The sequence below is a fragment of the Pelodiscus sinensis genome, chromosome 7, assembly GCF_049634645.1.
Source record: "Pelodiscus sinensis isolate JC-2024 chromosome 7, ASM4963464v1, whole genome shotgun sequence".
NCBI lineage: Eukaryota > Metazoa > Chordata > Testudines > Trionychidae > Pelodiscus > Pelodiscus sinensis.
The window spans coordinates 68,138,107-68,426,464 of record NC_134717.1 but is presented as its reverse complement, the minus strand read 5'-3'; the positions used below and the strand labels follow the sequence as shown (position 1 = coordinate 68,426,464).

At 42.1% G+C, this 288,358-nt stretch overlaps 2 long non-coding RNA genes across 2 annotated transcripts; both read left to right on the top strand.

Moving 5' to 3' along the window:
• The first annotated feature begins 4,139 nt into the window (after window positions 1-4,139).
• Window positions 4,140-58,841, top strand: LOC142830318 (uncharacterized). Its single transcript, XR_012905486.1, has 3 exons — window positions 4,140-4,277; window positions 53,835-53,867; window positions 58,497-58,841. It is a non-coding gene; the product is annotated as an uncharacterized LOC142830318 (long non-coding RNA).
• Window positions 58,842-83,001: 24,160 nt separating this feature from the next.
• LOC142830317 (uncharacterized) lies at window positions 83,002-270,342 on the top strand. Its single transcript, XR_012905485.1, has 4 exons — window positions 83,002-83,085; window positions 264,954-265,137; window positions 267,385-267,477; window positions 268,841-270,342. It is a non-coding gene; the product is annotated as an uncharacterized LOC142830317 (long non-coding RNA).
• The last annotated feature ends 18,016 nt before the right edge of the window (window positions 270,343-288,358 follow it).

Genomic DNA, 288,358 nt, shown 5'->3' with positions numbered 1-288,358 from the left:
CTCCACAACCTAAGCTGAGAGCCAGTTGGCTTTATAGCACAGGCTGTAAAGGCTCCTATACTAAACTCCAGAGATCCATGTGCAAATCTACCAGGTGGTGGTTACAACTGCAGGAAGGACATCTGAGCAGTAGTGAGCTAATCCTCAAATTGACCACTAGGAGGCATTCCGGCAGTGAGCAGCAAACCCAGTTATACACACATGCAAAAGGCGATATGGAAGAAGACGTCAGCTTTAGTGGATTTTTTGTTTACTACCCTGGCTAAGAAGGAAAAGCAAAAATGCATCTGCTTTTCCATTAAGATATATAGGTGAAATGTAGCCCTGGTGAAATCACTGGAAAACCTCCCATTGACTTCTGTGGAGCCAGGATTTCATCCCTGGCTTATAACACGTCAGAAGGTATCTTCTTTGTATTATGAGGAAACTGCACCAGAGTTGAAACAGTGTAGTTAAGGAAAAGCCTCAATTGACTTATCCATCATAGCTGGCTACAATGGCTTGCTGAAATCTAGGGTTGATCAAAACCCCAATAATTCTTTTTTTTTTATGAAAAATTTCAAACTTTCTGTGTGAAATTAAAAAATATTCACAATGTTTCTGATTGCGTGTGTACGTGTGTAATAACTTGAAAAAAATCTGTCAGTGTGTCAGAGTCCACGTCAGCGGGAGGCAGCGCTGATTCCCTCTATTAAAGGGCAATTGCAATGTCACAGTCTATAAGCAGGCAGTTTATAAGGCCCAGCTCTGGGTCAGGGCGGGGCGAAAAAACAAAAGTTTACCAGGGGTGGTTTGATAACAGTTTAAGGCTCCAGCCGGGTATCCTTGCTGGAGGAGAGTCGACAAACACTGGGGTTTTGTCCCCAAAGGGGGAAGCCTGCCACCCAAGGGAAGAGGTGGCAGGGGGGACACAGACCCACCCACTCCACTGCATCCCAGCCCAGGGCCCTGATAGTGGCAGCGCAGCAGCCACTGGGTCGGCAGAGATCCAGACTGCAACACGCTGAGCCAGATCTATGGGTCAGTGAGGATCCCAGCAGCAATGTACTGCCCACCCGACCTCCATCTCCTCAGCTGCCCCTGGGTCGGCTGTCTCTGGGCTGCTTACCAGTTCCCCCGGGGGCCTACCTGCCTTGAGCACTACTCCTTGGGGTCAGCTGGGGATGGAGGCACTGGCAGTGTGTTCATCAGTTCTAATGCCAGCAGGAGTCTGGGGGGACCAGTCCAGTCATCGGGTCCTGGAGGCCGTGGCGGGTCTTCAGGCCATGGCAGTGGTCTTAGTGGTCCGGGCCAATTGGCAGGGGCTGGTAGGGGTCCTGGTGGCCCAACCCAGTCCTCCCTTCATGTGCAGCACGGCTAGGCCCTTCGCTGAGGGAACTAAGGCCGAGCATCTGGCCTGTTCAGCCACGGGGCTCCAATTGAGCGCTGAGCTCTTATATCTTGGGCCTCATCTCCCTGCTTCCTGTGGGCGGGGCTGGGTGAGGCTTGACCCACCCACCAAGAGGTCTTAGAGGGCCCTTCCTCAGGTCAGAAGGAGGCCATGTTGCTGGTCTAGACTCCTTACACAGTGCCATAGGACTCTGTGCTGTTTTTGCTAAAACAGACTAACATGGCTACCTCTCTGAAACTTAAAAGAATCTGTTTCAAAATCAATGGAAAGTGAAAAAATTCTTCTGCTTCAAATCAAATGTAATGGAAATTATTTTTCCCCTTTTAGTATTTTTTCCCTTTATTCCTCTTTTTGGTGGAAAAATTCCAGCTAGCCCTCCTAAAGCCTTCCTTTGGAGAGACACAGACAAATATATCCTCCCGACTCAAACTGCAACTGCAGTGATTGAGGGGAAGTAAGGTGGAGGGTGATAATTTTCACACTGCAGGTAGGCAGTAAAAGTGGATGAGATAAGGCATGTACTGTAATTTAATGGGAGGCTTTCCTAGAAACTATTGATCAAGCAATGGAGGGAAAATCACTCTGATAATGAAGAGGACAATTTGGAATTGCTAGATTATTGTTGATGAGTCACTTTTCTGAAATATTATGGTACACCTTACCCCGAGATCCTGTAGTGAGTCAAGAAAGAAAGTAATGAAAATTGTTTCCTAGAGTTCACTAAATGATAATTCTGAGGCTACTTTTTAATAACAATATGCACAAAAAAGATGAATCTAGACTGCAGACTCCTTAAGGTAGGGTTCATAACTCAACTAGACAGTACAGTATTATGAACACCAATGATGCTAGATTTTAGAGCTGGGTAAAAAGTTGTTTTTTGAAGATTTTGACATTTTTTGCCTTAAATTAGACTGGAAAATCAAACTTTCAAAAATGATTATGGACAAAGAGTTTGAAAAATATTTTTAGGTTAGATCAATAGAAAATTTTGTAACATTAATTTCAAAATGTTTTGTTTGTAATTCCAACCTCCCAGGAGAATTACCTCTTTTAGCATCAATGAACAAAAATTTTAAAAAGAGAAGTTGGATTGAATTGGGGGGGAGGAAGGAAGACTTTTTATGTTGACAGTTTTGAAACTTTTTTCTTCACAAAAAATCTGGAGATTCATATAATCATCCATTTCTTGTGAACTACTTCACTTGCAAAAAATTGACATTTGCTGATTAAAAAGTTGCATTGGAAAAATTCGTTGCCAGCTCTCCTATACATAAATAAATAGGAAATTTTCCTCTTCTGGAACTGGAATACATTTTCCCAGGTGTATTTATAGACCACAACCAGCTGTGGATATGAATAAAATAGAAGAATGATGAGGTGATGTGGATAATTCTGTTCGAAAAGCTCTAGAGATCTCCAAATCAGACTGGATATCTGAGACTCCTGCTATTCTTTCTCTTTACCCTTTGATTGATTTTCTCTATGTTTCTTCAGTGTGGAAATAAACATATCACAGTGCAAAAATACTCACATTTCCCCTCATCTTTCAACTGAAAGAAGCATTAATTTTTTGCTTTTTATATAAAAACTATTGGATCATAGAACTCAGTTTTTACTTTTGTCTCCCATCATACCAAATGAAATTCCAAATAAGTAATACTTACACCTTAGAAATGGATCAATTTACAGCATTTCTTAGAAAGGCTAAAGGTAGAAGCAATCTGCTTTGTAGTATTTCTCCCCTGAGGTTCATATAAAACTTTTTAGCCTAGCTTTGATGACAATGTAAAGAGATTGTTTCAGAGCTTTATAGACTGCAGCACAGATGCAGTCTTGAGCATCATAGCCTAGCCTTGTGAAGCTTCAAATGTTCTCTGCATGTGCCCTTTTAATTTAGAAAACTATGAGCTATTGAATATTTAAAGACGGGTGGCTGTTTCTTTTGAGTTATGATTAATAATCAACTAATTAGGACTGATCAAAAACATTTGCATACAACATTTGTTCTACTGGGAAATGGGCTGTGGTCAATCAAAATTTTCCTTGGGAAGAGATCAATTTCAGTGGAATTTTTGGTCAGGAAACTGAAACAAAATATTTAGTTTGACCTGAGTCGAAATGTTGTGTTTACTTGAAACATGTTGTGGGTTCTGGGGGCTTGTTTGTTTTTGTTCCTTTTTGAGCAAACACTAACCTTTGTTCTTCTGAGCTCCCCATAATGCCTCCTTAGAGTTGCCATTCTGTGTCTTTCACATCTGAATTACCTCCCGTGGGCTATGTCCTACTACAGCTAAAGTACATCTCCTGTATTGCTCTCCCCTTCTGGCTGAGTCATTGCAGTGTCTCATAGATTCCTATTCAACAAGGCCAATTTTATGCTATTCTCACAGCATAAAATGGCCTCAAAGGGGGTGGAAAACCTCGAGTGATGTGGGAAGGGTTAGGGTTAGGGTCTGCATCCTCAAAACTATAGAAAAAAGTGTGAAGCCAAAACACATTATACTTTAATTATTCTGTGTTGCCAGAACCCAGACAAGATCCAAGGAACCAAATTCTGACTGTGTTAGCTTATTATAGTATCCAGAAAATAGAACATTCAAAGGTGACTTAAACTACATGGGTAGCACCTGTCATGAATTGGCATAAGCATGGCCCAGACCCAGATAAGTGGGAGGAAAGTTATCCTTTTTTTTTCTCTATAAAAGGACTGACTATGTGCACCTGCCCTCACTGCAGGGACCTTTAAGGGAATGCCACAGAGTAATGTCTGTGATCACTGACTCTTTTGAGTTCTCTTAAAAATGGAGCAGAGAGACAGGCTCAGGAGAAATTTAGGGATACTCCTGGAGTTAGTACCCTGAGCTGGAGCAAGGCCTAAGCTGAGGTAAGTCTGGATTTCTTTCCCTTTGTATATGAAAACCTCACAGAGTCAGGCTTTATTTTGCTTTTGTTAGTTGCTTGAAATAAATAACCCCAGCCCAAAAGAATCCTAGTCAGTTTTAGGATTTGGTTCTAGAACTAGTATGTTCACATACCTTACCCATTACATCAAGGCGGGAAGGACAATGAAGACAGATTGAATAATAGAGTAAAAGCAGCAGCAGCACTGGTTCCAGCGGCAGCAGGGAGGCCAACAGAAACATATGGCCCTGAGCCAATATCACACACATTTGGGGCAACTTAAGGCTGCTGGGTGTTCTTGTGCATGGTCTGGCTGGGCCACAGCCCACTTTTCTCCCATTTCAGAATCAAGACCCTTGGTAAAGTTCATTTTTTAGTCACAATGGCCCTGGAGGATGAATAGGAGTTGACTTACCTAGCTATTAGACCCATTAATAGTCATTTAATGCACAGATGAGATGCCCCAATTCCAAGTTTCTCAGTTTATGTCTTCAGTTTTACATACATATAAATTCTTCATGAAGTTAGAACTGAACACAGTATTCCTGGCATGAGCATTCCATTGATTTGTGTAATGCTATCATATCTTCTTTCATCATGGATTGGTGCAGAAATTGTTCTTTGAACTCACTAGACGTTTGCTGTAAGGTATACAAAAATAGCTCTAGGTGGTTTTCCAATACAACAACAGAAATAAATCTTAAAGCCAGGAGAAAAAATACAGATTCATAGGGCTACATTTTCTAAAACATCTAGATCTTTTGTGCATTCATTGTAATCTTACGTGTCTTAAATCTATTAGGCCAAATCTCTAATGCCTTACTCACACAAATAACTCCACTGATATTAGTAAGGCAAGAGGCATTTGGTATATATTAGATAGCAGTGGTATATATGAAAAGACAAATAGACATAGCTTGACATTGTATCTGACTATCTGAAACTCCTGTGTGCGAGGAGGGAAAAGTTGCAGGTATTAGCTGGATGCATATTAGCTGCATCCAGCTTATGGGTCCTGGTTAAGTGTGCTTTCATGCTTGTGCATGAGGCGATATTTATTCTGGCTTCTTTGGGTCTATACTGTGTTTGCACTGCACCTGGTGCAATAGGGCCTCACTCTTAGCTAGCCCTTAGTCAGTCTGATAATTAACATGTTAGTCTTTAAAGTGCTACATTGTCCTGCATTTTGCTTCAACTACCCCAGACTAACACGGCTACATTTCTATCACTGATCATTAACATGTTATTAAGGGGTTACCTACACTACAGTGTAAACTCAAGGTTGATGCTCAAGTCTCCAATCTACATACAAATCACACCAAGTCAGGGTCCTGGAATCCCACAGGAGTAGAGGATGAAAGCCTGTGTTAGACTGAGACCCAGGGCTCAAGACCTACTGCTTTGTGACATAGATGCACCCCCACTGGATACATGCTCCAGGAATTTGCCGAATGTACCCCACAGTCCTATGTGCTGATTTTCTTTGACCTGTGGATACTTAAGTCTTTGCCACACTACAGCAGAAACAAAGGGTTAAAGCAGCCACATTTCAGAAGGGCGTTAAGAAATCTGGGAAATGGTTGGTTGGATTCAGGAGCCATGTGGGAACTAGAGGCCTGGGCTAACATCCAGGTTAAACAATTCTTAACCGAGGATTGACAATGTCATAGAATCCTAGGGCTGGAAGACACCTTGGGAGGTCATCAAGTCCAATCCCCTGCCCAAAGCAGGACCAATCCCAACTAACTCATCCCAGCCAGGACTTTGTCAAGTTAGGACTGAAAAACCTCTAGCAGTGGAGATTCCACCACCTCCATAGATAACCCGTTCCAGGGCTTCACCACCCTCCTAATGAAACAGTTTTTCCTAATATCCAACCTAGACCTCCCCCACTGTGTAAATGTTCAAGCCCTGGGTTCTCTACTCCAGGGTCTCTGACTTTGAGTTCTACTAACCCTAGGCTTACACCACAGTGTAGACCCAAGGCACCACCCATATGACTTCATACGCTAACCATACAGTAGGTAAGAGCACAAGGGAAGTATAGCCATCACAGAACTATTATGCATCTCCCCATCCCAAACACTATGCACAGAGGTGGGATTGGGCAGAACTTGGTCCCTCTTCCCCCTTATAATTGCCAGCACAACAGGGGACATATCCTTGCCTGCTACCACAGAATTCAATGGGAACCCAGAACTCAGGATTGGACAGTTACAATCTGCCTTCTGGTCAGCTTCAGGAGCAGCTCATGCACTATCCTTTCTTCAGGCTTCATGGCATAGCCACAATTTAGCCACATGTTCTTAAGACCCAACCGTCCTTCCATTATGTCTAATCTGGCTTGAAAAGCACCAAGTAGTGAACTGAAGATGTAAAATAAGATGGGGCCGAAAAGCAATGGGGGCACCTGACTCCTCGTTTCTGTATCTCTTTTCCAGCTCTGAAGCTAAGCTCTCTTGCAAACTCATGCAAGCATGATCTCACCTTTTGGCTTAAAAGTCATTCTAGCTTGCTAAAGAGTTGCTCTTTCTCACCTTCTAAAAGCAATTTGATCTTCTCCATGCAGCTCTAACTATAAGATTTTTCTGATGTTTGAAAGTAATTTGTAGAAAATAACAACTTGGCATAGGGGAATGTAGCATGACTGGTAATTTGACAGAAAAAAAATGTGAAGATTTGACTTGTGACACTGAAGGGCAAGCACCCTTGCCTAAATGTATAACCAAAAACTGAGAACTCTAAAAGATGTTGTTGGATTTAATTGTTTGGTCTCACATACAACTACTTGCATTCTGTTTAGCTCTTTATAATTGCATTCTCATGAGATTCAGCGTATTTCCTTCAAAACCTTGAATACTTTCAGGCCAGCTAAGCTTGTTTCCAAGTATTTGTTAAATTGGTAGCCAACGTCCTCTTCCAGATTCTCTGAAAAAGCAGTGGACAATCCTAAGTATAAATAGGCATACTATGCACAATGAGGATTCCATAAAGAACTAACGGCCAAGCTTGATTTCAGAAGAGATGAATGCCATAAATTAGTCCTTTCTGATTTTAGAATTCACAAGCTAATGTTTGTTAAGGTACAAGATTTGGCACAGACACATCTGGTATTACTTATAATAATGCCAATGATTTGTGTAGTTTACCAACTGCCACTGTTATCCTTTCCCATGACTATAATGGTTATTACTAGGGCTGAACACCAGAGGCATCAAGAACGGATCCCATTTATTTCAGATGGAGCTGTAGATGTTTCAGACTTCTGAATATCGGCCACTAGGGGTGTTTGCCCAGGCACACAGAAATGACATACCACATCAGAGTAGTAAGGGTGATGAAACAATACCAGTGCTTATGAAAGATCTGAAAGCTGGGGCATGTGGAGAGGTGTTTATAAGGGGTTTGATTAAAATAAGCACACAGGATCTTTTGAGGGGAATATGCTGTGTTTATTGAAAATACAAAGTAAAAGGCATGCGCGCGCGCGCACACACACAGACACACACACACACCGGCCTGTTGATATTATAGTCACCAGTCTGTTGTTTGCATCAGTCTAGTGGCCAATTAGGCTGAGTGTGAGAGGGAGCTGAGCTTCTGTCAATCTGGACTGATGCTCCAGGATAATGGCAGGACGGAACCTGGAGAACCATGCAAAATGCCCCATCTTTTACAGCAGGGGTGGGGGAACCTTTTTTGGGTTGGGTACCACTGGCCCACAGAAATAAACAGCCAGGGGACACTCAAAAGTGAGAAGCAACCCCCTCCCCCCAAAAACCCCCAAGCCCCCAAACCACCTCACTGACATGGCCCCAAATAAGAAGCAAAAACGACACTCCACACATTCCCTTTGCACACCAAAGGCTCGCAGATTTTGTCGGTTCCCCTAGGCTCTGGAGTGGGACCTAAAATGAGGGGTTTAGGGTGTGGGAGGGGGTTGCCAAAAAGCGGGTTTGAGGTGTGGGGTCTGGGCAGGAGGGTTGGGGATTGGTGGGTCTGGTAGGGTGCAGGGGCAAGTTGGATGAGAGGGAGGGTGTAGGAGCAGCATGGGGGTATATGGTTTGGATGGGAGGGGTGCTGGATCAGACTGACTCAACTCCTTGGGGATGCACATGTCCCCCACTGCTCCCAGGCACTGCACCCCGCTGCTCCTAAAGCCCATGATTACAATCAATCTAAGTTGCAGGGGGAAAGCACTTTGCTACACTGCCATTTCCCCAGCCAGAGGGGAAAGGAGAGGGGGAGTGAACAGATCCGCTTCCTCCCACTGCCAGGCTTCTCGATGCAGCCCCTGGACAGTAGGTTCCCTACCTCTGTTTTATCGCAGTCCATTATCATGCAAATTTCTGGATTTTGCAGCATCATATTGAAATATTTCTCTATTTGAAGGTTGTTTTTCTTGGTGTTTAATATCAGTCTGCTGATGACTTTTCTGGGTGTTTCCCCTCCCTGGATGGGATTTGTTATCTTCACACATTGGGAATGCTTGCTTCTAACTTCAGAGTTGCCAATCTGTCCCTCATTCATCATCAGACACTATGGCAGGACTACTCAACATGCAGCCCGCGGCCTCTTTGTTTGTGGCCCGCGGTGCAGGTTGGGTTCACGCGGGGCTCTGCACATGGCCCGCGGGTGGGAGCCAAAACAAAAACGTAGACAATATAATGGCCTTCTGTTGCTATGCGTTTTAGTAGTTAAATTCCTGGACTGCCATTGCTCATTGAAAGTGCTGTCATATGGGTGGAAATTGAGTAACTATTGTATTTTATTAATAGCATCAGAACTGACTTAAATGGGGCCTGTGTGTTGTGTAGTTTTGTCTCAATCTTTGTATTCATGCCCGTCAGTGTGAAAGTAGCTATTTGTTTAATTTGCGGCCCTCGGCATGTGCTGTGAGTTTCATTGTGGCACAAAGTAGAGTAGCCCTGCACTAAGAGCACATTCAGTAATTAATCTGTGTGTGTGTGTGTGTGTGTGTGTGTGTGTGTGTGTGTGTGTGTGTGTTTACCGATAGGTCCATTTACTTTTGAATGGCTTTCCTACACAGAAGCAAAGGTGGTTGGAGGGAAGATGATGGGGAGCAGTGACTAACTGGGACAGAGGCAGTTTTGAAAAATGGGTGCTTCTCTCAGGAAGGGGAATGACCACTGGCACATGCCAGAAGACGAGGCCAGAATGGCAAGAAAAGTCTGTATAGCCTAAGAGTACTTACTAAATCCAGGATGCACAGTAAGGTATGGAATGGACCAGGGCACTGCCTTCAGTTTTTTTTTATTTTGACAAGATTTATAACATTCTAATGTGCTTTGTTCAAAAGCAAAATGTCTGCAGTCAGTAGAGCTCATCCCATACGTCCAAAAATCATGAGTCAGGCTCACCAAAAATCATGACATTGACTTAAAAACAATGAAATTATGTCAAACGAGATGTTTATTTGCCTTGTGCTCTTTAAGCCTTTAAGGTATCTTGGGATCACATTTCTCCACAGGCTAGATACTTAAAATGCAACAAAAGTCTTGTCAGGAGTGCATAGAGAAGTGTTAGAAAGCCAAAAGCTTGGAGCTACACAAATCAACACATCCTCAAAAATTAAATTTCACATGCATGTTCCTTGAAATTGCTAATCCTTCCCTATAAAAATGTCACAACTATCCCAAATCCAAACCTCAGATATCCCCAAATAAATCTCAAACACTTGGGGATTGTGGTCTGACCCAAAGGTCAAAACACTCTGGATACTGTAGATGAAGAGATGGAGTACATTCCACCATTGGAAGTCATCTGAAGAAAGACTTTTCAACAGCTCACCCTCTCTCTCATACACATGTCTGGTTTGATCATCTCTGCTGATTGCATTTGTTGCATTAACACCCATGATAGAGGTGGTCTCTCAGACAGGCAGCTTCCAAACCATTTAGAATGTTATGAAGTTCAGAAGTATCATAGAACTCCATCTGGAATCGTAGTGGCAGTGTAGATTCCCGAGCACTAGCATTATATGCCTATGACAAGACATATCTCAACATGGGGATCACTGTGGTCTGTATCCACTTGTTTCCAGGCTGATTTAGGTGCAACACTCAGCATGGTGGTAGTAGTGACAAAGGCATAGACTATTGTAATAAAACTGATTATTAGAGAAAGAATCAGTATGACCACTACTGCCCTAGGATCATCTAGCAGCAGCCGAATTTTTACAAGGCACCTAAAATATAAACTCAGCTAACAAATGATGGACAAGTCAGAAGGTTGTTATCCTGATTGGAGGAAGCAGTATACCAACATACTGTCAATCTTCTTGGAATTTAGATACAATTTGCACTCTTCCATCAAGTCACTGCTCAACTCAGACTCTAAGTGGAGAATGCTGAGTGTTGTGAACACACTGGAAAGACTTCAGCCCATTCTGTTAACCTTTCCAAAATCCCCAGGTGGCATGTAATGTGGTATACATGAGAGTCCGAAAGTGGAAAAGAGAGACAGTTATCCTAGGGTTTCTCTCTAAGGGTATGTCTACACTAGCTCGTTAATTCACTCTAGGTAGGCAAATGAGGCGACTGGAGTTGTTAATGAAGCCCGGGATTTAAATAATTCTTAGTTCCAATTAACTTCCACAAGTTAAGGAGTAACAGTTAATTCGAACTAAGGACTTAGTTCAAATGAACGTTTCACTGCCGCGTGTAGCCACGCAGCACTGAGTTCGGGCTAGTGAAATTTCAAAATGGCGACCGGACGGGAACATGCAAATAAAGCCTGGGATATTTAAATTCCGGGCTTCATTTGCAACTCCGGTCGCCTCATTTGCCTACCTAGCTCGAATTAACAAGCTAGTGTAGACATACCCTAAGTGAGTGAGTATAGAGTCTATACTACAGTTTTTTCTGGGATACAGGAGGTATCCTGGAAAAACTCCACCACATTCAGGGAACTCATCTGCTCTTCTGAAATTTTTTTTGGAAGAGCAAACATGCTCTTTCAGGAGGCCTGTAAACCTTGTTTCATGAGAGAGAAAACCTCTTCTGAGAGTGTAGATGGGCCACATTTTGGAAAAGCCTCTTCCAAAAAAAGAATCAGAAAAATGTACACAAATTGCGAAATGCAATTTGTGTACTTTTTTCTGAAAAAGAAGTGTAGTGTAGACATAGCCTAAGAGAAAAGAATGACTACTTACTTTTAGGTTCACAGGCATCTGTACGTAAACTAATGACCATCTGATAGACCTATCAGCATAGACATGCAGGAAGAAATTGAAAATGATGTGAAAAGGCTTCATTTTTTGGCACTGGATAATCAGCCAACGCTATCATTGCCATGTCCAAGAACTAATTCAAAATTCTCACTCTCATTCCCTTTTATATTTTCAAGATTTAACTTTGCTTAAAATTGAGACTTGTTTGAAAACTCATTTTTTAAAATAGGCCTTTTATTTTAATTACATATTTAGTTCTTGGTTCTCTCAACATATTTAGTACTGTTACACCTACAACCCACTGTAAAATGCAAATCCTCTTGATTTATGTAGAGGCTCCATTTACATTGTTTTTTCTCTATATTTTAACCACAAATTTTCATGTACTTCTAATATCTCAATTTCATATATATGAATTGCCTTCTGGAAGGTACATGAATGGGTTGTTATAGCTCACTCTGTCAGATTTACTATTTAAAACTTCCCTTTGCTTTCAGAATGGTGATTTATAAGGCTGCCACAACCCCAAAGTCTGGATGCCTTTCTAATGATGGCACCAGCGATAATAGGAAACTCATATGGGAAGGATTTTCTGAGCTGTGGTAGGAGACCTAGATGTGAGGTGAGGTTCAGAATATTTTTCTTAAGTGAGAGGTTGGCTGTTTTAGAGGAGGCTTTTAGAAGAAGATGTGAGTCTGTAGGGGCATTTCAAAAACATTATTGCATTAACACATGGGGACTTGGGAGAACAGTTTTATGAGAAGATGTGTCAGTAGAGGCATTTTCTGATCACCTTCAACTCATCCTGCCTCCATTATGCTTTTCGTAGAAGTTTCCTGCATAGTGAGAAATCTGGATTGCAGCCTGAACTTCTCTGCTCTCCTACCAGGAAAGAGAACAGAAAGAAAAGTTTTGGTATGCCTGATGATAACTGACTCCGAGAGAGACACTGATTCATTGCCTTCCATCCTTCCAGTATGGATTGTTCCCAGGAAGCGTTTTTGAGGGAGACGGTAGTTTAGATTTGTGACAAATGGTATTTTTTAACCTGTTCTGTTAATTAAACTGGAAGATAAGTTCTTATTACAAAGGTTGTCATTAAGAATGCAACATCTGTCAACAGCTACCTCACAACGGTTTTCTGTTTCACCACAATTTTCCATAATTTGGAAAAGGAAACACTTGTGGTGTCTCATACTGTGATGTGTTAACTGTGGCCACCTTCTTTGCTGTTTCTCAAGTCCCACTTCAACGGGGATTTATTCCACTAACTTTTCATTGAAATCTAGGCATCACAACACTATTATGGACTTGGTTCTGGTACATTCAACCTCCCAAAGGCGCATTCCGCATACTGGCTGGACATACCAGATATAATATGTTTGGCAGCAGTCAAGCAATTTATTCATGAAGTCTTTGGAACTGGGAATTCTGACATAATTGCATTGTTGTAAATACTTAAAAATGTGTAAGCCTAAATGCAAAGGGAATTGCATACAGTACTTAGTGACAAATGTTCCATGCAATATACTGGATTTAGCTGCCCCACTTCCTCGATGCTCTGTGGAATTGAGTGGTTACATTTATGCGCATAGCAATGAAAATATTGCTTTTAGTGGCAAGCTAAGGATTAATATCCTCCAACTTTTAAAATTGACTCTATATTTTAGAAACTCTGTGTGTCCATCCATCTATCTGTTAGTCCGTTTGTTCAAGAATTCCTCCGAAATAGCAATAGCTAGGATCACCAAATTTGGTATGCAGCTTTCTCTCCTCGTATCTTAAAGTAAGGTCAGGGTTTGACTGTGCTAGGAAAATGGGATGTATGTGGAATGTGATTGTTTCACATCAAATGGAAAGGGAAGGGTGTGATAGCAGGGACAATTATACTGATGAATGACCACAGGGGGCAGCAAACACCCCAGCTCTGGGAAGCAGTTGCTGGCTAGCAGCATGGTCCCCACTGCCCCGAGCTGCCCCTGAGAAGCAGGCACTGACCAAGCCTGCACTCCACTCCCACCCCCAAGCTGATCCTGGGGAGAAGCTAGAGGGCAGCCTGCATAGCTCCCCACCCCAGGATGGCCCCAGGGAGAAACCCAGCAGGAGACCTGTGCTACCCCCACTGCCTTGGGCCAGCCTCACCCTCAGCAGTGCCAGGTAAATCCTCTAGTAAAAGACATTTAAGAGATAAAACTGCTGGAAAGGTATCCACAGCCCTCAGCATGGTGGGGCACTGTTTGGCACAGAGAGAGCAGAATAAGAGCTCATTGTGTCAGCCCGAGACATAGCCATCATGCTCTTTGGTAGCATGGGTCATCATTTGCCCAGTTCTTTTTTTGACAAAAGGCAAGGGCAGGTTGGAAACTGAAGTATGTTAGCTCTGGCTTTCCTGCATAATCTACTGAGGCTATGTCTAGACTGCAGGCTTCTTTCAGAAGAAGCTTTTTTCGGAAGAGATTCTTCTGAAAAAACTTCTTCCAAAAGAGAGTGTCCACACTGTAAAAGTGCATTGAAAAACCAAGCTGCTTTTTTGAAAGAGAGCGTCCAGACTGAATGGATGCTCTCTCGCATGTCAACTGATTGCTATGGACGGAATGACCACCAGGGCACCTGTGCTTTTTCCTTTTTCCCTCTTCTTCCCCCTCCAATCACATCTTTTTGCGAAAGAGCTCTGTCACCAAAAGGCTTCTTCCTCGTCGAATGAGGATTACCAATGCCAGGAAAAAAAACCTTTGTTTCAATTTTCTTTTGGAAGAATACAATTGCAGTGTGGACATTCCTCAAGTTTTGTCAGAAAAACGGCCTTTTTTCCAACAAAACTCTGTAGTGTAGACATACCTGAGAGTGCTTCTGGGAGCTACTGAAATTGTTTATGGGTAGGTAAAGTGATACTCATTGACTTATCACTTATGACATCTCACAGTAGCCACTTCACCTCTTTCTTCGCTTGACATTCTCTTCATAGCCCATGAATAGCTCCGTTTGCATTAGCTAGGAGAAGTATAACACTGTATTGTGAAATACAGATTTAGCCTACTCCACATTCTGTAGCTGGTGAAAGAGCCATTACTCAGGAGTGGCGAAAACACTAGGAAAAAAAGTCCATTTTTTTTTGTAGGACTGATCGTGTGTGTGTGTGTGTGTGTGTGTGTGTGTGTGTTGCCCAGCCAACTAGTCAAAGGTCCAGCACTGGCTGCTACCAAACCCCCCGAGACCTGAACCAGAGTGCTAAGTTACGCTAAGTTTCAAATCTTCAGTAAGATGCACACAAGCAAACTCTATACCTATGACTTCAACACTTCAAAGGACTGTGGTCTTAGAAAGCTAGCATAAGCCTAGGATTTAAACCTTATATATTCCTCTGTGGCATCCCAATATTGCAGTTCTAATGTAGTGCTCTCAGACTAATAATTTTCAATATTTTCACGTGTTACTAGATTGCTATGAGATGTATAAATTGACAATATTAAACATACAGTAATATCCAAAAAAATGGAGGATACAGTTCTGCAGCATTTAAAGTGAATTTAGAAGGTATATGCAAAGAGAAACTTACATCTTTAACATGTATATTTCACAAGAGATAATCAATTCTATCACAATCTAATATATTCAATAACATAAATATACTCTCCAATCTGTGTAATAAATAATACTACTTTGCTCTTGTGTAGCATTTTGTAATCTGAGACTCTCAAAGCACTTTACAAAGAGGTGATTTATTGTTGTTGTTGTTGTTGTTATCCCTAGTTTACAGATAAGGAAAATGAGGCTCAGATAGTTGAAGTGAGTTGTCCAACGGTGCCCAGGACTTTGTGTTTCTGACTCTGCCAACCCGCTGATATAATGTTGCAGATTTGCAGGGAGACGAAAGGGCTCTTTAAAATAGCAGAAAAAAAGTGTAACAAGAAGCCAATGGCTAGAACCTGAAGCCTCAAAAATATAAATTGGAAGCAAGCCACAAATTCTTAACAGTAAGGTGATTAACCAGTGGAACTATCTACCAGGGGAAGTGGTTGATTTTTCCATCTCTTCATGTCTTCAAATATGCTGCAAGATACAAGTTATGCTTTCATCAATCTGGGTGAAATTTAGCAGCCTGTGATATAGAGGAGGTCAGACTAGATGATTTAATAATCCCTTCTGACCATAAACTCCATGAATTTCCTATATAACCCCGAGCATTGTCATTTAGGAACAATGTCTGTTACATTTGCTCAAGCTTCTTAGTGCCTTAGTGCAGATACAGTCTCACTGAGGGCAATGGGCTAGTCAAGGAATCAAGTGCTTCTCACTGTGAATAGCTCTTTACTGCCCCATAACTCTGCATGCCTGTATAAAGTGACAATAATACTTTCCTGCTTCAAAGGGAGGTTGTGAGGATTCATTAATGCTTTTGAGGTACAGGCTGAGCCTCCTTGGTCCAGTAATCTTGAGACCAGACCAGTCCTGAACCAGTTAATTTGCTGGACCAGGGGAGAGCAACGCTGTGCCCTTTGCTCCTGGCTGATGGTGCTCTTCAGTCAGCCCCTGTCCCACTAGGTCTCCACTCCCTTGGCCCACCAGGGCTCTGCTGCTGGACCCCCAGCAGTTGGGGCTCTGTTCCCCTGGCACACTGCCTCTCCCCCACTGCAGGTCTACAGGATGCTATAGCTCTGCTCCTCTGGTCCACAGGGGCTCCACAGCTGGCTCCCGGCCCGTGGGGTTTCCGCTCTTTCCTGGTCCAGCAATGTTCCTAACCCCAGCCCACTGGGCAGAGACATAGGCAGAGATTAGGCTATGTGAAGATGAAGGATTAGACACGAGCTCTGAGGCAAGGCCAATCAGATCACCTGATTTGCCTACCTGTGCTTGTATTTATATACAAATATTCTAAACATACACAGGACTCCAGATCGCTTCCAGGGTAAAACACAGGTGCAGATGCACAATTGTCATGCATTACTTGCAGCACTTCCAATTATATTTCAGTGGGTAAGAGAGGATTTGCATGTCATGAATATATTATTTTCATGCATCTAGCACCAGGTTAATAATTTCTGTAAGGGTATGTCTACACTACAAAGTTAATTCGAACTAACAAGCGTTAGTTCGAATTAACTTTGATAGGCGCTACACAGGCAAACCGCTAGTTCGAACTTAATTCGAACTAGCGGAGCGCTTAATTCGAACTAGGTAAACCTCTTTCTACGAGGACTAACGCCTAGTTCGAATTAAGTAGTTCGAATTAAGGGCTGTGTAGCCACTTAATTCAAACTAGTGGGAGGCTAGCCCTCCCCAACTTTCCCTGGTGGCCACTCTGGGCACCGCCAGTGAAACTCTTCTGCCCCCCTCCCAGCCCCGGAGCCCTTAAAGGAGCATGGTCTGGCTATGGTGCCCGTGCCAGGTGCAAGCCTGCCAGCACCCAGCCAGCAGACCCTACACCTGGCACAGCACGAGCCAACAACCCGCTGCCACCCAGACCTCCGCCTCTTCCCGGGACCAGGCTGGTGGCTCCCAGGAGCCTGCCCGGGGCCACAAGAGGTGGGCGCCCGCCTGGTCTAGTGCGAACATCGTGGACCTCATCCACGACCTCCACACTAGGCACAGGAAAGTGGCCATCTAGGGCAGGATAGCTGCCAGCCTGGCCACCCAGGAGCAGGTGTGCATGAAAATCAAGGTGGTCCACTGAGACCTCTGACCCTGAGCTTAGAACGGCCGTACTGGGTCAGACCAAAGGTCCATCTAGCCCAGTAGCCTGTCTGCCGACAGCGGCCAACACCAGCTACCCCGGAGGGGATGGACCGAAGACAATGACCAAGCCATTTGTCTCATGCCATCCATCTCCAGCCTTCCAAAACAGAGGCCAGGGACACCATTTCTATCCCCTGGCTAATAGCACTCCATGGACCCAGCCTCCATGACTTGATCTCACTTCTCTTTAAACTCTGTTATAGTTCTAGCCTTCACAGCCTCCTGCAGCAAGGAGTTCCACAGGTTGATTATTTGCTTTGTGAAGAAGAACTTTCTGTTATTAGTTTGAAGCCTGCTACCCATTCATTTCATTTGGTGTCCTCTAGTCCTTCTATTATGGGAACTAATGAAGAACTTTTCTTTATGCACCCTCTCCACACCACTCATGCTTTTATAGACCTCTATCATCTCCCCCCTCAGTCTTCTCTTTTCTAAGCTGAGAAGTCCCAGTCTCTTTAGCCTCTCTTCATATGGGACCTGTTCCAAACCCCTGATCATTTTAGTTGCCCTCCCCTCTCCCACCTCCTTTTCCCAGTCTCCCCGAGTTTTGTTAAATAAAGAGAGTTTCTATTTTTGACCACGTGTCCTTTATTTTGTACATCAGGAAGGGGGGCTAGGGAGGGGTAAGTGGAAGGAGGTGAGGGAGGAATGGGGTACGAGTCCCCGATGAGGAGGACTGGAGTGGCTCTGCGGGCTCCTCTCCTGCAGCCCCCCAATTGACATCCTCCCCGGATGGCAGCCTGCGGCAAGTGGGCATTCAGGGCACTCCAAGACAGGACTGCTTTGCTGTCCCTCATCGAGTTAGACAAGCGAGCGGGGAACCCCTGAGAACTGTCTGTCCGGGGTGGAGGTCGGGACCCTTTAAGCACAGCCCTCGGCTAGCCTGAGACAGCAGCTCCACGCTCTAAGTCCTAATCTGATGCCCTGCCGGCACTACTTCCAGCCATCCTTAACCTTGGTTCAGGATCCACTCAATGTGGACATGCTAGTTCGAATTAGCAAAACGCTAATTCGAACTAGTTTTAGGTCTAGATGCACTAGTTTGAATTAGCTTAGTTCGAAATAACTAATTCGAATTAAGTTAGTTCGAATTAGTGCTGTAGTGTAGACATACCCTAAGAAAGTACAGCTCTCACTGACTACAGTGTGTAGTTTATCTGCCTATTGTGGGATTGAATTTGGGTCTCAAGTTCCAGAAACTCACTTTTACAATATTGCACTTTACTGGCTTCAGTGGAACTTGTGCACTAATTACTGTAAGATACAAAAACAGAGTTAGACTTGCATTATTTAAAATGCCAACTGTGATAGAGTTTCATGAGCGTTTTGTGTGGGTGGGGCCCTAGGGATCTTTCTAGCCTCCAGCTAGAAGCCGGAGAGACAACAAAACAGAATGAACAGTCCTCTCTCTTTCCAGCTTTCTCGGAAACAGTGACTTGTTCTTGGTGGCTATGTCCTGCTATGTCTATTTCTATCTCTTTCAATTGGATCATGTCATACACAGAAAAAAAAATTAGGTAGACATTTCTGGCTCTTTGGTTTATTAACATGCTTGCTGTAAAGAACCCGTTTCTCATTTGACCAGGGAAATCTCTTTATACATTGCAGAATCTAAACATGTGACATACAATCTAGTTCTTAATCTTTCCTACCCAAAACTGATACCAATTTTTCAAGAAAGGCTCACGAACAACCATTTCTTTCATTATATTCTATTTACTATGTACAGGGCGTCCCTGCTATAAGTTGCCCCAGTATACATCCATTCCTCACTAAAGTCATTGGCGCTTATAGGAACTGATGCGTTATAAGTCCTCCCATTCCCCGCTTTTAAGTCATGCACCAAAAACAACCCGATTTGCGCAAATGGAAATCAGCGACAGGAAAAAAATTCCCCACTTTATGTTGTTTCACTATAAGTCCACGTTTTTTGGAACGTATCTTGGATTTAGAGTATTGAGAAATGTCAAAATTTCTGTTCCATGGCAAATTCTCAATGCTGAACATTTCTTTTCAGCCCAATCAGAGATGAAACAGTGGAATATTTTAATTTTTCATAGAATGAACTTTTTGTACAATTCTGATTGAATGTGTCAAAACAAAAGGTTTTGACATTTTGGAATCAAAACAATGTATTTCAACATTGCAAATAGAAATTACTCCCTTCAGTTTGTTGAATTAACTTGAAATGCTTCATTTGAGACAGTTCAACTTTAATCTACATTTCCCCATGAGAGCTGTACTTCAAGTAATTAATTCTTAATTCTCCTCCCTACCATACCGTGTATGGACTGAGTCCTCGGAGGACTGTGTCTCCCATGATGCATCACCTAGCTTGCTCAGCGGGGAGTTGGCATTCAATTATGGGAGATCTAGTTGTCCAGAAAGCCAGCCTATAGAAGAGAAATGGGACCAGCAGGGCATAAGGGTGGAGAAAGGGTCAGCTATCTACTATATATTTCAGAGAGATTGTCTATATGTCTGTTAGTCCCCTAGCCAGAGCATATGCACCACTTCTCTGTATGCACCTGCTGCTGCAGTGAGGTGCTTCTCACCTGGTTCTAAGCTCTGGAGGTGAGGGAGGGCTGTGGTTGTCTTGGGGAAGCCTGCCCATTGAATCTTTTATCTCCTGCCCCACCCCAGAACAATGTTTTAAATGAAGAAAAATAAAACTTATATGAGTTAAGGATCTGAGCAATTCTGGGTAAACCTTCTGCTTTTTCTATAAGGCCGTGTTCAGACTCAGGGGTTTTTTCGGGAAAAGTAGCCTTTTCCCGAAAAAACTTCCCCTGCGTCCAGACTCAAGCCGCGTTCTTTCGAAATTATTTCGAAAGAACGCGGCTTTTCTTTCGATGGCAGTAAACCTCATTTCACGAGGAAGAACGCCTTCTTTCGAAAGTTCCTCTTTCGAAAGAAGGCGTTCTTCAATGTAAAGAGGCCGTCTTCGAAAGAGAGCATCCAGACTCGCTGGGTGCTCTCTTTCGAAAAAGCGGATTTCTCTTTCGAAAGATCCGCCTGCAGTCTAGACGCGATCTTTCGAAAGAGGCTCTTTCGAAAGATGCTTTCGAAAGAGCCTCTTTCGAAAGAAGCCTGCAGTCTAGACATAGCCTATGAAAGAAATGTTTACATGGTACGCCTGATTTTGGTGGCATTATACTAATATAGGGCCTTATTCCACAAGATGCTGAGATTCTACCACACTAATTCAAAAATTTGTTTAATAATTTTAATTAGAATAAAAACATGATCATTTAAAAATCCAACTTCAGGGATCTGATCCAAATCTCACTGAAATAGACATAACATCTCCAGATAATTTGAGCAGGTGTTGTATTAGGCACAATGTCAGCCGAAATGTCCAGCTACTAGTAAATGATTGTGGGGGTGGGGAGAGGAGGAAACTTCACCATATGAGGTAACATGAAGCTCTTTGAGTCGTGTTTCTTTTTGGTTGAGATTAGGGAAGAAGTTTGAGATTCATTCACTCTGTAAAACACATGACTTAATCCCATCCCGGTTCAGAAAAGCACTCAAGTACTCTTAGCACATGGAGTTCAGTGGCACTACTAATGTGCTTAAAGTTAGGCACATGTGTAATTGCTTTTGTGAACTGGAGCCTTACCAAGAATATAGGGCAGGAATTATGAACAAACTGTACACTTTTTCCTGCTGTCCAAATGTAAAAGACCTTAATTCTAGTCTAACTGCATCTCTTTTATTATTTTATTCATATTTGTACAAGGAACAGTGCATGCAATAGCTCCTCGTGTTGTATCATGTGCACAGAGGAAAATATAAAATAGATGCAAAGGAGAAATATGACTGCTAGAACAGTATCTGGCTATTTAGTCTAGTTTGTAAATAAAGGGCTAGATCCTGAGGTGCATTCTGAGTGCAGAACTCCCACTAAAATTCAGGTTTCTGTGTTTCATCCTCTTCTTAAAGTCTCTGTTCTTTTCTCTTGCACTGTTTCCTCAAGCATGTTTCAGAACAGTTTTGCGTACTTGAAGAGTATATGACAGAAAGTGAGAAACATTCTGCACCTACCCACACCTCCATTGTAGAAAAACTAGTCATCTCCTTTAAAGAAAAGTCAACACAGTATGCCAGAAGCATGGGAAAAGTCCCTACCCAACAGACGTGGTATTAAAGAGACAGTTCTTAATTTCTATGCTCAGTCACTGATGCATCAGCCCCTGTCTGTGATCCCACTACTTGCTAAGAATCCCTACCTTTCAGAGATTCCCCCCATCAATGGTAGAAGATCCAGCTGTGCTCCTTGATTACAGTCATACTTTTAGGGAGCCAGAAGGATAGCAAAGCAGTTTCACCCCTAGAATGGACATGAGTTCTGAACAGTTGGCCCAATGTCACCTGTGGATGTTAAGGATTTTGCAAGGTCTGAAACCCAAAGTGCCTCTTCCCTTAAAGGGTAAAAACCCTACTCTAAGTAGAAAATATGGAGGGAACTGTCTGGTTAACATGGGCCTTTCCTGAAGGAGGACGTGTTTTGCTGAATCAGATTATAGTTATTGTGAACTGGTTCACTCACACGAAGGGTGAAATCTTGGCTCTATTGAAGTGATTGAAGGGGATTGCCTTTGTCTTCAATAGAGCCAGGTTCTCGCCTGTTTTAAATATGCTTAATTAGCAAGTGTAGCCCATCATTGACCAGACAAAGCCATTTTGCATTGATTACACTTATAGAAAAGTTCAAGAAATTAAATACAGGCAGTCCCCGGGTTATGTACGAGATAGGGACGGTAGGTTTGTTCTTAAATTGAATCTGTATGTAAGGCGGAACTGGTGACCAGATTCAGCCACTGCTGAAACTGACCAGCGGCTGACTATAGGAAGCCCGAGGAAGATTTGCTCTGCCCCCGGCTTCCTGGAATCAGCCGCTGATCAGTTTCAACAGGCTGAATCTGGACGCCAGTTCCAACTTACATACAGATTCAACTTAAGAACCCCAGGCGTCCCCAAGTCAGCTGCTGCTGAAACTGATCAGCGGCTGATTCCAGGAAGCCCGGGGCAGAGCAACTCTGCCTGGGGCTTCCTGTAGTCAGTTGCTGGTCAGTTTCAGCAGCGGCTGACTTGGGGACGCCTGGGGCAGAGCAGCTGGGGTGCTGCCGGGTTGGTCCAGTAGCACCCAGAGCGGCGCTGCAGGACCAACCGGCAGCGCCCCAGCTGCTCTACCACAGGCGTCCGGAGAAAAGCCAGGTCTGCTGGGGGGTGTGTGTGCACTAGCTGCACTTCCCTCCCCCCCCCCAGCAGACCAGGGAGACGCGGGTGGTGGGACTGAGATGCGCCGCGGTCCCGCCGCCCGGGTCCTCCGCGGCTTTGCTCCCCATCTCTCTGGTCTGCTGGGGGGAGCCCCCCCCAGCAGACCAGTGAGACGGGGAGCAAAGCCTCGGGGGGCGCCGGCAGTGGGACAGCCGCGACGCGTCTGGGCTGTCCCGCTGCCCGCGTGCTCCACGGTTTTGCTCCGCGTCACGGCTACCCCCCCAGCAGACCAGGGAGATGCGGAGCAGCTTTTCTCGCCCCGGAGGACGTGGGCGGCGGGACCACGGCGCATCTGGGCGTCCTGCCGCTCCCGTCCTCCGGGGCGAGAAAAGCCCCGTTCGTAACTGCGGAACCGACATAAGTCGGATCCGCGTAACTCGGGGACTGCCTGTATACGTAATAGAATTTTTTTTATTAATGTGCTTGCAAAAGGGAAGAAAAAGAACAGTTTTAAATGTGTAGGATTTCAACTTCAAACATAATTCATTTTATTGACTAAATGCCATTCATTGTACATTGGAACCAGAAACTTGTAAAGCTTCCATTACTCTTTCTGTAACTGATTTGAATTATTTTGTGATTTGTAAAAGTAAAAAACTGACAGTTGAATAAGTGACTCAATTTTAATTTTGTGAGCAAATATTTTTATGAACTCTAATCAAAATAGTCGTGACTTTTTCCCAATGAAAGCCAAAAATAATTGTCAACCTTTCACCCAGCATATTCTGGTGTTAAAAGTAGTGCATTCAGCTAATTTATTGCAGGAGTGTTTATGCAAAATTTGGTATCTGTAGGTAAGCATGAAGTATGACTTTGTGATTTTGTGCAAAATATACTCTTCAAAATATATAATAGGTATTTCCAGTGAAATGTCATGTTATGCTAACAATCCCAAAATTAGCATAACTACACCTTCAGATATGGTATGTAAGCATGTTTTCCCTCGAACTTCCTTTCTTTGGTTGTGACCCATACATAATGTTTTTGTTCCTACAGCAGTTTACTCCTGAAAGAATTTTTCCAAAACGTATTTACATATTCTTTCGTGTTTTGAGTCACTGCTAACTTAATAGAAACTGTTAGTGACAAGTACACCTGTATACCATTTTAGGTAATGCCATTAGATGCAACAGTGACAACTTAGCAAGCATGTAATGTCCTAAGGCAAATAGATTTGTATGTTCTTTTTCAGACTGGATGATTATGTTGCACTCTGTAAAGACATTTTAGATCAGGAAGAATGTCTCCTCAGGGAATCACAGTGATAACTACTTTTGACAAGTAGTAATAACAGAAGTTTAGTCCAACCATGAAATGAGACTCATGCTGCAGCCAGGCTGACTGGCAGTGGACTGCAGGGGCACTAGCATTATACATCCTCTTAGTGATGGCACATCTGCTTTCACTCGGTGTGTATTTGTGAAATCAAAATCAGCTGTTGCAAAGTGTCATGCAAAAAGCAGAGTACTCATGTAAAAGGTTCAAGCAAGAGGAGTTTTTTAAAGTACTAATAGCTCAGATTAAAGTCACACCCCAAATTAATTATATTTACTATGCAGTCACTGTCCGAAATACAAGAAAGAGCTTCACAAATCCTGTGTATTTGACTTTACCGATATACATCACTGGTATCCATTTGCTGGAAGGTCAAGATCCACTTGGTCATTAAATGGAATGGGTACTGTTGCAAAAAAGCAAATATAATTCTGGAATATATTAACAAGCGTGTGGGAAGCAAGACATGAGAAGTATTTCTTCCCCTCTACTCTGCACTGATTAGGCCTCACTTGGGCTATGTCTAGACTGCAAGGCTCTTTCGAAAGAGAGCGTCTAGACTGCATGCGGAACTTTCGAAAGAGCAAGCCGCTTTTTCGAAAGAAAGCACCCAGTGAGTCTGGATGCTCTCTTTCGAAGAAGCCCTATTTACATTTAAGAACGCCTTCTTTTGAAAGAAGCACTTTCGAAAGAAGGCGTTCTTCCTCGTGTTACCGCCGTCGAAAGAAAAGCCGCGTTCTTTCGATTTAATTTCGAAAGAATGCGGCTGCAGTCTAGACGCAGGTGAAGTTTTTTCGGAAAAAGGCTACTTTTCCCGAAAAAAACCCTGAGTCTGGACACAGCCTTGGAGTATTTTGTCCAGTCCTGGGCACCCTACTTCAGGAAAGATGTGGAAAAATTGGAGAAGGTCCAGAGAAGAACAACAAAAATGATCAAAGGTCTTGAAAATATGACCTATGAGGGAAGATTGAAAGAATTAGGTTTCTTTCTTTAGTCTGGAAAAGAGAAGACTAAGAGGGGACATGATAACAGCTTTCAGGTAAATAAAAGGTTGGTACATGGAGGAGGGAGAAAAAATATATTCCTTAACCTCTGATGATAGGATAAGAAGCAATGGACTTAAATTTCAGGAAATGAGGTTTATATTGGACAAGAGGAAAAACTTTTCAGGGTGATTAAGCACAGGAATAAATTCCCTAAGGAGGTTATGAAATCTCCATCATTGAAGATTTTTAAGAGCAGTTTAGAGAAATTACTGTCAGCGATTGTCTAAGATGGTGCTTATTCCTGGTGAAACTTGTATATCTGGCTCATATCAGTTCAATTAGTCATTTGGTTTCAAGAACAGCCTCTAATTATTCTATGCATTTGCTTTAAAGGAATATTATATAATTCAATGAATACACCGTAGTATAAGGAATTAAACTGTTTTTGCTATGTAGCCTTACTTTTTCTAATGATTAAATATGATTTAACGGGGGAAAAGACAATTATTAATTATTTCTTTAAATTATGAGAATTGAAGAAAATGGTTTGAGGAGAGTCTGAAAAGGGAAAAATTGCAAAATGGAGTTTCCTGTAGTACTCACAAACAATGTTATGTCTTCCCACCAATATGTTCTTTTGCCAATACACTCCAGATATAAGATATATTCCAGATATGAGACAGAAACACTGATTATTAGAACATGCTTATGGGCCCAAATGCCATTAGGGCAGGACACTGTTACCTAGCAATTAGAAAGAGGTTAACACTCAGACCAGAGTATCTGCTAAATAGTTAAGTTAAACAATAATTCTAAATACTGTGTGTGTCTATTCAATGAAATAAAGTTTGATATTATTTTAGTGCCTAAACTTTACTTCTGTATTGACCCCAATAACTTGCATTTGACTAAATCATGATTTATTTTTGGTTTAAGTACAAACCTTTCTGTTCTAAATAGGCCTTGAGTCCAGATCTGAAGACATTAAGAAAGGCAATATCCAGTATTTCCCTTCATAGGTAGCTCCAACTCATTCACAGTCGAGAATGTTGTAACTAATGCCTAATTTAAATCAGTCTGGCTCCAGCTTTCAGGTCCTTCAGGTCCTGGTTATACTTTTCTCACTTTAAACTAAAGCACAGTTTCATATCTTTTATTTTCTCCTCACGAAGAATGTAATCAACTCACCTCTCAAGCTAAATAGAGTGACCTCTTTAAGTCTCAAACTGCCAGGCCTGTTTTCTTTTTTGCAGCCACCAAACCATTTTGCAGGTTGGCCCTCTCTAGTCCAGCATTCTTCAGTCCAGCAACATCTGTGGTCTGGCATGATTTTTGTTAGCTGGATGTCCACTTGTTATGGCTGTGACCAAGTTTCCTGTGGTCCCATAAGGTTTCTTTACAGCTACCGGTCCTGGCTCTTAGTGATCTGGGCTGTTATTTAGCTCTAATTTACCCCTAAACATCTAATAGGCCAATGAGCACTGGAAATGTTGGTAATGAAGCTAAACAATATTGACCTCCCATGGTCCGGTACATTCTCTGGTTTGTCACCAGTCAAGTCCCAAGGGTGTCAGACTAGAGAGATTCAGCCCTCTCCAAAATTTCAGTGTTCTTTACACTGTGAGTACTAAAACTGTACACCACATTCCAGTATCTACTCACCAGTGCTTCATCTTTGTTTCAGATCACTGTCAGTGGGGATTGCTCCAGTAAAGGGTAGGAAAAGCAAGGGTAATAGGTCCAAATTAAAATGTGACTTATTTCGAAATAGCACATCAGGGAAGTCTCAAAATTAGTCCAATGCAGGCTTCTCTAATGTAGACAAGCTATCTTGATTTAAAGCCCCAAGAAGAATAACTTAGAATGGTCCTAGTGAGGGGGTATTTCGAAATAGCAGAAGTGGAGCATCTACACATGCCTTATTTCAAAATAGCTATTTCAGAATAAGCATCATCTTTGTTTTAATGAGGTTTACAGAAGTCAGAATAAGCCATCTTTTATTTTTGCAATTATTTCAAAAAGATGTGTAGAGGCTCACAGAGCTATTTTGAAATAACAGCTGTTACTCCGAAATAACTTTGCTGTACAGACACATACTAAATGAATAACTATTTATAACAATCATTCAGTCTCAGTGTTTGTGGTTTGTTTGGGGTTTTGGTTTCATTTTGTTTTTAAAAAGATTATCCTAATGTAGTCATGAGCAGAACTAAAACTAAACATATTTATTTTGCCCTTATCCCCCCCCCCCAATTTATTACATAAGTAACTATAGAATAGCTTATATGCAAACTAGAAAAATGACTGAAAGCAAAAGAAACTTTTATTTTCATATATTTAAGCCAAATTATAATGTGATTATGATTTTTAATAGGTGTGAACAATGAAGGGGTGATTTTTTTTTCTATGCAAAGAAAAGCCCGTGTTACACGTGGCTATTGTTAAACAACATCTGAAAGGGAGTCCTACTTTAGAAGCATTCCTCTTGAGGTTTCTCCAGCTGCAGTATCATATAAGACCACTACAATTCTATGTACAAAGGGGTGTGACAAGTTTAGAACCACTTAAAGTACGATGTTCTGAAAAAGCTATAGACTCTTAGTGGTGCCTGTAAAAATCCATACAGCAAGCACAATCACTTTCATTTGAAAAGAAGTAAGAACTGAATAGCCTGCAGTGAACTTACATAAAGTCAATGGAGAAATAACAACATAAGAACAGTTATAGCTTCAAATGCTGAAATAGACAATGATATATACAGGACGAAGCATGAAATTGCTGAGAAACTATTCATTCACTGTATTACATGGTTCATGCTTTGGCTTCATGCATAGGCCGCAGGTTTGTTGTGAATATAAGCTGCATACATATGGTGGACAGATAAATTCAGGATTTCCTGAACTTGAAGCACATATTACATGAGCTAAATTATCTGTTAATTATTACTATTAGTAATATTTATATGACACCAAAAGTATGTTCAGTTCTTGGTGATACATAAGAATGTGGTTTCATCAAATGTGGTGCATCAAAAGCTTGTGTCCTGAGCATGAATCCTGCAACTACCCAAGTAGACTCCACCCAAGTAGACTTTTGCCCTCATGTAAATGCATAGAGACAAAATGAGTTTTAGCTAGGCCATAAATCAAGAGGTCATAGTCAGGAAAGCATTTAGGCACAAATCTAACTTTAGACACATTCTTCTAGGCTGCTCCATATAGAAATAGTTAATCATGTGCTTAGGTTCTTTTCCTGAATTAAGGCCTGACTAAGCAATGGAGCTTAGCATATAATTTTTGGTGATAAAATCATTAGCAGAATGGGTCTGAGCACAAAGAAGACGACGATGTGGTGATGAGACACAAAAATAAAAATAAACAGTTAGCCATGCTACATGAACAGAACAAAGAGACTCATTAAACTAGTCACTCTTCTAGTTTAAACAGCAAAGGAAATGTTATACACATGGGTAAGTCTAAAAACAATTGTAGAGAGGGAAGTAGCAATGACATATGGCGGTCAATACATCTGTCACCCATTGCAAAATGTTATGTGACATTGGGCTAGTCTTCTGGCAGCATTTTGCCAAGCAATATTCAACAAATTGAGATCATCCTGTAGTTCAAGAAAGGTCAAGGTACTTCCTCCTTGATTGTTGAGGAACATTTCTTTGGTTTTGCACATATTCATTATCTAAGAGATTTATTATTCAGCTGGAAAAATACAAACAACAAAAGCACCCCAAAGCCATGTTATATGTGAGAAAGAGTTTTCAGTACAGGTGATTGGAATGGGAGACTATAGTCAAAAACATTGTCACTGAAATTGTAATTTTGAAGGACTCACTAGCAAATGTCTGTTAGAGATCAATCCTCGATTCAAGGCAATAAATAGGAAAACTTACTAGATTTTTCCATCTTTAACACTGATGAGTCTATAAAATACTTTTATTCACAAAGAAGATAAATTAAGAGGTTAGCATCAAGAGTATTTTTGGGTGTGTCTAGACAGCACCCTTCTGTTGGAATAAGCTATGCAATTTGTGCTATGCAAATTGCGTAGCTTTTTCCGAGTCTAAATCAAAAGAGCTTATTTTGAAATTTGGTGCTGTTTATACAGCACCAAGTTTCAAAATAAGGCACTAATCTGAAAAATCCTTTAACCCTCGTGGAACAAGGGTTACAGGGATGTCAGAATATATGCCTGCTATTTCCGGAAATAGCGGGCGCTTTTAAAGACATGGCATTGCTATTTTGGAATACTTCTTGTATCCCGAAAGAACAAAGCAGTCTAGATGTACCCTTTGAGACATGATAAGAGAAAAGTAACTTTTGTCAATTTCAAGACAAAGGTGGGGATGGTTTGTGTTCCTTACTCAAGTAAATATTTTATTTTTAGAGCATCTTAAAGTTGATTGAATAATCTTTATTAAAAAAAGGTTATTTTCTCCTTCCTAGATTGTTTGAGTCTAATGAAGAAGTTCTACTTCACATAAAGTATCAGGCTTTCAACATTTTCTGTTGAGGTCAATGAACATGATCATATTTGTTTTGTTTATTACATATGTTGTAAAGTCTATTCCTATTTGAACAACTCACATAAAGGCCTACCTACTTGAAACCCAAGAGATTATTAAAAAAAAGTACATAAGAACATTTAATAATATTTCTGACACTAACAGCCAATGTTTAATTTCCTCCCTAATCTTAAAGTGCCTGGTGTGTAATGAACATAGGACCCAATACACAACCAGAAATATTGGAGCCAGGGCCTAAGAAGTCCCAGTTACCTTGTTCAGAAGTTATTATAATGTTTCCATATGTTTGTTTTTCAATTTAGCTATAGTTTCCCCTTGTGACACCAGCTTCGATCCACAAACCCATAATTGTGTATGAAATTTACCTGGGAGTTCAGAGTAATATTTTGTCCTAATAATATCAACAGCTGTCTTCTAAAATTTCACCATGTAATGATGAACCCTTTTGGAGAGAAAAAAAAAAGTTGCAAATACACAAATGACAAATTCAATGTGACCATCCGGCAATCCATTAGATAGCCATAATGCTCACAGCTGGAAATGTGTTGAGAGATAGCATTTGATATCATCATTGTTAGCTTTCATATAATGCAATATTTATTACAGTCAGAGAGGAGGGGGAGTATTTTTAGCTGCATCTTGAGTAACTTATCTCCATGGCAACCCCTTACTTGCCTGCACTGTTGCTGTTACATAGAATGTTGTCACATTAATAATAAATGGAAGACATCTAACACATTTGGCTGCTGATTGTCTTACAGTCATGGATTTTTCTTATTTTAGCTACAAGATTTGCAAAGCTTAGGGTTTAGAAAAATCAAAATGAATGAAATTTGCCTAAAACACATTATCATGGAATTATGTTTATTCACAAAGGTTTTGGGAATATTTGTCATGTCTTGTTTGTGGGTGGGTTTTAGCACTATGTTAAGATGCTCAAAGTTAATGATCAAATACAGTTAGGAAAGTTAGGAATCTGGTAGATGTGTAATACATTTATTTAATATATTTGTAAGGACAAGCAAATCGCATCACTCTATAATTGTTTGAGGGACCTCAGTAACGTATTTTTGAGAAATAGCACTTTCAGTAGCAGAACCTAGACATGAGCAGAACCTAGATTCCAAGTAAGGCCCTATGAAGCCCAGTCATTCACTGACCTATATTTAAAAAAAAAAAAAAAAAAAGCTGCCACTAGGCAGCACAAATGTTTGATTTTCATATTTGGAGATAAAATTTTGAAATGGTGACTTATGAAAATGGACTTCAAGTTAAAGTGGTTGTGACTTTTCCGCCAGAGTTTCAACTCTGGTGAGCAATTAAGACATGGATTTCATCCGCTTGACTTTCTGTAAAGAACATATCAGAGCTTCTTCTATTGATCTTACATCCCACTAAATATTTTAAATCGTGGTATGGTAACTATTTTTTCCTTACAAAAACATATTCTGTGATATTTCAGCCATGAAGACAGACAAATCAGGGTCAAACAAGGGCAATTCATTAAGAATCTAAACAAAAGTTTGCTTGTAATAGGTAAAAAGCCAAAGTCAAACCAGTAAAGAAGTTAATGGAACTTTCTATAAAGACCGTAATGTCAATTACAGCCAATATATATTAATAGATAATCATCCCAGAGTGACACAAGGGCTAAATCCTGCAAACATTGAATTCCATTTTTTTACTAGAATTAAGCATATGCAGGAGTAGACAGTCACACCTCACATTCACTTCCTCTGCTGCTGTATGTCTCTGGAGGAAATCTCAAAACACCATGGAAATTCAGCACTTTCACTGAGTCAGATTCCCAAAACTCCCTGTTGCCCGTTTAGTATTTTTGACTCTAGTCCTTCTCTTCTTTCCAGGCCTTTGCCAATCTCTCCATTCATCTCCTCAATTGTAATACTTGCTGTCCACCATACTAACGGACCTCGACCTCTCCTGCCTCCTCCCCTGCCCCCATTGCTCACCCTCACCAGGAACATTTCCTTTTTCCTCTGGTTCAATACCTACTGCATGCAAACTGCCTCTGAATCCCCCATCCTTAAAAAAAACCTTGCCCTTGAGTCTATCTAGCTCTCCCTCTCTCTGCCTCCACATTTAAAGTCTACAAATGGTTGCATTAGTTCTCTCCTATCCAGTCACCAGGTAGTCCTTCCTATCTGCATTTAACTGTCTCCATTCCATTGAAACCACTCTCACTGATGGCTTGAAGAATCAATTCCTGATTATATGTGATAGCCTAGTTTTGATCCTCCCTTATCTTCTTGCTACCTTTGATACAGTGGATCACTCTCCCTTTTCTTTGCTATCACCCATTGTCTGTTTGTATGTTTGTGTGTTGTCTAACATTTCTGACTGCTTTCTGCAATCATGTAGTTCGTCTGCATCTTTGACATCCTTTCCCGTGTCTTCTAAAAATCTGTGTTCTTCAGCAAAACAAAATAAGTGAATAAATAAATAAACACCAGTAAGTTTACAAAATCATTCAAGATTTAAAACAAATAATCAGCAATTAGTGAAATAACAGAAAAAATTAAATAACCTTCATGATGATTCATTAAGATTAAATCATTTAATATGTGTAGCAAGTTTTAATGTCAGAATTTCCAACCATTAACTGCAAGTTAATGCATTAAATGCATTGGTGTCCAGATGCTACAATTAAGGGTGTTAAATAATTCTAATGAACATTAAGTCCCATTTTCAAGAATCTATAACTTCTGAACACAGCAATGAATGGGAGACTTCGCTTTAACATTGAAAGCTTTGGATCAAGCCTATAATGATAAGGCTGGAAGCCAGCAAAAGTGCTCTTAACCCAGAAAGCAATTTTTCTTGTAAAATGGGGAGAACAACTTCTTAATTATTTTTATCTAAACATGAGCAAAAAACTTTCTTAAGGAAAATAAGCTGGTGACATTTGTAAAGGACACAAGACTGAAAGCCTAAGCTAGTGATGACTTGCCACACTAGCATTAGCGCAGTTCTTGAAAATTCCTGATTCCCAACCATAGACAATTAATTTAAGATCTTCTGTAATTTGGATTAGGGTTAACTGTCAAGACAGACTTCTTATTAGTCTTGTCTTTGGCAGAAACAAAGAGTGGATCCTTGACATCCAATGTTTCTTAAATCAATAACTGAATTCACAACCCAGATCACAGGTGGGTAATAGAACGGCAGTGGTTCACCAGGGTTAGCCCTTGATGGGTTGCTGCCAATATATTTATCTGTGCTTCCATGGGTACAGACCATCATAGCTCCCATTGACTGGAAATGGTGATCTGTGGCCAATGGGAGCTGTGATGCCTCGTACCCATGGAAGTACAGGTAATTACGACTGTCCGGAGGCCCGCCAGAAGCTAAACCTGGTGGACCAAATCCAGGAAGTATTTGCCCACTCCTGACTTAGATCCTGGTGCTTCAAGTTTCCATAGATAATTTGTCTTTGAATATTGGAATCCATTTGGAAGATTCTTCAGAGGCCAAGGAATGAAGCTCTCACACCGAGAGGTATCCCTTCACCTTTATCTGAACATATGATTGGCCCAGAAATGTGACCATTTTATACATATTTTGCACAGTTGCCATTAACTGCACAAGATTCAAGTCAGTGAAGACTCAGGGTATGCCTACACTACACACTTATTTCTAAATAAGATATTCCAGAATAGTTATTCCAAAATAGTTTATTTCAAAATAGCACATCTATACTGAAGGGAAACCTCAAAATTAGTCCAAGGAGGATTCCCTAATGTAGATGTGCTATCTTGATTTAGAACCCCAGGAGGCATTGGGGAGGAACATTAGAATTGTCCTAGGGAGGGGCTATTTTGAAATAGCAGTAGTGGAGCATCTACACACACCTTATTTCAAATAGATATTTTGGAATTGATGTTATTCCTCCTAGAATCAGGTTTACAGATTTCGGAATAAGCCTTCTGTCATTTTGAAATTATTTGAAAATAACAGAGTGGCTGTGTAGATGCTTACATTGTTCTTTTGGAATAACGCTAGTTACTTTGAAATAACAGTGCATTATAGATGCACCGTCAGAGAAAAAGTGCTAGGCTAAAAGTACAGGCAGTCCTCGGGTTACGTACAAGATAGGGACTATAGGTTTGTTCTTAAGTTGAATTTGTATGTAAGTCGGAACTGGCTCCAGATTCAGCTGCTGCCACTGAAACTGACCAGGGGCTGACTACAGGAAGCCGGAGGCAGAGTTGCTCTGCCCCCAGCTTCCTGGAATCAGCCTGATCAGTTTCAACAGCTGCTGAATCTGGAGCCTGGGACAGAACAGCTGGGGCGCTGCCCGGTAGGTTCCCACAGGACCAACCCGGCAGCACCCCAGCTGCTCTACCCGAGGCGTCCTGCAACAAAAGCCTGGTCTGCTGGGGGGGGGGGGACGCACTAGCTGTGCCCCCTCCCCCCTCAGCAGACCAGGGAGACCCGAGAAAAGCCGCCCAGGCGGTGGCTTTGCTCGGGTGTCCCTGGTCTGCTGGGGGGGGGGGGGGTGTGCAGTGGCTTTGCTGGACCATCCCCCCAGCAGACCAGGGAGACCGGGAGAAGCTTTTCTCACCCCAGAGGACACGGGTGGCGACCTGCCGCCCGTGAGCTCAGGGGCGAGAAAAGCCCAGTTCGTAAGTGCGGATCTGACATAAGTCGGATCCGTGTAAGTCAGGGACTGCCTGTACACAAAATGTGTAGGGAGCTTTTCCTCGCCCTTTTATTTCCCTGCTGTTAATCTGCTGTGGGGCAGCCATAATTTGTCATCTATGGGTGCAACATTTAGTAAAGCAGAGAGGTAAAGTTACTAATTAGGTAGCTAATGTTTCAAAAGTGCTATCAATATGAAAATTGCTTTATAACTCTTATTTTTAAGATGATTATAACCTTCCGATTCATGGCCAATCTCCACTGGATATAGCGCTATAGTCAGTAAATTAACTATTGTTTCTTTAATGAATCTTTCATGGATGGATTTATGGCACTACTGATGTAATCTGGAATGTCATGATGGGGGGAAGCTATATTACATTTAGGTCTTAGATGTTTGTGGAAAATTAACAGCTGTCTTACTTTTAGACACTTGGGATCACAGGAGTCTTAAGGGGCTAGACTTAAGGGAAACAACCTTTGTAATCAGAACCTGATCAAATAACCATTGACTTCACTGGAGGCAATATCTGGCTCTCAGAGAAACATTAAGTTTAGGCCATCGCTCTTGCTGAAAATAACAGATTGTTTCTCACTTAATAAAAGATTCTCCCGCCCATTATAAAGGGACTTATTGTCTGTAACAGTTTTTGTGACCATCTCATAGAATGTCTATCCTGAATCAGTACAAAAAAAAAAGACACATCACTATTTTTGACACCTTAGTAAATGTATTACATCAAAGTAATTTTAAAAATCCCCCTTTTGAGAATACTAAATATGTATGCCTTTGCCATCAGTGGAGTTTTGTTTTCCTGTTTTACACTTGGTTTTTCTTTTTGGCCTTTTAAGTTTCCTTTCTATAATGTTGTGTTTATGGATGTATCAGAGCTTTTCCCAGTGCTGTTAGGAATGTCAGATGCTACCCAAGGCAGCCATTGCAGCTGAGACCACATTTTGCTTTGCAGAGAGCTGATCTTTCATTACTGATATAAGGTTACATGTTTGGAGACACATTTAAGAAATGTGTCCACCCATTCTCTCTACGCAAAATGTTGTCTTCCTTATTCATCTTGGAAGTATTGCACTGTAAAACAAATTAAATCTGTAGCAAAACCCCAAGCCTTTCACGGGACTGTTTTGTGGCTTAAATTCTGTCACTCTGATCCTTCACCAGCTCAGATCATTTCTGAGAATGAAGTCTGGACAAGCAGCCTCTTTTCAGAATTACCTGACATTATTTCACTTGAAGAAGAGCTCTGTAGGTAAGCTCAAAAGCTTGTCTCTCTCACCAACAGAATTTAGTTCAATAAAATATATTACCTCACTCACCTTCTCTCTCCATTATTTCACTAACTTCATTTGTTCTCACCAGCTGGAGGGCACAATTTTTAAACTTTATTTTTAGACTCCCTTCTTGTCACTACCCTAATGAGCTACTTTAGATTCAGAAGGAAGAGACAGTCCTACTAGGTGACTGGCTGTTAATTTGTGAATTTCCAAGAACTCAGATCTTCCATGTGTCATCTCACATTCTCCTTGGGAGTTTTTTCCTTGCATATCTAATCCACATAAAAATGCTTGTAAAAACAAAACCAGTATGAGGCAGATGCTTGTATGCACATGCCTCGCAATGAGACAAACAACCTCCAGCTCTTCACCCTCATATTTATTTTTCACCTGCTCATTTAATGTACACCTGTCTTATGCTTGCACTGCTCTTGGCTGCAGTAGGGATGATTTTCAGATTAAAAACCAGATTTGTCTGCGTAATTATTTCACTGGCATGTAATAAAAACTGCTTTGTGTGCTCAGTGAAATGCTGCTAAATAAAGAATATAGGTGCAGAATGTCTATCATCCTTTGTACATGGTAATAGTTAATTTTTGGCCTTAAAACAGTATCTGGAACAGAGTTTCTGTCCCTTTGACGGTTCATCTTAGGTAATGAAGGGAGAATGTTGCAGACCGCTAAACATTATGAGTTTTCATAGTGGATCTGCACAAAGATTTTTAGCACAGGTGTTTCTGTAATTTAAATGATGATACATTAGAAGCCTACTCCATGTTCAGATGGCCTTACAACTAATGCTTAAGTTCCACCTGAATGGCAAAGTAGTTTACCATTAGTATGCTGGGTTCCAATACAAACCAAATGGCAGAGCCCATTCAAGTGTGTAAAAGACTTTTTTTTTTCGTGCTTCTTACAGGAAGGGATTTTTTTTTTTTTAAGAATCACCTTTGTGTTTTTATTTAGACAAGTCACTCAGGATAGGTCTAGACTACAGGCTTTTGTTGACAGAAGTTTTGTCGACTGATACTGTTGACAAAGCTTCTGTCGATAAAGAGCGTCTAGACTACATCCAGTTCTGTCGACAAAGCAAGCCGCTTTGTCGACATGACATTGTAGACGCAAAGGACAGCGTAGATGCAATAATGCCTTCTGTCGACAGAACTCTGTCGACAAAAGGCATTCTTCCTTGTAGAACGAGGTTTACCGCCGTCAACAAAACTGCTGAGTTCTGTTGATGTTATGTTGACAGAACTCAGTGGCAGTGTAGATGCAGGTATAGTTTTGTCAACAAAAGTCCACTTTTGTTGACAAACCCTGTAGTCTAGACACACCCTCAGATACTTTCTATAAAGAGTACATTTATAAATAGTTTGTAATAGGCAGGGATGAATTATGAAAAGAGCTTTAGGAGCTACAGCTCAAAGCCCAGGGATAAAAAGGACTCTCTTAAGGGGGTACCACCACTAAAGCCCCCCCCCCCCATCACGAGAAAATGATTGACCTGTCCTAAATTTTCCTGCCCCAGATTGGGAGAAAACATTGAAATCTTGAAAATGTGCGTTAAGCAATTTTAAAAAAACGGTTCTCATTGATCAAAATGTTTCATTTTGATCATTTGCGACTTTTTCATTTCATGTTGACCATGTTATTTTTATTCTATATTAAGTTTCAGAATGAAAATTTGCTTCAAACTAGACTAATCAGATTTTTCACTTAGAAAATCTTGAAATAGGGCATAAGAACATAAGGTAATCCTCACATAAGAATTGCCATATTGAGTCAGACCAACGGTCCACCTAGCCCAGTATCCTGTCTGCTGACAATGGCCAATACCAGATGCCCCAGAGGGAGGGAACACAACAGGACATTTTGATAAATTCACCCAATGGAATTTTCTTAAACAAAAAGTTTTTTGGGGGGGACGGGAGGAACACTTTATTCAAAATTTCCTAAGAGCCGTAGATTTGTATCTTAATTCATTAATCTGTTACTCCCTGAAATTATTCAGTGCCTTCCTGCCTTCCTTGTAATGATTTTGTTGACAAAAGGACCACGTACATTTAAATTCTTTTGTATTATTTTGCTATTGTAAGAGTTAAATAACTCTTGAGAAAGACACTGAAGAACTGAAAGAAATACAGGTATGTGTGTGTATACTAATTCATTGCAATAACAGTGCTAAAATAACTTATTTCTCCAATTTTAATTACACAATTAAGAGGAAGACAATATATTTACTCAAGGATTACTGTTTGCCTGACTTTCAAAAAGCTTAACTCATGTGACATTGTTTGTTTGTCTAATGAATCACACCATTTGAAAATCCAGGTAGGATGGATCCTTAGTTAATAAACTCTGATTGGTAGATTATGCAGCCTAATCCCCTCTCTCAGGTATTAACTAACTAAATTCTCCTTTCACATGTAACAGACTTCTCAAATTCTAATCTCCCTTATCAGAGTCCCATGTCAGTTGAAGGACATATCTGCACTAGAAAGTGAAGTTGACTTAATTTAAGTTGACAACTTGCCATCACAACAATTAAGTTGGTTGGACGTGTCCATACCATGCTCATTGTGTGGATGGAGTATGTTCTCATTAGCAGCATTTGCATTGATGCAGAGAGCAATGCACTTTGGGTAACTATCTCAGAGAGCAACTAGCTGCAGGAAGTTTTCAGGCGAGCTTGCAGTACCTTCTGGAACCAAAGCATTGTCACATGGGAGAATGGAAGAATGGCTTAAAAACACAAGTATTTCAGAAAACTTCAAGCAAGGGCTTTCTTTCCCAATCCCAGAATACCCATTGATGATGAAATGCTAATAGTGATCCTGGGACCCAGCCTACTCATTGGTCCCATGGATTCTGAAGGTAGACAGTAGGCAAGAGTAGTTCAACAATAGGCTAAGCAAGTACAGAATGGTGGTGAAATGTGCCTTTGGGCATTTGAAAGGTCACCGGCATAGGTTACTTATTAGGTTAGATCTCAGTGGAAACAATATCTCCATTGTTTTGGCTGCCTGCTCCATTTTATCTGTGAGGCAAAGGGAGAGAAGTTTCCAGGGGTGGGGATTGAAGTTAGATAAGCTTTCTGCTAATTTTGAGCAGCCAGATACCAGGGCAATAAGAAAAGACCAGCAAGGAGCACTGAGTAACCGGGAGGCTTTGAAAATCGATTTCAGTAATGGCAGGCAGCAATATGCAGGGCTTATCTGCATTGTGCCTTCCCATACCATCACATCAATTTCCTTATATCTCCTCTTGTCGCCAACTTCCATTTTGGAATATAGAGTATTTCCTTCTCAAAACACTGACTTTTATTCCACAAACACAAAGACACTGAAAGGCCAGGGAAAGACATATGGTGTGATAAAATTGGGAGGGGGAAAAGCAAGTCAGATTGTCTGTCTGTAAAAGCACGGTAGTTTTGCCCACTCAAGGTCTTTGAATGGCCATCTTTTGTTCTTAGCACCCTCCGCTGGTTTTGAGTACAAGGGATATTGTATCCACCCCCCCCCCCCCCCCACACACGTACACTGATATTGTATTCCCCCCATCTCCTGACTTTTGGGACTTTTTGGGGAAGGCCAAGGGAATATGATGATATTTGCAGGCCATTCTGCATGGGCTGTACAAGAAAGTGTATCCTAAAGCTGTTTCCCCTAAAGCTCAACCAGATATCTCACAGTATCTCATCCTCCTGAGCTGCTCTTCCACTGTCCATATGTTAAAGACACATGTCCACTCTCCCAGGGGCATTCATTTTCCCATTGAACATGTCATCGCTGTTCTTTTTTTCTGTGTTCTAATACAGGAATGCCTCTTCATCGATAGGGAGGATGAGCTGAAAGCCAAACTTCCCATTCTAAGACATGTAAAGCTCTTGTCAGTGTACACTCAAGGTCTAATACAAGTTGTAATTAAATATCACTCATAATCATAATCAGTATCTTTAGCTATTAAATGAACTAGTTTGCTGTTCTAGCTACAGTGAGTATAGCCTAGGACATGGGTGGGCAAGATCTGGCCAAATCCGTCATGTTAAGCTGTTTAATCTGGCCCAGGGCCACCCTGCCATGCTTTTGCCCTTAGTCAAGTAAGACCCAGGGTGGGGGAGTGTACAAAGTCAACTGCTGTTCAAAGTGGCCCTCCTCCTGACACCTAGAGGGAGCGGCCAGCTGTTTTGAACAGCAAATGGCTTTGCACACTTCCCTGTCCCTGGATCTTGATTGGCCTGGGGGTTGGGGAATGTGCAAAGCCTCCTTCTCTTACCCAGGGCATGTAGCGTCTAGAGGGAACCACTCCTTCTGACCAAAACCCTGCATCTTCTGCCTGATGTCCCGCCCCTTCTGTGGCAGAGTTGACCCGGGACCATTCCCCCCCAATTCGTGAAGTGGACCACTGCAAAAAATTTTGCCCACCCCTGGCATAAGAACATCAACAATGGACTTTATTCTACAATTTGTGGGCAAACCATATTGACAGCACAGGTGGGCAGGTGAGTAATGCCTCCTTCCCATAGCAATATGGGATGGTGCACAGAGACTGGGGACCAGCACTGAGCCTCCCAAAGTGCGGTCTTTGTCACAGGTGGCTCCAGGAGGGCTGTTGTTATGAGGCTGCAAGAGAACAGTAGAAACTCCCCAGTTTCCCTTAATGCTAATGGTACCTGTTGCTATGTGCTTGCAGATTCTTAGGTCAACAGCAATCCCTGCTACCCAATCCCTGCCACACAATCATGTGGGGGAAACTGAGTTTGAGGGACCATGAAGTCACCATGGGTAGAGGGGTCATCTGTTCAATTGTTTGCAGTATGAACACTTGTAATGAAAATTGCCACCTCTCCCCTAGGTGACCCTAAGTGGTAACAGTATCCAGTGGCATTAAGGGAGCAGATGCTGCAAGTACGTTGGTACAGATGTGGTCCTGATGCTGCTATGCTATTTACCACAACAATGCCAGTAGAATTAATGTTAGAATTGCATGGGAAAGTATCTGAGGGTACTTCTGCAAAGCACACTTATTTCAAAATAAGCTATGTCAGAATTTTTTTCTGAAATAGCTTATTTTGAAATAGCACGTCTACACTACAGAGAAGCCTCAAAATTAGTCAGAGGCAGGCTTCCCCTAATGTAGACACATTACCCCGATTTAGAGCCCCAGGAGGCACCGGGGAGTAATTATTCTGTATGGCCCAGGGGTGGAGATATTTCGAAATAGCTGCAGTGAAGCGTCCACACTGCTGCTATTCCGAAATAGCTATTTCAGAATAGGCGTTATTCCTCGTGGAATGAGGTTTACAGATTTCAATATAGGCTGTCCAGTTATTTTGAAATTATTTTGAAGTAACAGATTCCTGTGTAGATGCTCACATTGTTATTTCAAAATAACTGTGCTGTTTAGACGCACCCTTACTGTGGCAACCTGCCCCAGGAACCCTCTGCAAAGGATTGCACAATACCTCCATTAAAATTTCCTGGAGTTTTCCATGGTGATCTCTGAAGGTCATTCTTGTGCACATAAGATTTTTCTGGGGGGCATCCTTTGCATGGTTGGAGGGGCCACTGGGAATCAGAATTTCTTCCTAGTAAACAGAAAATAGAAGAGCATGTAACCTACAGTTTGATTGGCCTTTCATACTCATCAACGGTGCCTTCCTTGGCTTCCTGCTTGACCACAGTGCTATCCTGCTGCTGGCTGGACCGCTATGAGATTAAAAAAGCTCCTGGCTCACAAGGAGAAATGCATCCCCCACTTGCTTGTCTCCCATTCTCCTCCTCCTCTTCCTGGTTCAAAGCCTCCTCTTCATTGTTGCCTGAGGTGGCCCCTCAAGATGTCCATCCTGCTTGGGTCAGTGAGAATCACTTGCAGCTCATCATAGAATTGGCATGTCCATGGAGCAGGGCCACTGTTTGCTTCTCTTGCCTTATGGTACGCCTTCTGAAGTTCTTTGATTTTCACATAACACCGCAGTGTGTCCCTGGTGTAGCCCTTTTCCCCTATGCCCTGCATGATCATTTTGTGGGTGGCTAAGTTTTTCCCTGCTTGCTCAGAGCTGTGCTTGCCCAGACTCTTCTCTCCACCGGCCAACAAGATCCACCATCTCCTGTGTACTTCAAGCTAGAGCAAATTTGTGGCATAAAGTCACCATGATCAGCCAAGCTGGTGAGCTCTCTATGCTGATCAAACAGGAAATGGGAATTCAAAAGTTCCCATGGTTTTAACAGGGAAGGGGCTGTTTCTTGTGTACCTGGCTACTGTGCAGTGGAGTTGAAAATGATCCCCAGAGTGGTCACAGTACAGCATTGTGGGACATCTCCTGGAAGCCAATGCGGACAACTTAAATAATGCTGTATCTACACTGACTCTCTGACAACCTGTCAGCATCAAATTAATCCCTCCACCTCTCTTGGGGGTGAAGTAATTAAGCTCATATCAGAGGCTACTTACATCAGTGGAAGGGACCTGGTAGTATAGACGCATACACGATTAGGTTGATATAAGGTGGCATCCACTGACCAAAATTTGTAATGTTGTAGTAGGCTAGTACACCAGGCCTCAGTCCCTGAATTTAGGCTCTTCCTTGTTCCTTGAGGATTGCATTATTCATTCTAGTTTCTCTCTAACTGAAAAATTTGTTCCTCAGAGCTTGTCTGTGTGGGGACATCCAGGGAAATTAATCCAAATTAACAAAAGGTGTGACTATGAAATTACTTAATTAAACCACATTTATCCCCTATATGAAAACGCTCATTCAGAATTAGAAGCTTGTTGGGTTTAATTTAATTTACTTGCTTTAACTTTGAATAACATTGTCCATATAAAAATGTGGTTTAACTAATCCACTTAAAATTCACTCCTTTTGTTAATTTGGATTTATTTTTCTGGATATCCCTGTGTAGACAAACCCTAGTTCTCTTTCACCTCTATTTACATGAGAAGTATTAAATTGGTGCATTTATTATAATCAGAACCCTGTTCTGATTGTGATTATTATAACTCTTCAGTTTAGGAAAATATTTACCAAGTGAAATACTTTAGATCCAGCCAATCCTGTAACTTTTTTAACCTTGCTTTAATAGGAGCTTGTTGACAATCAGTCTGTTCTAGCTCTGCTCTTCAACCCTGAAGAACGATGCCGAATAATTTTTTCCATGATAGTCTTTATTGAACTTTCCAGTGTGAATGGTCTATATGGCATTACTCCCTTCAATATCAGAGTGTATTGAATTATGCAATCAAGGGCACAGCAGCACAGAACTAATTAAAAGAACAAACACAGAATAATTGGACAGTATAATTTATTGTACAGGCTAGAAATGAAGCAACTATGATGCATACCGAACGTCAGAGAGCCTTCAAGGATCAATCTTTTTAGGCCATGTCCATGGTTACAATATTATTGGATATGCTTGAAAAGTTAACTCCCCACCCTGCCTTCTTTTGGGTATCTACTAGTTAAAAGTGGAGGGGACCAGAACGTCTAATTACGCCTCTGGTGCGACTGCTCTTCAGTGATTCCTTTTTCATTTCTGCTTCTTACAAATTTTCATTCCTGACCTGAATCTGGTGGCATCTCCCAATGATAAAACCCTAACACACTCATGTCGATTGCATTTGATAGTGTGTATCTTCAGCAACGCTCCCAATTCTTGTGTCAGATTCCATGTCACATCTCAGACCTCAGGGTGCCTGCAAATCCCTCATTGGCACATTCAACTGCCTGTCAAATGGAAATACAGCTGTGCTCATTGGTTAAGTATTCCCAGTCAAACTTTTGCTGGCTGTATTTTAGATGACACTGTATAATCACAACCACATCAGTGAAAGGAGGCTAAATCTCTCATTCAGCCCTACCTTATTCTTGGAATATGAGTCACTTTGTCTCAACATCCAATCACTTGTTATTGATCGCCTGGTGCCAATCCATATAAAATTGAAAGTTGACTCTGTTACATCATGATTTCTAGTAGCACCAGCCTATATATGCTCGTGTTACCATTTCACTCACCCTTAGGAAATTGATAAGCAGAGAACATATTTTGTTCATACAATAGTGTTCAGCCACAAATGTACTATAAAGGAGGAAAAAGGATATTCTCTCAGTTCCAAACGTATCTGTCAGGTTCAATTTTCAAACAATCCCCGACAACTCCAGACACATGTTTTGCTCACTTACATTTTGTTTTTATGTGCATGTAGTATACTGTTGGGCAGAAAGGTTGAACTATTTCTAAGTGGTAAATTACACAGTAGTAATTCAGATGCTACCAAAAATAGGGTAAAATATTCTGCCTACCACATCTGAATTTTACTGCAGCTGGACTGGCTAATATTGTCAGAAAATGATTAGTGATTTGTAGTGCCTCAACTTTGGAGTGTGAGTTTTGAAACAGCTTTAAGGCATTTGCTTTTCATAAGGTGAATGCTCAGTACTTTATGAAAATTAAGGAATTTTTAAGATGTCTCGATTGTGATATTAAAAAAAACCCCATCAATAGTCACTTCTGAAAATGTTTGCTTTTTCTGTATTCTCAAAGTGATGTATTTTAGAGAAACTGTAGCAGTCCACATCTCTGGAAATATATGTTCACATTTTTTAAACGTAATTATTCTAGAATACAGCACCAGTATTGGACTGGTAATAGCTTTTTATGTTGTTATTACTGAAGTAGCTACCTGGTAAAGAGAAAGTTTGGGTAGTAAAATGGGGTAAAAGTTTTCATTAATGTACTTATAGCATTCATTGATTGTATTCTTGTGCTAACCACCCATGAAAAATAATTTCAAACAAGAGAGCGCTTGTCTAAATTAATGTATTATATTAAAATGTCATTCAGTGATTCTGCAAAGTCTTCATAAATATACACCTTCGTTGAACTGATTATTATCTATATAGCAGACAATGATATTGACTGAAATTTTCAAATCCGTCAATGACAGTTAGGCTCATATTACATAATTTCCTTCAAATTAATGGGATTTATATTACCTTAGATGGCACTAAAATCTCAACCACTGACTTTCTATTTTCTTCTCTCAGGCTATATCTACACTGTAGCCTTCTTCCGCAAAAGCTTATGCAAATGAAGGGCAAAGTGGAATATCACCACGCTTCATTTGCATAATTAATTAGCAGCCACTTTTGCGCAAGAGGCTTTTGCGCTAAAAGGAGCTATGTAGAACTGAAAAAAATGAGGAAAACCAGCTCTTGCACAAAAGAGGGGTTTTGCGCAAAAAGGAGCCATCTACACAATTTACTGAGGGTTGTGGTAGATTCTCCATCACTGACATGTTTTAAAATTAAGATAGGATGTTTTGGATAAGGGAAGTCCTAGGCATTTGCCTGGAAATAGTTAACAGGGCTGGGAGGGGTTCAGTAACCTGAGAGACCCTAGCTGAAGGAGAGTTAGTTTGATCAGCATGCACTGAGGAAGGACAGGACCCAGCTGAGTAGGAGGAGGTAGGGAACTTGTATAAAACCAGGAAGTGAGAGGCAAAGGGGCTGCTCAGTGAAATCCTGCTCTCATTCTTTGGGCTTTGAGAGGGAAAGGAGGCACAGGAGGAGAATAGAAGCCATGGGGTTCTGGCCCTGAAGAAAGGATACACCTAGATGAGTGATGGAGCAGAAACTTGATGGTGACAGGGTGGAAAGCAGACCATGGGTGGTTTGGGCTGGAACAGACTTTGACGGCTAGCTGTAGTGTTCTTGGGCTGGAGCTAGAGTTGTGGGTGGACATAGGTTCCCCTACCAGCCCCTAGGACTGGAGGACTGACCAAGACAAATTATGCAAGTGACACTTGATACTGCAGAAGGGGAAAATGATAGTGATCTGGTCAAAAGACTAAGCCACAAAGCTCTAGCTACTGTGTCATAAAGAGGAAACACTGTAACTTCTCACATATATCAAGGGCTGCAGAGCAATTGACAGAGAGGGGTGTCTGACCAAGTGGTGCTATTCCCCAAACTTCTGCACAAATAGGTGCCCAAGTGGCGAGTAAGAACTCCTTTACAGAAGTATTGGGGTATGTTTCATGGTCTGTCTTACACAGGTCAGACTAGATGACTACAATGGTCTCTTCTGGCCTTCGAATCCATGAATTGACAGTTATTTAGCACTGCTTTGTAGTGCAAGTTTCACGGGCATCAAAGCACTCTATAACCTTAGCCAAACTCACAAATTTGTCTCATTATTTCTTGTTAGTTCTATAGTTGTGTTTGTATACGTGTGTGTATGTACGTATGTGTGTGTGATCCTTCCTTCTTCAGAGGGGTTGTCATGTTTTTAACAGTATAACTCGCCATATCAAGTTAGCAGATGGTGGTTGCACTGTATCCAATGTTTGTCAGTTTAATGATCAGTACCCCCATGACACCGGCTGAAGGAGCATGGCAGCACTAGAGTGGTTCACGTACTTGTAGAGCCAATAAGTATTCCACCTATTGCACATGATGACAGTACGGATTAGTTACTTGGTGCAGGGTTCTGTGACTCTTACTTACAACGATTCAACAGGGAATCCCATGTAAGAGCTAGATCTTAATGTGACCTACGTCGACAGAAAAGCTCATAAAGGGATAATAAATCATCCTTGATGCCCATTCACAGACAGTCCCCACAACTCTGCTACAGAAGTGGGTGGGAGAAATTAGAGATAGATAGAGCACCTAGTACTTAGCTCTTGACATGTAAATTAGCAGAGATGCGAAGCAGGCACAGGCAGTTGTAAATCTGTTACTGGTATTAGCCAGTAGTACATACTTACCTTTCACACTATAAGACATGGTTCCTATACATTGCACTCCTGGAGTGGTGTACAGATGCACTGCGTTATGTTAATTTCCTATTACAGTATAGTGGGTTACATAGTATTGCTCTCTAATACCTGTTCCATGAGAGCATATACACAGTAGGGGGTGAATAGGTAACAAGTAAATGCACACCATGGTCCTGTATCATTATGGGGCAGGACAACTCATATTGTAAGTTAATGCTCAATACGAGGAAAAGTGACAATCTAACCCTACAAATAAATTTGTAAAGAACCAGAACGATTAAAAGAGATATATAGTTCTCACATTCATCCCTTTAACATCAGGTAAAATGTAACTAATTTTTCCTCCAATAAAATCTTATTTTTAAATCTTTTTATTATGAATCAATGAAATGTTCTATAAAATGTTGTGCCATCAGAAGTTTTTGTTACACTCTATAAGCAGGAAGCCAGCAATTATTTAGGAGTTTTAACATAGAGACTTAAATTAATGATGCTTCATAATATGAAATCCACATGATTTCTCTCACTACAAATTTAAAGTCAGAAGGGAAAAATACAACTTTTACATCATGACAAATGATTTACATCAGAGAATATAATATCCTGACAAAACCTAAATTTTACCCAGAAGAAAAGCTACGTCAAGCCAAAGTAATCCCTACCTTATTTGTCCTGACGTGATTCAGTAAAACTCACAAGCACTGTCACTTTGTGCATTTGATTAACCCAAACTGAGGCTGTGTTTTCATCCTCTCCAAAAGAATTATAAGCATGTCCATCATGGTGATGGATAGGGAATTTCTATACAGTTCCCAGGACAGGGGGTATAACAGCCTTAACTTGCTTCTCAACTTGAGTCAAAAACTGCATAACTTTGGAACAAAGAGAAGAATGTGCAAATGGGGGCTCTTTGTCCAAATCATCTCTGGCAATCCAACTGCAGGTTCTAGCATCTATGTCAAAATGCCCAGACACTTGTCACTCCAAGAATCTATGGATGTGGATACATTGGCTTTACACCATCTAAATTAACTGATGTCAATGCATAGAGATAGACTCAATAGACTGCATAGTTTAGCTGAAACCACATATTGGCCCTAAATGCATGAAAAACATTAGCTATTAGCTGTATTATTTGGTCAACGAAGATAGGGGTGAAATCTGATAAAGAAATGACATGTGAAAGCATCTTAGAACACTGGAACAGCTATAACCTAAGGCAAAGACTGTCTTTCATATTACATACCGTATTTTCCGGCGTATAGGGCGACTGGGTGTATAAGACGACCCCCTATCTTTTTAATTAAAAGATAGGGTTTCATCTTATACCCCAGCGCCCCCCGCCTCCTTTGCTCCCGGTGTCCCTGGTCTGCTGTAGATGGTCCCGAGCAGACCAGAGGCGCCGGGAGCAAAGCCGCCAGGAGCGCCTGGGCCCCCCCCCCCGCCGGAGCCCCTCCGCGGCTTTGAAAGCCTCGGGGGAAGCCGGCGGCGGGGCATCCCAGGCGCGCATGGGCTGCCCCCCCTCCGGAGCCCCTCCGCGGCTTTGAAAGCCTCGGGGGAAGCCGGCGGCGGGGCATCCCAGGCGCGCATGGGCTGCCCCCCCTCCGGAGCCCCTCCGCGGCTTTGAAAGCCTCGGGGGAAGCCGGCGGGGGGGCATCCCAGGCGCGCCTGGGCTGCTCCCCCGCCGGAGCCCCTCCGCGCCGCCGCGGAGGGGCTCCGGAGGGGGGGCAGCCCATGCGCGCCTGGGATGCCCCGCCGCCGGCTTCCCCCGAGGCTTTCAAAGCCACGGAGGGGCTCCGGCAGGGGGGCAGCCCATGCGCGCCTGGGATGCCCCCCCGCCGGCTTCCCCCGAGGCTTTGAAAGCCGCGGAGGGGCTCCGGCGGGGGAGCAGCCCAGGCGCGCCTGGGATGCCCCCTCGCCGGCTTCCCCGAGGCTTTCAAAGCCGCGGAGGGGCTCCGGCGGGGGGGCAGCCCATGCGCGCCTGGGATGCCCCCCCGCCGGCTTCCCCCGAGGCTTTGAAAGCCGCGGAGGGGCTCCGGCGGGGGAGCAGCCCAGGCGCGCCTGGGATGCCCCCTCGCCGGCTTCCCCGAGGCTTTCAAAGCCGCGGAGGGGCTCCGGCGGGGGGGCAGCCCATGCGCGCCTGGGATGCCCTGCCGCCGGCTTCCCCCGAGGCTTTCAAAGCCGCGGAGGGACTCCGGCGGCGGGGCATCCGGCGTACAAGACGACCCCCGATTTTTGGGGGATGTTTTTTAACTTCAGAGGTCGTCTTGTACGCCGGCATATACGGTATATAAAGTGACCCTCAAAATGAGTCCACAATCCTGTTAAGCCTATAAACATTACCATAATAAAAACAAGAGAGGGCTCTGTAACGTCTTCCTCTCCAAATCCCTTCAGAAACTGCAAAAACTTAGACCACGTCTCCACTTACCAGAGGATTAACAGTCTGGTGATCAATCTTCCAGGGTTTGATTTAGCAGGGCTAGTAAAGACCCTCTAAATCAAACACTGTGGGTGCCCCTGTCAGTGCTGTGAGGATTAAGGGAAGTTGATCGGAGTGTTTTTTCCATCAACCTCCCACTGTGGGGCCACCCCAGAAAATGGATGCAGAGTATGTCAACTCTAGCTACTCAATCTACATATCTGGAGTTGTGAATCTTGAATTGATTTTCTCTGCCCATGTAGACCTGGCTTAGAATCTCCATAGATTCTTCCCTTACTGTCCCTCCCCCCGCTCCTGCTACCCCATTTACACACTTCCTAATTAAATCCCGATTGCACATGTGCAGGTAATGTTATCCAAATTAAATGTTTTGGTCATTCTGTTTAATGTCTTTGATCGTAAGAACAGCTGTGCCAAGTCAGAACAAAGGTCAATCTAACCCAGTAGCCTTTCTTCTGACTATTGCCAGTGTTAATTGTTTCAGGGGGAATGAAGAGAATGATCAGTCATAGAATGATCCATCTCTTGTTCCATTGAATAATCCAGCTTCTGGCACTCAGAGGCTAAGGACACCCAAAATGAAGTTGCATCCCTGCCCATCTTCGCTAATAACCACAAATGGACGTGTCTTCGCTAATAACCAAAAATGGAAGGTTCTTTTTTTAAACCTTGTTAAAATTTTGACCTTCACAACATCCCCTATCAATGAGTTTCATAGTCTGATGATGCATTATGTGAAAAAATAGATCCACTTACTTATTTTAAACCTACTGCCTATTTATTTTATTGGTGACTCCTCCCACCCACATACAAACCAGTTTTTGTGTTATGTGCTGGAGTAAATAATGCTTCCGTATTCGGTTTCTCCTCCCGTTATGACTTTATAGACCTCTATCATATCCTCTCATTTTCAAGATGAAAAGTCCCAGCCTTTTAAATCTCTCTTCATATGAAACTTATTTCATATTCTTAATCATTTTTGCCTTTCTCTGTACGCTTTTCCAATACTGAAATATATTTTTGATGGAGTGACTAGAACAGCATGCACTATTCAAGATTTGGGTGTACCATGGATTTATATAGCAGTATTATAATATTTTCTGCCATCTTATCTCTCCCCTTCATAAAGATTCCTAACATTCTGTTCACTTTTTTGACTGCCACTGCACAATTGAGCAGATGCTTTCAGAACTCTCCACAGTGCCGCCAACATCTCTTTCTTAGGTGGTAACAGCTAACTTAAACCCCATCATTTTGTAAGTGTAGTTGGCATTATATTTTACAAGATACATTACTTTGCATTTTATCAAGAGTGAATGTCAACTACCAGTTTGTTACCCAGTCACCCAGTTTTTGTGAGCTATCTCTGCAAGATTTGTTCTAAGAGGAGAAGAACTCTGGGAATGTCAGGTTCTGGAGTTGGTCACAAAGAATGGTAAATCCTCTACTGATCTGTGGATCACAATCCCAGTGAGATGTGAACAATCCAATTTCACATTAGGTATATTTGTCAAAACATTCATCCAGCTCTAGCTTCTTTATATTGTAACAAATCTTGAGCCACCTGGAACCCCAAAGTAGTCTCTTAGATAATAGTAGTCCATCATGCTCTAATCAAGTAATTAAAAAAAACTGGTGTAACAAACAGCATCCCTTTTGAAAAATCTTGAAAGGGATCAACCTCTTAAGCCAGTAATTTTCTTTAATTGGGGAGAAAATGTGTGTGTCAGGGACTTTTTGAATATCAAATTGCACTCTTAGGAGGATGGTGTTAGATTTACTTGTTTGTTTTTAAATGTTACCTACTTACAAGTTTTGTACAGTTTTACATATGAAATTTAATAGCCCTCTAAGTACATTTGACTGCAGTCTTGAAACTCAATCCATGGTGCTCAAAACGTGACGAGATAGTAGGTGACATTTTGATGCTCAGTGTCACTTTTGATTTTGGGATTTGCTTGAACATGAAACTGAAGAGGTGCAAGCCCATTTTATGGAAACCTAAGAGGTTTCCCTAGTAGCTTGCAAATCTGAGCCTCAGTTGTACACAGTTCTAGTTATCAACTTACAAAAAAAAGTGATCTTAATAGAAATAATGTAAAACACTTGACCACAGTGTGGTAAACAGCAATGATATAATTCTTTCAAACTGATTTAGTGTAAGACTAATGAATGGCTGCAGCATTTCTGGCATTTGAGTTCAGAAGAGCTCACCAATTAATTAGTTTGTGATCTCATGCTCTCATTGAATCTTGAGTCCCTGCGTACAGTCCCATCTGAATTAGAATATTATCTGTGGTCAAAGACTGTAGGCTGCTCTTATGTGGCCCAGGATGAAAGCACAGCTGGCTTATCAGAACTTTTAAAAGCCTAGTGATTCATTTCTAGATCTTGAAGAAAATAAGTCTCAGCCTCCCTGATAAGAAAATCAATTAGGATGCATAAGGAAACAGATATGCACAGTCTATTGACTCGTTAGAGACTGAAATTGTCCTGTATGAAAATGAGCAGTGTGAGTGTGATCAGTTTCAGGTGACAAGCCAATAAAAACTTTTTTTCAGGACAGACAAAACAATCACTAATTTTAATTTACTACAGATAACTGAGGCACACAGTTTTCAGACCTATGTTTCTTCAGAATGACCCTCAGGTGCATCAGTCCTTGGGGTTTGCTGCAGGAAACATAAAGGAGAGCTTTAAACAACGGATTTGATTTCAGTATTATAAATTAGCTCCTCCATTTGCCACATGAAAAAGTTGAGTTATCAAAAGAGTATACACACACCATCTTTGTGCAAAACTGTCTAAGGTGCCCCTATTGATGGCCACAGTGCAGGCTGGTAGAAGCCTGCACTAGAATGCTACTTCCTCGCCAATGCGGGTGGATGGGATACCGGTAAAGTCAAGGTTCTATCCTCCTCAAGGTTGCTGACAAGAGCTGATAAGTCATTGCAGAGAATTAAACTGTTACAGTGACAATACCACCAAAGAATGCTTTTTCCCTTGGTACAGGAGGTTAATGCATTGAATAAAATTCTGGTGCTTGGTTTGTACTTGAGTAGCACAACTAGCTTCTGAGCCTTGCTCAGACCATCAGAGATAATTACGATCCAGAGAGACAGGACAAACAAAGGAGGCAGTGTTGTACTTGCTATACAACCAGAGGATTGAGCTACACAGGTTGACTCACTTGGCCAGATTCCTACAGGAAGTCTGTAACAAAGCTAGAAATTGAACCCAGATCTCCTAAGCCTTAACCATATAGCTATACTCGGTCACATTTCTAGCCCTGTGATTTATTGTTTATTTTGACAACAGACACATCTTCTTGAAATTCACCACCAATTCAGCATATAGAAAGAGTGTTGTAAACAGAGTTTTGCTGAGGGAGGTCAAGAGGAAAGTTTCACTGAAGCATATTGTTGTGGCTCACAATGATACCAGATACTGATTTACTTGAAGTGTCTCCGGTATACATTAGATATTGTGAAATCATATTATATCTCACCAAATGAAGAATAGATATCATTAACATCCAAGATGAGTAAATTTCTTCTGTGCTACAGAGAACAAAAATTGGTAATATTAAAAATAACAATTCTATCTCAAATTGTCTCATCACTACCACTCTTGAACACCTGACCTTCAGGAAACCTTCAGAAGAGAGAGTATTTTCATCTTTCCGTGCCTTTGCCAGCTAGTCAATGTAAAATTATAGTTATGTTTAGGGACCCATTTTAATTAACATATAGAACACAGATTAGTATGGATACAGCAAATCCATTATTAGTTACTAAAATTTTAGTTTCTATATTAAAAAGTGAAGTATGAAACACTCAATTAGAAATAAAGCTATGGTATCCTTCAAACTGAATGTGTGAATTAATCCAATACAAAAAAGAGAACTTGCAGATTGGCTGCCAGTCCTACTCTGGGAGTTGCCAATACTCTCTAAAATGGTTGCAAGATACAAAATGCCCCCCACCCTTGCTATACACGGAATGGCAATGGGAAGTATCTCTGCTTTTGCTGTTGATGGGCAGTTCCATTCTTATTTTGCTTAATCCTTTTTACTAAATTGTGTCTAGTATAAGGTCTGCTACCTACTCTACAGCCTGAGCCTGTACCCTCTATATTAATACCTAGTAAGAAGATCTTGAATGAGATTGTGACTCTCTGGTTTTCTACAGCCTTTATCTGGAACAGATTATTTCCTTCCCATGCATTGGCCACAGTCTTTTAGAAGCAGAGCACAAGTTCCACCCACTTAGTCTTATGTCATTTCCAGTTTTACTACTGCTTTCTGTGAAACAGAACTGCTATCATAGCACTACAAGTGTTGCTACTTAGATCCCACCAAAGGCATCTGGTACAGTCTCAGCAAAGCCTTTGGAAATACAAACACATTTAAGCTCTCGAAATCTTACAGACAGGCTAATATATATCCATATAAGGTAAGTCTACACTATAGAGTTTACAGAAAAAACACAGTTTTTCTGTAAATAATTCAATTACATTCACACTACAATCGTTTTCTTCCGAAAGAAAATCGAAAGAACAGAGGGGTGTTTCCAACATTGGTAATCCTCATTCTATGAGGAAGAAGCCTTTTTCCAAGGCTGTGTCTAGACTACACTGTATTTTCGAAAGAGGCTATGCAAATTCCTGTGTATCTCACTTTCGAAAACGGATCTTTTGAGCGTGAAAGTAGTCTGGACGCGGTTTTTTCCAGAAACCCCCGTTTTTTGAAAACTGCTCTTCCTTAAAAAATGAGGTTTACTTGGTTTTTCGAAAAAGAGAGGGGGTTCTGAAAAAAATGCAGCCAGACTACTTTCACTTTCAAAAGACCCACTTTCTAAAGTGAGATCGGACGAAAAATTTGCATAGCCTCTTTCGCAAATATAGCATAGTCTAGACGTACCCCAAAAGAGCTCTTTCAGAAAAAGGTATGCGTGGATGGGGAAGTGGGAATTCTTTCAAAAGAAGAGGAAAGAGGAAAAAGCACAGGTGCCCTGGTGGCCATTCCGTCCATACTAATCACAGCTGAAATGTGAGATAGCATCTATTCAGTGTGGACGCTATCTTTCAAAAAAGCAGATTGCTTTTTCGATGCACTTTTACAGTGTGGACTCTCTCTTTTGGAAGAAGTTTTTCTGGAAGATGTCTTCTAGAAAAGCTTCTTCCAAAAGAAGCCTGCAATCTAGACAAAGCCATGTAGTGTGTATGTCCCAATTCTAAGAACTGGAAATGCGGATCACTTATTCTCCATAAATTACCATTCAATTGGGCAATACTGTAATTAATCTGCTGCTTATAAATAACTGTTAATGTGGTGTCAAAATCTTGTTTTCTCCTTTTAGATGTCCAAGTGGATCATGAAACATTTTGAATCTGTAAGTAGCAGTGGGTGATTAATCGCTATTTTTGTACTACTGTAAACGCTACTTCTGTAATCGCTATTTTTTTGTCTGTGATAAATTAATTATTATAATCAACCATACCTTGAGTAGTAATATGAATCATATCGCAGCAAATCCATCTGTACCTAACATGGAAAAAGTATGTGCAAACAAAATAAGACCTGCCACAGAACAGACTACTTATTGCTCAGTGCAATGACCATAGAAAATAAATTTCAAGGTCATCTGCTAAATTAAGAGCCGGCAGTTATGTTTGGCACGTTTAACAGACAGCTTATTTCCCCAGCTTTTTTCTCCACCATTTTTGCTTTTTTGTTTTTCAAAACTTTCACAGCGGTGTGCTTCAATTTAATTATTAATTTCTGCAAACCAGACAGAAACCAGTGATCAAGAATCCAAGCAAAAATAATCTGCCACCATATGTAAACAATTGGCCCATGATAAAGAACTCTTTCTCTCATAGGACTGGTCAGATGAACTTCAGCAGAACCCAGTTTACAGATAACAATTCCCATCGCTCAGAAGAAAAGATTGCACACAAGGTTTCAAAGGAGGATGGGCTGAATGATTAGCAATTATCTTTGAGAATTTATGGAGGACAGGTGAAGATCCGGAGGAGTGAAAAAAGTTCCAGTACCTTGGGTTTAAAAAGGAGAACAAAGAGGACACAAGGCATTATAGGCAAGTCAGCCTAATTCTGACATCTGGAAAGATACTGGAACAAATAATGAAACAATTTGTAAGCATCAAGAAAATAATGTGATAAGGAACAGTCAGCATGGATGGTCAAGAACAAATCATGTTAAACCAAACTAATTTCCTTCTTAGACAGGGTACTGACCTGGAGGATAGCATGGAAGCAGTAAAAGGGATATATCTGCTTTTGACCCAGTCCTAAATGATGTTTTCATAAACAAACTAGTAAACACTCTGGATTATGCTTTCAAATGTGATTTGACCCTCTCTGGGATGTGTTACTCTGGACACCCCCCTCAAAGCCACAACATAGTCAACTAAGCCCTTGATTTTTCTCTCTCACACAAAAGTAAATTAAGAGCATCTCTGTTGAAGCGAATGGTCTTACACTGTGTAGAGTAGGTTCAGAATATGGCCACCGTAAAAGCTGTACTTGTTATCTGTAATATATACCGTGTTTTACTCCATGTCTTCTTTATCTGGCAGTTCACCAAATCAAGTGTGCAAGCTTGAGCTGCTAACAAATGGACCACAATTATTTCTAAACTTTCCTGAGGTGAAACCCCTCAGGGAAGATATGATGGCCTGTCCGTTCCATGGCTCTGCACCAGAGTGCATCCTAAAAAAATCTCTCCTCCGCTTCGTAACTGGTATGCCAATGACATACTCTCCTGAATTATTAACAGTCAATCTTAAACAATGAATCTGACAGACATTGCAAAGCTAAGTGGTAGATGACATACACATACTGTAAAACCAGAGATTATACTGCACCAGCTTATGTTCAATAGCACATAAGACACTGTTAAGACAAGTTATTATATTCAGGAATATATCACACAGTGCTTATAGAGTCAAATGTACCATTTTGAACACATTTTCATAAAAACATTTATCTGCTCTTCAAAAGAGCAGTCGTATCCTCCATCTGAACCTCATTATGCTTGCTGACTATATAACTTCAAGCTTCTCCTGGAGAAAAAAATGTACCGGATTTCAGATAACTTTGCTCTGCATCTAGTTTTTTGTTGCCATGTTTGGCCACTCTTGTTCACTATGCCCACGTCTACACGCGGCAGTAAAACGGGATTCCGAATTAAAGCCCTAAATCAAATTAGCTGTTATTCCTCCTGCAATGAGGTTTACCAGCTAATTCGATTTAGGGCTTTAATTCAGAATCCCGTTTCACTGCCACATGTAGACGTGGGCAGTTACTTCGGGCTAGTCAATTTCCAAAATGGCAACCGGCCGGGAACATGCTAATGAAGTGCGGGATATTTAAATCCCGCACTTCATTTGCAATTTCAGATGCCCTCATTAGCCTCCCTAGATCGAACTAGGGGGCTAGTGTAGACATACCCTACATTATAGAAGTTTCTTTAGGAGTTTCCTTGGTAACTATGGACCCGGTTCTGCCATCCCTAATCAGGTGGAATAGAACATGGCAGCATCTGTAGTTCCCCTGTTCATGGAGCAAGGAAGTGCTCAACAAATGGAGTGGTGGCAAATCAGAATATAAAAATCACTGTATTTTAAAATATACTCTGTTAATATGCATTGCTACATTACCTGGGTTGTAAACTTTCAGGGACAGAGACAATTTTTTGCCCTACATTTCTATAGTTTCGAACACAATGGGGCCCTCATCTGTTGTTGGCCTCTTTGGAGTACCATCACAATTCAAATAATAAAAAATAATAATTTCCAAGACTCTCAGGTTAACCCCAATGACCAATACATTTGCTCTTCTTCCTATGCTTAGGAGCCAACCATTATCTGTGAAAACATTTTGTGCTGTTGCTCAGATCACAGTTACCAAAATGCTAAAGGTCTTTACTTTCACAGTTCTGCAGCTAACTTTGATCTTCTTTACTTTGCCTCCTGGTGACACTAAATCTTCAGGAAAAAAATAACATTTTGCACTTTTGAATATTTCTCTGAACTTGAATTATTCTTCAGGCAATAAAGGAGCTAACAGTGAATGTCTTCCAGAAGTGCATGGAAACATTCTGTATATTGGTGAAGTTGAGGACTTCACACAGTCCTGGATTCCCTTAGGACCTACTGGGCGCATTACACGAGTTGCACTTTCCTTGGACAGCTGGGAAGGAAGGATTTTTTCCCTGTATTGCCACATTGTTCTAAGGTAGTGGTTTTGTGTTTGTTTGTTTTTTGGGGGGGTGGTGGTTTTGTTTTGGAGATTTTTTATTTTGTTTTTATTTGGCTTGGGTTGGTTATTTTTTGTTTTTGGGGGGTTTTTTTTGCCTTCCCCACAGTGGGTCTTGGACATGTGGGGGTAGCAGAAGAGGGTTATAATATTGCAGCATAGTAAGGCTATGTCTAGACTACATTCCTCTGTCGAAAGAGGAATGCAAATGAAGAAAATCGAAAGTGCAAATGAAGCAGAGATTTAAATATCCCACACTTCATTTGCATATTTGTGTCTGATTGGTGTTTCGAAAAAGGGTTTTTCGAAAGTGAAACTGCAGTCTAGATGGGGTTCTTTTGGGAAAAAAAAAAACTTTTGAAAGAACCCGTACTCATTTTTTTCAGGAGTACGGGTTCTTTTGAAATGGTTTTTTTTTTTCTAAAGAAGGGCTGAGATCAGATTAGGGATTATGTGGATTTTGTTAAGGAAATGATAACCTGTATTGTGTGACCTATTACTGGGTACTCCCAGATATGAATCTTCAAAACTTTGGTTCTAACCTTTAAATCTATATGTCTAGCACGTAACCTTGGAAAATTGTTCCAAGAACAACAATTGCAAAGATTCAAAAATGGAAAGGAATTTAATCATTTATTAAATAACAGGTCTAGGACTACTTTTTAGGCACAGGAATACTAGTATAATGTACTGGCCATGGCTCCTAGTGGCAACTCTTCACTTTCTACCATAGAGTAAAACAGCACCGAATGAATGAAACAAATAATACTGGTAAAATGGACAATTTTGCTAGGATAAATGTATACACACTAGAAGCTCTGCCACAACAGTTGGTCAGGAATCCTGCCTCTACACATCTGAGACCAACATAGCTGTGCTGGCAGAAATCTGTGTTGTGTAGATGAGGCCTCACTCAACGGATATTGCTATCAGGCATTCTTCCAAGGTGCAAGGATAAGAGAATGTAACTATACACCATGGCTATGTCTAGACTGGCATGATTTTCTGCAAATGCTTTTAATGGTCTAGATTGGCACGGACAGTTTTGGGCAAAAGCACTTTTTGCGGAAAAGCGTCCGTGCCAATCTAGACGTGGTTTTGCGCAAGAAAGCCCCAATCGCCATTTTCGCCATCGGGTGTTTTTTGCGCAAAACGGTTCTCAGTTGTCTACACTGGCCGTCTTGAGCAAAAGCATTTGCACAAGGGGGCTTTTTCCGAAATGGGAGCGTCATTGTATTTGCGGAAGAACACTGACAATCTTACATTAGATCATCAGTGTTCTTGCGCAAATTCAAATTGGCCAGTGTAGACAGCTGGCAAGTTTTTGCGCAAAAGCGGAAAAACTTGTCAATCTAGATGCAGCAAAAGCACTTTTTGCGGAAAAGCGTCCGTGCCAATCTAGACGCAGTTTTGCGCAAGAAAGCCCCAATCGCCATTTTCGCCATCGGGTGGTTTTTGCGCAAAACGGTTCTCAGTTGTCTACACTGGCCGTCTTGAGCAAAAGCATTTGCACAAGGGGGCTTTTTCCGAAATGGGAGCGTCATTGTATTTGCGGAAGAACACTGACAATCTTACATTAGATCATCAGTGTTCTTGCGCAAATTCAAATTGGCCAGTGTAGACAGCTGGCAAGTTTTTGCGCAAAAGCGGAAAAACTTGTCAATCTAGATGCAGCCCATCTGACAAAGGAAAAACAATTCTGGAGGCAAACCAAAGATTTTTTTTGTTCTCATATACAGACAAGAAGGTTCACCACTAGAAAGGGAAAAGTCCCTCAAGACTGCAGAGTAGCACCGTCCAGTCAGATGATGATTGTGTGTGCTTTAGAGAACAAGAATTCGCACCTCAAAGACTGAGAACTGAAGAAAAGGCTGGATCCTTCTCACCCATTGAAATGTAAAACTGAGAAAGTAACATGTTAGTTATTAAGAGAACAACATTATATTTTGTGTAATTACAATTTAATGTGCACCCTTAAGTTGGACCAGCTTGAACCTTGGTATTAGTTCTAATAAATTTCCCTGTTCCAATTCAACAACTAGTAGAATCCTTCATGCTGGTGTAACCTGTTGTAAAGTTGCCCACTGTCTTTTTAATAAGCTAGAATAATAAAAGTAAATTAAGTATGGTTTTTAAAATTTAATTAAACATTCTTCTCTCAATTCTGCTCAGTTACACTAGTTCCAAAGTGACACTCTGCTGCAGAAAGCCAATGTCTCTTCTTGTAATTTCTGAACATAATGTGGGGGGGTTGCAACTCTTCTGAGTCCTCACCAGATTCAATTTCAAGTTACTTATCAAGTCCTTCCCCTGGTTGTAGCACAAGTGGTGGCCTCTCGTTTGTTTTGTTTAAAGATTCTTTTCTCTCTCTCCCTGAAGAGAGAGTGCAAATCAAAACAACACAGGTTATCATGGGATAATAAAATAACAAAGTTTGTCTGTTTCTAGGCAGCCTTTTGGGGTCACCGCATTGGGGCTCGGCTTACTAGCTGTTGTCTCTAATTAAGACCTACTTCCATATTCTTGGAGCATCCTGCTTTATAACTAGTCTGTGCACTTATAGGGACAGAGAGGCCTGTGACTACCTCTTGGCTGATCTATCTCTGTGGTCAGCAGTCTCTGAAATACAGCTCCCTTCTTCCTTCTCACCATCCCTTCCTCTGGCAGATTTTTCTCTTCAAAGATTCCCCTCCTTTCATCAGGACAAATCTTACAAGTGCATCTGAAGAGCTTAGTAGTCTCCTCTCAGAGGCTGTGTTTAGACTACATGCCTCTGTCGGCAGAGGCATGTAGATTAGACACATAGGCAAAGGCAAATGAAGCCGCGATTTAAATGATCGCGGCTTCATTTACATTTACATGGCTGCCGCGCTGAGCCGACAAACTGCTGATCAGCTGTTTGTCAGCTCGCGCGCTAGTCTGGACGTTCCCCCTGTCTTCATCAAAGCCCTTTGTCGGCAGCCCCGTTATTCCTCATGGAATGAGGTTTACCGCGGCTGCCAACAAAGGGCTTTGATGTCGACAGGCTGGAATGTCCAGACTAGCGCGTGAGCTGACAAACAGCTGATCAGCTGTTTGTCGGCTCAGCGCGGCAGCCATGTAAATGTAAATGAAGCTGCGATCATTTAAATCGCGGCTTCATTTGCCTTTGCCAAAAAAAAAATCTACATGCTTCTGCCGACAGAGGCATGTAGTTTAGACGTACCCAGAGTGAATATTGGCTACGTCTACACTGGCAGCTTCTTGTGGAAGAACAGCCGTTCTTCCGCAAAATCTTGCCGGCTGTCTACACTGCACGAGCGTTCTTCCAGAAGTAAATTTACAGAAGAGCGTTGTAATACAGGGCTTCTTCCAGAAGAGTTATTCCTCTCCCCACAAGGAATAAGCCCTCTTGCACAAGAGCTCTTCCACAAGAGGGCAGTGTAGACAGGCAACACGTATTTCTTGCGCAAGAAGTCCCTCTGGTGAAAATGGCCATCAGAGATTTCTTGCAGAAGAGAGCGTCTACGCTGGCATGTATGGTCTTGCACAAAAGCACATACCAGTGTAGACGCTCTTTTGTGGAAGAGTTCTTGCACAAGAAGCTGCCAGTGTAGATTTAGCCAACGTGTCTCTTCAAATACTGTTCCCCTCAAATTGGAAAGTCAACCTTGAGGCAGGCTATTTCCACTGCCATCTTTTCCTCCTGGTGTCTTTCATTATTTGACTCCAGTATAGGAGGTATAATCTGTAATCAAGGAGAAGGGGCTATGAGGGAATCCATGGACACTTTGATTGCTAGTGGCTCCATTTCAGTCCTTGAGTAGGCCTCTTCTTTAGGGACTAGCATACTACTCAGATAAAGGATTGGATTTTTTTCGCCTCTGATGTCATGGGCACCCGGTGCTCAGTCAAACATCTGAGGTGTCTGTGAGCAGTATGAATTCATAGGAAAAATCTGGGCTGGCTCCTAGCATAGTCCTGCTTTTCAGTTCATGAAAAGCTTCCTTGCATTTCTCATTCCACTGAATATGCTTTTAGGGACTTGGCCTTCACAAGTCAGTATAATTTGTCCACAAGGGAAATGAAATTAGTCCCTTGGTCTGTAAGTTTTTTGTGTTTCCCTCCACATGTGAAGAGCTGCAAGAGCTCTGAGGGTGGTATTGGTGACGCTTTTGCAAAATAATGAGGAACAGTCTCCAAGTACCTGGTTGCATAGTCCATGATTAAGGCTGATTTAGTCATGGGTATTTTTAGTAAAAATCATGACCAGGTCATGGGCAGTAAACAAAAATTCATGGTATGTGACCTGTTCACAATCTTATCATGTCCCTGACTATAACTAGGGTAGGCAACTTGAGGGTAGTGCTGGGGGGGTGGGGGGTGTTGTTTGCCATGGGTGCTAAGTTAGACTTTGTACTTGGCTCTTGGGAAGTGGAAACTTCTAATTCCTAGCTCCACATGCTGCCTCTGCTCTACCCTAAGCCCCAGTTTTGTAGCTACCATTGGCTGGGAGCTATGGCCAATGGGAGCTATGGGAGCAGTGCTTGTGGACAGAGATAGTATTTGGAGCTATGAGCTAAGTCAGGGGTGTTTCTGTCATCCTTCCAGGGAACACCTCCATTCCTGAACCCCCTCAAAAAAACCCTGTTGCTGCTATATGGGGGGTAGAGGAGGATGAAACTGCCCCATCAGCAGTCTGCGCAATTAGTCCGGGGTGGCCGTAGCTGCTTTCTTGAAGGTATCTCAATCACAGGGGCTGCGTCTGGATTGGCATGATTTTCCGGAAATGCTTTTAACGGAAAAGTTTTTCTGTTAAAAGCATTTTCGGCAAAGAGCGTCTAGATTGGCACGGACGCTTTTCCGCAAAAAAGCCCCAATCGCCATTTTCACAAATGGGGCTTTTTTGCGGAAAACAAATCTGAGCTGTCGACACTGGCCCTTTTGCGCAAAAGCTTTGCGCAAAAGGGACTTTTGCCTGAACAGGAGCAGAATAGTATTTCTGCAAGAAGCACTGATTTCTTACAGTAGGAAGTCAGTGCTTTTGCAGAAATTCAAGCAGCCAGTGTAGACAGCTGGCAATTTTTTCCAGAAAAGTGACTGATTTTCCGGAAAAACTGGCCAGTCTAGACACAGCCAGGCAGAAAAACTTAAGGATGCTTTAGAAATCTCTTTGTTACCAGCTAGCTGGTACTCTGGGCAGTAAGAACAGTGTTCTCTCACATCTTGATGTACACCTGGCCTGTAGAATTAGCCTAGTACCCATGATGATGTCTTCTCTCTTCCCAAGTGTTCAGTGAATAGAATGTCATGTGAGAACTACAGCACTATCGGACCATACCTGTATGGCACCAGAAATTGGACCTTCACCACCCTGATTTATTGATCTCTTTTGATTTGATACAGATGTTATTTCTTGAGACCTAAGTAAATACAGATCATCCTGAGGAAGATGTTACCTCCCCATGTTCCTCTCCACAGGAAGATGTGGAGAAATTGAAGAGGGTCCAGAGAAGAGCAACAAGAATGATTAAAGGTTTAGAGAACATGACCTATGAAGGAATGCTGAAAGAATTGGGTTTGTTTAGTTTAGAAAAGAGAAGATTGAGGGGGAACATGATAGCAGTTTTCAGATATCTAAAAGGGTGTCATAAGGAGGAGGGAGAAAATTTGTTCATCTTGGCCTCTGAGGATAGAACAAGAAGCAATGGGCTTAAACTGCAGCAAGGGAGGTTTAGGTTGGACATTAGGAAAAAGTTCCTAACTGTCAGGGTAGTCAAACACTGGAATAAATTGCCCAGTAGGTTTGATAAATGTCTACCAGGGATGGTCTAGACAGTATTTGGTCCTGCCATGAGGGCAGAGGACTAGACTCGATGACCTCTTGAGGTCCCTTCCAGTCCTAGTAGTCTATGATTTTATGATTTATGGAGGTTCATTATCCATTTGCATGGATCAGCACAGCAACGCCTCCCCTCTCAACTGCATGGTTCTTGCACAAAATTCCCACCCTGTAGGAGAACTTCCAGTCTTGGCAGCTTACCTCTTCTTTCCCTGTGGAGGTTGGTGAGCAAGTTTCTTGCCCCTCCTCTCAGAGAAATTTCCTTCATAGATGGTCTATGCAGTTTTAGGGCAACAAGACCCAAGACTGTCTCTCTTCTTGGCCGATTTGTCTCTGTGATCAACGGTCTAAGGCTCACTACCTCTTCCTGTGCCAGCTTTTCCCCCTTTTTAACTTCCCCCTCCATGCAGAGCACCTGGTTAGCGCAGAAGGAGCCCAGAGGAGCTCATTAATCTCCTCTGCACTAGAGTGAGGATCCTTCCCCTCATTCATATCAACATATCCCATAGAAGTGTTTGAATTATCCTACATGTAGATGCACCATGTTAAAAAATAGGCTGCTATCTTTAAAGATTCATGCCTGATCTCCAAGTGTACATGTTGGATCTAAAGACAGTCTCATAAATCATTAAAGTAAATAGGTGCACCAAGCACTTTCTTCTAGGTACTACAGAAGATTATATCTCTCTGCTTTCTAAATGTAAATAGCTACAGACCATGGATTTGACCAAATCAGAGAATAATTGCATGATAAACCAAAGCTGAACCAGGTGCATTAACTGTGTCTTCCATGGTTGCAAATGCAGAGGCCTCGGATATTTATTCCACATGTTGTATGCTGGAGGGGCAAACCAGCAAAAGGAGTGGTGAGCATGCCCCAGGAAGGAAGCAGAGAGAACTCCTTGAGTACACAGTTGCTTACTTGAGGATGTCTAAGCAGCAAAAAGGCCTGCCGTGGTTTGTTTCTAACCTGTTCAAGGGAACAAGACTTTCTGTGCATTTTTAATGAAGGATGAATGAGATTACATCAGTAATATACCTATGTGATGCATCGTTTTTATGGGCTGTGTCTAGACTGGCATGATTTTCCGCAAATGCTTTTAACGCATTTGCGGAAAAGAGCGTCTAGATTGGCATGGACGCTTTTCCGCAAAAGCACTTTTTGCAGAAAAGCGTCCATGCCAATCTAGACACGGTTTTGTGCAAGAAAGCCCCAATCACCATTTTCGCCATCGGGGCTTTTTGCGCAAAACAGTTTTTAGCTGTCTACACTGGCCCTCTTGCGCAAAAACATTTCCAGAAAAGGGCTTTTGCCCAAAAGGGAACATCAAAGCATTTGCGCAAGAAGCACTGATTTTGGACAGGAGAACGTCAGTGCTTTTGTGCAAAATCAAGCGGCCAGTGTAAACAGCTGGCAAGTTTTTGCGCAAAAGCAGCTGCTTTTGTGGAAAAACTTGCCAGTCTAAACGCACCCATGGATTTCTCATTCCATTGAATGTCATGTCCCAGATTATGCCAAAGCACAAACCAAATGGGCAAAAATGTCATCCGTTCTCTTGTTACAATATTTGTGCTCATTTGTAAGCGTCTTTTCTTCTTCTCTTTGTCATTTATAGTCCCCAGAGTTAAAAGGGAAATTGGAAAGCATCTGGTTGCTGACTTTGAGTCATCCCTCCAACTATCTCAACAGGTCTCTACATGGGGTGGTGAGAATAGCCCTGAAAAACCTCCATGCCCCCTGTTCCAGTTCTCTGACTGCTAACAGATGTACTGACAAGGAGTGGGGTGTTCCTTATGTGATACTAATGGAAATGAGAGTGTAAACCACGCAGCTTCTGGGTGTGGTGTACTGTCCCATCTGAGACCACCTACAGAGAGAAAAATGAGTTTGATCTACAGCCTTACCTAATAGCCAGCTGACTTTTAGCTCATGCTGTAGAGCAGGGGTGGGAAACCTCAGGCTCGGGGGCCAGATTCAGCCCCCGACATGCCTGGATCTGGCCCCTGAGAGTCAGGGCTCCCCCCCAGCATTGGGGAGCCCACGCTAGCATTTCAGCCCCCTGCTACCCCATCATGGGGCTGAAGCACACAAAATCTACTAGCTGAGGCCCCACTGGACTCTAGTATGTGAGGGGAATGTGCAGAGTCTTTCTGCTTCTCATCAGGGGCCACGTCAGTGAATTGGGTTTTTTTGTTTGTTTGTTTTTTGCCTCTCACTTGCATGGAGCCCCCCAACTGATTTTTCTTTCGGTCAGTGGCACCCCACCCATAAAAGGATCTCCATTCTTGCTGTAGAAACTTATGCACTAAGTTCCGGAGTCTCAGGTTTGGTTCCCCCTATCCACACTACAAGAGCACTCAATTTACTTGAGATCTATGAAATGGCCATCTGACTAGATCAGCTTTCTGCCACCTAGCCATCTGACCTAGGTTTGAATTGCTTGAACAAGATATCAAAGGTTCTATTTGCCCTCATCTAGCCTCTGAGCCATCAGTACCTCCAGAGAAAATGTTTCTCTGGGGGGTGAAATCCTGCCCCCTTTGAAACCAAAGGCTATAAGGAGAACAAGAGTTCAAGCAAGCGTTTGCACAAATATACGAGTCTGATGCGGAACATGGTGGGAAGGATTTAGTGCATGAGGAAGTCACACCCTAGAATACTATATCTGGACAATATACTATATCTGGACAAACCTATTTGTTCTTTTTCACTTTAATAGTATTTAATAGCATTCAAGTGTCTTTTTATTTGTGTGTGGTTTGATGTTTATAGGCCTGCAAAAAGTCACTCATGAAAATAAAAAGTGATGATGCTTCTCATAAGGCTATTGTGCCAGATAAAAATATTATAATAAATACAGCATGATTTCAGACATGGGCTCCCATCATGGGCAGAGAAAATGATGAGAGAAGCCATGAGAACCACTTGAAAAGTAACTAACATAATTTTGTGTGTGTCTGTATGCAGTTTTCTCCTTTATCCTCCAAGTGTTGCAAAGGCAACCGGATATTGTGTACTTTCTCCTGTATTTGCTTTGCAGAATTGAAAGAGTGTACATGTTAAGTATTCACATAAGCAATTAACACCTGAAGTTTATCACTACCCAAATTATTGGCAGATGGATTAGCACCTCTTTAATTAAACCTCTAAACCAGAAGCATAAGCAATTAAAAAAAAACACAAACAACCCATTCTTGAAAAGTTTTTAAAATGTGGCTGCATTAACATGTTTACAGCAATTCCAGGGCCCAGCGCAGGAAAGTCAATGTGGCCTCCCCTTGCAGCACAAGCTGTGGATGCAACCTGCCTGACATTTGAGTGCTATCCCTGAGTTGGTTGACGCCAAGTGAGCTCGGAGTACAGTCAGACCCTGCACATGCCTACCTAATAGGGTTGCCACTTGGCTAATCATGCAAGCCCAAAAACTCTTTCCTGGACCCCCACCCTGCCCATTCCCTGAGACCATGCCCCATCCTACTTTTTCTGAGGACCCACCCCTGCTCACTCCATCCCCTCTCCGAGATGCAGCCAGAAAAATCAAGAGAGGGAAGTTTCATTGAAAAAAGTAGTGAAGCTTAAACTGGTTCTTATCCTTCCTCCTGAACAAGTTTACTGAGCTTCACTTAAATGCACCCAAGATAATGATATCCCCTCAGACCAGTTGTGTCCTACTGCCTCCAGCTTGCACCCTTATCCATTGGTCTGTATTCAGACAGCTGAGGTGCTCCAATCATGTGGAAAGTAATATCTAAAATAGCTCTCAGAACACTAGGGCTATCTTGGCTCACTAATGAATCATTTTTCCTCTTACCTGCAATATTCCTTTATTGCAGGAGTGTTGTCTGGTTTAAAGAAATAAGATATAAATAAAAGCAACACAGAACATCATAACGCCAGAACAACAGCAGCAAAATAAATGACATATAATTTTCACGGACTCATTTGTTGAGACATTATATTTGGGATGGTATGTCCCGTATAGTTTTTTCCATGCATTTCCCCCTCTTTGTTCTCTTTAAGCAAATGAGTCTGGCCCTGAAGATAAGGAACAGAGAGTGTCCTGACAAAACTTTCATGACATCTCTGTTCCACTCTTTTACCAGGGAGACTTCCAGATTCTGACTGTTCTCATTATCCACTATAAGACAACTGAGGGCCATCAACAGTGCTGGATGCAAACCTGAAATTTGTCATTTAAACAACACCAGGAGCTCATTTAACCTTTTCTAATGGTTCTTCTCTTGCCCAAGTGAACTCATGACTGAATTAGCAAAAGCTAATTAGGAGAATAAGAATTTAAGAATGTGTTGGAGACTGTGCTAAGCATGGAGGCACTGAGCCTCTTAGCTGATTCTTGCCTTTACCCATTTAGAATGATTTCCCACCCTTGCAAATGAAAAGGGTAGAGACTCAAGGAAAGGAAAGGGAGGAGGAAAATGAAAGTAGTAGCTCTGTGGGGTGATTTGAGCCTATACTGGAAGTTTCATATCAGACTTCTTTCTCTGCCAACAAAACCATTTAAACCTGTGATTAAAGAACCTTGAAGCTATGTCTACACTGCAGGCTTTTTGTGCGTGTTCTTACGCAAGTAAATTTACAGTAATGAGTGAGAAAACAGGGCTTCTTGTGCAAGAGTTATTCCTCTCCCCACGAGGAATAAGCCCTCTTGCGCAAGAGCTCTTCCACAAGAAGGCAATGTAGACAGGCAACAGGGGTTTCTTGCACAAGAAAGCCCCTATGGCTAAAATGGCTATCAAAGCTTTCTTGCACAAGAGAGCTTCCACGCTGCCATGGATGCTCTTGCACAAAAGCACATCTCTTCCACAAAAGCACATGGTAGTGTGGATTCACTCTTCTGGAAGACCTTTTGCACAAGAACTCAGTTCTTGCACAAGAAGCCTGCAGTGTAAACATAGCTACAGTGTATGCCTGTTGTAGTATGATTCAAATTCTTTTGCTATTAAATAACAAAGCAACAGAGATCCAATAAACCTTGTTAGATTAATTCCTTAAATGTTATTTTAAGGAGAGCTGTTCTACGAATACGCATCAGAACATAATTCTACTATTCTTGTTCTTGCTACACTGGGAGCTTGTATGCCATGCACCAAGATTCAAAGCTACCCACACAGTTCCATGCTTCCACACTCTATATATTCATAAATTCACGTTTCTCTTTTGATGTCTACATATTTTTATACACGAAGAGAAAAATAAAGATAACTATTTAGACACATTCAGAGAACTAGTTAGTCACCACATATTCCTCCAGGGCCTTACAGATAAGTAGACCGTATGAAGTGGCTGATAGCTGACCAAATCAGCACAAGGTGATAAAGATTTTTTTTCCAAGTGAATGAACAATGACAGTCGATTTTAAATTTGCTGGGATACTGCTAACATAGAATGAAGAATGAACATCCTTGATAAAAAGAAGTCAAAGTGAAAATGAAATCTAACAAGAGCATACTCAGATTAGGGTCACAGAAGGTAGTGCCTGTCTCCAAGTCAGAAATGTTCTACAAATCCTCATTTCCAGTATTGAGTCATATTCTGATCAACCGTTGATAGAAGAGTTGACAGGTTTGAGAAATGGTCTGGAAGGAAACACGGAGATCAGAAGAAATTATTTTAAAGCAGGGAAATCTTGAGCAAAATTCAGTGCTGTTAATATTAAAAAACCTGCACTACTTCGCAGATGGTTAATAGCAGAAAAAGGCAGGTCAGAACATCATAGTAATTACTCAAACTTAGAACACTATTTCCCACAGGAAAAACAACACAGGATTTAAATAAGTAACAAAGAAGGTCTAAATCTACTACCTTAAACTTTTCCAATTTTATTCAGGTTTCCAAGGGCTATAGACATGGGATATACACTATGCATAAAACCAACTCCTCAATTATACATCCACTTAAATTGATTCATTCAGATGACTAGCACTGTGAGCCAAATTGGTGTCTGCTATATATCTGGTTAAGTCAAATACACTCTTATACCAGTGTAAATCCAGAATACAGTTAGGCTACGTCTAGACTAGCATGATTTTCCGCAAATGCTTTTAACCGGAAACATTTTTCCGTTAAAAGTATTTGTGGAAAAGAGCGTCTAGATTGGCACGGACGCTTTTCTGCAAAAGCACTTTTTGTGGAAAAGCGTCAATGCCAATCTAGACGTGGTTTTGCACAAGAAAGCCCCAATCGCCATTTTCGCCACCAGGGCTTTTTTGCGCAAAACAGTTTTTAGCTGTCTACACTGGCCCTCTTGCGCAAAAACATTTCCGGAAAAGGGCTTTTGCCCGAACGGGAACGTCAAAGCATTTGCACAAGAAGCACTGATTTTGGACAGTAGAACATCAGTGCTTTTGCGCAAAATCAAGCAGCCAGTGTAGACAGCTGGCAAGTTTTTGCGCAAAAGCCTTACTGATTTTAGTGACTTACAAGGGATGACAGACCGGGCTCTCACACATTTTCCTGGTAGCATAATTCAATTAAAATGGGCTCTTCATATTTTCTTAATTATAACTGATGTGGAAGTTCAAATCAATAGAAAATTCCTGTTAGGCTAACACTAAACTGTTTGACTACTTGCCGTCCTCTGATGAACAGTTAGAAGGCAACGTTTCCAGGTGTGACTTTGCAGACTCCATTGGAGCTACACCTTCTCACATCAATCTAGGCAATAATCCTTTAATTAATAATATTACAATTTGTGTGGCTGAGGCTACTATGTATCTTCTGTTCTACCATTTTAGTAAGTTAACATACTCTAGTCCGAATACTTAATTCCTACTTTGGAATCTAAATTCTACCACTAAAATAAGATTTGTTCCTCTATAACCACCTATATCCAACATACATAAGGTGAAAAGTGCACTTAACTGAGTCAATATCAGCACTAGAACTCAAGATGATGAAGTGGTGCAATGCAGTGTTTGAATGACTGTGATCAATATGATCTTAAACCTCATCTAATAATACAACAAAGCAGGTTACAATGTTCTTCCATTTCCGTGATTCCATTATTTTTGCAGTATTAATGAATGGTTTCCTCTACATATCTCGTTGCAAATATATGACTCTTAAATACTTTGCTGGCAATTTATAAGACACTAAACTATTATTAGAGGTTCGCAAGCTTTTACAATGAATTTTATCCTCTCAGTTTGTCTCCATTTATTTCTCTTCCTTTAAAGACTCTTCCAAATGAAGGGAAAGGACGACCTTTGAAACTCCTTCATACTAGCCCTTGGACAGTAGAAATACAGTTCCAATGCAGTACCCTAATTAAAGATGCAAGACAAAGCCTCTAAAACGTTTTCATAGTTCCTGCTCCTCTCCACCGCACAATGCAATGTTGTGAATTCTAGAACATTGGTTCTCAAAGTGCGGTTTGCAGATCACTAGTGGTCTGCAGCTGCCTCCCAGGCGGCCCGAGCTCAGCCCCCCTCCCCCATCCCCACTACACAATGTGGGATGCGGTGGGCTCTCACGGGGACTTGGCTGCCCACCCCACCTTGTTCTTTGTGCTCAGAGTCTGCGAGTCACCATGTCGCTGGGAGTCGGCCCAGAGGTGGGGTTCTCGAGCAAGGAGCTGCTGATCCCATGATTCCCCCGGCACTGCACCTGCCGTGATGGGGAGCTGCCTGACCTGTGTGCACAGCTGCAGGGAGCTCCCTATTGTGATCTGGCCATCGGGGACTCCTATGGCTGGCTGCCCATTCATTGGGTAGTGTGCTTTGGCAAGGTGCAGCTGGGAAGGGGGCACTGCCCTGCAGGACCCTTGTACTTACATGGAACCACCTTGCTGTGCGTGAGGGTGAGGGGGAGAAGTGGGAACCACCACCCAGTTTGCTGGGGACTCTAGCTACCGTCCATAGAGCCTGGAGAAAGCCAGGACCCGAGCTGTGGGGGTGTGTACATGGAGGAACATGGGACATGGTTTGCTGTCATGGGGACTTGTCCACATCCCCCTGACAGAGCCAGCAGCTGCCTCAGCATCCCGCCATTGTCTTCTCCCCCATGCAGCAGGGAATCCGTACAGCCGTGAGACTGGAGCACCAGCTCCGACTTCCAGCTCAGAGGATGCGCAGGTGGGGAGGAGGTGAAGAAAGCCCCAACCTTCCCTGCCAGACCCAGCTCTCAGAGAGAGTCAGAGTGTTCTGGGAAGGTTGGGGATTTCTTCACCTCTCCCCCGCCCTCACTGGAGCTAATGTTCCAGCCTCATGGCTGTGTGGGCTCCCTGCTGCATGGGGGAGGAGGGGAACTGGGTTCTTTCCCCTGCCCCCGCTAGGGGAGTGGCAGCATAATAATGCACTGTCTGGAGGCTTTCCCCACTGCAGTGGTGTGCAAAGCCAGATAAGCATCCCCCCTCATGCCCAGTCCTCCACCCTCCAATCCCCCTCACTCATTCTCCTCCCCCCCATAAAGACACCACACCCCCAGTTTTTTCCTACATCCTCCCTTTCTCCTTCACCCTCCTTCCTTCACTCTCACACTCTTCACTCTCCCCCCTGGCCTAGACACCTACCCCTACCCTGCTCCTTCAACCTCCCTCCTGCACCCTCCCTTGCTCTTGCTCCCTCCCTCCAAGCCAGTCTATTCCCAGCCTCCATCTGCACCCTACCTCCCACCAGACCTCATACCCTCACCCCCTCTCGTACCCTACCTCCCATCCCTATCCAACTCACTGGCAACCCTTCCTTCTTGTTGCCACCCCAAATTCTAAGGGGGTCCACAAAATCCATTAACTCCAGAACCCTAGAAAAGTAAATCTGGCCTATGGGAAGCCACGACGTTCTCCCTGTCCCTTCCCCTTGTCTTTGGGGCTGGAGCACTAGAGGACTGAGGGGTCTCAGTTGGGAGTCACATCAGTGAGGGCTGGGGGGTTTTGATGTTTTTTTGCTTCTCACTTGTGTGGTCCCCAACTGATTTTTCTGTGGGACAGTGGCCCCAGACCAAAAAAAGTTCCCCACCCCTGCCATAAATACAGAAACCTAGCAACCTTTTGTGTTGGGCATAAATTAATATTTTATTATATTTTAAATGAAGTTCGATAAATGAACATGAGAAAGTTAAAAAGCTTAATCTGTTTCATAATTTAAATCAAACCGTTCTCCCCAGCTGCAGCACTACCAGAATGGCTCAGGCGTAATTATGTAATTAATGATGAGTTTCCTTTAGCAACTGGTGGTCCACAGAAAGCTTTGCATTGAGCCAGGTGGTCTATGGGCCAAAACATTTGAGAACCTTTGTTCTAGAACAATGTGCTGACTGGAATGATTTCATCCACCTCAGCAGTTATAGGAATTAAACTTGTATGCACTCAGTATTATCCATTAATTTGTTACTAGTTCATAACTTGCACATTTAAATTAATAATTTCTATTCATTATACTTCACTCTTGCTCATATTATGATAATTCATTAATAGACAGTTACAAATATACATTGTTCCGAAATTTGAGGAAAAGTGTTAATCTGGCCGGGATTAAGGACCAGTATTAAAATGAATGAAATAATGGCATCTCAATCTGCATATGCAAATGTGGATAAATTGTCTGCCTAACAATAGCATAAACAAAAGATTACTATAATAAATTGTGTTACCTGAATTAATGACTGGCTAACCCCACTTGATGACGTCACAGGAAATCCCAGTGCACTATTACTTAAATGCATCATTCAAACCCATGAACTCTTTTAATTATTACAGTCTATCTTAATGAGAACACAGAAGTGTGAAGTTTTCTGGGTCACAGTACAAGTCTTCAAAGGGAAAACTTCATTCTTTATTCAGAGTACTAGCACATTTACCTGGTGTTGCTCAGGTCCTTAAGGAGGGGCTCAGGGCAGGGGCCTGGGAGTGTGGGGGGTACAGGAATCAGGTTTGGGGATTGAGGGGGGCTCTGGACACAGGACTCTGTGTGTGTGTTTGTAGGAGTGGTGTGGCGAAGGTGGGGGAGCAAAGACACCACACCCCTCGACCCCAAGCTTCGGACCAGTCTGCTTGCTCTTCCCCTTCCTGTCAGGGAATGAGAGCATAGCGCACAGTTTGTCTGTCCTCTGTGCTCCCCAGCCAGAGGGAGGAATGCAGCAAACTGTGCACTTCCCCCTTGCTCCCTGATGAAGGGGAACAGGCAGCAATATTCCCGTATGAATCTGGGAGGGGGAGAAGCGTCAGTCCTCCCACCCCCTGCCTTCCCTAAATGTCACCTGAGGGGTGGGAGGCTCGGAGCTAGGGCAGTACCAGAGGACAGGCCTGCCCCCAACCCAGCCCTTTTCGCCTGCCTGGTGATTCTGTCTCTTTTTTGTAGGGTTTTCTGAGAAGCAATCCCATACTAGGCACATCCCATTTTTCTGCCACAACCAAACCCTGATCTTGCTTTAAGTAATGATAAGAGGAAGCCCTAGACCAAATTTGGTGGTCCTCATTCATACCATTTAAGAGGAGTTCTTGAACAAACAGACAAACCAAGAGACAAACTCTCTCAAACATATAATAGATTACCCTTAATATATTCTGTACTGTCTACAAATCCAAACAGGCTGCTGCAGTTAAAATCATACTGAAGGCTATTAATAGTTGTTCCCATTTCCCCACTCCATGGCTGTATCTATGCCACAAAGAAAAGTCAAGAAAAGATTTGAGTATCCTTTTCCGCTTTTCTTCCAAAAGAGGTTTTTCCAACATTTGGCCCATCTACATGGGGGCCAAATGTCAGGAAGAAAACCTCTTTTGGAACATCCCTTCTACCTCATAAAAAATGCGTCTGGTATCCTGGAAAAGCTCTGTCGTCTAGAAATACCCCATTATAGGGGTCAAGATTTATGTTTTTTATGATAACACATGAGAGAATCAGAACTGAAATAGGCACAGCAAAAAATTTCATAGAGTCTACTTTTACATTTTTTATTTAGAGGCATCTCTTTCTTTATGATGCAGTCGTGAAGACCATATTCTTAGGACAAGGGATATTTCTTCCAGCATTTTTATGCTATTCATTGGGAATCCTATCTCATCGAGATAATGCTGTGATAAAACTAACAATTATACTTAGTTGTTATAAGTCCTTTTCATTCCTAGATCTCAAAGCACAAAAGAAGGTATTATTATCACCAAAGTATTTTCTAAAAGAGGTATTATGATTCATGTTTTAAGAAGTCTATACATGTTCTTTTATTTCTATCCCTAAATCAGAATTAATTACATGCATACATTTGTGAGTGTGCTTAGCATGCCTCAGAAACCAACTGCATGCATTCAAGTCAGGTACCTGAGCATGGATTAAATCAGTTAAGTAGCTAACTGCTTGTATACATATACATATATCCGACCAGCATATAGACATCTTGTATTTGTGTCCCTAAATTAAACTGGTACAAATTTGCTCATTGTCCAGACTCTCCTCAGATTAGTTTATTTCAAATCCCATAAGGTAGACTGAGCCCACCACAACAAAAGGTCCATCCCTGAAATTGGGGGTAGGGAGCAGAGACAGGTATCAACTAAACACAGGGAATAACCAATGAGAAAACAGAAACAGGAGTGAGGTCACAGTCATAAAACAAGAAAAGTGGATGGGAATCGAGCAGAGAGTCGTGGGAGTCAGTGGACACTGCTGGGAGGAATTCTGCCCAAAGTTGTGAAATGACCACAACATGGAATTAGCCCTCCCTGTCACATAGGACCTGTCCATCAAGCCTCCTCTTCCTCCTGGACTGTTAGATGAACATTTTGGCCAGTGCTCGGGGGAGATTGAAGAGGCAGTCTCACAACTTCGTTCTGCCATGGACAGGGTGTATATATAGCTCTACAGCAAAATGTAGTCAAAACCTCAGCAGTAGGTTCTGAGGAACTGGAAAAGGGGCTTCAACCTGACATATCAGAGATATCCTAGTGTCACAGAACAGATAGTTGTCCAGGGATGACATGAACTTGACCAAGAACATCCCATGTTCACAGCTCCATGGAAAAGTCACTCTGGGTATGTCTACACTACCCCGCTAGTTCGAACTAGCGGGGTAATGTATGCATACCGCACTTGCTAATGAAGCCCGGGATTTGAATTTCCCGGGCTTCATTAGCATAAGCGGGGAGCCGCCATTTTTAAATCCCCGCTGCTTCGAACCCCGTGCAGCGCGGCTACATGGGGCTCGAACTAGGTAGTTTGGACTAGGTTCCTATTCCGAACTACCGTTACTCCTCATGAAACGTGGTGTACCGGTAGTTCGGAATATGCACCCTAGTCCGAACTACCTAGTTCGAGCCCCGTGTAGCCGCGCTGCACGGGGTTCGAAGCAGCGGGGATTTAAAAATGGCGGCTTCCCGCTTATGCTAATGAAGCCCGGGAAATTCAAATCCCGGGCTTCATTAGCAAGTGCGGTATGCATACATTACCCTCCTAGTTCGAACTAGGAGGGTAGTGTAGACATACCCTAACTGATGTCCCAAGGGCCACAGCTTGAATGAATAGGACCTTTGTCACATCCAAAGACAACCAAATTTTCATGGGATGTTTGCAAAATAGACCTAAAGCCTTGAGGGTTTTTTATATAACTGCTTTTAGAGAATGCAAAGTGGCCATCTAAATGTAGAAGTGCTTCAGTTCTAAATTATTTCACATTAACTGTAACAAAACAAATTCTATTGCATAAACAATGGGAATCCACATTTTATCCCTGAAGTAAAGTAGGTTTGAACCAATTAACTAATTTCTGCAAAGGCCTACCATTATTTTATTAGTGCTTTCCAAAACGGTTTCTGGAAAGCACTGCTTATTCTCTGTTTGCTATAGTTATCAGACTGTGCTGTCTGTACCTGCAGTTGAGGTCTCTGCTGTCCCTTATCACGGTAACGGTGACATAAATACCTTTGATGAAACGAAACGGTGAAGTGCTGCAAATGAGGTAAGCTCTTTTACCACACTGTAACACCCTGCTTCATACTGGAGATCGTATTTGCTGGCCTTCATTGACAGATGATAACACATTTTGTGTGTGTGGCAGCCAAAGATAGCCGCTTAGAGCTTCTAAATAATTAAGTATTGATTAATCATCCCAGAAATATATGGAGCATTTCTCAAGCTATTGCCCATTCTTAAAGGTCTTATTATTTCTGCCACAACAAGCAGGGAAAGTGCAGACCGTCTGTAACTTGTTGGAGTTTAAAAAATTACAGGCCTGCACTGCAATCTCCAGAGAGAACAGCACAGATGAGCGACTGCCATTGAAGAAACGTATGTGCCTTTTCGCCTTGCTGGGCTTGTTGTCCCCATTGTCAGCTGCCTGTCAGTACGAATGGGTTTCAACTGCCCATGTGTCATAAGTCACAAAGCAGTTAGTGATGGGTGAAACTCAAAATGTGGAGAGGGTTTGTTCGTTCCAAACTAATCTAATTATTGTAGCAAGGACTCACAGCAAACTCACAGTTTGTTCTCTTCAGGACATGAGGAATATAATCTGCCAGTGGTCTCAGCTGCTTTAAGTCCTTTTCTTTTCCTCCAGCTACCAGCCTTTGGCTTCTTTGTTCTCTCACTAGGAAATTATTCAGCAAATCTCCTTCTCTGATGAAGGAGATTTCTGTGAGCCTGGATGCAGCTCACCAATCTGTGTTGTTCCCACTTTTTTCAGCTCCGTAGCCTGACTGGCTGTTTTCTTCCTTCTGTTGTGATAAGCACTGGTCCATCTTCTCTCAGGCTATGTCTAGACTGCAGAGTTTTTCTGGGATACCAGAAAAGCTCTGCGTGTCCAGGGAGTGCATCTGCTTTTTCAGAAGTTTTCAAAAAAGCGGGCACGTTCTTTCGGCATTCCTGTATTCCTCTCGGTGAGCGAAATAAGGGATGTCCTGAAAGAGGAGGTTTTTCTGAAATTTGGAAAAGCCTCTTCCAAAAAAATAATGCAGAAAAAGATACACAAATTGCAGTTCGCAATTTGTGTATCTTTTTCAGATAAAACTCTGCAGTCTAGAAGTAGCCTCACTGTGTGCAAGAGAACTTCTGATTCCATATCTGCAGGGAGACCTGGGATGGACCTCATTATTATTTTGAAATACCCACTACCTCGACTTAGAGCCCCAAGAAGCACTGGGAAGTAATTACTTTGAATGACTCTGGGGAGTAGTTATTTCAAAATAGCAGCAGTGGAGCATCCACGCTACCGCTATTTCAAAATAACTATTACAAAATAAGTGTTATTCCTCATGGAAAGCTTGAGTTATTATTCCAAAATAACCAGACCCTTATTTTGAAATAACAGGCTTGGGAGTGTGGATGCTCTGCTTGTTATTTCAAAATAAGGGGTGTAGACCAGGGTCTAGAGTCTCCTAATGAACCTTTTTGTCCTCCTGCTGTCCAGCACCTGTGCAAGCTCCATGTGCTCTTTTCACAAAGAGACTGTCCAAGGCCAGATGTTATGAGCCCATCATTCTTTGGATATCCTTTTGCAGCCTCTGACTTTAGTTCCATCAGGGCTGGGATGGGGAGAGGAGCCAAAGGGCCTATAGCTGCCATATTAACGTTCTTTCCTTGTCAGACACTTGGGTGAGAATAATCCAAGGGATTACACAGGCAAAATATTAAAGCCAATATTTTCACATGTAATCAAAAGATCAGAGGTCAGTTGTCCTGTTCGTCATTCTGCCACATTCTAGATAGTTCTGTAAAAATCATAGTGACTCTATAAAAATCAAGTGAAAACAGTTAAAGGTTTCAATATTCCAGAGTGCTGTGCATTTTTAAAATGCTGCCACCCTGGGTCCTTCTCACTAGCGGGAGTAGTGACAGACTGAAGCGCAAAACCAAAGTGTATGTTTTCAAGGTGCTAAAATGAATTAACTTAAAACATGGCTAATTAAAAAGAGAACCCTAGACATCCAACAAGTGGAGCAACTTCTGCTAGTTGGAGTACTGGGTTGTTTCCTACATCACTTGCAACAGACACCAAATACCAGTTGTCTGATACTGTTAACATTTGTGAGACATCTTAGCAACCGTGATGGAAGTTTCTGTGTGTGTGCATAAGGCTATGTCTAGACTGCAGGCTTCTTTCGAAAGACGCTCTTTCGAAAGCATGTTTCGAAAGAGCCTCTTTCGAAAGATCGCGTCTAGACTGCAGGCGGATCTTTTGAAAGAGAAATCCGCTTTTTCGAAAGAGAGCACCCAGCGAGTCTGGATGCTCTCTTTCGAAGACGGCCTATTTACATTGAAGAATGCCTTCTTTCGAAAGAGGAACTTTCGAAAGAAGGCGTTCTTCCTCGTAAATTGAGGTTTACCGCCATCGAAAGAAAAGCCGCGTTCTTTCGAAATAATTTCGAAAGAACGCGGCTTGAGTCTGGACACAGGGGAATTTTTTCGGGAAAAGGCTACTTTTCCCGAAAAAACCCCTGAGTCTGGACACGGCCTACCTGTGGGGGGAAAGCCATTATTTCTGTTCATGTTAGTTTGATGATTTTTAAGAGCTCCGTCATTGTGAAGCTAGTTTGTTGTTGTGCAGCTTTGAAGCACAAACTACTTTGGACTAATTATGCAGATGAAGTCTGTTTTCTTTAACTGGAAAAAGGTTTGAGACAAATTCAAGAGGTGCCAACCTTCTTTGTGGCATCATAAACCACTTGATTGTCATCAAAAGACCACAGACATTATGACATGCTCCATATTCTTAGAAGAAAGAAGAAAGGAAAATTCTAATGCAAATGTTTAGGAATATGTTTTATCTTGTCAGACAAATACTTGCACTGAAGCATTGACTGACAGTGCTAGAATATGCCCTTAAGTTCAGAGTCTGACTGCAACTTTATTCAGTTCCTTTGTTTGCTGGTTGCATCTGATCCTTAGATTTCAAATTGTCTATAGGAAGAATTCCAATCTACAGATTCTCCTCAATTCTCAGACTCATTGCCATCGACATACTTTGTACTTGGAAACATTGCTTTCATTTTCCGAGACCTATTCACAATTTGTGCAACTTGGAGGATTTTGATGGATGCAACCAAGGATCCTCAAATAAGAACTCAAACTAGTGATATCACACCTCTTTTGATATTGGTATTGATAGATAGTCTTAAACATGGCAGATAATCTCTCCAGCACTCCACAAGCAAATGTTCCAGTATATGAAGGCCACTTTCTTATGAAAATGAAACAATTCAGTTCAGTCTATCTGATCAGATGACAACTACAGCCTATTCATGTACAGAGAATTTTAAAATCCATGAGCATCCAAGGAAGAAAAATGTTCCTAAGAAAATATGGAGGCCGGTGAACCCAGCTATCAAAATTTGGGAAAAGGAGTATCATCATAAGTAGATCTACTTCAAAGTAATTGATTTTGCAATCTCCAGTATTCAATCAAAAGTTCCCAGAACAGCTCCAAACATAAATGAAAGACAAGTTGAAATGTACTTCCAGCATATGGTTCCAAGTTTAACCACAGCTGACTGCTTTCTCAGATTTATCAGTTGCAAGCCAACTGTTAGCTTTACAGAAAGCTCATGGAAGACAGTTCAGAAATATCTCAATTCACTCAGCCAAACCAAATGTCATCTGTTTGATGAAGCTGATTAAAATTATTTTGGTGACACTGGCAAATGAGTATTGCATAGACTCAGCGCTCCACATCATATTAAAATATGGCATTTACCAACAATGTGGCTTTGAGCCACACTGATGTACCCAAGGACAAAACTGATGACTTAGTGCATGCAGATATAGAAGAATTAACTTCAAGAAAGATTCACAAAGGCTGAATTAGGCACTCACCTTCCAACACAATGAATGGGGAGATATAGGGAAGGTTCCTAAGAACTAGATTCAATCTGCACATTAGGCAGCTTCTTGCCTAAGCTAATTTAAGATAAGTGCCAAGGAAAGGAGGATGTCCTAATCCTGACCCCCTCTCAGGGAGCTGGACTGGAAGGAGGTCACTCTATGGCTATGTCTACACTGGTATGATCTTGCGCAAAAGCAGTTGCTCTTGCGCAAAAACTTGCTGCCTGTCTACACTGGCCGCGTGTTCTTCCACAAGTAAACTGATGTTCTAATGTATGAAATCAGGGCTTCTTGCACCAGAACTCTGATGCTCCCCACAGGAATAAGCCCTTTTGCGCAACTGTTCTTGTGCAAGAGGACAGTGTAGACAGGCAACATTAATTTCTTGCGCAAGAAGCCCCTATGGTTAAAATGGTCATCAGAGCTTTCTTGTGCAAGAAAGCATCTACACTGGCATGGAGGCTTTTGCACAAAAGCACATCTCTTGCGCAAAAGCACATGCCAGTGTAGATGCTCTCTTCTGGAAGAGTTTTTGCACAAGAACTCTTGTGCTAAAGAGTTTTTGTGCAAGATCACGCCAGTGTAGACGTAGCCTATCTGCTTTGGATTTTCAACTATAGACATTTAATAGAGCTGCAGCTTCAGCATGATGTTTAGTCCAGTAGTTAAGGTACACACGTTGGAGTTAAGAGACCTGTTGGAAGAGGGGGGAGAAGGAATTTGACTAGGCATCTACCAGTTTCAGGTGAGTACCTAGTGGGCAATGTCTACACTCGTGGCTTCTTGTGCGAGTAACATGCAAATGAGGCTAAGCATAGACTATCGCTGAGCCTCATTTGCATGCCTAATGAGCCACCATTTTTTTCAGAAGAGGCTCTTGCACAAGGAGTGTCTACACTGCCCCTTCTTGCACAAGAAAAACCCTCTTGCCCAATTCCGTTACACCTATTACTTGAGAGGAAGAACGGCATTGCGCAAGAGCGTTTTTCTTGCCAAGAAGGGGCAGTGTAGACGCTCCTTCTTGCGCAAGAGGCTCTTCTGAAAAAAATGGTGGCTCATTAGGCATGTAAATAAGGCTCAGCGATATTCCACGCTTAGCCTCATTTGCATATTACTCGCGCAAGAAGCCACGAGTGTAGACATAGCCTTAGTCTTTCCCCTTGAAACTGTTCTGTTCTGAATACTTACTTAAAAAATCATTGGGCCAGAAAGAGTGAAAGAATGACTCTCTAGCCGATGGCTAGCACCCTTGGGCTACGTCTACACTGGCATGATTTTCTGGAAATGCTTTTAACTGAAAAGTTTTCCATTAAAAGCATTTTCGGAAAAGAGCATCTAGATTGGCACGGACGCTTTTCCGCAAAAGTACTTTTTGCGGAAAAGCTTCCATGCCAATCTAGACACGGTTTTGCACAAAAAAGCTCCGATCGCCATTTTTGCCACCGGGGCTTTTTTGCACAAAACAGTACTGTGCTGTCTATACTGGCCCTCTTGCGCAAATGATTTGCGCAAGAGGGCTTTTGCCCGAACGGGAGCAGCACAGTATTTCCGCAAGAACACTGACGATCTTACATGAGATTGTCAGTGTTCTTGCGGAAATTCAAGCCGCCAGTGTAGACAGCTGGCAAGTTTTTCCACAAAAGCAGATGATTTTGCGGAAAAACTTGCCAGTCTAGATACAGCCTTGGGGTTAGTGACCTTGCTACAGTGTTTATTTAGTTAGATCAGGAGTGGGCAAAAGGGCTTCCGCAGGCTTGCCAAGCAGGTTGATCTAGTCCGTGGAGGCCTGGCTGCTCCCCTGCCTCCAAGCCAATTAGGGCCTTGGGGCGGAGAAGCACATGACGCTTCCTCCTGCCCTGCCAGGAGCAGGTGGCACTTTGAAGTGCCATGTGCTGCTCGCAAGGCGGGAGGAGATGCCATGGGCTCCCCTGCCCCCAAACCCTGATTGGCCTGGGAGTGGAGGAAGCGCTGAATCTTCCTCCCACCCTGCATTAGATTCTCGCCCACCCCTGAGTTAGAATCTCTGTTCAATCAGAAGAGTAATTACTTGCTGAAAAAAATAAAATTCTGGTCAACCCAAAACTATTGCTTAATTTGCCAGATAGTTTGGGGCTAGGTTTGCAGTGGCAGTGGGTGACATTAATTTGGAGTGATGATGAAGAAGGAGGAGCTATTCCTATAACATTTAGCCAATTATCCTAACATGGGATCGCAAAAACCCAACTTCATGTTTCACTGCTATGACAAAATCCTTTGAACTGGATTTTCCTACATTATAGGCCAAAGCTTCTGCTACAAGCTATAGCAAAGGCTGCTGCAGATTTTTCTAGTAGAAGCTGTTTTACTTTGCATAAATTAGTCATTGGGAAAGGAACATAAAACCTACATTTGATGTCTCCTAGAGGAGTATTCTAACCACCAAACTTCAGTGTCATTCACAGGCTCTCCTATCTGGCCCATGATTATATAATTATATATAGATGCATTGGAACAGCTTAACAAGGAAGATTGATAAATACCTTCCCCATGATAGCCAAGGCACTGCCCTGAAATATAGGAAGGCCAAGTTCAAAGCTTTGTTCTACATCAGATAAAGGGGAGAAGTGATTCCTGCTCTTCTCTATCCCAGTTGAATGCCCTAACCAATGAGTTAAAGTATAAAACTGCCAGGCTGTGTCTACACTGGGCCACTTATTCCGGAAAATCAGCCGCTTTTCCAGAATAAGCTGCGAGCTGTCTACACTGGCCCTTGAATTTCCGGAAAAGCAACGATGCTCTACTGTACAAAATCAGCCGCTATTCCGGAAAAACTATTCTGCTCCCGCTCGGGCATAAGTCCTTATTCCAGAACACTGTTCCGGAAAAGGGCCAGTGTAGACAGCCCAGTAGTCTTTTCTGGAAAAGCGCGTCTACATTGGCCACAGACGCTTTTCCGGGAAAAGGGCTTTTCCGGAAAAGCAGCCTGCCAATGTAGACACTCCTTTTCCGGAAAAACTGAAAACGGAATAGTATTCCATTTTAAGCAGTTCCGGAAATTCATGCCAGTGTAGACACAGCCCCAGTGAACAAAAAAAAAAAAAAAAAAAAAATCTGCCAGGCTCTCAATTCTATTCTCTACATCATGTGGCTATTGCGAGAGTCTATTTCTGTATGTAAGATGACTAGGAACTGCCATGATGAGTGCTATTGGAAAAGCTCATAAATAAACCAGCCAAACTGTTTTTGAAGATTTTAAAAGTTAGTTTGGAGATTTTTGAGAAGGGCCTCAGGAATATCAGAATGTATTCAGTCTGCCCCTCCTGAAAAAACATTGCCATATTGAAGTCACCTAGTTTCAGGGCACTGTCTGGTACAATTACTAGCTTATTACTGGTCACTTAAGCTGAATTCAAAGGGGTTGTCTGGATTCTGAGGTGGAGGGGTAAAGTATAAGTGGCAAGGGTTCATTTTGGGTGGAAGGGAGCATGTGTAAACTAAAAGGTGGAATTGTTTATGCATTTAAGAGTTATGTGCCAGTGCTATAGCACTATGAAGTTCCTGGGATGGAGTGCTAAAACTCTATGCAGCTGGAGGTTAGTAGGACTTCACTTCATCAGGAAGAGGACCAGCTGGGGGCAATTGTGAGCTATTATGAAGAAGCTGCTTTTGCCATTAGTACTGTTTGCTGGGAGAGAGAGAAAGCATTTCTGTTTCTGAAGGGGCTAGCAAAAGGGCTCAAGGCTGTCAAGATGCAGAATCTGGTGAGTAACTCATCTGGGTGCTTGGTGGGTTCGTCTGCTTTTACAGTAAATTGGTTTTGTTTATGTAGAGGGAGACTGAAAGAAAGTTACCTGCTTCTATTTCTTTCCTGCCCCCAACCCTTTATTTTTTGGACTGGGCTTTAGAAAGTCCCTAAGTGTTCCTATTTTTGTGAAACTTTGTAGTCTTCTGGGACTCTTTTTTTTCAGATTATGTATATGCTATAGGGAAACTGAGATATTGACCATGTTCAATCTGAGGAGGGAAGGTGCCTGTCCAAAGAGCTAATTTCTGAAAGACCTCACATGTGTGTCTAGTATGCTCAAAGGCAATGATTTCCCTGACCAACCTGATAACCATGCAGCAGTTTTTCACAAAGGGCTTGTTCCAAAGTCAGGGAAAAGGCACCTCTTATCTCCATCAAACTTTGCATCAGGCTCAGATTTCCCTTTGGAGCTAGGATATGGTCAAGAGCACATTTCATGATTGCAGAGTGTTCAATGACACTGCTGAAATAGATAGTCCCCCCCACAAGCATCCTCCTATTGTGTCAATAAGCAGATATGTTTTCCTCCTAATAAGCCAAAGGCTATCCCTAGAACTCAGGGACAACATATGCCATTGTGACCCATTCTAGGAAAGTCTGGGTCCGTAAATCAATGCCTAGCTTGTCAGAATTAGAATGATGTTTCCTAATTTGTGATGGATAAAAAGTATGGTCCGTATTCTTTGCAGAAAATAATCTAATGATAGATCATTTGCAGGCTATTAGTGTGATTTTGTATCATTCCCATTAACATTTTCAAAAGAACACATCACTACCTCATATGTGGCAATTCTCACAGTAGAATGGAGGGCCTGTGTGTCTGTGTTGCTAGCAGTAACCAGACTGTTGTTGACAAGGGTCTGAAGTTAATATTTCAGAAACTCGATGCGAACAAACCTTATGAGTGATACAGCATATCGAGAACTGCCTTCTTGTAGCCTTGCCTCCCATCAGTAGGTTTCTTGATTCTAAATCACAGGTTGTGTCTCTTAGTTTAACAAAGTGCTATAGAGCACACCAAGAAATAAAGCAGCTTTACCTGCAAAATAGTACAATGTGCATATTTACCCTCTGCTGTCAAAGAGCCAGAAACCTCTTCAGGACTGTCAGAATCTGAGTGGATCATGATTTTGAGTACACCTTAATGCCTTGCGGCATCCAAGGTAGAGAAAATGTCAGGTTGAGACAGTAAGTCAAAGGAGTCTTCTGTCAGACTAGCTGCAGTTCTAGATTTTTATGGCTGAGAGGGAAATGGGTTAAAAAAATAGTTGTGGACCAGATTGTCAGAATGAAGTTTGTGGCAGACGACAATTGAAGCTTGGCTATGCAACATTCTACAAACGCATTGTGGCTTGCTGTCTATGAAGTTACTGGTAAAATGACAATTAGTTTGAAGAGAAGATCCTAAAGCTATGATTGTTTGCACAATGCTTATAATGGTTGCACAGCCACACCCCAGAAAAGATTAAGTTTTTTTTTCTGGAGGAAAAAAATAGAAATGGTGAAATTGTTTATATATTTTCTGACAATCTACATTTTCTAAATTACTAGTCACATTTTCTAAAAAAATATATAGATCCAGACAGCATAAACACAAGATTGGCACTCAATGTTCTGTTTAGAAGGATCATTGCAATTTGTGCTCATCTTATATAAAGTACAGAGTACCACTGTTTACCTTTATTAATTGGGGCAGAAGAATTGAACTGTTAGAATTTTTTTGAGGAATGATCTTGTAATATTGTATAAATATTGTTGGGGGGGGGGGGGAAATCAGGGCAAAATCTTGACTCCACTGAAGTCAATAGGAGACTTAGTCACTGATTTCAATGCTTCAAGGATTTTACCCTAGGTTAGGTGTTGGATTTTTATCAGCGTGGCAGTGGGAGGAATTTTGAGCAAAACCTTGGATTTGAAACTTCTCATGAGACATTCTTGTGGCAAAAATTGTTTAAAAATTATTTTAAAAAATGAGTTTTTTGTTTCTCTCTCACACCTCACTAAAGACAACAGAATAGATGTCCTTTAGGCTACTCCCTACTTTTTCATTTTCATCTCTTTTTCAATTCAAGTGTTTCCCAGCTTGAGCATACTTGGAAAAGTTTACAGTTGCACAAGGTAGGAGAGAAAGGAAAGGGGAATGAAAAAGGAGAGGTCTGGGAGCTTAACACCAATCCTTGTGTTGCATTCCATGGCAAAATTAGAATAAAAGATGGAAATATATCTGAGATTCTGGAAATTTTGCCTTTTTTGAAAACCAAAACAAACTTCAATTCAGCACAGTATTTTTTTATTCTGAATTTTCTTACTGCAAAACTTCATCAATTCTCCTTGCCATACCTTTTTTTTATTAAATACCATTTTTATTGGGAAAATATTTCCAGGAGTTGACATGTTTATTGTAGGTAATATTACATGAGGAGATGTGGAACACGCTGGAGACATTAGGGTTTGTATCCTCAGTAAGTAGAGTGGTCAGGATACAAGAGTGTGTTGTAGAATTTATGAAAATCCATTTGCTCTTCTCTTCTTAGGGAGCCTTGTGTGGGACAGTTTGGGGAGGAAAAGTAGAACTTTCTCGCAATAATAAGGCAAAGAAATCCCACTCCATTCTGGTAGGCTAGATTGCCATGAGACCTAGAAGTTTTAACAACAAAAATTTGTTCTGTGTGTCCAGTCACATTGGTTATTTGTTTTTCATTTAAGTTGTGTAACAGTTCATTCTGATCTGAAAATAGTAAATTTCTCCATAGTACTAGGTCTCTTGGTTATTTTTGTACAGTGGCTTCCATTGATTACGAAACTAGTGCTTCTTTTGAATGAATGGATTTTCCTTGTGCCACTCACCTTTATTGGGCGCTGTTCTATTTCTCTACTGATTGGCCTCAACATTTTCAATAACTTATATTGATTCCATTCCCAATGTTTCTCGTAAGCTATATTGACCTGCAGTATGGACTATTGGGGGGAGAATAAAAGTGCACAACAAACTACTGCATTAAAAAAACCGACGTGGATGCTGTGGAAATAAAACAAGTTTCTATTTGCATTTAATGTTGTTGTGTTTGAAGAGGACTGTTATGGAGAATTAGTAACTTTTTGGTGTCAAGTATCAGAGGGGTAGCCGTGTTAGTCTGAATCTGAAAAAAGCGGCAAGGAGTCCTGTGGCACCTTATAGACTAACCGAAGTGTTGGAGCATAAGCTTTCGTGGGCAAAGACCCACTTCATCAGATGCATATAGTGGAAATTTCCAGAGGCGGGTATAAATATGCAGGCTAGAGATGACGAGGTGGATCCAATCAGGGAAGATGAGGCCCACTTCTAGTAGTTGATCTGGAGGTGTGACTACCAAGAGAGGAGAAGCTGCTTTTGTAGTTAGCGAGCCATTCACAGTCTTTGTTTAATCCTGAGTTGATTGTGTCAAACTTGAAGATGAACTGTAGCTCAGCAGTTCCTCTTTGAAGTCTGAAGGTTTTTTTTGCTGCAGGATGGCTACCTTTAGATCTGCAATTGTGTCCAGGGAGATGGAAGTGTTCCCCTACAGGTTTTTGTATGTTGCCATTTCTAATATCTGATTTCTAATATCTGATTTGTGTCCATTTATTCTTTTATGTAGGGACTGTCCAGTTTGGCCGATGTATATAGCAGAGGGGACTCGTTGCCGCTTTTTTTAGTAACTCTTTAGTTCACACCTGCTAAGCATGCACATGGCGAGTGAAAGTGTAGACCCACCTTTCATCTCCATTTAATTCTTTTCCAAAGTTTTTCATAGGTTCCCTACAAAATGGTTTTAGACCTTTAGTCCATTAGTTAGGGCTATCGCACTAAAACAATAGCTTAGTTGTTTAGTATTAAAAGTATATTTTACTTGTTGAATGAGTTTTAACTGGTGAAGACTGATGCTGCTACCCTTATAAAAACATAGATTGTTTCCCTTGAACTACTTGCAGTTCTCTTCTTCCCTTACAATAGCAGATTAATTGAAGTAGAATTTTCTTATTTCTGACTGAGGTTTACTACCACAGAAGGTGAAATTGTACCTTCACTTAAACACTCTATACTATTCCATCCAACCCAGTGAAGATAGGTGGGTACATGGGAGATGGGAGAAGAGAGAAAACACATCAGTGAAAGTTCTAGCTCATGATAGTTCTCGGGTCTCTGCTGTTATAAAAGGAATATCACAATTGATCCCTGGAATAAATTTCCTATGAAGTCTGTGGAATATCATTAGAGATTTTTAAGAGTTGGTTAGACAAACATCTGTCAGGAATGGTCTAGATAATATCTAGTCCTGCCATGAGTGCAATGGAATGGATAAGATGGCCTCTCAAGGTCTTTTCCAGCCCCATGACTTTATGATTCTAATGTGTCAGAGGATGGTAATCTGTAAGTACAGCATGAACAGGCAGAAATGGAAAAGTGTTTCAGATAGTGGAAAAATATAAGGCCAAATGCCTATTTTCTCTAAACAGTTTTCACCACGATAAAATTAGGGAAAGAGGAATTGCACTGAAATCATTAAAACTGTTTAAAATTTAGGCTGCTGCAAGTGAGAGCTGAATTAATCTCCTGAGATGTAATAACCAAAAATGTTGAGTCACAAAGGATTAATATTAGAGAGTAGGTGTTGGGGAACAAAGAATTAAGGAAGAGGGGGTTGTAATCTAGAGAATGGGTTTAGATATGCAGGGATGAGAGATGGAAGGAGCAGAAAGAACCAAAGATTTGGATAAGTATTAATGGTTGCAGGATCTGTTAGATAAATTACAAACCTCTTCATCGGCACAGTACCTTTTCTCACTCTTAAAATTAAATGTTCTTTCTGAAGGTTCTCCATTTCTCTCCCCCCCCCCCCAAAAAAAAACCTCTACTCTTGATTTCCAGCATTGACCGGATCCTGAAGTGTGAAAATATTGAGTATTGGGAAGGGCTATCCTATTGGTACTTCAAACTATCTCATGGCTAGATTGTAGCAGAGGTTGCACTAACTTTTCCCTGAGCAAGCTGAATCTGCAATAATTCTGAAGTCTGCAAGTCCTCAGCTAAAGAAATGTAGGCAGGGAGTGGTCTACTGGACTGAGAATGGATGGCGTAAAGACATAGTAGTGGTTGGCTAAGAAATTTCCCCTCTGCTCTTGAAGAAGGGTCAAGAATTTGTGGCAACTAGATGATTTATTAAATGAGGGATGGAGAATTACTAGGGTCTAAGTCCCACTGTTTGCCCTTGCTCCCAAATTTCCATGCATAACCGGGAGATGGGAGAGGGGAGAAGAGAGGGTAGAATGGGGAGGGGAAAACCTGGAAGGGGGAAGCAAGAGAAAGAAGGGGGGAGGAGAAGCTCAGGGTTGGGGGGTCTTGCCGAAGCAACTTGATTGTCATGCAGACCTGTTCCTGGGTTTGCACATGGCCTTTGGTGGCCAGGCTGGTAGCTATCCTGCCATAGACGGCCGCATTCCTCCATCTAGTGCAGAGATCATGGACATTGGGGGCATCCCCCCCAAACCTGAATAAGGTCCATGATCTCCACCTTGAACCAGGAAAGTGCCCACCTTCTCCGGGCCCTGGCAGGCTCCTGGGAGCTAGCAGACTGCTTCTGGAGAACGATGGAGGGCTAGCTGCCAGTGGCTTGCTGGCTCATGTTTTGGGGCCACTGGGTCAGGGGTAGTGACTGCTGGTTCTGGGCTGGCAGGATTGGAGCTGGCACAGGCACTGTGGCCAGAGTTTACCCCTTTAAGGGCTCTGGGGTGGAGGGAGCAGGAGAGAAGTGTTCTTGATTGAGGCTGGAGTGGCCACCAGGGCACCCTGGAAAGACTGGAGCGCCATATTTTGAAATAACTGTCTACACAGCACTTATTTCGAAATAGCTATTTTGAATTTGGCATTATTCCTCTTAAAATGAGGTTTACCAAATTCGAAATAGTGAAGCGCTTATTTCAAAATAGCGGTTTGGCTGTGTAGACGCTAGAAAGTTATTTCAAAATAAGGGCTGTTATATTGAAATAACTTTGCTGTGTAGACATACCCTAGAAGATCACCGATCACTGATGAAACATTCAGCATGGAATTTTCAAAAGCACTTGGTGTACGTTAATTCTGCTCCCATTGAAGCCAATGACAAAGCTCCCAGAGGGAGCAGAATTCAGCCAAGTCTGAACATTCTTGAAAATCTCGTACTGGGGGAAATGTTTGAAGTTCAATGTGTGTATTTTGGTGAGTTTCATATCTTCCACTGAGTATAGGTATCCAATCCAGAAAATACATACCATGGGCCTAAAATTTACCACTTAAAAAAAATTAGACTAAAATGGAGGAAAAGCCCACATCCCCATCTGAGAGTTCTTTTTATCACGCTTTACTGTTGGAAGATTTGTGCGTGCTAAACTGGAGAATGTACAACTTTGTTGTTCAGTTATAATAATGACGTACATGACTTTGATCTGTTACCTTGATATCGATTTTTTTAAGAATCTAATTCTTGATGCTCTTTACTTTTTCAAGGGATTTGATATATGAAAACTAATGTTATAACAATAGTATAAAGAAAATCGAGTATGAATAGTGAAATCCAAAGGAGGACTGGACTACCATTGTATAAAAATTAGTTGATTTTTAGTCTGATTTAAATTCACCTTAAATATTTAGCAGAAGCACAAATATAGTAGTTTAGTTATTTTTCAAGATAAATTGTTTCACAATAAGTCATAAGTATGTCTAGTAGAGGTGGGAAAATTGGTTTGCTCAATCAAAGTATTTACTTCAGTTTCTAGCTCCCCTAGAATAATCTTCAAACCACTGACAGCCAAGTAGGTATTTCATATTTACAGTCCAAGCCAAACAACTGGATTTATTCAAATCTTTATCCACAGTAGATATAAAGTAAAATGATTTTTCATCCTTCAGCAGATGAGTACTCTTTCAAGAGACTGGTGCCAATAAAACTAAGGGACTTGCACTTGAATATTCAGTAAAGGCTAACTAAGTGCTCTAAGGCTGAATGACCTTCAATGACTTGTACATATAGATTATCAGACACCAAAGCTAAAGTAACAGACTGTGAACAGTGTCCGATTCTTTTTGGGTTAAATAGTGCAGATAACCATAATTATTCTGGGTGTCAGGGTCAAAAGAACTGTTTATCCCTTTTCTGCCTTGTTGAAGAATCTTTTAAAGTACTAAATGATACATCATTCCTGCCAGTGTGTTGTAAAAGAATTAAATGAAGCAAGTTCTAGGGACATTTTTGACAGCATATTATTGCATACATCTCTGTTCTTTCATTCAGATTTCTCCACTGTTTAATGCAGATTTGAGATTAAGTCCCCATATAATTCAACCATTTGGTTTACTTTGTAATGGGCCGAGTCTCCTCTTTCACTACATTACTCTATGTTCACTTAAAGGACAACATTTTTTAAATAGTTAATGAATTCAAATTATCTGTGGGTGAGAAACACTCATTCGATAATTTTAAGGGGAGAAGTACAGTGTAGAAATAATCAGAAAAATATTTTTGTATGTTCAAATTATAAAAGTACTAGAAAGTGCTTACATGTCTAAAATGGTCCCTACCTATAGCCTGCTTTATATGCAATGTCACGCCAACCTACAGTAACAAGAAGAAATTGATTTAATTTAAAATAGCAACTTGAAGACAGATACTTTCTGATGAATTATGAGTAACTGAAAAGCATCAGGAAAGAATAATCCCTTGTAAGCGCTTATTTATTATTTCTGCATCGCCATCGATGTACATCGGTGTACCTGGCACTTCAGACACATTTTAAAAGACAGCTCCCTGCCAAGAGAATCTTATAATCTAAGAACTCAATCCTGTGAGGTGCTGATTCAATTCCCTGAGAATTGAGCAGTAGAAATTGAGGGTATTGACATCTTGAGGAATCAGGTCCTCAATTAAATGTAGTACAACCAGGGACTGGGCGAAGGAGGGAAAAGACAGAAGGGGAGGAGCAGAGGAGTAAGAGGAGGATTAGGGTAAAAATAGAGAAAGATGACAAGATAGGCTTCTGTGAAGTATCAACATAAAATAATGGACCAAATCCTAAAATGCTTAGTCAGTTCTTGTTCTGTCAGTACCCTCTCTACCTTCTGAATCAAAGAATTCATAATGCCAGCAAAGTACGGGATGTGAAAGAGCAAAAGGACCTCATGATCTGGCAAAGTATGAAATAAATGATTACATTGATGTTTCAATGACAAAATCATTCCTATTCAATGTTGTAGCTATTATCAAGTTAAAGAATTTAACCAGTCCCAATGTTAAAAACAAATAACAGAGGACAATAGCTTTGCAGATGTTAGATCAGAAAGGGTTGCTCGTTTCTGTGTGACCTTCTGTATAACACAAACCACAGTGTTTCATCCACTGTCTGAATGGAGGGAAACCACTCTTTGAAGAGCTTGATATAAGTTGCATATAAAAGGCTAATGGAAATACCTGTTAATAAGAGGAAGAGAAAAGCTGTAATTTGATTTTATAATTTTTCTAAAGAAAAGTGTGCAACCAACTTGTTCTGTACAACGCTAAAACTCTATCATGGCACAAAACACATCTCATTCTGTGTAAACTGTGAACTCTATTTGAAAATAAAATTCATAATTAAAATTGGCATTTAGGAGCCTCCAGCTGGAGAATGTTGTTTTGCAGAAGTGACATCATTCCTGACACCCACAGTACGGTAACTCATAGGCAGACTGTTTGCCAGGCTCCCACAATTGCAGTCCCTTAGATGCATCCGTCTCCACAAAATAGAGCCTTCTAGTAGGAGGCTCACAAGTGTTTCAATTTATACAGGAAATGCTTTCTCTCAGCATGAGAACTATTTTTTTTTCTTGTAAACAATATTCTTGACTTTCATTTGTGTGTACAAATCTACTGTCCTCCTTTGCAAACAGCACTAACTGATGTTCCAAAGTGTTTATTTAGCATACTGAGTAGGGTGCTTAGACAAGCTAGCATAAGGACTGTGCTATAGATATATCTAAACTATCAACAAAATGTCAAAGATAATGAACCAGATGCTCTAGTATGAGCTGCCCCCTTTGTAGTGTGGACTTGTAATAAAGGGGACAGATTTAGTCCTATGGGAATTCCAGTTGCAGAGGAGATTTTACCATTGGTATTATCTTAGAAAAGACCTAACTTTTAAAACTACTCACATAAGTTAAGCATGCACACTGTCTTTCCAGGACCGGGACTAGAGCTGTGCAGATACAGGAGGCTTCTGTGATTTTTGAAATCTGGTTTCTTCCAAAAATCAAAACACGTGAAATTTCCTACAAAACACCTCAGATAAAAGGAAAGCTATTCCAGGTCCATCTTTTAGTTCAGCTTTGATTTCTTTTTCATAATATACTATAAAATACTGAAACTAATTTTGAAACAAAAGCATCCATGTTCCAAAGATGTTGAAATGTCTTTTCCACTGCCTTCAGTCAAAAAATGTGTGGAAATTGGCTCATTCCTGCAGGACATTGAGACTTCAAGTGTGAGTTTCTCTGACAGAAAAGCATTCATATTAAAAAAAAAAAAAAAATGACCTGCTCCAGCTGCTATATAAATGAGGGGAAATCTAGTAATTGAAATACTGCCTTCTAATTTTCCTAGGAAAACTTCGCTTGATTAGAAATGCAACATGGATTGAGTTAATTATTTTGTACTGCTGTAGCACCTAGGATTCTCTGCCATAGACCTAAACCCTGCAGGGCTGGAAGGGAGGTGGAATGTCTGCAGGGAGCTGATGGTAGGGCTGCCTAGCACATGGTAGTGAGGCTGCCCAGTGAAGCTGGGAGACCTGGCATGTGGCTACCCACAGGGGCTGGCGCATGCGCGGGGTTGCTCAGAGCCCCAGTGCGGCTACTCAGGAAGCACCAGTGCACGGCGCTGCCCAGGGAGCCCTGGAGTTCACAGATGTCTGGATCCCCAGTGTGCAGTGCACGCGGCTGCCTGGAGCCCTAGAACTACGCTCCCCTGTGGGTTGGCAGGACAGCAGGAAAACAGAAGATGGGGAGCCAACTGGGAGGCCAGCGGTGGGGCCAGTGGCAGGGGTCCAAAAATGACCTGGCAAAATCCCTCATCCAGGATCGGTCAGGTCACGAGGGTGCCAGATCAAGGAAGTCCAACCTGTTGCTCTGCTAATCCATTTTGATCAGTATGTCTAAAAACCCCACAATGTTAATGTCCTAGTCTGGGGTGGCCAACCCACTACAAGCAAAGAGCCAAAATAGTTGCGCATATAGCGTAAAGAGAGGGGAAGAGTTGTCACACTTTAAAAAAAAAAAAAAAAAAAAAAAAGCCCTAGACCCTTTAAAAAAAGCCTCAGGTTGATTTTTTTTTGAGGGGGGAGGGGTGCACATCAGGCTCCCATTGGTCAGTGCCATCTTGCCAGCACCATTTTGCTTTGCCAGTGAACTCAGTAAACTGGGGTCCATTTCTATGGGCGCAGGTGCAGCTTCATGAACTGCAAGGGAGGCTTCGCGAGCTGCACTTTAAGGGGAGAAGATCTGTGGATTGGCCATGTCTGTTCTAGTCCAATCTTTACTGAAAGTTGGGCAATAAAACTAGACTAACATGAGAAACAAGTTATGAATGATAGTTGTTTGTGAAAATATTTTTTTCTTCTGTTTCTCCTCCCCCCCCCCCCCCCCCCCTTATATCCACAGTATTTCCTTCTGGAAACACATTTCTTGGTAATCCTGTCCTTGAAAAGCAGGCAATAGGGAAGCTGTTATTTTTTTCAGCAATAATATTGCTAGGTGACGATGTAAGAATCACCAAAAAATGTCATGGAAAAATACCACATATTGCAGGTTCCTGTGACCTTTCAATGCTTTCAGTGGTGCCCTTACACAAATTTGAAGAATGAGATAATTACACCATCTTGAAGGCTCACAGTGTAAATTAATCTGGGTAGTGATTAGTGAGGCTCCTGGAGTTAGAAAGAACAATGAAACAAGGAGATATGATATCAGCTAATACTCTTAAAATCTCTCTTTTGGTAATGCCAGCACAAAGTAAAGATCAATTCTGGCACAATAACTATTTTAAAATATTATGTTTTCCCATGTGAATAACTTTTTCTTTTTGCATCAAAATGTATGATGCAGAGGCATAGAACTTCCTAACCACCTGTGTGTTTGTGATTGCCCCACACACTTACAGGTAGTAAGATATTCTGGCAACATCGTCGGCATTCTAAGGTTGCACCAAGTATTGATTCATCAGTGTTCAGCAGTATTATTACTGAAACAGAAAAATAGGATCGTAAGACTTTGGGATGAAGGAAAAAATACCAGGCAAATGCTCTGTCTTCTCTAGTATTTCCTTTTTGCAAATCTATCCCAATCAAGTGGTCAGTGTACAGTATCTGCATAATACAACCGTGCACATTTCATACACTTATTTAAATTTGAATTGGCATCTTGCTAGGTTTTTTGGGGGGGGAGGGGGATCAGGGGAGTACACATTTTCATATAAAGATAATAGAAGTTACCCACCCTGAATTAATCTCTGTAGTCATTTTTAATACCTTGGCACATAAGTGTAAGCCGAAAGATCAGTTCTTTCAAGTGGATGAGATGGGTGGGACTGAATGTTTCTGCAATACTTTATTTGTATAGGAGATTACAGGTCCGAATCTGAACCAGGTCATTGGTGAGCAAAGGGTGAGTGTTATAATCTTAGAACACTGGAAGGGACCTTGAGAGTTCGAGTCCAGTCCCCTGCCCTTACAGCCAGGACCAAGCACCATCTGGACCATCCCTGATAGATGTTTATCTAATCTGTTCTTAAATATCTCCAGAGATGGAGATTCCATAACCTCCCTGGGCAATTTATTCCAGTGTTTAACCACCCTGATAGTTAGGAAGTTTTTCCTAATGTCCAACCTAAACCTCCCTTGCTGCAGTTTAAGCCCATTGCTTCTTGTCCTACATAGTAATACTATTTATGGAAATAACATGCAATGCAATGCAGCGAGAAAAATTGATTTTTCTATTTCAGATTTAAAATCTATCATTTGTAATTTTCTTTAATCCACAAACTCCCCAATACATCACCCTTTGTTTCCTATTTATGTTCTCTTCCTACTAAATGACCACCTAATAAAGTTGTACAGCTGCACTGGCTTGATGTTCAGAATACTCCAATATCCTAGTAGTGTTGTAAGAAGGACGATCAGTGAAATCATGTACAGGAGTAGAAGGTCCTCTGTCTCAATTGTTGAGTTGAACTACACAGTCCAGAAAGTACTTTCGAGCCCCACCATTCATAATTATGACCGTTTGTGGTTTCTGTGTAAAGAATGGATTGCCACATCTGGTCACCATATACCATCCTTCCAACTGTTTTTGAACTTCTCAAAGCTCTTCCTCAGTTCTGGAGAAGGTAACCAGTGTCCAAGCTAGAAACATGGTGGAACAGATTAATCATAAGAGGGTCACATGCTGTTTGAGGCCAGTTGCAGAGAAATGGGAATGCAACAGTTAGCAGGCAGCAGGGTATGTTAAAATTGTTGTAAAGAGTCTCAGTCTCTCTGCTAAGTCCCTGGCTTTTAGTGTCCAGCAGAGTTTCGAATTTAAGTTCCTAAGCTTGTCTTTTTGGTGGTCTGGTCTCCTTTGAGAATGGAAAGATGAGATGAGGAATGATTGCCTTGTGAAAAGTGATTGCTCAAGGGTATTGTGAAGTTGAAAACAAATCTGAAAACTTAGTTAAAACTTTTTTCCATGATGAGTCCTCCAACTGACAGACTAAGAGTTGAGAACACATATGTACATATCATATATTGTAGGGGTCACTGAAGCCTCTATTCCTCTTCCTTACTGTAGGCATACTATTGGGTTACGTCTACATTGGCAAGATTTTGTGCAAATATTTTTAACGCAAGAGTTTTTACATTAAAGTATTTGCTCAAGAAAGCGTCTACACTGGCATGTGCTTTTGCGCAAAAGCATCCGGGCCAGTGTAGATGCGCTTTTGCGCAAAAGCATCCGGGCCAGTGTAGATGCTCTCTTGCGCAAGAAAGCTCTGATGGCCATTTTAGCCATCGGGCTTTCTTGCGCAAGAAATTCATGTTGCCTGTCTACACTGGCCTCTTGTGCAAGAACAGTTGCACAAGAGGGCTTATTCCTGAGTGGGAGCATCATAGTTCTTGCTCAAGAAGCACTGATTTCACACATTAGAACATCAGTGTTCTTGCGCAAGAACTCCCCACCAGTGTAGACAGGCAGCATGGTTATTTTGCGCGAAATCATGCCAATGTAGACACAGCTCTGATGAGCAAAAAGATGTTGATGAGGTCAAGAATGAGACCTGATCATGTAAAATAAGAGGAAACGTGTGCTTGAAATCCCACCACCTGCAAAAACAGCTATTAGTGCACCTCAATAAGACATCCAAAGGAGGGTATCACAGAATTGATATAAGAAGGTGAAGGCCTCACACACAAAAGTAGTTATACAAACTTCATTTTATAGCTCTGTTTTATGTAGTGTTATAGATTTTGTTTCATAAGCTTTGTTTTATAGCAGCTGCTAGGTACTAAGCATATTTTGTATCGAGTATCATTAGTAGTAAGAGAATGTTTATAGAATAAATTGTTTTTTAATATCCTAAGTCTATAGGAAATCCTGTCTCTTCCTTTGTAAGAGAAATAAACTGTCCTTTTTGTAAATGAGGAATGTGGGAAGACAAGAGATGGTTAACAAGGGGGTGAACTCAGGCATTGGTCAAATTCAGGATGGCTGAAAAGGGGTAGAATTGAGGACCCTAAACCAAAGGCATAAACCTGCGAATGAGATTGTGACCCAGGTAAACCAGCTGCAGCCACTCCCAGGCTATTCATCACAGTATGGATAAAGCATGGCAACGGAAGCAGCTTGTGGTAAACATCAATTAATAATTAGACGACTCCAGCATAACACTGCAAAACCCATAGATTTATATGAGGATTTACAACCATAAAAGTGGTGTGGTTAGCCATGAAGCTTCATCCTGTGAAAACAACTTTGGAGCATTGGCTCAGAACTGACATAACACTTCTCCTTTCTTGTGCCCAGACTTGACTGGCCACTACATGGGCATGTCTACACTGGGGAGTTATTTTAAAATAACTCCCCTTATTTTGAAATAACAAGAGGAATAAGCTTATTTCAAAAGTTTTCAAAATAACTTCTTTTGAAATAACCTGGTAGTGTAGACATAGCCTATGATACCAGATGCAGTATGTGTGTGGGAATGAATGAATACTTATGTTGATTTCTATGCTGCCTTGGCAATAAAGGTGACATATTACCTTTTCCCACTGAAAGAATATCCTGTGCGCTTCTTATAAGCGTAACAGAGGAGGGGTTCAATGTGCAGACAGCATTAATTCAATGATAAGGCTAAAAAAATCAAACAACAAATAATATTCACAACAAACCAACATTTGGGTCCAAATTGTAGAATAAAGTAAAAGGTTATGTCTACACTACCACCCTAGTTCAAACAAGGGTGGTAAATGTAGTCAATCGAAGTTGCAAATGAAGCCTGGGATTTAAATATCCCGGGCTTCATTTGCATCTTGCCGGGCGCCGCCATTTTTAAATCCCCAGTAGTTTGGACTCCGTGCCTGCGGCTACACGTGGCACGGAGTAGGTAGTTCGAATTAGGCTTTCTAATTCGAACTACCGTTACACCTCGTTCCACGAGTAGAAGCTCTACTCCATGCTAGTATTGCAGTTACCACATCACAGCAAAAAGGGCATGACCACAGTGTCAACTTCAAAATCAGAACAGCTCTACTTCGTTTATGCCAGGTAGAACTGTGCAAATAGTTTTTAGCAAAGAACAATTTAAGCAAACTTCATTTTGAGTCAAGCAAAACATTTTGTTCAACCTGAAAAAACATTGTTTTGATTCCAAACTCTGTAAATGGCTATTAATTAAATTAAATAATTTTTTCACAAGCCATTTTGAGTTTTTTTTTTTTTTTTTTAAGCAAAACAGTTTGGTGAAATTAACATGAAGGTTTGAATTGTTGCAGTAGACCTGACTCTGCCTTTTAGTGCAAAAAAGCAGTGGCTGAAAAATTCTATTTGGTTCTAATTCCAACAGCTAAACCACTCCCAGCAGTGTAAAACCAATGTAAAACCCTTTTTCTCTCTCTCCCACTCCTCTGCAAAAAAACAAAAAATATGGAGCAATGCATACACGTCATCACTTCATGGTGTAGAAAAAGGGCCTATGTAATAAATCGAGAATGAAGACATTAAGGCTGTGTCTATACTGGGCCACTTATTCCGGAACATCAGCCACTTTTCCGGAATAAGCTGCGAGCTGTCTACACTGGCCCTTGAATTTCCAGAAAAGCAACGACGCTGTACTGTACAAAATCAGCCGCTATTCCGGAAAAACTATTCTGCTCCCGCTCGGGCATAAGTCCTTATTCCGGAACACTGTTCCAGAAAAGGGCCAGCGTAGACAGCCCAGTAGTCTTTTCCGGGAAAAAAAGCCCCGATCGCGAAAATGGCGATCGGGGCTCTTTTCCGGAAAAGCGCATCTACGTTGGCCACAGACGCTTTTCCAGAAAAAGGGCTTTTCCGGAAAAGCAGCCTGCCAATGTAGACGCTCTTTTTCTGGAAAAACTGAAAACGGAATAGTATTCCGTTTTAAGCAGTTCCGGAAATTCATGCCAGTGTGTAGACAGCCTAAGGCTATGTCTAGACTACAAGCCTCTTTCGAAAGAGAGCGTCTAGACTGCACGCGGAACTTTCGAAAAAGCAAGCTGCTTTTTCGAAAGAAAGCACCCAGTGAGTCTGGATGCTCTCTTTTGAAGAAGCCCTATTTACATTCAAGAACGCCTTCTTTCGAAAGAGCACTTTCGAAAGAAGGCGTTCTTCCTCGTGAAATGAGGTTTACCACCGTCGAAAGAAAAGCCGCGTTCTTTCAATTTAATTTCGAAAGAAGGCGGCTGCAGTCTAGACACAGGTGAAGTCTTTTCGAAAAAAGGCTACTTTTTTCGAAAAAAACCCCCGAGTCTGGACACAGCCTAAGAGAACAAGAAAAGATTTGCGGTGGAGGTAGAAATAGAAAGAAAAAAGAAAGTAAACAGCAAACTTCAACAAAGAGCCTGCTGAAATCTTGTAAGTGACCTAAAAGCTACTAAAGTTTCAGAGGAGTAGCCGTGTTAGTCTGTAAAGGGGGAGGAGGGACCTTTTTTTTAAAAAAAAAAAAAAACCACCATCTGAAAGCTAAAGACAGTAACCAGATTTAATGCCTAAATTATACATGCATAGAAAGAGCTGCACCAGTAGAGACACAGGAGAGCAGCTATGCTGCTCCTCAAGAGGCCTGCCATGGAAAGTAACATTACCAGCTCTTATTTGAAAGCCAGTGTACTACGAGATGACCCGTGTCTCAACTTCCACTGTTTCATTAACTGATATATCCTACTGTTACTTAACTTTGCACACTTTCTAAACACCTAGTCAGCAAGCAAATCTAGACAAAGCTGTCATTTGCTCACTAGTTGTAAACTGTGCGGCTTCAGGTTTACATGACATGCTGAGGCTAAAACTTTCCCTATATCTGTGTGAACAAGACGATAGCTTCAAGGCAAATCAAATCAATGGAAATGTGGAGTTTCTGCTGGGCAAGTTCACAGTTTTCTATGTGTACTGTTTTATTAAATGTAAAACCTAGAGGAAACACATGGCTGGTACCCCTAGAGGTACATCTCCAATTTCCCATATAAAGTTGATAGAACTGGCTTCAAATATTTCAAGAAAACTCACATCATTATTTGCCAGTTTCCTTCTAGTGGTCTCCTGAGAGATGTAGATAGTCTGTGTTGCATACTAAACTTTAATTACAGATTTCTGTTATAAGAGTGAGATAACATTCAGAAGGAGGCATCTGCATCATTGCCTGTGAGTTCTTTATGCTAAAAAAAAAATCCATAAAGTAAATGAAAAATGAGTCAGCGACCTACCACCAATCTCTGTCAGCACATACAGCACCTCCAGCTCCACAGGAGGCTGCCAGCTGGTCTTCTATTAACAGTAAATTGAAGATTTTTATTTATTTATAAGTGTTATTAATCTGGTAGTTGGAATGCAATTTGTTTTCCAAAATGGAGAGCATAGATGTTTTTTGGCACTGTTAGTGCAGATAGAATGGAGGGGTGGGAAGAGTGTGCTAGAAATCTCACAATATATAACCACAGTAGTAATACTGTCAAAAGATTTTATGATATTTTACTTAATACCACAACACACAGTAGCAAGTTCTATATGTATGGGACCTGAATGTTCAAAATTCAAGCTAAATTCTAGGATCAAATGTAAAATGTCATGCCCGGCATAGGACCTTTTGACTTGTGTGTGCAAAATAAGGTATCTACACTTGTAGATCTTAAAATTAAGACATTCTTGTACATTGAAATGAAAAAAGGCTATATCCTAATTCACTGTTCTTACCACTAATATTTGTGTCTCTGATGCATGCACATCTGGACTCAAGAGTGCTAAGACAGCTTGACTTTATTGGCAGGTAAGTATAAAGAAACAGTAGTACTAATAATTGTGTTTATATTCTCCGCAAATAAACATGTCAAAAACCAAATCCCTGAGAATGTGGTGGTTTACTTTTCCCAAGAACTAGAGTAGCACAAAAAATTCCTTACACGAATATAATACATATTCTTCTCTGTTCCTCACTGCTGCTTTCTCCTACTGATCCTCTCTGTTCGTGTTCAGTTCTGATGGGGTTTCCATCTTCACCTTAGATTTTTCCACTCTTCTCCATCCTATGTAGGGTGCTTGCATGTGCACGCACACACACGCACATATGTATTTGGTGAGAAGCGTGACATATATATCCAGGTTTTCATTGCGGTCAGGACTTTCTGTGTTCCCTGTTGAAAGGAATTTTTTCCTATGTCATGGGTGAATTAGATGGGGAAAAATAAAGTTTGGGTGCCTGCAGGATGAAGAGTAAATGGTGAATGTTTTACAGTTTTATTGTAAACACTGTTACTTTTATACTCTATTATATTATAATCCAACTTGAAAAATTCTCAGTGTAATTACAATGGATACTATGAGATTTAGACTGCACTATCCAGCCACCCTGAGGGCTAAGGAGCAGGCAGGTGGGGGCAACCCATTCAGCAAGTGTGTCTAGACTACCTAGTTTTGTTGACAAAAGTGGACTTTTGTCAACAAAACAATACCAGCGTCTACACTAGCGCGGAGTTCTGTCGACATAACGTCGACAGAACTCCGCGGTTTTGTCGACGCTGGTATACCTCATTTTACCAGGCAAAACACCTTCTGTCGACAGAGTTCTGTCGACAGAAGGTGTTATTGCTTGTAACGTTGCGTCCAGACTACGGAATTCTGTCGACAAAGCGGCTTGCTTTGTCGACAGAACTCTGTGTCTGGACGCTCTTTGTCGATGGAAGTTTTGTCGACAGTATCTGTCGACAAAACTTCCGTCAACAAAACGCGGTAGTCTAGACGTACCCTAAAACTTTGAGGGGCATAGGAAGGTGGTGCACCTTCCAAGTGCTACATGTCACTTACAGCACTGTCACTATGTATTTCCTGCCTTTACTACCAAACCCTCAGCCTTATGTACAACTAAAACAACTGATGAACAGAACTCGATTACACAGTAAGTTGATTGACTAGATAAAATGGATACACCACTAACTTTTAGCAAGTGTGGATTATTCAAGAGTAGAGCTGAGAAGCAGCTTTTTTTCCTTATTCCTTTTTTGATTAAGCAGTTGAATTGGGGGCAGAGGAGAATTGGTTCCTTTCAAATCAAAACAATCTTTTCAGTTTTTCTTATCAAAACAAAAAGCTAAATTTCTTTCAGGTCAAATGAAAGGCTTCAAACAATATTTTGAAAATGAACAGTGTTAGTTTTGAAACACAAATTTGAACTGAACTTTGAACCACATCACTTCAACATACAGAGAAAAAAATCAGACAACTATTCACAGAATTTGACAAATTCACAAAAGCTTTGTGTCCTGAAAAATGCATTGTTCAATTAAGTCTCATAGGGGTAGCCATGTTAGTGCAAAAACAAGGAGTCCTGTGGCACCATATAGAGTATCCAATTTAGGCATAAGCTCTCCTGGGTAAAACCTACACCATCACATGAATTGAAGTAGAAGTTAGAGGTTGGGATGTATATATTGTGTTAATGAAACTAATCAAGTCAGGGTGGAAGTGTCTCATTCAGAGCAGTTGATGGGGAGATGTGAATATCAAGAGGGAAAATTGCCTTGTAGCTTGTTAGCCAGGTAAGATGTTCATTCAATTCTAAGCTGATTGCATTGAATTTGCAAATGTGTTCCAGTTCAGCTGTCTCCCTTTAAGTGGGTTTTGAAATGCTTTTGTAGAGGGATGGCTACTTTCAAATCTATTGCTGAATGTCTAGGGAGTTTAGTGTTCCTTTACAGCAGGGGTGGAGAATCTATGGCCCAGAAGCTGGACGCGTTGCCTGAGTCTGGCTCCCTGAGGCTGAGGGCATCCCCAGCATTGGGGAGCCCACTCTGGCACACCAGCCCACTTCCTGCCTCCTTGAAGCTACTCACTCCCAACTGATTTTTCTGTGGGTCAGCAGCCCCGACCCAAAAAAGTTCCTTACGCCTGCCCTACAGGTTGTTACACTTCCTGATGTCTGATTTGTGTCCACTTGTCCTTTGGAGTAGAGTCTATCCAGTTGGGCTAATATACGTAGCAGAGGGAGTGTAACCAGACAGGAACCCCCACCTGTAATATCCATCTTGCTTGCCAGGAGCGTTCAGGGCACACTCAGAGCAGTAAAATCAGCATAGTCTTTGAAGCCTTGACAGGTGGCCCAGATATGCTAGCTCACAGTGACCCTGGATGGCTGTAAACAGAGATATGAGGGTGATCGAGCTAATCGCTGACCAAGAGGCTGCCGAGGAGTGCCCTTGACTGAAACCCATATTGATACTAACACACAGCCATCCGTGGGGGGCGGGAATCTCCTGCCCATTAAAAAATGTCCAGTACTCACAATTTAGTTCTCTCTTGCAAGTGTAAATTAAGTTGAAACTCCCTTGTAAGAACTGGTGTCACAAAGACGGACCAACACAATTTGGCATTTTTAGATAAGAAAGAGGATATGGGCCCCTATGGGTATAAAGATGGGCCCAGCAGCACACTGACACTCAGAGCAAATCTACCATCTATCTGCTGGTCGGGTTAGGTGAGTGGCCTCCCGAGATTCCATGGGGATGCCCACCTCGTATTCGTCTTTCCTAGGAATTGAGGGACTGGCCCTGGCCTGACACACTGGACTCAAGAGGCACAGAAGGCGGTAAAAATTGTACCTGGATGTGTCCTTTGTCTTAAGTGTACACATTGACTTAGAGCTCTTTAAAGATGAAGCTGTCGCTTGGTACCATTATTTCTATTTTTTATCTTTATTTTCTTTGTAACCATTTTTAAGATCTATATTTGCTAGCAGTTAAGAAATAGAGCAATAGCCATTGTAACCATATGATGTATAAGTTTCTTTAGTAAACCTGTAACTGTTTAAGCTTTAACCTGACTCCTGTAACTGTTTAAGCTTTAACCTGACTCCTTCAGTTGCTGTAACAGAACCTAGCACAATTTAAAAGAACTTCAGCCGGTCATACGCAAGCAGAGCTGGCATTTGGATCATGTCGCCTCCAGGGGGCAGATCCGTAGGGGCATCCATCAGCCTTCCATAGGCTATCCGCTGCAGAGGGACCCCAGACCTAGCGGTCAAAGACATGGACGTAAAACTTCTCGGGGCACCCGTCAGCCTTCCCTAAGGCCGCTCCCTGTGACACGTTCTAGTGTCCTAGCAGTTGAAGACTCAGGAGTATCACACACACACACACACACGCACTGCCCTGACCATCAGCTGACCACAAGATTGCTGGTACTTGATGGCATATATCATGTTAGTGGACATGCAGGTGGATGAGCCCCTGATAGGGTGGTTTATGTAGGTAGGTTCTGTTATGGTGTCACTTGTATAGATATGTGGCCAGAACTGGCAATGGGGTTTGTTGCAGGGATAGGTTTTCAAGTGTTTCTGTGGTGTGTTGCGTGACAGCTGGTGAGTATTTTTCACATGGGAGGGAGGTGGGGTCTGTAGGTAAGGACTGAGAATGAGGGATTCTCCCAAGGTCTGAGAATGAGGGATTGTTTTCCAGGATAGGTTGTAAGCTGTAAATGACAGGCTAGAGGGGCTTAGCTGAGGGCTGTAGGTGATAACCATGGTGTTTGTTGTCTTTGGTGGGCCTTTCCTAAAGTAGGTGACTTCTGGGTACTTACCTGGGCTCTGTCAATCTGTTTTTTCACTTTCCCAGATGGGTATTGTAGTTTTAAGAATGTTTGATGAAGAGTGTGTAGGTGTTTGTCTCTAAGGGACTGGAGCAGATACGGTTGTATCTTCGCCCTTCACACATCAATGTGTGATGTGTCCTGGATGGAAGCTATAGGTATGTAGGTAAGAATCACCCACTCTGCTGAGGAATTTTGGGGCTTGAAAGGAGACTCTTGTCATGGTTTAGAGAGAGAGATTTATAATGAAGCTATTGGGATGGTGTGGTGAGTGTAATGTTCTTGTGGGGAAGAGCATATGACATTATCCTATGGATACAACACTTTCATGATGGGTACCATTTCAGGATAATCATTAATCCACTGACTGGACCCCTGACTCCTTTATTGGCCAACCCTTCTTCCCACTTTATTAATTTCTGATGACAATAATACTGAAAGTTTCAGTTGAAAGACTCCATAACAAATTTTGTGCACTGAAATTACTGAAAAACATTTGACAGGGAAAACAAAGGACTTCAGAATATATGCAACAGAACAATTCTACTTGCTTTACTTAGCTGAGTTTGATTACTTTCAATGCAATCTCTTGCATGAGTAAAAGGAGATGGATTTGGATGGTGGTAGGTGTTTGCAGGAATAGATGTTGCAGATTATCAAAAATCATCCTCTCGGTTGTTGCCAGTTGAAGCTGTAATTACTGTATGCTTCATGGGCTATACAGAGAGTCACTATTACATACAATACATATTATCTTTGGAACTTATCCAGGTATTATTTAGTATTAGTCAGTTTTATTTGATAGATGTCAATTTCATTTTGGAACACTTTCAAAGTGAAATGCAAGAGCATGACACATCTGCGCCTCTGAATCATGTAAATAACTTCTTTGTTTAAAAAAACAAAACACAAAAATATATTTCAGTTGAATACATGGGCAGGGAAACTGATGGTTTCTTTTATAAAAGGTTAGGTTTTGTGTAATTAGCACTCTGAATAACTTGACGGTAATTACCTAGAAGATTCCAGTGATCAGTATGTTACCCCCCTTTTCATTTCTCAGTAGGCCTACTTGCATAAGTAAACTTTGCTGGATTTCCTCAAGAGAGTAGGTAAGCAAGCAGTAAGCATTACTGTAACAGAAAGTGACGGTTTCTCCATTGGCCCTACCCACCAAAAAATGGAGGTTGTGTTATAAGCCTACAAAAAGCTACAGAAGTTCTGCTCACTACTTGTAATGTATGACTTATTTGCTGGATATAGGGGAGAGGAGAGAGGCTGTCTGAGAAGCAATTAGTACATATGCCTTAGGGACTGCCAAGCTCAGAGGAAGCATAGGCTGAGTTTTATGTTGTAATGTTGTCTAACAAAGCCAATCACCAGAGTTTGGACACCTCATGGTCTGCTCTCATGTTTGAGGATGCTGTGGGGTCTTGGTCTAGTCACTTGGTCCAGTTCCAAACTAGCTATATAGAGAGCTGGATCTCACAGGTATTTTCCAAGGCGGGGGGGTGGGGTTACTAAACAGCCCAGACTGGCAGCAAGTAAAGATGATTCTGTCTGAAGGCTGTTGAGTGAAGCTGATGTGATAGTGGTTTCATGGAGATGGTTGTTCACAGACTGAAACAATCCCACATTTCCACTGGGAGTAGCTAGGACTCTTTCCAGGAGGAGCTTCATAGCTCTGATTGGCAAAGAGAACCTTCACTGACTTGAATGGCAGTGGAGTGTGATGCAAAGCCATCAAAAGTATTATTCACTTTGGAAGCATAAGGACTTTAAGTGGATCTGGCTTCTATATGTAGCCCAAGGACCAGTCTGCTTCAGCAGTAGCTCCGGGAACAAGAAGTTGTGGACTACTAACTGGCATTTTGGGAGAACTTCCCAGCAGAGTCTCAGCACAGACTGAGCTGGAATCATCATGCAGACTGCATACAGAGAGAAGGGACTTCTGAACTGTGATACTGTTCTATGTTTTTTTTATAGAATAAAGCCTGATCCTGGTGGTTTGTCTGAGTGGCTCAGGTCTAAAGTGCACACACACGAATACACGATGCCGAGCACACACAGGAGCCTCAGACCCAGTCTCCCAGAGTTGTGTAAAGTCACAAGGCTTCCCCTATGCTGAATAACCACATGCTAAGCTACTGAACAGGAGGGGTTATATATGGATACCATAAGCTATTGAATACCCCATAGCTCAGCTTTGGGTAAAAATGTGGCTGTATCCTGGAACAGATGTTTGCCTGAGCCATTTAGATTGATATTTAAAAAGGCTATCGGGAATTAATTGCTAGTCAGTTAATTTGAATTGTTGACAACCAAAACCCTCAAAATAGATCCTTAACTACAGACAGTCCCCGGGTTACGTACAAGATAGGGACTGTAGGTTTGTTCTTAAGTTGAATCTGTATGTAAGTCGGAACTGGCGTCCAGATTCAGCCGCTGCTGAAACTGATCAGCGGCTGATTCCAGGAAGCCTGGGGCAGAGCAACTCTGCTTCTGGCTTCCTGTAGTCAGCGCTGGTCAGTTTCAGCAGCGGCTGACTTGGGGACACCTGGGGCAGAGCAGTTGGGGTGCTGCTGGGTTGCTCCAGTAGTGCCGATCTTCGGCGCTACTGGACCAACCCAGCAGCACCCCAGCTGCTCTGCCCCAGGCGTCCTCATTTAGCCACTGCTGAAACTGACCAGCAGCGGCTGAATCAGGGCGCCTGGGGCAGAGAAGCTGGGGTGCTGCCGGGTTGGTCCAGTAGCGCCCAGAGCGGCGCTGTGGGATCAACCGGCAGCACCCCAGCTGCTCTACCACAGGGGTCCGGAGAAAAGCCTGGTCTGCTGGGGGGGGGGGGGGGGAGGGCGGGGCGTACTAGCTGCGCGCCCCCCCCCCCCCAGCAGACCAGGGAGACGCGGGTGGCGGACTGAGACGCACCGCGGTCCCACCGCCCGGGTCCTCCGTGGCTTTGTTCCGCGTCTCCCTGGTCTGCTGGAGACCAGCAGACCAGGGAGACAGGGAGCAAAGCCTCTGAGAAAGCCAGCAGCGGGACAGCCACGGCGCGTGCTCCCCGTCTCCCTGGTCTGCTGCCAGCATCCTCAGAGGCTTTGCTCCCCATCTCCCTGGTCTGCTGGTCTCCAGCAGACCAGGGAGACGCAGCGCAAACCCCGTTCGTAACTGCGGATCCGACATAAGTTGGATCCGCGTAACTCGGGGACTGCCTGTATAAGAGTAACAGGTGCAAGCAAGCTGCTATACCCTGTATAGGTCAGACCACATATTGAAAGACAATTCTCACTTGGTCAGTTGATTCTGTAATCATACACGAACCGTTGCAACACTGGATATCAGGACTGCTGGGTTCTATTCCTGTTTTGGTGACAAAGTAATGCCTAAATACAGTCATTCCTCAGTTAATACTATAGATGTGTTTCTGAAAATGTTCGTGCTAAGCGAAAACATGCTACACGGTGTTAATTTTCCCATTACAAATAATGGAAAAGGTGGGGGTTGCATTTCAGATAGTGGTGGCAGTCAATTTTTTGTTGGTGATGGGTCGTCACCGTCAGCATTAGATACCTAGCAACACAAGATATCTAGCAACACATGTCGCTGTGGTTTGTTAAGCATGTGAGTGAGCGGAGGAACGTGCATGTGTATTACCACTGTTTTCACCAACTTCTATCGCCATGTGAAGTAGTCCACCACTTCATTATTTTCGTGTTATTTTGGGGACGGCTGTGTGTGAAAAATATTCCCTAAAAATAAAATCGTGCTATTGCAAAAACGTGTTAAGTGGGCACGTGTTAAACGAGTAATTACTGTATAACAGTACCATACATCTTTCTTCCAAAAGACAGATGGATTTGTTTTATGGGAGATTAAGGTTCTTGCTCCTGGCTTTGTCTGAAGTGAAATTATGCAATCTCAGAGTTATCTCTAAAATGGGTGAACGATGGGTCTACTCTACAGAAAGATAAGTCGTTGTCTAATTTTGTGCCTACCACAACCCTTCTAACAAATAGCAGATGGTGGTGGAAGAGCTAAAAATAAACTTTTTTTCTGCCTTGCAACTGAGTGAACATTTCCCTCAAATACCAATTTGAGAGGGGGAGGGATGTCTTGAGTTTATATCTCCTCTGGAATACTAGACAGCTCTGTCAAATGAGCTACATGACCATTAACAGGCCTTCACAGAGGAGGCAGAAATTGCCCTGGGGAACTAGTATCTCTGAGAGGGTTCCCCAGCTAACAGACAGCTATCAAAATAGCTATCCCCCTGTCTCCCTGCCACCCAGAGAAATGGAAAAGGACATGATCAAAGATGAGCACATTCAGGATATTTGTACCTGGCAGATATTCCCTGAGCACTGTGCCAACTACTCTAAATTACAGGAATTTGGGGATTTTTCTAACTTGTACCAGGAACTAGACATGCCTCACGATGAAAATTCATCAACAAAAGGGAGTTTAAAGTCACATTGTAAATCAGATGCAGTGATGGTATTTGAAATGCCAAATCCCTTGCTCCCTGCTTAGTCTACTAGATAACTCTGCCTCTCATGTTTATGGGAATGTTTGATAACTCTTAAAAATTGCCTAAATTTTTTTAGTTTTGATTGAGTTAAGTAAGATTAACATATTTTCTATGATTACCATAACATTTCAAGTACAATACACTGTAATAAGAAATGCAAATGTCATATTGTGTGTAAGATACAAATAGCTGGAACTGTAATTTTCACACATCTTCTCCAGTCAGATATGTTTTTAAATAAGTAGACTTCCATTTCAGAGCTCAAGCCAAAACAAAAGCAACTCGTTGCACAACCCACTGTGAAAATCCTCAATCTGGATAAGGCTTCTTATTTTTCTAACGCCTTATCTGCTCTCTTTTTATTTAGTGAGTTATTAAATTCCTTCCTCCTGCATATTTGAATAAAGCTTTGATTTATCCTCTTTAAAATAAATTTTTCTTAATATTAACAACATCAAATATTTCCCCCTGTGCTGCAGTTACTAACTAGTTTTCCCTTTAATTTAGGCAAAATTATTTTTTTTTCTAAACAATGTGATGGTTATCTCATTAGATCTAGATGTGGATGTATAATTTAAAATATGGTGAACATTTGTTCACTTAAACAATTATTTTTAAAGTGAGTATCGTATTTCTAGCCTTAAATAATCCCAAATAAATATTCAGCAGTATAAACTATGAAACCAATTATCTTCCAGAAGTGAATATTTTTCATTACTTCATGGTGCAGTCAAAGGATATCCCAGTATTTCCTGGCCTGTCTCTTACATTTTCTCACTTTTATACCATTTCAAGTTTTCTCAATTAAAGTGTGCTGGAGAAAAATAACCCATTGAAATGCAGTAGAGTGGTTTATAATACAGTATGTACTATTTTTTTATTAATACAATAATATGGGGGACAAGTCAGACAGTACAAATATTTCAAGTTTAAAATTAGTTATTTTGTAGCTGAATCATTTAGTCATAATGGCCTTATGAACTGGGAAGTGTGGCTTGCAATTAAAAGATGCTGTCAATTTGACTGTCAATCTGAAATCAAGTCAGTGGCAAAGTGAATTAAACATTATTGAAGGCACTGTACATCTACACACACGTTCCCCAATTCTATCTCTTATATTTTCTACTTTAATTGTCTCTCCTCCCTTCTCATGGTTAAGGCCTCGGTCCAGCAAGGTACCAAAAACCAACTTTAAGCATGTAAGCAGTTCCTTTAATTTTAGCAGGACTACTGTGATGCTTACACTAGACATGTAGCTGGTTCAATATACTCTCACTAAAGTCAATGGAAGCTGTTAATGCTCCAAACCTCCATAGGGGAAGAGAGAAAAACTGCCTATCGAGCCAAGCCAAAATTAAGTTAACAACATAAAATGTAACTATTGGGAACAAACAAGTGAAGCAGGCAAAATGCTCCTCAAAAAACTCAGGACTGAAAGGTGAGCAGCAATATTTTTTTCATTAGTGCAGCAAAATAGTATTGCCATCTGTCTGACCCAAAAGACATGATGTACCAGAATCAAGCTCTATATAAAACTGACAATCAGTCTGATAACTTTGAGGGTCTTCCTTTTATATCAAATTCCAATAATACCTTTTCAGTCATAAATAAGATTTGGTTGGTAAATATATTCTATTTTAAGATTATTAAGGTTTACAGCATATATTAGTTGGGGGAATGTGTGGCATATTGTCATTATCCCCAAATCAGGCACTATTACATAGACACACAAGAAATTTAGTAAAGGTTATACTTTAAAGAAATTCAAATACATTAAGTTATGAAAGCCACTGTTAATGCTGCAACAATTTTAACTCTGTCCTGTGGTGACACCAAGCAATAAATACAATATTTGTGCTTTCAAATTACTATTAACTGATTTTTAAAGACATATCAAGTTATTTTTCTTCTCTCCCCAACCTGGTGTCATTTATAAAAGTCTACTTACATAAAATGTATTTTGTATAAAAGCATTTTGATGGCATCAGCTCTATTGTGATATATAACTCAACCATAAGGAGAATATCAAGTAAAATTCAAGATTTTACAAAATGTCCATGTTAATATAAAGGATTGGGTATCATAAACGGCTTACAAAGAGAATATTGCACTGATTAAATCTAACATGAATGGGGAACAATATAGTGATAATACTATGTTAAGTACATTTGGTACCTGTATAAAACTGCACCGGAGTTATGTATCTGAAACTTCTATAGGAAGTAAGCAATGTTTAGCTTTTTTTTCAGTCTCTCCAAAGATTTGACAATTGATTATTTTTGTGCATCCTTCTGTTCATGGAAATATGAAATCAGTAGACTTCTGATAATCCGGAACCTATGGGACCTAGGTGGTGCCAGATTATCAGATATGCTGGACTATCAGGAGGTACTATAAGATGGTTTTTTATACACACACACACACAAACACACACACACACACACACACAATATATATACGGTATACATTATATACGGTATATAAAGTGTTCTTAACCCTTTTTATTGTACATACTGTATACGGTATACTGTAATGTTTTAGTTTAAGCCTTTTTTACACTTTTTGCTCAGTTTAGCTGCTTCCGCTGTTACCTTGTAACTCATTTTTTGTGGAAGCTCACTCACTAGGCTCTTGCCATTTTGATGCCGGACAATCAGAAGTGCCGGACTATTGGATGCTGGAGTATTGGAGTTTTACTGTACAACATATTTTGGCACTTCCAAATGAAGACTTACACTGATTCTGAATCCTGTAAAACAACCAGAAAACAGTTCCTATAAAACAACCAGAAAACAGTAACAGCCTTATTGAAGTATTAATCTTCATTTTTAAGACCAATGTTAATTTAGTTGAAATCCAAAATGTAAAGCATGCGTTAGATATTAGAGAACCACAGTAAGTGTGGGACTGGCTTTACATTTGGGTGCAACTGTATTGATATGCAATAATGATGCACTTGTATTATCATATTTGTGCTTATGGGAAGCAGGCAATCATAGGTAAAACCTTAGTGGCTTCATGTTTACTGTTAACCAAGATTTGGCCCAGGTTTGTGGAAAAGTTTGCTATGATTTACCAGTCAGTTCACTGGGTCTGGGCTAAATACTTTGCCATTCTCTTCCCCCTCCTATTAGGCCTTCTTGTGCAGCCATTGATGTAATCTATGAAAATTCCATTGATTTACGTTGTACCCAGATTCCGCACATAGTCTACTTATTCCAAAGACACCACCAACTCCTATTTAACTCTTACTTTCTTCTGGGGTCAGGTAGCTGTCACATTTAAAGAAAAGAAAGCTAGAGCATAATATTAGGGATAACTGATTAGTCGGGAGTTGTGGATGCAGAAGGAGGATACAGGGTGGAAGATATTGCAGAACACTCATGGGATAACAAACTGTGGCTTCTACAATACTAGCAGCTGAACATAAGGGGTCTGACACTTCACTTGTTGATGCTGGTTTTTTATTGGTGTAGTTCCATTGACTGCTGTGGACTGTAACATTGTGCCCATTGTCAATTTTCTATGAGCACCGAGAACATTGCTTGGCCATAACTGACTCTATAGAAAAATATTTAGAGCTTTCCTTTCAAACAGTGAGTATCAGCCACAAAATCTAGGTCTTGTAACTCTTATGGCTTTGCTATGTATTGTTACCGCAGGAAAAAATCTTGGACATAGGTGTTTTTTTTTAAACTTCCTGTTGAAGTCAGTGAACATTAGATGAGGACTTTATTGAATGTACCTGCTGTGTGTTAATGCAAAACCTGTCATTCACGTATAACATTATGTGCATCTACAGAGATCATGTATCTGTGGTATCTGGTGCTCTTCACATCACCTTTCATTCACAAGGAACATAGTTGTTCTCCCTTCAAACCTTTTATATGAAGGACAAGATGTCTAGTAACTGCAGGGGAACCCCAAGCAAGATTTGCACAAAGATTGGTCTTGCACTATTCCCCTGAAATGTCATATCGTTAAAGTTAATTATCTAGATCCTGATGAAATGCTCTACATGTGACTCAAAATGAAGACAGATCATGTCCCTAAGTGCTTTCAATCTAATACACAGAACTGGAAAAGCTGGGATGACCAGGAAGGCCCAGAAAAGGGAATATCTTTGGTTTTTCTTCTTTGATTTGGTTTAGTTCTCATGGATGCACTGGGTCTTCTGAAACCAGGATCTTGCCTGATCTCTGACAAGTTTCAGAGGCACAAGTCTTCCATCAGCTTTGCTCTTCATTTGGGTCTGACCCTTTGGTCAGCTGGCATGTCCATACTAAACGCAGATGCTTTGAGATCTAAGATGGATGTATATAGTACAGGAGGGACAGGAATCTTGATTTGGACTTTATGCAGAAAAGCCTGCCTGAAACATTGGCAGGATTTGTTCTCCTTGGTCTGCTCTGCTTAGCAGGGGGTCTGCTCCATGCTCTTTAAGAACCCTTGTAAAGGAAATGCTGCATGAGGGTTTCTAATAAGTGATATTAGGCTGGAAAGTCCATGAATGCTGTGAAAGCATGTAGAGAGAAACAGTTGGGGAGCTCAAATGAGGCATGGCTTTTTCATGATGCACAAGGTTTCTCCCCAGGGGTTGCATAACGTGCTGATTTACATTTCTAAGTTATTAGAGTTGCAAAACTGAAGTGTGACATTTATCTGTAAAATGTGTGACTTTTCTTGTCATGGTCATTGGCAAGAAAAAGTAATTTCCTCTTCTCCTAGTGTAATTGGTTCTTCTGGTGTAATGGGAATAGCACCTCTAAGTAGAACTGGTTCCTCTGTCACCTGTGTGACATTGGCAGAGCTAGTAAGACTGTTGAGCTCCTGCAGAGTGACAGCTCATAGAGTACCTCATCCACAACTTTGATTATTTTTATTGTTTTGGGGATCAGGGAGGAGAAGAGACACTAAATCATTTGACTTCAGTGGCTTTAGGACAATTCAGACCAGCTGAGGATCTACCCCTTTCTCTAGCCCTGGTTGAGAAATTAGCTTGATCCTGAAATCTCTCAGATCTCAATTTGATTGGCTTTTATCTGAGTAAGAATCACAGAATTGAGACTTAACTACTGTCCACTGTGTTAAGAGTGATTCTCTAATGCCGTTCTTAAATGGGAAAATATACAACGAATCGCATACTTTGATCCTGAATCTTTTCTCTATGAAATTGGTCTCTGCTTTCCTTTCCAACATTACTGGAAGTTACAAGAGATGCCATTGCAGATGGTATGGCTCAAGATTAGCTGTTCTGGGGGCCTATAGCTATTTGAGCTTAGTAGTACCCCAAAATCTGTGGTGGGGCCAAAAATAAGACTTCAGAAGTCAGGAGGGGTCTCCTGGCTGGGACAGAAAATTGGGGTGGAAGAGGGGATGAGGGCTCCAGATGGCAATGTGGGGTCTGGGGTGGATCGAGGGTAGAGGGATTTGGAGTTCACAAGGGGGCTTCCAGCTGGGGCCCAGAGGTTTGGATTGTGGGAGGGGGCTCAGGGCAGGAGTTAGGGTGTTGCAGGGAGTTTAAGAGTAGGGCAGGATGTTTACCTGGGGTAGCTCCCCTTTGAGGCCTCAGAGTGGGTGGGGTATATGGCTCTGGGCAACGCCCTGCATTTGCCTGCAGGCACTGTCCTCCACAGCTCCTGTTGGCCAGGAATCTTGACCAATGGGAGCTGCAAGCTGCTGGGATGGAGCCTGCAGGTGGGAAATCATGCAAATGGATCTTCTTGGCACTTGCACATGCAGCTCCATTCCAGGTAGGAGAAACTGCAGGGTGAGAAGCTGCATCCTCCCCCCACCCTTCCACCAGGCAGGGCCAAATTCAGGGTTCTAGGGGCCCTGCAACAAGTTCTGCATTTTTGGTGGCCCAGAGATCTTTTTGTGGGGCCCCCATAGGCAAGGACCATGGGCTCCAGCCCTAACGTCCCTCTCTTAATCGGGCCCTGCTCTTGATATTTTGTTAATGTCAACACTCTGGAGGAAGCCTAACTTGATACGGTCCTAGTGCATGAATAGATCGTCTATCTGTTCTGGTAACACAAATGATAGATAAATGTTGTGGAGCAGTGTTCTGGAAACATCATCTATTGCCAATAAAGTCCCTCTTGCTGGAATCTCTAAGAATGTATTATGCCTCTATTATCTATATGTTTCCATACAATAGAGCATGATGATGCATGGTTGCAAGACAGATGCAATAGTGCTTTTACTAAAAACCAGAAACAAGGGACTTTCATCAAAAGTTGGAAGTTGCACTATTTGAAAACTCTTGTTATAGACTTACTAGTCAGTAAACAAGAAAATAAACTTAACATGTTTGCTGAGCTGCTTATGCACAAAGTTATTTTAAGTCTAATGTTTAAAGAAAAGTTTCCCTTAAATTTTCTCTACGACATGTTTGTACAAATACCTCTTACAATAAAGAAGTGCAGAAATAGGTTCTTTCGCTTCCTTCAATTACTTGTAATTATTAACCCATCAAACTGCTTTTAAAACTAGCATAGTTAAAGATTTTATTTTCTACCTGAGGACAAGTCATGCTAAAATTTATACTTCTGACACTTCTAGCAAATTTTTAGTGGTACTTCTCACTTGTATAAAATAAGTTACAATGTGGCCACGAAACAGCATCAGCTTCTTTGAGATGGGAGGAAGGGGGAGAGCAGTGGGAAAACTTTTCCATTAAAAATGTAAGATCATTCCATATCCATTCAGTATTCACAAGGGTCACTAGTGCTGTAAGATTAGCCTTAAAGTAGAACGCACTTATCTGGAGTACGAATAAGGGTGAATTGGAGTTAACTATGCCGGAAGCTCAAGTTGCTGGTATTAAATTCCTTGTAGCATTCCATTTAATGTCTGAATCTTTTAATGTCAAGAAACAACAGATGAAAAAAAAAATCCCATCAGTGCATCCAGAATGCTCTTGGCTTTAGATAATGCTCTTAGGAAAATGTAGCCATGGAGAATAGTCCAATAAATATCTCCTATGAACGAAACCATTTGGTTCTTAACTTAACTTTGGGGCTATGTCAAAGAGAGACCCACAGGAGCATCAAGCCTCTCAGGCTGAGCCAACTGACTTCTCACACTATCAGGCTAAAAATAGCTGTGCAGACGTTCAAGCTCAAAGAAGCCCAGACTTCAGCCCAAACCCCAAAATCTACATGGTTGGTTTTAGCAGGCTATACTAACCCCTAAAGCTCCAGTCAGTTGACCCAGTCTCTGAGATGAGCTGCTTTGCAGGGTTTTGAGCTGTGTAAATGGACTGCAAGCTTTCTGGGTGAGTCACATAATCTCTTATTTTCCTATCCAGATACTAGGATAACACGATATTTACTGCCTCAGAAATATACTAATCATCTATGTTTAGGGTGGTTTGTGACTACCGTGCTCTGTACTTGCTAAATATTAGTAATTTTCTGCTCTCTAAAGACAACTGGGAAAATACTTTCAATTTTGTGTTATATTGTAAAACAAGTAAATTTCTATTTTTTTTTCTATTTACGAGGAAAATAAATGAAGTATTGATTCCCTGTGTCCAGAGTCTCCTATAGCTTTGTTAGAAGCTTTGGGAATCAACATATAAATCTTTGGAGAGCTTTGCTGTTAAACTTTTTTGTGAGATTGTTGTAATCTGAGATTATTGCTAGTGTGTGTGGCATCTCACTGAACATACGATTGCTGGCACCGTATCGTAGCTCTTCCCTAACTGCTCACAGATCTCTGGTTGGAGTTCAGGTGGTGGTTATGCACTATAAGACCTTAAATGGCCTGGGATTGGTCTATGTGAGAGGCCATTTTTCTCCCTGAGCTATACTGCCACAACAGTGACTGGTGGTGGCACTTAAGCTGATTCCTCCTCACATTGAGAGGGGGCAGCTGTAGGATGTTCTCTATGAAAGCTCAGGCTCTGGAACTTTCTATTTCTTTTTAGTCTAAAAGGATGTGTCTACACTGCCACCCTAGTTCGAACTAGGGTGGCTAATGTAGTCATAAGAACTTGCAAATGAAGCCCGGGATTTAAATATCCCGGGTTTTATTTGCATGTTCCCAGGCGCCTCCACTCTTAAATGCCCCATAGTTCGAACTACCTGCCCGCAGCTACACATGGCATGGGCTAGGTAGTTCAAATTAAAGATCCTAATTCGAACTATCATTACTCCTCATTACAGGAGGAGTAACGGTAGTTCGAATTAGGAGTAACGCTAGTTCGAATTAGGAGTCAGGAAGAAAGTTAAATCCTACATGATCTGATCCTTAAAGGATTCTACACCTAGAACTCCCACTTGTAGCACAAATACAATTATGGTAAAAATTAATGATGCACACTTCAACATGGGGAAAATTAAATATTCCATAGAAATGATTTAATTGTCACAGATAACTGGAAACTTAGAATTGTATCTTGATTTGTCTCAATTGTATTCACAAAATTGGTTTCTCTTGTGGCTATGAACCACAACTTCCTGACTTCAAAATATATTAGATACATTTCCTCCTGAAAAGACATCATAACGGTCATACTGGGTCAGACCAATGGTCCATCCAGCCCAGTGTCCAGTCTGCCGACAGTGGCCAATACCAAATGCCCCAGAGGGAGGGCTCACAACAGGTAAAGCTCAATTTATCCCTGCCCTGTCACCCACCTCCAGAGAAACAGAAGTGAGGGACACCATTCCTGCACCTCCTGGCTAATAGCCATTGATGAGACCTAACCTCCATGAATATATCTAGTGCTTTTTTGAACCTTGTTAAAGTCCTGGCTTTCACCACATCCTCTGGCGAGGAGCTCCAGAGGTTGACTGTGGGCTGAGTGATAAAACTTCCTTTTGTTTGTTTTAAACCTACTACCTATTAATTTCATTTTGTGACCCCTAGTTCTTATATTGTGGGAATAAGTAAATAACTTTTCCTTATTCTCTTTCCACATTAGTCATGATTTTATTGACCTCTATCGTATCCCCTCTTGGCCTTTTCAGCTTAGAAAAGAGAAGACTAAGTCCTTTTTAATCTATCTTTCTGTGGGACCTGTTCCAAATCCCTAATGTTTATTGCCCTTTTCTGAACTTTTTCCAATGGCAATCTCTTTTTTTGAGATGACAACCACATGTGTATGCAGTGTTCAAGATGTGGGCGTGCCGTGGTTTTATCTTAGAGGTGCTAAGATATTCTCAGTCTTTTTCTCTATCTCTTTTTTTAATGATTCCTAACATTCTATTTGTGTTTTGGCTGCCACTGCACAGAGAACTATCCACAATGACTCCAAGATCTCTCTTGAGTAGTTGTAGCCAAATTAGTTCCTATCATATTATATGTATAGTTGGGATTATTTTTTCAAAAGTGCATTACTTTACATTTATCAACATTAAATTTCATTTGCCATTTGGTTGCCCAATCACTTAGTTTGGTGGGATCTTTTTGAAGCTCTTCACAGGCTGCTTTGGTTGTTACTATCTTGAGCAGTTTGTCATCTGCAAATTTTGCCACCTCACTGTTTACCCCTTTCTCTAGATCATTTATAAATAAGTTGAACAGAAATGATCCCAGGACAGACCCTTGGGGGACCTCATTAGCTACCTCTCTCCAATCAGAAAACTTACCATTTATTCCTACCCTTTGTTTTCTGTCTTTTAACCAGTTACCAATACACAAAAGGACCTTCCCTCTTATCCTGTGACAAATTACTTAAGAGCCTTTGGTGAGGGACCTTGTCAAAGGCTTGCTAGAATCTAAGTATACTATATCCAGGGGATCCCACTTGTCCACATGTTCGTTGACCCCCCTCAAAGAACCCTAGCAGATTAGTAAGGCCTGATTTCCCTTTACAGAAACCATGTAGACTTTCCCCAACAAATTATGTTCAACTATGCGTCTGACAATTTTTTTCTTTACCATAGTTTCAATTAATTTGCCTGGTACTGACTTTAGACTTATTGGTCTGTAATAGCCAGGATCACCTGTAGAGCCCTTCTTAAATATTGGTGTCACGTTACCTATCTTCCAGTCATTAGGGACAGAAGCTGATTTAAAGGATAGGTTACAAATCACAGTTAATAGTTCCGCAATTTCCCATTTGAGTTCTTTTAGAACTCTTGGGTGAATGCCATCTGGTCCTGGTGACTTATTACTGTTAAGTTTTATCAATTTGTTCCAAAACCTCCTCTAATGAAACCTCAATCTGGGACAATTCCTCAGATTTGTCATCTAAAAAGAATGGCTCTGGTTTGGGAATCTCCCCAATATCCACAGCCGTGAAGACTGTTGGGCCTCTATTATGCTGTCTGCTTTTCCCCAGCTCTTAGTTTAAAAACTGCTCTACGACCTTTTTATTGTTAAGTGCCAGCAGTCCGGTTCCATTTTGGTTTAGGCAGAGCCCATCCTTCCTGTTAGGCTCCCTCTATCCCAAAAGTTTCTCCAGTTCCTAATAGATCTAAATCCCTCCTCTCTAAGCCATCGTCTCATCCACACATTGAGACTCTGAAGCTCTGCCTGTCTACCCTGGTGTTCCACGTGGAACTGGACCTTTTTAAAAACACACATACACAGTTGACAGTCTAAACATTTTTTGACCAACTGATTTTTGTTGAAATATTACCTTTTTTTAAACTGGAAATATCTGAAATATTTTGCAAATGGGTCCTTTTTTGAGTGTTCCTTTTTTTTTCTTTCCACTTGGTCCATCAGTCACTTCTGAAAATGACTGAGAACAAAACCAAAAGCAAACAAAAAAGAGAGGGGGGGGGGGAAACAAGTAAAGATTAAAAATGCAGGAACATAATAAAATGTTTCAAAAAATAACCCAAAAACCTGAGAAACTGATCCATATCCAGTATTGTAAAACAACTTGATGATGCGGTGATTTAAACAAATCTCCATTTGAAACTAACTTTTGGCATAAAATCTGACCCTTATAAATGGATTCTACCAAATTATGTTTCTACTTTCTTTTTTAGATGAGCTCTAGAGTTAAGAAGTGAAGAGCAAATTATTGATAATCCATTCCCTCACCGACTGCTACCTCAGATCTCAGTGCAAAAATAAATCTGCACACACACAGGCCATCTCTGGAAAAAAAATTAGCAAGATTTTGAAACAAGGAAGTGAAGGATTGAAGATCAATCTGGGAATGAATATTTATTGGACTTGTGGACATGCAGACGAGTGGAGAAACAATATTATTGTAGCCAGGAAGATACTAGAATAGAAGGAAAAGGGGGCATGTTTCTTTCTTTCTTTTTTTTTTTAAATCCTTCATTTATATGCAATCAATAGATGATGATGGTCTGTTTCTCTACATGGTAAAATTGCATAAAGTAGCATGATCCAGTAATAAAAACAGTGAAGGGTATAGATGATATGGAGAATCTCTCTAACCTTGCAATTTCTTCCATGATAGGCAGAAACTGTTTAATATTTTCTAGTGATTAAAATACATTATTGATGCTGTTGATTTAATCTTCTAAGTATTCTCCTTTCTGGAATATTAATCATACCGGAATGGAAAGCAAAACCAAGCAAGTGTTCCCCTTTCTACCATGCTGTTGGATCAGTGGTAAAAAACCAAACACAGAAAATGCTGGTAGAAAGAAACATTCAGCACAATCCCAAATATCAACCCTGCACCCTTGGGATCTAAGGAAAAGATTTTATCTGTGCTTCAGATTGTATAAATTGTAGAATATTTCTTAGATTATTTCTATCGTTTTGCAACATGTAGACACTTTATGATATTTCTGAATAGGATAAATCCCCACACTGCAAGGTACAGCACGGCAGAGCACATTTCATAATGTGAAAATTGCATTTAGCCTTGTAAGCACTGATTCATCTGAGGTTTAGGGCTGAATCCTACAGCAAATTACCTCAGAACACTAGATATGCTCAATCATTACGTCCATAAATGGCAATCTTTTTTGGATGCTGCTACTTGGGAAAGTGACAGCACAAATGATGATATTGTGAGTGGATGCTCCTACAATAGGGAGTGTCAAGAAAGGAGTATCAATATGAGCTGCATTAATATGAGTAGGAGGTGGAGAGGGGATGAATAATTATACTAATGAGTTACTTTTGCTCACTCTGGGCTTCATATAAAGCCCAGTGTGGCCAATGAGTCTTTCAAGTACAATCTATTTTCAGTCAAACCCTCTGAGCAGTTCTAATGTTATCCTAAAAGTGCATCACACTTCTATAGCTGATTTCATTAGGGGGGCCCCAAAGGCATTAACCATTAAACACAAAACCTTGTGAGATGGAAGCTGCATTGCCCCCATTAACAGGTGGTGAAACTAAGGCAGAATGTTTTTGCCTCCAATCACACAGGGCACATCTACACACCAGGGCTAAAGTCAGAATAAGCTAGGCAACTTCAGCTACATCAATTGAGCAGCTTAAGTTGAAATAGCTTAACTCAGCTCTTGGCACTGTCTACACAGCAGGAAGTCAAAGGAAGAACACTCTTTGTTGGGCTTCCCTTACTACTCATAAAATGAGGGTTACCATGAGTCTGAGTAAGAAGTCCTCCAGCTTGACATTATTTTGAAATAAATGCTTGCTGCGTATAGGTGCACTATGTTGTTTCAAAATAACGTCAGTTATTCCAAAATAACACTGATGTGTAAATGTGCCCACAGTGATTAGTTTAGGTCCCAGCTCTCTGCTTGAGTCACTAGATAGTCTTCCCTCATTAAGTACTTACAATATGCTCAATAGGTAAGTGTGCACACTATGGCTATGTCTACACTGGAAAAGTATGGTGACACAAGTGCTGTCAAGCAAAAGTTGCCAAAATTAAAATTGATCACTCTTTTTTCTGCATCCCATTGTCGACATTTCATTGCCACATTGCTAGCACCCTGTCAACAGATGGAGCAAAGCAATGTGGGTAAGCATCTCACAATGCAGTGTTGAGGGAAGGCAGAGTTGATCCTTGCACTTCCTGGGATTCCTTCTTAGCTCTGTGAGCAAACTGACAAAAATTTGTCTTAGCAGCACAGCAGTCTCTCCAGCCCTCTCCCTGCAGTAGCAGTCTGCCTGCTGCTGTGGTCCTGCCTAGGGCAAAACAGGAGCATTCCAATGTTTTGTTACCCAAATGGAGCAGCTCGCTCAGCTGTCATATGTTTCCTGGAGCTTTGAAAGGGGAGGGGTGCAGGACAGCAGAGATCACAAAACACTGAGCAGAGCCATCAAGGCAGGCATTGTGGGTTACTGGCAGAAGCCAGTTCTGTTGACAAAACAAACAGCAGAGTCCACACTACCTCCTTGTTGATAGTTGGCAGGGGGGGGGGGGGGGAGACAAAAGTCTCTCACAGGGTTGGATGTTTGTTGCCAAAACTTGGTGTTTTTCCCTATAAGTTGCATTTTTGCAACAGTGTGCCAGGATAGACAAGGCCTATTGAACATAATACCCATCACTGAGTGCTATCTTAGGGAATCCAGAGCTATAAAAAGTAAGTGACAACCAGGATGAGGTGAAAGAAGGTAGGTACTTAAATTTCTCCTATTCTTTCAAATTCAGACTATTTTAAAGTGGAGAAAACTAGGTAATTGTTATCTATGCTGTGTTACTTCTATGGGCATAACTCACCTTTAAAAGCATAAAGCAGAAAACTCAAATGTTCAAGTTTAAAGCAATCAAAATCAGTGGTAGTTACTTATGTGCCATCTGTAATGTTAAAGATTTATTGACTCAATTGAAGAGGTGTTCTTGCATTGCCGCTCTCGGAAAAATGTTTTGGTGCTAGTCTTAGACAGTTGTATATTTACATCACGTGCAATCAACGGGATGTGGGGTGGTCAGAGGAATATCTGCATAGACTTCCAATTTGAACTTTTCCTTTGGCTTGTAACTTATTCCTGAAATTTCTTCTCATAATTTATCTCACAGGTTCGAGGACCCATAATTATAGCTTCCCTCCTCCCCCATTCAATACCATACTTAACTTTGGAAAAACTTTCATTACAGTTGTTCTGTAGTGTATTCTAGGTATGATCCAAAGCTAAGGGGAATCTTTTCAATTACTTAAATAACTGCTTCATTGGTCAAACTCAACTCAGCTATCCCTGTTGAATTACTTTTGAGATGTAGTGCTTACTGAGGCAAATCTAGTGGACCATGAGAACATGTATTCTGTACTTATTTAAATATGACACCAACAATATTTTACACTGTATAAAGTTGTCATTGGTAGCTGTACCAGCATCAATATGGCTGAAGGCCTCTCAGTGTTCCCTCATAATTCAAAAGTGTATAAAGTAAAAGAAAATTGTCCCAAGACTGCAAGATACCGTCTCTGGACCAATTTTGAAATAACCATCCATCAGCTGGAAAATTATCACTAACATGATCCTTCCCCTTCCTCCCCTCCCCCACAAAAATCTCTTAGTGCTGAAACCCCCATTCTTTTTCCTCAGACCCAAATCATCAGTACAGCAGGAACTGACTGATTCAAGCTCCTGGTCAACAAGGCAGCATACAAGTTTTGCTCCCACTTCAACATTTTAAAAATCTGAACTAAGCACTCACTGGGAGTTCCTTAACCTCTGCTCTACCCAGACCCCACCCCCACTTGAACCTTTTTGCCAAGCCCATGTCGCTACCTCTTTCCATCCCTTCTCCCATCTCTTCCTGCCATTCCTCCTCTCTCTCACGGAGGAGCTGATCACAGTAGATGAGGTAAGGGGGAGGGGAGAAGAAAGATCCAACCAACCACACGCTAGAGGAAGGGAAAGGCACTGACCCGAGGACTGCCAGTGGGTGCTGACTTTTTTTTTTCATGGGCTCTCCAGCCCCAAAGTGCCCATGGAGTTAACACCTGTGGATCTGACTGATCTCTATGCCAGTGTTTCTCAACCTTTTTTTAAGTAAGTACCCCTTTTAAAAAAAAAAGTACCCCCAGTACCTACAGTTTTCAGAGACACAATTTTTTTCTACCATTGCAATACATTTGTTTAAACAATTTAATTGTAGATGGGCAGGTGATGACATTTTTGAGTATTAAAAAGTACAAAAATAACGGTTTGTAAAACAAAAATTCAGTTTTCTCCAAATTTAAGTTGACATACCCTTCCAGACTGCTTTATAGTACCCCTAAGGGTACTCATACCACTGGCTGAGAAACACTGCTCTATGCCAAGAGCTAAAACTTTCATCTCAACTATGTGGCAAGTTCTTCTCATCCCCATTTCGCAGTGCAATCTAGCAAAAATTCAGCCAACAAAACTTTCTTCCTAAGCTGATATGACCACTAGATTCCCTTCTTTTTATCTCTAATCTATTTCTCCTCTTCCACTGAACTCTAAATTTAATATTTTAGATCCTGTCTTCAAGGTTTCAGCATGTAACTGACCTAATTTCTTACTGTGGCACAACCCCAACAGCCCACCTTGTCAATGATCCCAAACTTTCATATCCTGCCCTCCTCTTTCTGCCACAACTGTCTCCGTGCTGCTTTATCTATTCAAATTCCTAGCTATTTGTAAACTTCCTGGATGTCTTTGAGCGAGTTAAGTTACAACCTTTATCTTCATCTTCTGCTGTAAAATGGGGAGAATACCTACCAGCTTGCCAGAGTGCTAAGGCTAAATTTATAAAGGTTTGCAAAACAGTCAGTCAGGCTATGTCCAGACTCAGGGGTTTTTTTTTCGAAAAAGTAGCCTTTTTTGAAAAAACTTCACCTGCGTCTAGACTGCAGCCGTGTTCTTTCGAAATTAAATCGAAAGAACGCGGCTTTTCTTTCGACGGCGGTAAACCTCATTTCACGAGGAAGAATGCCTTTTTTCGAAAGTGCTCTTTTGAAAAAAGGTGTTCTTGAATGCCAACAGGGCTTTTTAGAAAGAGCATCCAGACTCACTCGCTGCTTTCTTTCGAAAAAGTGGCTTGCTTTTTCGAAAGTACTGCTTGCCGTCTAGACACTCTTTTTCGAAAGAGGCTTTTTCGAAAAAGCCTCTTTCAAAAGAGGCTTGCAATCTAGACATAGCCTCACAGATGGGCGGTACTAGATGAGTTTGATACTCGCATCATTTTCTCTCTAGTTGTCTATTTGCAATTTCCACGGAGAAAATTGTTATACTGTTCCATTGCATTTGTTTGGGGGAAAATAATCAGCTAATGTACCAAACTGATTTTTGTATTAATGCAAATAAGTGCAACAAATTGGAGAAAAGCATAGGAAAGAATAAATCAAATATTTGTTAGCTTTGTTGGCAGACATCGTTGCTAATGCTTCTAAGAACACTCTGGACCTCTCAAAGAATAGAGAAGCCAAGTTTAAGGGACTCTGTATGCTGGTCTTTGGCACCTGTTACAAGAACACTTACACTGATGCTGTTGTGCCCAATAATTAGGCCATCTGATGCTGAGAGAAATTAATTCAAGATCATGTTAATTCACACTGCTAAATTATAACTTTTCTGAAGGAACTGAGGGTGATGGATGATTGAATTATAGAATTAATAAAGCATCTTGTGGATGGCCTAATGGGATTGGGGACTAAATTAATCATAGGTGCTCATACCATGATGATAAGCATGGTATAACTATCTGGAAGATGACACAGAGATTGAAAGAGACCTACTAGTTGTTGAAATTTCAGTTAGATTGGCTATATATGGTGCACCTTCTGAGATGTTTCAGATTTTCCTAGAAGTGACACTTTTCTGTCTTACAAAACAGGAAATGGCCTAGTGGCATGGGCTATGGGTGAACATCCAGCTGGGGAAGACAAGCCCCAACCCACCCCTTCTGCCTAATGCCCCACAACACCCCTGGGGAGCCAAGCTCTGCCCCAGACCCTGAATATCCCCAGACCCCTTAATTTCCCCATCCCAGCAGGTGGTGCGGTTAGGTTAAGTGGCCTTTGGACTGTTGTACCTTACATCCAGGCTGGATAGGTCTGTGGCCAGCCCCCTATAATAAAAAAAAATCTTCCTCCAACCTTTGAGATTGCACCAAATACTTCTTAAAGCTCAGAATCTGAGTTCCTCCTTACTGCTATTCCACTTGACAGGACTTCCATATCACCAAATGCCACAGGCTGCTTTCCAGCTGTTTATTTCCTTTCCCGAATACATATTTGGCCATGTTTTACAGTAAAAGGCTGTTAATGAGACATAAGCTGTTTAAGTGTTCACAATAGACATGTTTTCCAGGGAATGTTTCTAAGTTTAAAGAGGATTTGTCTTTGTGATAGAGGAATTTTCCAATCCATACAATGCTACAACAGTATTTGAATTCACATTTTTATCAACCTTTTTCTCAGTTTCCAGACACATCTAAACGCTTCTGTCATAAGAGCTTTAAAAACGGTGATTAATTCCACCCCCCCTCCCCAAAAATCAATCTTGTAATCTCCAGTCTCATAGTACAAAATTGCAGAAAATATATAGCGTCACACCCTGAAGCTGGGTCAGCCACTTTAGGGCTGGATTAAGTTTTAGAGAAGGACTCAAAAGTAAGCCTTCTCATTTACTTGAGAGCAATTCAATGTTATACTTTTTCTCTAATTAAATGAAACTCTTACTCTGTGTTCACTGCGAAGTAGTATTTAAACAGAATTGCCTTCTCTAGTGCCTTGCTCTTGCTATTACCCCCCCACCCCCCGGGGCTTTCAAGATCTGTCATCAGTCCTACTCACACACATCTTCTAATAACCTCAGTAAACTAGCTTTCACCCAGGACTCCAACTACAGTATCCCTTCTATGTATATGAGTCTCAAAACTACCCCGCTCCCATTCGGTCCAGGCTCAAACCTCCATCTGCCTCCGACATTGCCTTATGTTTCACTGGCCTCTAAAGACCAATCACTTCAAAACTGAATATTTTAATGTTACCTCCTCATCCCTCTTTTCTTTTCCCCTCTCCTGTTGCTAACAGCTGTGCTGCCCTTTCTGTCTTTTTTAGACTCAAACTAGATGTGTCTGAACTTTTATCCCCACACATCTAGTCTGTCTCCCATTAGGTTCAGCAGGACCCACACCAAGTTTGAGGATACAGCCACCCTGGATCCCTTTGTGAGACTCCCTGAAATTTGGTTATTTCCATGCAAAGAAGAAAGCAAAGTAAAACTCTTTCCAAGCTGAAGTTACTCTGCATGGACAGCTGTGTTAAAGCTAGATAGCGGGTCTCTCAAAATGAGGCTGTGACCCATGGGAATCTCCAAGAATGCAACAATATTAATCAAGTGAGCTTTCTTCCTCCTTCCCCTTCAAGATGTCCTTCACATCTCCCTTTTCCTTTGTGCCACTTTTCTTTCTCCACCCTTAAAAACCCATTACTCTTTCCAACAAAGGAGGACTGCCAATCTGTTCCATTAATTGGGCAGAGGTATCACTGCTGACACAAAGTAAATGATAGTTCTTCAGAAGTAACACTATTCCACCTTGTTTGCTCAAGACTGGGAGAATGGAAAGCAAATGATCCAAATGATGAATTGGCTCTCCGGTCCTTTCCTGACTCCACTGGGATAGCTTTTTCCTCAAATTCTGAGACATCTGGTTAGTGTCCCATGTCCGTCACCTTACAATGTAGTTTAAATGTATTGCCATGGTGTAATTGTCAGTACAGTAGGTGTTAATAAGTGCAGCAGCAGTTCTATTAAACATGGATTGCCAGCCTGTAAACAATGCTTAGAGGTCTGGACTGCATTTTAGAAGACAAAGAAGGGTTATTAGGAGCATTTTGTGCCTTGCCTGGCCAGGTAAGCAGGTAATGATGCATACAGGACACTGGCACTTCCATTTGTTTTCCTAATGCATCTGAAATTTGAAAATTCTCTTACAGTGGAGATTTTTTTTTATAAGTGACACAGCCACTCAATCTTCTATAGAATATGAAGAAACAAAATTAATTCTTTCTATTGGTCTTCACTGCAGAAGATGTGAAGTTCCTGTATTCGAGCCTTTCTTTTCAGGGGACAAGTCTAAAGAACTGCCCTGGATTGATGTGTCCATATAGGTGGTTTTGGAGCACAATGATAAATTATACCGTAATACATCACCGGGATCAGTTGGCATTCACCCAAAAGCTCTAAAAGAACTCAAATATGAAATTACAGAACTATTAACTGGTATGTAACCTGTTTAAATCCATCTTCGTACCAGATGAGTGGAGATTAGCTAATGTGATACCAATTTTTTAAAAGGATCTAGAAGTGATTCTGTAAATTACAGGTCAACAAGCCACACTACAGTAACAGCAAACAGTTTGACATTATAGCAAAAAATAGAATTGCACATGTACAGATTAACATAATTTGTTGGAAAGAGTCAACACAGCTTTGGTAAAGGGAAATCAGGCCTTGTCAACCTACTAGAATTCATTAAAGGGTAAAAAAACATAGACAAAGATATAGTACATCTGGACTTTCAGAAAGTCTTTTACAAGATCCCTGTTTTAAGACTCTTAAGCAAAACAAGGAGTTATGGGGTAAAAGGAAAGTTCCTCACATGGATCAGTAACTGGTTAAAAAACAGAATAAATGGTCAGTTTTCACAACAGAGATAAATAGTCTTCAAGGATCTGTACTGGGATCAGTGCTTTGCAATGCATTCATAAGTGTCATGAAGAAAGAGCTAAGTTGTGCAGTGGCAACGTATGCAGGTAATACAACATTCTCTATGAATGTGAAAAGTTATATAGAAATGTTACAAAACTGGGTGACTAGGCAACACAATAGTAGATTCAATTTAATGCTGATAAATGCAAAGTCATGTACGTTGTATGTATTGTTTGGGCTGTATGCCTCATAATGAGGAGGTCTAAATTAGCTGTTTTGAATTAAAAAAAAAAAAGCATCTAGGGGTCCAGGTCTAGAACAAGGCAATTTGAGTAACGTAGTCACCCCAGACAGACACAACAGCAGAAAAACAAGGCAAGGTGGGGGATGCACAGGATCACATCACACCTAACAGGATTTCTGCTTTTCATTTGGCAAAGAGGTTTTCCAGCCGTAGCGCCAGACCCTCTTAGCAGTTAGGTTCTTCAAGGAGGGGCTGGCTTGATGGGGCATTGCTGGCTGGTGCCAGGTTCCTTTGGGGAAGAGACAAGAGTACAGCAAGGCGAGAGGTCCTGGCCCCACACAGGTGCCCAGATTCAGTAAGCAGAGCAGTGAGGGCTACCTGGGGCCAGCCTCCTAGCACCTACACTTCAGAAAGCTTAGGGCCTGAGCAGGCTGGGCACCTCCCAGCAGCTTCCAATCCATGATCTCCTGCCAGGACAGGCGTTTCCAAATGCATCTCTCACATGTGTAAATATGCTAGCTCACCCCAGGCACTAGCATGTTTAGTTGCAGCTTTGCTGGGGTCATTGGGGACAGTTCTTTGAAAACATCTGCTCAATATGCAACAGCAGTCAAAGCTCACAATTTTTTTAGAACTATTAGAAAAGAGAAAGAATAAGACAAAAAAAATCATAATGCCACTAGATAAATCCATGGTACACCCATACCTTTGATACTGTGTGCAGTTGTGGATAACAACTGGATTAAAAAAGGAATTAGATATGGTGAAACTAGAAAGAATTACATTGTAAGAGAAAGATGAATTATACTAAGTTGAAAGAATACTGTTAGTCTTTGAAAAGGAAAGAGATGATTGTTTGTAGGTATGCAGATGAGAATGAAGCCAGGTGTGCCTGGGATAACCGGAAAAGGAACATTAGGTGTTAGGTAGAAAGTAATTGAGGTAGCCAGAGAGATATGGAAAGGAGATTGCTGTGTGCTTGATGTGGAAATGAAGATACTTGACTAGCCTCATACTAATTATGTGAAGTTTTGCCACCTTTTAATCTTGTTAATCTGGCTTTCTTTTGACTGTATAAATCAAGGGGTTTGAACCTTGTATGGTACTCACATTTTCTGGGTGTATTAGCATAGTGGCTTTGCTAATAAACAGAATGGTCAGACAAATCTGAGTTCTGTGTCTGACTTTGACAATATGTTCTAGAGGATAGATCCATCCATAGCTGTTGGTCAACATAGTCATGGATACAACTCCATGGTCTAGGTCAGTGTTTCTCAACCAGTGGTATGAGTTTCCTTAGGGGTTCGTCAACACAACTGAAATGTGGAGAGAACTGAATTTTTCGTGTACGTTTTACAGAGTTTTTTATTGTACTTTTTACACCCAAAAATTTCATTGCCCACCTGGCTATAAGTAAATTTTTAAACAAATACGTTGCAAAGGTAGAAAAAACAATTGTCTAAAGTGTAGATACTGGGGGTACTTATATATACAGGGCTCGCCGAACCGCGGCAAGTCCCGCTTGCCAGTTGCGCTGTCTGGCGATCTGAGCATGCTCAGATCGCTGGAACACAGCTCTTCCGGGTTACAATCTACTCACCACAGGTGAGTAGACTGTATACTTTGTCAAGCCGTGTGTGTGTGTGTGTGTTTGTTTTTAAAAGGGGTACTTTATATTAAAAAAAAAAAGTTGAGAAACACTGGTCTAAGTGTTCCAAAGCCACTGATAGCCAGAAGCTGGGACTGGATGACTGGGGATGGATCACTCAATAATTGCCCTTTTCTTTTCATTCCTTCTGAAGCTTCTGGCACTAGCCCGTCAGAAGACAGATTCAAGTCTAATTGGACCATTAGTGTGATTCAGTATGGCCATACTCCTGTTCTTAAAGCCTGATTCTCCCCCATCTGTCTCTTTGGGGGTGTGTGTGTGTGTATGTGTTTCATCTAGATCAGGGTAGATTTTTTTTTAATACCCACTTTGCACAGGGCAAATGACATAATTTTCCCCACATTACCTGCACATCAGATGGTTAATACATTTGTCCTTGCAACACCTCTGTGGTAGGGAAGTGCCATTATCCCTAGTTCCCATAAGAGTATGAGGCACAAAGCCTAAGGGAATTTTCTAAATCAGATGCAAAACCTGTGGCAGAGTTGGGAAGTGAACCCAGGTTAGTGTCCCAAATTCCAGCCTTGTGCACTTACCACATGTATGCGTAATGGCCCTGTGATACTGGCTGTGCTACTCAAGCTCACATATTGAGTAAAAACTTCAGTTTACAATGTAAATGAAACTACTGCTGAATTTGCAGTCTGCTGTGCGTAACAGTGAGGAATCCAGGAAACCTGGTATAAAACAGAATGGGCCTATGTTTTATATCAGAATGCTTTTTTTCTCTTCTTGTGAAAACTCCCTCTTCCTTGCATTCTGTGACTGTGCACATGGACTTAGCTGTGAGCCTTGTGTGTCTGCCCAAGAGCTGACCCCTCACTTTCTTGTGTGGCTAGCCACCTCAGGGGTTGTCTCCCCTGGTGGGCAGACGCCTGGAGTATGTAATGTACAATAATCACTTAGGGGTATGTCTACACTACAAAGGTTTTTTTTTTTCAGAAAAACAGCCTTTTTCCTAAAAAACTTCAATTACATCCACACTGCAATTACATCCACACTGCAATCTCATTCTTTTGAAAGAACAGGGGGTGGGGGGTTCTGACCTTTGGTAAATCTCTTTTCTACGAGAAAGAAGCCTTTTTCCAAAAGAGCTCTTTTGCAAAAAGGCATGTGTGGACAGGGAAGGGGGAGTTTTTGGAAGAAGGAAAAAGCACAGGTGCTTTGGTGGCCATTCCACCCATAATAATCACAGCTTACTGTATTCAGACACCACCACTGATGTGGTGCTCTGGCATCTGTTCTGCTCCCTTCAGTGTTGATAACCATTCAGCTGCATGTGGTGCATGTGCTCTCTGAATACTTGTGCTCTCTCCAAATGCTGTGCAGGCTCTGCGCAGAGAGCTAACACCGCAGACTTCTAAGAGCCCCCAGTGACCACAAATCAGACAACGCGCAGGCACTGGAACCAGGTTTATTGTCAAATGACTTACGGTCTCTAGCACCCTGGGTGTCTAGACCAGATGTCAACAGTTTACGCTAGTACACACACAAGCCCTGGCAATGGACTCAGCTCAGTGAGCTGTCCCCTAGGCTGGACAAAACTGTCCCCTAGGCTGGACAAGACAGCACCTCTGAGATACACTTTTATACACACACGCAAACAAGTTATGCATCACTTCTTGCATATCAAAGTGCCACTTTTTTAAATGTATTAGGTCGACACCCCCTGATGTACCTAGATACCTCCCATTACCTTGTTTATGGTGGTTCGAGCAAAACATCACTACCCATCATGCTGTTGTCCCGACCCAGTATTGAACCTGGGTCAGTATGCCCCTGTTAATTATGGTGAGTGTACTGGTCCCAAGCTGTTCCTGCAGTGAGATGTTCTGTTACCATCCTGGAATGTTTATGTGCATGGCTTGTGCCTACTACCTCCTCGGTATGTATGTTTCTGTAATATCAGCAGCCCTGTTCTTGCCAAGTTTCTGTGAGCAGGACCTGCCTTTTACTCACCGCTTATCTTTGCTTTGCTTTATGTTAGCAAAGCATTGACTGTTGTTCAGACCTAGGGTCTCACACCAGGCCTCCATTGTCAGGCCCTATTGTTACTACACTTACACTGGAGATCGTCTGTTCAGTCTGGACACTGTCTTTTGGAAGATCTCTTCTGGAAAAGCTTCTTCTGAAAGAAGCCTGCAATCTAGACATAGCCTCAGACAAGGTACTCAACAGAGATCTGCTTCATTCAGTGTCTCGTTTCCAACTACCTCTTCATTACATTACATGAGACGTAGATAATAGTTCCCCACTATGCATTGAACCTTGACCCTGTCTTCCAATGCGCTGGCCAGAATAGCCAGGAACTAATCTATCTTGGGTATAGACATGCGGCAGATTGTTCTATTTTTCAATGGCATGTGTATATACTTTGCTCAGCATACTTAGTTTTAGGTTTACGCAGAAGTAACTTGAGTGGAAAGCAGTCAAAATTCTTAAATGCAGCGTAGTGTGCTAGATGTGAGCAATACTGAAGGGGCTCAGTCCTTTTAGCTTATCAGTTGGAAAATAACACGAGCAATGGAAAGGAATGAAGTACTGAAAACTGCAACCTAAAATACAAGAACTTTGCAAGCAAGCAATGAGCATCACAAAGCAAGTAATATATTGTTCCCAGTGGTGTCTGAATAAGTGCCAAGCATTCAGCACAGTGCTAGCTCTTACTTTACTCTCATACTTCCATCATATTCCCTCTTCCCAATGTACCAATTAGCCATAATTATCTAATTACGTTCCATAAAAGTCTTCCAAAGATGAGGATCTTGCTGCTTGGGACTCATTAGCCCTTTTTAACTTACTTATTACACTCTTTATTTCTGACCACAAAGGGGGAGAAGAGTCCTTAAATATTCTCTACTATTCAAAATATTCTGCTTGTCAGGCAAAGCTTGCAAAAGGAGTCAATCTCTTAGGTATATGTTAGCTCTCTTTAGATCTGAAATGTAACTGTTTGAAAAGCAGGCGTCCGTAGGACACTAGGAGTCATAATACAGGATATTATATAAAACTGACCAGAGGAGGACAATTCTGTTTCACAGCAATTTTGAGTTTTTTAAATGTGTTTTCAAACTGCACTGCAATGAAAACAAAATCCTTTGAACGCTTTCTGGAAAACTGAGTGTCCTTGATTTGATGGTGAGGTTACTGACCTGGAAGACAGAGTTGCTGGTACAATTTATACAGTGGGGTACTGAGAGCCATTGAACCAAACTGTAAACTCTGAATAGAATGGAAACCATTTCACGTCAAGCGAGGGGATGCTGCAACACCCTCCACAACACTAGTTCCAGCACCTATGCTAGAAGGTGGGAGATCTAAATTTCAAGTCCTTGGTCTGGCTGATTCAGGACATAGTTCTATGTCTTAGATAACTTCAGCTGATGCAAAGAATGGAGGATTTCCCACATAACAGGCCAGCCACTCCCGACTGAAAAACCTTCCTAAATATTATTGTGGCAACAGATTTATAGAGACAAAACATTTTGAGCTGGACAAAATAGGATATTTTGTCAAAATATATTTTGGTGAAAATGTCACCAGTGGGTGGGTGGGTTGATTTTCAGAATTCTGATCAGTTCTGGAGAACAACCAGAGCTCCATTCCTAAGAATCCATGTAATATGTAGCATGATCAAACAAAAGACCACATGCTTACAGTAGACTTTCTATTCCAATAAACAAGGTGACCACACTGTTTTCCCCCCTAAATGAATCCATGCTGGAATCTGTCCTGTTCTGCCTCATTATAGGGGCAGTCCTTTTGTTAACACTGTTCCTGGAGGGCCTTTGGTTTCACACATCCTTTTATCAGGTCAAGAAGACAAATAAGGCAGCTATGTAAGAGAAGTGCAGTAGATCGTAATTTAGGCCAGTGAATTATACTCAATGACATTTTTAACCTGGTTTTAGTCATAATACCATTTGTGGAGAAGAAAACTGGTAAGTGGTATTCTTTTCATCATGTAAAGAGGGGTTTTTTTTAAGTTTGGCTGAGCTGTGTTTTAGTACAGGATCTGAGGAGGTGGCATTGCATTACCTTGGCTAATACTAGGATTGAAAGACCAGTTCAGAGTAAATTAGAGGAGCTTCAGGATGTCTACTGTTTGCCAGCTTCAGCAATCCCCAGCTAGAAGTCTAACACACTTTCCATCCCCTTAGATTTTCCAAAGCTGCCCAACAGAGCTAAAATTTTGTCCCTACCCTACCTCTTCCTTTCAAATATTAGATTTTTCCAATCTGCCTCTTTTGCAACTCCACTGTCATGAATTGAGTAGAACTAGACTTCATGAACATTACATGGTTTTTCTGCTGGATATGCTGTTCCTAAGAGGCAGCCTTGAGAAATACAATTTTCTTTCTTTAGATGCAATCAAATAGTGTGTATAAAACTCCTCTCCCTGCCAACATGCTGCACTGCTAAAATGTAACAACCTCCAATATTTAAAGTAGCATATAGTGGATAGTGTAAAAAAAAAAAAAAGTCAATCTGTATCTCCTTGTACATGCAGAGCTTCGTATATTGTTGTTCCAGCAGAATTGGAAAGGCAGTCATGTCATGGTTATATAATTGTTAAAAGTCATGAAAAGTGTTTGCTGTCATGGTTTTTGAAGACTGTCTTTTGATAATGGATGGTAATGTTTAATGAGAACATAGTCAATATGACAGCAGCCCCAGCTGTCATTGCTGTAGGGTAGGAGTTCTGCAGGGGTAAAAGTCTAATGATAGGTTGGTGCTAAGGGGGAGATTAGATTAACCAAAGATCAATAGAACAGTTCTCTGTCACAATTCTGATTATTATGCTCTCAAACAGCTGAACTGAAAGGTTGATTTTGATGGATTCATTAGACCACTGTGTGATCAAACATAGGTCACTATACAGTCAGTGTCAACATACTGAGAGCTCCCAGCCTTAAAATGCTAAGTAATCCCACAGCTTTTACTTTGGGTTGGTATTTAGCTGCGTGATTTGGTCTCTGAGCCAAAAGTGTTCTTTGGTATGGCTTTTGCTGTGATTTTTAAACTTACGGACAACTATTGAAATATTTGCAGTGATCTTGTACATTAGCCACATGCCAGTGAGATCTCAGGAAAGACTGGTTTTGAAACCGGTGGTGAATGTAGCTCATGTAGTTAAAGCCATTTCTGTTGGCTGTTAATATTGTTGTCATAGGGGTCCATATTAAGGGGAGAATGACTTGATACAAGCTGGCAGTAAAGAAATGCAGCAAAGAGGAAGGAAGGGAAAAAAAGTTAAAGTATGTGGAAGGAGTTCCACAGGTGGGCCATGACCAGAAAAATATAACTGTTCTCACCGTGTTCTCCACTCCCGTTCCTATAAGTCAGAGATTTAGACTTAATCAGGATGGGGGAGGGGAACCTCTCCCGACTTCTAAACAATGAAAACTGTGTTTAGAGGGGGAGGTGGCATTGGCTCTTTCACAAATTGCTAGGAAATATAATTCCCTGCATTTCAGAGCATAAAATTTTCCTTAAGAGTGAGCAGAAATGTTTGTTGGTCAGTATTGTCTAGTAGCACTACCAATATTTCTGCTGCTTTACTAAGCTTTTAAGACCTCTAGAGGTAAACTATAGCTAAATAATAGCACAAAACACTGAGAGCCGGGACTGCTGGCTATGAACCAATTTTATGGGACCGCAGGAAACATGGTCACAACCATGATAAGGGGACATCTGGGTAACTAAAACCATGCTGGACCACAGATGTTGCCAGAACAGAGTGCCGGTCTAGAGAGGTTCAACCTGTAATTGTGTACTACTTGAGTCAAGGGTCACTCCTTATGATTAAATATGAGAATCTTTTATTTACTTAAAAGAACCTGTGTAGTTTCTTCATGGAGTAAAAGACTAAACAATTCCCTTCACATGTGAGACTAATTACCCGGGAAGAAGGCATTATCTAATGGTCAATAACTCTGCATTTAGCATCTGACTAGATCCGTGTTCTTTAACTTTTTAAGACCGAGGAACACCAAACAATTTTTTTTTTTTTGAGGAACACTAAGGATTTTTTGTTGAGCAAACAAACAAAAAAAGGTCGGTTGGGGGGGGGAAGTTATGGGGGGGAAGTCACCTGCCCCTTTAAGGGCAGCCATTTTGAATTCTGTTCTCCATGGCACACCGTTGTGCCATGGAACAGTTTAAGAAACACTGGACTAGATGGTCTTGGCAGAGACTTGCACAGTGTTAGCTTTGCAAATCAAAGTGGCACTTGATGGGGCATTCAACACACACAATAGCCCAGCAGAAGTAAGTAAGATGAAATAGATGACAAGAGAAAATACATTTGACTAGCTCAGAGGACAAGCTGATCAACTTCTTTGGCCACATTCAACTAGATTCACAACCAATTTTCCTCCAGTCTTAGGTATCCCAGGTTCATGTCCTGCAGCATTTAACCATGATGACCTGTGACTTGATGGTGTTGTGAGCCAAGGACAGCAAGTGGCTGTAACCTTCTACATTCCTTTCATTGCACTAGTATGGTAGCTGAGCAGCATTTGCATCCAGGGCGAGACTAAGTGTGTGTGTGGGGGGGGGGGCTATCTGGGCAGCTGCCCGGGGTGCCAACCTATGGGGGGGTGCTTGATGGCAGCTGTAAGGGGCACTGCATGCCTGGGGTCAAGGGCTGTGCTGTGCCCCCTTGGAGCTGCCGGATTGCAGCTGTAAGGTGTGCAGCGTGCCGGGGGGTGGGGCCGCACATGCGCTGTGTGCCCAGGAGCGGAGCCGCGCATGCATTGCACGCTCGCTTCCCAGGGCACAGGAATGGCTCGAGCCAGTCCTGTTTGCATCAGACATATATGAAAAGCTAGGAGATCGATAGGTCTCTGAAGGAAGAGAAAACAGCCCAATGGGAGAGCTGGAAAGTCTTGCCCCCTGTTTGGAGGACCATATCACATGTTTTTATTTCACTGCTGTGTCCAACTGTGAGAATAGGCCTACAAAATCTAGAAGAACCCACAGTTGGAATCATGGACATGACATTTAGTCAAGGAATAGAAGATGCATCTATGGTCAGGGAAGTCTCTTATGATGTGTCCTGATAACGCTAATACTAGACTGGAAAGCAGTGGGGTTAAGTCACTTGAACACCATCTAAATTCCTACACTGGCTTTGTACCAAGATCGCACTCTGGAGGGACATTTGAAATAGTCTGTTCCTGGGATGAGACCTTAGTTGGATCCTGGACCAAATACTGAAAGTGTGGTCATGCCTGTAGTGATTACTAACTTCTGTCCTTTCCTCATAGTTCCAAGATAGCTAGAGGTGATATTGTAAGAAGGAACTAAACAATATTAAGGTGGTCAGACTTGACTATGAATGTTCCCTCACCCAAGATGTCTGAACAGCAGACCAGTCAATCTGTAGCGGAGTTGCTCCTCCAAGGGTGGGAACGGGTTACTGATGGACCAGGAGTCCTTATTGTGGTGCTGCTGCTCCAGTGAAATTGGAAGGCTCCTGTTGGGGAGGGAGAACTACTGGAGTGGGGAGAACCTGACTTTTATTGCCTCCCCATTCTAGAATTCCTTATGGTAGCATGGTGAGGCTGCACTAGGAGCATGGGGCATGGAAGAGCTTGATGAGAGGATTGGAAAGCATCTCTTATGGATTTCGCGGTATCAACTGTTTAAAAAAATCTGTTACTATATTTAATAGAGTCCATCAAAACAAAATCTAGCCTGGGGCTTAGGAAAAAGAAATAAAGGCCCACAGGGCACTCAGTGTCCAACATTTGATCTAGACACATGCTGGGCAATGAAAACCACAGTTGCGCAGAAGGAAGGTTTGCATACATTGCAGCGAGATGATACCATACATTGATGGCTAAGGCCTCAATGCAGCAGTGGAGTCATAGCACTTTGGAGCAACAGGGCCAAATGCCTCTTGAGCAGTGGTATCAGGCAGCCTGACCAACATAACATCAGTCATCTCTTAACTAGGTTTCCGTTGATCTAGAGAATAGAACTGAAAGCTACCTGACACGACTTCAGCACGGTAGTGAGTTGAGACAGCAGAAGTTCAGGCTCATTCTTCAAATATTTGCACTAGGGCATGTTTGCTTGTTTAGTTAGCAGTTGGGAAGCTGACGGTTTCTCCCCCAGATGCTGCTCCTGTCAAAAGGAAACAACGATCCTGTTTAAATTAGCAAACCAAAGGTGACACTCTGAAACTTCCTCTGAATGATGTGGAATTTTCATTGCAGCTTTTATAGGCCTGGCATTTCTGAGAGGAACTAATGACACTGACAAACAGCCAGAAAATGAATGGTATTCACTGGAAGAAAAAAAAAAAAGGTGTTGGCGTTGTAGTTTTTCTCTGCTACAAGAAAAATTGCAATGTGCTATCACAGTAGGATTTCTGGCTTCTTTAACCTAATACTTATTTAACAATCTGGATTCTTAGAAAGCAGTTACTTTACATATATAATTGAGAATTATGCTAACAGAATTTGCAACAGGCATCTTGTAACATTAGTAAATTACTAGGACTGGTTATCTGTGTTTAGGATTGAAAAAATTATTTTAAAAGCACTGAAATGTCTTTCTCTACCAATCATAATTATCCAGCATTAATACTGATGCAAAAAATAAATATTGCAGTACAGTATATCCTAATGCATTGAAATATTGCTTCAAAGATGAGCTATAAAAACATTTCAATTGTACCAATTTTACAAAATATACAATATATGAAGTGCATCTAGTTCTGGATGTACAAGTCCTCTATTGCTGTGGACTATAACCGGGATATGTCATCTCCCTCATCTAGATGCTTGTCTAGTTTTACAATAGGTTACAATAAATAGCACTAGCAAAATAAGTACAAACTAAAATTTCTACAGCGAGTTGTTTATACTGTTCTCTATCATTTTCTGAAAAATAAGTAAAATATTTGGAGTCTGACCGGGTTTTTTTATAATTGTAGTAAATGAGAGAATAAGCATTTTTTTATTAATAGTGTGTTGTGAGCACCTCTCTGATTTCTCCAAGCAAATATTTTTAAGGTGAAACTTGGGAGTATGCAGGACAATTTTCAAGATGAGGTCCTAACCTGGCAAACTTTGAGGGCATGATGAAAAGCCACTATCACACACAAGCATAGTTATTTTATTGAAAAGTACAGCATTTTTATATTTTGTAATTTATACTTAAACCTTGGGATGAGTTGGAATGTTTCTGTAAGAGCCTTCATATCCTACTTAACTTAAAAGATTCAGTAAAGATGATTTCCATACTGATCATGCAGTGAAGCTGTATAAATTCCTCTTTATCGTCATCTATTTAAGGCAATGGGGGAAACAAAAGACTCACTTCATGTTTAAAATAAAAAAAATGGTGAGTTGAAGACTGAGCTATGGATTTTGTTTTGCCCTTCAACCCCTGCTGAAAAGTAGAATGCTTCTTTAAATTTTGCATTTAGTTCTGTGTGCTTGAACCAGAATTTTCTTGTCCAGATGGTTTTTTTACAAATTGGATTGCATTGCAATTATGTGGCTGATGGAGGTCTGCCAAAAGAGGAACAGGGGTACAAAAGATGACCAAGGACTAAATGAGTCCATAATACTCTCCTCTGTCAAAAGAATAACACTATGTCAAAGCAGTGTCGCAGGTGCATCAATTACATTCTAGCCCTTAGCATCAGCTTAATCTCTGTCTCTTTCTCAAATAACAATAAAATGCATTCCCAAGCATTACTTCCAAAGTAATTGATCATTAGCTGGGAGAGCTTTCACTGATTAATTTCACATCTACTGTTTTGATACACCATACAGGAAATCATGAAAGCTCTCTCTGCCACAATCTTGCTAAATGTTTTCCATCAACTCAAGTGAAAATCCCATCAAACTGTTTGCATGACAGCACTTTACACGCTAGTGGTGGTATAGATCAAAGTTTTAAATCCACGTATGATAGAGATAACGGTGCCTGAAGTGAGATACCTCTTTGAGTGTGATCATTTAGAGGTGCTTCCGTTAATGTGACTGGAATTGAAACTGTTCAGTCTAAAAATCTGAGCTATATTAGCCTCACATTTGAACCTCAAGAACTGACATGCTCAAATATGGCCTCTTTCAAAAATGTTTCACACACACACACACACACACACACACACACACACACACACACACACACACTTCCAAGATGGTCATAAAATTATTTTACAAAGATGTTTCCTGCTCCTTAGTGGTTTGGAAAAGGGAGACAGGATGGATCAACAAAGTATCTATGCTTTTTGAAACGTGGATGTCCTGTCTCTGTCCCTTCTTCTGCTCTGCTGTTGGTAAAGGGGGGAGAGAGGGACAGTAAATAGAAGAAAATGGAAGATTTGAGGAATGAGCAGAAACACTGAAGGGACTACTTGGATGCTCCGGACATGTACAGGCAAACCATCAGCCAATGGTCTTAGCTTCTAGAGAAGTGCCTGATGGACTATATGGCTGCCTGAATTTTCTTTAATGACCAACACAAGACTGAATACACATGTTCATGCAGTGAGAACTGATATTGAACACAATAATGTGTATGACTTTGTTCTAAACAATTTACTTTTCTTGCACAAAGACGGAACAATTTACTGATGACAGAAAGAAGCTGGGACCCATGGAAAACCAGGATTCACGTTTAGGCTCTTAACTCATCATCAGCTTGTATTTACTTTAATCAATCCAGATAAAAAGGTTATCTTTAAATATAAACAAATTGGTAAAACTAGAATTACGCATCAGAATTCAGTTACCCTGGGCAAACGATTTACAAAAGAGGTTCCTCTGGGTATCATCTGGAAGTTTATTTCTCACTATTGACATTGTCTGTCTATCCATTGATCACATCTGGTACATCTGTATGTGCATGAACCAGGGGAAAAGGGAATACTCCACATCTAAATAAACGTACTTCCATATTGCTGTAAGCAACTATATTGGGGAAAATGCCTTTTTAAAATTGCAGATCTGTTCCTTTCCATCAGCTTTTTTTGGGGGGGGCCTCTTCAGATCATATATGAAAGACGAGTATATGCCAGTCAGAACCTTAAAGGCAGGTCCCTATGTCTGTCACTGTTCCCTTGAAGTAGAAGAAATATGAACCTTTGTAGTGCCCACGTAAAACTGACAGGTCAGGGCCATAGGACCTGACACTTCATAAAATTCCAGTCAATTACCTGAGAGAAGGATCTTTGAGTTTGTTTTGAGGTAGTGGTGGGGCATCTGTCCTTAGAGAAATAAAGGTCCCATGTGTGATCTTGAGCTGATATTACAGGGATGAGGTTTACTAAAATAACCAGTAAAATGCAGACAAGACAATCTTAAGCTTTGCAGTTCATCCAGATCAGCTGTCTAGAAGGAAAGGCTAATAGCTCTTAAAAGATTAAATTAAAGTAATACTGCTCAGGTATTTAAAAAGTAAAAGTCAAAGCAAACATAAAACTGGTTCATGGCCACTTCAAATGAAGAGGTATTAGCTGCATGAACTAAAACTGGCATAAAGGAGAGGTAAACCAATTAAGATTGAATCAAAATAGCCAATACCCCAGACCACTAAAGAATGAATCAATGCCCAGCCATATAGATTGATCTTTCTACATAGAGATCTCTGGAGCATTTTGCAACTGCTAAGGTTTGGATCCTAGATTTCAAAGTTTCTTTCAAGGATACCAAAACATTACTGTAATGGCATTCATTCCGTTCTTAAAAATAACTATTTTTCTTTATTAAGCTTTCTATTTGTTTAAAAAGGAAGCTATGGCTCACTCCTATGAGTCACTGAGTGTTCTTGTCTTGATCCAACAAATGGCTTAAAATGTGCTTAATGTTAAGCATGTCTGTAGTCTCATTGAAACTGTAAAAAGGAAAGGCTGGTTGTAATGCTGCATTTTCCTGATTCGTTAATTCTTCCTGCTGTCCATGCAAAGGCTATTCTTTTTAACGACTGAAGTGATTAGGTCACTCTTAATATTAAGGATACTACATGTTACAAGGTTACTCCCTAGCTCATACTCTCTAGTGTTAACGTAAGAGCTGGTTAACCCTGACCTACTCAGTGGAACAGAAGACATGGAGGATGGGTGTGAACTGGAGCCCCTAGGTGGAGACGATTGTGATTGCTGTTTTTGTTCTCCTACCCATGTTTTGGTTCTGTAGACTCTTTATAGTTCTCATAAAAGTGGGCCTGGGAAGAGAGGGCTATGGCTGACTGGAGACTGCCTCAAAGTTTCATTTTGTAGGCTGGGAAGTCAGTGCACCAGCCCCCAGGAAAATTTATAAATAGTTTATAAAGGGGTAATACATGTTTAATAGCGGTAATAAGCATTCGTATGGGATGAGAACCTCAGCAGAAGGTGTTATCTATAAATCATGGTGATAAGCAGCCTCTTGACTATATCCTAATCTACAACAATTAGTCATTTATTCAACAACTAATCATTTAACTTTTTCTATCCAGTTTGTAAATGTACTCTATGCAACATGTGGCCAATGTTTTCAAATTATGCCATTTCTTTTTATAGTCTTTCACTTGCAACATCATTTTAAACACTGAAATCAACTGAACAGTTTGTGTATATGGATATAGAAATATATAATCACAAGAATGAACACTGAAATGTTTTAGTCATAGATACTGCCATAATTTCCTCCATCTTGGCTCTTCCACTGGGCAGTCATTTCTCTTCACATGGGACCTTTATCTTTCTAGCTATCCCTGACCTTTCTAGAACTCTTATAGGCAAAGGACTTTAACAAACTCCTTTCCAAGGGCAATGCTCTTGCATGTAGGCAAATAAGTCAAAAGACTCAATTACCTTTTCTTGATTAAGTATTAGCCACCACTTAAAGGCTTGATCAGTGCAAAAGGGAAAATGGTGTCAGTGTTAACCCAAACCAGTTGCATCCAACTTTCTTTGCTAGTCACAAATATTAGCTATTCTCTGGAAGAGCAAACATCTTTCAGAGCACTTCTGCACTATGCAAATTTAGGATGCTCTCTAATGTTGGTGTCCAAACAATGCAATCCAGGAAAAAACTTTTTTTTTCAACATTCTCTATATAATTGGAAGTTTCTTCATTATGAGTCTGAGAATCATATACTGTATCCATTACTCACTTCGAATTTTCATTTAATACTGAATAAAGTATGGCTCCTGAACAAAGAATCCTAGATGCTTTACAATAATCTTGTCATAATTATTCTAAAAGTACATTTTTAAATCAGGGATTGGAAAAATGATATTGGACCAAAGCCTGGGATTTGTTATACTCAGTCCATTAAGAAAGCTCAGCAAGATCATGGAAGAAGTGACAATTTTAAGGCCCATTTTCTCATGACCCAGTACTATAATGGAATGCTTTATTCTTCTAAGAAGCATAGCTTTCCAGTGGTATAAATCATTCATCTGTAACAGTTTGCAAGGCATTTGGCTGTTTGAGCAATGCTACAACTGAAGGGGGATAATGATCCTCATGTGTCTGTAAGGTCTGATATCTCATGAATGACCTATGAAGATTAGGATTTCATTGATACTGCAATGCAAATACTTTCAGAACCAACCAGCTGTTCCCCAATACTGATTCCTGAACGCTGCCTAATTACACTCAGTCCACATTGACTTACTATTTAAAAGCCATATCATTTTCCCATTCTTAGAGAAGGCCAAAAGTAAGTGAACCAGAAAAGGGTAGAATTAATGGCACCTTTGATTAAATTTAGTGCTGTGTGTATGTTCCTGTGTGCTTCCAAAATCTTGCTGCCCGCATAATATATAAACTGCATCAACAGCTATTCACACTGTGTATTTAGGAGGAAATTTTAAGCTCTGGTATCTTGCCTATTAATGATGGCAGTGAATTGGAGATCTAATGGTGAAAAATAGTCTCTGATGAAATACTTCTATATAAAAGTTTTCTTGCTATAACACTTGTTCCCCCTCTTAACAAATCCTGTAATAGTGCACATTGAATCTATTCTCTCACTCATATTACACTTTCCATAATGTTTTCCAGTTTCTTGGCTATTTATTTCTGACAGACCCTGTCATAAACTGTCACTGAAAAATGTTTCCAGTATCATGCAATTAACACTGGTTTTTGAAAGTAATGAGTGAGGTCAAGATTACCTGTCAAAACAATGCATTATTTTTCAAAGCCAGCTGGGAGAAATGGGCAGCACCTGTTTCCACATCCCGCCTGCCTAATTAAATGCCAAAGATCTGATTCTATTCTGACACCATTTCTTTATAGCAATGCAACTCCATTGACTTAAGTGGGAACACTCCAAGAGTGTTTCCCAATTTTAGTTGGCCACGGAACCCTTTTAAACGCAAAAGAATTCTGCGGAACCCTAATAAGTCTAATATGTGGAGCTGAAAAAGTAAACCACTAATAAGGATAATAATAAACAAATGCTAAACAAGGTCATGAGATCAATATTTAGTTTAATTGCACATATTTAAAAACAAAAATCACATAATATTATTTTATTTAATCATAAAATGTTGTTGTGATGGAATTTTCTCACGGAACCCTTAGTTTCACTTTGCGGAACCCTGGGGTTCCGCGGAACACCATTTGGGAAACACTGCAGAAGTTATACTAGTTTGAGAACAGAATCTGTTCTTAAGCTTTAGAAGTTGGTGAAAGGATTCGTCCAGAACTGGAACTGAATTACAACCAAATCATGGGAAAAATCATATCTGGATATGAATTTTGTTTCATGTCCCTGTGTTCTCTTTGATGGCTATAGGAAGGATGCCTTCAAATATTCAGAGATTACTTCTCTTATAAAATATATGTTGTATATATTTAGTGTGCACAAAAGTAAAATTTTGTTTGATGAAAAGTAAACTAACTTGCTTTTCAAAGTACACAGCCATCTTTTGTTGAGTGATGTGACTAGATCATTTCAATAGGTAATAACACAGCATGCATTGGGCAGAAACAGTTATTTTAATTGTCACCCAGTCATCTTAATTCCAAAGTGTCTTGTGGCATTTACCACTAAGGGTCTGTCCCATCAGCATACATCATAAGGTTGATCCATGGAGTGAATCCACCACGGTTTGGTGAGAATTATCAAGTCGGGGAATTGAAATGAGAATTAGGGACTGAGGTACCATGTGTGATCATCTCCAAAGTAAAACAGGCACGTGACAGGCTCCTCACCACTGCAGTGGCACCTCCCGCTGGTCGTTCTGGAATTAACTCGCATCCATCAGCAGGGTGCCCTCATCCAGTGGTGTCTCCCTCACCTTTACTCCTACTTTGTTTCCTCCACTGTGACCTGCATCGCTTCCCAGATGGTAGCGTCCTCTTCTATGCTGTTCGCTGCTCTCACCTACCTCTTCTGGGGGAGCTGGCAGTCTATCATCCAGCCCCTTGCCTTGGTGACAAACTGCAGTCTCTGGATGGAGCTACCTGGTTCAGTGGCAGACTGCAGCCTTCACTGGCCACTTCCCTCAGTGGCAAGGGGAGGCTAGGGGAGAGCCTAGGGACTCTACAGTTGGCAGCCACTCATTGGCCCTCCTCCAGCTCCTCTGCTGCCTTTTCCCGCTGAGCTGCTTCCCTGATGGTCCTAGCACCTTCCTACCCTTTGTATCAGGGCCTCAGTATGGCATGCTCAGGCTGAGTTCCCTGTTGGTCGCCTGATCCTGCCCAGTACTTTTCTATCTAGTGTGTGTCTGCAGCCGGTCCTGTTCCCTTTCCCTTCAGGAACAGACTGCCCTCTGCTCTGCTGAGCAGCCCTTTATATGTGGGCTGCTCCAGCAAGCCATCTTCTAATTGGCTCTTCCTGGATGAGAGCGCTCCCTCTGGTCATCTTTAACCCCTCCTCTTCTTGAGCAGTAAGCACCACTACAGAGCATAACAAAATATAAGTGGTAGAATTTGACCTTTAGTTCACACTGGTGCAAACTAGAACCAAACGTGCAGGGCAACTGTGATTCAGATCCCTTTGCAGTTCTTATAAAATGCGCTATTTCTAATAATGTACTGTACTCAAAAGATGCAGATACTATGTTTTTGTATTGCATATATTGTACGTTTCAATATTTTCCTATATCACATTTACATAATTCTGTGATGCTTTTTAGTAAGACATTATATGTGTTATGGTACATTTCTGAATTTTGTTATTTTCATCATTCCAGAGTACAAATGCGGTAAAAACTTTATTTGGGGGATATTACGCACACTCTGAATATCTTGCTTTTGTTTTTGAAACTGTCAGTTAACCAGATTTATCATTAAAACGGGGAATGCGATTAAATTTGAGTCACTCCATAAATTAAGTGCTTTTTGTGGCTTTTGCTTTGTGGATCATGTGTAAGATTTTGCAATAAGTGAGCATAATTTAACTGAAGCTCTAATAATACCACTAACAAGGAACAGCAGTATCTAAAAGCCTTGTCCAGAATTATAAAATCATAATTAAAAACAAACTGACAAAACAGTTATTTTAATACTAGCTCCACAATTAGCTATAAACAGCTAAATCAGAAATTTTGTGATTTCCCTTCCCCCTCACCCCCAACTTTGGGAATTTAATTCTAACTAATACTACAGTGCAGATAATGAAGTCCTGCATTCAGTTACTTTGCTGGTGCCTGACCTCAGTGGAATTATTCTGGATATATGTTGATGGAGCAGAGGGGACAATTTGTCCTGTTGCCAATGGGAAATTTGACTTTTTTTTTTCCAGAAACTTTTTCCTAGGACTACATGACATGGGTCAACTGTATGTGTAAACTCACATAAAGCTGCACTGAGACTAATGGTTTTGCACTGAATTACACCAGTGAGGATCTGAACCAACAACTTTTCCAGATGCTATCTACAGATAGTCCTAGATTTTGTTCCATGCTCTCCCCATAGATGAAGCAAAATGCAGGACAATGTAGCACTTTAAAGACTAACAAGATGGTTTATTAGATGATGAGCTTTCGTGAGCCAGACCCACTTCCTCAGATCAAATAGTGGAAGAAAGTAGTCACAACCATATATACCAAAGGATACAATTAAAAAAAAAGAACACATATGAAAAGGACAAATCACATTTCAGAACAGGAGGGGGATGCGGGGGGGGGGAGGGGAAGGAAGGAAGGTAAGTGTCTGTGAATTGATATTAGAGGTGGGGAGAGTGGGATGTTTGTGAGTTAATGGTATTAGAGGTGATAATTGGGGAAGCTATCTTGGTAATGGGTAAGATAGTTTGAGTGTTTGTTCATTCCTTTTTGGAGGGTGTCGAATTTTAACATGAATGACAGTTCAGAGGATTCCCTTTCAAGTGCAGATGTAAAAGGTCTTTGTAGCAGAATGCAGGTGGTTAAGTCATTGAGAGAGTGTCCTTTCTGGTTAAAATGGCAAGAAACTGTTTTTTCTTTGATCTTGTCTGATATCTGTTTTGTGGGCATTAATCCTTTGGCGAAGTGTCTGAGATGTTTGTCCAATGTACATAGCAGACGGACACTTTCGGCACATGATAGCATAGATTATATTTCTGGATGCGCAGGAATATGTGTTCTTGATCTTATAACTCACTTGGTTCTTATAACTCACTCCCCATAGATGTAACTTAGCATGTTAAGGTGTCACCTCTCAAATGTTACATTTTGCCTGATCAGCGTTAAGAGTGGCTGCTAAATACCGAATAGTTACAACTCATGTTTGCTACAACCTACTGCCTGGTCCAAAGTTCATTGGAAGGTTCCCATTTACCTCAGTGAGTTTTGGATTATGTCCTAACGCTGGCTTTTAACCAGTGACATAAAGAATACCATTTATATACTGTTGCCAAGCTGTCATGCACACGCCTATTAGTGAAGGTCTTGGTATGTAAAAGAATGTCTTGCAGTACATCTCTCTCTTAGTTGAACCCCATATTGGTCTTTTCACACCATAGAATCTTTTCTTCACACACACAAAGGAAAAGTGACCTTTTTTTGTAGAAAGGTGTTTGTTTGGTCTAGAAATATAGAGATTAACAACCCTAACTGTACTAGCAACAGTGCTGTCATCCATTATGGAATTCCATTCAATCTTAGCACACTTGTGACATTCTTTCTCTTAGCATTGTGTGATATATTCAGAATTAGATTGGCTAGATGATCTTAATTCAAGAAAGGACTGAATTTGTCTGCGGTTCATATATAATGCACTAAAAGGAAATTTCCCCAGCTAGACAAGTAAATTATTAAGTCATAAGTCTACATGTTGTAACTTGTATATAGTAATAACTTTAAAGTAGGACTGAATATGATTATGGCTAAAAGGAGGGAGTGAACTGAACTGAAAACAAAAGTTTCACTGGGATAGCTATGTTAGTCTGTAACTGAAAAAACAAAACAATGAATTGTCCTGCAGCACCTTAGACTAACAAATCATGTAGATGGTATCATGAGCTTTTGTGGGCACAGCCCACTTCTTCAGATGAATGAAGTTAAGGGGTACAGGTTGCAAAATAAATAGCAGAAAAAGAGAGGAGGAGGAAGGAAAAAATGAAAAGGGGGGGGGGGCATGTCAAAATTTAGCATGGACACTTTAATTGACATTTTTTCCCCTTTCTCTCCATTTCTCTTCCCTTTCTGATCCCTCTTTTTCTCCTATTTATTTTGCAACCTGGACCCCTTAACTCCATTCATCTGAAGAAATGAATTGTGCCCATGAAAGCTCATGATACCATCTACGTGAATTGAAAGCAGTTACTTAAAAGCACAGGGTCAAATGTTGATGATGGATGTACATCTAATGGCAGAATTTAGCACAAGGGCTTCCCTACCTATCCATGGGTAAACTGGAAATATTACTGTTACTAACTGCCCAGAACTTAATCTCTGTGGTGATATTTGGATTTTGGAACAGCAGAGCGAGTGCCTTTTCCCAAAAAGGTGTAATCCTATATATAGTAGCCCATTGTCTGTGAGTCTGTAACGCTGATGTACACAGCCATGCCCCCTGGCCGTGTACATCAGCGCTCCGCCCCCCTTCACCTCCCTCCCTGGCGGTTCGGCCAAGCGCTGAGCTGCTGAGCTGGGCCCCGGCGGGGGAGCAAGCGGCGGCAAGCAGCCCTTTGGGGTCTGTGCTCCCCACACATAGGGAGCGTGGACCCCAAACGGCCGTTTGACACTCAGGGCCCAGCTGAGCGGCCCCCCAAGGGCTGCTTGCTGCTGCTTACTCCCCTGCCGCTCAGCTGGGCACAGCGGGCCATGGAGGGAGGGGAAGAGGGTGGGGCTGGCTAGAAGGGGGGTGGGAAGCAGAGCTGGGGAGGGATGGGGGGCCGTGGGGCTGGATGGGAGAAGGGGGGCGGGAAGCAGACCTGGTGAGGGGGGGAGGGGTGCAGCCACGGGCCACAGCCGGAGTCCTTGTGTAAGTCACCTCCCTCCCCCTTCCTCCTCCCCCTGTGGCACTGAGTGGTGTGCCCCTCAGCCGGGCCACCATGGGAGAGGGGAAGGGGGGGCAGTGATGTAGACAGCCCCACCCCCGGCCATGTATGTCACTGCCCCGACTCCTCTCTCTCTCTCTCTTCTCCCCCCGCCTTGCAGCAGCCTGGCTGAGCACACAACACTCAGCCGAGCTGCCACGGAGGGAAGGGGGCAGGGCGGTGACATACACGGCCATGGGGTGGGGTTGTGTACGTCACTGCCCCCCTTCCCCTCCTGCTGTGGCACTCAGCTGAGTGCTGTGCTCCTCAGTTGCTCTACTGGAGGAGCCAGCAGTTCAAGGGGCCATTTGGGCTCCCCACAGGGTGGGGGGGGGAAAGGAGGGTGCTGATGTACATGGCTCCACCCCCTGGCCGTGTACGTCACTGCCCCGCCCCGCCTCCCTCCCTCACGGCAGCCTGGCTGAGCAGGCAGCACTCAGCCAAGTGCAACGGTGGAAGGGAAGGGGGGTGGGGAGAGACGGAGGGGGGAGAGAGGCAGGAGGAGGAGAAGAGAGAGAAAGATGGAGAGAGAGTGGCAGGAGGCGGAGGAGAGCTGAGAGGGGGGAGGCAGTAGGGGGAGAGAGAGAGCGAGAGAGCTCAGGAGAGAAGACCCGAAAATCCCATTTCATGACGGGCTAATTGGCTAGCTGGGAAGAAGAGGTAGTGTCATGAGTCATAAGGAAGCAGTTGAGGCCCAATCCAAGTGACATCAATGGCAGTCTTTCTGCTTACTTTAAAGCAATTGGGTTGGTGATGGACACACACATGAGTTCCTTAGATTCACCAAGTAGTTACTTATATTCTGTTCATAACACTTCAAACCCTAAAGAGATGCTATCAGTTTCTATTAGCAGAAACATACTAGTCTCATTCTAAACCCCAGCATGTATTAATGGGTACTTTAATCAATAATATATCCATCTCTGGTGTAATAAATGTATGCATACTGTACTAATCGCACATGCCCATGAACTATTCTAAAATAATCATGAGTTTAATATACCAGTTTTCATAATACTGGTCCTAGAGCGGTTTGTTGTATATTTCACCTTGGTCCCACTGAACTATTTTGCACTCATAGAACTTCACTACCTTCCTACATGAGTCCAAATATCCAACAAACCCCGCAATTTAGTAATGACTTCTTGATGGTGTGGAAGTGTTCCTCCTTGGTCCTGCTGTAATGAATCAGGTCTGATGCTGGTTTTCCTGTCTGTGTACATAGCTAATTAAATAACAAATCTTTGCAGCTGTCTGCTTTGGAGTCATCCTTATCACCATAAACTAATTAAAATAATGCAACTGGTAGCAACTCATTAAGCACCAATCATACTTTTCATAGAATTCTAAAACTAAAACTTAATTCTTTCATTTCTTCTTTTCTTTCTTTGGCTACTTTTACTGTTCTCCTTAGGTATCCACCTACTCTTAATGATTTTTGCTTCTTCGTTCTCCTACCATTATATGTTCTTTACCCTTTCCTCTTCTCTAAGATGTCTCCTCTAGTAATGAGAAAACTTCAAAATGTTCAGGGATTCCCTTCAGTTTGAAAAGGCACCCCAATTCTTAAACTTATCCTCAACTCTATCTGCTTCATGAACTAGAAAAAAGATCACAGCCATGGGCCCTGATTCAGCACAGTGCTTAAACACATGGTAAATTTTAATCCTATCAGAAAGGCTGCTCATGCACTTATGTGCTTTGAGTCGGGGCACAGGGGTAGGGGGTGTGTGTGTGTGTCCAACCCAGTTACAATTATGGCTTCAATATATAGATTAGAACTGTTTTATGTACCGGCAGTTTAACTGCAAAACACCATTTTCTCCTACATACTGGATCCATGATTTAAGTGGGAGGATATGGTTACATAGTGTGTGTGTGTGTGTGTGTGTGTGTGTGTGTGTGTTTGCATGTGTTGAAAGCCTTTGAATAAATAGGAAGGATTACACATTCCTGGCATCCAGCGGGAGGGATGGGGACAAAAGGAAGTTGCTTCTATCCCTTAGAGGTCAGATGATGGCATAAATGGTAGTTTCACTGCTTATTGTAAAGCAGTGGGTGGGTGGACCCACATATGGGTTACTTGGATATACCAAATAGTTGCTATGGGTACTGTTACTATTCATGAGTGAGGTGGGGAGCAATTGTGTGTCTCTTCTAAGCTGGAGGCTGAGATGGAGAGGAAGGGGACAGGAGGAGTTTGTACTCCTACTCTTCACCGTTCTCCTGTGGGACCCACTTTGGCCTTTTGGCTGATTTGTAAGTCAGCAGTAGAAGGTCTCCTACTTCCCATGTATCTACAGAGGACTGGAGAGCTGGATTTATAGGCTACAAATCTTTTCTTAGTCAGGAACTGGGGAGATACCCACTCTGATGATCAATCAGTGAGCTAGCATGTTATCAGGCTCTCATAACTCTAAGTTCTTCCTGGTATATGACAAGGCACGCTAAAGGTTGGCACATACTGTCTTGTTGATATCAGTATGTCGCGCTATAACAGAAAATATCATCTTTGCTTCAGTCATCGTTTTAGTTGACGTATAGCCCTCCGAATTTTAGAAACATGTAATTCATGGATCTCTAAGCATCAGAATTGACTTCTCAACACTATGCTATATGTACTAATGTACACTGGGGGTAGCATTCTAAAAGGTAAGCCATATCCTCTCCCTTCAGCCCAGGGAAAACATGCTGGACCAACTAATACAAAATAAGAAAGTCTGATTGCAAGAACTGATTGTCAGTCCCGTTTTTCACTTAGTCACGCCACTAATCAGGCATGAAACGTTTTAGATGCATTTAATTAATGTGGGCCAGATGTAGGTAGAGCTGGTTAGAAAATCTAAATATTTCCTTTGAAAAAGATGATTTTGTTCACATTTGCTGCAGAATTATTCAACAAAATTAAATTTCTCCCCAACCTTTTTGCCCCACTTGAAAAGGGAGGTTCAATTAAAGAAGTGAGAAGAGTGGAAGAAACTTAAACATTTCTTTTTTTTTCTTTAAAGTTTGTTGACCAAAACAAAATGTTTATTGGAAAAGTCATTTTTGTCAAAAATAAATTTCAGTGGAAAAAAAAATCAATTGCTCTACTTCTGTGTATTATTAGGAACAGTTCCTACAGACCCAGAAATACCTAAGAAATCTAATAGAACTGATCAGGCAGGTATGTAAATGCTTTGATGCTCCGCTTACACAGCAGCTGGAATTCAGTGTTACCACGTATAAAACAGAGTTTCTCTCCCACAGATTTTACAGGGGTCTTTCCCTGTACTGTAACTTAGTATTCATCTCAGGGAATAATGTTTCTACACACTTTTGAAGCAGGTTTAATCATTTATTTACTGCTAGAGCTTCACTTTTAATTGGGCCTTTCCTGTCTCTTCCTTTTCCTACTTGCTTCCCAGGAGAAATTTTCCTTTCACTGTTCTAAGCTGAACTCTACTTCTGTTTTGGCAGACTTACTTTTAAAGTGCTCTTTTACCTCTTCAACAGCTGACACTTTTTTCAGCAGAAACATAATTAATATGCCTACTTTCTTCGCAGTGTTTCTGCCCAAAGACTAACTTTCCTGTTCACTAACTTTCATTTTGAGAAAAAAGAGGAGCAGAAGCTGGTCAGTAAAACACCCCAAGTCCATTTTATTCCTCTCTATTGCCTTTCATTAGTTTTCAAAGCATGTAGGAAATGGTCTCAGAATACATTTGCCAAACAAGAGTGAAATAAAGAAATTACTTCACCCACCACTGAAAGTTTACTTCGGATGCAAAGTAGTTACATAACATCTGAGGTCCCCAGTTCAGAAAAACATTAAGTTCTGTCTCAGTTTCTGGGTTAACAGCGCCTTGGAAAGATACACACACTGTTGGCCTCCTCAAGTACAGCTGTTTGAGGTTCAGGAGCCCTCACACTCATTTTTCTCAGGCAAGGTGTCTCTTTCCAGTCTGGGAATTTAAGCTTGCTGTCCCTCTGCATTTTGCTGTGACTTCCTCAGAAGGTCTGACTGGTTCTGCATGTGGTGGTGAAGTTTTTCTTCCCCCCTGCAGGGTTGCAAACAGTGTATTCCAATTAGCAAGCAACCTTCACAAAACACAGTTTAGTGTTCTTGGGGCAGAGCATTACAGAGAAAACAAACAGCCTATGTGTATGGCAAAAGTTTGCTAGAGGTCATTTCATCACCAATATAGCTCTAGTGGGTGTCTTCCAAGACACCTTATTGAGTTTACTCTTTTGGTTACAAGATCATGTCTGGTTTCACATTAAGAATGAGAACAGCCTTGGAACAGATCAGCTGTCACCTTACACGGTTTGGGCCTTTGACCTCCAGCCTTGGCAAAGGTACCAGCAGCTAATGACCTCTCTTTAGACAGAGAAGCTTCAAAAACTGGGTTTTTCCCTATCCAGACTTTGCAATTTGTGTTAACCTCATTGCAGGGGGGATTTTTCAGGAAACCAAATCATCAAGCTAGGACCCCAAAAACTATTTAACTACAGTCATAAGAGACTATGCCTCTTTCACATTTCAGTGCAATAGTGTTTTTGAAAGCCTCACTTCCCAGGTCTCCTGGCACTTGACAGATTTCTGAATAGGGATCATTTCCTGAACTGGTGCTGGAGAAATGATGCAAGAGAAACAATTGTGAGTTTAATTTGGGCTTGCAGTTCCTGTGACTTTGTGCACAAGCTGGGCTATTACACACCCAAATACTGTTACATATCCAACTATCCATTTGAATGCACAATTATCTGCTTTACATAGCTATAGTGCAAAATAGCTGTCATGGCCCACAATTGACAGTGTATGCAAAATTGTACATTCCCAATTTTGAAAATGGGATGTGGGGTCTTTACAAAACTTGTACGCTGTTCACTGTGATATAACTTATCTGGTTTGGAGAGAGACCATTCTTACTGGAAACAAGTGAAATAATTTTGAGTGATAAGAAATTGGAAATATAGCTTAATGAAGGGGTTCCCAAACTTTTTGCATCCATTCATCACCACCTTAGAATGACTGATGCTGGAAGTATAACATCAGAGTTTCTCTGTGAACAATTGTTTTAAATCTTAACAGGCTTGAGTATTTTCACATTTTGTAATAAAACAAATATCTAAGGAAGACTAACATGTCTGATCTACAACATTCTTTTTAAATGTTTCTAATTACTAGACCATGAATCAAAATGGAACCCAAGAAGCCATAATGAATGTATTTTGTGTTACTCAACCAACAAGAAACAACTAAATGCCATAAATGATGTCTTTGTTATATTTTGGTGTGCTCACTGAACTACATCAGTGGCTGGATTTTTTTTTATTTGTCTAATTTAAATTCAAATTTCCTGCTAAATCCTATATGGATTACTGTTCAACATGAGCCAAAGATCACATTGCCTTTATTTAATGGGTTTTTTTAAAGAACAAATTCCATTTTGGTTAAAATGAAAACAGTGTAATCGGTGCTTCACCAAAAATGTAGTTTTTGTCAGGTGTACTGGTGAGTTTCTGCCATAGGTCAAACACATGTGCTCTTAACTGTGAGACTGGTCTTTCTGTTTTAAGTGCCAATATATGTAGTGCTTTAGGGAATCAAGAAATGCAAAGCTCTGTCTGATATTGGGCTAAACTCGTGTAGTCTCCATTTAGTCACTGAACTGCTCTTTGCTGAACTTGAATCCATCACATGACCGTTCAATTAACTCTTCCTTTTCTTTCATCACTTAGGGTGTCTTCTATTGAATCTATGACACCATTCTCATTTCTTGCAAGATCAGGAAAACCTACATTAAACTTGATAATTTCTAACAGTGTTCTTCTAGGTCACCAGTAAAGTTAGGATGAGTGTCCAATGAGGAAATGTTGCATGGTTGGGAGTGATGGGTGATTTCATTTTCCCTCTCTTTTTCATATTACTAATGACCATTTATTTTAGCTATTATTTTGTCAAGAACATTAAAAGGTGGTTTTTCAATCCCATAAACTGGTATCCAGTGAATTGAGATGTGTGAACAAGTTAAGTAGGCTAGCCTTGACAGCCAGAATTTATCCATAAAATAACCAGTATACTCAAACTAAAATCACTTAAAGAAATCTTGTAGCTCACAACAGACTTCAGACAAGTCAACAGCTTCTTGCGCAAAGCCATAATCCCTCTGCAGGGAGGAGCAGGTTTTGATGATCACGTCCTATTTTATTGCACAAAACTGAAAACAAGCAGAAGTTTAGTGCTGACACTTAAATAAAGTCAACCAGCTTCGCAAGCTGATCCAGAATGACATTCAAATTGACAGCCTGCTTGCTGCCCTTTTGATTGCTGCACTGAGTGAACTTAACATTACACACCAGGTCTTCAATTTTTGCCAGATACGGTCAAAATTTCCAATGGTTCACACTCCATTAGAGCACCCTCCAAGGCAATTTTGCTCCTCCATTCCATGGGCTATGATAACCTCATTCCATTTTTTAAAAATGTCTTCTGCCATTACACATCTCCCTAGAGCACCACAAAACAAGGTCTCTGCAATTGTCATTTCTGACTCAAACCTTACGTATGTAGGAAGCTAAGCAAACTTAGTATTTTTGTCTATTTGCAATGAAAATAACGTATTCATTCTATAAACAATTCCTTAAGCCAGGTCTCAAATCATTCTCAACACACTGTTGTTGGATTAAGAAACATAAAGCTGTTTGGCAGACTCAATGACTCCTTCCCTCTTGCCACACTAATACAAGAGCCTGATCAAACAGGAAAGCCTCATACAACTGATAAATCTTCAAGCTTACAAGGTCCGACTCTTGCAATGCCCGTACATTAATATGACTGTGATGGTTTTTTAGTTGTATTTCAAATCTCTTAACTTTCTCTAATGATAAACCTCTTAATTGTGTTTAAAGAGCTGCACTACAAATTGAAGTGACAATGAAGTAGGGTTGCTTTCATAGAATAAATGGATTACAGTGCACTATTTCCTAGAAAGCAAGACACTAGATCAATTTCTTTACCACTCTGTGTAAATCCAAATAAGTAGATGGGACAAACCTGCCAACAATCATGCACAGTTTATTGCTAGCATTAGGAAGCATATCAGCAGTGCCCAAAATCTCTTCAGTTTTTACAGTCAGGTCTGGATTCATCTCTGCTTATTTCATCTCTGTGTTTCTGTACATTTTCTTTTCCGGTTACTTCTAGTTGGCCATTTCTTCACGGGAAGCTTATATTCACGAAAGCAAAACAACTTCTGGGTCCATATACATACTAAAGCAAGTATCATCATAAACATTCAAACTAGCAGGTTGAAGATGGGTGAGGTTTTCCAATAAACAGAGACTCCTTTGGTGTGGAAGCAAGGCATGGACTGCGTCCCTTGGAATGTGTGTGCGCTCACAGGCCCCCTTGCAGGTGGCTTGGTCCATATAGGGAGCTAACAGACTCATAGAAAGGTAGAGCTGGAAGGGACCTTAAGAAATCAAGTATAGCTCTTCAAGGCAAGACAGTCTAGACCATGCCTGACAGGAGATTGGAGATTTTGAAAGAGAAGTTTGGACAATGACCAGGATTCCACAGCATGCCTTACTACCCTTAGAGTTAGAAAGATGGAGCCTAACTACCCTTAGAGTTAGAAAGCTTTTCCTAATATCTGACCTAGATTTCCTTTGCTGATGAATAAGCCCATAACTACTCGCCCTACTGTTTCCCATAGGCAGAGAGATCATTAGAGAGAGTGGAGTCTGCTCTACAGCCTAAGCTAAGTAGTAGTAATTGGCTTTTAGGTCATGGTAGAGGCTTATGACTTTAGCCCCTGAGATCCCAGGTTCAACCCCAGCCAATGACCTGAGTTTACTGGCATTACACTGCCATCAAGGAGCATGGAGAACAGTGGATCACCCCTTTCTCTTCACAGCCCTTTATTTGAAGGCTTTAGTGCCTCTCCTCAGTTGTCTTTCCTCAGTTCTCCTCCTAAGTCAGAATTTTTATGCATATAGTCAGCTTGGCTGAGAGAGTCTGGTTCTGGGGGGTTTTAGTACCCCTTCCACGAAGATCACTTGTCACTAATTGTGTACCATAGGTGGTAGGCGACTCCCTCCATCCTCCCTCTTGCACTGTGGCCACTGCTGGTCCCCACACAGACCCACTCCCAACATGGTCACTGCTTCTTGTCTACTCCCTGCCCGAGGATAGCCCCCCCCGCCTCAAAGCTCTTGAGAGCCAGCGGGTAGTGCAGCCCCAGCCTAGCAAGAGACATGGCTGCAGCCTCCCTTATCCCCCCCCAAAATTCTGAGAACTAGCGGTTTGCACAGCCCCAGCTTGCCTCAGCCCCAGAACTCTGAAAAGTTGGCAGTAGCACAATTGTAGCCTGTCCCTGCCCTGAAGTTATTGAAAGCCAACTAGAAGGCATGGCACTGGGAGGTTGAGGCCGTGCTACCTATACCCCTGACCAGCAAGCTTCCCCTTGTTGTTGAGCCATGAACCTCTGTGCTGGATGGCTAGAGTAGTCCCAGCACCAGGAGGACAGGTGGTATGGCATGGCCCCTAGCATCACAACAGCAGCCTGGGGGAAGGGGTCGGAGGGACTCGAGTACAGCATGGGTGGGACCAAGGTGAGACGGTTTGAGAAGGCATTGCATTCTCCCTGCCTATCATACCTACCACCCATGTTCTACGTCCATTTGGGAATGCGTGTTTCACAGGCTTTGTATATACAATAAAAAGTTGCTTGTACTGACATTTGGGAAATGGGGAAAAAAAATTGCCCTTCAGCTGTAGTTGCTTGGTCTATAGGTATCAAAAAGTGTGACTGGTTATGTCATAACTGAAATGAAATTAAATTTCATACTGTTCACGTTATTTTAAGCTTTCCTTTCCTCAACATGTAATTTAAACATTTCTAAAATGAAAACAAACAGCACTTGCAGACTTTAGGCAAAGATTTACTTGCTCAGAATTTAATCAGTAGAAATGAGCAAAGCACAGATGTACCCACAATATTCAAGCAATAATGAGGAATACATAAAAAAAAACCAAATATACTATGCATTACACATACTGCACAACCAGCTAGAAGGTATCCTTGATCATATAGAAAGCAGATGACATTTAAAAATAATGTGTTTCCTGGGAATTTGCATTTTAAAACCAGAGATTTTTGCTGCTGCTCTTTAGTCACAGAAATTAGAGTTGGTTAAAAATCTTTGTGGGGAAATGTGTTTCTGTCAACAACTTTTCAGCAAGCTAGACATTTTCATGAGTGAATTTCCATTTTCATTTAAGATGTTCTTGTTTTCATCAACAAACAAAAAGTGTTAGGTGTTTGCAACCTAAACCTCTTTTCAGTTTTTAAATGAAATTTAAGGGAGGGAGGAGTTGGTTTTGTTGAACTCTTTCTGGGAGAAATGTTTGAACCACAGCTTTTCACTGATTCAACAGTAAAGAGGAAGGCTAATATGTAAAATAAAATCAAGCTAGCATGTTTTGAAGGGTAAAACAGCAATTATGTAGGAAGTGCACACTGTACAACTTAAACCACTGTGTACTCATACAAATAGCTTTTGGACCATAAAAGAAATCTGAGAAGGCCAGTAGTTTTTTAGAACATTCTAAAATAATATATTTGTTACATATATACAGAAAAATTACGGCTTGCCCACTCATAAGAGTTAATCCAGGATAAGGTATGTGAATTTAAAGCAGATTAACTATGCCAATTAAGTTCGTGTTGCTGCTCCTATTCCAGGATAATAGTGGCTTATTCTGAATTAACGGAGTAAACTAGTTTAGAATAAAGGATTTATAGTGTGGGATAAAAGCATCCACCCTCGGAGTTAATCAGGAATAAATGCCTATTGACACCAGCTTTGTTATCTATGGAGTTCTAGAACATGTAGAAACTCATTGGACTCCTTGAGACACCAGAGCCATCAAATCGAATAATTCCTTTAACTCTTGGTAGGGATGGAATCTCCATGACCTTCTGGAAGCCTCTTGGTCCAAAGCCATGTAACCTAAGCTCAGATAACATGGCTCCTGGCCATGTGGGGACACCCTATTTTAAAAATGAAATGCAGAAAGAGTCAGAGATGGAAGTTAACTACATGTGATTTCACAGAAATCACTTTCAAGGGTGGGTGGGGGGAGAGACTATATTACTATAGCTCCTAGTTAGCACTTACAGGTAGGGAGTGTCAGTCATTTTGTTGTCATATGGCCTCTAGCACAAAGACTAGTTGAAGCTTTAAGTCAGTGTTTCCCAATTTTATTTGGCCATGGAACCCTTTTCAGAATTTCAAGGAACCCCCCTAGGTTTGTCAAGCCAAAAAAAAAAAAAGGAATCAACCAATGCATGAAAACCACATGCCTTCCCCAAGACTCCCACCCCTTTGAGGCCCCATCCTCTCTGTTCCCCTCCTCTCCATCACTTGCTATCCCCAGCCCTCACTCCTTGTCACTGGGTTGAGACCGGAGGTGCAGGCTCTGGAGTGGGAATGAGGGATTTGTGTGTGGGAAGGGATGAGAAGTGCAAGCTCTGGGAGGGAATTTGGATGCAGAAGAAGGGGTGCTGGCTCGGGGAGGGGGCTACAGGTTGGGGAGTGTTGGGCTCAGGTGGAAGGTTGGGGTGCTGAGCAAGTCACAGGTTTGTGGATATAAGGGTGCAGGAGTTTGGGTTGGACATGTGAGGGGCTCAGGGCAAGGAGGCTGTGAATATGATGGGCTCAGGACATACATTTGCCATGTGTGGATGGTGCAGGAGTGTTGTGGCAGAAGACTGAGGATGTGGGGATGCAGGAGTGTGGGGATGCAAGAGGCTCAGGACAGGGTGTTCCAGTGTATGATAGGCTCAGATTTGGGGTCAGGTGGTGCAGGAATGCTATGATGCTGCAGTGAGATGCGGATTTGGCCCTAATTGGAGGCATGTTGGCCAGGCTTCACTTGTTAAATAAAATATTATGTCAAACTCAAAAGGTTTTAACCTTGTCTTTATGAGAGGGTCGAGGAACCTGTTTTGAGTCAAGGGTCATTGACCCACAGAAGTGTCAGTTGGGACAACACAAGTGAGATGCAAACCCTCCCCCCCCCAAGCCTCACTAATGTGGTCCCAACTGTGCTGGTGCAGGCAGGGGACAGGGTGGTAGTGGGTGCTGAGGCCGGGGAGAGGGTGCTGCCAGGTGGCAGGATGCTGGCACAGGTGGCGGGGTGCTGGGGCAGGACGCTGGGGACAAGCACATGTTCCCGCTGGGCACTGGAGTGGGTGGCAGGGTGCTGGGATGAGGGACAGGGTGGTGCTGGGTGCTAGGGTGGATGGCAGGCTGCTGGGGTTGGGGACACGATGGTGCTGGATGCTGGGGTGGGTGGCAGGGTGCTAGGGCCAGGGTCCTGGAGTGGGCGGCAGGATGCTGGGACTGGGAACAGGGTGCTGAGGGGTGCTGGGGACAGGGTACTTGTGGGGGGGTCTGGGAAGGGGTCAGGGGCAGTTGGGACTGATACCTGGCAATCCTGCAGCACCTCTAGGTTACGGGAAGGCGACTGCACTTCCCCTCCCCAAACAGCTGGCGTACACACTGCCTGAGCAGCAGGGGCTCTTGCACTCCAGCAACTTCTTTCCACGATGCTGTCCTGCGGGGGGCAGGAGGGCGTGACGAGTCACAGGGCAGAGTGTGTTGCCTGAAGAGTTGGAACTGCTCAGACGCTGGTCTCCTGTCCTTCCCTCCTCCCTGCCCCGTGCAGAAAGGCAGTGGAACTAAGTTGCTGGGTGCTACAGCCCCAGCTGTTCAGGCAGCGTGCACCGGCTCCTTTGGGGAGGGGAAGTGATTCCCTCCTCACTGTGGGTCACATGGGGTCACTCCTGTCTGGCACCCCCCTCGTGTGCTGGCCAGCCGGGAGCAACTGTTCCCCTCTGCCCCTGCCTCTCTATGCCTCTGCATCGCCAGGGAGGAATGGGAAACAAGTGTGCTGCTTCTTTAAGAAGCTGGCTAGCGGGTGCGCTCTCTTTCAGAGGAGGCGGGGGAGTGCTGGCTCTTCGCGGAACCCCTACTTCTGCTTCACGGAACACCAATTGGGAAACACTGTTCTAGGTGATAATGCAACATGAATGCTGTGTGGGATTATAGCATAGCATGTAAGCCAGTGGGGGGCAAACTGCAGCTGGCCTGTAAGACATGTTTACTGCCCATGGCTGCCATATTCCACTAGTTTTCTCCTGGTATTACTAACATAGCATGTGCATAAAGCAAAGGAAACATGAAGTGAAGTGCATGCTGATTGCACATATTGACTGAATGCAGAGAATGCACAACTCTCACAGTTCGTGTTGCTGCAGTTCAGTGGGCACACCCCACAAATTAGAGATCGAAAATGCAAATGAAACAGATTTGAATTTCCCGTTCTTCATTTGCATAATTGTGTCATGGCATTCTTTCAAAAAAACGCTATTTTGAAAGTGAAACCGTGGTTTAGATGCAGTTCTTTTGAAAAGAAAAACCTTTTTCGAAATATACTGTACTCCTCAAAGAGTGAGGTTTACAGGATCTTTTCGAAAAGAAAAACCTTTTTCAAAAGAACCTTGTCTAGATCACTGTTTCACTTTCAAAACGGTGTTTTTCGAAAGAGTGCCATGATGTGATTATGCAAATGAAGCATGGGAAATTCAAATTCTGGCTTCATTTGCAATTTTGATATGTCTAATTTATATTCCTCTTTCGAAAGAGGGATGTAGTCTAGACATAGCCTTGTGTGGCCCACTCACAGTATAGGCTATGCCCATCCCATGTGCTAGGGATGTGGTTCCTAGCTCATGTATACAGTCCTGCTACCTCTCATCATGGAATGTAATATTGTAGCCTTGGAGCATGTATAGCAGTAGAAGTAACACAGGCTAGCCAATCCAAATAGACACCTGGCTGAAATCTGTAGGTTCATACTCAAAGCAGCTAGCTCATGTTGTAGCTGCCCTGGCTTATGCTGCCCTGGCTGCACTATTTTTAGCACACTAGCCCAACGAGAGCACATGTGTACCTTCAGGAGCTAGGAATCACACCTCTAGTAAGGGACTTGTCCTGTATTGTTTGAAAACTATAGGGTTGTATCTAGACTGGCCAGTTTTTCCAGAATCAGCCGCTTTTCCGGAAAAACTTGCCAGCTGTCTACACTGGTCACTTGAATTACCGCAAAAGCACTGACTTCCTACTGTAAGAAATCAGTGCTTCTTGCGGAAATACTATGCTGCTCCCGTTCAGGCAAAAGTCCTTTTGTGCAAAAGGGCCAGTGTAGACAGCTCAGATTTGTTTTGTGCAAAAAAGCCCCCATCGCGAAAATGGCGATCGGGGCTTTTTTGTGGAAAAGCGCGTCTAGCGTGGCACGGATGCTTTTCTGCAAAAAGGGCTTTTACGGAAAAGCGTCCGTGCAAATCTAGACGCGCTTTTCCGAAAATGCTTTAACGGAAAACTTTTCCGTTAAAAGCAATTCCGGAAAATCATGCCAGTCTAGACATAGCCTAGGAGAAAAATGGTAAATACTGTAGTGTGGAACTATAATTTAGGGTGCATCTGCACTGTGGTGCTAGATTGACATAAGCTACGCAATTTGAGCTATACAAATTGCGTAGCTTATTTTGAGCTAGTCTATTTCAACATTTTTCACGGCACTAAATTTTGAAATAGACCACTATTCTGACATGTCCCTTAATCCTCATGGAATGAGGTTTATAGGGATGTTGTAATAGCACACCAATTATTTCAATTACAGCACGTGCATTATTTCGAAATTCAAAGACATGGAAAACACTAGTTGGGGATACCGGATGTATCCCGAAATAGTGCCACAATCTATACCCTTGCAGTTTTAATATAGTAAACAAAACAATTGGCCATGATGCCACAAAAATGTAGCCTTCATGAAGTTATATGCCTTTCATTAAGTGCTTATATGCATAAATTACATGTCTATGTGTTTGGGATAGGAATCATAATTTCTTCAGAAACATTTTAGCTGGTAAGTAAGCTCAGTGGCATTTCTAATAAGCAGACAGGTAAGCGTGTGCATAAATGGTTTCTGTCTGAGCCAAGATTGGTTTCAGGGCAGTAATATGTTTTGCTGAGGGCACTTTTTCCCTTCCCAGTATACAAATGTTCATAATTCTCCTGGGTGTGTTAAACAAAATGATCAAACATGCTGAAAGAAATAAAGTACAGTTAATTTGACTAAATTGTCTTCAACATGAAGCCAGATGCTTGGGGTTTTTTTCCTAGCTTTTTTGTGACAAATGAGTGAGGATAGTTAAGACAAATTGACTTTAAAAAACCGCTTATTACAATTTCCAAATGCAAGTAAATTTGTAGATAGTGCAGCTTTGTCAATACTGTTAGGCTATGTCTACACTCGCGGCTTCTTGGGCAAGTAATATGCAAATGAGGCTAAATGTGGAATATCGCCAAGCCTCATTTGCATACCTAATGAGCCACCATTTTTTTCCGAAGAGGCTCTTGCTCAAGGAGTGTCTACACTGCCCCTTCTTGCGCAAGAAAAACCCTCTTGTGCAAAGCCGTTCTTCCTGAAAAGTAATAGGTGTAACAGCAGTGCACAAGAGGGTTTTTCTTGCGCAAGAAGGGGCAGTGTAGATGCTCCTTCTTCCGCAAGAGCCTCTTCTGAAAAAAAATGGTGGCTCATTAGGTATGCAAATGAGGCTCGGCGATATTCCACGCTTAGCCTCATTTGCATATTACTTACGCAAGAAGCCGTGAGTGTAGACATAGCCCTAGTCTCCACTGTGTAAAAATAAGGGCCTGATCAAATTATACTTGGGCCTACCTATATTGGATACTTAAAGGCACCCATTATCCTATTACCTCATATTTTTAATTAATTAATTAACCTCCCTGCCAGTATGAGGCAGGGCAGAGCTTTTTATCCCCATTTCACAGATGAGGAACTGACACACAGCTGTTTAAGTGTCTTGCCCAAGTTAACATAGGTAGTCTGTGGCAAAGCAGGGAATTTATCCTGCTAGGACCCCAAGCACACTGGACCTTTCCTTCCCTATCCCTATAACTTAAACCCACAGGTTATGTCTAGACTGGCATGATTTCCCGCAAATGCTTTTAACGGAAAAGTTGTTCTGTTAAAAGCATTTGCGGAAAAGAGCGTCTAGATTGGCACGGACGCGTTTCCGCAAAAGCACTTTTTGCGGAAACGCGTCCGTGCCAATCTAGACGCGGTTTTGCGCAAGAAAGCCCTGATCGCCATTTTCGCGATCGAGGCTTTTTTGCACAAAACAATACCGCGTTGTCTACACTGGCCCTCTTGCGCAAAAGCATTTGTGCAAGAGGGCTTTTGCCCGAATGGGAGCAGCATAGTATTTCCGCAAGAACACTGATAATCTTATATGAGATCGTCAGTGTTCTTGCGGAAATTCAATCGGCCAGTGTAGACAGCTGGCAAGTTTTTCCGCAAAAGCGCCTGCTTTTGCGGAAAAACTTGCCAGTCTAGACTCAGCCACAATGTTTTGTTGAATTGCCCTAGATTAGATCCCTGCAAAGATACAATATTTGTATCCACATTTCATATGTATAAAAATGAGTCACAGATATCCGCATCTATATCTGTAGGTGTAGACATACGTGGATTTGCAAGGTTCTATATTAGAACCCTCAAATTAATTGGAACTTATTTATTCTCTGACTTTCATATCCAAGTTTAAAGTCACAAATATTAGTGCTAATCCTATAATCATTATAAAACAAACTTCCAATTAAAATCAATTGGAATTTTGCTTATGTAAGGATATTGGGTCGATGCCTCTCTTTGATTTTGATGTATTACTGCAAACATCTAACATCATTGACCCTTTCTAAGATTTGCACTGGAAAAAATGTGCAGTGAGACCATTTTATTACAACAGTTATGCTTAATGGTGGCAGAATGTGCTAGTTCACATAGGTATGTATTTGAGCACTGTATATCAATTTTATCTTAGAGGGAAAGCTACTCTGATTTGAAGCATGTTACATTGCTACCCAGTGCATTGAACACAGACTCCTCAGGACCATGGATAATTTGTAGAAGGCAGGTTCTTTTGATTTGCAAAGCTTTTCTATCTGACAATCCCAGAATTCACTTTGAGATCATCCTTCAAGTAGACCATCTGTTAAGAAAAAATGCGGGCTATCAATGCTTAGGCCCACTGATGGGAGGTCAAATGGGGCAAATGCCATGCCAGAAGGACCAGCTCCTCAAATCACCACCAGAGAACCCCATGGCATGTTCTGGGCAGCTCTGAGGGCTGATGGGGGTGCGAAATGGGGCTGACACTGCTGTGGATTAGCCTCATAGGCATGCTTTCCAAAAAAATGCAGCATTTGCCTGGGGCCCTTTGTTTCTAAATGCCCCATTTTTTAGCGGTCACCATCCTATCACATCATCTTTTGTCGCCTAGTAATACCGCACGGTTGTGCGCTAAGCTCTTACTTCCAATGTTTAAAATTCAGGTGACAAAATACAAAAAGTCCCGCTGTGTACCGTGTAAGGAATCTTCTCGGTGGCTTTGTCTCTGTACTGCTCCAGTGGTGGTTGTCTGCTGACTGAGTGTTAGCTAGGCTCTCACATGTCATGGGAGGTCACCGCACTCAACTGCTCTATTTTGTGTGTTGAATTTGAGTTTTGTTTGAGCTCTCTTCCTACGTTGGTCTTAAAGACTGTTCAGCAGAATGAAAAAAATAAACCTTATAAGGTTATGGGCTGAGGTGTTCATTGCTATATGGCATGTCATATCTTTCTACCTACAGGATTGTTCTATTATAGGGGCTATGTCTAAACTGGAAAAGTTTTCTGTTAAAAGCATTTGCAGAAAAGAGAGTCTAGATTGGCACGGACACTTTTTTCCGCAAAATCACTTTTTGTGGAAAAGCGTCCATGCCAATCTAGATGGGCTTTTGCGCAAAAAAGCCCCGATCACCATTTTCGCAATCGGGGTGCTTTTGCGCAAAACAAATCTGAGCTGTCTATACTGACCCTTTTGCGTAAAAGCTTTGTGCAAAAGGACTTTTGCCCGAACGGGAGCAGCATAGTATTTCCGCAAGAAGCACTGATTTCAGACAGTAGAAAGTCAGTGTTCTTGTGGAAATTCAAGTGGCCAGTGTAGACAGCTGGCAAGTTTTTTCTGCAAAAGCAGCTGCTTTTGCGGGAAAAACTTGCCAGTCTAGACACAGCCAGGGATTATATTTCTTCCTGTGTGAATCAACAAAGTAGCACTTCACAATTTACCAACCCTCACTATATGTACTGCACATTGGCCATTCTTTCATCCCAGGTGTAAATACCAGTGAATTTATCTCTTGCCCATCTGTATCAATAATACATGTTGCTTGCATATTTACAGAAATATCACATTCCCTGGCTTCAGAAGAATTACCTGTGAGGCATGCAGTGAGACTGCAGGATCTGTATTCCAATGTTTAATATTTAAGTTTATTTCCATCTTTCTGCACAGTTAAAGTATACCCATTTTACATGTAGTATTGCTACAACAGGCTCATTTTCCTTTGCAGTCTATCTTCTATGCTTCAGTCTTCACTGCAGAGGATGTGAGGGAGTTTCCCATACCTGAGCTGTTCTTTTTAGGGGGCAAGTCTGAGGAACTGTCCCAGATAGAAGGGTCTATACCATAACAGAAGTTTTGGAACAAACTGATAAGTTAAACATGTTACCAGGTCTAGATGCTAGTTGCCCAAGAGTTCGGAAGGAACTCAAATCTGAAACTGCAGGACTACTAATTATGGCAAGTGATAGTCACTTAAATCAGACTCTGTTCCAGCTGCCTGAAGGACAGCTGGGACATCAATTTAAAAAAAAAAGGCTCTAGAGGTGATCCTGGCAATTACAGGCCAGTAAGCTTAATTAAGTAATAGGCAAATTGGTTGAAATTACAATAAAGAAAAGAATTATATAGATAAAAAACATATGTTGAGGAAGCATCAACATAGCTTTTGGAAAGAGAAATCATGCCTTGCCAATCTATTAGCGTTTTTGAGGAGCTCAACAAGAAGGATCTAGTGGATAGAGAGTACTTGGACTTTAAAGCCTTTTGACAAGATCCCTAACCAAAGGCTCTTAAGCAAAGCAAGCTGTCATGACATAAAAGGGAAGGTCCTCTCATGGATTAGTGACTGTTTAAAAAGACAGGAAACAAAAGCATAGAAGTCAATGTTGAATTTTCAAAATGGAGAGGAGTAAATAGTGGTGTCCCCCAAAGATCTGCACTGGAACCAATGTTCCACATATTCATAAATGATCTGGAAAAGGGAGTAAACAATGAGGTAGCAAAATTTGCAGGTGCCAAAAATTATTCAAGATAAGTCACGTTCAAAGCAGAGTGAAATGTTACACAAGGACTATGCGAAAATGACTAAGCAACAAAATGGCAGATTAAATTTAATGTCTAAGTGCAAACCAATGCACACTGGAAAAAATAATTGCCACTAATCATGCAAAATGATGGGATCTAAATTAGCCGTTGGCATTCAAGAAAGAACTCTTGGAGTCATTCTGGATAATTCTATGAAAACATCTGCTCAATGTGCAGCAGTTGTCAAAAAAGTGAACAATTAGATTAGGAAAGGGAGAGATAAAACTGAAAATATCATAATGACCATATATAAATCTAATACACCCACACCTAGAATACTGTGTGCAGTACTGTTCATCCCATCTCAAAAACAATTTATTAGAATGGGAAAAGGTACAGAGCGGCGAAATAAGAATGATTAAGGGTATGAAAGACTGGGACTGTACAAGTTGGAAAAAAAGACAAAGGGGATATGGCAGAGATTTAAAAAATTGATTTGTGTGGAGACTGAATAAGGAAGCATTATTTATCCCTTCATATAACACCAGAATCAGGAATCACCCAATGAAAGTAATAGGCAGCAAGCATAAAATAAACAAGGCAATGCTCCTTACACAATGTAAGAACATAAGAACAGCCATACTGGGTCAGTCCAAAGGTCTATCCGGTCCAGTATCCTGTCTACACAGTGGCCAATACCAGGTACCCAAGAAGGAAGAGAACATAACAGGTAATCATCATGTGATCTCTCTCCTGTCATCCATTTCCAGCCTCTGACAAACGGAGGCTAGGGACGCCATTACTACCTATCCTGGCTAATAGATTCATGGAGGTTAGGTCCATCAATGGCTATCTAGTGCTTTTTTGAACCCTGTTAAAATCCTAGTGTTCACCACATCCTCTGGCAAGGAGTTCCACAGGTTGACTGTGCACTGCATGAAGAAAAACTTCCTTGTGTTTATTTTAAACCTGCTACCGATTAATTTCATTTGATGACCCCTAGTTAATTATATGTAAATAACTTTTCCTTATTCGCTTTTTCCAAACCAACCATGACTTCAGAGACCTCTATCATATCCCCCCCTTAGTCTCCTCTTTTCAAAGCTGAAAAGTCCCAGTCTTTTAATCTCTTTTTATATGGGACCTGTTCCAAACCCCTAATAATTTTTTTTGCCCTTTTCTGAACCTTTTCCAATGCCAATATATCTTTTTTGAGGTGAGGAGACCATATCTGGACTCAGTATTCAAGATGTTGGTGTACCATGGTTTTATGTAGAGGTAATAAGATATTCTCGGTCTTATTCTCTATCCCTTTTGTAATGATTCCTGACATTCCATTTGCTTTTTTGACTGACACTACACATTGAGTGGATGTTTTTAGAGAACTAATCACAATGACTATAAGATCTTTCTCTTGATTAGTTCTAGCTAAATTAATATAACATCATCCTATAGAACTTGTTACCTGGTGACATTGTGAAGGCCAAAACTCTAGAAAGGTTACATAAAAGATCAGGCACATTCATGGAGGGTAGGTCTATCAATGACTATTAGCCAAGATGGTCAGGCATGAAATCCCATGTTCTAGGTGTCTCTAGGCTCTGGCCACCAGAAACTGAGTAGACAAAATAGGGTGGATCTTTCAATAATTGTTCTGTTCTCTTTGTTTGAAGCACCTGGCATTGGTCACAATAAGACGACAGGATTGTGATATGGACTGTTGGTCTGATCTAATATAGCGGTTCATCCGTTTAGGCCTGTAGTAGTTTGTCAGCAGGGGGCCACGCTGATTCACTACAGGCCTCCGGAGTCCAGAGCCCCAGGCCAGGCTGCAGCCAAATCTCAGTTCTAAAGGCCCGGCCCTTGTGCAGCGTGGGGCAACAAACAATCAAGCAGTCTGAATAAGCCTCGGCAGTGTATATGCCCTGGACCTGGGTCAGGGCAGGGCACCAGACAGTCTGGCAAATAATCTACAAGGTAAATGGTAAATAGCCTATAAGCTTTAAAGGCCTATGTGCAGGCGGGGCCGGGGTCAGGTCTCCTTGGTGGCAGAGAGCCGACAAGTACAGAGGGAACTTGCCACCCAAGGGAAGGGGTGACAGGTCTGGACGCAGTCCCTCCCTACTCCACCATGTCCCAGCCCAGGGTCCTAATAGTGGCAGCGCCATGGCAACTGGATCGGCGGGACTCCAAGCCATAACGCACCAACTGGGTCAGCAGGGCTCCAAGCTGCAGAGCGCTGCCCAGCTGACCTCCATGTCTTCAGCCACCCTCGTGTCGACTGTTCCTGGGCCACTTCCCCATTCTCCTGGGGGTCTATCTGGCTCGGGTGCTGCTCCTCTGTGTCGGCTGAGGATGGTGATGCTGGCAGCATGTCCATAGGCTCGGGGTCCGGAGCAGGTAAGAATCCAGACTTGGCTGGGCCTCGCACAGGTCCAGAGGGCCTGGGTAGATCTGTGGGCCTAGGTGGTGGCCTCTGCAGGTGGGTCCTGGGATCCAGGTCCAGTAGTGGCTGTGGCAGTCTAGGCCTCAGCTCAGGGCCTGGTAGCGGCCCAGGTGGTCCAACCCAGTCATCCAGCGGAGCACGGTGCGGCAGAGCCTTCTTACGCTGGGGCTGGGGAAGAGCCTCTGCCCTGCTCAGCAGCTGGGCTCAGACTAATCTAGGAGCTTCCCTTCTTGTACCTCCAGCTCTTACTTCCTGTTGGTGGGGCTAGATGGTTCTGACACTGCCCAACAAGGGGTTTTTGTGGGAGTTTCTTCCTCTGGGTTAGCAGAGGGGCATGCGGACTCACTGCAAGGCCCAATCATTTATTTTTGGTTTAAAAACGGTAGTTCTCGTGCTTTAGTTTCTCCCAGTGTACAGATCTCCCAGTGGGGCAATTTTAGCTGTTGCAGGTCCACTGGAGTCTTCATTCTAGCAGTGACCCCACACGTTGCAATGGCTGGAAGCTAACCAATTAACCAAAGGTTGTATGGATTCCCTATCTTTGACCATTTTCGATCAAGGAAGTGAATTAATGTTTTTCTAAAAGCTGTTCCAGGAATTATTTGGGGGAAGTTCTAGAACACAGGGTATACGGGAGGTCAGACGAGTTAGATATAGGCCTTGGGCTCCTCAGTATTGTAGTTCTGGACATTCCTGTGAGAGCAAGTGCAGACAAAGGCTGTATTAAGGCTATTTTCAAAACAATCCCCCAGGAAAGTATTTCTGGTCTGATGGACGTTTGCATAAGCCAATTGGGAATGTGTGTTCCTGCACCCTCTACTCCCTTCCCCGGGCAATTCAAATTTTGCAAGTCTTTGCAGCTTCGGAAAGAGGACTGCTGAAGAGACTGCTAATAGAGCAAAATCTAAACGAGGCAACAAGTTTTGAAGTTAATCAGGAGAAGACACCTTTGTAGCTCACTTCTTGACTCTTAATAATATTGGGGAAAAAACTTGTATTAGTGGAACTGAAAATGATGTTTTGTTGCTGAAAAAAGTAGCAAGGCAAAACTTTGGTATAGAAAGATCTCAGGAATTGAGATGGATTGAGAAACACTTGGCATATGCCCCCAAACTTTTGAATTTGTCCATTTACATAGGCCTTATTTGTAGAGGTGATGGGCATCTGCAGCTCTCACTGATTCCAGTTCACAAAAATTGAAACCTAAACATGCCCCCAAATCAGTTACCAGTTTAGGAAATGTGGGCCTGTCAGGCTCAGTAGAAAGATTTATGCAGTGCTACTGTAGCAATATCAATCCCAGTTCATTAGAGAAACAAAGTGGGTGAGGTCAATCTTTTAATCGGATCAACTTCTGCTGGTCAGAAACAAGCTTAAAAACAATGGGTCTGGGAAACGTACTCAGTGCGTCACATCTAAATACAAGGTGGAAAGGATAGAATGTATTCTAAGGGGCCAGTCAAGTTACAGAGGCCTGTTAACACCCCTGTAGTCATAGGACAAAAAAGAAGTGGGTTAGAAATTGTTGCAATAAGCCACAGATCCAGTGTTTAGGGTTGCCAGGTGTCCGGTATTGACCTGGACAGAATGTTTTTTTCACCTCCTGTCCAGTAAAAAACAAAAAAATCAGAAAATACCGGACACCTAAAATGTACGGTATTTTCTGATTTTTTTTTTCCCCAGCCGGGGGCAAAAATACCGGACTGTCTGGGTCAATATCGGACACCTGGCAACCCTAAGCAACGGGGCACACCAGCCCACCCGCTTCCTCTCTCCCCCACCCTTACCTGGTTCTGCAGGGGAGCTGTCTGATCTGCAGATAGCTGCTGCCTGCCTGGGTGTAGCGTCGCAAACAGCTGCCTCTCAAAGCCCTACCTAGAGGGAACTGAGCATGCTCAGTAAGAACTGCTGTTGCTGTTGCTCTCACTCTGCTGCTATACCCGCATCTTGTTAAGAATGGCAGAGCCCAGCACCTGCTCTTAAAGGGGCCATGCTTTTTTCCCCCCCATAACTCTTGGGCTCTTTTTTTTTGGCTCCATCCCCCCCTTTTTTTCAAACAGAATTTTTTCCCCCAATGGATTTTTGTTTGGGGGGGAGGGAAGGGTGTTTTGTATTTTTAGTTAAACCATCTGGCAACCCTACCAGTGTTCCATTCAGTCCATGGATTGCAGTACCTAATTTAAGCCCCCAGACTTATTTTTCAAAGACCTGCTTTTTCCTTTGAGGATGAGGACTGATAGGTGAGATGCAGAATGATAGTTTTGTGGAAAGTGTTCACCCACTGGTGATAGAGTACTTTGGGTTCTTTTGTCATTTTCCTGTGTGAGTGCATTTGATTCTCTGGATACACCATGTTGGGGCATTTAGTGTACAGGATGAGGTACACCTTGGATCTTAAAAAGTGTGTTCAAGGAATGAATGTACACGGAAAAATAAAACACACAAACTGTATCACCTCTAAGTGAATGCTTTTCACAAGCAATATGTCAGATGGAGTGATCAGTTCTTACCCGTTCTCTAGCATTGTTTGGGGAAGGAGAAATCCAGCCTACTTCCTGCTGTAGACATTATACACTTCTGGTTGATTTCATGATTAGTCAATTTCCTTTTTTGTTACCTATTAGCTATCCCAGTGAACAGTTCTGAACATTAGAGAAATTACTGTTAGGATAAATTTTTGTGGGGTGGCAAATGCATGGAAAATAAACCAAGGCTTTAAGTCAAACCATGTAAATGAATCTAAACCAATAATATGGAAAGCATGGTTACAAAAAAGTGAAATTTTTCCTCTACTTTTGCTGAAAACAGCCTTTATCCTCAAAAGCTAAAATCTGTATGAGAGGGACAGGGATTACCTGCTATGATCTCTCCCTCTGGGGCATCTGGTATTGGCCACTGTTGACAGATGGACCATTGGTCCCTCTCCTGTCACCTACCTTCAGACAATCAGAGGCTAGGAACACCATTCCTACCCATCCTGGCTAATAGCCATTGATGGACCTAACCTCCAAGCATCCATCTAGCTCTCTTTTGAACCCTGTTAAAGTCTGAGTCTTCACCACATTCTCTGACAAGGATGTATACAAACAATGTATATTATTGTGAAGGATATGTATGCATTTTGGGGACCAAATGAAACATGACTCATTCAAAATCCCCACAGGAATGCATTTTATGCATCTTGATCTGGTCAGGAGCTGGAGGAAATGCGAAATCGGGGACTAAACTCTGAGTCAGACCAATGGTCCATCCGTCTGCCAACAGTATGGCCAGTCTTATGTTCTTATGTCCTTAAACATGCTCAGCCATTGCATCTCAGGCCAGCATCTGTTAATATGTGATTTGGGCAGTCCTTCCCAGGGAAGTTTCCAAGACTAATAGCAAACAGAAAGGTTTAGTTCCCTGTCACACGTCTCTGAGTATGACCGTATTTCTGGGGCGGGGTGGGGGGGGGGGGGGGAGAGTTGGCCCAATGCAGCCCTAGTGCACTGACTCCCATGCTACTCCTCCACTGTCAGAGTCTCTAATTTCACCTGGGAGTCTGTTTACTCCCTTGGCCCTCAAGCCACCCAGCTCAATCTATGTCTCTCCTCTTTGGACAGGTTGGCCCCACCCAATAGTCCCCCAAAGTGACCCAAGAGTTGAACACCAAAGCTTCCCCCCTTTTTCCAGGTAGCCCAGCTCAATAGACCCCCAACTGCAACCCCACAGGTCAAAGTCTATAGTTTGCCCTCTGTGGTCAGGGCAGCATAGTTCAATACTCCTGCCATAACCCTAAGGTGGTAGTCTGTTCAAGAGTTACTAAGTAAGAGGAAAGTTTGCATCCTCCGGAAGGAGTGGTACAGGCCCTCCCACTCAACTGGACTGCAGCCCAGGGTCCTGTTAGTGGCTTGCTCAGGCCACTGAGTCAGCGGGGAAATCCTGATTGTAACACACTGACTCCTCACAGTGGCTCACACTCTCCAGCAGCCATTGCTGCTCCTGGGCTGCTTCCTGCCTGTCCAATTCTCTGCTCACAGGTGTGTCTCGGTTTCACCTCATCCTTTGGTGTTCCAGGTACTGCTCCTTTCTCCCGTGTCCTACAAGGCCTCCAGAGACATCCTATCTCCAGTCTAAGTGGTAGCATCCTGGCCTTCAGGTAGGCACTAGGGCTGGTGGAGAGCTGGCTTGGCACATCCTCTCCCCCCCGTCTGCCAGCCCCAACTGAGCTGAGCTGCTCTCTTTTATAGTAGTGCAGCCTGAGCATGCCAAGTAAGCTAAAGGAGTTTGGCCTCCTCCTCCTGACCAGTGCGGGGTGAGTACATCTTGTCACATTCCCCCAAATAGCTCCTTTGGTAAGCTATCTAGTTTTATTCCAATAGGATTTTGGACCTGGTTCTGATTTGCACTATGCCAAAGTAAATCTACTGATTTCCGCAGAGCCATTCTGACTGTACTCAGAAAAGCTGAGACCAGAAGCTAATCTCTGTTTGTCCATTTCCTCTTTTATTACCTACTAGGCAGGCAGACTTGTTTTTAGGTTTGTCCAGAAAGCTTCCGTCAGAGTTTCCTAGCAATCAAAGGCTGTATCTACACGGCACCCTAAACTTGAAATAAGATACGCAATTTGTGCTACGCAAATTGCTTATCTTATCTCAAATCTCTTTCAAGAGAACTCTTCTCTCAGATTCAGTTTGTTTGGGACTGTTGGTAAACCTAATATAATATGAAAGGAAAAATCAACAGCGAAAAAGTTCAGGGAACGGTCATTTAGTTCTTAGACTTAATGAGTCTTCCTCATTCCTGCCGTGGAGCAACTTAATTCCAGTGAATTAAGCTAACTGGATCACAGATGCTACAATTACAAACTGTAAGAGACCTACTAAAGACTTCCTGTTTTGGTCATAAGCAGAAAGGGTTTCTACGTGGGTATTTACAGACACCCCCATCGCTCCCTGTTATTGATTCATACCTCTTCCCCAATTCTTTTGTCTGTTCAGTGTTTGATATCTGATCAATCATCATCTTTCCTGATCGTCCTCCCTTCTGCTTTGGCATGAATGGCTCAGTAAATGAGTCTGGGTGTACAGGAAGCAGACACTGGAGTTTGCTAAGAGAACTGGCAGCAGTCCTAGGACTTGCTCCAATGCCCATTCACTTTAATGGAAAGGCTCTCATTGACTTCAGTGGGCAACAGAGCAGGCACATGGGGAAAAGGGGGAACAGTCATAGGATGCTTTCTTCCTTGCTCTTAAATGCATCACATTTAAATGCAGCAATATTCCTGCTTGTACCCTCTTTGTTTCTACCATGACAATCATTTGCATAGTAACAACAGTCACATGCAGAGGAGCTAAGACTACAGGGAAATTTACAAGGAACTCCCATGAGCCTTCGCAAGCTCTCTTGCAAGGAGAACAATATCCTTCAATAGCTGATCTTAGGTTTAAGCAAGGCAAATCACCTTTTGTTTGGTTCCTCCAAACTAGGATGAAGTTCTTTCTAGCAGGGGTAAAATATATTATTACATAAATACTGTGTAACTGATACATGTGACATTACTGCTGTCTGCAAACTGCCTCTTTATGCTGATTCCTAGAACCTCTGAACTGTATCTTATTTGTTGTGTTCACCTGTAAATTTTCCATTGAAATAGAAACTTGCTAATATGTGTTTCATGACTTAGCATGGGATGTTTTTATTCCAATATAGTACTGTTGGGCACTGTAACTCATACAGCTGTATAATGGCTTGGATCCCATGCTAAAGAGACAAGTGCCTTCTTCCCCCAAATGCACTATTAATTGGCCTAACAGGAGATTTTTGCAATATAGTGCAGACATTTCAAGAACCTCACAAAACTTAATTTCTATTAATGGACTTAATTTTTTTTCCATTTTAGATAACACAGTTTAGAATATACTCCTGAAAGCACGTAACATGTATTTTAAGCTGCAAATGCTGACATCCATAGCCCCTTCATTTACCCCCCCCAAAAAAATCTGGATTTCTCAATAGCCTGTAGCAACAATTCAGGTGCAATATAGTTTGTGCCAATAACTTTCTACTAGAAAAAAAATTCAGACAGCATTATCCCTCAATGTAGCCAACAGAAATATTTGATACTGAGAGCACTGTAACCAGAAATCCACTGCAGATGTCCTTCAAGCAGCAAGATGATTCATTCAAGTGAATACATAATAGGAAAGTAAAAAAAAAATGGTGCTTGACTTTGATGCTTACTTGGTGTGGTAGAGTAATTTATTCTCCATATAAATTTTACTGTATAAGGAAAAAGAGGAGAAAAGGGAACACTGATATCATCATATCTAAGGGTACGTCTACACCAGCCTCCTAGTTCGAACTAGATAGGCTAATAAGGGTGACCAAAATTGCTAATGAAGTGCGGGATTTACTCCATGAGGAGTAACAGTTAATTCGAACTAAGGGGTTTATCTCGGAATGCGTGTAGACGCAGGCAGTTAATTCGGGCTAGTCAGTTTCCAAAATGGCGACCGGCCAGGAATATGCTAATCAAGCATGGGATATTTAAATCCCGCGCTTCATTAGCAATTTCGGTCACCCTCATTAGCCTCCCTAATTCAAATTTGGGGGCTAGTGTAGACATGTACCCTAAGATACCTGTCATTTCTGAAATCCTGTTCTCATACAATGAGAGATTCCCTACCCACCTCCACCCCCCATGAAAGCAGACCATTTTACAAAGAAAGGACTAAACAAGACCTTATTTCCTGACTGAAGATGAAAGGGAACAATTAAGAAATATAATCCTGAAGTTACAAAAAGTTATTCTAGGTTTCCCCCTCTGCCACTGTTCCCTGTAAGATGTGCACTTGTGCAGCTCCTCAGTAGAGATTCAAATCCTGCCCCACTTATTAGAGCACCCATAGTGGTGCGCATTTGCACAAACCTCAGTGCACATACAAAATTTATTCTGCACATGGATTGAAAAAATTAGAGGGAACATTGCTCTTGGCCACTTGCAGTATGCATTGCAAAGGAAAAGTACAGTCACCTACATAAGGATAACAAAATGAAACCACTTGTGTTCATTATTTTACTGCAAACCTCTGTCCTTTAATATAAAAGTAGATTTTTATCCACATTGATTTGTCTCTTTGCCAGGGGGAGGAGGGAATTCTTATTTTATATTTCTGTAATTCTTTGTAGTCTGACCTTTAAATCATATAAAATAGACAGTTCACTAAGCATCATTGATCATTACTGATACAGAAGTCAGTGTATTGCTAATGACAACTGAAGACTCTAGATGAAAACAGATTTGTGGTATTTATTCTTGTTTTTCAACATAAAATACCAGATTTCTGTTTAAACTCCTGTATCTAAGCTGGCAGTTCACAGTTCTGTCCTATCCTTTGGGTAATGTAAAGGACAGTTTTGTAATAATTATGGTTAACCTCTGAAGTGTTAGGGATACATCATATCCCTATGTTGTAAGCAAAACTCGTGAAGTCATTCTGCCGCTCTACTCTGCACTAGTTAGGCCTCAGCTGGAGTACTGTGTCCAGTTCTGGGCACCACATTTCAAGAAAGATGTGGAGAAATTGGAAAGGGTACAGAGAAGAGCGACAAGAATGATTAAAGGTCTAGAGAACATGACCTATGAAGCCAGGCTTCATGAACTGGGCTTGTTTAGTTTGGAAAAAAGAAGATTAAGGGGGGACATGACAGCGGTTTTCAAATATCTAAAAGGGTGTCACAAGGAGGAAGGAGAAAATTTGTTCCTCTTGGTTTCTGAGGACAGGACAAGGAGTAATGGGCTTAAAGTGCAGCAGGGGAGGTTTAGATTGGACATTAGGAAAAAATTCCTAACTGTCATGGTGGTCAAATATTGGAATAAATTGCCAAGGGAGGTGGTGGAATCTCCCTCTCTGGAGATATTTAAGAACAGGTTAGATAGACATCTGTCAGGGATGGTGTAGGTGGAGCTTGGTCCTGCCTTGAGGGCGGGGGGCTGGACTCGATGACCTCTTGAGGTCCCTTCCAGTCCTATTATTCGATGATTCTATGATTCTATATCCTACATCTAGAAAGAAAAACTGGTATGGAGCCAGCAAATGCAGCATTCTGTTGTGCTCTAAAACAAATAAGAAAACAAATTTTAGTTCATAGCACTGCTCAGGAAAGATTGCTTGGTTAGGTGTAACTTCAGTTCAAATCCAGGCTAGTTTAATAACTTGTATTGGTTATCAATATTTGCTTGAGGGTGGCCTACCATGGGAGATGTCGCCCATCACAGTATAAATAGCAAGAATATTGGGCATTTCAGCAGAGAGGCCAGTGAGTCTCTGGGTTAAGAGACTCACTCTGCTCTAATATCACCAAAGTGGGTTCAGATCCACAGCTTTTTAAAAAATTCCACAGCTTCATGGAATTCAACAGAGCTGGCAATCTGGCCCATAGTGTTTGTGAACATTTACACCCAAACCTCTTTAATCCAGCAACCTTGAGAAACAGGTTATGCCACATTTATGGAATTTTCCAGGCCACGGGTATACATATGTCCTTTTTGTTGTGAGGGTGAATTTTTTTTTTTTTGCAAAGGACTGAATTTTTATTTCACGTGTAACAGACAGCAATACATGCAGGATCTGAGGGGGAGGAGCATGCTGAGGGAGAGGGGGTGGGGTCTGGGTGTGAGGGCGATGGGGTGGGGTGCTAACCGGGTGCCCCACACCCAAGAGCACATGTGGGCGCTGCTGTGGGAACACTGCGGGGGAAGCCTGTGGACAAGCAAGTCACTGTGTTGCCATTTCCTCAGCTAGGGTGAGGGGGAGCATGGGTCTGCTTCCTCTTCCCCCTGCCAGGGTCCAAACCACAGTTGTTCCCAGACCACAGCAACCCAGATTAGGGCAGTTCATGTGTATTAATATTTCTAGCAGCTGTTCCATTCAGCTCATGTCTTAATCCCTTACTCACAGCTCATCAATTTTCCTCCAGCATAATGTGAACTTGAGACTGTTAGGTGGTGTGTGGGTGTGGTGTTTTTTTTAAGAAATGGTTGATCATAATATACATACATAGTCACGAGCAAATGAGGATTGGCTGTTTGTTGACTATTAGGCTGTATCCGCATGAGCACTTGTCGGTCAGGGGTGTGAAAGAATACACCCCTATCTGACAAGCTTTTCCCTGACAAAAGTGCCAGTGTGGGCAGTGCTGTGTCAGTGGGAGAGGCCGCAACTAGTGGGATATTATGCCAATGGGAGATATCTCCCATCAGTAGGGCGGCTACATGGGAGAGCATACAGTGATGCAGCTGCACTGGTACAGCTGTGTGGCTGTAAGGCCTTTAGTGTGGTCATTGCCTTACTCCCTCATTCTGTTTGTCATCTAATCATGGAACAGAGACAATTAGCTGTGACTCGAGCGGACCAGTCTGTAATTGAATAATAGCTGGTTAATAATCTAATACGAACAGTTTACAAACCCCCACGAAGACTGAAGCTCGTTCTCAAACTGTTCAGTGTGTACTTTAATCAGTTATGCACAGTCTCCATCAGAAGCAGTTAGGTCTCACTGCTCCAGCAGATGTTTAAATGGGACAGCAGATGTGGAAAGTCCAAACTTAAATATCTTCCTTTCTAGTCTTAAACACACGTTTGCACTTTTAATATCAGATGAATCAGTTGTATCTCAAGTGTGTCCTAAAGAATCTCATCCTAACCTTTCCCCCCACTTCTCAACCACGCCCTCTGTGCAGCATTCAAGAGTCAGTTACATTTTGGGGACATAGCAGGGGTGAGAAATTCTTTTGCAGGCCTGTTTGGAAAATATTGAAGCCAGCTCTGAGTGGAAATGCTGCTGAAACAAGCTAGTTTCTGCCCTTTGAATGTGCTATCTCATTGTTTACGCAGTGTTTTCATCACTGTGTGCACTGTTCACCGAACATAGTACAGTCTGACAGACGGGACCAGGAACATTCACTATCTAATTTAACCCAAGTCTATCTGACATCTCAGCAGGGGCGGGGGTGTTGTGATGCTGAACTAGACAGTTTGCACATCTCTAATCTGTTGTATACAATGTTGAAGCGCACGCTTTTTATGTAATGCAGCTCTAGCCTGTTTTATTTCACACCATCTGATACTGTACATTTTAAATTAGTCATGGACATCTCGAACCATTTTGTTTTGATAAAATTCTTCGTCCCTCTGCTCACTGACATTTGAAGAGTTCTGCATTGGGTAGCAGCAGACTGACATTTTGATGTACACTTACAAATGTGAAATAGCAATTAGGAAATTAGAAATTGCGGAAATCGTGTTATTTAACTTTAATTATAATCCTCACTGTCTCAATAGTTAAACGATTAGATTAGAATGTCCTTTAAGATATAACGCACACAAAACTCATTATTATAATCTGGAGTTAGCATTCCTGCCGTGTCTGGAGATGCTGGGGGTGTTGAATAGACTTGGCTCTAGCTCAACTTGAGAGAGCTATTCTGTTCCGGGGCAACTTCATACCTAGTGCAAACTGTCTTCTTTCTATAGTGGAATGAAAACAAAACCTTCTGAATGTTTTTGCAAAAATGAGAGCAGGCATCTGCATTTATAGCCTAGGAGTTAGGGTATAAGCTTGAGTAGGCTGTCGATGTCAGAAGAGAAGGGAAAGGGGGCAGCTTCCCGAGGACATGGTGGATTAAAAGGGAACTGGGGTTCTGGGCAGCAGCAACAGCAGCTAGACCCACAGACCCAAATTTTTTAAATCACCATTCGAGCCCTGCCTGGTACAGTCTGGGCAGCACTGAGGGCTGGCTGCAGAAGGTGTGGTGTGCGGTCCAAGCAGTGTTGAGGGCTGGCTGCCCCAGCCCTGCCCTTTCCAAAGGGCCTGGAGCCAAGCTCCCACCAAGTTACCCAGGGCTTGGTGAAGTCTGTCACCAGCCTTAGGATTAGGGTATGGGAGACCCAGGTTTGATTCCTGACTGAGAGAAGTTTTTCAATCCATATCACTTTAACCAAGACCATGAACCCAAGTCTCCCACACCCCAGACCAGTTCCCTACTCCACCCAGCTGTCGGGACTCCTGGCAAAAGTTTTTCGCGGAAACTGACATGCTTTGACAAAACAGCCTACTTAAATGACATGTGCCGACCACCTCTCCTTATCCCAGTACCCCAGGATTTACATTTATTTCTGGCACCATGGAATTGAGGGAAATGGCAGGAGCTCTTTAGCCCTGCTGTGGCAGCAGTAGGGCTATAGACTGTACCCCAGCAACTGAAATCCCCCTTTAAGATGTGCTATTGACAGAATAGTATATTGCTGCTGAACTGCTAGTAGTGATGGAGCTAAGGGTATGCTTGATGACATGCTTTCATTGATTCATTCATAAAATTACAAACTCACAGCACTGAGTACCGTCATAAAAAGCCCTGGGAATGAGTAGTAGAAATCAGTAAAAACAATCTCAGATGAACATTATTAAAAATAAGACCGAATGGTGGTTGATGACATAGAAGGAGGGGGCTCAGGAAATGACTAAAACTTGATCTGGGATTTTCACTCCAATTTTAATTAGTTTAATTGCCATGCAGACCTGATAAATTGTGAACAAAATAAGTTTTGCAATGAAATTCGGAACTGACTGGTCAGTAGAAGATGGCCTTTAGGAGCTATCCTGCAACGTCAACTTTACCAGATCCTACTTTTACATGGTCTGAGTCCCATATTCTTGTGTATCATGGTCATAATTTTTAGAAGGTTCGGCACCCGCAGATGGAGATAGGTTTTCAAGAGGGCTCTGTATGGCAGGACATCTTCAGACCGGCTCCCCTTGGATTGTAGGACACTTCCCCTGTTGGATGCTCAGCAGACAGCTCTTTGGACCCACGTGCTGCCTTGGTGGTATGTGAACACTACACACCCCTTACAGTGTGGCCTGTACGGTGCATGCCCCAACAGCACAACTATCAATAGCTGTGTAAACAGAGGCACTGCTTGGGTGAGTGAAGACACACCTGAACCTCTCAGGTAGATGCCCTACATGGTTCTCTGAGCACAAGCAGTGTGTTCCCTATATATCTACCCTGCCATATTTAGTAGTATCCTGCTGCTGGCATCTTTCCCCACTGGAGGGGGCTTCTGTAACTTCTGCCAGGCTAGAACCCTTCACTCACTTGTGTAACCACCACTGCAGTGTGGAGAGAGCTTCCTTGTCACCGCAGTGTGTAGCTACACATAGCCTTTTGGTTCACTTCTGAGGCATAGATTGGGTCTGGTACCTATTCTAGGCAGCTGAGAAACACGCTGACGGTCCAATTTCTCTAGCACACTTTTCCCCAGAACTCTGCAGTGTGAATACTCTGGTGTATAGTTTGTCCCTTCAGGCACATATGAGAGAGCAAGACAGACTTTGCAGAGAGGTCCCAAAAGCAATCAGGTTCTCCTTCACACAATACTAGAGACATCCAGCTCTAGGCAAAATCAGAAACATCTATCCATAGTTTGCTCCTTCCGTGTCCTCACCAACCTTGAGCATGCTCTGAGATTTGATTGGTGTTCTTTCTGGTCACATGCCCCTTATCCAGGACCTCACTCCTCTAGCTGAGATGTCTCTTTGGGATCATGGTGTTTCCTGTCAAACTCCTGTGGCATGTTCCCTTCACCTCAGGCTGGCCTGGCGTCAAAAGATTCCCTCGTCTCTGTCCTTTTGGCAACCCTAACAGCATGGCTCTTCGTTGTCTCCCCTGCACTACTCTCTTTTCCCTATTCTCCATTCCTTTGCAAGCAAACGTGGGAGAACCAGCTTCCCTCTGCTTAGCCATTCTATAGACATACCTGTTGTTCTACCAGGGCAAAGTCTTTCAATTGTTGATGATTTAACTGGTTATTTGGGGTGGGCATCCAGAATCTGGTCTCTTCTGTATTCCTACATCAGTAAAGGGTTGGAAAGGAAACCATACATCCATAAGTATACAGAGTTCATAATATAAACAGAATTCAAAAGTTGTCCTAAAATTTCTCAAAGCTTCATGCTGCCCAAAAGAGCTGGAGTGGCATAAGGCTCTTAAGTAAGTTGTCATGGGATAAGAGGGAAGGTCCTCTCATGGATAGGTAATTGGTTAAAAGACAGGAACCAAAGGGTAGGAATAAACAGTTTTCAGAATGAAAAGAGGTAACTAGTGGTGTCCCCCAAGAGACTGTCCTGGGTCCCATCCTATTCAACTTATTTATAAGTGATCTGGAGAAAGAGGTAAACAGTGAGTTGGCATTGCAGATGATACCAAACTGCTCAAGATAGTTAAGACCAAAGCAGACTGAAGAGCTTCAAAAAGATCTCACCAAACTAAGTGATTGGGCAACCAAATGGCAAATGAAATTTAATGTTGATAAATGTAAAGTAATGCACATTGGGAAAAAATAATCCCAACTATACGTACAATATGATGGGGACTAATTTAACTGCTTGAGAGAGTTCTTGGAATCATTGTAGTTAGTGCTCTGAAAACATCCACTCAGAGTGCAGCACAGTCAAAAAAGCTAACAGAATGCTAGGAATCATTTTGAAGGGGGTAGTGTATAAGACTGCGAATGTCTTATTGCCTCTATATAAAACCATGGTATGGCCACATCTAGAATACTGCGTACAGATGTGGTTGCCTCATCTCAAAAAAGATATATTGACATTTGGAAAAGGTTCAGAAAAGGGTAACAAAAATTAGAGGTTTGGAACGGGTCCCATATGAAGAGAGATTAAAGAAACTGGGACTTTTTCAGCTTAGAAAAGAGGAGACTAAGGGAGGATATGATACAGATCTATACAATCATGTCTGATGTGGAAAAAGTGAATAAGGAAAAATTATTTACTTGTTCTCATAATATAAGAACTAGGGGTCACCAAATGAAATTAATAGGTAGTAGATTTAAAACAAACACAAGTTTTTCTTCACGTAGCACTTAGTCAACCTGTGGAACTCCTTGCCAGAGGATGTTGTGAAGACTAGAACTTGAACAGTGTTCAGAACAGAACTAGATAGATTCATGGAGGTTAGGTCCATCAATGGCTATTAGCCAGGATGGGTAGAAATGGTGTCCCTAGCCTCTGTTTGTCAGAGGCTGGAAATGGATGACAGGAGAGGGATCATGTGGTGATTGCCTGTTCTGTTCACTCCCTCTGTGGCATTGGTTGGCTGCTAGGCTGGATGGACCTTTGGTCTGACCCAGTATGGCCATTCTTATGTTCATAAAAGGGCCCTAAAAGACCCTGTTCCTGAGAGAGTTCCTCTAGTATAGCTGTTTTCAAAGGACCCAGTGTGTGCGGATGGGCTAGAGACAGGAGTGTATCAGTGGTCGAGCTGGCTGCGGTACACCGTACCTGCAAAGACTCTAGGCAGTACATCAGACACTCCAGGAGGATTACTGTAATTTAGAATATATCTATGCTTACAGAGCTGTGGTGATATGCCTGTACTGGTACAGAGTACTCTACCAGGAAAGAGCTCACCCATCTGCATAAAAATCCACCGCCACAAGTGGCAGAGGCCATGTGAGTGTGAGAAGCTCTCCCGGCAACATAGCATTATGCTTATTAATGCTTATGCCAACAGGTGCAGGTGCTTAGAGGTGGAGGGATTGGCTGCTTCCCATGGGGAAAGCTGTGGAGGAAAGGGCTTGCCAACTCCCCCAGATCAGAGGGACCCGGTATTTACTGCAGTGAGCCGAGAGAGTTGGCAACCTGGAGCATGGCTGGGAGGGAGACGTGGGGACAGAGGACTTGGAAGGAACAGCAGGAAGCCACCAGAGAGAAGCAATGCGTTCAAGAGTGAAGAGCTGCTTCTCTCCAGCTGTCTGCTGTGCTGCTGCTCCCTGCTCCCTCTGAGTCTTCACCACCTCTTGGTGAGCAGGGGCTGGAGTGTGGCCAGGGGATGGGGCAGAGGCTGAATAGCTACTGAGCCAGGATAGACAGCCATGTGATGGTGCAGGGCGCCCTTGACTCTACTGCTCAGGAGGAAGCTGGTGAACTGCAAATCAGGCAGCTTACATATCAGCCTTGAACATATTTGTGTCTAAAGGGCTCAAGTTCTTTTTCAAATACAGAGAATACTATGTATGTCTTTCAAATCAAACATACAAAACCTGCCCCTTTTTGTAATTACTATCACTGCAGCTACACAGTGTAGACTTATTTCTGTGCCCAGTTGTGAACTTCATTGTGCACCGGCTGTAAAGACCTGTTTCAAATACAAATAAGCAACCTCCCCATAGATAGATCCTGAATCTCTCACTTATAAGCATAGCTATTTATTTCATCAAGATATCTGAATGAGGAGATGGATACAAAGAGAAGAACGCTGAGATGGAAAAAGTGTTTGCCTTTAAAATAGCATTTCCTAACCACCTTTTCAGCAATACCAGTTGGGAAATTGAAAAAGCAACAGCTTGAGAGGCACATTTTCAATCATCTTGAAATGCCCTTTTACCCTAGTAATTTGCTTCCAGACAGTGCACGCATTTTAAATGAATACTTTGCTAAAAAAAAAAATGTTAAAAAATGAAATGAACACATCAGGTTCTAAAGAATAATGGGGGGAGGGGAGAAATAGAGGTCATTCAAATTATTTGTAACAGGTCTATAACTCATGATGAGGATAATGACAATGAAATAATAGTAGAGAAGCTGACAAGCAACAGTTGGCAAACTCAGTGAAAGAGAGCTCGTACAAGTCCCTTTCAGGGACGCACTGCTCCATAAAGTCAATTATCTCTGATATCAGGAATGTTTTCTGTGTAGGGTCAGGATATGTAGTTAGCTGTAACAGGTGAACAGAAATAGCATCCATTGAAGCATTATGATCCCCCCGTTGAGGCCCTGTCTCATTAATATATGTGAATACATGCACCGGGTGAGGCGTCTGTTAGCATTCAGTTTAACATGTACTCTTTAAATGTGACATTTGAAAATGTTGTAAATTTTTTAAAACACGTCTTTCAGAATTCCATGCCAAAGTGGGTTATGCTTGATGACTATCCCTTGCACAAGTCATAATTTGCAGAGCTAACAGAAGAGAGCCATTTATTGAAATATAGCAAACCTAATATTTTTCAGGGAACCTGTTTTTTTTGTGTGTGTTAAGTTTTATTTAGTGGGCATGTTACTGTATTGAAACCCTCTGGCAATAAGAATCTCAGATGTGTGATTGCACTCATCTTCTAAAATAAGCAGCCTTGAGCTACTCACAAAAGGAAGGTAAATTAAAACTATCCTCAATCTATCAGTAATATTATGGGCCTTATAGGAAATAAAAAGCATTAAGGGTTTATAGAAGATAGTGAGGAAGGCTCACTAAGGTGCTAGACTGGGGCTCAAGAGATCTGAGTTCAGATCTATACTTCCCTGCCCTTTCTGTGTAATTTTGGGTGAGTCAACAGGCTTTGGAGTCAATGGGGGTCTCCGGGCTGTGTGTTTGGATTAAACAGCCTCTAAGCAGAAATGGATTCAAAATCCTAGGTTCAAAACAGGAAAGGACCATTAATCAGGCCTTAAATGTTTTCCTTGAAGGAAAAACAGTGAAGAGGAGGGGCTTTAATTTAAATTCAGTGCTCTGTTTGTTCCTTGTAGCATACAAAATAAGGAAGCAACACAAGGAGTAATATAGTATAAAGCCTGAACATGCTTACCCAAGTGAAGAAGGTGCAATGACAGAGAATATTAAAACCCATCAGCATGGAAAAATTTAGAGAATTCTAAAACCGTGCAGTTAAAACACCACAGGATATTGGTCTCTGGAAAGAGTGCAAGAAACAAGGATCTATTGTGTTCTTGCCAACTTCTAAAAACCAAGGAAAGATATTTTTAACATTTTCCCCATTTTTTTTTTTTTGTTTTAAACAGCTTTGGTCCACCCTCCTTTTGGATTTGTGAGTAAGAACTATCATAATACAAACTGACAGGCTGGATCAGACCCATGGTCAATCTAGTCCAATATCCTGTCTGACTGTGGTCAGTACCTGATGCTTTTAGAGCAGTGGTTCTCAACTAGAGAACCCTTGCAGTATGCAGAGGTCTTCCAGGGGGCATATTGACTCATCTAGCCATTTGCCCAGTCAGTACAGACTAAAATTTCGTATGGACGGTGACTTGTTTATACTGCAGCATATACTTACACTACCCTATAAGTATAATATTTATATTTCAGTTTTATTTGACCATATAATTATCAAATAGGAGAGCCAGCGATCTTGCACTGTGACACATTCATATTTTGATATTTGATATTGTAAGCAAGGAGTTTTTAAGTGAGGTAAAACGTGGGGGTACACAAGACAAATCAGATTCCAGAAAGGGGTACAGTAATAGTGACATTGAGAAGCCACTGTTAGAGAATGGAATAAAAAACATGCAGTAGCAGATGTCCTGCCATATTAAATCTCATCCTGCTCCCTAATAACTGAAGATTGGCTTAAACACTGAAGCACAATGTTTATTATCCCTTCCAACATGTTTATTGTTATTAATGACTATCCTGCATATTCTTCATTTTTGTCTAAATCCATATCATGATTCTGTAAGTTATCCATGAAACTATTAACTCAGTCAAGGCTCACAATTTGGAGTTCTATCTGGATAGATGGGTGAGGAAGCTGGTAGATGCTCAAGAAGCAGTGATCGGAAATAAGCCTGTAAAAGGCAGGAGAAGATCTCACCACCTGAGTGTTATGGGCAGAACATGTGTCAGTAAAATCTAGGAAAAGTTTATTGGGAACTCCCCAAGTGCCAGCCTCCTGGCACTTGCTGGTGTGCAAGGGATCAGGGTCACAGTCATGTACCCATTTCTTGCTCTGTTGCATGGAAATGAGGGAATTAACTGAATCTTTTTGCTGCTGAGGTAGTTTCATCTTTTTTGGGTTAAAAGAGGCTATTTGCTACTTATCCCATTTGTACAGCTATAACTCCAAAGCACTTTAACTACTCTGGATTCTGCATTTTTCTGCAGACAATTATACTTGACTAACAAGATCTAAAATAGCAAGCAAATGGTCTGATAGCACTTTATAGACTAACAAAACATGTAGATCAGTGGTCCCCAACATGGTGCCCGTGGGTGCCATGGTGCCCGTGGGGGCATTTGTGTGCACCCACCAAGTGCTCGGGGCTGGCCTGGCCCTGGGCACATGGCACATGCATGGTGCTGGAGCCGGTGCACGGTGAGCACCGGTGCACGGTGAGCACCGGCCCCGGGAGCGCCGCAGATTGGCCGCCCGCGTTCTGGGCACGCGGTGCATGCGGGGAGCGCCGGCCCTGGGGGGGGCGCAGGCCCTGGGCGCATGGTGCTTGGGGGGGGGGCGCATGATGGGGTGCATGGGGGGCCCTGCCCCTGGGCGCACAAGTGTCCCTGCTCTCTGGTGCCCAGCGGGCGAATGGCCACGTCCCCTGGCGCCCGGCAACCTCAAATGGTTGGGGACCACTGATGCAGATGGTATCATGGGCTTTCGTGGGCACAGCCCACTTCTTCAGATGACCGGAGTTATGACTAGGGGATAAGAAAACTTGAAATACATAGGAGAAGGGAGGAGAGAAAGATGCTTTGTTGCCCAGCTCCCTACCTCTATACATAAAGTATCAGGAGAAAGGGTGCTAAACCTGAGTAGATAAAGATCAAATTCAGTGGATAGATTGCTAAAGCAGAAAGGATACCATTCAGAAAGCTGTTAGCCTTAGCAATCTATCCACTGACTTTGATCTTTATCTACTCAGGTTTATCACTTTCTCCTGATACTTTATGTATAGAGGTAGTGGGGTGGGCGACAGAGCATCTTTCTTTCCCCCTTCCCCATTCTCCTATTTATTTTGGGTTTTCTTATCCCCTAGTCATAACTCCGGTCATCTGAAGAAGTGGGCTGTGCCCACAAAAGCTCATGATACCATCTACATGTTTTGTTCGTCTATAAAGTGATACCAGACCATTTGCTTGCTTTTTTTTCTGTAACAGACTAACTCAGCTACCCCTTGAAGATCTAAAATGTCTACCCAAAATGTGTCCAAATGGGTGGCTTTCCATAGAATTTATAGAGAAGTATTATTGGGCCATCTTGCTAATAGATCTGCTGTGGGATGATTCAAAACAGCTGTAGAAACGGGATCACAATTTAGCCAATTGGGAACTACTTATTCAACAGCCTCCCTTGTTTCAGCAGCATGAGGAAATGGGCCCTCTAAGGAACTCCCATAATTTAATCCAGATAGATTATGAATGACTGACAATCTCCTAGGGCTGAGTAGAAATTTTTCCCTGCAAAATAATGAAAGTAAAAATAAGCTTTTCACAGAAAAAGAATAAGTTGTTGTTGAAAAACAAAGCTTTCTGGTTTTGGAGGAATTTTTTTTCTTGTGAAATTGCAAAAAAAAAAAAAAGTAGTTCACAGAAACAGTTTAATCAGATTAAAAAAAAATAAGGTCTTATTAGGAAAATGAATTTGTTGGAAAACTTTCAACCAAGCCTTATATCTATATGCTGTAACACAAGGAACTAAACTCATCTCTAGTGTATCACAGAAGTGTCTCTGTTTAAACAACAACAAAAATTATATTGTAGCCTTCTGTCCAAACTTTAGACTGGGGATTGCTTATTAAATGTGGTGTTGCCCATTACACTCAGGAGTGATAAATTGTGTAGACCTAGCTGTTGGAAGTCAGACGCTATCTTAATCTCAAACTACCATTTATCATCACAGTTATCCCATCTCAAGAGAGAATGGGAGGCTGTTGAATCTGTTGCCCTACACAGCAGTACTGTCTGGCCAATAAAATGCCATTAGTTCTCTAGGCTAGAAGGGAGATGGAATAGGTTTAGAGAGAAAATAAGAAAGAAATTGCATTGTTACGCTAAGACCATTTTTGCTGAAGCAGAACTATGATCCCTTACCACAGCTGCCCTACCAGAGAAAGACATTCTGAATGTTTAAGATTTCCAGCTAAATAGGCTATTGTATTCATTCAATTATTTTTTTTAATCTATCTCAGTATTTATCTATTTCATTTGGGGGCAGATCAATAAATAATTATCAAGAGAAAATCAAGCCAAAATGATTTATGGCTAGCTTGTTGTTTGCTATTGTTAGATGCAAAGAGGTCATTTAAACAATATCAAATAAAATTTAAAAGCTCCACTCTGAATTTTTCAGTGAGCTGCAAGAAAAATGCATCCTCTGGTTTGAAGCCGGCATGCAAAATTTCTCTGCATTTTTGTCAACAAAGCCATAGAAATAACTTTGTTCTTCTGTATCTGTGTTCCATTTCATGCAGTTTTGTCCATCGCCTGAAATCTATTCTGGTATTCTTCAAATGCACTGAGGGTACAGTATAGAAGGCCCTAAGAAGAACTCCCAACATAAAGAATCCTCTAGTAGTGATGATTCACTTGCTTGGGGTCTTGACAGGGAAAAAAAATAGTATATGGGATTCCTTATGTTCTAGAAATTCCCATCTTCTTGGGGTTACTGACAGGGAGCATAATTTACAATAGGCTGCTCTAATGTATTCTTGGGGACTGCAGCTCCTGGACTGAGTTACTGCAAAGATGCCTTAAAGTCACCTTTGCACCCCCCCCCCCATACATTTAAATCACACTTATTGCTCTGTGGCTGCAGCCACTGATATGGATAAGAATTTGAGCTTTATCTGTTAATTATAGAAAATGCTTATTCTTTGGAGAATAATATTGTGTGAGAACTCACAGAACCACTCAACGTGAATTACCAAATGTGGTTGATACAAAATTTGCTTCAACAACTTCACCAGCATCCTATGGCATCTGGCATTTCCTGGGTCCTGCCACTGCAGGGACTCTGCCCTACTCTTTTCTAGATTGGTATGAGAGATCTTGGGTGTGCCTAGACTACAGGGGTTTTTTTTAAGTTTTTTTCGAAAAAACTTCACCTGTGTCTAGATTGCTGTCATGTTCTTTCAAAATTAAATCAAAAGAACACAGCAGTTTTTTCATGGAAAACCTCATTTTACAAGGAATAACGCCTTTTTCCGAAAGTGTTCTTTTGGAAAAAAAAAAGCGTTATTGAATGTAAACAGTGCTTTTTCGAAAGAGAGCATCCAGACTGCCTGGGTGCTTTCTTTCAAAAAAGCAGCTTGCTTTTTCAAAAATAGTGGTTGCTGTCTAGATGATGTCTTTTGAAAGAAGCTTTTCCGAAAGATTATTTCGAAAAAGCCTCTTTCAAAAGAGGCTTGTAGTCTAGATGTAGCCCTTGAGACTGCTTGCTTTGTTGCATAGATGCAAATCTGAGGGACCAGACAGGCACACTGTGTAAATGAGAGCAGAATTCACCTTGCTATGGCAAATTTTGTGCTAATGAAAATTGCAGCCATATACAAAACTAGCTAACAGATTTCTGTTGTGTGTGATGTGAAGCCTTTTGTACTATGATAAACCAACATATTTGTAGGCCAAATAGGCACTTGTAACTGTAGTTGAGAGAATGAGATGTGAAAGTCATTTCTTCCCACTTTCAGATATAACAAGAATGCCACAGGTTCCATTCTACTGAAATAAATGGAATGATACGATCCATATAACATAATTTTGGAAGAGTAATATTCCCTGGTCTGTCAACTAGCATGAGAAGCTGAAACAGAATTACAGTACAGTCTTCCTAATTCCACTTGAAAAGATGCCACTTTAATTGAATGAGACAACAGTGAAAATGAAAAATATAAAATCATTTTATCAATCAAATGGGAGTAATTCATGTGTACCTGAACAAAGTAACACAAGTTGATTGCTGAGCAGTTTAATTTTCTAGTGAATTTCATCATGTGAAGTCAATTCTAATGCTATTAAAAGTAGCGTACTGGTTGCTAAGAAGGGAACATTGTCTTGGTTGCTTATTATTACACAAACTATAGGAATGTGGAGGGTATGTTGGCAAAATTTTGAGGGGATTCTTTCCTACATATATATCCATTTTCTAATGCTTAATCTGTGGGAATATTCCAGGAGGTAGAAATTGCTTTATTCTTTCTGCCCCTACTCCTACATTTCAATATCAGATAGTATAATTACATAAGAAGTGTCCATCAAAAATATTGAGGAACCAAATCCTCATCTCCAAGGAGATGGGCTGAGGAATTGTGCAGGGGTCATTTTCATACTTCTATAAAGTAGTGATGAAACCAATCGACTCCAGACTGTGCCCCTTCCTATATGGGTGTGGCATTGGCACAGTAGTGCCTACCAGCCATAGTGAGTGCTGGAAGTGACGTGGTTAATAGCGCTGTTTGCATTGTGGTGATTTGTTTCCAGGAGTAATGCTCACTGAAATGAATGGAAGACAGTCTCACACCTCCCTACAATGTTTTTGTGGATAATGTAGATCCCTGGTGTGGGTTGGGCACTTTGCAAAGCAAGGAGCTTCACAACAGAGGCTTAGATTTGAGCTTGAAACAAGCTAGGGAAGAGTTGGATGTGTTTGTGGGTGGCGCTATACCCAAGGAGGGCCACATCATGAGACTTGCTGTGTCTCTGCCACTGCTCATCCCACCTATTCCAAATATCTCCCAACCCATTTATTTGGGCAGTATAAAGGGACGTGTGGGATTTGGCCCTTAATATAGTTTCAATCAGTCAGGTTCTAATTTAAGACAACTCCCGGCACCTAATGTTCCAGTGGCCATCTTCCCAATCAGAAGGGCTAAATCTCTTAATTAACATTAAAATTGGGGAAACTCAAATGGTGAGGGTGTACCTGCCCCACACTAGCCCTACAAGGGTTAAAACCAGTCTAGGGAGGCTGAGGAGCAGACACAGGTGGGACTGCAGATAATTAGGGCTCAGGTGGGCTTGTATAAATAAGAGCTCCTGGAGAAGAGGAAAAGAGGACGACACTCTTGTTCCAGCTGGGGAGCAGGAAGGACCTAGCAGCAGGTAGCCTAGAGAAGTGCCAGGGAAAGGCAGACAGAGTTAGGGAGCTCTGGCCAGGCAAACTCCCAGACTGAGGCCTTGCTCTCAGGGCCTGAGGGTACTAAGGCTGCAGGGAGGCAGCCAGTGCAACAGAAGACAACAGGCCCCACCCTCTTCCCCTTGCCAATGATGAGTGGCCATTTCAGACTGCAGTTTGTCCCTCAGGCAAGGGCTAGATGACAACTGGCTGGTCACTGAGGCAAAACAGGTGCAGGGGACTGGGGGTTCCCTGTGAGGGGAGGACCCCAGAATACTGAAGACAAGATAAATGAGGGTGAGTACCAGCCAGCAGAAGATGCTGTCGTGCTGAAGAGCTAATTCCCAAGGTGACTGGCAGGAGGCGCTGTGGCAGTCAGTCTCAACTCCATTACACGACTAAGAAGCCCTTACATGTTCTGAATAGGCAGGTCTTTTATGCCTCTAAATATCTATTTCCATGCTCATTCGAATGCTGATTTTTCTATTGCTATTGGGAGTTTTCACTTGCCATTTCAGGTGGCACATGTGCAGGAGAATACGTCCCAAAATCATCAAGATATTCCCAGTTATCTCATTAGCGGAATGCAACTTTGTGATTTATATTGACTTTCAGCATGAACACTGGAGTTCTCATTTCTGGAATTCACTTGCATGGACATCATCCTTTTTAAACGTTTAGAAGTTTCTGGCAGGGGGAAAAAATAATAAATGCCAAGAGATTTCATTGGGTTAACAATTAAAGGAAAACTGAAGTGTTTATCAAAGCTATTGAAAGGACTACGTCTAATCACAGAGAGGAGAAAATCGTTACATGTTTTACCATATATGAAAGACAATAAAAGTAATTATCAATCAGAAATTACATAGAAATCTTGAGACTCTGGCAACAGCTTAGAGGTGAAAAGTGTTCTCAATAGTAGCTATTGGAAGGTTTGAAATGTCAGTTAAATTTTGAAATCTGTGCTTGTATCGTGACAATTTTAAATGGTGGCTCTAGCAATTGCTAGACCCGATAGTGCTTAAAATATTGAAAACCGCTTCTAAATGTATTATTTATATATCAGCAAATGTCTGCTGGGCCCTTGATAAACAAGTAAGTAGCCCAGGACAACTGATCTCAATTCTCCAGGTAGTTTTAGGGTGTGTCTAGACTACCTAGTTTTGTCGACAAAAGTGGACTTTTGTCGACAAAACAATACCAGCGTCTACACTACCGCGGAGTTCTGTCGACATAACGTCGACAGAACTCCGCGGTTTTGTCGACGCTGGTATACCTCATTGTACGAGTCATAACACTTTCTGTCGACAGAACTCTGTCGACAGAAGGTGTTATTGCCTGTAACACTGCGTCCAGACTACGGAGTTCTGTCGACAAAGCGGCTTGCTTTGTCGACAGAACTCCATGTGTCTGGATGCAAATTGTCGACGGAAGTTTTGTCGACAGTATCTGTCGACAAAACTTCCGTCAACAAAACGCAGTAGTCTAGACGTACCCTAAGATAATTGCCCCTCCTGAGTTCCATTCTTCTGTGCTGCCAGATGCTCACAAAGGAATTGGGGAGCTGCCTTAACAGATGAGCCAGGGCATAGGGACAGTCCCTTGTTGCCATCAAGTTTGCTCCATATCTCCTATTTCTTCCAAAACCTCCAGGTACAGGGTGAGAAGATGCCATTAAGACATAACACCAGAGTTATTTCTGACTGGTGAAATGGAGTCTAGGGCTATGTCTGCATTGACACATGTCCCTGAATACTCCATTGTGTTCACGATCGCTTGTGCTCCCCATACCTGTCCACAGAAGCTATGCTGTGTACACATACCTGTGTACACACTGCTGCTCTAAATACACAAGGCTAGTGCTACCATTTCTGGGCTGCTATCCCAGGGTTGTGTATGCAACACAGACATTTTGTTTGTTTTTTAGCGCTGTTTCCCGCTTTCACACACTTGCTGATGGCTGGTCCTGATAATGTTGCCCCTTCCCTCCTCCCCCCCCCCCTGCCCTTGCTTTTATTCCCTGCCAAACTGGGCTGAAAACATGAATCTATTGGATTAAAATGTCTTCCCACTTCTCCTCATTGTGAGTTGGTTAGGTGGAGGACTGGGTGATAGGCAAGGTGCTAGGTGAAATTTGGGCAGGTTTTTTTTTCTGAATCCTAGAAAACAAGCAACCTTGAGGGACAGAAATAATTCATATCAGACTGGATAGACATAGTGGCTGTTAACATTGCAGTCTGCTTTCAGGTGGACTGTTTCACAACCAGTGTATCTGGTGGAATCGTGTTTGGAAACTTGTGATGACCAAGCATGTTTTCAGAATGTCTCAATGGGGAAACAAACCTTCAGGGAGTTGTTTGAGTAGCTTGCACCGAATCTCTCGCACTGCTTAGGGCATGGAGTTTTCCCCATGATGGAGACATGCTGTCAAAATTATGCCTGAATAATTTTTTTGGTCTTAAGTGCTTGACACAATTCTCACTTCTCTTGAAACCGCTATCAATGGGAATACATAAATATAACATGTTTATGAGAGATTTGCAAGGGGAGGGAAGAAATGCAGCCATCATACTAATGGAGGGATTTCGGATTGTCAGCACTGCCGAGAACAATTCACAGCTTTGTAGAGCCCACTAATCCCTGGTGTATTTGAAAGTGCTCAAGGTGGGTGGGGGTAGTTTGGGAAGAGTATTGGCAGATGCTGTGTGATTGCCAGTATTTGTTTGTTATATTTCAACATGTTCATTACAGATATTAAGAAACAAATTGATCCACCCTTTGTGGCCTAGGTGTAAGATATCTGTGTCACTGAAAAGGAGTGTTTTCAACAGCACAGAAAACGTATAATCTCTTCTCCTCAGCTCCTCCTGTGTATCCCTAGCACAGTGGTGGGCAGCCTATGCAACGGGAGCTGGCTTCGGTCCCTCGCTTGTCTGGATCTGGCCGCCGAGGCTCAGGGCTTCCCCCCCCAAACATCAGGGAGCTGGTGCTGACACTCCAGCCCTGCAGCCTTCCCCTCCTGCCATGGTCCTCCCCACAGGGTGGGAGCAACAGTGCTGGTTTCCTACTGTTTGGGGAGGGGCAGACGAGGGAGAGAGAGCCCTGAAACTCTCAAGTTGCAGTCAGGCAAGCCGGGCAGGATCCAACCCATGGGCTCTGCCTTACGGAGCACTGGAACAAACTCCACTTGCTGCTGCTGCTGCTGCTTCTCCCCCCTCCCACCCCCCACCCCCCACAGCTGGGGAAATGGCAACGCAGCAGAGTGCTAGTTGGAGGCTTTCCCCCCACCACTTGGGGCATAATTGCAGGCAATAGGAGGAGCAGGGTGCAGAGCCTGGGAGTGGCGGGGTCCCTGGAGCCATGTGTGTCCCTGGGGAGCTGTGCCAGATAAGCACCCCCACATTGCCCAGACCCCGCATTCCCAATCCACTCATGGACCCTTTCTCCTGCCCTGACCCCTCACCCTCACTTCACTCCTGTACCTCCCTTCTGCACCCTACCTCCCACCTTGACCCCCCCACCCTGAATCCCCAGCCTGCTCCTGCACCCCCCACTCCGCTTCTGCTCCCTACCTCCTGCAGAACCTCCACCCTAAATCCCCAGCCTTAATCTGTCCAGATCCTGCACCTCCACTCTACTCCTGCACCTCCCTCATACCCCAAACCCACTTTCCAGCAGCCCCATTTCACACACTAAACTCCTCATTTTGGCCCCACCCCAGAGACTTGGGGCATCCATAAAACCTACTAGCCTGGGCCCCCCTAGGCTCTGGTGTGTGAGGAAAATGTGGGGAGTGTTTTTCTGCCCTTTAGTAAGAGGCCACATCAGTGAGGTGGGTTTTGGTTTTGATTGGTTGGTTGTTTGTTTTGCTTCTTTCTTTTGTGCAGCTCCAGACTGATTTGATTTTTTTTTTTTTTTTTTTTTTTTTGTGAACAAGTGGCCCCTGACCCAAACAGGGTTCCTCATCCTTGCCCTAGGGTTTCAAATATTTTTGAACCTTAGGGAAAGTCTCAAAACCATTTCCATATTTACAGCATCAAAATTTTACACATCGTTTGATGAGATAGGAAGCATGAGACTAATTCTTGAACCATAAAATATCTCTAGTAAATCATACTCTGGAAAGGGGAAAGAGATACTGTTAGATTATAAAATGTATCAGAACTAGGAGGTAGAAGGTTTAATTTCTAGATAAAATTCACAAGAATAATTGTCAAAATGCACCATTAAACAGCTCCCATAATGAAATTGTTAGAATATATTTTAAGGAGATAGTAAAGCAGATCAACATATTTTTTTAAAAAAAATTGTCATAAAAAGACAGCACTGTCCAGCATTTAATGTCTTTGCCTCTCTCTCCTTCCTGCTTCAACAGAAGGGAGAAAGACAGAGGGAAATGCCTCTGTGAAATGAGGGCTGTCTCCCGAGAGGGGTTTCGAAGGCTGGTACATGCTGGTCCTCTGGGATTTCCTGCAGGCTCAACATTCTCTTCTGACTGGACAGTAGAATAATATGTATGAGGCTCTCCAGACCAGAGAATACCCTGATTGGTGGTAGCATTGGGATGGCTCTGGGGCCTATGCAGCAAATGGATCGGCCATCAGTCCACTTAGCTTTTCCATTAAGGAATGTTTTTGTCCTCCAGGCCATGTCTCCAACTCCAGGAACTGGTTTAAGAGTCTCTCATCCTCCCTTGTCCTGAGGAACTCAAATTGCTCCTGACTTCTCCTGTCCACCTCTATAAGCAGGTCCTCCAGGGCCTTTTTTTCATCTACCTTAGCCTTTCGGTACTGTTCCTGCCCTCTTAGGGCAGGGTTTACCCCTAGGCAGCCAAAGATCCTGTGTCAGTTTAAAGAGAGAATATATGTTATGCCTTTGGAAGAAGCTAAGAATCTTTCTCTCCCCCCACCCACCGCCCACACGCACACTTCCCATTACTTTGCAGTAGAAGGCTTCATTTTTGGCACTTTTGAACTTCCCACAAATGTAAATTGTTCAACATGCTTTATTATCAGAAACCATTTGCATCACACAAGGAAGGAGCAGAGGCATATAATAGTGAGAAATATTTAGTTGTGCTTTGAACAACTTTAAATGTTCATAGTGTCTCAGGATGGGGGGAGAGAGATTAGGAATTTCTTCCTAGGGCTATATTATGTGTTTACAGTTTCTTTAAACATGACCTATAGTTCAAGAACATAGTGATTTTTCAAAGTACCAGGACAGAAAAACGAAGTTGTTTTCCAGTCCTGTGGACTGGATCAGACAGTAAGCCCCGAGAGGTTCATGAAGGGCACATTGCCCAACTAAATTTGATTCTTTAGCCTTCCTGTTTGGGAACCTCTAGTGCTTCATCTGTTCTGGCACTGGGATGGCATCAGCCGGGAATGTGAGCTTGCCCTCTGTTCACCTTAAGCTGTGTTTCAGGGGTTTCAGCAGGAACAACGGGAGGCAGGGGAAGATATGGCTATTTGTACAGTTACTAGCATAGATGTACTCTGAGATGCCTTCTCCCTGATGCCCTACCCCCGCACCCTCAGTCATGTGTTACCCAGCTCCAGCTGAGCTGATTTTATCTGGCCCACTGTTTTGTAACAAGAATTCCCCTCTCCTTCACCTTGTCTACACTAATGGGCACCATCAATATATTTCTATCAGCTACGCAAATAGACAAGCTGAAGTTGACATCCTCCCCATGACATCTTACATGTGGTAAGGTCATGAGGGCTTCTCCCCTGTCGATGCTGGCTATTCTTCTCACCTTGGTGGAGTACCAGCATTGACGGGAGCACACTTGAAGATCAATTTATTACATCTAAGCAGACACAATAAATCGACAGCCTGGGGATTGATTGCTGCACTGTTGATCCTCAGAGTAGTGTAGAAAGTTACCCTTGCTACTGGAAGTAGAGTATTTTATCATTAAGTCCCGGAAGTGAGACAACTATAGAGTTATAGCTTTTGTTGCTCTTTTTACTATTTAATTTTTTTTTATTGCCTAGTAGTTGGAAGAACATTGGAACCTTATACTGAAGTTCCAAAGTGATTTTTAACATTAATAGCTGAGAGGGCATCACTTTTACTATAGCATTCTGTTATCTGGAGTAATTTAAAGACTTTAAACCTGAAGGAATGGCTTTCATTAGGTTGATGGGTACATGGTAAAGCACATGGTTTTGCATATAAATGAAGTGATTAAGAATGATTGCCCAACACCTATTGTCCTCTGCCAAATTTTCAAGGGGAATCAGTATTTAAACATAGCGTCTTGAATCTAGTGTTTTACTATACTAGATTTTTATAGCAGATTTTTATATAACATGTCTTCTAGAGCTTTGGTATTTAAGAAGTTAATAAAAGATTAAAGGGCTTAAATGACAAATAATGATGGACAGCCCATCTAAAACTGTGGCTAGCAATATTAGTTCAAGGATAGTGAACAGATTTTGATTAACTTTGTTGTGATATCCTGGGTGTTTGTGGTATTGCAACTGTGTTAGTCCCAGAATATGTGAGAGAAGGTGGGTGAGGTAGTATCTGTGTATTCCCCTGGTCTCCGAAAAGTCCTGTGAAGAGCCAAACCTTGGTTTTTTCCACCGGTTTCCAATAAAAGCTTTCACTCACTCACCTTGTCTCATTCATCCTTATTGTAACTTTTTGGCTTCGTTCTATATATATGAGGAGGGAAATCAGTGTTATCAACTCTTGTGATTTTTATTGTGAGTCTCCTATTGTTTTACTTACAGCTTCAACTTCTGGAGAAAAATGATTAGAAGAGACTAATAACTTACTTTTTAAATTAACGTTTCTATCTCTGACCGTTCCAAAGAAAAGCTTGAAAATGTGTCCCATCTGAACCTTGCAGGCTCAGAAACCAGAAAGTAAATAAAAAGATGCAAAATATGTGTGTGTGTGTGGGGGGGGGGGTATTGTCTCATGATTTTTAAGACAATCTCTTGATTTTGGGGGCCCTGACAATATTTTAAATGTTCATGGCTATTCTGGAGACTTAACCCAATCTATGTTTAACAGAGAGGACTCTAGAAACATGAGAACTCAGTTTGCTTCATTGGAAAGTTGGTTAAAAAATGAATAAGGCATTTTCCCAGCAAAAGCTGGAGTTTTGTCAAAATCAAAGCTTTCCTTTAGAAAAGTCAGGTTTTTAGGGCATGATTTTCCATTAGGAAAATCAAAACAAAAAGTTAGGCCAGGCCCACATTAATCTCTGTTACTGCCTGAGTCGCAATGGTGCCCAATGGGAATTGTAGTCCTCTCTTCCTCATGACCTCATTCACCCAAATAGGAACTTCTCTCCAGCCAAACTACATCTCCCATGATGCATGGCAGTCATCAGACTCTCATGATTCATCACAGTGGCTCTGTGATAGGGAATAGAGACCATGGTGAACTGGGGATGTGAAAGACTCTCAATTACAACTCCCATGAGGCATAATGGTTTCTCAGATGCATACAGAAATTAATATTGTGAAAAAAGTTATTTGTTTTTAATTGTTCTTTGATGTGTGGGGGTATGTGCAGTGTCCTGATCTGGTAGGAAAACAAATGTCGAAATACTGGAATTTCTCACTGGATGGAATTTGTTAATCAGCTCTGCTTCATCATAATGCATCACAAAATGATGGTTATGTTCCTTTTGTGGTAGTGTTTAATTATTAGAACTGGGGACTAGGAATCAGGGTTCCTTTATTCTCTTCCTCATTCTGTCACTTACTTGTCACTGCAAGCAAGTCAGTTAACCACTCTACATCTCATCTTACCCATTTATAAAATAGGTATAATAGTATCTACGTCACAGTGGTGTAGTGCAATGTTACTGTTTGTAAAAAGACTTTGAAATCCTCATAGGATTATATAAGTGATCATTCTCAGGCTGTGTGCAAGCAGCTCAGATGTGTTTCTGTAGGATATATAGAGCCAATCTGCACATAAGCTATTGGGAGTAACAACAGAAAAATCAAACGTGTCTGGCTTTGCACTACATTGAAGGTGTGAACTGGGATCAGATAGTAATCTTTATTCTGTCCCTTACTTGCTATAAATTCATTCTTTGCTTTCTCTCTCTCTGCTGAAGCATATAAAAAGCAAGAATTATGCACTTACACTACACAGAAAATGACCTGGTTCAGGTGCAGGGAGCAGGGGTGGAGAGCACAGTCAATCAAAAGACAAATGTGACGTTTGCAGAGTGCAGACCATATTTTACTGAACTGTCATGTGGTGTTGTATATTTAATGAAGTTGAGTCCTTTTATATACAAATTCCACATGGCAAATGTTGCTTGCTTGGGACTGCTGGCTAGAATGGCAAAGTTATTGCCACAAGTGTAAACAACTAATAAAAGTTAGTGTGCCTTACAGCTATTACAGTAATACTTTTCCCATTTTCAAGCCTATTGCCTTGATGGAACATTTTATATTAAGTTGCTGCATCATCTCTCCTAATTAGCTGTTTAAGCAATAAGCATGTGATGTTAGGCTGTTTAGTATACCCCTTCTAAAAACAGACTTCCAGCACCTCACTATACACCAAGTACACTTTCAAAGAGCTTTTGTTGCAAGGACACCAATTCAGGTATGGAAAATCATTGCCATCAGATTGCTATTGGTAGCCTATATGAAAAGAGTTCTCAGGCCATTAGAAACAAGCATTGACTTCAGAGAAAAACTGCATTCACTACTGGATGTTACTGGCAAGCTGACACCCTTGGCTGGCAGGATTAATGAAGAAACCGAGGACCAAAGGGGCACCAAAAGGAAAGTCGTTGAGGACCTGGACTGGTCTTGGGTTCAATTTCCAGGTCTCCTACAGACTCTCTGCACTGCATAGGTCGCTTGATCTCCCTGAGCAGCATTTCCCCATCTACAAAATAGGAATAATAACCAGTTATTGTATCTTGTCCATTGGATCATAAGCGCTTTAGGGCAGGGCCTCTTACGAAGAAGGTATAGAACCTAGCTCATTAGAGGCCTAGATGGCCCCAAGACACTGCTGAGAGGCCAATATCTCCTTGACCAAGACTATATTTTATAATTTTATACTGTTGGACTCCTAGGCTCAAATATGGATTTTTTTTAAGTGCTGAGCAGTCAGCAGCTCCCATATGAAAGGACATCACTTTTATGTAGACTTACTATACCCTGGCTATGAATACAGCGCTTACTCTGCACTTGTAGAAATCAAGACATTTAATCAGATGCCCAGACCTGCTACCAGAGAGTGGCAAAGTTGGCAGTTTCCTATGGGTGCAGCAATTCAAATTGACCCAGGTTCCCAGCCAGTGCTGCTGTTACTACAGCAATGGCAACAGCTAGCAGCCATGGGCCCTTTAAATGACTGCCAAAGCAGAATGTGGCACGCTGCCGGTGACTCTAAAGCAGAAGGCGGGGAGGGAAGAGCAGTGCAGTGCACTCCAGACTGGCTGCTCCCAGACCTGCCCCTTCTGAAGCCAGGACCTCACACATACCTTGCCCTGCAAACCAGCAAATCTGTCAGCCCCACTACAGGGTCCTAAATAAAGCCCAAGGAGCTCAACTTAAAGTTCCCATTTATTAAGAAACCTTGATTAAGTTACCTTTCCCCCCAGTGAGCTGGCTTCCCCAGCTGACATTTAAAGCAATTTGGCAAAGAAACTTGCAGTATTGCGGTATGTTCTGTTCTGTGCTCATTTTGTGGATTTCATTTTGGCACCTCTCATGAGTAGTAAACTCTCAACATTGGGTCAAGATGATGAGGATACGTTTATACCATGATTTCCCTTCACACATTACTCATGATACAACCGTGCTTTAAAATAAAAAAGAATACTGGGGATTCAGAACCCTGATTAACTGCTGCTGAGCAATGTTAAGTCCATCTTCCAACTAAGCTACTGGCAAATTGAAAACTAATAAGATGTATTTTGTATATCAAATATGTCTTTGGGTGCTGCCTAAACTAGACATCCAGTAGATTCCACCTAACTGCTCAATGAAAAGAGTTAATAAAGAAAATCATGACAGCTCATCATTTGAAAGAATAAAATCCTTACCCAGGGCAGAAGAAATATTATTTTATAATCATCAATGCAGAGAGCATCCAATATTTTGTTCCTTAAACATTAGTTGCTTTCAGACATGATTTTTAATAAATCTTATTTTAATGATACCAAATGATGCAATATGTCTCAGTGCTGAACAATACCTACAGCATCTGAAGCTGTCCTTATACAGTAACGCCTCACTTAATATTGTAGTTATCTTCTTGAAAAATGCAACTTGATGAGAGAGGATGAGGAAGGAGCCTGAGGTGGTGGAGTTGAGCATCTTCCAGGACTTTTGAAAGTTGGCACTTGTGTACTGCAGCTGAACTTGCCCACAGGAGGAAGTAGTACATTCCAATGGGATACCATAGATTCATCATTGATGGGGGATAGGTTCTAAGGAATTCTTTTTTCACCAGACAAGACATTGTATTGCTATACAGTATAAGTTTTAAACAAGTTTTAATCTAGGGACCTCCGCTCCCTGAACCTCTAAAACAATCATGTTATCAAGTGGGATATTTCCCAGGGGAAGTCTTCCTGCAAAATGATGAATTAGCACTCAGCTGAGCCCTCAATGGTTAACACATTGTTAATGTAACCTCACACTCTACAAGACAGCACTGAGGGAAGAGGCAGGAAGGAGACCCGTGTCCTCTCCAATCTTTTCCATTCATGTGCAGAATAAAATGTTTTCATGTGCACTGAAGCACATGTGAATGAGCACCACATCTAGAAACAAAAAGCTTAGCTGTGAGTGCTCTGCTAATCTCTCCTGAGTGGCTGCACAAGGGCACTTTGAACGTGGGATCTCTGGAGTTTAGTGTAGGAGCCTCTACTGCCTGAGCTATAAAGCCAGCTGGTTCTCTGCTTAGGATATAGCAATCCCTTGTTCTGTCTCTCACTGCTAGTGGCCTAAGGGACACTAGATGGACCAGTGAACCACACTAGGGCTAAGTCTACACTACACTTATTTTTCGGAAAAAGGTACGCAAATTGCGCTCTGCAATTTGCATACCTTTTTCCAATTATTTTTTTCAGAAGAGGCTTTTTTGAAATTTGGCCCGTCTACGCTGTACTGAATTTTGGAAAAACGTTCTCTTTGGAAGAGCCCTTCTTCCTCGTGAAACGAGGTTTACAGGCCTCCAAAATAGTGCGTCTGCTCTTGTGCAAAAAATGTCGGAAGAGTAGACCTATTCCCTGGACACAGTGGAGAAAAGGTGGGAGGCTATCTTGCACCTCAGTCCTGTGTTACTTTGGGAGGGGTTTTCTGTATGTGGAGACAATTATAGGGTGTAAGTCCAAATCTGAAAACATAAAGTATATGTTACATCAGAGCATACTGAAAACTAGCCAATTTCATCATAAGTTAAGTAGCATTTATTTAAGCTAGAAAGATTGGGCATTTCTAATTGGGAATTCTTTAATGGTTAAATCATGACTTTTAAAAGTGATAATTGGGCTTGTTGTAAAATTTCAAGGTCTGTGATTTTAAAATTGAATTGATCTTTGACTCAGGTAAATGACTAGATTGCTAAGAGAGTGCCCCACACAGGAGAACAAGCTGCCTATGATATTATGACTGGAATGAGCTTTTCAAAGGAATTCAGAATAGAAAATCAATCCTCTGATCTTACTTTGCACACTAAAAAGATGAATCAATTACATTTAGTTAGCTGAAGCTGAGAATGTAGCTTTTTAAAGAGTCATAGAATTTCACAGATCAGGAAAAAACATAAATTCCAACATTAATGGGGCCTCAAATAGACTTATCTGCTGTCCTTAAGGTATTCTCCAAAATGGAACCCGTAGTTAGTATTTTTTTAACTCTTTCTAGCCCTAATTGTTACAAAATAGCTTTCTGGATAGGATTTTGTAGCTTTCCTTAGTCTAGAATCAGACAGCAGGAAATAGAAGCACAAAGAATAATGAGACCTTATCACAATGAGTTTTTAACTTTACCTTGGAAAAACTGGAAGCCCTGGAAATACAACTTTGCTAGTTATAAGTATCTTCAGCTGCATCAGACATTGTGGTCATAGAATAATAGGACTGGAAGGGACCTCAAGAGGTCATCAAGTCCAGCCCCCCACCCTCAAGGCAGGACCAAGCTCCGTCTACACCATCCCTGACAGATGTCTATCTAACCTGTTCTTAAATATCTCTAGAGAGGGAGATTCCACCACCTCCCTTGGCAATTTATTCCAATATTTGACCACCCCGACAGGAATTTTTTCCTAATGTCCAATCTAAACCTCCCCTGCTGCACTTTAAGCCCATTACTCCTTGTCCTGTCCTCAGAAACCAAGAGGAACAAATTTTCTCCTTCCTCCTTGTGACACCCTTTTAGATATTTGAAAACTGCTATCATGTCCCCCCTTAATCTTCTTTTTTCCAAACTAAACAAGCCCAGTTCATGAAGCCTGGCTTCATAGGTCATGTTCTCTAAACCTTTAATCATTCTTGTCGCTCTTCTCTGTACCCTTTCCAATTTCTCCACATCTTTCTTGAAATGTGGCGCCCAGAACTGGACACAGTACTCCAGCTGAGGCCTAACTAGTGCAGAGCTGACATGGTCAGGGGAGCTGACAGCCACGCCAGGCCCAGGGGCAAGGAGGGAGCCCAGATCCATGCTCCAAGAAAGGGTGAGGCCTCAGGTGAAAGAGTCCCTCAGTGCCACCCAGACTTTGACATCCCTCCCCAGAACTGCTTGGAGAGCATCATGCAGTGCCCCCACCTCTCTAGGCATGCCTAAGAGTCATGTGGAGTGCCACAGTAGTGCTCCAGCAGCAATTTAAAGGGCACAGGGCTCCAGGTGCTGCCGGTGCTGCTGGAGACTGAGGGTCCTTTGAATCACCAAGCCCTGGAACAATTGTCCTCTTTGCCCCACCCTGCAAGCGGCCTGGCTGTGGTTAAGAAAGCACCGAGAGATTCAAAAAACACTTTCCTCCTAATGTATACAGAAAATTAATAACTGAGACTCAAAAGACTTAATTAAAATGGGAGGTTTTTATTTATTTAAGGTCTGTTGGATTGTTAATGGGGTCTTGGTGTTTTAAAAGAAGTTGATGAATGTGTAAAGATTGATGCCAAACCTGTAGTCAAGCCTGCACTTCAGGATTCCTAAAAAAAATCATTGGGAGCCTTCGCTCTCCTATACACTGTTGTTGCTGTATCTGTACCAGATATTAGAGAGATAAGGTGGGTGAAGTAATCACTTTTATTGGAGTCAGAGAGACACACTTGTCTGTCTCCCACCAACAGAAGTTGGTCCAATAAAAGCTATTACCTCACTCCTCTCCATGGATCATCACCTTGTAGTGGTGGAAAAACTTGCGTGTTCCAATGACCCCCTTTTCCCCCCTCCGAGAGCGACGCTGCCTGGAGTCATGTACTCCCTTGGGGCCACACATGGCAGAACGGTCAAGAGTGATGTTTCAGACAAAGTGTGATCTGGAGAGGTACTGGAGAATGTTGATCATTTTCTCTACCTTGGAAGTTCTCTTTCATCCAAGGCAATATTGGTGTAGAAATCCAATATGCCCATCTGAGCTGTGCCAGTGCTGCCTTTGCCCGTTTACAGCACAGGATTTTTGAAAATTACAACATTCAGACACCAAACTTCTTGTCTATCGAGCCATCATTCTCCCAACACTATTATATGGGTCTGAAATCTGGACAACCTACCGACATCGCCTGAAAGTCCTTGAGAGACAGCACCCATGCTGCTTGCGCAAGAACTTGAAGATCAAATGGGAAGACAGGTGCACTAACATCAGTGTTCTGGAAGAGGCAAAGACCAGCAGTATTGAGATAATGCTCATCTGTCAGCAACTTCCCTGGACTGGCCATGTTGTTTGGATGGCAGACCATCGCCTCCCAAAACAGGTCCTGCTTTCTCAGCTGAAAGAAGGATACCGTGAGAGGATAACGGAAGCATTATAAGGACTTGCTAAAGGATAATTTAAAGAAGTGCAACATTGACGTTGACACTTGGGAGACACTCACCAAGGATCACTCAAAATGGAGAGAAGTCCTACACAATGGCTCCTTGAATTTTGAATTTGCCCACCGACATGCTGAAGAAGAGAAGAGGCACAGGATGAAGGGGAGACTGGCTTCTAGTCATGGTCAACAGCCTCCTGCTGTACCTGGAAACCTCTGTCCTTACTTCAACAGAACTTGTGGTTCAAGGATCAGCCTTATCAGCCACACAAGGGTCCATAACTCCCATGGAAGATGATCCTACTCGACAATGAGTGATCGCCTATCATTCTCACTCACCTTGTCTCTCTCATAGCCCTCGTATTTCACTGAAAAATAACAAGTGAATTGGGGATGAGATAGGGAAGGTATTCTGTCATCAACTGAAGAATTTTTCTATTGTTTGTGTCTGAGGGGAAAATAATACAGGTCTTCGGACTGAGGGCTGCAAAGAGCTAAAGTTTGAAACAATTCCTGCAGATAATTGTCGAGGGGGATGAACTAGTTATGAACAGGTTTTGTAGTATGGCATAGTTTCTACTAGGAAAAAGCATTGTGTTAAAAAACATTAACTAACGTGATGAGTTGTTCTTCATGTGGATGAAAATAGTACATTTTAAAAATGTATGAGCTGGTTATGGTTAATTATGTGGGGATCATAAAGTTAACCCCATTTAAACTTCCAAAGTTAAATACAGTGAAATCTACCTGGTTAATTATGACTAGCTTAAAACACAACTATTTTGTTCACACCAAGGAGATTTTATATATAAATGCAAAGTGGCCCATAGAGTATATGTTCTGCATGCCTCCCAGCCCATGTAAACAGCAGTGCAAATGGTGAGTCATTGAGTGGGAGAGTAGAGACAAACCACAGCCATAGATTACATACCCTACAAAGTGCTCTACATACCTAAGCAGTGCCTGTCCTGTCCACATTGCTATTTTTATCAGTGTAGTGTCCTACTTCCTCCCTGCTGTTGAAGCCTTTCCCCATTCCTTCCCTTCACCGGCGCTTTTCACTACTATGTGCTTCAGCGTGGACATAACCTACTTTTCACTCTTGCCAGTAGCTACACATATGCTACACACAGTGTGTAAACAAGGTGTAAGGGACAAACTCAGTTTAACATCATATCAGTTAACATGTTTTCCTCGCACAAGGCTTTTTCCCCAGAATGAACGAGGATTGTCTGACCTGCCTCATTAGTATTCTCCGAGGGAGAAGAGCAGAGAGATGAACCCATTTGTAGATTTTTTTTTTTTTTCTGGTAGGAGCTCTATGGAGGGTCACTCTTCTTTCTAGAGAGACTCAGGAAGAGGTGCTGTCATAGCTAAGCATCTCTGCAAGAGAGTGAGAAGTATCATGTAGAAAAGACTGCAAGCCCTGAATAATATGCTGCTGGGAGTTCTGCTCACAGTGTATCTTAAACCTCATCTACGTCCTAGCAGGCATATTTTCCTCATTTCTAAAGATGAATAAAAGCAGTGAGGTGACAAGGGATCAGGCACATGATAGAAAATACAGCAGCATTTTTACTCTAATTGGATGGCTTTTATAGATGAGAGCATCAAACCATATACTACAATTTGTTAAATATGATTTTTTCCTTTGTTCCAGAGGCAGACCTCTCTTATATGCGATGATTAATGCTACTACAGGGTTCCTGTCACATACATCCCTTCACATGCCCCTCCTTTTAGAGTGTGTTTGCCATCACCTATTCTTACCTTAGTGATATTGTTAAATTTTCTTATCTTGCTACCTATCACCATAATATGGAGGAGACCTCTATGCAGCGGTTGGAAACATTTTATAGTCTGTTACAAAGCCATAGTGTTGAGTCCCCCAAATCTGGCCCTTTTTTCGCTGTTTAAAGTATGTATTTGTCCACTCATTTTAGGACTGCAAGGGACCTATCCAGTCAAGTCCCATGCACTCATGGTGGGATTAAGTAATGGTGAAGTCTCAGCTTTTGTGTCGTCAGTAGATCCTGAAACTGACCTCTGCATAAACCAACAGCTGCTTTATTACATTCCAATAAATAAATCATTTTTCCATTTCCAAGTGTTCCACACCTAGAAGAAAAAACTTTCCTAATGAGCATTTGTTATTTTAGCATCCGCTAATTCTCTGCTGAGAAAAGGAAAATATGATTCAGGCAATGAAAAACATGTGCTATAGGAAGACAGGCTGCTATCAACCTCCATCAACAATTGAATTGACTAAAATGGAATCCTTTCTTCCCCATCCCCAGCATGTCAGAAAACGATCAATCAAATCTTGCTCTCCGTTCCTTTTTTTTTTAACAAGCATCTGTTAATTTTATGCCACAGCTTATGAAGGCTTTTAAATAAAATGCCGTGACTTATTGCAGATACAACTGGAAAATATTTTCTACCTGTGACACACATTAAATAATGGAGGTTTTGTTTCAAAGAACTCTGTGAACTCAGTTCTGGGAACTTCATCAGATTTCTTCTCTTTTCAACTAAGAGCCAACTCCAGGGAGTGCTAAAATTTCCATTGTATTTTTTTTAACTGAGTGATTGGATGATTCCTTAGCTGCTTTTGTGGAAAAGAAAGCAAAACCTTGCTTAGCGGTCATCTCCAATTAGAGATCAAAACAGAGCATCTGATAATTTCATCAAAAAAGTATAAATAGCTAATCAGTACGAGACCAATAGCTTTGTTTTATAATTAGTATCACACAAAGGTTCCTTGAAGTAGGAAGACAGTTAGGTCTCCTGCCTCAAACTTCACAACCCAACCGATAGTTTCATGCTGATGTTCTCTTTGAACTACTCTCCCAGGATAAATTACTGATGGCCTAAATGTTACATTTACATTTTTTATTCTCTAGCCCTGATAACATATGAAGCTGCAGAAGATTAAAGCAGCAATAATTGAAGTTAGAACTCTTGAAATGAAGTTCAAGCACTAGAAATGAGTGTTTAGAAAAAATGGAAAAGATGGATACTTAAGGCTACATTTAAAATAAATAAACTATCTTCTTCATTAGCGAGTACAACATATTTTCCCTGTGTTATTGAATTTGGGCCGTAATTCATCTTTGTGTGTGTCTGCTTTTAGATCTGTGGACTTCAATTTTTAAAATATGTATACAATACTGTCTTAGAAAACTTAGCATCAAACATGATTTAACCAAACTCATGTAGACTCATTCTCTGCGCTTTTGCAAAAATGCCTATGGTGGTGCCTATGGTGTGTATACCTTAGACTTCAAACACACTAATTGAAACCATATTGTGTGCACTCAGCCTCCATGAATGGGAACTGGTCTACACTAACATTATAAGTCTATCTAAATTATGCTAGTTCTATTATGTAAGTTACATAACTGAAGTCAACATAACTTAGGTTGACTTACAGTGATCTCTACACCCCTCTATATGACTGGGGAATGCTCACCCATTGACAACTTCCACCTGTTGGGGATGTGGAGTACAGGCGTAGACAAGAGAAAGCTCACACATTGACTTAGTGTGTCTTCACCAGACACACTAAATTAACGCTACTGCATTGATCACAGTGGGACTTATTTTACTGTTAGCAGAGACATGGCCTGAGGGAAATAGAATACCACATAGGTAAGCTGTAGGCTTTGCAGTTTCTGCTAATCAGAATGGGAAGAGGGATGAAGAAGCAAACAAACAAAGACCGAAAGAAAGTGGAGGAGTACCTTGAATGTGGGTGTCTTTGATGTAGAAACATATGATTGATTGCTAGGAATATTTTGTTAAGTCATTTGTTGAAATTAGGAGAGGGATAGCTCATAGTGATCCCTACTGGGTGGTGTGTTTTGTGAAAGCTAATTACAATAAAACCTGTGTTATCCAGCACGCTTGGGGATTAGGGCATTCTGGTTATCTAAAAATTCTGGTTATGTGAGGGTCCCACCAACGTAGGAAAAACCAATGGACAATAATAGTAAAACTCAAGTTTTTAATACTGGTAGTTTTGTAGTGTGAGGCACTTGGCCTCACATTTCTATTTTGAGTTAACGATGATTAGTATTTCTTAAATAAAAAATTGTTAAGCCAATCATGGTAAACCAAGCCAGGCCTGTGCACCTGAAGATGTGACAGTATTGTGGCTGGGGGCAATGCTGGTTAACAATTTTTTCTGGTTAACAGAGTGCCAGATAACAAAGGTTTCACTATATAAAAACTTTAGATAATGGTGTGCACTTTGGAGCACTACTCTTCAAGCAGTTGGAGATATAGTTTCCTGACACCTTACTCAGTAGAGGGAAAGCAACCAGCCTTTGCAGATCTACTGTAAATTACTCAATGCCATCTCGGACTCTAGATAATTATTTGGGATGTTCTAACATACTGTTTATCTCTGTGTGCTTAAAGCTCACTTTTTGATAAGAACACTCTTATTCTCATATTAATCTGCAATCAGATAGAATTGCTGTGTTCCCATGGATTTACTCCTGACATCTGCAGTGAAACAGCTAAGTTACCACTGCTTTGGGTTCTGAAAACACTCACAAAGACACACGGCGTAATAAGGCATTGTTGAAAATCACTGTCTGAGGGTGTGTCGACAGAGCCATGTAGATTAGGCAGGACAGCAAAGGGAAATGAAGCGGCGATTTAAATAATCGCCACGTCATTTAAATCAAAATGGCTGCCGAGCTGTGCCGATTAGCTGATTGTCGGCACAGTGCGACAGTCTAGATGGCGATCTGCTGACCCCAGAACCCTTCGTCGTCTGATCCTTTATGCCTCGTGAAACGAGGCTTACAGGATCTGCCGATGAAGGGTTCTGGGGTTGGCAGATCCCCGTCTAGACTGCCGCACTGTGCCGACAATCAGCTGATTGGCACAGTGCGACGGCCATTTTGATTTAAATGACGTGGCAATTATTTAAATTGCTGCTTCATTTCCCTTTTTCAGGTAAACTAATCTACATGGCTCCGTCGATGGAGCCAGTAGTTTAGACGTACCCTGATAAAGCAAAGCTGCTCTGAACATGGCTTACACATCCACTGAAGGAACTTGCTTATATAGGGCGGAGTAGCACTGCCATTGCAGTTTCTGACCCATCTCTCTTCTTTGGGGCTAGCATGGGAGAAGGTGTGTCTGGAACATTCTTCTAATGCAATCTCCAGGAAGAGGAAGGGCTAGGGGACAAGGGCAGTGGTGGAAGGGTGAGGGAAGATAGGGAGTGGGAGTAGGGGAAAGGAAAACCTCCCCTTGGGGTAAGCCCCCTGTCTGAGTCCCATCACTGACCCCACCCTCTCCTCCACAGGCCTGACCTTGCTGCTTATCATGGCGGCAGCAGCACTCATATGTGCATCTAGGCCCTGTGGAACCCAAGCGGGATTGACGACGGTCATGCTTGGAGGAGGGATGATGCCAGGGTCTGGATGGTCAGTGCCATCGGCGATGGTAGGGCCGATGCCCTCCTGAGCCTCAGAGGTCTTGAGTACCTCTCCAGGCTGGGCCAGAGGGCAGTCCCTTCAGAGCCATCACCTAGCAGAGAAAGCACCAGGCCTTCCCCACAGGGTAGTATACCTGGTACTGGGATCCTTGATGGGGCACCAGAAATGACCCTTCTAGGGCTTCTCCACCACGCCACACTGGCAGAACTTGAATTTGGACCTGCTGGTGGCAGGAGAGGAGATGAGGGAGGGCAGGATCTTTGCAAGCAGAGGCATGGCACTCAGGACTGACAAGGGTCTCACCAGGGTGGAGAGGAACAGCAGAAGAGCATCATTGCAAGAGAGGAATGGAGGAAACCACCACCCATACTCCCAGGTCCTCCAGAGGCTCAAGTGGAACGTCCAAACCTCTCTCCACTACCTCCTGGCAGCCTTGAACACTAGGAAGCATACCACCTTCCTGAACATCGTAGAGGCTGCCACCACAGCTACCACTCACATCAACACCGTCACGTAGGTCTCTACATGGAATGAGGCTTACACCAGGAGGCAATGGACCCCATTCCTCCTAGTCAGGGAGGGAAAGGGGCTCCAGCTGTTGGGGATGGAATTCTGAGAGGTGGCCTGGGGGGATTGGGAGTTGGCATGCAGGGAGGTAGCGCCTACCTGGGCATATGCCTTGGGAGCCGGAATGCCATTGCCCCCAAAGCTGGTGGAGGGAATGGGGAATGAGAAAGAGGGGAAGGCGCAGCCGACAGCAGGGTTGGGTTTTGCCTTCTGGGTGGGGTTCTTGCCCTTCTTGGCCCCCTGCCCAGGGTTCCTGCCCTTTAGGAGGGGGCCTTCTAAATGGTAACTGTGGCAGAAGGCACTGTAGCAGGAGTGGTAGGGGTCCCAGAGTCCCATCCATGCCCACCACCACCATTGTATCAATGGGTAGCCTGGCAGCCTCAGCGGGGACAGCATTTGCAGAGATAGATGGGAGGACAGGTGGGAAGGGACAGCAGGGGCATCAATGATAGCCCCTCCATTGTTGTCCTGGGCGGGGAGGGAAGGATTGGAATAGCAATTGAGAGAAGGGAAAAGAAGTGCCAGGGGAGGGAGGAAAGGGAAGAGGAAGGTTCACCACTCCCCCAGCTCTCTGCTAAGCTGGAAGCAGGGAGGGGCGGGCAGCAATATAGAAAGGAAGATATAGGAACAAGAGGTACAACTCCCAGCACAGGATGGAAAGGCTGGCTCCTCTGGCTACACTGGGGAGATTATTATATTCGCAACATGGGGTAAATGAAACTGTGTATTGGGGGGGGACTAAGCAAAGAAGGGAAGGCTCAGCATCAAACAAAAGAAAAATGGGGGAGCGTGAGCACACAGAAAAGCAGGGGGAGGCAGTGGAGGGAGGGTAGCCAGCAAGGAAGGGTCTGCTGCTAGGGCAGGAGAAGGGCAACTAGATATTGCTGGGGAAGGGAAAAGGGCAGGTGTGCCCAGGGCACCTGAGTAGGGCCCCAGGTGAGGAAGGAAAAGAGCAGAGGACAGGAAGGAGGAAGTGATGTGGGCATAGGACTGGCAAATACAGTAAAACTCCAATAGTCCGGCATCAAAACGGCAAGAGCCTAGTGAGTGAGCTTCGGCAAAAAATGAGTCACAAGGTAACAGCGGCAGCAGCTGAACTGAGCAAAAAGGGTAAAAAAGGCTTAAAAACTGAAACATTACAGTATACTATACAATAAAAAGGGTTAAGAACACTTTATATACAGTATATAATGTATACAGTGTGTGTATATATATAACCAGTTTATAGTACCTCCTGATAGTCCGGCATATTTGATAATCCGGCATCACCTAGGTCCCATAGATTGCAGATTATCGGAAGTCTACTGTAGTTACCAAAGCAAAGGTGCTGGGAGGGATTGTTTGGGGAAGCTGCAAGATTGTGTGTGGCAGTAATCCTGCCTGTTTGTGCTGCCTTAGGGTCCCTGGGCCAGAACCCAGAGTAGTGGGCGGACCCAGGTTTCCCACAACATCTCAACCTGCCTCGAGAAGGGAGATCAGGACTCCAGCAGGGATTTTACCCCAAACTTATGAACTAGCCTGTGATGAGTATGGCTCAGTAGGCTGTGGCTCCTGCCTCTAGTAAAGAAAAAAAGGTTATGTGGAGGGCCACAGCGAATCTCACACTATCGGCCAGTAGCGGGAGACCCACGGGGAATAGCTGGAGCTTTGCCACAGTATGGAATTATTCAGTCTGACCTCCTGTATGACACAGGTTAGCCATTGGACTTCCTCTAAATAATTACTTGTGAACAGCAGCAAATATTTAAACAATAAAAAAATCCTCTTTTGATTACTAAACTGTAAATAAAATCCCATCAAAATAATCTAGAAGATCCAGAATAGCCATTTCCTACTATTAGTCTGTTTCTAATGTTAAAGGAAGTAGAAACATCAAAGAAGAGGTTTTGAAACTGTGATTGGTTCCTTTATACCTTGGCCATTACACATCATGCTAAATATCTGTATATCCTTGTGCTTTTATTCCTCTTAAGAAAGGGCCCATTCTTGCACCAAGGATGTCAACAGGAATTTTGCAGGTACCAGAAAGATGAATGGAGATGTTTCTAATGTCTGATGGGCCAAAAATTATTAGACCACCGTTCAACAAGACTTTCAGTTGTCCCTGCTTCTCAATGTCCTCACCGGTACCAACTAGTAGTTTCTTGAGACCTTAGACTCAGCTTGGCTTAGAAGGAATTTACATGTTCCAGAGGTGCACTATAATCACTCCTGAAAATCCCAGGTCTTCCTCATTCTCCTGCAATCTGTGATTTCCCACAAGGATTTATGGACAGGTGAGAGGATGGCTTAACCATCACCACTGGACCCCAGTTCACTAATTCTATCCCCAAAGGGAATGGAACCCCAGTGGCAACTACATCTCTCCCATGTCCTGGGCAGGGAGGTCTACTGTCAGATTATTTTTCTCACACAACTTGATCAGAGGCATGTTAATAATATACTTATTTTTGTAAAAATACTTTTTAAGGGTTCTCTAATGCAATCAGGGTCTTGCACTAGGCAGTGTATACAAACAAACACAGAAAGGGTACATCTACACAACAGTTTTATTTCAGAATAACTGACACTATTCTGAAATAACATAGTCCGTGACTACACCACAAGCAGTTATTTTGACATTGACATTGGAGGACTTGTTACTCCGACTCCTGTAATCCTCATTTTACAAGGAGTAAGGGAAGTAGGAGGAAGAGTGATCTTTCTCGGACTTCGTGCTGCGTAGATAGCACCAAAAGCTGAAATAAGCTATTTCGACTTAGCTACGCAACTTGAACTACATCAATTGCGTAGTTTAAATTCAGCGTTAGCCTTGCTATGTAGATGTGCCCTAAGAGATTGTTCCCACACTGAAGAGATAAATAGGTAAGAGGGAAAACAAAGGATCTGAGAAATGGAAAATTAAGGCAAGGAGAAGTAAAGTAACCAGTGCCACACAGAAGGTATGTAGATAGGAATTGAGTGTGTAATTCTGGGTATTGCTGTTTGTTTGAGTATGTAGCAGCTCCTAACAAGGTATTTCCCCAAAACTTCTCCTCTAAAAGAAATCAAATCAAATTCCTGGAGTCATTCAGAGCTAAGAATGATTCAATTGTACTTTATAGTTGAGTAGCATACACAGCAGCATATTGATCTACCCTCTGACGCATTATATTTACAATATGGTATGATCAATATGCTATTTCTGAACCAGTAGTTCCCTCAGTTATAAAGCCGTGGTATTTTATTGTAAGACTATAATGCGTATGACTGACTTCTAGAACTGTAACTCTGAAATACTGTAAGCAAACTAGGGGAGACAACAGTTCTTAGAGCATTGCTTGTATTTGTTCCATTAAAACCTGAAGACACCATTGTGTTTGGCACTGTACAAATCCATAGTAAAAGTCCCCATCATAAAGAGCTTGCAGTCGAATTAGAGAAAGAGGGAACAAGAACAGACAAGTGAAACAAACTTGCTTAAGATCGCACAGCAGGTGAGGGCAGAGCTGGGAAAAGACTCTATTTCCAGGCCTTAAAATCAGAGGTAAAAGTAAGGGGGTGTGCCCAGCATGCCGCTCCAGCAAGAGCCCCCTGTGCTTCTGCAAGAGCCAGCACCGGGTATGCTCTTTAAAGCTTTCAATCCTTCCAGATTATTGTGCTTCTTTCAGGAGTCTTATTTGTCTTATGTACGCCTAGACAAGTAAGGCTCCCCCAGCCCTGACTCCTGCATCTTCCCCAAACACCCCCCAATAACTGTCCTGAGCCTCCCCATGCCTAACCCTCTTCCCGGAGCCTCCCCACACCCAATCCCATGTTCAGAGCTCTCCACCCCCTGCCCTGAGCCCTTCCCATACCCAGCCCCCTGCCCTTAGTTGCCCACATCCCTACCCCTTACCCTGCATCCCCCTGATACACACTCTGTCCTGACTCCAGTGCCTCCCACACCCTCTGTCCTGACTCCAATGTCCCCCACATACCCACAGCCCCTTGTCCTAAGCCTCCCCACACCCACACCCCCTCTAATGGGAATGAAACTGCATTCATAACAGAAAAATCAGAAAAAAAAACTTTAAAAAACAACGAATAATCTAGTAGCACCTTAAAGACTAACAAAACATGTAGATGGTATTGTGAGCTTTCGTGGGAACAACTCACTTCTGATGACAGGAGTGTTGGAAGTCCGGATCCAAGAATAAACAAGGGAAGAAGGGATGCGGGGGGTGGGGGCGGCGGAGAGAAGGGGAGGAAAGAGGGGAAAAAAGGAGGGGAGGAAGAAAAAAAAGACAGTGAATAGATAATTCTTTATTGCTTTAAATACACATATATTACATTCACAATATTTTACATTACAAATCCTCTTCAGTCTTCCATTTTTACTTCTTGTCAGGTGTTTCAGTTTTTACTTCTTGTCTGATGTGACATGGCAGTACTGTCCTATCGCAACCCGCCTCTTCCACCCCCCCCCCAATTGGGGGGTGGGTTGCAATAGGACAATACCTGTAGGAAATTTAAGTTATTTTCACCCCCTACTTACAACTCAAATATAGATCCTTAATCTCCTCCAATATACATTGGTGTAACACAGCGATAGTTCTTTAAAATCAGTGGTGTTACATTGGTGTAACCGATTTGTCAGCCCCTTTAAAAGGACATATTCCCTTTCAGGCCCGGTGCACTATCACTCCACCCCTTACGCTTAAAATAAATCTGAAAACAGCAGCAGCTTTAGAAATTCAGTCTCCAAGGAACTGCCATCGAAAGCCAGAAATTAGAACTTATCAAAAAGAGCATATTGCTACCTACGGCTATTGTTCCAACCAGTATAGTGTGCACCTGAATTCTACCAGTCCAATAAAGAAAGAGATAACTGTGTGATAGAATGGGGGTGTTTTCGTTTGTTTTCCACTCCAGCTCTAAGTAAGTAAGTAAGTAAAGATACTGAGGATAACAGTTATACCATAAAAATATTTCTACCTTTCTTAAATTGATTTTGAAAGTAAAGCTCCAAATAAGTTCCATTTCAAGCTTATTTTTCTCCTTTAGCTTTACTTTTAAAAATGTCACATTTGTTGTTTTATTACTGTTACAGCCTTCTTCTTTAGAAATGGTATAAATCTGGATTTACATAATTATAGTATCTCTTGAAAAATCATTTTAAAATCAAAATAGATGATGCTGTCCATTATAAATCTCTGGCTGTAAACTAGGATTTCCATCTAGTTCCAACATTTAAAATTGCAGTTCCAGAAGGTAATCAAGAGAATAACATGATCAAACATTATGCACTTAAAACACTATGGCTGTGTCTACACTGGCATGAATTTCCGGAAATGCTTAAAACAGAATAGTTTTCATTATAAGTATTTCCGGAAAAAGAGCGTCTACATTGGCAGGATGCTTTTCCGGAAAAACCCTTTTTCTGGAAAAGCGTCTGTGGCCAATGTAGACGCGCTTTTCCGGAAAAGAGCCCCGATCGTCATTTCCCTGATTGGGGCTTTTTTCCGGAAAAGACTACTGGGCTGTCTACACTGGCCCTTTTCCAGAACAGTGTTCCGGAATAAGGACTTATGCCCGAGCGGGAGCAGAATAGTTTTTCCGGAATAGCGGCTGATTTTGTACAGTAGAGAATCGTTGCTTTTCCGGAAATTCAAGGGCCAGTGTAGACAGCTCGCAGCTTATTCCGGAAAAGCGGCTGATTTTCCGGAATAAGTGGCCCAGTGTAGACACAGCCATTCTGTCTGCGTGAGCAAAAGATGCAGAATCTCCCATTTCATAATAGAATAATACCTCCCCACTATGGTCCATACATAAAGCAAGGGTTAGACTTTGTGCACCGAACAAAAGTGAGAAATGGCATGTTGATAAAGTCAAAGTTGTAATGCGGAAAATATGATTGTCCCAAAGACACCTGAAAGTCATCATGTGGGAGTCATTTCTTGATATAAGTACGACAAACTGACTTGTTCATTAGTATATGTATAATTAATTTTGTACACTTATTACCCATTTTGATCATTTGTGGCATGTCATTTTTAACCATTTCAAATATTTTTGGAATGAGGGCCTGATCTTTCCATTGACTTAGACAGACTCATCCAAAAAGAGATGATGTGACGGCTTTTTTAATACTGTGTATTGATTCTAAACCTCTGTAAATGTTAGTTCCTCTTAAAGGAAGAATCTGTGTGTATGATCTTTGTGATCTGTGTGAACTCCTAGTAGCATGTGAGTCACTCTCCAGGCTCTGTTTGCCTTATTTCCTGGGGAACTGGGGAGATTTGCTTTTGTTTTGAAGATCTGAGAAAACCCATATTCAAAGAAAATGAGGCAGGAGATTTAAATTTATGACTTTAACTCCAGGAACTAATTCTTCATATGGCATGACTTCTCATTCAAGTTAATACAAAATATTCTTAATATTTTTTTAAATTCAACCATACAATAAAACATGGGTGGAGAGGGGAGAAAAACATATAGGGTATGTCTAGACTACAAGCTTTTGTCGACAGACCTTTTTCAACAGATACTATTGACAAAGCTTCTGTCAACAAAGAGCATCTAGACTACATCCAGTTCTGTCATCAAATCAAGCTGCTTTGTCGACATGAGAGTGTAGACGCAAAGGACAATGCAGATGCAATAAAGCCTTCTGTCGACAGAACTCTGTCAACAAAAGGCATTATTCCTCATAGAATGAGGTTTACTGCCGTTGACAAAACTGCTGAGTTCTGTCAACATTCTGACAGAACTCGGCGGTGGTGTAGACACAGGTATAGTTTTGTCGACAAAAGTCCACTTTTGTCGACAAAACCCTGTAGTCTAGACACATCCTAAGTGACACGCTATATCTGGACTTAGAACATTCAGTATGAAAGTATTATAGAATCATAGAGCTGGAAGACACGTCAGGAGGTCATCAAGCCCAGCCCCCTGCGTAAGGCAGGACCAATCCCAAGTGAATCAACCTAGCCAGGGTTTTGTCAAGCCGAGACTTAAAAACCTCTAGCAGTGGAGATTCCACCACCTCCCTAGGTAACCAGTTCCAGTGCTTCACCACCCTTCTAGTGAAATAGCTTTTCCTAATATCCAACCTAGACCTCCCGCACTGTAACTTGAGACCATTGCTCCTTGTTCTGCCATCCGCCACTACTGTGAACAGCCTTTCTCCATCCTCTTTGGAACCTCCCTTCAGGAAGTTGAAGGCTGCTATCAAATCCCCCCTTACTCTTCTCTTCTGCAGACTAAACAAACCCAAATCCTTCCGTCTCTCCTCATAGGTCATATGCTCCAGCCCCCTAGTCATTTTGGTTGCCCTCTGCTGGACCCTCTCCAATGCTTCCACATTCTTTTAGTGGGGGGCCCAGAACTAGACACAATACTCCAGATGTGGCCTCATTAGAGCCAAATAAAGGGGAATAATCACTTCTCTAGATCTGCTGGCAGTGCTCCTCCTAATGCAACCTAATATGCCATTAGCCTTCTTGGCTACAAGGGCACGCTATTGACTCAAATCCAACTTCTCATCCACTGTAATCCCTAGATCCTTTTCTGCAGAACTGCTACTTAGCCAGTCAGTCCCCAGCCAGTAACAATGCTTATACTGGTGAGTACTGAATTCAGTGGGATTACTTATGTGACATACGTGCTTTACCAATGTGAATTCATTGATAATATGAATTGGGTTCTGACTGCCACTACAAAGTAGGGTTTTTTTTGTTTCAGCTACTGCCTGGTTTCCTGCTATGTGGAAAATCTCTTTTCCACCCCACCCCAACTTGATCAACAAACCATATCAAAAAATGTACAATAATTTTGTAATGTTGTGGCACTTCAAGGTTGTTGGTATGCTTCATTTGACTGACAATTAGGATGTACCCACCAGTGCTTCATCACTAGCAGTCCTAGAGCAAAACAGAGCAACAGGGTAAAAGTAGAGATTACACATTCAAATTGGATACAAGTAGAGGGCATTGGTGATGTGGCTTTTGAAGAAGACTTAAGACAGCATAATATAATTGTGATTACTTGAACATTGGGATGAAAATCTCTATATAAGCAGTAATTTGCTATTTATTTTACCAGTATTTTAATGTGACCAACAATCAAAATCTGTCCCTGAAATACAGAATATAAGCCTTCTTAATCAATGAGACTTTGGATCTCTGAAGAAAGTCAGCATACATCTAGTGTTCTTAGAGAAAAAGATGTGAATCCAAGAGAACTTTATTCCACAAGAAAAGAAAAAAATGTAAATATTTCAATTTAAAAAATAAAAAGTTCATGCAAGAATACAAGCTATAATGTACATGAATCCTACAAAAAAAAACCCAAAACCTACCATCTGTCATTTAGATTATTTAATAAATGTGCAGAAGGACATACTTGTGCATAAACCAAATAAGATGACCACAGACCAAATCCTGCTCATTTCAGGGAACTTGCTCCATTGATGTTAATGGTATTACTTGTGAGAATAAAGTAAGGCAGACTTTGGCTCAAAAATTGTAAAAAAGTTTTATGCTCGCTTCAATCACTAGGTTTAAGGACACCTGCTTTTAGTGGAGTTATGCTGATTCCCCAGCTCAGGATCTGGTTCAGTGTGTTCCCATATGCAGGTGGACAAGATGACACTTTTCTGTTCTGGTGTTACAATTCCATATCATGTATCCCAGGTCTGAAAACGACTCTTTTCATGTGTCAGTGGTCAAAGACACATTTTGTGGGTTCTAGAAATATTCTGCAGTACAAAGATTTTTCTCAATACAGGCAGTCCCCGGGTTACGTACAAGATAGGGACTGTAGGTTTGTTCTTAAGTTGAATTTGTATGTAAGTCGGAACTGGTACATATTGTAGGGGAAACTCTAGCCAAACATTTCTCCAGAGCTCAGTTTTATTCTCCCACACCTCACTTCCCTCAGTTCTTTATTCTCAAGCTGAGGTGTCTGCTGAGAAAAGCCGCTCCGCGTCTCCCTGGTCTTCTGTGGGGGCGCTAGCTTCGCGTCTCCCTGGTCTGCTGGGGGGAAGCAGCTAGTGCGGGGTTGCCTCACCCTGTTTGTAAGTAGGGATCTGATGTAAGTCGGATCCATGTAACCCGGGGACTGCCTGTATACAAAGGTAAGTCAGATTAAAAACATCCTAAGTACCAAAGTAATATTTTACTAGCAAAACTTACTATCAGCCCCCATACTTAACATTTATTTCTAAATATAAATGCACTAGCAACAATAATCTCACATTAATTAAATGAGTGCTGAGGAGTCCAATATAAACTAGTCTATGGAGTATGATAAATTATGGCAACTTCAAACTAGAATACATAACCAGGGAATAATTGGGGAGGAGGTATTTTCCCCTTACTCTTAGCCTTAAAACTGCTGCATAGATTTTTCCCCCCTCATGCTTAAGTCTAATTCCCAGAAGGATAGGAGTGTGGTGAAAGCTTTGAATTGCTTTGGATCAAAAACATACAAATTAGAGTGCTGATGAAGTTTGGAATCTAATTTCTCATCATATGATGTGAATTCATTATCTGAGCATAATGACAGGCCCAACATTTTCTAGGCAATATTGCATGCAGAGACCTTGCCAAGACTCTGATTTGTGCAATCTCTTGTCTTTCTGTAATTCTGGAGAGGAAACAAATCTGTTATGCTGTATATAAATCTTCAAAACAAAATTACTTTCTCAGTCTTGTTCATTCTCTCCCTGTTCTTAAGTGAAACAAAGCATGCCAGATATAAGACCTTCACTGTAGTTTTGGTTTTATTCTTACAGCTTCCATCATACCTGGCTATTCAGTGATGGGGTTAGTTTTAAAGACCTTTGAAGATGTTTATTTGACCTTTCCATTTGTATTCAAGACGCACTGGCCTCTGAAATCCATGTCCGTGTTAATGTGAGAAAAATCAAAAGCTATCTAATACCAACTCAGATATAAGAACTTTAAACTGTCATCCTCCAACAGATGAAATAATGTCTTCTTCAATTTAAAACTTACCAAATGCCCACTGATTTTTGCTTTAGTCTAGTGAAAGTGTTGCCCATTTCAGGAGAGAAAAAGAGCTGGGGGTGTTTCTTCAGGGGGCTATACCCCCGAGAGTAGGGTTCTAAGGAGGCATATCTGGAGGCAAGAGGGCTACTCAGCTGAAACGGGAGTTCCCTAAATATATTGCCTCTGTAGATCTACCCTTCTCTTCCTGTCCTCCTTCCTCACATGGTATCCTGAATGGATAGAAAGGAAATAATGGCAGTTCTCAAAGGAGTCTAAAATGAATATACAGGCAGTCCCCGGGTTACGTACAAGATAGGGACTGTAGGTTTGTTCTTAAGTTGAATTTGTATGTAAGTCGGAACTGGCGTCCAGATTCAGCCGCTGTTGAAACTGACCAGCAGCGGCTGAATCGGACACGCCTGGGGCACAGCAACTGGGGTGCTGCTGGGTTGGTCCCGCAGCGCCGCTCCTCGGTGCTACTGGACCAACCCGGCAGCACCCCAGCTGCTCTGCCCCAGGTGTCCCCAAGTCAGCTGCTGCTGAAACTGATCAGCGGCTGACTACAGGAAGCAGAGCAGCTCTGCCTCGGGCTTCCTGTAGTCAGCCGCTGATCAGTTTCAGCAGCAGCTGACTTGGGGACACCTGGGGCAGAGCAGCTGGGGTGCTGCCGGGTTGGTCCAGTAGCGCCGCACCTCGGCGCTGTGGGACCAACCCGGCAGCCCCCCAGCTGCTCGACGAGAAAAGCCTGGTCTGCTGGGGGGGGGGCACACTAGCTGCGCGCCCCCCCCCCCCAGCAGAGCAGGGAGATGCGGGTAGTGGGACCGCCGAGACGCGCCGCAGTCCCGCCGCCCGCATCCTCCGCAGCTTTGCTCCGCATCTCCCTGGTCTGCTGGGGGCCCCCCCAGCAGACTAGGAAGACGCGGAGCGGCTTTTCTCACTGCGGAGGACGCGGGCGGCGGGACCGCGGCGCGTCTGAGCAGTCCCGCCGCCTGCATCCTCCGCGGCGAGAAAAGCCCCGTTCCTATGTAGGGATCCGACATAAGTCAGATCCACGTAACCCGGGGACTGCCTGTATATGGGGAAATATTTCAAGGCATTTGGGCTGCTGCAAGAGCCATACTCCCCACAAATTAGCTGCTGAATCTAGAAGATTCAGGGAGTCAACCCTGAACCTTAAGTGCTTTGAATGACATAAGGATCATTGTGATGACAATTTTAAAACAATTAATTTTCCCTGTAATTTAACATCTTCCATATCCTCTGTACCATCCAGGTTTGGGACTCACCATGGCATTTCTTGGGATGTCTCCCAGAACTGCAGAACCTGAAAAATTCCCTTTTCAGGTGCTGAGTGGATGTTTTCTCTGGTGACCATGGCGGTCTGTGCTATGTATTTTAAAAGATATTCGGATTTAATTTTTTTAAACAAATTCCATAGCCTTTATATGTTAAATTATCTTTCAGGTGTGGAGAGTGAACTGATGAAATTCTATCACATTTTTCATCCAGTTTTTGTGCTTTTTCTGCTCAAAGCAAACTGCATAGCTAAGCCTCTGCAGCATGAAATTAACAATACTTTCATCAGTTTCACTAGTGCTACCGTAACTTAGTTTTTCACAGTTTCATTAGTGATCATAAGGCTTCTATGTCCATTTTATGTAGCTGGTGCTCAGTAAAGTTGGCAGCGCAGAGACAGTGCAATTAGCCTTGTGAAGAAATCATGCAAAAACTGAGAGGCCAGGACTGGGTATGCCAGAGAACTCTTCCCATCTATGCATCAGCTGGGTGGAATTCAGGGATGGAAGAGGAAACCAGGAATCTGTGGAGGATGGGGAGGTGACAAAGTTATCTTCCTTTCAGCAGTTAAAGGGAATGAGTTTCAAACTTCTCATATACTTGCTAGCCTTCTGTTAATATGAAGTCACGTCACCTCCCCTAATCCACAAAGAAGCAGCTAGGGAAAGCTCTTTCCCAGCAGCTGACGATGGCAGGCCAGTTAACGTTTCATTCAGTTTGAATATTCCAGCTGCCACCTTCTTTGATATTCTCCTTTGGCTAGTAGGTTTTTTTTGTTGGTTGGTTGGTTGGGTTATTTTTTTGGGAGGGGAGGTAAAGTTTCAAGCTTCTCCCTTCTTTGTAAGAGTAATCCCTTTCTCTGCCCTTCCCAAGACAATATTACACAGATAGGTGGGGCAAGCTAGGGAGGGATAATAGACTACTGCAACGTTTCCTCAGCTCTCGCCCCCTAGCAACCTTACTTTACTTATGCTACATTGATAACATCTTCATCATATGGACCCACAGGAAAGAGACCCTTGAAGAATTTCACCGGGACTTTAACAACTTCCACCCAACCATCAACCTCAGCCTGGATTGGTCCACATGAGACCCACTTCCTTGACACTACAGTAAAATTAAATGATAGACTCATTTCTACCACCCTCTACCGGAAACCTACTGACCGCTACTCTTACCTTCATGCCTCTAGCTTCCATCCCAGACACATTTCTTAATCTGTATACAGTTAAGCCCTAAGATACAACCAAATTCCCACAGACAGAGACAAACGTGTACATGATCTATATAGAGCATTCATAAAACTGAAATACCCACCCAGAGAAGTGAAAAAACAGATTGATAGAGCCAAAAAAGTACTCAGACATGAATTATTTCAAGACAGGCCAAAAAGAGAAAACAACAGAATTCCACTTGTCATCATCTACAGTCCATAACTTAAACCCCTCCTACGCATTATCAACAATTTACAACCTATCCTAGAAAATGACCCCTCACTCTGAGGCCTTGGGGAAAGGCCAATTCTTGCTTACAGATAACCCCTTAACCTCAAACAAATTCTTTCCAATAACCATGCAACACTCCTCCATCATAATTATCCAGGAACCCACCCCTGCAATCAACCCTGGTGCCAACTCTGCCCACATATCTACGCAAGCGATTTCATCCCTGGACCCAACCACACCAGCCACCAAATCAGAGGCTCATTTAACTGCACATCCACTGATGCAATCTATGCCAACAATGCCCCACTGCCATGTATATTGGCCAAACTGCACAGTCTCTCCGGGAAAGAATTAATGGACACAAATCAGATATCCAAAAAGGCAATACACAAAAACCTGTTGGAGAACATTTTAATCTACCTGGACACTCATTAATGGGTCTCCAAGTCAGGCCAATTCCACAATCCAAATACACAGAGAAGGACTGGACCTTAACTTCATTTACAAGTTTAATTCTTATCAGAATAGAATGAACAGAAACATCAGCTGGCTCACACACAATCTTCCACATCCTATGACTTAACCTACCAACCAAACAGCGGAAGTGTTAATTGTTCTTATCAGCCTGTTGTAACTATTTGAACCATCTACTCACTGACTCTCTCTTTATTTTTTCTCTTTTTCCCCCTCCTTTTTTTTCTCCCCCTCCTCCCCTTCCCTTATTTATTCTTGGATCTGGACTTATAATATTCCTCTCATCTGAAGAAGTGGGTTGTGCCCACGAAAGCTCATGATATTATCTACATGTTTTGTTAGTCTTTAAGGTGCTACTAGACTATTTGTTGCTTTTTAAGTTTTCCTGCAAAAGAACTCGTGGTCTATGTCCCAGATCTGTTGGATCTGGCCTACTGTCAGCTTGTAATATGCTGTGAGTATCCTACGGAGCAGGTAAGTGGCCTCTGTAAGCACTAGTTAATGTGTTTCTTGACCCTTCACATCCGCCTTTCTTTTTGCATGTTACACTTTCCGTTTAATGTAACGGTTAACATTGTTCCATTTCAGGTTTATTACATCCCAGTTACAGGTAGTTTTTGTTTTAATTTTAACTGTAAATTTCCCCTTCTACTAAACCAAGTAAAATGTATATTACAGAAAGTGTTTGGCATTGGGTTGCTTGCCGTAGAGCTACAAATCAAGTCTGACATGTCTGCTGTTTATGGAAAGGGAGACACGCACTCCAAATATCATAACAATAATTTTACCTTGAACTTGCATTTGTAATAACAGCAAACTGTTAGCTCAGAATAAATTGACTAATGTGAGTTAAGAGATCACAGAACCACCCACAGGCTGTGCATATATTTTTAAATCTCCACAGAAATATGGATCTTTGTCTACAGAGTGAATGCTGAATATGTGTTGGTTATTTATTTTGGCTGGCTAGAACGTCCATGGATAGAGATGTAGAAGTGTAGACTGAACATATCAGATCAGAAATGAGAGAACTACTGTCTGCTAATTCCAGTAGGTAATGCCGCCTTATATGGTAATAACACAAGTAGCTCCAGGTGTACTTCTGAGCAAAGTGTTATTGCTCAACCCTGCATGTACAATGTGGCACATGTTACTTTAGATAAAATTAACAAGCAGCATTTGCATATTATTTTTTTACTTCTACATAATGCAGCTTGGGCTGTATTCCTGAGCTGCAGTCTTATTGCTTGTATGGGAAGCAGCATCAGATGAAAGTCAGTTTGACAGGAGACCACTGAGGAAAACCCTGCTTTTGAAGGTAGCGATGAAACTGACTCAGTAGGTGGCACTCTTCCCTTGGAGTCAGCAGTGAATTAATGTCTCCATGTTGAGACAACGGGGAGCCAATCCTATGACCTCTGCATACTACAGGGGAACAGGACCCTTCCAGTTCCAGATTGAAAGTGAGGGGTTAAAAATAGATTTGGTAAATCTGAATAACCTGGCCCTTCCTTCCCTGAAATTTGATTGTGTTCTAGTTTTGGCCCCTGAGAGGTTGATATCATTCCTTCAGCATTTTTTTCAACCATAGGGGACTTTATAAAAGTCCAGGAATGAATAAGCATTGTGGACAGCAGCTATTCATCTCCTGGAATTTAATGATCCAAAGGCACATATCATCTTACTTAAAAGTTGCAACGATACCCGACACCGAAATTACAATAGCAATAACTACACCACTGAGTTATTATAGAGAGAGTGTGAGAGTTCATGAAACAACCCTCTACAACTAAAACTAGGCCTGTGGGACTCTCTGCATTGGGCAGAACTGAAATCTTTATAGGAACTATTAAAAGTTATGAGAAAAAATAATGGAAAAATAGTAAGTTTCACTTTCTGAACATTGTTCCAAGTCCCAAAATTCCAAAGTCTGTTGTCTAAAGGACATCAATTTTCCACTTTATTCTGGCAAAGTGGGGAAGGAAGACCTGACAGGGATCCCGTCATGACACCCCGATCTTCATTCCCCAGTTCTGGCATAACTTAAAGCTTTGGGGGGAAGGAAGGGGGCATAGCTTTGAGTTACACTGCTGGTGAAAGACCTTCTGTCATCAAAGAATTAGGTTTAATGGGGCCTCCCTCAGCCAGATACCCTCCCTTCTTTTCTGCTTCCCTTACATGCCCCATCCCCTTATGCTGGGAATAGCAATAAGTGATGAGGCAGGAAGGTAGAGTTGTAGGAAACAAATCCCTATTAAACATTCTCAGAAGTCCCTGTTACATTCCACAGCTCTAAAGTTGATCAGTTAGCATTTGTGAACCCCAGGTGTGACACCATGCTAGGGTCCTCCTGAAATCTGGGCCTTTTTCTTCTATTCCACTTATCAGAGCAGATGGTGCACAGCACAGCTAGAGCAGGAAGTAGAATAGACACCTGTCAGCTCTGTCCTGGCTGGAGAGTCTTTCTCCTCAGGGGGAGCTCTCCAGGGGCTTTCTCCAGCTGGTTTGCTGAAGTGCAGAGTGACTCTGGCAGACCAGTGACTCATCCGTTAACTTCAGTTGGATTACGTCTGTGCATAAATATATGTGTGTTTGCTAGATAGGAGTCTAGGAGCTCGGTTCACGAAGAGGACCTAGGCATTACAAACTCTCTCGGGTCCAACAAATGTAATCATTTATACACAACTTCGACAGGAAAGATGGGGAAAGACCTACATCCCAGTGGTATGGGAACGTCCTTGAGAAATGTAATCTCTGTGTTCGGTTCCTTTCTCCTCAGCAGGCAGCATCTCCCATGTCCTGTAGGAGTAGCTCTAGTGTCTGGACTGAAGATTAAAAAGGAGGCTACTGGTACCTCCCAGCCCCCAAAGCTGTTTTATGTGACTCTAGGAACAGGTCCCACAGGCACTGGAAGACCTAGTTTGAGGATCTTACTGGTAGGAGACAGGTGCCTGCCTGAGGAGACAGTGTGCATGCTCAGCAGCTGAAACTTACCACCTAGGAGACTGTTACAGCTGAAATGTATGTGCCTCCAGAGCTAGGCAGGAGCTGAGCGGGGTTACATTGATGTCACTGGTGCCCAACGTGGACATTATGCACCTCAGTTTACTTGTGAACCTGGCCCCAACAGTACAATTTTGGACATGGAGAGAGGAGGGTCTGCTCAGGAAAAGAGTTCTCAAAATGCTGCAATGCAATATCAAGTTGCTGTGCACTCAATCCTGGAATTGAGGTTAAAAGCAAGTAGCCACGTCCGTTCCACCTTCTCCTGCAATCCCTATCTATACGGTGTTGTCTTCACAAGGCTGATGTCAGTAATAGAACTGGGTTTATTTTGATCTTGTTGAGACCTGGGAGCTGTCAGAGGCAGATTGTCAATACCCCTGCAACTTGTATTACATGCTTGATGCTCATGCATGCCTGCACCAGGCTGACAGGCATTTTCAGCTTCTGGGCACAATAGTTGTACTGTGGTGGTCTAGTTGCAGTATTTCCACAGGCTAATTGCAGCTGGGCCAAGGGGTAGCTCACAAGGAGAGTCATTCTAAAATATTAACGTCTTAGGCACGTCTACACTGCGGTGCTATTTCAGGATACTTCTGGTATCCCAAAATAGCATATTCCACGTCTTGACAGCACGCCCGTTATTTCAAAATATATTTTGAAATAATGGGCATGCTATTCCGATGTCCCCGTAAACCTCGTTCCATGAGGATTGAGGGACATTTTGGAATAGCACTGTATTTTGAAATACCCTAAAAACAAGCAATGCAATTTGCGTAGCTTATTTCCGGCTACAGGTGCCGTGTAGACGCACCGCTTAAAACAAATTGCAACAACTTGCTCTCCTTTCTAGCAGACTAAGCAGGGTGAAATCCTAGCTCCGTTGGTGCTAATGGCCCATTGATTTCAGTGGGGCCAGGATTTCACCTAGCATGCGCGGTCTGACTTTCCCAAGTCATTATTCACTTCTATCTCCCAGGCTCCACGGTTACAGCCTTTCCCCTACATGCTTGTGCAAGGGAGGGGGAGGTCAAATCACGGAGAGCCTTTTGCCCACAGAGACAAGGGAGTGCATCTATAATCTGGCAGAGCAGCAGTGTACCCTGTAATCTGCATACTTGTGCAGCCACTCAGGAGAGATTCAAATGCCACTCAGTTGATTAGCAGAGCACCCACAGCTAGTTTGTTTGTTTGTTTGTTTGTTTCTGTTGGTGGTGCATATTTACACATGCTAACGTGCACATAAAAACAATCCACACGTGGATGGAAAAGATTAGAGGGACCATTGTTTATCTTTCTAAAATCAGTGTTTGCTAGCTGTAGAACAATAAAGTTGTTCAGAGATTATATTTGTAGAGCCCTGCGTGGATACAAATCTGCATCTGTATCCGCATCTGTATCTGCAAAAATGAGTCATGGATATCCACATCAGATGCAGATAGCCACGGATACAAAGCAGATACCTACAAATCTTCTATTACAAATTTTGTTTTTAGAACCCTGCAGATAGCCACTTTATATCTGCAAGTATCTGCATCCACAGTTGTGGCTATCTGCAGCTTGTTGCAAATGCGGATACACATTTTGTAGTTAGAACCCCGCATCTGCATCCATATCTGCAACAACAAGCTGCAGATATCCACGACCATGGATGCAAATACCCGTGGATATCTGTGGATTTACAGGTTTCTGGGTATTTGGCTGTGATTTCCCAAGCTCCTTAGGACACTAAGCCCCATGAGTGAGAACCTGATGTCCAACTACCCTAGGCAGCTTGAAATCAGCAGATTTTCTGTACAAACCCTGTCTATGAAAATGCGGTTTGTGTTGGGATAGAACACGGAGCACACTAACCCTGAGAGTTCAGCTCTGCTGTATCTCTCTGTGCCCATTGGAACAGAGCAGGTCAAAACAACATTTCTGGCATGCAGCAGAGAGACTGGAAGCCAGAATGCCTGGCCCTAACACTAGTCTGCGTAGTGCAGCTGCCCGCCGACAGGAGGGCACAGGGGAAAGTTGCTCCAGGGCCCGGTGAGTCAAAAGGGTCTGTGGCCCATGGGACAGTGGCAGTGGCCAGAGTCCCAGGCCCTTTAAATCTCCACTGGAGCAGTGATAGAAATGTAGCCGTGTTAGTCTGGGGTAGCTGAAGCAAAATGCAGAACAATGTAGCACTTTAAAGACTAACAAGATGGTTTATTAGATGATGAGCTTTCGTGGGCCAGACCCGCTTCCTCAGATCAAATAGTGGAAGAAAGTAGTCACAACCATATATACCAAAGGATACAATTAAAAAAATGAACAAATATGAAAAGGACAAATCACATTGCAGAATAGGAGGGAGATGCAGGGGGCAGGGAAAGGAAGGAAGGTAAGTGTCTGTGAATTGATGATATTAGAGGTAGGGAGAGTGGGATGTTTGTGAGTTAATGGTATTAGAGGTGATAATTGGGGAAACTATCTTGGTAATGGGTGAGATAGTTCAAGTGTTTGTTGAGTCCTTTTTGGAAAGTGTCGAATTTTAACATGAATGACAGTTCAGAGGATTCCCTTTCAAGTGCAGATGTAAAAGGTCTTTGAAGCAGAACGCAGGTGGTTAAGTCATTGAGAGAGTGTCCTTTCTGGTTAAAATGGCAAGAAACTGTTTTTTCTTTGTGATCTTGTCTGATATCTGTTTTGTGGGCATTAATCCTTTGGCGAAGTGTCTGAGATGTTTGTCCAATGTACATAGCAGACGGACACTTTCGGCACATGATAGCATAGATTATATTTCTGGATGCACAGGAATATGTGTTCTTGATCTTATAACTCACTTGGTTAGATCCAATAATGGTATCAGCAGAATGAATATGTGGACAAAGCTGGCAACGGGGTTTGTTGCAAGGAAAGGTACGAGGGTTGGTATTAGTGTGGTATGTCCTGTGGTGGTTGGTAAGAATCATCTTGAGGTTAGGTGGTTGTCTATAGGAGACTATGGGTCTGTCTCCCAGAGCCTCTTTGAGTATGGTATCCTGTTCCAGTATAGGCTGTAGTTTATTGATAATGTGTTGGACAGGTTTAAGTTGGGGGTTGTAGGTGATGACAAGTGGTGTTCTATTGTTGGTTTTCTTGGGTCTGTCTTGAAGTAGATGGTTTCTAGGTATTCGTCTGGCTCTTTCAATTTGCTTTTTTATTTCTCCGGGTGGGTAGTTGAGGTTTATAAATGCTTGGTAGAGATCCTGAAGCTTCTGGTCTCTGTCAGTGGGATTAGAGCAGATGCGGTTGTATCGAAGGGCTTGGCTATAGACGATGGATCGTGTGGTGTGTTCTGGATGGGAGCTGGAAGCATGTAGGTAACTGTATGAGTCGGTGGGTTTTCTGTAGAGAGTGGTGTCTAATTTTCCATTGTTGATTTGTACTGTGGTGTCCAGGAAGTGGATCTCTCGTGTAGAATGGTCCAGGCTGAGGTTGATGGTGGGGTGTAGGTCGTTGAAATCTCTATGGAATATCTCCAGTGTTTCTTGGCCATGCGTCCAGATCATAAAGATGTCATCGATGTACCGTAGGTAGAGGAGGGGTGAAAGTGGACGGGAGTTGAGGAAACGTTGTTCTAGGTCAGCCATAAAGATGTTAGCATACTGTGGGGCCATGCGTGTACCCATGGCTGTGCCGCTGATCTGGAGGTATAAGTTGTTCTCAAACTGGAAATAATTGTGGGTGAGAACAAAGTTACATAGGTCTGCTATCAGGTTGGTAGTAGTGTCCTCTGGGATAGTGTTTCTAATTGCTTGTAATCCTCTAATATCAATTCACAGACACTTACCTTCCTTCCTCCCCCCCCCCCCCCGCATTCCCTTCCTGTTCTGCAATGTGATTTGTCCTTTTCATATTTGTTCATTTTTTTAATTGTATCCTTTGGTATCTATGGTTGTGACTACTTTCTTCCACTATTTGATCTGAGGAAGTGGGTCTGGCCCACGAAAGCTCATCATCTAATAAACCATCTTGTTAGTCTTTAAAGTGTTACATTGTCCTGCATTTTGCTTCCACTGGAGCACTGTGCCATGCACTCTGCATGGCTCTGAGGGCTGGGGGGAGGGGAGGAATGTCATGGTGCTGAAGGCTAGCTGTCCTCCGCCCCATCCCTTGTGCCCAAGGCCCCACCCTGTCCAGGCTAGCTGTCCTTCCCCCTCCTCTCCCCACACAGAGCAGTGGAGCCTTGGAAGCCATGAGAGCCCTGCAACCATCTAGGTGGACTGGCAGAAATCAGGCAAACTTCCATCAAAAACCCTGCCAGTGGATTGTCGGAGGGTTGTTATGCCTGATACACTTCTGCAAAACATTTTGGGTTCAACAGACAGGTATTTTTCAGCTGCTGTCGCTTTGGTTGGGAAATTCCTGACCAGCTCCACGTGGGAACCACTTATTGAGCTAAGCCTGACTTTGTGGGGTAGAAGCCACAGAAATCCAATGAGGACTCAGTGTGTGCTCAAGGGGCTACTCACCTAGGGTACGTCTACACTACAACGTTAATTCGAACTAACTTAGTTCGAATTAGTTAATTCGAACTAAGCTAATTCGAACTAACGGATCCAGACTAAAAAACTAGTTCAAATTAGCATTTTGCTAATTCGAACTAGCATGTCCACATTAAGTGGACCCTGAACCAGGGTTAAGGATGGCCGGAAGCAGTGCCAGCAGGGCATCAGAGAAGAACTTAGAGCGTGGAGCTGCTTTCTCAGGCTAGTCGAGGGCTGTGATTAAAGGGTCCCGACCCCCACCCTGGACAGACAGTTCTCAGGGGTGCCCCGCTTGCAAAGCAGTCCTGGCTTGGATTGCCCAGAGTACCCACACTGGGCACATCACACCACTCGGCCATCAGCCCGGCTGCACTTGCCGCAGGCTGCCATCTGGGGAGAGGGGGCAATCGGGGGGCTGCAGGAGAGCTTCCACCCCCAGAAGCCCAAAGAGCCAGCCCAGTCCTCCCCATCGGGGGCTCGTGCCCCATTCCTCCCTCACCTCCTTCCACTTACCCTTCCCTAGCCCCTCTTCTTGATGTACAAAATAAAGATAACGTGTCTTCCAAAATGGAATCTGTCTTTATTGAACAAAACTGGGGGAGACTGGGAAAAGGAGGTGGGAGAGGGGAAGAGAGAGGCTGGGAGAGGGGAGGGCAACTAAAATGATCAGGGGTTGGGAACAGGTCCCATATGAAGAGAGGCTAAAGAGACTGGGACTTTTCAGCTTAGAAAAGAGGAGACGGAGGGGGGACAGGATAGAGGTCTCTAAAAGCATGAGTGGGGTGGAGAGGGTGCATACAGAAAAGTTCTTTATTAGTTCCCATAAAGAAGGACTAGAGGACACCAAAGGAAAGGAATGGGTAGCAGGCTTCAAACTAATAACAGAAAGTTGTTCTTCACAAAGCAAAGAGTCAACCTGTGGAACTCCTTGCTGCAGGAGGCTGTGAAGGCTAGAACTAGAACAGAGTTTAAAGGGAAGTGAGATCAAGTCATGGAGGCTGGGTCCATGGAGTGGTATTAGCCAGGGGGTAGGAGTGGTGTCCCTGCCCAAGGTTTGTGGAAGGCTGGAGAGGGATGGCACGAGACAAATGGCTTGGTCACTGTCTTCGGTCCATTCCCTGCAGGGTCCCTAGGGTTGGCCGCTGTCGGCAGACAGGCTACTGGGCTAGATGGACCTTTGGTCTGACCCAGGACGGCCATTGTAAGCTCAGGGCTCAGGGTCGGGGGTCTCAGTGGACCCCCTTGATTCTCTTGCACACCTGCTCCTGGGTGGCCAGGCTGGCAGCTCTCCTGCCCTAGACGGCCACTGTCCTGTGCCTAGTGCGGAGATCGTGGACAAGGTCCACGATGTCTGCACTAGCCCAGGCGGGTGCCCGCCTCTTGCGGTCCCGGGCAAGCTCCCGGGAGCCGTCAGCCTGGTCCCGGGAAGAGGGGGAGGGCTGCGGGGCATCGGGTGGGTGGCTCGATCCGTGCCAGGTGCAGGGTCTGCTGGCTGGGTGCTGGCAGGCTTGCACCTGGCACGGGCACCGTAGCCAGCACGGGCACCGTAGCCAGCCCGTGCCCCTTTAAGGGGTCCGGGGCCGGGAGGGGGGCAGACGAGTTTCCCTGGTGTTGGCCAGAGTGGCCACCAGGGAAAGCTGGGGAGGGCTAGCCTCCCACTAGTTCGAATTAAGGGGCTACACACCCCTTAATTCGAACTAGCTAGTTCGAACTAGGCTTAATCCTTGTAAAATGAGGTTTTCCTAGTTCGAACTAAGCACTCCGTTAGTTCGAACTAACTTCGTAGTGTAGACATACCCCTAGAGCTTATTAGGGGACTGTTGCTCCTGCTTTTTACCATGTGTATAGAAAATATGGATTTTAACCCAGGCAGCTAACTGAGCACCTGGTCCTTCTCCCATCCCAGACAGTGACCAACTCCCTATTGATTTGAAAGGGAGCAGGACTGAACCACTAACAAAACAGGTTACTTGACATCTATTTAAATGAAGAAATTAATTCATTTGGGTAGGAAGGAATTAAAAAATTCCTGGCTAGACTTTAAGGTCCCCATATTCTGTTATGTCCATGGCGTATGCATTTAAAATTTGGATAACTGGATTCTAGTTAAATCATCGGGAAGGCCTTTGGCATAAAATGTTCCAAGAAATTTTGGAGACACATTGTTACCTCAAACTTTGAAGTTTGAATACAGCAGTTTGTTTCATATTTCATTGTTCTGCATTATCCTTTCACTAATCACTTCTCCAGCATTGTCAGTTAAATTATTTAAGGTTTTAGAGATCCAAGCCTTATAGGTGCGGCTCCAGAAGTTTGCCTTTGGCTCTGATGTAACTGAATGCAGCAGTGGCGCAATCTGCAGGAAATTAAAGCGCACGTTACATGTTCAAACAACACTAAAGGCCAGATTCTCTATCTTGATGTATAGTTAGAGGCAGTATTTGTATCGAGGGGAAGTTTGTGGTGGATTTTTTTTCTGGTTTCTTTTTTTAATTTTAAATCAAAGTTTAGCAAACTGGGTGACATGATGCAAAAGTAATTTCAAGGTTGGGAAAGGTGGGCAAAAAATTCAAGAAGCATAATTCAGAAGTCCAAGTGCAGGACTGGGGGTATGTCTACACAGCAACATTATTTTGAAATAACTTAGTCCGCATTTACACAGCAGGCAATTATTTCAAAATAATGTCGAAATACTGTCAAGCTGGAGGATTTCTTACTCTAACTCCCGTAACCCTCATTGTATAAGGAGCAAGGGAGGTCGGAGGAAGAGTGCTCTATTTCAAAATAATGCTGTGTACATGCTCTCAATTTCGAAATAAGCTATTTTGAAATAAGTTATGCAATTGATGTAGCTCAATTTGCATAGCTTGTTTCAAGTTAAGTCCTGCTGTGTAGATGCACTCTGTGTCCATCTTGGGCAAGTGGCTTAGGGCCAGATTTGCAAAAGGATTTGGGTGCTCAGTCAGATTTTTTTCAAAACTACCTAAAATTAGTCCTCTTAATGCCATTGACATAAATCTGGTTCTTACTCTCTGTAAGAATGGCAATGGTAATATTTTGCTGCCTGGAAAGGTAGCAAGGTTAATCAGTGTTCATGCAGAGCTTTGAGATCTTTAGATGAGTCACAATGGACACACACAAAGATTAAATAGCTCTGTACAAATACTTGAAATTAGCTCTCAAAATTTGCCCCTCTTAATTTCATTGCTCCTTATAAAATAATGTTTCCTGCCCTAATAAAACTTTCACTCAAATTGAATGGCATAAAATGTCAGTTCAGCTCTGTGTGATGCATTTTCAGGTTTGATGCCGGTTGATTAGGTTTCAATATGTGAGTGAAGCCATGTGGTATTTCTAGCATCATGAATATGAGTCTACTTTTTATCATCAGTGGGATTAGGTGAAACCATTTTGGTTTATCTATATATCTAATTATCATAATATGTTTCTGTACTCATCTGATGAGGGAATGAGGAGTGAGAGAAATACCATAGGCCAAAGATGGGCAACTGGAGGGGAGTAGAGGTCCATAAAATCCACTGCAAACCTTGGGCCTGGGGGTTGGTGGGAAGGGCTAATGTCTTGTCCTCACAGGGTATGTCATGGGGGAATCCTATCCTGCCCTCAGTGGGTGGGAGGCACTGGGGGTTGTTGGAGGGTGAGCCAACTGCAGGTCCTACAGGGCTGGGGCTGGCTCCTCCCTTTGGCTCTTGCCATAGACAGTGTGTCTGCACACAGGAAGGGGCCCACCCTCTGTCTGACCAGATTGTCTGCTCTGAGTTTGGCTGTGGTAAACCAAGTAAAATGATTTGGTAGATGAGATGCTGACCCTGGGCCTCCAGTAGCCCATCCCTGCCATAGGCAATCAATACTGGGTGTATTTGCCATCCACTAGAGTCTAGATAGGAGTAGCAGGCCACATAATCCTCTTACCTCCCAAGTAATGTGAGAGGATTATCTGTCAGTGGGGGGGTCTGTTTCTGTGCCTGTGAGAGGGTGAGGATGAGTGGAGTCTAGTGTGGAATTCCTCTGGTTTGGTTATTTTGAATACAGCATGGTAAACACTGACCCATGTATGAAGCTAGGGAAAAACACAAAGCATATATCAGGGTAACTCTCTCCCTCATCTCAGACCTATAATTACTAAAGCTGACTTCTGCTCAAAAGGGACTTTGTAAAGCTATTTGCCATGCATAACAACTGTACTAATAATACTAATGTATGAACACTGCTACATATTCTTACATGCCAGTAGATGGCCCACTTCAAATAATCTACCTATATGCAGATACCTCACTTTTAAATACCATTCCCATAACGGCCACCTCACAATCAAACTTATAGAAACTCACTGTGGTATTCTGAAAAAAAGCTTTATGCGCCTCACCTCACCCCTAATTCAGAGATCTTACTACTTTATTATTACCATTCATTATATGTATTATAGTGTCTACAAGTCAACCAAGATCTGGACCCCATTGTGGTAGACGCAAACACAGAGCACAGCTGCTGCATTCAGAGAGCTTCTCTTTTAGTATTGGAGTTCCTTGTACAGAGCAACAGTAGATATGACTGTGTGATGATCACTACCTCAGCTCCTTATTCGATGGTGCTCTTCTCTCAGCTTTGTAGATCCAGGATTATTGCCATGAAGTCCAATGGATTATTCCCACAAGGTCCAGAGAAGCATCAGCACTTTTGTAAACCTTCCCTCTCACCAGCCATGACTGAAGAGTGGAAATGTTCTCATTATATAGAGATGCTACTTTTTTGAGAGATTTCTGGAACTCTGCCTCCATCTGAAGCAGCAGTGCAGCCAAGATACCTTTGTCATACTATTTAAGATTTCATTTCCAGATCCCATCAGAAACACAATCACAGAGGTCTTAAAAAAGTGGAAAAAACTGTGGGCAAAAATAACTTTTTAAAACCTTTTAAATGTTCTGTGTAATTTGGAGAGACAGTTAGAGCTGTCTTTCACTTAGTATGACCTAACTCCCCCATTCATATTTGGGGCTTGGGGAAGGTACTGTACTATTATCCTTTCCGTAGCAGTGTTAGAGAAGCAGTGTTTAACCAAGTAATTATTACTGAATACTTTCTTTGCAGTAAGTTCAGTACAATCAACTTCTTCAAGGTTAAAGACATCAGCGATGTAATAGACTTGTCAAACCCAGAAGGAATTTGTATAGTACAGTACATATTCTATCTCACCAGATTACTGACTTGTAACAAATCTGCCAGTTCCACTGTGTGGCATTTACTGGACTAGACTGAAAATCTAAGCTGTAATGAATTTCAGAATTTCATTGTATGATTTTTTTTGTTCTCAATAAATCAATAAAGTTAAATGGTAAGCGATATGGCAAGTTTAGTAGCACTGGCTGGGAAAATGAATTTCAGTTCTAGGAAAACTTTCAAGCTTTTGGGAATTGTTTCTGCTCCAAATTGGGCTGAAGGAGGACCAGGAGGCTAGAAGCATTTACTCTGCCACAATCTACCTTCTGAGTTGCTGAGGAGGTTTTGGGAGACATGGCTCCCTGGGCTGGCCAGTTCTTGGGAATCAGGAAGTCTAGGGAGTTGGCTATGCAGTATGGAAGCCCTATGGATAGGGCCCTACCAAATTCATGGTCCATGTTGGTCAATTTCACAGCCATAAGTTTTTTTTAAATGGTAAATTTCATGATCTGGGGTATTTAAATCTGAAATCTGATGGTGTTATAATTGTAGGGGTCCTGGCCCAAAAAAGAGTTGTGCAAAGGACACATGGTTATTGCAGGGGGGACTGTGGTACTGCTACCCTTAGTGCAGTGCTGCTGGTGGTCACAGCACTGCTATTGGAAGTGGGCAGCTGGAGAGGGGTAGCTGCTGTCTGGGAGTCGAATTCGAAAGGTAGAGCTACCGCCAGCAGCAGCACATATGATATACTACCACCCTTATTTCAGCACTGCTACCTGAAGAGCTGGTACTGCCACTCTCCAGGTGCCCAGGGCTGAAAGCAGCAGGACACAAGTAAGAGTGACGTGGGTACTTTCTTCTGCACTGCTGCCGGCAGGGAGCTGCCTTCAGAGCTGGCCAACCTTCCAACCACTGCTCTCCAGTTGCCCAGCTTTGAAGATAGCACAGGAGTAAGAGTGGCTATAACATGAGTCTCCTAAAATAACCTTGTTATCTCCCTGCAACTCCCTTTGGGGTGAGGACCCCCAATTTGAGAAATGCTGGTCTCCTTCATGAAATCTGTACAGTCTAGGGTAGGAGCACACATAGGCCCCATCTCCCAGGAGGATACCAGATTTCACAGTCCATGTGTTTTGTATCACTGTGAATTTGGTAAGGCCCTACTTATGGACTCTGGCTCCCAGGCAGTCTGCCTGGTGGTCTAGCCCAGATCCAGGGGCTCTAGAAACCTGGGTGCTTCAGGCAGGCTAAAAAGGAGGTGTGCTGGCAAACAGGAATGAAGCCAGGCAGGCTTAGGATGGAAATTCATCAAAATCAAACAGTCTCAGTGGAACATTTTGATTTCAGTCAGCCACCAAATTCTGAGGAAAGAGTTGGTTGGAATTTTTCCAACCAGCTGTAACATTCAGGTGCCTTGTCTCCTTGCTGACCAAGAAGATGGGACATGTCTGACCCAGGGAATGCATCCCACTTCTACCCTGCAGCCAGGGCATCCTTTAGAGCTTCTCTTCCAGGCTCAGTTGGAACAATAGCCATTGCCTCTCTTTAGTCTAACATGAGCTATCCAGCCACTGATAGCCTACCCCCAACTGTGTAGTTTGCTCTAAGCTATTGAGAATAGGTATGGCTGGCTGTGAAGATGGAGGCTGAAGAGATCTCACTTGAATGGGACCTCCATTTGTATTCTCATTGCCTTGCATTAACACTTTCACACTGGGGTGAATTTCCAAATGCAGAGATGCATGTGATGCTATGGCATGTGGGAAAGTACCCTGCCCGTTTACTGGAGCAATCTGACAAGCCAAATTCAGACTATTTGCATAAGGATCTCAATTGCCATCACTGAGGGCCCATTTCAGCCATCTTCACTCCATGAGCATTCTCCACTGAGATCGGGATTGACCCATAGTTAATAGCAAAATAAGGACAGGAGAATTAGGGTCTAGGAGATGGAAGAGCCAAGCACTTTCAGTTGGGACTAGACCTCAAAGCAACTTTCCTCTCAAAGCAGCTTAGCTCTTAAACAAAGTGGCCAGCCAGGTTTTCAGTATGCAGCAGCTCTCTTTTTCCCCAGGGGAGTCTTTGGGTAATGAACTACTTTGAAAGAATGGTCTTAAATGTCTACTGTACATAGCAAAACGTGTGACCCTGAGAGAGGAAGAAAGAAAGACGCCTTTATAAATCAAGGAAAGGCCAAATGACAATTTCTCCCCTTTTTAATGACCCATATCTGCATCCCTGTACCTGCATTTCTCTACTCTTGTGATTTTTAATTCAGAGCCAGTGCTTCCTGTATAGTGGTGGTTTCCTTTGATTTGGTTTCATTTGTGTCAAAACAAACAGGTTAGGAAACAAACAGGTTTGATTTCAGATCACCAGCATCCAAAGTCACTCGTTTCTTTTTTTGTGCTCTTCAGAAAGGAATCCTTAATGTCTCCTTCAGAGCCTCTCCATTGTGCGGAGTAGTCAGTTCAAAAACTGACAGATATTTACCTAATGCATTTGCTAGCAGTCTAAGCAGAGAAGCTGAACATTGACTAGGACTGGTGACTGACCTGCCATCTCACGATTAAATATGGTCCCTTTGGGCAGCTTGCAGATGTGTCAAGAGGAAATGGATAGAACTAGTGCCAGACCTACACCTGTTCTGTGTAAAGAGCTTCAGTCCCTAGGGCTGTCAATCAAGCCCCTTTTGCTTTTTTTTTGAGGTGGGAAGGAAATAAATCACATTCTTTTGCATTTCTAAGTTCTCTTTATCACTGCATCAATTACTGCGTGGGCCAGCAGAGAAACAGATGTTTCCACAAGCAAAGGTATTTTCTTCTAAAGAGAGCTGGCTTTGAGAGGTATTGTAGGTAGGTATTTCAAGAAGAGATTTTTTTTTTCCTGTTTCCCCACCTAAAAGCTTCATGAATTCCTAGCCAATCTTAGAACTGCTTCATGTAACCTTTGCAAAAACAACAGTGTGGACAGAGTTCAAATATAAACACATTTTTTTTTCTCCACAGTTCTACTCTCACTTTAATGAGAAACTTGGTTCCCGATTGAGCCTTGAACAGGAAATGGAAACTGTTCCTAATGATTGTTTTGTCATGGGGTCAGCATCTTGCATTCAAAGTGATAGAATTCACAAGCTGATTCACCTTTTCCTCCTGTTATTGCCTGCTAGACTGGACCAAAATATCTCCTGCTTCAGGAAGGTACTATCAAGTAGTCAAAGGGCAATGTTTTTTAAGTATCTCTAAGTGTATGTATATGATGTAATTGGTGGCGCTGACAGCTGTGCCAGGCCCCTAGGAAAGATGGCTGGGCTGGCTCTGTGTGCTTGGGAGGGGCAGAGCCTCAGAGGTCCAGCCCTCAGCCTCACCCAGAGTGCACCACGCTGCCTCCCCCAGCCCTGAGAGACATCCAGAGTGCATTGCGCAGCACTCTGGCGGCAATTTAAAGGCTCCAGGTCTCCAGGTGCTGCCACTCATGTAGTAGTGGCAGTGGCTGGGAGCCCTGGGCCCTTTAGAATCACCAGGCCCTGGGGCAGTTGCCCTCTTTGCCCCCCACCCTCTCATTGGCAGGCCTGTGCATTTAACACCCAAGGCTGGCCTGCGTCCAATGGCTTAGCTTGGGTTACAGAACTGTGAAAGAGCAGTGTAGAGGTCTGGGCTTGGGCTGGAATTTGAGCCCTGAGGCCCTGTGAAGGGGGGAAGCCCCCAGAGTTCAAGCTCCCGCCTGAGATCAAACCTCTACACCACAATTATGCAGCCTGCATCCTGTGATCTGGAATCAGCCGACACAAGCCAGCTGCAGGTGTTTAATTACACGGTAGATGTACCCTAAGGATCACTGCAGAGTTAATTTGGGCATTCAGCATCCAGGTTAACTTAGCTGCAGAGCCACAGTTAAATGTGTTCTCGTTGCTGTGGTCAGCCATGTGTGTTGCTGAGACTTTGGAGGCCACGTTCCGTAATTCTTGGTGCAGTAATAAGCTGAGTTGCCCTGTGGGGGGGAATGTTTCTGGCCTGGTGACATGGGGATTTCTGAGAAGGCATTGGAAAACCATCATGGGGTAGCCAAGTTAGTCTGTACAGGATAAACTTAAAAAACAACAAATGGTCTGGTAGCACTTTACAGACTAACAAAACATGTAGATGGGATCATGAGCTTTCGTGGGCTGTGCCATTTGTTGATTTTTAAGTTTATGGAAAAGCATTGTCACTCAAGTGGGTTAGCTTCGGAGATTACAGCAAATGGGTGATTTGTCCACCTGGGTGAAGGGGCACTAGGATTTGAGCATAAACCCCAAGACGGACCATCTGGCCTAGGTGTAGGGCACTGCTAAATTCAGAGTGAGGGTTTTCTGTGCAGCTCGGAAGAGGTTGGCGATAACACCAAAGTGGAAGTGCATTAACTCTGCACTGAAGATGTGCACATAGAAATATCAGCCCTGGCTCTTTCCAGGTGTTAATGAGAGTTTTCCCTTGATTTTAATGAGCTTAGGATCATATACTTTGGGTATGTCTACACTGCACGCTTATTTTGAAATAAGCTATTCTGGAAGAAATACTCCAAAATAGCTTATTTCGAAATAGCATCACCACACTATAGGGAAGTCGTAAAATTAGTCCAGTGCAGGCTTCCCTAATATGGACACACTACCTTGATTTAGAGCCCCAGGAGGCACTGGGAAGTAATTACTTTGAATGGCCCTGGAGAGGAGCTATTTTGAAATAGCAGCAGTTGGAGTGTCCTAAGCTATTTTGAAATAGCTATTTCAGAATAGGCGTTATTCCTCGTTGAATGAGGTTTACAAAAGTTGGACTAAGCCGGCCATCATATTGAATTTATTTCAAAATAATGGAATGGTTGTGTAAACACTTTGCATTGTTATCATATATATCGTAGCCCAGTGTCTGAGAGTCTGTAATGCTGAAATGCTGGCTGTTCCCTCTGTGTGGCGCTGTTGCCTGAATCACATCCTTCACCTCATGCTGTGGCTCTCGGCTGACTTCTGCGCCGCTCAGCTGGGTCGCCCCAGAAGTCAGAAGTCAGCCGAGCGCCACGGTGGGAGGTGAAGGGGGGCAGGGCGGTGACGTACACGCCCACAAGGTGGGGCCTGGATGACCATGCATCCCTGATGGAGACAGAGGAGAGCGGAGAGAGAATGAGAGGCAGGAGGGGGAGAAGAGAAAGAGAAAGATGGAGAGAGAGGTAGAAGGCTGAGGAGAGCTGAGAGAGATGGGGGGAGGCAGTAGGAGGAAAGAGAGATGGAGTGAGAGACTGGAGGCTCAGGAGAAAAGACCAACATGGAGGAGAGACCTGAAAATCCTGTCTTATGATGGGCTAATTGGCTGGTTTCAGAATAATGATTGTTATTCTGAAATAACGCTGCTGTGAGGACGTGCCCTTTATGAGCAGTGGGGGGTGCACTTCAGGTAGTTGCAGACAAAATTACCAATCCTTGTTTAAGAGACAAATGCCAGTTGGTCTGGACAAATACAGGTACTGCACACACAAAAATACCAGAGTGGGTCAGAAATGTTCTGACAGACCTTTGGGTTTTTCAGGGGGAAATGCCAGTTGGTCAAATCAAAACTATTTGTGGGAACTTGTCAGTATCATTGAATTTTCTAAGGAGAACCCTGCCTGGTTCCCTATCTTGTGGGCTGCTGCAAAGCTGGGGCGCTGGGATTTGGGAGCTAGGCACTCAGGACTCCTGACTTCTTTCAGAAGTGTAGAAACCCCACACTTCCTGTACGCTCTTTGGTTCCTGTGACACATTTCTTGCTGGGGCAGAGCAAATACAAAGGCACCCAGGACAGGGCAGTTGTAAGCTGCGCAGAGTAGTGTGATGCTTGCTTTATTTCTGGACTAGTTCTATTGATAATAAAGAGTTTATCTTGGTTTTAGTCTGCTCATTAGTAAGATACTACAGGCTGAACCTCTCTCGCCCTGGACTCCCTGGTCTGGCAACATCCTTGGTCAGGCAGGACCACAGACGTTGCTAGACCAGAGAGCCCAGCCGCAGCAGTTGAGAGCAGCTGGGACTGGAGCCAGTTTGGTCATCGGCAGCCTGCAGGGGCAGTGACCTTGGGGTAGAAAGTCCTGGGAGCCACTGCTGCCCAGTTGCTTCTGGGGTTCTGGGGAATGCTGGGAGCAGCAGCTGCCCCACTGCATGTGGGGCTAGGGCTGAGGAACCCTGGGAGGAGCAGCTCCCGCCAGCACCACAAATGGGGCCGGGGAACCCTGGGAGCAGTCACCACAGCTGCATGTGGGGCCAAAACCAGAGAACTGAGGGAGCACCTGCTGCCCCATGCCAGGCTAGGGGCAAGGAGCAGAGCCCCACGAGCAGGCTGGGGGCAGCAGACCCAGACAGGTGTGCCAGAGGAGGTCAGGTCTCCTCCCTGAGCAGATGCCAGGAGGGGAGCCCCAGGAGAGCCTGAATGCCTGACCTTCCCTGGTCTGGCAAATTCTTTTCTCTGGGACCATTCTGGTCCCAAGGGAGCCGGACAAGGGAGGTTCAACCTATACAAGGCTCGCAGGCTCCCTGTCACAGATCTGGGAGCCCTGGTTTGTGATGGGACTGTCAGCACTTCCAAGCTCCTGCTTTCTTGGCAGGCCCATGGCCAGGGAAAGGAAGGGCAAGAAGGACAATTGCCCTGGGACTCAGTGATTCAGAAGGGCCTGGGGCTCTTGGATGGTACTGAAACAGTTGAAGGAGCCCTAAGCCCTTTGAAATTGCTCCTGAAAGGGGCAGAGCTCCAGTGGCAATGAGCTAGTCACCCCCCTCCTTGCCCAGATAGGGTTCCCAGGTGTCCGGTATTCACCCGGACAGTCCGGTATTTTCGCCTCCTGTCCGATTTAAAAAAAATTCAGAGAATACCAGACACCTGAGATGTCCGGTATTTTCTGAATTTTTCCCCAGCCAGGAGGTGAAAATGCCGGGCACCTGGCAACCCTACAAACACTCAGTGCCGGCCTCCTCCAGCCCCCTCCTGCTTACTTAGTTCCGCAAGGCTGCTGGCACAAAATGGCTGCTGACCAAAAGTCCAAGGGGAAGCAATGCTTCCCCTGGGCCTTAGTGCTCAGCTACTCCCCTGTTCCTATCCCTGCACTAACTTTCAAAGGGGACATGCTGTTTTAATGCCGTTTTATTTTAAAATCTTTTTTTTTTTTGGCTTAAGTCTTGGAGTCCCGTTTTGCTCAACAACTTTGTTCTTCCCCTTTCCCCCTTTTTTTCCCCCCTGCAACAGAATTTTTTCCAGGTGTTTTTGTGCGGAGTGGGAGGGTTCGGTATTTTTGTTTCAACCATCTGGCAGCCCTATGCCCAGAGGCACCACTAGTCTATTTCTCTTCCCCCCTCTCTGCTTCTTGGTAGTCACCAAGCTGGAGCTGGGCCTCTGGTCACTTGAGGAGACTTGTTAATTTCACTTTGAGAAAATGGAAAAAGAATCTTTTGGGGTGTTGAAACATTGTTGGACTCCCCCCATTCTATGGGAAACTCTGAAGCATGAGGTTTTGTTCCAATGTGGCTTTTTAAAAAAATTTCCCATAAAATGGGATCGCTGGGTTCCCAGCAGCACTAATCCCATAACACTTTGAGTGCAAAACAGGAAGCCACTGATGAAAATGTGGCCAAATGCATTACATCTCCTCTACCTCACTTTCAGACCAACTTTTTTCCTCCTATTTGTACTTTTTCCCTTTGATGCTTGGAAAAGTTCTTTGATTAATATTAAGTCTCTCTGCTCTCTTGCTGCCCTTCTCTTTTTTTTCTCTGAAATCCTTCACTGGCTCTGAATAGTCGTGTCTAATAAAAATGCGTCTCTTAGATAGTATTTCTCATTAGTAGCTCTCAAGGCACTTCGTGATCTTTTGTCCTCACAGCATCCCCATTGTCAGGGCACTGCTATTAGCTCCATTTTACACTTGGGACACAAGAAGTCTGTGGAAGGAAAGGATTTGAGCCTGGGTCTCTTCTGTCAGTTCCCTAAACATTGGTCCACCCCTTCTTCATTTCCAGTGCAGTTTCCCTTTGGCCAATTTTCCACATGAGCCATATGGAAAACAGTGGAAGGATTATGCCACCTGACTCTCACACAAAGAACTTTCCAAACAAAGCTCTCCTCCTTTGTAAAGCCTCAACTATCTCCATGCCACTACAATCACCATCACCACATCCATCTGGCCTTTCTGAGCTCACAGCAGCATCACCCACTCCACCCATTATATCTAGGGTTTCACACTGGGAAGGAGCACGGACAATTGGCAGAGAGTGGGAGTGAGGATGAGTTTATGAAGAAAAGAAAATGAAGCCTGTGGACTTTGATGATAATTGATGGATACCCAGTTTTATGAAGGCTCCAACAGAGTTCCACTTAAATAACTATAATGCTTTGTAAAAAGTCTTCCAGCATAATTCATGTGCTATGCTGGTCTCCCTTGCCTTTCTAAATTTGCCACCACCAATGGCAAACTAAGTTTGTGGACCTCTTGTTAACAACAGCTTTTTTGGGAAGTGGATGTATTGCACTGGCCAATGTATTCTAAGATCTACAACATGAGGTCTTGATCCAAAACCCGTTGAAGCCAATGGGAAGATGGCCATTGACTTCAGTGGACTTTGGATCAGTCCCTTATTTCCTTGAAGAAACGAATCCACCCCCATCCACACCCCTAGTGCGCATATATATATATTCTACTCCCCCGTGCATATTTTTCAACCCAAATTCACTTGTCAGGGCTTTCAGATCAATATCATTAAAATTTCATTTGAAGGTAAACTGTTTTAAGAGGCTGGTCTGCCATAATCTGCAATTATATCATGTGCTAAGTGAGTGGAACTTTCAAAGGTATTGAAGGATTCTTTTTTTTTTTCTTTTCCATTTCACTAGATGACATCCAATGATAATGGCCTTAACATGATGGGAAATTAATTGAGAGCGCATTTCTACACTACCATAATTTTATCATCCATCCTATTGCTGCTATTAGCAGGAATCCATAACCCCATGGGTGTTGTGAGTGAATCTCTTTGAGCAGAACTTAGTCTAGAGGTCACATTGTTAGCTTCTGCCATCAGCCGGGTGTCAAATCATTGTCAAAAATAAATTACTGGTGTATTCATTTTTTTAGCTTCTAGCCTTGTGCTGTGGTGTACAGGATGATTTGTAGTTAGCCATTGGGGAGTGAAGAGTGCTGGTGACCATTTAAGGCCTCTTTCACCTAGGTACTTAGTGGAATCATTACATGTTAACTCAAATGCTGCTGCTGTGCGCATCTGTGATTTAATGTCCATTATAAAGCAGCTTTAGGAAATCATGAATTCTGACTCATCAATAGCCATCCTGGTACAACATCCCCATCCTGGTGGATCTGCTTTGGTTTACTGAATCGCATCACATGCTCAATAAATGAAATCCAAAGCTCTTCTTTAGAATGACCAGCCACAAAGTGGGTGTTGCTATTAAATTTACCATTTTTAAGGCTGTATGTGACCGCCGTACCTGAGGAATTGCAAAGACTTTCATAGGCTTCAAGATCTGATTGTTTCACACATGTGAATGATTTTAATAGATCTTAACTTAATAATAAAAGTGAGTCTTCTTGGGAAAATGGCATTGTAAAATTCCATGTTTATATTTCATTGTGATTTCCATTTAAAATCTGCTCAGTTCCCAAATAAAAGGATTTTTTTTCTTGCTGCCAACCCAGCAAACTGAGATTAAAGCAAGCTGAGTTTATTCTTGTCTGTTATCTCTAATATGATAAGTTCTGTGAGCCACGTTATGCTACTGGCCCTCTTGTTAAACCTGACTGGCTTAATTTTATCCCTCTGAGAGCGCCCATTGGGAGTAAATAATTAAAATGCTTCAATTTAAATAAATAAGTGAACTGATTTGCCAAATGGAGAATTTTCTCGTATCATGTGTGTTTCATTCAATATTCTAGGAGAAATTGGAACAACTGGAAAAAACTGAGAGATCCTATTTGCCTTTTTAACGCATTTCCCTTCCTTTTCTTCTTGCCTCTTTTCCTCCCCCAATTTGTCATTGAGGAAAATGGGCAGAGTTATTGGGAGTGTGTCACATATTTTTAAATACCATATAGCTAAACAAATTGTGGCTTCATGAACATGCTCAGCTTCTATACTGATACCTCCCTAACTCAGCAATATTTGTAGTAGCTGCTCTTATTTTTTCTTAAGTTTTGGTATTTAATATTAAGAGCTTTAGTTTACAAGAAAATATGTTTTAATTAAGATATGCTGTCAATTTTTCTTCATGATTGTGTTTAATGCCAATGCAGTGGGGGCTTGCTATATGGCCTGATCCAGAGAAGTGCTGACCACTCAACCTTCCAAAGCAGTTAATGAGATTCAAAGGGTACGTCTAGACTACAGGGTTTTGTCGACAGAAGTTTTGTCGACAGATACTGTCGACAAAGCTTCTGTCGACAAAGAGCGTCTAGACTACATTCAGTTCTGTCGACAAAGCAAGCTGCTTTGTCGACAAAAGCCTGTAGGCTAGACGTACCCCTAGATGCAATAACACCTTCTGTCGACAGAACTCTGTCGACAAAAGGCGTTATGCCTCGTAAAATGAGGTTTACCAGCATCGACAAAACTGCTGAGTTCTGTCGACGTTATGTCGACAGAACTCAGCGGTAGTGTAGACGCAGGTATAGTTTTGTCGACAACAGTCCACTTTTGTCAACAAAACTCTGTAGTCTAGACACACCCAAAGGCTCTCCACCTCTTGCAGAATCAGAACATCTGCCCAATGATAGAGCTGTATGACAACCTGAATCACAAATGTAAATACTGCAAATAAATATGTTAGAGGTGAAATCGAGGCTCCTTTGAAGTCATCACAGAATCATAGAGCTGGAAGAGACCTCAGGAGGTCATCAAGTCCAGCCCCCTGCCCAAGACAGGACCAATCCCAACTAAATCAATCCAGCCAGGGCTTTGTCAAGCCGAGACTTAAAAACCTCTAGCAATGGGGATTCCACCACCTCTCTAGGTGACCCATTCCAGTGCTTTACCACCCTTCTAGTGAAATAGCTATTCCTAATATCCAACCTAGACCTCCCGCACTGTAACTTGAGACCATTGCTCCTTGTTCTGCCATCTGTCACTACTGAGAACAGCCTCTCTCCATCCTCTTTGGAACCTCCCTTCAGGAAGTTGAAGGCTGCTATCAAATCCCCCCCTCACTCTTCTCTTCTGCAGACTAAACAAACCCAAATCCCTCAGTCTGTCCTCACAGGTACTTCACCACCCTCCTAGTCAATGACAAAACTCCCGTTAGGGCTAGGTTTTCACTGAATGACTTCTGATTCTGATTCACTGAGACCCAGTGACTTACTAACAGGTGTTTAATTCACTTTCATATCAATTGGATTTGCTTAAATGTTTTGCTAAATAGGGACAGAATGCTGAATCAGGGCCCTTGAGCTGTTCTAACACACAAGAGCTCACGATGGGCTCAGAGCTGCAAACACTTGAGCACCTAGATATATTACTTTCATGCTGAAATGACTCTAGGAAAGTCCTTTATAAGTGGTTAGGGCCACTTTATTGTAACATCGAGATACTCCAGGATATGAAATTTGGCAATAGGCCAGCACAGTGGAGTGCCCACCATCATTCCCCATTGTCTAAACAGCACATTTGCACTATGATGCGTTCATGGAAAGAAGGCAAACTGATGTTTTGATTAAAAAGACTGAATTCCCATGTTTGTTATTTGCATCCTATTTATTAGATTTTTTTTTCATTTGTTATTTTCAAATTGTGTTGTGGGCTGTCAAGTGTTTGTTACACAATTTCCCTAAAGGGAAAATTGAACTTCATATCCATGCTCATAGATCACAGTATGAATAAGACTTGCCACACTCCAGTTGGCAGGTGGGGAATAACAGTGAATAACACTGGAATATAATTGGCTTTAGCATCTCATGGTGTGTCACCAGAAATTGCTTTATTCTTATAGAGTCTGACCTAAGGAACAAGGACGTATTTTAAATTCCAGTTGGCTTAAATCACTGTATTAAGGGTTTTTGATAGAGCTGAAGTGTTATTACCAAGGCTAAACAGCTTGGAGTTTTTTCCCAAAAAAATACTCTGTGGTTTGGGGGAGTGTGGGCTTGGTTTCTGTCTTGGCTCATTAAAATGCTGACAATTCTGATAAGGACAGCTGGCCTGTAAATAATACACATTAAGTTTTATGCTGATTTCTCTGAACTACTCAGGGTGGTTACTACAATTATTAAAAGGATGAAACTGTCCTTGTAGCACTACTTTAATAGTAGCATCTTATTGCTTTTATTGTTGCTGTGTTAAACATATGTTTGAATACGATCCTCTTCCAAATTTCATTGCTAGTGGGCTAAGAACACAAAGAACATACTCCCGTCCTGATTAGCTAGTCCTGCACAATACTACAAAAAGCAGCAACGGTAATTTCTCAGCTCATTAGGTGCATATTCATCTTAATGGGGCATCAAAGTTTAAAACTATAATGTGTTCCTCTCATTTAATACTTCAGAGAACACGCACAGTAACCACATGAAAGGAAAAAGGATTTTGGTGCTGGGGCTGCACAAGCAGGTGTCTTCAATCCCTTCAGGCAGAAGAGAAGACAAAACTGGTTTTCATCTGATCCTGGCTAAATAAACTTGTTTTGCTATTCATTGATCATTCCGAAAGGATAGTTGCAAGGCTCCTTATGTGGAAAAACAAATTTGTGATTTCAGCCAAACTCTCTAGTAGGTTAAATGTAAAGCTGTGCATAACAAATGCTGCTAAGTATGGTCCAAAAAACAAAATGCAGTAAAATAACCAGTGCAGTTTCATGATGATCTATGGGATGGTTGGGAGAAAAGCCCCATCTCCAAAGGAAAACTATCTGCCCCTGTGTAGCCAGACAGGAACCCCCCTGCAACATCCATCTTGCTTGCCCCTTTTAGGTGCCTCAGAGTGCGCATAGAAAGCAATAAAATTAGCATAGTTTTTGAAGCCTTGACAGAAGGCTGGGATATGCTGGCTGCTGTGACCCTGGATGGCTGTAAACAGAGATACGCCAATTGTTGACCTTCAAGAGGCTGCAAGAACTGCCCTTGGTTAGCACTGATATTGATACGATCACACTACTGTCCTTGGGGGGCGGGGAATCGCCCGCTGAGCAAAGAATGTCCAGTACTTCCAATTTAGTTCTCTCTCTTACAAGTGTAAATTAAGTTCACGACTTGTAAGAGCTGCGTCACAAAGACGAACCAGCACCATTTGGCGCCATAGATAAGGAAGAGAATACGTGACCCCACGGGTATAAAGATGGGTCTAGCAGCACACTCACTCTGAGCGTCAATCTACCATCTACCTGCTGGTCGGGTTAGGTAATTGCCTCCCGAAGTCCACATGGAGATGCCCAGCCTCATATTCATCTTTCCCAGGGAATTGAGTGACCGGTCCTGGCCTGACCGATTCCTGGCTGGAATCGAGGGACGCGGAAGGGGGTAAAAATTGTACCTGTATGTGTCCTTTTGTTTTAGTGCATGCATAGAATAGAGCTCTTTAAAAATTAAGCTGTCACTTGGTACCGTTATTTTTTTCCTTTTCCTTTGTAACCATTTTGAGATCTGTATTAGCTAGCAGTCAAGAAATAGAGCAATAGCCAGTGTAACCACATGCTTTAGAAACCTCTTTAATAAATCTGTAACTGTTTAAGTTTTAACCTGACTCCTCCTATTGTTGTAACAGAGCCAAACACAATTAAAAGAACTCCAGCCGGTCATAGGGGCAGACGCAGTGAGAGCTGGGCATTTGGGTTCTGTCGCCTCCACGGGATAGACCCCTGGGGGCATCCGTCAGCCTTCCTTAGGCTGCCCGCTGCAGAGGGACCTTGTGTCCTAGGAGTCAAAGACTCAGATGTAATAAGCTCTCCCTGCAGACTCTTGGAGTACCCATCAGCCTCCAATAGGCAGCCCACTGTGAAGGGACCCTGTCCTAGCAGTTGAAGACTCGGGTGTATAACACACCACGCACTGCCCTGACCATCGGCTGACACCCGCCAGGGACAATTTAAAAAACAAATTTAATGAATTCTTTAAAATACTTTCATCTAGTACCTACTGTTTAGAAGGTACGTGGTATTTCCTAACTGTGGCTGAAAACTATTTCAGGCTGTAGTAATGCGCAATCCATGTTTGCCAGCAAACAAGTATTACTGCTGAAACCGTTGCCCCGCCCCTTCCCACTCACTTACCCCCAAAAATAAATAAATAAAGCACAACTATTTCCCAGCAGTCGGGTTTTTTTTTCTGGATTTCCCCAGATTTAAAGGAAATATAAGTATTGTAAGTACTATGCTTTTTTAATTAATCCAACTTGATTCTTGGGGAGGCACCTGCTTATGCATGTTGAATTTAATTCATGATGTTTTCTGCAACACACTGATTTGAGATGTTGACTTTCTAGCAGCATCAGCTTTGTGTAATGGAATACAGTCTGTATTCTACAGTCAGACAGATGGGGAAAGGTACACTAACTCTGTATGTGGTGACTTTCTCAGAACTCTTTTTTTCCCTTTTATTTCTTTTTTTCTTAATTTGATACTCCAGTATAAAGTAACATGCTGAAGAGACATACTGTTTATCTGTGAGTTGGGTCAGTGGATCAAGCAAGCCTCTTACGAATCAGCTCTTCAGGTTGCATTGGTGCTATATTCCAGGCTTGCATGTATTTAAGAAAGTACTTAAGCACTCTGACTAGGGTTATACTAAAACACTTATTTTATAAGCTATCTTCTGGAAAGAGGTATGTACAAAAGTTAATATTTGTACAAAATTACATAGTTGCAGGCTAAAATGAAATGGGAGGGATAATAGATCACAAAATTATACTGTGACTGAATTATATGCTAGTGACTGAATAGCAGAGTAGAAAAGAAATTAAGAGTGCTAGGCTGAAGGTATTTGAAGGGAGATGAAGTCAGTGAGGCAGAAATGCTAGGAAGCTTGTGGAAGTGATCGAGCCTTCTCCTCTACAGCTCCTATCTCCAATAGTGGGGAGATTATGGGATGAGAGAAAAGAGGCAGATTCTTAGCTGGTTAAATTGACAATGCTTTGTTGATTGCAGTGGATCTGCATGGATTTATTCTAGACAAAGATCTTAGCTGGAAGGAGAGTATAGATAAGGTAGGTCCAGGGAATAGAATGGAGAGTTTAAAAGGTGGTAACAAACAACAGGAAGTGGTGATGGACTTGGTTAAGCTGTCTGAGTGCTATATTTTTCTGGGAAGAGGGGGGTGGTGTAACTCCAGGCAGAAGCATTTTGCTCTTGCTGCAATAAAGAGAGCTGAGTCTTGATTGATCTGATTCAATTTTATAGTCTTGCTCTCTCTCTCTTTCCACACTCTCCTCCGTTATGGAGGTCTCAGTTTGCATAAAATCAGTATTTGGGGAACAGAAGGGTGCTGTTTCCAGAAGGAAATAATAGAACATAATTAAAGAAATACAGGGGCATGCTATTGTTCTGATCAAATGATGCATCTCCACTGCTGTAAATGAATCTGCCCCATAGTAACCAAGAAAAGAACTTGGCTGGTTATATACTGTATGTTTTGTTTTTTCTTTCCTCATTCTGGCTGTTCAGTTTATTGCCTAGTTTAAATGTTTGTTTCATTGCTTCTGCAGTACAGGTTTTATTAGGAAACACAAAATGTCCTCTTTAAGTTATGAACCAGTATGTAGCTGTGAAATTCAATACATCCACTATACACTTCAAGTGATCAACATATATATCATTCAACAGTATTACAACAAGCTTTGCCATAGACCAGGGCTACTCAACCTGTGGCCCGTGGGGCAGTTTGGGTTTACATGGGACTCAACGCGTAGCCCGTGGGTGGGATCCTTTGAACATGGCGTCCACTGGGAACACGCTCCACCATGGTGAGGCGTCTCGCAGGCAGGGTGAGCATTGAAAGACACAAGTGGATGTGCTGACACGAACAGATGGGTATAGGGTGTCAGCATTTCTAGCCCCCAGGGAAGAGGTGCCAGGAGTGCTGGGGCATTGTGGGAAGTGCTTTGTATTCATGCCTGTCGGTGTGAAAGAAGTTATTTGCATATATATTTGCGTGTAAATGCAACCACACTTAAGTTGTGGCCCTCAGCATGTGCTGTGAGTATCATTGTGGCCCCTGGGGCTTCCAAAGTTGAGTAGCCCTGCCCTACACCCTCCTTAATATAAACTAGCAAGGAAACTGCACCACAAGAGGATTAATATTAATTTTAATGAATAATTTTCATGTTCATAAACGAGAAACTTTAAAAAATATTTCTTCATCATCATCATCATCATCATGTTCCCATTGCACCCTTGGCACTCAGGACAGCGACAAAGCTCCTCCTCTCCTGTCTGTTTCTGTCAAGTCTTTCAGTGGCTTCCCAGCTGTGCCCCAAGATTTTCAACTCAGTTGCCATAGCTCTTCATGACGTTGGTTTATGCTCTTTTCAGGCAACATTAGTTTTGCTTACCTGCAGATGGCCATTTTACTGCTACTATGTGATCAAAGTTTGCGGGTCCGCTCTGTTCCTCCCTCCCAAAGCACATGCGTGCAGAAGCATCTTTTATTCAAGGCAAGACTCAGTTGCTTCACACCTCGTTGCCACGTGGTATTCCAGCCATTCGCACTTCTTTATTCCAACACCCTTAGAGATGCTACTCACTTTACTTTACATTATTTTGTTCAATCTTTAATTTACACCATTATCCTAAGTTGTTTACCACTTTTGCGGTTAGCACTTTCGTAAAATACAGGGTATTTCTGTTGTGTTACCCCCTATTCCTATAAGCCACGTCATAATAATTCTGGAAATTTTGATCATGCTTGTTTTTTAATGATATACACTTTAATGATTTCAGCACTTTAAGCAACTTAGTAGGCCTCGCCCAATGAACGAGGGCATAAATTTAGCAGTTTCAGCACTTTATGCAGTTTATATTCAAGCCTTTACCCCGTGACCGAGGGCAAAAGGTTATATTTCCACATACTTACTTCAGCCTGAGTCCTGCCTGCATGCTTGCTAGCAACAGACTTAACGGGGCCCGGCTTCCTAGCCAGAACTCATGTCAATCCAGAGAAGGCCATGCAGACTCCTTCACACTATCAAAAGCATTCTCAAAGTCTATGAAGTGTATGTAGAATTGCTGTTGCCATTCTAAGCATTGTTCTGTTTCATACAGATTTAGTCTGTGCATCCACACCCTTTCTGAAAACGGGCTTGCTTTTTTCTGAGAATGCCGTCAACTGCCTCTGATAGCCACTGGATTATGATTTTACACAATATTTTGCTTGGCACTGATGTAAACAGAGGGGCCAGGAAAGATGCTGCTAATTCAGGATTTACCTTGAACTATTCTGCATGTAAGTTATCTTTGCCAAGAGTTCTTCCATTTTTTAAGGATTTGATGTCTTGAATGATCTCTTTCTTAGTGGGGGCGTCTGTGTTGCTGTCAATATTTTTTTCTGCCTCCTGGATATTTGCTTCCTCTTTAGGTGGCTCCCTGTTCTACAATTCTTTAAAATGCTCTGTCCAGTGTATTATTTGTTCTTTTTCTGTTGTAAGTAGATGGCCTTGTTTGTCCCTCATCCGAATGTTTGTTCACGTCTGCCATTTACCAATGTCATTTTGTAGATGGCCCATTGTTCACCCTGAGCAGTTGCATCCTCTGCTTGAGTTGCCAGATTATCAATATAATGTCATTTGTCTGCTTTCACAAGGGGTTGGATCTCACAGTGGTCTATACCAGTGTTTCTCAACTTTTTTTATAAAGTACCCCTTTTTAAAATATATATACAGGCAGTCCCCGACTTACGCGGACCCGACTTACGTTGGATCTGCACTTACGAACGGGGCTTTTCTCGCCCCGGAGCTTGTGGGCGGCGGGACCGCCCAGAGCGCAGCGGTCCCGCCACCGCGTCCTCCGGGGCGAGAAAAGCTGCTCCGGGTCTCCCTGGTGTGCTGGGGGGGACTCTGCCTAGGGCTTCCTGTAGTCAGCCACTGATCAGTTTCAGCAGCGGCTGAATCTGGAGCCAGTTCCAACTTACATACAAATTCAACTTAAGAACAAACCTATAGTCCCTATCTTGTACGTAACCCGGGGACTGCCTGTATATATATACCCCCAGTACCTACAGTTTTCAGACACAATTTTTTTCTACTATTGCAACACAATTGTTTAAACAACTTAATCGTAGCTGGGCAGGCGATTAAATTTTTGGGTATAAAAAATACAAAAATAATAAAGCGCTGCAAAATTTAAAACAAAAATTCTGTTTTCTCCAAATTTCAGTTGTATTGACATACTCCTCCCCCCCAAAACTTCGCTCGAGTACCCCTGAGGGTACTTGTACCACTAGTCTATACTGCTCTTCGTATAGTATCCTTCTGAGATTTTGTGTGTAAAACTTTTTCTTCAGCGATTGTCTAGTTTCTATGGCATTCCATGTGCTGGATGTAATCCCCTGCTTCTTTCTCTTCTGCCTGTACCCTCGACAGGCGTCATTGCTCTGTTTAGAAAGTGCTGTTACTTTGTCCCAGGTCTTGTTGATCTCATCTGCATTCACCTCCCCTTCATCAGTGTTGGCAAATGCCCCAAATCTGTTCTTATACTGCAGAATGAAGGGTTTCTATATGTCAGAGGATTTTAGCGTTTCAGTGTCATAACCACCTTTTGTCTGCCTTGATCAAAACTGTGACAAGATGGCGGGTGCTGCCAAGAACTGCTCCCCATCCCACTTTCACATCTGTCAGTGGGTATCACCATTTGCCATTGACCATTGTATGGTCAATCTGGTTCTTAATCTTTCCCATTTGGGCTGCATCTACACTGGCATGATTTTGCGCAAATACTTTTAACGGAAAAGTTTTTCCGTTAAAAGTATTTGCACAAGAGAGCGTCTATACTGGCATGTGCCTTTGCGCAAAAGATGTGCTTTTGCACAAAAGCATCCGTTGCTAGTGTAGACGCTCTCTTGCTCAAGAAAGCTCTGATGGCCATTTTAGCCATTGGGCTTTCTTGCGCAAGAAATTGATGTTACCTGTCTACACTGGCCTCTTGCGCAAGAACACTGAGACGCTAAAATCCCCTGACATATAGAAACCCTTCATTACGCAGTAAAAGAACAGATTGGGGGCATTTGCCAACCTTGATGAAGAGGAGGGGAATGCAGATGAGATTAACAAGACCTGGGACAAAGTAACAGCACTTTCTAAACAGAGCAATGACGCCTGTTTAGGATGCAGGAGGAAGAGAAGGAAGCAGAGGATTACACCCAGCACATGGAATGCCATAGAAACTAGACAAGCTCTGAAGAAAAAAAGTTTTACACACAAAATCTCAGCAGAACACTTGCGCAAGAGGACTTATCCCTGAGCAGGAGCGTCAGAGTATTTGCGCAAGAAGCACTGCTTTAATACAGTAGAACATCAGTGTTCTTGCACAAATACTCACGGCCAGTGTAGACAGGCGGCAAGATTTTCTGCAAAAGCAGCCGCTTTTGTGCAAAATCTTGCCAGTGTAGACACAGCCTTGGAGAACAGCATGTCAGTTTGTGAATTTCACAAAGTGGGAATAGAGTTCCATTGGGGTCTCTCACTGAAGAAATCAACATGCTTCTGTTTTCATTCATGATGCCACACCCATCTCTTCCCACTGCTCTGTTGTTGGTTGTTCTTACCGACTTTGGTATTCGGGTCTCTCGTGATGATAGTTAGGTCAAGGTGTATTACGCTCACTAACTCTGTTTGTAATGTAAGGTAGAATTCGTCTTTTGCTACTTCATCACTGTCATTTGTCAGAGCATAGCGCTGAATCAGAGTGATATTACTGTACTTCCCTTTCAGTCTGGCTCTTAATCTGCTGCTAATGGACTTCCACTCAAGCAAAAACACACTGATGTATTAATTAAAATTCCCTTCTATGGCTGCTTGAGAATTTTTGGGGCAGCTCCCATTGGATTAGTTACAGGTTAAATGCAGAAATTGCTGGATGTGATCCTATGTGATCAAGAAAGTAAAATAAATCAACAAAGCAAAGCCACTTGTCAGACAAGGGAAAAGTGGTTTCCTACTTTATCAGAGTTTAGGAATGAATCTTAGGTCATGTGATTCCCAACTAAGCAGTTACTAGCTATATACGTGAGTGGTATCTAACAGGCAGAAGACTTCATTTGTCAGTTGAACTGAGGAGCCAATTAATTTGAACTTGAATTTTATGTTCACTAGGTATACCTGCTGCAGAGCTACCAAAATAATTTTATTGCCTTTATTCCTTCAAAGTCATATGTGGTTCTTATGTTCTCAAGAGCATGTTTTGTTCCACTGACGTTTGCTGAGGTGGGAGGGAAAATCTGAACAAACTGTAGGATTGGTGATTACTGACAAGGCAGAGCAGAACTAATTAAAACTATGGGGAGAGGAAGAGAAACTGAAGCCTGTCTGATGTGAATTTCAGCTTGAAAATGCATAAAATACTGTTCCTATTGGGGCAAAACCCACTAGTGGAGGAGTTTAGTACAGTAAGTTATGTAGCATTCTGCCAGCTGCGTATCTGGCACTAGGATCATGGTGAGACTAGCATTGCTCTGCAAGTTACTACATCTGTTAACGGAAGTAATTGTGGCTGCTTCTCTCCTGGCCAGAGCTTGCTGATGGCAGCACAGGGGCACACAGAACACAGGTTCAGACAGCAGCTTGTTTAAAAATAACCATGGCTATTCATATAGTCCTGCCGTTATGGTAGCAGCGAGCTGAAGTGAAGCAGCATAGCACCATGAAAACCACGGTCCAAGAGAATGTAGGGTACTGACTGTTTCTCAGGATCGGTCTCTCAGACAGGATGCGCATTGATATTTTTACCCCTTGGTTGTAATGAAGTCTTTCTCAATGCATTTAAAATGTGCCTGACCATGTGTCAGAGAACAAAGGCCTTGATATATTCTCTCTTTCTCCTAAAGAAAACCAAAATGTATAAGAAACCAAAATGCGTATTTTGGTATTCTTGATGGGCTGGCACTAGTCTTCAAGACAATTTCTGTTTGTTGTTGGACAACAACAACAGTAGTAGTCTTTCCCATTTCAAGATAAGCAGTTTCCAAGCCCCGAAAGGAATGGCCCATGCTCCAAACAACTCCTGATATATTTCTTCCTTGCTGCTTTATTTCTGCTTCTCTGAAAAGGCAGCTAGTTGTTCAGTCGCCTGATTTGAGACCCTGCAATTTTATGGTTTAACAAAGGGCTCTGCTTTAGATCCATATTTGGTGGATATGGATCTTACACTCTGTAAATGTATACAGAGGTTTTCTCAACGTTAATGTTGCTACAGGGCAGGTTATGATGGTCTTCAGTTTGCCACTGTGTCGCAAGCACAAGAAGCACAAAACATGAGTGCTCTTCTATGATTGTATTTAATCTGTATTAATTATGTATTGTCTGAATCAATATGCTCTCAACAGAGCGTTGTGTTCTTTCTCTTCCCACACTGTTTAATAAATCAGGAGCAAGTCTTTTGGCTTTGCATATCAGTGATGGATAAGCAAGGGGTTGGACTCTCTGCCTCCTATGCCTATGTAGAGAGACCCATTAAACACTGGAACCTATTGAGGGCAGTGTCATGGTCTCTAAGGAGAAGGACGTTTTTGTATCTCTCAAATGTACAAGGCACACAACACATTTTGTAAAAGAGGTGAAGTGAGAACTCCTTAGGCAGTCCAGAGCAACAGGAAGATCTGGTACCCAGCAGGGAATTTTTAGGGTCCTGTTATTTCTGGCAGGAGATGTCACAGCAGCAGCGCCTGAGGGAAGGAGGAAATGAATCCCAGTTGGGATTTATCTCTTCTCCTTAAAAATGTGTTCTCTCCCCATCCTCCCCACACACAGCTCTCTCTTTCCACTGCCAGTTCCCTCGCCTCCCTGAAAAGAGACCTCTATTAATAATACGCACAAAGGTGTATTCTTAATCTCTCGTTAGAAATCGCTTCATCCTTTAAAATTCAGGCAATCCCGCCACAGAACTGATTTCAAAACAGAACCAAAACACAAGAGTCAATCCTGGCCAGGTCTAAGCCCTGGCTTTTGTCGGAATGAGTGGCGAGCTCCTGGCACGTCCCCTTACATAGTTCCACACACACAGCGTGTGTGTGTCAATCGGGATGGGTAATAATTTTCACAGGGGGGCTACTTCAGATGTTTTGGTACATGGGCACAGGCCAGCTGTGGCTCCCTAAAAGGGGTGGGGCCTCGGGCAGAAGAGGTGGGGCAGAGACCACAGAGAGAAAGTGTGTGAGTGGGAAAGACACTCTGTGAGACAGACTTTGTGACACAGATTGAGTGTGTGTTAACACAGAGACGGGAGAGTGCATGTAGTAGTCTGTGGCATAGAGGCAGCCTGGCACTGCCTAGCAGGGCTGGATTATCCAGTAGGCAGACTAAGCACGTGCTTAGGGCACCAGCAAAGCAGGGGCACCAAACAAAAGAGATTTTATGGTATAGTATTGTTTTTATTTTGAATTACATATGGGGGGAGCAACCATAATCTTTCAGTGCTTAGGGCCTCTAAAGGTCTTAATCCGGCCATGCGGCCTAGTGGTATGTGACCGTGACACTAAGAATGTGTGTGCCGGCTGCTGCTGCTGGCTGTTTCTGAGAGAAGCCTCGCACTGTCTGTTTAAACCAAGGAAAGCTGTCCTCCTGTTGTCCGCCCCCTTCCCCTCTCTGCAAAGATGCGGTATAGGGGAGGGGAAGAGTGTGTGTGTGTGTGTAGGGGAGAGAGAGCAGAGGCACTGAAATTTTAGAACCAATGCACTGCCTCTTAAGACAGGCACTCCTCTAAGTCAGTGATTCCCAACCTCTGGTCTGCGGATCAGTGCCAGTCCACGAACCACTGGCTGTGGAGCCGTGGCATGCTGCAGAGCTGGCGTGAACTGGGAATGCTTAGTCCCAGCTTGTGCTGGCCTCAGGAGCTCCCCCCACTGAATGCCACAGTGGGGGTAGCTCCCAGGGCAGCAGCAGGACTGGTGAGCCCCGTCCCCAGGGGAGCCCTGGCAGAACATGGCAGAAGTGGGGGTGAGCCCCGTCCCCGGGCACTCCCAGTGGGGTGATGGAGAAGCAGGGCCACGGCTGCTGGGGAGACGCTTCTCCAGGGAGCCTCACCAGGCCGGAGCCCAAATCCAAGCCGAGCAGGCTGGAGCTCAGGGCAGTGAGGCCAGAGCAGAGCCAGCCACAGGGAAAGCAGCCACTGGGAGGCTAGTGGCAGGAGTCTCCCCTTATCCAGCAAATTCCTGCATTCAGTACAGGTCAGGTCTTGAGGGTGCTGGATAAGGGAGGTCCAACGTATAGTCCAACCTTTTAAAATGCAGAGCTGCAGCAGGGTTAGCTCCCAGGCCTGCACAAGCCAGGACTAAACAGTCCCAGTTCGTGCTGGCTCCGGGGCGGTGAAGCTTTAATATGCAAATTTGTTAATTATCATAATGAATATGCAAATGTTTCTATGCCAGTCCGCCAAAAGTTTTTGAATGAGTTTGCCAATCTGTGGTATAAAAAAGATTGGGAGCCACTGCTCTAAGCCAATTACCATCCATGCTTCGGATAGGAGCAGCTCCGCTGTGTGTCTCCCTCTCCCCAACCCCTGCTCTGCAGAAATGGGGTACAGGAACACCCTGACTTCAGCACTCCCCTCTCCTCTCCTCACAGCTAGCAGGAGAACCCTGGAAGTGGCTTGGATGCAAGACAGAGACAGGTCAGGGAGGAACAGCCGAGCACATTCTGCAGGCTGTAAGTTTGCACCTCTACTAATCAGCTGAGCGGGGTGGAGAGAAATGCTCGGCAGGTCAGATCTTGCCTCTGGGCCTGATTTGGCCCACCATTCGTGTAAATAATATACTCAAACACATTCTCATTCTGTTTGTCTGACTGTAGGCCTGCTTAGGAACGTGAACTCCTGTCAGATACTATTTCTCTTTCTTTCCTCCTTTCTCCTCTACTTTCTCCAGCTATTCACCCCAAGGCTGATATCTCATCACTCTGTAGCACTAAGACCTGTGACAACCGCTACCCCAAATGCTGTGATCCCCCTTCTAACTTGATGTACATTACCTACACGAGGGCATGACAGCCAAGCCAGATCATGTGCTGTTTCACCAAGAAATTTGCTGCAGACCATAAAGCATTTTGTGGGGATTAAGGTACAGGGCAGATGTTGGTCCATGCTAGAATACCTAATGGAGGGACAGCCTAAAGGAGGGAAAATATACCAGTCACTTTAGTGGGAAAGTTCTACATGTACACACACATGAGATGCTTTCATAAAGCTCTTCTCCAAGAGAACATTTTTCTTTAGAATCTATCCGTCATTATCACTCTGGACTCATTAAATTAATTTGCAATGAAAAGAATAGAAATGAATTTATCGGAATTCTTTTTAGCTAGTCTTTGGAAGGCCATTGTTTTTTGTTTTTTCTTTCATTTTAATTTCACCATAGTCATCTCTCCTAATTAAAATTCATTTTCTTTCCCCCAAGTTGTTAGACAAAACATAACCTTTCCCACTCTATAAACTAAATTGGATTAAAAGCCTGGAACACCTGACTTTTTGTCTACATGGATTTATAATGTCATTAGGACACCTGGTCTATAGCATTAAGAGCTTCCCATCAGAAACCATAGAAATCTTAAGATCTGTACTGAGAGTCATTCATAGTAAATATTTATGAAGTGCAGGGTGGTGAATTTATTTTGTACTGCACCCTTTATTCAATGTGAACTATTCATTAAAGATATGTCTGCAATGGTGACTGTGACACATACACGTGCATGATCATATCATAAGACCCTTAGGCTATGTCTAGACTGCAAGCCTCTTTCGAAAGATACTTTCAAAAAAGCCTCTTTCGAAAAAGAGTATCTAGACTGCAAGCAGTACTTTCAAAAAAGCAAGCCGCTTTGCATTCAAGAACGCCTTTTTTTGAAAGAGCACTTTCGAAAAAAGGCGTTCTTCCTCGTGAAATGAGGTTTTCCGCCGTCGAAAGAAAAGCCACGTTCTTTCGATTTAATTTCGAAAGAACGCAGCTGTAGTCTAGACGCAGGTGAAGTTTTTTCGAAAAAAGGCTACTTTTTTTGAAAAAACCCTTGAGTCTGGACAAAGCCTCATTGTCCTAACTAAACCAGAAGCATATGTCCAAAGGCAAGGGCAGGGTGTGTAGGACTAGCACATTATCCTCCATGACATCACCCTGAGCAACATAACATTCACCCATGCCAGAAAATGTCACGGAGACTGGAGAAGGTGGACATTCAGCTGACTGGCTCAGTATCAGATAATTATCAAGCTCTCGAGGCTGTACTTGAACAGTCATTGGAGGCGGGAGGAGGGGGGCAGGAGAGGATTCAGAATACACGCCTCTTCTATGAGGAGCTTGACTGGGTTCAGTCACAGCTCCCAGTCCAGACCCTGGAGTGGCTTCTGACCCCTTCCTTAAAACTGCCAGCCTTCTTATCTGACAAGATGCTGATAAAGACCAGGGAGAGGAGGCCACGGGGACCATGAAAGATGCCATGGATGATTGGAAGGTCAAGGAGCATGTGATTCTGCATCAGTATCCAGAGGAACCATTTGAGGGTGTGAACCCGAAAAGGACCCCACAGTGCAGCAGGAAACAGAGCCAAAGGCTGGTAAGTTACAAAGGACCACTTTTCTTCCCATCAATATCCTCTCCTGCTCTTGTGTTAAATCCCTAATTTAAAATGTAAGGGCATTTGAAACACTTTGCAACCTGGCATCATAAGGCATCCCAGTGTTTCCCACATCTGCAGTGATGAGTCTTTCTCTGTGATCCATTAAGACATGAAGAGTGGTGGGATAGTAACCTTTTTGGTTCACATATTCACTTGTCCTCAGTGGTAGGCAAACAACTGGGAGATGAGTGCCATACATGGCCCCTCCACAGTTTGGAAAACTCATCATCTCCAATCCATCTATTATTTCTGGAGCTACTTGTAGAGCAATGACCCATTTATTTCAGTGGGCTTTGGATAAGGCTCTAGAACATTTATGAAAATCTTAATATATAACATGTAATACACCAGGCTATGCAAACAAAAAATATTTAGTAAATAATATATGGGGTTGAACAGCAAGTATTGTTCTAAGAGACTTCAGACGGAAAATTTTTAGATAATCATTTCAGATCACTTTTCTTGTGTTCCTCTACAATTTATTCCCACACTCTTTCTGAATTGGTTTAAAAAAAAAGTTAGACACAGCTGGACTGTAGAAATCAATTAGTGCTACAATATTTCATTGTATATTTGGTAGCCTGACAGAGAATTTTAATTAGCATAGGTTTACCAGTAGAGCTCAGATCTGTGTGGGTTGTTTTTTGAATTTTTTACCAAATTCTGGCTCAGGTGCATGTAGAAGAACAAATTGTCAGAAACTGGCCCGAGGCCTCCGTAGGCAAAACAGGCTTACTCAAAATTGCATTTAAATTCACTTATTATTTGCATATGCAATCATTCACTTTGCATATACAAATGCATGAATACATGTACCTTTTGCGACTTTATCTTGGGTGCTAATGTTAAAAAAATGTGGCTTGTGTTTTAAAAAAATGTGTAATATAAACAAATCTGTACATCTGCCTTGTATCATTCACCTTTTTCAACATGTCATAAACAAGACTACAAAACCTTAGGTGTAGATACCTAAAAGTTTATTATGTTATATAGTCTTCATTGTATAGACAGCAGCCTTCATACTCAACCAATGATCATTGGAGGTCTCCTGTATTCATGTATCTTCAGGGTGACTTTTATTGATGTGGGAAAAACTCTCATAGGGTATGTCTACATTAGCCCCCTAGTTCGAACTAGGGAGGCTAATGTAGGCATTCAGAGTTTCAAATGAAGCCCGGGATTTAAATATCCCAGGCTTTATTTACATCTTCCCGTCCGGGCGCCATATTTAAATCCCCTTAGTCCGAACTGACTGCTACATGCGGCAGTCAAACATTAACTTGAACTAAGTCTTTAGTTCGAGTTAACTGTTACACCTCATTCCACGAGGTGTAACTGTTAGCTCGAACTAAGGTTTTAGTTAGAGTTAACATTTGACTGCCGCGTGTAGCCGCGGTCAGTTAGTTCGGATTAAGGGGATTTAAAAATGGTGCCTGGACGGGACGATGCAAATAAAGCCCAGGATATTTAAATCCCGGGCTTCATTTGCAACTTCAAATGCCACATTAGCCTCCCTAGTTCGAAGAAGGGAGCTAGTGTAGATATACCTATATAGAAGAAGGTTTTTACTAAAAGTGTGTGGAAATGACACACAGCGTTAAGTGATGTCATACCTTCAGAGAAAGACATAAAATTCCTGCCAACCTAAGCCAGCTACAATAGCTTACAATTTTAGGTATCCACACCTGTATAAGATAAACTTCTTTCTTAATGTTTGAGGTGTGCTTTGAGCTAAAAGAACTGGGATTTTCCATTGCGAAAGGTCTCTTGAGTTAGCAATCTCAAAATAAAACCACATTCTCCCCCCTTTTTTATTTTATTTTATTTTATTTTATTTTATTTTATTTATTTATTTATTTTGCAATGAAGAGAAAATCAGATTCACAGCACTTTTGGATCCTAAATTTTATATTTGGATCTCTGATTTATTTAATGGATGTAGAAAACTATATACCTAAGAATAGATAACTTTCAGTCTACAATGAGGTGTGTTACTAATGTAATCTGGCACTATCCAAGATTATTAAATCAAGGAAGGCTGTACCTGTTCTCTTCAGAACAACATTCTCAAATCTCAAAAGATAGGCTGCACCTCTAAACATCACGATTTATATATAGCAATTGTCTCCGCATCTCATATTTCTGGAGTACACAAAATCGAGATGACTTTGTCTTTTTTGACAGCAGGTGCAAGTGAATTTAAAGGAATAGAATCTTGTTATCTGAAATATTTTGGAGCATGTGATGGTGAATACATTCATGTCAGTGAAATGAAAGGTATGTCACGTATACACACGTGCATTTTTACTGAGTTTTGCCACTGTGGATTTTTTTTAGGGAGTGGAGTTTGTTCCCCCGCAGGAGTTGAGTATAACAGAGGCCATGTCTAAAAGAACGGCCATACTAGGTCAGACCAAAGGTCCATCTAGCCCAGTGTCCTGTCTGCCGACAGTGACAAGTGCCAGTTATTCCAGAAGGAATGAACAGAGCAAGTAATCAAGTGATCCATTCTCTGTGGCCCATTCCCAACATTCAATTTACTTTTTTAATTGCCGCTGCACATTAAGATGTTTTCAGAGAACTAACTACGATAACTCCAAGATCTCTCTCTTGACTGGTTAACTTTCACCTCACAATGTCTTCAAAGTGACAGAGAGCATGCCTTTCTTCCTATTCCCCCCCCTCCGCCCCCATCATTATCACCATTTGATATTGTTAACCCACTCAACTCTTCTGCCAAGGGAGCTGTACTCTCTGATGCCTGCAGTGGGACAAATGCAAACATAATGGAGTAACATACAAAATCTGAAGGAGCAAAAAACACGATTCATGCATAAAGTTCTCATCACATCGTCTCTTGTAATACAGTATTCTATTAGTATGATATTCTACTGCTTGCATTCAAAAGGGATCAAAATAGATCTACCATTGACTTATGAGTATTATTTTACATGAATTCCCACTCTATTACTAGATTAAAATCTGAGCAAGTATGTAAAGGGGAAGGAAACCTAATATTTTCATTGTCAAGGTATATTTTACCTAATTACCTATATACATAATTCTTCAGGAAATAATTTTACCATAATTCTCAAGTATAATATTACATTGTTTTCAAAGTTTAAAATGCAAATACAAGCATTTTTGTCCTGACTCCTACTCGGCAAGTGCAAATAAATTTAATTACAAAGCTAATTTGCTTCAATGGCATAAAAAATTAATTTTATGTAACTTTAAAATGTACGTCTGCTGCGCTAAGTCCCAAGGTATTTCAGTGTTGAAAACTACAAGGCAGGCTTACTTCTGCCTATGGGGAGTAGCTCGTGCAAACTTCCTAGAGCACTTACTGCTATAAGCAATATGAAATGTTTATGGAGATGTCAGGAAGAGTTTTTGTTTCAGACAAATGCATTATACACCATTAATTGTTAAGAGTCTGGGGGAAATGTGTACTGTTTCTTTAAAATTTCAATAAGAAGCCAGGCAGATGGGAGACTGGATAAATTATAGAAAGAGGCTCTGAATTGAAGCAAAGGGATAAAGTAATATTTGGGGCAGGGGGCAAATACTGGACTCCCTGTTCTGATAAACTTTCTTGTTCAGTGTTGGAAGAAAGTGACAATTCTCTGATTCTTAACAGTTACCTTCCCATTATGAAGTGGTGTAAATAAGAAGGACTCAAGTCGGCAGAAATTCAATCACCGAGCAGATTTTTCAAATGATAATCCCCATGATTGACTGGAGTGGAATGAGCAATTCACCAGATTTTAAACTACAGTTACTCTTACCAGAGCAGCAAGATGGTCCCATTGTTAGTTTTATGCAACAGAGAGTGAGTCTGAAAATATTTAGGCACCATTTGTCTCCATTGAAGGAGATAAGAATAACTATGACATTGTTATTGAATGTTTGATGAGCATTTCACTCCAAAAAGGAATGAAATACATAAACATCTATGCTTTTAGCGAAGTCTGGAGAGTTCAGGAGGAGAGGTGGGTGGAGTGTTGCAGCTTTTTAAAAAGCCCCCAGGGGGGCACTGTGAATTTGGAAGCATTGAGAACACAAAAAGATGACACTAGATTGTGAGAATTTCAGCCAGGATCTTTTTGAAAATTACACCTGAAGTTTGAGCCAGGAGTGATTGACCCATGAACCACTTGTTCTGTAGGCTGCAATTTATGGCCCTCTTAGATAGATTTCATTTGAAAAAAAAAGTGTTTGATTGTGAATAAAGAACATGCTCTCTGAGCAGTATCCTGGAATTTCTAAATTCACATAGGAGAGGCATATGGGGGCCCCTCCCGACTGCAGCTGGGTGTCCCTTTCTCCTTGCAGCTCCTTGAGATGGAATCAACTGAGAAAATAGGACTCCCTAATTCTCTGACTAGGTGCAACTTAGAACATCCCCAAGCTTCTCTGACTTCCTCCCCATCATCTTCATGAGAAGTCATGGATGGAAGGGTAGTACAAGAGCCAAATACACTAATTATAGAGGAAATGTGAACTCTCCAACGTCCAAAGTATTTCTAGTGGGGACTTGCAGGAGCATTTTACTCCCTTTGTACTACCTGAGTAGCACGAAGGAAGTAGAATGGGTCAGGGTTCTGCCTTAAAGTATTGCTTGTGGCCCTTTTAATTTCTGGAAAAAATATGTTTGGCCCTTAGGCGGAAAAAAATGGACACCATTCTTCTACGTAAATCCTCTGAAGAGAAAGCAGAAAGAAAATACCCACCCAGGGATGATAAGGTTCCTTGGCCAGTTTCACAAGAAAGCAACTCTTTCCACGATTAGCAATGCCAATCTCTCCCCCTCAGAAAAAAAAAAGCTTGAGGATTCTCTCTAATATTATTGAATGAAGAAACTATAGTAGACAGCTTCTGTGAGAAATTTCTAATGGATAGAGTGTGTAACTGTCACAAGAAAGAATGGTATTCCCAGGTTTGTCGCTTGAATGAGAATTATTTGAAACTGTATTTTGTTATTTTAAGGGACGGTTTGGAGATTTTGTGCCATTGCTGATGTTTTTATTTTTTTCAATAGAATATCTTGAATTTACTTGGAAGCATGGTGCTAGTAATATTCATGAAATTGTAGTACAAAGGGCAATAAAAATTATAGTGAAGTCATTACTGCAACAATAAAGCAACTGCTTTTATAAAAGTAAGACTAACACAAATTGAGACATTCTGGGCGAGTTTGTCAGCTGATGGATATGTGCACTGGGACCCCACCTGAGAAGCAGTCTTCTGTCTGCCTGAAACACATGAAAAATAACTTTGATCAAAATTCATTACAAGATGCTTCCTCTTTGCAATACAGCTCATTGTTCTTATTGCATTTGAATTCCTTAGCGCTGTGCAGAGTGTTTTTTTTTTTTTTTTTGCAGGCAGGGAGAGATTTGCATGGAGTCCTCTTTGCACAGTGTCTGGCCATATGAATAGTGGATGTCACTAATTATTGACTGTTAATAGTGAGAAAACCATTATGGCAGACAATAGGCTTTCCAATCACTCTGCTAATTTGTGATGAACTTACTTTGGCAGTAAATTGTCACATCTGCTGTAGAAGGAGATTACACTTATAGAAATAGAATACATACAGTTACCAGTCTCTTTTTTTCTCTCTCTTTCCCCAGATGATTTTTAGTCACTTTGCAAAGAGCAGAGAAAACTTAACAGTCAGAATGTGTTTTTACTCAGTGAAGATTTCTAGCTGCTTTAAACATGAGCTGCTGTTAAAACTCAATCATCTGGAACTTTCTAGAATTTTCATGGCTTTGTTCTCTTTAGGGAGGGATGTTTTTTAAAGGTTTCACAAAATGCTAAATGTATTTATAATCTTCAAGCTCTGTTACTAGTGATGGGCTCAACTTAATGCATCTAAAATTATCTTTATATTCCAATAAGCATTAAGTCCGATTTGCTTTGAGAATGTTACTTATTACTCATTTCTTTTTGCTGCCCTTCACCTGCATTGAAGTGGTCAGTAATTACTCTTCATTTATTCACCAACAGGGATCAATAATACTATAAGAGAACAAAGCCTGCCAAAAGGACAGCCAGAAATTTACACCTCATATGTACGTGAAAGTAATGTATGAAATATAAATAAGAAACTTTTTGAGAACAGAGACTTTGTAAATTACTTTGGCCCCAGGACAATAGTAACTTATACACTGACATTTTACTGTATATGGATATTATGCTCTTATTCATTTAGCTGTTGAAAGGGGAAGTGGTGTTGCCACAGTAACTGTCACATCATTTGGAATTTGGATACTAGATGGATGCAACTTCTTAAAGAAAAAGTACGCGCTAATATATAAAGTGTACTTTTCAGCTTCTCAAAGACATCTGGGGGGAATGAATTCTGATTTTTACATATTTGTCTTAGGTCAAATCTCTCAGTTTTTAGTCTGGCAAAACTTCTTGAAGTAAATAGAAAAGGTACCTGAGTAAGGACACTACATTGTTAATATGTTTTATTTTCATCATTCTGAATATTTCTTTTTCCACCCCTAGTGAGATGCACAGGCCAAGATTTTCAAATGTCTAGAGGTACTAGATACTTGCTTTTTAAGTGTCATATTCTTCAGGCCCTAAAAGTAGCCTGATTTTTCAGAAGGTGGATACTCAGCACCCAAAATCAATAATTTTTTAAAAGCTTTCACACCATGGCCCAATGTTTCATTCCACTGTTGTATAGTTGAAAAGCGGCACTTGCAACCACACCTCTGGCTCATGTAACCCCCTTCTTAATACAGATCTCACTGTCCCATATCAGACCCATAGTATTGGAATACCCCTCCACCCCAAATGATATTTTCTCCTTATCTGACACTACATTCTGTTACTGTCATTTCAACTGAGACTGGGTCAAATGCAGAAAGTGGCAGAGGGATGAATGTAGCCATTGTAATACTGTATTGTGTTGCATCACAATATATTCATGGATGACATCACATAGTGTTACGATGTAATTTCCCCAGAAGTGATTTTGAGGATCCATGAATGTTGCATGAGTTAAGATCATTCCCTTTTTTGAATTGTTCATTCATCGACTTTTCATTTCATGCCTTGGTTATTGCAACTTCTTAGAACTTCCTCCGTGGCCTCCTTATAGTCATTTATATCCAAGCTAGGGCTCTTGAGGACATCCCAGCAAATGTTATTGCATGACTTGGATCTTGAAAGACACACCTTGTCACACCCTCTACCGCCTTGATTACATTCCACTTTCTGTTATAAAAGTCCCTCCTTTAATCAACAGGCTCTTCATACTCATTCTCTGCCTGCTGGCTGTTATGGGTTCATTTCCCCCGTTTGGATGCCTCAACTCTAACCTCCATCCAGCCAACAGCTCCCTATTCTGCTTGAAGTTTATTCTTTGCTGACACTACTCCAGTTATCTGCAACAGTCTACCTAGCTCTGTGATTCACCATCCAATTTAAATATACATCACAAAAAGTTAAAATCTCCCTCTTTTCCTATGCTGTCTATGACTAGTAGCTGCCAGTTGGACCCTTTAGCCCACCACTCGCGATTAACATGCCAACCCTTCTGTCTTACTCATTTAATCATCTGTCCCTGTTCATGCATCCTTCTTCCTATTGTAACATTTTACAATGTAATCCATTGGTATAATATAACTTTTGTGCATACTGAGCTATTGTATAAAGGATGCATTATAAAATTAAATTGTATCGCATTGTGCAGGAGTAATAAAATGGTAACTACTGGAGCTGGCAATTATTTGCACAATAATTTCCATAATATCCTGCTCTTCAGTTTACGGGCTGCCCTTGCAAGGGCAGAAGAGATCATTTCTTGGCAGAATTATTTAATTTTCATTCAGAATTCCAGTTTTCTCCAAAGCTGCCTGCTGTTTAAAAGTGTCTGACAGCATTCCCACAATGATCATAAGGAATACAGACTTTTCTAATTTAATTCATTTTAAACAAATATAGTATTTCCTGCTTCTCTTTGAAATGCCTAAATAAATTGGACATTTTTCACTCTAATTTGCATGTTCCACCCAGAGCTGAAAGAACATTAGCTGCAGAAACTATTTTTGTTTCCTGGAAGTGAGAGAGTGGGAGAAAGTGGTAGTACATATGTATAGATTCCTAGAATCCAAAGCTAGTGACCATAGTGATCATCTAGTCTGACCCCTTGTATTACATAGGCCATTGAACTTAAAATAATTCTGAGAGTATATAAATAGTATTGGACTTAATCTGTCTAGGTTAGACATTAGGAAAAACTATAAGGATAGTGAAGCTATTGAACAGGCTTCCAACAGAGGTCATGAGTCCCCCATCACTGGAATCTTTTAAAAGCAGGTTGAACAAGCACCTGTCAGGGATGATCAAGGTTTATGTTCTCCCATCACAGAGCAGGGAGCTGGACTGGATGACTTCTCAAGATCCTTTCTGGCTCTATGTTTCTATGGACATTTATTTAAAAGAATCATGGGGTCAGGCTTGCTCTAAAAATTGCTAGTGATAGAGAATCTACAGCACTTGTTAAGTTGGTCCAATGATTAATTATCCTCACTGTTAAAAGCTTACACCTTGTTTCCAACCTGAATTTGTTTAGCTCAGGAGTGAACAGGAAGATGGAAGCCGCTTGCCAGGGTTAGCCCCTAGCAAGCTGCCACTGCTTTATTTACCTGCCCTTCTGTACGTATGGGCCTGTGAAGCTCCCATTAGCCACAGATCATCATTACCTGATCAATGAAAGGTGTGGGAAGTGGCGTGGACTGGGAAACTGCTTCCCGCAGCTCCCATTGGCCAAGAATAGTGTTCCCTCTAAGCTGCATGGCAGCACTATTTCATAGGTGGTCAGCCCTGCCTAGTCAGAGGCTCAGGGCTCTATGCATGGAGCTCACTGATTGAGTGGGTCTGATTAACCACCTGTGAAGCTGTGCTGCCCCGCAGTTTAGATTGAACACTGGCCAGGAATGCTGATCCTTGGCCAATGAGAGCTGCAAGTGCCTATACTTGTGGAGGCACAGGTAAATAGAGTGGTTGCAGCCTGCCAGAGGCTAACTCTGGCATACTGGATACAGCCTGTTGGCTGGTTATTGCCCACCACTGGTCTAGCTTCAACTTCCAGGAATTGACTCATAGATGTTAAGGTCAGAAGGGACCATTATGATCATCTAGTCTGACCCCCTGCACAGTACAGGCCACAGAATCTCACCCACCCTCTCCTAGAATAATCCTCTTACCTATATCTCAGATATTGAAGTCCTCAAATGGTTTAAGGACCCCAAGATACAGAGAATCCTCCAGCAAGTGATTCGTGCCCCATGCTACAGATGAAGGCAAAAAACCTCCAGGGTCTCTGCCAATCTACCCTCGAAGAAAATTCCTTCCTGACCCCAAATATGGTGATCAGCTGAAGCCTGAGCATGTGGGCAAGACTCACCAGCCAGACACCCAGAAAGTTCTCTATAGTAACTCCTATCATCCCACCATTGGATTGAGTTATATCTGTCTCTGTTAGACTGAGGAACTCATTATCAAATATTTGTTTCCCATGCAGGTACCTTACGGCCTGTAGTAATAAATAAAAGTTTAAGGGGAGATTTTTACATTCAATGGATTAAGCTTTTAGAGTCTGTCCCTGTAAGGCATGTTTTATGTAATCCTTTAATTGTTTTCCTGGCTTTTCTCTGAACCTTCTCCAGTTTATTATCATCTTTGTTGAATTGGGGCCACCAGAACTGGACCCAGCAGCAGACATGCGAATGCCAGAGGTAAAATAAGCTAATTATTCCTGCTCAAGATTCTCTTTTATGCATCTAACGATCACATTAGCTCTTTTGGCTGTAGCATCACACTAGGGTCTCATGCAGTTGATTATCCACCATTACCCCAAAATCTTTTTCACTGCTGTCGATGAGAGAGTACCATTTGTTTCTAGATATACACATTTATATTTAGCCATATTTAAATGCATATTGTTTGCTTGCACTCAGTTTACCAAGAATCAAGATTGCTCTGACTCCGTGACTTTTTTCTCTTCATTATTTACTGCTCTCCCAATTTTTGTGTCACCTGATGATTTTGTTTTCCTCCAGAACATGGATAAAAATGCTAAACAGAATAGATCAAATTGCCAATCACTGTGGACCTTGCTAGAAACATCTCCATTTGATGATTTCTCATTTACAATTGCATTTTGAGATCTATCAGTTAGCCAGCTTTTAATCCATGTCATGTGTGCCACATTCATTTGACATCATTCTAATTTTTTAATCACAGTATCATGTAGTGCATAAGGAAACACCTTACAGAAGTTTAAGTCTATTACATCAGCTCAAATATCTTCATTGCCCAAACCCGTAATCTAAGCCAAAAACAGATATCAAGAGAATTTGACAGGTTGTATTTTCCATAAACCCATTTGATTGGTATTCATTATATTCCTCTCCTTTTAATTTTGATTAGATTCCCATATCAACCACTCAATTTTCTTGTCTCGGATTCATATAAATTTCTAGGCCTATAATTAATAATAATGGTCATCTCATTTACCACTTAAAATTTGACACATCAGTTTTCTCCCAGTCTTCTAAATCTTCAGCAGTGATTCAGGACTTATTGAAAATCAACATTCATGGTCTAGCTAGCTCCTCAGCCATCTCTTTCAGAACTCTTGGATGCAAGTTATATCCCCCTGAGATACTTGTAGAATGAGAATGTATCTTACTTCTTAAAATGCAATGCAAAATGCAATTGTGTTTGGCTCTGTTATAGCCTGAATTGTAGGTGAAGGTCAGATGGGTTTCTGATTCATCCAAATTAGTTTGTCATCCCTACTTATAAATACAAGTGGCAAAAAACCAAAATGGTGCCTAATAAGAATATGGACATTTTTCCATTCTGCACATTCTAATGTGTATGCTGAAATCCTAATCAATTTGATATAAATTATTAGGTGAAAGTCTTATTATTACTGAGCCTTTTATATGGCCTGAATTTTCCATCAACCTTAATTTGAGATTTTTGACTTTATGGTAATGATGTAGTTATTCCATGGGGCCTGTGGCAGACTTTGATCTCTGTGTTATGCAACCTTAGTGATTGATTGGTTTACCCAATAAGTAAAAGCAAATTAAAATTGGACTGTGATCTTTTAATAAAGCAAAATAGATATTTGATTTAGACTTGTAATGATAAGGAGAAGCATATGCAAGCCAAAAAGAGATTATAACAGTAAAAAATAGCTTACTGTATAGTAACACTTCAAGAATCTCCAAAATTAATTTAACCAAATATTCATCAAAGAAAGTTACTGAAGGGAGACAAGAGTTGATGTGTTGGAAACCACCATAGTGCAACTTCCAGATATTTGCTATTCTCGCAGCTAACAAGCAACAAATATTAAAAATAATAAAAATATTTAAAAAATATTATAAACAATATGGCACTAACACATGTATAGTATCATGAGGTTTTATGAGCAAAAGCCAGCTGATCTTGATCATCTCATCTGAAGAAGTGGCTTTTGCCTATGAAAGCTCTTGATTTATATATAGATATATAGTTTCTAAGGTACCACAATACTACTCATTGTTTTTAAAATTACGGACTAACATGGCTACCCACCTGAGACTTTTAAGGAATAATCTGATTAGCTTTTAAGGCCCTCATATTCACACTGAAGAGTTGTTCCTCGGATGTCAAACACCTTCAGGAGTATTGTCTTTGTAAATAATGAGGAAAGAACATAAAACTTTTCATACAAGTGAATACACTGTTTGTTAAAGGGCACTTTAAAATATAGTATCACTATTTTCCTAACCACACAAGCACATAATTTTCCCTTTTGATCTGAGTGATTTGCTTCTTTCCACTTGCTCTCTCTTTTCAACCAATCAGATAAGCCAAAATATGCTCTAATCAAATCTTGTAAACTTTGCCACCACGATGCACACTTTTGTAGCACAGTTAGATATAATGGCTCATTTTAGCACATCTTCTGTTTGAGCCTTTGTTAACAATGGGGGTGGGGGAGAGTGATAAAAATGTAGTAGTAGAAATATTTCCCTTCTCTTCCTCCCCAGTTCCTTGAAGTGGGAAGACTGTTCAATTTTTGTGTAGGGGAGTCATCAAGCTAGCTTAATAGTCTGGCACTTACACCTTGATGAACTGAAACAATAGAATCAATATAAGTAAATCATCTTTGTCAATTGGGTGGAAGAGAAGCCCAAAGTACAATGTGATTAATCGGCCAGTACACAAAAAAAGCCGACATTATTTCTCAGAGATTAGCATTCTAGCAAATATTTTTGTTGTTTGTAATTGGCCAGATTCTGATACCTTTGCTCATATGGAGTAGCATCTTACTTTGTGAGTGGTTCTGTTATTGTTTAACTATCAAAACCTGGCCTTATGAAAGCCCTGACTCATAGCACACTTGCTATACTGTAGCTTAAATGAAAGACCTATGGCATAATTAATATACTCCTTTTTCCAATACATTGTAGTTCCCTATGAGTTCTGATATGTAACTACAGCTAAATAAGCAACGATGTCCTTTCATTGTATTTTTCCCTAATATTAAGTTTATTCAGACAGGTTAAACCCTCTTCACGATAACAAATATGTTAGCGAAAGAATACACAAAGTAAATGTTTTTATCCTGACTTTCTGTATCACTTAAGTGCTATGAGAGAGAGAGAGTGGTATTCTGTTAAAATATCAGCTAATTAACTTTATATTAGAAAATAATAAATAAAAGAACACGATGACTTATGAAGCACAGGAGATGAGCTAGCATGATAGTGCTTGAATAGCCAACAGTTTGTAACTGGTAACCGCTTGTGTAGGGATGAGGAGAGCTCCAGGACCTTAAAAGCAACATGAGATAAGTTTAAAGACAACAAATTGTTACTGCAAAAATTCCAGTAGGTATAAATAGAAATAGGAGCAGAGCTATTGGAAGAAGCCAAACAAAAACTGTATTAGAAGATCTACATCTTAGAACCTTTCCTGAGACTCACTGAACAGCTACTGAAATGAAATACTGTACAACAAACCCTTTAAAAAGCAAGCCACTAAAAATCTAAGACAGCAGATAGTTCAGTAAGGAGACTTCACTGGCTGCGACCTTCTGTTAAGAGCACTCAAAGCATACACATCACCAACTCTCATAATAAATGATAGACAGAAAATTGGCAGGATGATCTCTAAGGACTAAGCACTGTAATAGCATGTAGTTTGTAACTGTTTGGATATTTGTCACCACATGCTGCATGAAGGACACCCACTGTGCAAACTCTTATTAATGTGTTCCATCGCTTTTGGTGTGTGACTTTTTTCTCCACATCCATTATGTAAAGCAGTATGGTACTTGGCACATGGCTTAATAGAGGCTGCAGTCAAGTATGCAAATACTTAATGATGGTGGCAGAGACCAACAACTTGTAGCTTCCTTTACAAATTCTCTTATACCTTAAAATTCTCATCTCAGTTGCACCCCAACCAGGCTATTCTCTGTGTGCTTGCCCCAGAAGGAAACATTCTCAAGAGGGGCGCCGAATTTGCCATCTCTCAATGATTTCTGGTATCAATTATTTATGAAAGATACGTCTGTCAAAAGTTTGGACAATAGATGTTTTTTTTTAATTATTTCCAATTATTTTTTCCACCCAGCACATGGTGAGCTTTTCTTGTTGAGAATAAAGCGCCTTTGTCTTCAGAATCCCCAAGAACAAACTGCAGAGAAATGTTTCTCTGTTTGCTTACGCACTTGCTGTGACTAAAGGAAAAATTCCCCTCTTAGATCCACATGGCAGATCTCAGCTCAGAAATTCAGCTCCCTAGGGCTGAGAGACTCGCGCTAATGTCAGTAAAAGGCAAAAGGTGCCAGATTGACAGCTGTGGATGCTGAAGTTTCCTTTATTTATTTTTAATGTAATATGCATTTTAATGCACTGAACGAGACAATTGCCAGCACAATTGCCATCTCAATAACAAAAGGAGAAGCTATCTGAGATGGTGCATGCGAATCCATTAAGGTTGCAAATCACTGGGGTAACTGGTAGAGAGAGGTTCTATATGCCTCTCTTTATGAGCTAAATTCTGAGTACAGGAACAGCACTAGCCTCGTGCACCATTTATGCCCTCAAAATAAGCTGTGAGGCTCATACTCAAATTTAAAACACTTCACCCCAGATTTTAGTGCCTAAGTCCTGTTTTAAGGTGCCACCACAATCCACAAATCCCCCACATGGCTGCTGCTTAACTTTCTAGGTGGCCAGACTCAGGTTTTTCAGTAAAAGTCCCAGAGGCCGCTTTGTTCATGCTTCAGGGCATGCACCCTGATGTCTTTGGTGTCTGTCTCCCTCCTGTGCCTCAGCGTGAGCCACAACCCAGGGGAAGATAGGTGTCCCGCTGCCTGACTTGCAGCCCAGTATGTGGCATACTTGCCTGGGGTGCATAAAAGCCCTGGCTCAAGTTCCTTGACGTTGTTCCACTTAAATTAACATTAGATATTAATTAAGACAAAGAGAGTGTTAGTAGCACCTTGTAACCCAGCAGGTGGCACACTCCCCTGAGAAATTGGCAGATTCCTAGTCAAATCCCATCTCATCCAGCAGAGGGGGTGCTATCCCAGATGAGTGTCCGAACGGTTATAAGGGTTCCTCCCCCATCGCAGTTATTGTATGGAGTCAGATGGCTTCCAAGCATGTCTCCTGGAACAGGTGCAGCCTGTGATTTAGATGGAGTAAAACCTAACTCCCCCCGCCATGCTTTGCTCACTGGCAGAGATAGGTCCCATTGCAACCCCTTGTTGGGAGCAGGGATTCTGATACAGCCTCTGGTCAGCATCTCCCACGGAGGAACTTAAGCAGCTCCCCACCTGGCATGCTGGGTTTTGTGGACTGAATTCCCAGGCTCCTATCACTCCCCATTTATTGTTAGGTGCCTAATTCTGGTGCTGTAGATTACAGCGTTATCTCTATAATTTCATAGTTTCTTAAAAGTTGGACCCTTTGTGAGTCCATATGTATATGCATAAACGTTATGCCAGCCCTCCACAGAGGGGTGAATTCTCCTTTGTCCCCCAAGCAGGTCTGGCATGACCAGCAGCAGTGTACGATACAAGAGAACTAGAACAATACTTTGTTGTTACATTTTTTTTTCAAATAAAATCAGTGAATTCACAGTTGAAGCATTTGTAACTCCCGCCCAGGAACTTTTTGCACACGCAACATTTTGCCGGAAGCAGTGCTCGCTGAAGGGGAAAGTAGAATAGAAATTCAAACGAGAATATACTTGCAGAAGTCTTTGCACCCAAAACGCTCATGTGGCTACCCTGGAATCCTTGTGTGGGTTTGCAGTACTTCCTAATGATGGTGATGAGTGCTCTAGAACTACCAGTGTAGATCACTCAGTCAGGGAACATATTACACCCTATCACTTGGGTGATCACTCGGTCAGGGAACATATTACACCCTATCACTTGGGTAATCAGTCAGACAACGAGCCTGAATTGACATAGGCCAACTATTGGGGGTTAGAAGAAAGCTTTCCATACAGACAGGGTTTTTTTAACAGTCCTGCCACAGGGCTTTGTCCACTAAAGCGCCAGATTGTGTGGTCTGGTGGACACAAGATACTGTTCTAGGCTAACCTCTGGTTTGATCATTTATGGCAACTCCTATGTTCCTGTGACTTGTGACTATCACATACTATAATAATTGTAGGACACTGTTCATAAGCAGCCCATTTGCTTACACAGAACACTCACCCAATGACTGCAAATGGCAAATACCTTGGTAAACACCGATGGCTCTCACATAGAAGAGTTCACTTAGCACAATAAGTTGATCGTTATTCACTTAGCTCTAAAGCCGTATCCTGTTCATATGCTTCAACCCAGTCTGGGAGAAATGGTTCCCTCTAGGAAATACAAGTTATGTAAATACTGATCTTTCACTGGCTGTGTGAATTAAAAGATGAGCAAGTGAAGATGCAATGCATGGACACAAATTTAGTAATAGGGAAATGCAAAATGACCAGGGCTCTGTTTTCTCACATTGCATGATGCATCCAGATTCTCTGACTCCTGCTGCTGAAGGGTGGAGAGATTTATACTTTCTTTCCGAAAATGTGGGAGACTTTCTGTCCCTACTCTGCCTGAAGTAAATGTCAGACTTCTGCCTGCAGGGCTTTGCTATTGAGAGCAGAATTACCCATACTGCCCCAGTGCCTGCTGATATCTTATTGCTGTAACCCTTGCCTTAGATCAGCCACAGGTGGGCTGACTAGGGTCTAATGGCAGGCAATTATCAGGAAGGAGCTGACAGATTCATTCTCTTTCCCTTTGGGTCAAGCTGGAAAAGGAGAGAACAGCTGTTATTCACCCCATCACTCCCTTTCAGGTGGCTAACAAGAAAGAAACACATCAAATTAAGGCTCCTTGTGCAGTGGGAAATGATGATTTCTCTTCCCAGAGTCAGCCATGGTACCTCACTTGGTAACACTGAGGAGGAATATTGCTCAGTGATATAGAATGAAGAGGTAAAAGTAAATATATTTTATCCACCATCTGTGTCCTGTTCTGAGCTGCCAGTGACAACTGTAAGTGCTTCCTGTGCAGAGAATTGCCTTAGAGTAAACGAGAAGTGCTTCCAGTCTAATGGAAGGGGGCCACATAAGGGTCTTATCTTCTCACATCAGCAGCTCAGCCCTCAAGAGCTACTGTGTTCTCCCACCTTGCATTAGCCCATAATTATTTTCCGAGAGAATATGCTTGTGCATGGAACCCATTCTCCCAAATGCAAAGCCAAGAAGATGTATATACAATCTAAATAATGCAGCAAGGCCCATAAATCCTAGGTCTCTAGCCTCTCAAGAAAGCATAATTTCCTCTTCATTCTTTGTTCCAACACAGCTGGCATTAAGGCAAAGAGGATCTCCTAGAAAAAGTCCAGCTTTCAGAAACAGGCTGTCGTTCCTTCCCATAGGTATCTTCCAAATGAGGAAGCGCTCTCTTCAGGCCTCTGATTGGCAAGAAAAGATAATCGATTCAGAATAGAACTGCCCAGGGCATAACCCGTCTAGTAATCCAAGTGCACAGACATCACCATACATCAACATTTTGGTTGCTATGCAGCAAGGGAAAGATGCTGTAATCAGGCTCTAGAGTGCCACTTCCCATATAGCTGTAAACCCATATGGGATGTCTCTGGGAGACCTGAGGCTTCAGACTCTGCTCAAGCCACCCTATGGATTCTACGTGTTACCCACAGGACTTCACTTTCTTAGGTATACCAAAGACTGGTTCCTGTAAAGTCTTCATTGACATACCCCCTTGTCTACCTATGCTTTTGGGATACATCGGTATCCCAAACCCAATGTAATCCCTGCCCTGAATGATGGCAAGCAAACTATCTGTGGGAATCCCAAGCCACAGCCATCAAGGAGGCAACAGTTTGTGCTCCCCCCTCTGAAAAGAGGGTAATGAATGAGGAGCCTCTCTTAAGGGCATGCTAGTGAGGTGTGCAGCAGCCATGTTTGAAGAATGCCATTCTTCCTGCTGCAGAGCAAGCTTTGAGGTGCTGCCTGCAGGGGATCAAGGTGTTGGGAGTATCTAGCCATCCCTAGGGATAGTGAATAACTATAAATGGCACATAGGAGCCATCAGCTGCAATGAGACAGCCTTCTCCTCACCTCCGTCCTTTCCTTAAAAGATCTAGGCTCTGTCTACGCTGGGCAGGTTTGATGATGAAAGTGCTGTTGACATGCAAAAGTGAAAACTGGTCAAACCAATTTTTCTGCCTCCCATTGTCAACGTGTCATGGCCACATTGCTAGCCCCCTGTCGACGGAGAGAGCAAAGCAACATGGGTAAGCATCCCAGAGTGCAGTGTTGTGAGAACATGGAGCTGATCCCTGAGCTTCTTAGGATTCCCTCATAGCTCTGTAAGGTCTCTATTTTGTGAATTGGGTGCCATTCCTCCACATCTGTATGCTCACTTTTTATGACCCACTGGTGTTTTATGCCTTTTTTTTTTCATTTTATATAGTATTTTTTTATTTGAATATGTCTTAAGCACTACTGGTAGAGAACTCTGTCATTCATTTGACCAGTGCACCACTTCATTTTCCCTAGCTAGCTAGATTTACAGTATATACTGAACTATTCAAAATGAGGATATAGTTATTTTGAGTTAAAGAACATTTCTCATTTTCCTAATTAACTTTTTTTTACTGAGGGTTTAATACATGCTCGTTAACATCAATTGCTGTTCCCCTCTGAAAAGTGACTGTAAAAGTGGCATCAGGGGGTTCCATGTGTATTGTGTTTCAGTGATTTCCAGATCAAATGTGCTCAGTTCAGTAGTAAAACATGGTTTTTTTTCTGACTGGCAGACTTACAGATTCAGCTCTGAATCAAGCTGTTTTTTCCCTTCTCGTGCAGCAGTGGGCCAAATTTTGGCCTCTGGTTATTTTTTTTTTCTGTGGGGTAGCATGGATGTAACTAAAGAAAACTTAGTCAACAATTCTCGTGATTATTCAAAGAAATAATTAGTTCTAGTTCAGGTTTAGTAGTGTTGACTTTGCAGAGCTAATAGGATTAAAAAGTAGAAAATTATTTCTGTCACTAGAGTCCCCAGGTATGAAATGGAATACACATCACAACCAGATCTTGTAAATAAGTAGGGGCCATTTTCACCATCATGTTTCAGAGTACAACAGCACTTTTAGCCATGTAGAGGACACTATTTTGAGTAGGGCAAGTGATTGCATTTATGCACATACCCTGTGTAGAGGGTGGAGAGAAAATCTATCTCTGAAAACTCTTGCATCCCGTTCTCATAGGCTGTGAAGTACTCCAGTATAGTACAACAATGTTGTTCTTAGCCTCACAACACACCTGTGAGACAGGGATGTTCTACATGACTTGTGGTATGGCTGTGAATTGAACCCAGCTCTCTCAAATCCTGCATTGGGCAGGGCTGTGGCTCCAGGAATCCTCATGGCCAGTACCTGTGCATCCCTTCATGCCAGCTTATGTGGAACTAGTACATATTTTCCGGAGGGTTGAAAAGGTCTCACATACACCATACAATATTTTTGATAGCACGGTGGAGACAAGGACTTTGGTTATGGTTGTAGTCATTCTTATGCTCAACTACTGTATTTGAGATCCCTAATGAATTCCAAGTGGAAAATGATCATATTGTGAAGTCCTTTGTTTCATCCCTAATCTTTTTCTCCTGCCATACATCATTCATTTTGTTTCCATAGTATAATGCTGCAACAAGGATATATTACCTTAGCCTGCAGCTTCATTATATTCCATTTTGTCATAATACTAACTTATTACAACACTAAATAAAAAGGTTTGTGTTTTTAATTAGAGCGGTGTATTTTATTCTTACTGCAAAACTGTAAGCAGAAAAACTAACATAAAAACATTGAGAATTAATTAATTACAAATTGGCTTCCCAGCATTTAAAAAAAAGGTTCTTGTTTTCACGTTAATTCATTGAGGAGAGGATTAAAATACATAGAATTATGTCCCGTTCTCTTATTCTCACAAGCTTGTAAGCTGCACTGAGCACTAATTGTATTTTCACACACATGCTGCAGAAGATGTTTAACTGAATTTACAATATTTCTCTAGGAGTCGAAAGACACGGCACCAAAATGCTGTCTTATGTATTTTTAATTAGACCATCATGGAATCCTCATTTGGTTTGTTTCCACTTCCTGTGCTTGCCCCCTACTCTTTGAAGACAAGTGGTTGATGTTTAATCCTGCCTTGAGCTTCACATGAGCCCCTCCTGATTATGCAGATCTTCTTGCAAATTCGTGGCCCCTAATGCCTCTTGATGCTGGTGAGGGTGACAATAATTGATCCATCTCCCTTTACGTGAAGTTATTAAAAGTTGGTGTCTTCTGGAATCCATGGGAATACTTGATCCTTCAGAGGTCAGGTTTGTTTCTTCATTGGCCTAAGCATACCAGAGAGACAGCATGTTCGTGTGGTTTAATGATCTGCTCCTAGCAATTGACAAAGGTCACATGTCTGTGCTGATATTTGTATTCTGGTGCATTTCCCAAATAATTGCTAGGGGAAAGCAAGAGTCATGAGACAAATTGCACTCAACTTCCTGTGTAAAACATGCCTCGTCCTTTTGCATAAAATAACTTTTTTCCTTCTCTCTTGCTAACCACTGTGTGAATCTGTCTGTAGCATGGAGGCTAAAGAGCAGCTGTTCCTCTGGAGCTGAAAAACATAGCTTTCTTGATTTCAAGGGAACTATGCTGCTTTACATAGACTATGTATCTGACCCTATATAAATTACAGGGTAAATTCTCTAGCTTCAGAGGGGTAGCCAAGTTAGTCTGTAACAGGAAAAAATTTTAAAAAACAACAAATAGTCTGGTAGCACTTTAAAGACTAACAAAATATGTAGATGGCATCATGAACTTTGCAATTCTCAAGTAAGACAAATGCCCAAGGATCACAGACTTTGACCCATTGTATTGTTTGTTTCCATCATATCAAGATTACAATTATTTCCGTGATGACACTGAATCAATGGACTCCATATCTTTAAAATTACAGAGCCAGACCAGGCATTGTCTGGGGCCAATAGACATTCCCTGTGCCAGGAGTGTAAGGTTTGATTCATCTCTTTTTTCATTTCTTACCATTTGTGCTGCAGCTTCCTACGGGCCCTAACCAGTTGTGGCAGTGACTGGGTTAAAAGACATATCTTTCATCCCAGCCAGAGCATCTGCTGCCACCACCTCAAGGGCACCAAGCTATATGTGATAGAACTTGATGGAAAGATGTGCTGTTAATTTCTAGGTCTCTCTACTGTGTACTACTTTTTATTCTATATTGAATTGTGCTTGCTTGGAATTTAGATTTCTTTGAGTTCTTCTTGCCTGACTAGCTACCCAGAGTCCAATCCTGGGCAGGAAGATATATCTAATGTGCATAAAACTTTTCCGAAATCTGCACCTTCTCAACAGACCACAGGGGATCTATTACAAGCCAGCATGAATTAGAGCAGTCTCCAGGTTGCTGTAACTTGCTCCAAAGGCTGAATTTGGACTCAGCAGTCCTGGGAAGTGTGAGAATATATGGCGGCATAAATTTTTCAAATGCACTGAGCAACAGCCTTGACATACCTAAAGATCCAGACCAAAACTTCTAAAGAACCGAACTGTGTGTATTAATTAAACCAGAGAATCTTAGTAAATAATGTTGCCTTTTAAAGACTGCAACTTTGTCTTTTTGAGATGTGATTCTGTGATGATTTACTTAAACAACTAATCAATCTAGTTCTTGGTGAAGAATCTAAACCTAAGAGTATTCAGATAATTACTTCAATTGTCAGTCAATAAACTTACCACTGTGCTTTACCTAACATCCAAGTAACTTAGTATCATTTTAAATTATACCGAGGATAAAGTAGAAATAGCTGATTTAGCTGATTAAACTGGCAGACATGTTAGGAATTTCTTGAAATGGCTTTCATTGGTAAAGTCAAGTAATTTATTTTAGATCAGTCTTTGCAAGTAAGTTGTGGTTGGGGAGGGGTGGGGAAGTGGACACTAAATCTGTTTGGCTCTCAAAATGAATCTTCCTTTGAAATGTATTTAAAGATGTAAGTTCACAGTTGCACAAGACATCAATCTCTAAAAGCATTTGGACTTGAAACAGTGAGCTTAGCAAGCCTCTAGAATCACATGAAAGTTAGTACAATGTCCAGATCATCTAATGACAAAGCCTCTAATAACTATAAGTGCCCTATTTATCTCTGGATTTAACTTTTAAAAACCTGGTGGAATTTTTAAATGGAATATTTTTTTTCCTAAAATATAATTATCAGGCCCTCTAAGACTGTTCAGAAACAGTTGGGGAGGATTTAGTGTCTTCCATGCCTCCTTGCAATAAGATATCCTGCCTGAGGGAATGATTTACTGCATCTGGGGAAGGAAGCTGCAATTTGTCTTCCAACTTTGTTAAAGGGGTGCAATCTAAAAAGATTGGGAGATGTTAAATGTAGGCTGTTTAGCTGGTCATTTTGGTAGTTTACAGTACCTCACTCAGTGGCTGTAGATATGCTGTTCTGACTCCTGATATAGCAGTATTGATAATGGATGTAAATGGACTTTTAATTGCTTGAAACACTGTTACAAACTCTCCTCAGGACTATGTTATCCAGCCATTTTGATGGTGTAAATAGTTTTTTTCCTCTCACAGTGTATGTAACATAAATAGACTCCAGCTGTTCTGTGCTTGACAGATTTGGACAATTGATTCATTGCACAACGACAAATGTTCTCCAAAATAAAATGTTTCTGAGGACACTCTGCTTTTGTATTGAAGTGAATAATAACTGTAGAAGGAAACCCCAGAAGTTCTGCTGTGATGTGTGTGTGCTGAGCTGGTTGGGGAGAAGGTTTGGTTTGTTGCTTACACCATCATATGTCACAACAGTTCTTACCAGGTCTGGACCAACTTTTTAATTGATCTTATCTGTTCTTTCTTTGAAATCAAGATGGCACTTGAATAGTCCTCTATAGGACCTTGAATCAGCTCTGCTGAGTTATGACAGTTTGGCATTTTACATGTTTTCTCTACACACTCTATCCAGGGCCAAATAGAAGCCATTTCTGCCACATTGGGGGGGAGGGTTGTCAAGCCTCCCACAATGTGCAGCTATATGCCCTGTTCTTCCTCTCTGTGGCATTACCTGACAGATGTCACTCTTCCTTTTATTCTTAGATGCCTACGTCCCTAAACTCATACAGCTGGATACAATTTGTCTGGGTACAGCCTTAGATTAGCAGAAATCAATATTTAGACTATACATTTTCATTGTCATTCTGGTGATTTAGATAGTGGATTGGGAAATATTGTTTGTTCCATTTCTTCTAAAATAGATATTCCTGTAGGATTTAAAATTGTGGGTCTTGTAACATTCCACTTCCTATTCCTGGATCACCTTATGGCCGGATCACTTTCCCCATGGCCCTATTACTCATAGCCAGGATTAGGGTGGTACATGGGGAATTTCCAGAAGCACATGCTCCAAAGTAGATAGTGTTTTCTCTCCAACTGCTTCTCTCAAGAGGTCTGAAAGCAGACTTTAGTTCAAAGACATACT